We start from the raw sequence: 229927 nt of genomic DNA, 5'->3' as shown, positions 1-229927 counted from the left end.
GCGGCACCCCATGCCTGCTAGCAACCTTCTTTAAATTGTGGGCCATCTTGTGTACATAGGGCACCACCACAGGCCTCACCGCCTCATCTCGACGGGGATCTTCCCCAGCTCTCACAGCCGCACTCTTCATTTTTTTTAGCAGGCTTTCAGCGACTGCCATCACAATCGAGTCAGGGAATCCAGCTGAAGACAGCCTGGTCAAAAGGGTCTGGAAGCTAAGCTGCATCTTGTGAGGGCACGATTTTCCGAGGGCAGATTGCAGGCAAAGTGAAGCTATCCCCCGTTTTATTAATTTCGAATGGGCGGAGTCGTATGGCAGAAGCTCTTTCTTTGCACGAGGTGCATATGCCCAACAAGATCCGTTAAGAAGTCAGCTTCAAGAATGACTGAACAGCTCTGGGTGTGCATGCTAGACAAATTGCTGCAGGAAAGAAATAAGAATAAGAACCAAATGAGTTGGGGTGGGTTGGTGGTCGAGGGGGACATACACCTACCCGATGAAATGTCATCTGTTCTGGAGAAAGAACCCAAGTATGGACTTCAGCCGAAAGTGCCACCGCTTGAGCTGCTTGCCATCAATCGACGAATCACCAGCAAGGCCGAATCGGAGGAACAAGAGACGTGCCCTTTGGAAGGCGTTAACTGCCTTCTCAAGTCCTGCGACCAGGGGCGTTCACGTCAAAAGGAAACTTCAACTGGAGCCATTGTGACCTACTTCAGAAACAACCACCTAAGGCTCTTACAAGCCGATAAGGAGGGAGGGTTTGTTGTGTTATCTGAAGGTAAATTTTCGGAAAGAGCTGCGCAGGCACTAGAAAAGAATTTTGCGCCTGTCAAAGTTAAAGCAACTAGAGTTAAGAGCAGAGCTGTTGCACTATGCGAGCAGTTTGGTTTAGACCGTCTTGGCAAACAGATAGGAAAAAGCAAAAATAATGCCTTGAAAGCCTTCTTTTCAGTAAAAACACATAAGCAAGGTATGCCGTTTAGAACAATAGTCACGGAAAAAGGGTCGCGGCAGAAGGAACTAAGCCAGTTCTTGTTGAAACATTTGAGTACACTTGAAGTAGACGACCCATTTCGTACAAAGAAATCAGACGAAGTTTTTGACTTCCTAAAATCGTAATGTGATGTTGGGCGCGCCTTTTCCGTCGATGTGGTGGATTTATTCTACGCTATCCCTCACAAGGCCCTGTTTACTGCCGTCCGAGAGTGTATAGAAAAAAAAACGAACCCATTTCCTTTCACAACAATGCGGGAATTTCCATTGACGATTTTTTAACCCTTTTAGAGTTTTACATGCAATTGACTTTTATAACATTTGACCAGCAGTTTTTTCTGCAGAAAGCCGGCATTCGTATAGGATCCTGTGTGGCGCCAGTATTGTGTAATATTTTTCTCTCACAAATGGATCAAGTTTTACGTCAGGTTTTACCGGCTAGGCACGTTTTTAAAGTGTTTAGATACGTGGATGATTTTTTTATACTCTTTAGTAAGGACGGAAGTTTTAACATCGAAGAGAATGTGCATGATATTTTATCCATATTCCGACAACATGGAAATGGCTTGCAATTCACCATTGAAGTGCCTGACGGGAACCACCTACAGTTTCTAGATATAAATATTGAGTTTTGTGCGGATCGCATTTGTTGGGCATATGCACCTCGTGCAAAGAAAGGGCTTCTGCCATACGACTCCGCCCATTCGAAATTAATAAGACGGGAGTTAGCTTCACTTTGCCTCCAATCCGCCCTCGGAAAATCGTGCCCTCACAAGATGCAGCTTAGCTTCCAAACCCAATTGACCAGGCTGTCTCCAGCTGGATTCCCTGACTCGATTGTGATGGCAGTCGCTGAATGCCTGCTACAAAAAATGAAGAGTGCGGCTGTGAGAGCTGGGGAAGATCCCCGTCGAGATGAGGTGGTGAGGCCTGTGGTGGTGCCCTATGTACACAAGATGGCCCACAATTTAAAGAAGGTTGCTAGCAGGCATGGCACTTGTGTTTTCAGCCCCCCCGAAAGCTAGGAAGCCTTTGTTCTCGTATCGAAAAAATACGAGACGATAAAAGTGGATGCGGCACCAAGCATGCGCGACCGTTTATGAAGTGCACCGAAGGCGTCGTGTACGAAATCTCCCTCTCATGCGGCCGCTCCTACATAGGGCAAACTGGGCGCTGCGTTAACGATCGAATTAGGGAACATGAGAGAAATGTAGAGCAAGATAAAGAAGGGCCAAACATTCCTAAGCGCATTAACTCCTGCCCGTCACGCTCTTGTGAGCCATGTTTTGCAAGGGCGCGAATTCTGGCAAAAAGTAAAGATCAAAAAGCTCGGGAAGTAATTGAAGCTTTCTTTATCGGAAAGAAAGGTAGCACGTGCGTCAGCGACCCGTCAATATCATTATATATGGCTGAAAAGAAATATTTAACCAGTTCGCTTCCATATCAATATTGATGTGATTGTGGTCCTTGCGTCTAAGACGGGTATATAAGTGTTTGGTGTGCCTCCGAATAAAAGCAGTTGTAAGTGGCGCTCTGTCCCGTCTCCTTCCTTGTGTCGTGTGTGTTTTCGCGCCTAGTACCCAAGATGAATTGTGACTAACTCGCCTAACAAGACATCCTTTTAAGAATACGGCTGTCGTTCGAATTCCTGCTACCGAGAGTCGAACTTGTGGGCGAGCAAAACACCAAGAAGGTGCCAGTAGACTTTCGGCAGGCGTATAATCTCTAAGGAGGCATTCACGGTACGCCGATATCTCCTAGCAAAAGGAGGCACTGAGCCGGTATTTTGGCAGCGCGGCGAGGTGGTGGAAAGGTGCACGGGTAATGTGCCTAATGTGTGCTCTGGGCCCTTCCAATGTCATATGAGTAGTGACTGGCTAATTAATCTTGGGCTATCGCAACTGTTTCCGCTGTTGGTGTGCAGCACGACAATACAAAACACACCCTAAGTACTTGCGCCTCAGCACTCTCGATTGTGCGGATGTTACTTCTGCAGGTATTGCTCAGTACAGGTAAGCTATATCTTAGATACCAGAGAAACAGCGTCCTGTAGAGTTGTAACACCGCGTGTACTGACGTACGCCACGTTTTCCCGATAAATTTGAAAAGGTCTGAAATGGCCATTAGACGTTATTTTTTTTTTTCAGATAGGCCACATGAGAACTACAGCTGTGTTCTCGGTCAATGATCACCGTTAAAGGGCCCCTCACTAGGCTCCACGGCAAATTTCGGTTATACGCTGGAAGTTGTTACGTGTCCTCTAAGGGGCGTTCTGCCGAAAACATTTTTCAAATCGGCTCCATTAATAGCCGAGATAGAAATATTTCAGTGCCGCGATCCCATGATTTCCGCAGGCGGGCTCCACTGCCAAGCAACACGCTCTCTCCACTCGTCCCGTCTAACGTACGCAAGCGAAATTCCTTGCCTGCGTTCTCCCATTCCGGACCTCGAGGACTGCGTGACGCATACGTCACAGCCCCCCCCCCCCCCCGCCTTCATTTTTTTTCTTTCTTTCTTGCTCCTCGCTTTCTTTTCTTTTCTTTATTTTTTTTTGACGCACTTTCGCCGACGGCGTCGCGCGCGAGCTGTTGTCTCGTTCGCGCGGCGCACGATTTTGCGCGCTGTGTAAAAGGAAACATGACTAGCGGTATAATTCAGTGCTACACGAATACTGAGGCAGAACAAGCGGATCGCAGAGCGTGATCACGCCCTGGAACACGGCAGAAAATGGCATAATTTCGGTACCTACGCATGTGACCGCACGACCGCACACGAACACGAAGTACATCTCTCTTGCTTCGGTGCGAAGTAAAACAAAAAAACACGCAGACATTCCGTTTGTGTGTTTTATTATTTCTCTAAACTTCAATTCGTCAATTCAAGCAACAGATCGCACAAATAACAGATGCTGTCTTGAATAGTTATCCAAATCACGTGTCACCACGAGCGACGTCACACTGTGGGCTCGAGTACGCAGGCGCCGCGACGCGAGCACGTCATCCTCCAGCTTGGAGCGCGGCGGCCGCAAGGAGAAGGAAAAACAGCATTCGGATTGAAAGTTCAGATCTTTCCGCGGCGCGTAACGATGTAATTATTCGCAAACACGACCGTTGGTGGGCATTGTATGCTCTGCGCTTGTCAGCTCAAAATGGCCAGACGTGGCGAGGGGCCCTTTAAGAATCTGTGCGTCCTGGCGCAACAGAATATATCATCATCATCAGCAGCAGCAGCAGCAGCAGCAGCAGCAGCAGCAGCAGCAGCAGCAGCAGCAGCCTATTTTATGTCCCCTGCAGGACGAAGGCCTCTCTGTGCGATCTCCAATTACCCCTGTCCTGCGCCAACAGATTCCAACTAACACCCGCAAATTTCCTAATTTCGTCGCACCACCTAGACTTCTGCCGTCCTCTACTGCGTTTCCCTTTTCTTTGTACCCTTTCTGTAACCCTAATGGCCCAACGGTTATCTAACCTGCGCATTACATGACCTTACCAGCTGCATTTTTTTCTCATAATGTCAATTAGAATATCGGCCATACCCGTTTGCTCTCTGATCCAAACCGCTCTCTTTCTGTCTCTTAACATTATGCCTAGCATTCTTCGTTCCATCGCTTTTTGCGCGGTCTTTAACTTGTTCTCAAGCTTCTTTGTCAATCTCCAAGTCTCTGCCCCATATGTCAGCACCGGTAAAATGCACTGATTGTACACCTTCCTTTTCAATGATAAGGGTAAGCTTCCAGTCAGTAGCTTACAATGCCTTCCGTATGCGATCGAACCTATTTTTATTCTTCTATAAATTTCCTTCTCATGATCACAGTTCCCTGTGATTAATTGACCTACGTAAACGTACTCCTTCACAGACTCTAGAAGCTGACTGGCAATCCTGAACTCTTGTTCCTTTGCCCGGCTATTCATCATTATCTTTGTCTTCTGCATATTAATCTTCAACCCCACTCTTATACTCTCTCTGTTAAGGCCCTCAATGATTTGTTGTAACTCGTCTGCAGTGTTGCTGAATAGAACAATGTCATCGGCAAACCGAAGGTTGCTGAGATATCCTTACTCCTAAGCCTACCCAGTTTAATAGCTTGAATACTTCTTCCAAGGACGCAGTGACTACATAAGAGAGATTGTGTCTCCTTGTCTGACCCCTTTCTTTATGGGTATCTTCCTACTTTCCTTTATAGAATTACGGTGGCTGTGGAATCTCTGCATATATTTTCCAGGGTATTTACGTAGGCGCTCTGTACTCCTTGATTACGCAATGCCTCTATGACTGCTCGTATCTCTATTGAATCAAATGCTTTTTCGTAATCTATGAAAGCCATATAGAGATGCTTATTAAAAAATTATGGGGTTTTACATGCCAAAACCACTTGCTGATTATGAGGCACGCCGTAGTGGAGGACTCCGGAAATTTCGACCACCTGGGGTTCTTTAACGTGCACCTAAGTCTAAGTACACGGGTGTTTTCGCATTTCGCCCCCATCGAAATGCAGCCGCGGTGGCCGAGATTCGATCCCGCGACCTCGTGCTCAGCAGCCTAACACCATAGCCACTGAGCAATCACGGCGGGGAGAGGCTTATTGTACTCTGCTGATTTCTCGATAACCTGATTAACGACATGGATGTGATTCATTGTAGAGTATCCCTTCCTGAAGCCAGCCTGGTCCCTTGGTTGACTAATGTCCAGTGTTGCCCTTATTCTATTGGAGATTATTTAGGTAAATATGTTATATAATACTAGGAGTAAGCTAATGGGCCTATAATTTTGCAGTTCTTTAACGTCTCCCTTTTTGTGGATTAGTATAATGTTTCCATTCTTCCAGTTTTCTTGGACCATAACAGTCGGTAGACACTTTGTATAGAGAGCCGCCAGTTTTTCAAGCATTATGTCTCCTCCAGCTTTGATTAAATCGACTGGTATTCCATCTTCTCCTGCCGCTTTTCCCCGTTTCATGTCTTGGAAGGCCCTTCTGACCTCATCTCTAGTTATAGGAGGAGTTTCTGTATCCTGTTCATTATTGTTACGAATGGAGTACTCCTGAGTCTTCTGGGTACTGTACAGGTCAGTACAGAATTCTTCCGCTGCTTCTATTATACCTTCGAGATTGCTGATATTACCCTGCTTATCTTTCAATGCATACATCTTGGATTGTCCTATGCCAAGTTTCCTTCTCACTGATTTCACGCTGCGTCTATTTTTTACGGTTTCTTCAGTCTTTCTCACGTTATAATTTCGAATATCACTTATTTTCGCCTTGCTGATGAGTTTTGACAGTTCCCCGAATTCTATCTTATCTCTTGAGTTGGACACTTTCATTCTCTGTCGTTTCTTTATTAAGTCCTTTGTTACTTGGGAGAGATTGCCTACTGGTTGCTTTGTGCCTTGCCTCCCACTTCAATTGCTGCCTCTGAAGCCAGCCTCATTACGGTTTCATTCATCACCTCTATGTCATCATCATAATCTCTCTGTTCTCAGGCTGCATATTTCTTTACAAGTACCAGCCTAAATTTGTCTGCTTTTACCCTTACTGCCTCTAACTTGACCTGTTTTTCCTTGACCAATTTTACTCTTTCTCTGTTCAAATTCAGGTGACTCCTAGCCCTCACTAACCTATGGTCACTGCACTTTACCCTACCTATAACTTCTACATCATGCACTATGCTGGGATCGGCTGACAGTATGAAATCGATTTCATTTCTTGTTTCGCCATTAGGGCTGTTCCAGGTCCACCTTCTGTTGCTACGTTTTCTGAAAAGGTGTTCATTATTCTCAGCTTATTCCTTTCTGCTAATTCTACCAGCATCTCTCCTCTAGTGTTTCTAGAATCGACGCCGTAGTTGCCAATTGCCTGTTAACCCGCCTGCTTTTTCCCCACTTTTGCATTGAATTCACCCATTACTACTGTATACCGAGTTTGCACTTCTCTCATCGCTAATTTAACATCTTCATAAAACTGATCTACTTCCTCATCGTCGTGACTGGATGTTGGAGCGTAGGCTTGTACTGCTTTTAGAATATACTACAGAATATTACAGAATATTCACAGAATATATCAGAATATTACAGAATACTACAGAATATTTAGAGCGCAGCAAGCAGGCACCCGTTTTTGCGTTGAGAGTCGACGTAATCCGCTGAACGAACGAGCCCACCGAAGGATAAAAAATTCACCGACTATTACGATACGCCCTAATGCAAAATTTGAGTGCAGCTCTATGCATGCTATCATTTCGCGATATTTTGACTGGCGCGGACAATCTGTCTCGTGATCGCACGTTGCAAATGGAGCCAGGTGCAGCATGACTGCCTCGCTAATCGGGAGATCGCGAGAGCCAGCGCGTGGGTGACGCGTGAGCGCGATTCCCGTCAGCCGCCGCCGACTGACCTCCCAGATGACGCGCGCTACTCTCGCGCCATCTCGTAGCCACCGTAACCGTACTACGCTTTTCTTCTCACGCTTTCGCCATACCCTCCTACGCTTTCCGCCTCATGGAGCCGCTGCACCCTCTCCGCTTTCCACTTCGCGTCTTTCATCCCCCGCTGTGTTCCGCGTTCACTTTCATCTTTCGCTGTGCTCGTTCGCTCGGTTACGCCGAGAACCGGCGGGTTACGGTTCTCGGTTACGCAGGCAGGAACTCGGTTACGCCGAGTCCCTGCCGACGCTCGCCGCAGGAATGGGCGCGTAACGCTCTATAAAGAGCGAACGCAGCAGCGGAAGATGAAAGACGGCGATAGCGAAGAGAGCGCGAGCAGAAAAGCAGAGGAGGAGGATACAACGGAAACATGAGGAGAAAAGTGGAGGGGGAGAGTATTGCGTGAGGCTGAGGAGGAAAGTGGAGTGCCGCATGAGACGTGCTCCACAGCGGCAAGGCGCTACGAGATGGCGCCACATGTAGCGTGCGGCGTCACCCGGTAGTCTATAGCGCCATCGCTGGCGAGCGCGTCCACCGACACCACATATGGAAACAGAGCGCTGGTGTGCACTTTGGACCCATTGCGCACGCGCCGCCGCTAGTGAATGCACTTCGCATGCGCCAGGCGTTCCCGTGTTCACGCTTTCTTTCTGAACAATGAGCGAGGCCACCGGTAGAAATGCATCGTCTGCCACTGCTGCTAAACGAGTTGCCCGAGCAGAGGCTCAGCGATGACGCCGCGCGGACCCGGCCGTTCAGATTCAAACTCTTTGCCTCAATATACTGCGCATTCAAAACACCTAAGCAGCTGCGCTCAAATTCCACTTTAGGAAGTATCGTAATCATCGGCGATTACGATACGCCATTCCTTTGATAGATATGGTGTGGGACGTCATTGGCTTCCGCGTAAACGCGACCAGTGCACATTTCTCAGGTGCAATCTGGAGGCCTTGTTCGCTAAAATAGCCGATATTGAAGTCGCGGCTTTTTCAAGCCTCGCGCGCACCTGAGGACGTGTTACATCTGACGTCCACTTTCCAAAGAATACTAATTGCATTAAAATATTGTAGTTTCACCCAAAGTGCAAAGCATTGATAGTGATAGCCATTTGTGTTGCCATTTTGTTTTTCTGTGTCTGAATAGAGACCGCCAAATAAGCACTGACAATCTGTTAGAATTCACTAAATTAAGTGTGAATCCGCTAAGCATTCACCAAGAAACAAATGCGCCGAGAAATTAGATCAAACGTAGTAAGCTGAAATTTTTACCCACAGCAAGTAAGAAATATGGTACTAAATGGGAAATTCTAGAAAGGAAACAAAAAACGGTGCACATATGGCCTTATTACTAGTCTGTAGTCGCCGAGAAGTGCCCTGTTTGCTTCGTACCATGCATACAACGAGCCTTTGCATACCGAGTTCATGCGATGCCTCGCAGAAGCGCGCCGGATTGCTGAGAGTTTGAGACATATACGCAGAGGTGTCTTTCTATTCCCTCTTTCCCGTCCCCCAGAGTAGGGTACCCAACCAGGCGCATTTCTGGTTAAATTCCCTGCCTTCTCTCTTTATTTCTTCCTCCTCCTATACATTTCTCAGCTGCGCTCGAAAAGGCCACCTGTACATAAAGTAGTACAGTCCAAGCGCTGCCACATCTTATTTCTCTCAAACATTTACAGAGAAGATGAGAGAAGCAATGGTTTCGTCTATTCAGCGGAAGCCTGGGGACTAACAAAACGGGAAAATAATGAACACAGGGACTGTAGTCCCTCCGTTCATTACACTATCCCCTTTTGTTAGTCCTTTTCTAAAGATGGACTAAATAGTTCCATTCCGTGATTTGTATACAGCATGCATATGTACGCCGCACAAATACGTTGAATTGGATTGTCCTATCCGCGCGAACGTTTATGTGCCTTGCGATGTTGGCCGATTTACAGAGACTACCCCAGAAGTTAATGCCGGTGATTTGAACACCACGCGACCCCCGACCTCGGGCTCAGCTCTCAAGCGCAGCAAGTGTTAATGATCCTTATAGCTTTAAATTGAATGGATTTATGTTTAAAGAGGTGAAGGTAATTCGCCATTCTGCGGTCGCTAAGTGAAAATACTGGCTGTACTGTTATTAATATACATTCGTGGAGGACATTATCGCATCCAGTTATGAATATGTGTAATGGCTGTCACGCTATATCTTTCTTCTAGCCAAAGCTCGACAGGCTCGCAGGTTCAAATGTCATGCAGTTAATTTTTTTTCTTACTAAGCTTCCGGGTGAAAAAAGTGCTCCTTGTATGCATAATAAATTTTAATAATTGTTCAACGATACATAAATTCCTCGAACTGGCAAAAATGGCAGTACTTTTTGTGTTAAACCTTTCCATCACTATGAGTTTGCCAGGTGCGTCACATGTTGTTTTTCATATCTTTCAAAATGCATTCTGTTTCTGACATGTTGTACATAACTGTGTTTTAATGCCATCCTACATTATTCTGTGTAGACTGTTGTTTATGTTTGTATTAGCTTAGCCTTGATGTTTACACTTTCACTATTCATTGTGCTGTCTTTCTGCGACTTCCGGCACACGTTTATTCTTGCTTGTGAGTTTCTTTTCTTTGTTCTAAAGCATGTGTCTATAATGAATCCTCGTAAGGTTTGACAGTATGAAAAAGTAAAATAAGTATAATCGCATGAGACCTCATTTATTTGTAGTGTCTTTCTCACATTTATTAGACTCTCGTTAACATGCTGGAAGAAGCTTCTATTTTTGTTTTTTATGTCTTCGTGCTGTCCTAACTACAGTCACGATATCTAGATCTGCAAGTTTTCTTTTTATCAGCACGTATATTTTTGCTATGAACAGTATTCGTGTTTGCTTTGTGGATTTTGTAACACAAGGTGGCCGTAAAGGATTCATTGCATTTTTAATCTGGTTCGGACCCATGTTTTTTGTTTATTTACAAAGTGCGGCGACCGTGAAATGCAGTGAAGCACCCAACCGGTTGTTATATAACATTGGTTGGGTGCTTGAATGCATGCCACTATCGCTCCTTAGAGATGTTTGTGCGCATGTGCACGCACACACACGAACACATATACACGACACACATATCGTCCGAAATACGTCCTCCACAGGATCCCATTTCGGATGTCCGATTGATTTAATTTTTTTTTAGATATCCAACGGACGGCCGATGGACGTCTGTTGGAGATTTGTGGACGTATACTGGATGGCTGTTATATCGGAAACGGATATCCGTAGGATTTCCGACGGATATTCGTGGTTGCTTGGGACATTCTTGCGGTTAGCTACCAAGATTTTAGGAATAAATTTGCACTCACCACCGTTATCCATAATTTTCTTCAAATATGTATACTATTTCAGATTACCAAAGGTCTCCAAGCCGCAGCATCACGTTGGTGTGCTCAAAGCACATGCCTTCCCATGTATACGCCAGCATTGGGCTGCAAGGGAAATTTACTGCAACCGCGCATTAGTCAATGCGCACCTTTACACTGGCTTAAATATTTGTCAAAATTTGTTAAAGTGTTCGCTATCCGCTGAAAGCGCATTTTTATCGCTAAGCAAGTAAATAATTCACTAGAGCGAAAAATTGGCTAGAAAGGCAACACTGATATATGTGCAATACTACTACAGTAGGATACAACTTTTAAAAAACAGCAGTTGGCAACCAAGGCACATTGACCGCGCGGTATTGTGTTACTCCGCCAGCCAATCACAGAAGCAAACACAATCGTCGTCATGCGTTCTTTTCAAAACGGCGTGGTACTTGATACCTCCGAAGCGTCTGCTGTTCTTGAGCCTTTTCATCGCCGGAAGCGATGACGTGTGCAACAGCCATGGATAAAGTATATGGAGTCTGAGAATTTCACTCTTGAAAAGTCCGCGGTACAGCTCATTTCAGGGCTGAGCCCGTTTTACTCATGAAACTTTACTGCCAACTGAAGTGGAACTTGACAAGAAGTTGCAGCGAAGCAAACATTTTATTTCATTTCAATAAAGAATTCGGCTTTCACCGTTTCAGTATAATAGACAAGTGAAAACGTATAAAATTAAATTACGCGCTTATAATTTTATTTTTATGGTTACCGCCTTTTTAGGTAACAGGGAAAGTTTGAAGTACGAACTATTTGCAGCCTCGTGGAGAGACAGTGGCTGACAGTTATGAGGGCGCGGGCGGGGCTTCACAGCAGACTTAAGTTGTATCCGACTATAGGCGCAGTATATTTGCTTCGCACAGTGCACGGATACCAGTTAACAAACAATCTGCGTGTTGTCTTTGTCGAGCCGGTTTTTTACGCAGCCCGCGTTTCAGGACTGAACTATAGTACGGAAATCGAGATTCTGCCGGCGCTATTTTCTCTGTGATGCTTACCAAAAGTATAGCTGTTTGACGCTGGTCATAAGAGACAGTGACTATAGAATGAAACGAGTTGAGAGTCTCAGTTGTTGTCAGTATATGCAAAGGCAGTGGCAAGAACTTGTTCCCCTTTAAGGGTGCACGTTCAACTCGGGTCAATGATTTAAAGATTTATGCTGCTTCGGGAACAGTTACGAGAGGTTCATTTTACAAATCTGACGCAGCAGCTCGGTCCAACATATTACGCTAGATATGCATCCGAGACCATGCGTGTGCGCTTGCAGCCAACAAGAAGTCAAAGCCTCGTTAGTTGTGCAGCGCACACTGAGATTACAATAGATTACTGAGGTGTCCAAAATCAAGCGTACTCACAGGAAGCTTGTTGTGTCTTTCTTATCAGAAGGTGCTTCGTGGACTAGCGAATGGAACAGTTCTGTTTGTACTTAAAAAGGGCGTTCAAGACATCGTGCTGCACAAGGTATATTGGTTTCCCTCTTTAGGGCAGCACGAACTCGGCTGCACTACCTAGCACTCCAACTGGCGCTGTAAAAGACTGCATCGTCGTTTCAACTCAAAGCTGTCATGAACGAATAGGTTTCGCGAGCAGTGGGTACCTCGCGATTTTACGACGCCCGGTCGGTGCTGTTGTGAAAGAGGTGTGCCGTATCGTCGAATGAAGTCTGCTACATTATATGAGCCATCCCATCGCCTTTAATATCCTCGCTCTCGTCTTTAAAAGGAAGCATTAGCTCGAAAGCTCCTATATATATGTATGGGAACGAAGAAATCGTATTTCTCGGCAACCAATGCACCGACAATAATGAGGTTCGTTGCATTTAAAAGAAAGTGTTAAAAGTCAGTAACTGCAGGAAGCGAATTTTCAATTTATTTATGCCAGCAATTCTTCTTAGAAAAACACTTTAAAATTGCAAAAGTGAAGAAAATCAAGTACTAAGTTCACAGCTCTGTAACGCAGCAATAAATAAACGATATCATATTTATGAAACTGCACCTAATAATACATACAAAGTGTACAAAGGGACTGTATCAATATATACATAGCAAATTCGTGAGTAGGGCTCTTGCAGAACGCTCGTAAACACTAAAAATTGAACGTAAGCTGTAAACTCATAGATAAAACGTGCCCGCTTGAAATACTCTAACAGATGCTGTTTACAAAAAAGCGATACGAGATTTTTTTTTTTCGTTTCTTTTTTTTGGCAGAGTTACGAATTTGTAAACTACGTTTCATTTTTTAAAAAGTTGTCAGCTGTTGGCAATTGTTAAAAAATAGCGGCCCTAAATCAAAATTCTGTTCTCTAGAGTTTCCAGAGTGTAACTTTTTCTCTCAAATGCAAGAAAACTCATTCGATAGGTCCAGCGGTTGTCTCACGAAAACATATTTGCGTTTTACATGTACTTGAATTGGAAAATCGGACTTCGCCCCGAGCTAAGCTTCCTCTTCACCTTACTTTTCTTTTTCTTTTTTTTTTAATTTGAGGCAATTTCTGTCCAAGTGTTCGTTAAGTATATACAGGGTGTCCCAGCTAACACTAACCGGAGTTTTTAAATATGCGAATGCCACGTAGCTGGACAGAACCAAGGTAATGTTATTTGCCGTCGCTTGGAGACACTCAAAATATTTTCTTTTCATTCCGCTTTATTATATAATTAGTCTTAATGAATTAATCAACTTCTCTAATATTATATTTAGCTGAAAAGTGTCCATGAGAAAATTGTAGAGCGACATGAAAAACTCCCGATACAGCTTTCTGTTGCTCAGTACGTACTACATAAAAGTGTTTTTTCCGAGCGTGAAGGGCGCGAATGCACGCAAAGTGCCTCGAGTGCCCAGACGTGCGGCAATCTTGCGTGCATTTGCGGGCTTCTCTCACGCTCGAAAAAAACACTTTTATGTAGTACGCATTGAGCAACACAAAGCTGTATCGGGAGTTTTTCATGTCGCTCTACAATTTTCTCATGGACACTTTTCAGCTAAATATAATATTTGAGAAGTTGATTAATTCATTAAGACTAATTATATAATAAGGCGGAATGAAAAGAAAATATTCTGAGTGTCTCCAAGCGACGGCAAATAACATTACCTTTGTTTCTGTCCAGCTACGAGGCATTCGCATAGTTTTAAACACTGGCTAAAGTTCGCTGGGACACCCTGTATACGGCACGCAGCCCTATTAAGAGCCCTGAACTGCTTCTGCCACTAGTTTCGAAAAGCGCGAACGACAGTGGCAGCGATAGGCAGCGCAGTTGTATAGCGACGATATCCAATGAGACTTGCAGTGTTTCGCGCTACATCAGATGCAATGAACAATTTGCGCACAAATTCCAGCCTGCGCAACGCTGCTCGTCTGAACTTCGGTTTTACCCGCCGCGGCAGCCCAGTGGCTTTGGCGTCGCCCTGCTGAGCTCGAGGGCACGGGTTCGGTCCCGGCCGCATTCCAATAGAGGTGGGATGCGAAAACACCCATGTGCCTTGCATTCGGTGCACGTTAAAGAACCTCAGGCGGCTCAAATTATTCCGAAGCCCCCGTCCCCCTACGGCGTGCCTTATGTAAGATCACGATTTTGCCGCGTCGGACCGCAGAATTATGATTTTATGATCTGTTTATTTATTGATACTGTCAACCCATGACGGGCTATTATAGGCGTGGATTTAACATGCAGAAAGAGAGAAGTGCATTAGTGCACTTGAACAATGCACTAAAAAGAAGAAAAAAGAAAATGAAGCAGCACTGCTGATATGAAACACATAAGCAATATAATTACAGAGCACATTTTGACTTATTATATCACTATATTAGTACAGAACATCAGGGTGCATCAGCGTACATAAGGAAATGTATTGTTTCCAAGAATGCATTAACTGATTTTACTTTTTTTTTTAAAGCTCTGCTTTTGTATGTGTTCATCCGTCACGTAATTATGTCCGGAATGTAGCCCGTAGCTTCGTGCCACAGTCGGGTGAGCGATAATTTTTCCCTTTTATGAACGTTCTTCGTCCTTCCGCAGAACTAATTTGCCATATTCATGTGCATTCGAGTTGTCGATTAATTCACCCTCGCACTGCCATCTGCTAGACTCCTGGTTAGCTCAGATGGCAGAACGACCGATCCGCCCAAGCGACCGGTCTCCTGGTTACGCCCCTGGCTGACAGCACATGTTTTCAAAGGTCACTCCAGCAGTTAACGCCTCTGAGATAACGCAACACCTGCATTTTGATCAGTGATGACACGGATGTTATCCTACAGACTATAAAACACAACGGGAAACCAACGAAGCTTGACGCGCCTATACATGCTTTTCTTTTCTTTTTTTTTATAGCGAAAGCTGGGGGGGGGGGCGCGGGGGGAATAACCTTCCCCAGTTTTTTCGGTGTCCGGCAACAGAAACGGACTTGGCGATTTCTAACAGAGCCATACGCGTGCAGTGCGGCGACGCAGATGTCAAAATGCGGAACAGATTAGAACGCTCACCGTGAACAATAGCGTGACGTCAAGGTTATCGCAGTACATAAGGAGGAGAGGTATCGGCGCTAAATACAGCTGCGTTATCGATGGGGGTGACCCGAAGAGCAACATGCGCACAAGGAGCGCCGGTGGGAACAGCAACGAGAATGTAAACGACGCTGGCGCGAAACGACCACCGACGGAGAGAGAGAGATTAAAACATCTTTATTAATAATATTTGAATGGCGAGAGCAGTGTGGGAGGAACCCTCAGTCCAGGGTCCCTAAGATGATTCCGGCGATGTTTCGAGCCCGTTGTATCACAGCTCGGAGGACCTCGGGAGGTCCGTCGCGGAGGGCATCGTCCCACAGGTCTTTGTTGCGTAGGGGGTAAAGGAGAGTTGGCAAGGGAGGAAAGAGATTTGCAGTGCATTCAATCGTGACGTGGAAGGTTGTGGGCGAGCTGCCACAGCCAGGGCAACGATCTGCATAACAGTGTGCGTAGAATTCATTGAGAGAGACAAGATTTGGAAAAGTTGCGGTTTGTAACTGGCGTAATGCCACTGCTTCCTCCCGCGAGAAAGACGGCGGTGGTGCGGCGTGGGTGCGACGAATGCGTGTATAATGACGGAGTATGTCTTTGTAACGGAGCAAGGGATCCCCCCACTCTGAACTAGTCGCCTCACCACGCCGAGTCACCCGGAGGAAAATTTCTCGGGCAACCGCATGTGCGCGTTCGTTACCCGGCAGCGAGGTATGACCAGGGCTCCAGAGTAAGTGGATGCGGGGAGATGTGGTTGGTGTATTTTGCGGGATCTGTTTGAGAATTTGGTGCGCCGCTCTCGGGATGCCATGTCCTGATAGGAACGCCCGGCATGCCTGTTGCGAGTTCGTCAATATATGCACTTCCTCAGAAACACGGATGGCGTATCGAATTGCAAGAGCAACACCGAGAATTTTTCCGTAAGCGGCATTTGTTCCGCGCATTGCAGCAGAGTCTCTCAGGGATTCGGTGCCATCCAAAACTACCGAGGTATAGCCCTCTTGAGTGCGTGATGTGTCCGTGTATAAAGTATGTGTTTCCGGGATGTTTGCAAGCATGCGGCCAACGGAGAACGTTCACGCGATGCTGAACGAAAGCGTCAATCGCAAGCCCGGACACCTCCGAACGAGCAACAACGTCAGACTCGCAACGCAAAAGATGACAACCATTCCACTCTGTGAAGATGGAATGACAGCGAAAGCACTTCGCTTTTCGTTTAGAGCTTTGAGTGTCGTCAGCTTTCTCTGCCATTCCATCTTCACAGAGTGGAATGGTTGTCATATTTATTTTCTTTCTTTTTGTAATGCAGAGTACGATTTGCAACGTTAGTGTCAATGGAAGTTATCCAGGACGCTTTGCATCCAGCAGACATGCAGTGCTTATCGCGTTCATGTTTTTGCCGCTACGCGCTTATATCTATGAAGGCAGCCGCCCAGGAGTTTGATTTCATAAGTTGGAGCTACCAGCTTTGTGCCAACTAGGAGGCGTTGATCCGCAGCGTTTGCCGAGACGAAAAGCAAATAAATGCGTCAGCGGAGGGTGTTGCAGGGCGGTTTCAAATGAAAAAGGCCGGGTGTTTACGATCGGCACTGCTTTTGCTTTGTATAAGCAAGCATTTTCCCAGCGGCAGGCAGGCTTAGATCTCGCTCTCTCTGTAACCACTTAGCAGCTGTGTAGGAATTCTTGGGCTCTTAACACCACGCGCTCCATTGCCTACATTTCAATCGTTACTGACATTCTCCGTTCGTATGTTTAGGTCAAAGAAATACTCTTAACAACGTAAAAGAGGTGGCAAGCACTTGAGTTTGCGCATCCATTTTATCACGTACTTCGTCTCCTCAGCGCGAAACAAAGCAATGGAACAAATTAGGAACTCCCAAGCCCACGTGCACGTACGCCATGTGCTAGGCGCGAGTGTGTTCGGCCGTCCCATAGGCGCACTTACCAGAGGGGTGGGGGGACAAGGGGAGGGGGACAAGGGGGCACTTGACTCCCCCCACTGGGCCTCTTCGATTTTTGGATTTCTGGCAGCCGGCTAGTTCCAGTCCTGATAGGAAATCACGTGGGCTGGGACCCCAAGACAACCCGAAGCTGTCTGAAGTTTGCAAAATCGAACGCCAGGACAGCTGGCCGAGGTATAAATGTAAACATGCTACCAGCATGGCAGCGCCCCGCGAGGCCGGTACACGCTCGGTGTAGTCGGCCCATTTATGCATTGCCAGCTTGAAAATACATAGTTGCATTCAGAGATACGATCAATTTCGCGAGATTTCGCGCGACTCGGCACAGGACGCGCACTGGGCCAGCCTGCAACATCAACTTCAACTTTATTAATTCTTCTAGTATACACTAGAAACGTCCTCCTGCATGGGCTAAAAGGTCCCATAAGCAGCGTGACTGGACCCAAGAGGCGTTGTTGCATGTACATGACAGTGCGATAACAGGGAGTACTTTGTAACATAAGCACTGAACAAACAGTTCAAAGCAGTTCAACCCGTACAAAATCGATTGTAACGTATTCATGTATAAGCCTATTGACAGGATAATTGTCTTGCTATACAGAAACAGACAACATTCAAGCATATCTGATAAGATTACGGAAAAAATTAAAGGGCATCATACAATTAGAATCGTCATACATGAATATATATGTTTACAAGTGAACAAAACACCTCACCTTGAACAGCGTAACAGACGGCCTCCGACGCGTCCGATGCCAAGACGCGAAATCGCGCGTGATTGTATCCCCGAAAATGATCGCTCGAGGATCCCTGCTCGCAGCGATCACGTCGCCCACCGGCGACGTTGATGAGTTGGCGTTGTGTCATCACTTGACAAGGCATAAAAAAGCAGGATATCGCGTACATCTTACACGCATACAATTTCGTGTCCACCTGCTTGGGCTTCTATTTCAGAAAGTTTGTTTCGGCTTATAGTGCTTCTCATTTTGACCCTAAGGAGCTGGGGATGCGGTTGGCACATGAATATGCACGCCGCCTGTGACCAGCGAAACGTTTCACACAAAAACCAATATTGACCGCGATCATAAGAGCAATAAGCTGATGTACGTGTGCCTACTGTACGTGTGCCTATTACTCAACCAGTGCATTCTTAACATCATCGGCCTGCAGTTCGAACACATATCGATTTCGAGCTACCACCAAAGCATACGAAGGAGAGACGGAGCGAACACGGGCTAGCTGCAACGCCTTCGCTAACTGCAGAAAAAGGAGATATCGCCGCATACACACGCGACGTATGTTCCGCAAGGAAGTGTATTAAGTCCATTTCTCTTCAATGCATCAATAGCAGGTTTACGAGCACTACTTCCAGCAGATATAAACATATGCTGATGACATTTGCATATGGACATCGAACAAGTCTCTAGAGGTTGTCAAGCATCGGCTGCAGGAAGCTTTGAATGCAATAGATGATTATTTAAGAGAAACGGGGCATCCAGATATCTTATGCCAAATCAATGGTTTTGCCTTTCACAAGAAAAAAAGTTCAGAAATTTTGGTCTTTCAACAGACGGCAATGAGATCGAGCTGGTTCGGAAACACCGTTTTCTCGGCGTGATTTTAGATGGCCACCTTCGATGGACTCATCATTTGACCACCCTGGAGGACCAAATTAGCTGTGTGATAAATGTTCTCCGCAGAATCGCAGGCAAGAAGTGGGGTAGAACAACTGCATCCCTGCTTCAGGTCCATTCAGCACTTGCCCGTCAGACAATTGCTTACTCTGCCCCTGTATTGCACAAATTATTTGCGGCGTCCCTACACCGGCTACGGCTGTTGCAGGCTCGGAGTTAACAGTGTGCCTAGGAGTCCCGCAAGCTACGTCGTCACCTCACTATTGCAGAAGTGTGGGAAGCACATTTCACCGTGATTCTCAGCTTGGAAACATGCCGACATCTCTTCAGAATTTCTAACCAGCATTCTGCGCACCTACTTCTCTCTCTAATAGAGAGCCGCCCGGGTGCACCGATACACGCCATGTTTCAAGAGCATAAATCACGACTTCCACCATCAGTTTTTTTGGCACTCAGACCTCTGCTACCCACCATGGCTTCTGCAGGCGCCGAAAATAGAAACGTCAATCGAAGGGCTTAAAAATAAAAGCGACGTTTCCAAATTAGCAGCGAAACAATCAGCATTACACCAGCTGTTTGAAAAGTACCAGGAATCGATTCACGTCTACACGGACGGTTCTGTAATCAAAGAAAGTGCGACTGTGGCTTATGTTATACCATCCTCAGAGGTAGAGTACGTTTGTCGACAAGGACGCACGTCGTCACCAACAATAGCAGAATTAGTGGCAATTCTCCAAGCCACTTATTTTATCAAGACGTGTGAGACAAGAACAAAGTGGGTAATTTTCACAGACTCCTATCGACTTTAGCATGTCTTGAATATATTGATGACAGCCAACCACACGCACGAATAACATACGCAGTACTGAGCAGTTTTACGCAGGCTAATGAAAGAAAACATAAAGTAATATTACAGCGGGTCCCGGGACATGCTGGTATAGCAGGCAACGAATTAGCGGACTCGTTGGCAAAATTGGCTCATAAAGATGCAGAGATTCAACTCATCCCTTTACCACTAATGAAAACGAAACGCATATTGAGAGTACTAAAGGACTTGTGTATATCAACCTGGTTTAATGAAAATACTAAAGAATTAATTTTTTACGAAGTGGACCCTCAACTCAAATACCAGCTGGATGCGGAACTTTCGAAAAGTACCGGGACACTAATTCATCGACTGCGCCTTGGAACAGCATACACCAAACATTTACTATAACGCATAAAACGGGCTTCTTCCCCGGCTTGCTCCTGTGGCCACGACGATGAGGATGTTCGCCATCTACTACTCGAATGCCCCATATACGCGATGCAAAGACGGCAGCTAGCACAAGAGCTACACTCCTTTGATCCTCACCGACCTTTCTCACTCGCAAAATTGCTCGGCCAATGTCCAGCGAAAATAGCACAGCGAAAAACATTAAACGCACTTGAACACTTTTAAGAAGAGACAGGCATCCTTAACAAGTACTAGATGTCGCATTGAATAGTCACACGATATTACTATAACTTGCTTCTATTTGTGATTAATAGCACTTGTATATTACGTGTTATACTTTTTTTATTCTGTGCGTGCATTATTTTAATTCTGTGTGATTCCTCATCTGTTTATATGCTCATCACAGTCTACATCACGGCCACTTGTGTGTGTTTGTGACTGTTTCAAACTCGCTGTGGTGCAACTTGCATTTGCCTTTTATAGTGATATGTTCATGGGTGTATAGGACTGTGTTATGTGGATTTCTAACCCTATGACGTGGTTTCTTTTCATTTTCTTACATATATTTTTATATTGTTGTTTCCGCTATGCGTAAAGGAGTAGCCGTCACCATTATAAGGTGACTACGTCTCTTTCTTTTATTCTCATTTCAATAAAGAAACATGAACCGAGAATGTACCGCAATGTGTATGAATGAGCGTCTACAACTTGTGAGGAACACGATGCAGATAAAATGCACGCATGAGAGGCACAGTTCACCACCGGGAAGAAGCCTTCATGGGACACACACAAAAGCTCCAAATGGTTCACCGCCGCTCGTATCGCACCGCCTCGAAGTGCGGAACGGTGCATTAGTACTTAAGAGAGAGAGAGAGAGAGAGAAACAACTTTATTTAGTCGCCTGCAGAACGACACCATGACTAAATGGCGCCGTGACGCGGGCGCTGACGTCTTCTCAGCGGGTGGTCTCTACTCAACTCCAGCGCGTGTTACTCCCGCGGTCGGTCGCCCTGAGGGGCAACGTTCCGTCGGTTTCGCTCGGCCTTTGTCTTTCAAGAGCCGCCGAGACCTGCTGGACGGCCCAGGTTTGGCTTTCGTGGTCGTAGCATTCCGCCGCAGCCGCGAGTCGCGGCGGAATCGTTGTGCTTGTCGAAGCTTCGTCGGGGAACTTGGTGCAATCCCATAGGATGCGAGTCAGGGTGGCCCTCTCCCGCTGGCACACGCGGCACACATCACTCACACATACTTTCGGGTACAGATGATTCAGTAACATTGGGGTGGGTGAACCAGTTTGCAATTGTCTGAACAGCACCGCCTCCGCTCGGCTCAGCCCCGGGTGCGGGGCTGGGAAAGTCCTTCGAGCCAGGCGTGAAACTGTGTAAGTTCGTTGAACGTCGTCATGCGGTCCTTGACACTTCACCACGTTGGACGTTGGTTAGCGCTCGCACCACTGCGTGTGCCGTCTCGTTGTGGTTATCGTGCTTCTCCGACGCATCGTTGCCCGCGTGCGCCGGGAACCACTTGATTCTAATATACCTATTCTCTCGTTGCAGGTCAGCCGAGCACAGAACGCGCACAGCCTCACCACACACTTTGCCCTTGGCATAATTCCGCACTGCACTTCGCGAATCACACAACACCGTCTGGCCCCCGGGGTCGGCAATGGCCAGGGCAATGGCCACCTCCTCCGCCTGACACGCCTCTCGGACCCGTAAGCCCGCCGCTAGCCCTCGTCGCGCCGGAAGACGCCCCCATGACGATAGCTACGAATGCCGCGCTGTCTCCCTGGTATTCTGCCCCATCCACGAACATTGCGTGCTCGTCCTTGGCGTGAAAGTCGATGAGGGCCTTGGCCCTCACCGCTCTTCTCTCCTTGTTAAACTCCGGTTTCATGGTTCTCGGGATGAGGCTCGTGACACTGCTGGTCCATTGGCTGCATCGCTCCTCGGAAATCTCGTCTAAAGGTCGGTTCCTTCGCTCCTTTTTGCTATTTTCGCTATTCAGGCACTGATTAAAGGCATCGTGCCTTCTCTGGACCCGATACCTGGGAAGGAGAGGCCTTTAATTCGCTTTTCTCGCCCTTCGTAGCGGCTGGCGGTTCGGGCCCTTCGGTCCACGGCTCACACCCACTAGCGGGGTATGGCTGACGCGAAGGTGCCTGCCGCGGGCTTACCGCCCGGCAATGGCAATGATACATCGTCCACAGGTGACTCGACGCGGTCGGATGTTTCTGTTTTTGATGTGGATGGCGATCGCCTAATCGCAGATCTCAATATCGGTTCACAGGAAGCCGGTGATCCTGTGGCAGTGGGGCACGGGCCAGCAGCTGGCTCTGATGGGTCGCACGGCGCGGCGGCGCCTATAGTTCGGAACGCGGCTCGGTCGATGCAGCGCTCACTGCTGCCTACCACCGAGCGGTGGGCTTTCAACAGGCAATTACAGACTTCCTGTTTGACACTAATTGCAAGGTGACCAACTGCCACAGGTCGCAAATCCTGGGCCTGCTGCGGCAACTGATGCAAGAATGTGCCGATATGAGAGCGGTGGCGGCGCGGCAGTGTGGCCGCGCTGACGAGCTCGGCGACCAGCTGGACCGTATGCGTGGTGCCGGCCCGGTGTTGCGCCCGGAGGCTGCCTCTCTGGTGCCGCCGGGGTTGACTTATGCGGCGGTTGCTCGGACCAGTGTGCCGACTAGTACTCTGGCGCCGGGTGCCGGCGCTTCAGGCCTCGTCCATGTGGGGCCGGCGTCTGCCCCGGCGATCGCTTCTACGCTGGTTCCATCGCAAGCTCCGGCACCAAAACGTGAGCATGCTCACATCATGTTTTTAACACCGCTGGTTCCATCGCCCACTGCCGCGCAGGACGTGTTCCGTCTTCTTAAGAGCAACATTGACCCTGTTCAGGCGAACCGAACTGATTTGACGCTCCGTCGAACGCCTCATGGTGTCACGGTTTTATCAAACGACCTTGCTACCATGCAGCGTCGACAACAGGCTATAGAAAGTAACACCATAACCACGATGGCTATGTCTGTTCGCCTGATAAATCGCCGCAGACCACAGGTCAAACTTACGGGGGTCGACCCTGACATTCCGGCTCACGCGCTTATTGATCAAATCAACCTGCGCAACACAGACCTTAAACTTGACCCTTCGTCATGTGGGGTGCGGGTTTCGTTCCGGGAGCGTTCGGGAAACTTCTCCCACGTAATTACACTCGATCCTCCGGCGTTTCGGACGCTTATGAGCCGCGGGCGTGTCACTGTAGGGTGGACTTCAGCGACCGTGGTGGAAGACCTCCACGTGCCTACGTGCACATTTTGTTCCACCTATGGTCACCCCCGGCGCGCCTGTCCCCTCCGTTCACAGCCTGAGCGCGCGGTATGCACGCGCTGCGCGGGGCCGCACCTCGGCGAGCGGTGCACCGTTCGCTTGGGGGATGCGGCCGTCTGCTTCAGCGAGTGTAAGCGCGCGGGGCGACCGAGCGCTCACTCTGCGGGCTCTCAGACCTGCCCGCTTCTTCAGGACAGGATAGCCCGCTTGCGGGCCCGCACCGACTATGGCTAATCGCAATATTTCCATCTTTGCGTCACTGCTTCGCGGTCCCCTGTCGGCCGCGGTCGCCGATGGCGCTTGGTGCTGTGCGCCCTCTTGGAGCGTGCGGCCTTTGGCGTGGCGGGCTGACGGGGGATCGCCGTGCGGCTTCCGACTACTTTCCTTGCTTTTTCCTTTGCTGTTCATTCTCCTTGTTTACTGTCCCTTTCTTTGGAGCCTTTTTATATTTTCGTTTTTTCTGTTTGCCGTGTCTGTGCTCGCGCGGGTGCTTGAGAGGGTGGAGGAGGACCTGTGATATGTTTGGCGTCCGACGTTGAATGTTGACATTGGGCCACTGTGTCCTGGCGTCTTCGGCGTGCGCTGGCCTTTGGTTGCACATACGTTTTGTGGCTCGGACTTACCGTTTCCCAGACCTTGGATCCGTCTGGATGGACTGGGGCTGTTGCTCCGCCATTCCTTTATTGGACATGGCTGATTTGCAACCGTTCAAATTCATTCAGGCTAACCTTGCTAGCAGCTGCGATGCCACAAAGCTCTTAATTCACCGCATGCTCGAACATGACATCACGTTTGCTTTGATATCCGACCCGCACACGCGCGGCAACAGAGTGACCAATGTGCCCCATGCAATCCACACTTTCCATGCTAACGACCATCCTCGTGTGGTCCTGCTGGCATGGGCTCCGTGCCTGCAGTTCTTCCCAATCTACGTATCGCAATTGGTTGTGGCGATACACTGCGATGATGCAGGAATTTCTCTTGTGGTTGTTGCTGTATATGCGCCGCCACATCGTCCCCTTGGGCCCGTACTAGACGAACTCAATCAAGTATTCACGCAATATCCAACCTCCAGTTTTGTCTTGGGCGGCGATCTCAACGCGAAGCACGCGTTAAGGGGTCCCGTCTCAGGGGATGAGCGCGGCGCGCAGCTTGTTCAATTTGCGTGCGCTAACAACCTGCACATACTTAATCTCCCCGACTCCCTCCCGACTTTTGAGACGCCCTATGCCCGCTCGTGGATAGACGTGACCTTGGCGTCTGTCTCAATTGTAGGCGGTGGGTACAGTTGGTCCGTCTTGGACGCGGACACCTTATCCGACCACCGTTACACTGAATTTACATTAAGCGCTGCCGCGAGCGCGCCCGAGAGGCGCCTCACCAACTACGCTCGGGCGCAGATCTTGGAGCTCCTCAGCCGCGATCCCTGGTTCCATCGTATATGTCGCTGCCGCTTTTCGTCGGCTTGGACGCTCGACGCCGCGATTGAGCGTTTTTATAGTACATATACCACCTTATGCTAGCGGTACGCGCGCAGACCACGGACCCATAGTGGGGGTGCCAAGACGTGGTGGACGCCTCAGTTGACTGCGGAACGGTCGCGGGTGCGCGCGATGCGCAGGCGTTATCAGGGCGTACGTGACCCCGCCCTGCGCGAGGTGTTTCGTTCGCAGTACGCACAGGCGTTCGCGGCGTATAAGCGCAGCCTTCGTTGCGCAAAGGCTGCCGCCGACCGCGCCCTGTGCTCGGACATCACGTCGCGCACCCTCTTCGGCCGGCCTTTTCAGTCGGCGTTTGCGAAGCTCCGCCCTATAACTTGCATTCCCCCGCTCGAGACCTCGGACGGCGCCCTTACCACCTCAATCCAGGCGTCAGCTGCCCTTTTATTGAGTACGCATGTTGCGGTTGATGATCCCGCAGCAGACAACGCCTACCACAGCCGCATTCGCGCGATCGCGGGTTCTCCCTATCCTTAGGTGCCCAACTATCATCCTTTCACGCTCGTGGAGATCGAGCACTCCCTCCTTCTAGGCAACCTGCGCGCTGCGCCGGGGCTAGATGGGCTGACGGTCATGTTTGTGCACAATCTTTTTCGGATCCATCCTTCCTTCTTTTTCCACATCTTCAACGCCGCTCTCCGACTGGGGTACTTTCCCTCTCACTGGAAGACAGGTCGAATCATTTTTATTCTCAAGCCTGGCCGCCCCCCCCCCCCCCAATCTTCCGTCTTCCTATCGTCCACTCGTAATGAATTCATTATTCGGTAAAATTCTGGAACGCCTAATTAATTCTCGACTCTATTATTTTCTCCACTCTCGTCATCTCATCCACGAAAACCAATTTGGTTACACCCATGCCCGGAGTGCACCGCTGGCCCTATACGCCCTAAAGCACCGGCTTAGTGCCCTTAAGGCCGCCAAGAAGCCTGCAGTATTGATTTCATTAGATTTTACGGGCGCCTTTGACAGTGTCTGGCACGATGCCGTGTTGTTTTTTCTCCGCAAGCACCGTTGCCCGACGAACTTATATCGCCTCCTCCAGTCCTTTCTTACAGATCGGACGGTCGCCCTCCGGTGTAAGACTGGGGACATCTCGGCTCGCCCTTCCATCGGCAGTCGGCAGGGTTCGCCTCTTAGCCCTCTGCTCTGGAATTTGATAATTCGCTCCTTACTCAGTCTCCCGCTACCAGAGGGCGTCCATATACAGGCTTACGCTGATGACACCGTTGTATTGCTCTCTGGCTCGTCGCGCTTGCAATTGCAGGCATTAGCAGAATCGGTCTTAACCTTGATTTGCGATTGGGCCCGGCAAAACAAGGTCGAAATTAGCGAGTCAAAATCTTTTTGTCTTCTTCAACAACGGGCACATTGCTACATCTAAGCGCCGTCCGTCTATCCGATTGGATGGCGCTTTTCTAAAACATCAGGACCACATTAAACTCCTCGACGTGGTCTTTGATAACAAACTGAACTTTCACGCCCACGTTGATTTTCTTAAGACTAAAGCCGAGATATTGGCTACTCGATTACTAACTTTCGTTCGCATACATTTTATGCTGCGCCCAGTACTTTTACATCGTTTATATAGACTGGTTCTGCTGCCTGCGATTGCATACGCGTCCCCGGTATGGTGGCCGCCTTTCCCGACAACGCATCTCCAGACGCGTGTCCTGTCGGTGCAACGGTCATTGTTGATCGCGTTAACCGGCGCCTACCATACTACCAGGACTTCTGCCCTACAAATATTAGCCCGCTGTCCGCCTCTTACGGTTGACCTAGAACGCCTCAACGCGGAGTTCTCCTTACTTACGCTCCGTCAGATCACGCACTACGGGTCTGACACGTTTCACCCTAGCGATGTTGACTCTTCATTTACCCGTTGGACTCACCACCCGAGCGAAACCTGCCGTTTCATGTTCACGCGGCTCTCCCCCGCAGACGCTGCTCGCATCGTCACCCGCTCCGCTTTCCATGTCTATACTGATGGCGCGTACATGAGTATTTCGGCGGGGGCGGCATTTGTTGCATTTAACCCGAGCGGTCACTTGGCAGCCGTCCGTAAATTCAGGGTCATCAATGCTACATGCGCGTATAGCGTCGAGGCTGTCGCCTTCGCCGAGACGCTCGCGTACATAGCTTCGCTACCGCTGCAGCGTCCCAGTCCATCTTTACACTGACTGCCTCTCATTATTGTCCGCCCTATCGCATCTTCGAGATACTGACTCCCGAATATGGGCATGCAAACAGACGCTCACCTTGCTCACTCGTCAGGGCCGGCGGACATACCTGCACCACGCCCCTGGACACAGGGGCGTCGTGGGCAACGAGTTGGCAGATACCGCTGCAACGTCGGCGGCTCGCACGGGACTCCTCCGCGTTGCGGCGGCGTACATTAACACGATACGCGCGCGCTTTCGTCGCATCGCGCACTTACAATGGAGTTGCTATTGGCAGCGCGAGGGCTCTCACACTCACCTATACCCCTGGGTTCCGAGTGTAGACAACATACCTAATTGGTTTCCGCCGAATAAACTTCTTGGGCACTTATTTACCGGCCATGGCCATTTTGTCTCATACCTTTACAGATTTAACCTTCACACTTCCAACTTGTGTACGTGTGGCGCTGTATGCGCGGACGTATCGCACTATTTTACCACCTGCCCGAACACTGCGCACGTCGTTCGGGCATTGTGTGACGACGCCCACGTACAGTCATTGACTCCAGCCAATTACGCTGGTCTACTACATTCTCGACGCTCACGAGCGTTACTACTGCGTCTAGCGCGCCTAGCAGTCCTTTCTGTCGTCCCTTCCTCTCCTCCTCCTTCGCGTACTCCCGACGCGTCATAACTCGACTATATCATTCCTACACTCTCTTCATTCTTTTCAACCATGTTGCTTTTGCATGTTTGCTTCTGCCAAATGCACTGCTTTAGCCTACTATTGGCGGGGCTTCCCCGTGTCAGCTGGCTCTAGCTACATGCGTCATCATTCATTTTGCTCGCTTCTTTCTTTCTACCCTTCGTGGCTTCGCCTCCTCTTTTCCCTGCCTGCATGACCATCCCTTGCTCCTTGTGTGCACTCCGGCCCTTCTCACTCTTTGTCCTTAGCCACATGTGCAGACATGGCATCGACTCCACCTGCCTGGCCTTCTTTCCTGGACGTCTGGGAAGATCATGCTCTGCTGCCATCACCTCCACGTCTTAGCTTACTCGAGCCCCAGGCGTCGGCCTGCGCACTTCTTGGCGCCTGATGTTCCCGTCATGCTGCATTCACTACCTACCTCTAGACGTCATCGCCGTCACCATAGCATGCCTGTCAAGTTTCAACACGCACTTCTTGACACTACCTGGACTGGGTTGCAGCACAGGCCATTGGCTTCATCTGCGAGATCTACTGCTCCCGCCCCATCGTGTGGCCGTCTTGCTGGGTCCTGCTACTCACCTGATTGACTCCGGCTTACCCCGGGCAGCAACCGTTACGACCTGCAGCATCACCGACCTGCCATGTCGGCTACTTGGCCTACCGTGGGCCAGGCATGCGGAAGCTCACTTGCTGTATTAAATAAAAGTCGCCCGTGCTGCGGATGCATGGCAGCCGGAGCGGTGGGTGGGTGGTTGGGGGGGTTTGCTGGATTTCTCATTAGGAGCACAATTTCCAACCTGCGCTTAACTACTTCTCTTCTACTTCATACTCAATTTTTTCTTCTAAACTTCTACAGGCTTTCCTCCGATTTTTTCTTTGAATAATTGGCTTTTCTATAAATTTTATTTGGGATGGCATATGCTTCCCCTATTCATTTATTTTGATTGGTTTACGCCCGCCATACCTACATGGTGGTGCGGGCTTCCCCACTTTGTTTTTCTTTCTTTTCTTTTATGGGGACACACAAAGCTATGGACAGAAACGTCGCTACTCGCCTTTTTCGCCCCGGGCGTGAAGCCCTAATATTGAAGTATGCGCCTGCCGGCTTCGGTCATACAGAGCCGCTCCAGCTGGGCGGTCCATTGCGCTTCCGCAATTCCGATAAGGCTAATAGTACGGACATCCGAAGATGACCGTAGCCAGTTAGTTGGCTGAGCGAGGTAAATTTAAGTCCTCAAGCAACAGCGTTGCAGTCCTTCAAGTCCCTATACAAAGATGGTGGCGAACGCCTATCGCCTATCTTAGTCGTATGCTAGCCTAAAAACGTCCAGAAAGCAGCCAGACCAAAATTGTCCTGGCTGGTTCTGGCAGCCCGCGGGTAGCCAGAAGTGGAAAATCGAAGAGGTCCACTGTTAAAAGTGAGAGGGGGAGCAAAGTATGCCAAAATAGTAAACCAGGCTTTCATTTATCTTGCATCCACAATGGGCCGACAGTTCAAAGGAGGGCCCCAGGGCTAATTTGCATGCGGAAGACATAGTGCTACTAGCAGACAATGGAGGGGGATTTAGACAGAGAATTATATATATATATATATATATATATATATATGTATATATATGTATATAGTGGCTCTAGACCTATTTGTGGAAGCGGTATAGGAAAGGGAACGACGTTACGTCTTTCCTTAGGCCGGTACATTTTGGAACAACTCGCGAGTACTCCGCTTTCCGACACGAGGTGATGAAGTAATACATTTCACGTGCGGAGGTGATTGCGGGCGGCCAGGGTCATTGCGTTGCCGTCGCCTCTGCCAACAGGCGATGATGTCTTCCATCAAAGCGTACCCTGCTATTGCCTTGTATATAAGGACTTGTGGCCCAATTAGGATAACCCACCGGGAAGGGGGTCATCTGGATCAGGGATCGCAGCCAGGATTTCTCCGCGGTATTCTGCAGGCAGCGCCATTCCTCTTCACTGCCTTGCTGTAGAACGTCCAGGAGCAAGCCCATGGGTTGGGAGCGGAGATTGATCGTGCATAAATTGATGGCCAGATAGTGGGCCCGTTCGCTGCCGGGGTTTCCAGCATGGCGTGGACACCCACTTGATGATATAGTCTTCATTATGCCAGCTGTCTCTCCCAATAAAATGCTCCCGCAAACAGTCATGACGTGGTATGTTGTGGCATCACGTCTTGGGGATACCTTTAGATCACGCAGTGGCAGGGTGTTGTCCGAGTAATATTTCTGCTCTGCACAGGCCGCTGTCGATAAGTGACCGAGCCAGATGAAGTCCCTCCGTATTAGCGCGAAGTTCCATCTGTCGTCGCCGGTTCAAGTTTTGAATCCATATCACACCGGTGCAGTGCGTTCGTTTTTGCAGTGTGCCGCGACCACCTCCGATGATGTGCTAGGGCTCCACGAGCCATCAACACACACGCAGAGGGCATCATCTGCATTCGAGGTCGCCTGTGCCATGATTCGGCGTTCATAGTTTTGTTTTACCTGGCAAGGGCTCCATGTAACTAATCTTCCCAGGTTGGGCAGCTGAAACTTTCCTATAGGCGAGGCGGACATATTTTGCCGCGAATAACGTAACTTATTTCAGAAGACTAATAAACAAAAATTTGCAATTACATAAAAAAGGGGAGGGGGAGCCTGCCGGTCCCATGCCGCCAATTTCTGAACAGGTGGATGTCAAGCTTCCAAGCGTCGAACTCCCATGGCTGCCAAGCGCCAGGCCGGGAGCGTGACTGTACCTATTTTCCCAGTAGCTGCCCGGCGGCAGTGGTCGTCTACCTCCCACAGCAGCGGCGGATGTGTGTGCGTGCGTGTGTGTGTGTGTGTGTGTGTGTGTGTGTGTGTGTGTGTGTGTGTGTGTGTGTGTGTGTGTGTGTGTGTGTGTGTGTGTGTGTGTGTGTGTGTGTGTGTGTGTGTGTGTGTGTGTGTGTGTGTGTGTGTGTGTGTGTGTGTGTGTGTGTGTGTGTGTGTGTGTGTGTGTGTCAGGATTGGGGGCTCAATCCCACCGTTCGTAACTATTTGTCAAGATTGGAGTCGGGCATGAATTAGAAGGCAGCTGGCCCATTCCGTCGTCCAACTTATCCACGCTGAGGACGTTGTTGAAGGGAAGGCCTGCTACTCATCGAGAACGAGGAATATGGGTTTATTTACAGTATCTACATAAGGACGTTGCAGTACATCAGTCTAGCATGACTGCGAAAGAAAGTGCATCAGTCTAACATGACTGCTTGAGAAAGTTCACTGAGCCGCCGCACAACAGCGGTTTATAAACACTCGGTCCTCCCTCGATCTCAAGATGAGGAAAACGGCCGACCAGTCATCGTAAACGAGTCGCCTCTCTGCGGGACGGTTTACACACACACAGACTTCCTTGCGCGAGGTTCACGGTCCGGAGCCAACGTCAGACGGACTTCGTAGAACTCGGGGCTTGTGTCAGGAAAGGTGCCTTTTATTCCCCGTGCTGACCCCTGCAGCGCGGCTGGGTGCCCATTGTCTTGCGTATTGGACGGCGCGTGTGAAGGAGCCTCGAACTAAGTTCCCACGAGCACTGCCTCGCTCGCGGCAGAGCGGCGGTGGCGGGCTCAGTAACAATAGTTGGTCCGCCGATCGCGTTCAGTCACAACGGCGACGAGGCTAGAGCGTAACGGTGGCGTTCCAAGAAAAGTTGTCGCCGCTGTCGCAACTGGCTGGCAAAACTTGCACTTCAGCTGGCCGTTCTTAACAGTGTGTGTGTGTGTGTGTGTGTGTGTGTGTGTGTGTGTGTGTGTGTGTGTGTGTGTGTGTGTGTGTGTGTGTGTGTGTGTGTGTGTGTGTGTGTGTGTGTGTGTGTGTGTGCACGCGCGCGCGCGAGACGTTCATGAAACACGAGGCGATAATAAAATTTATTTATATTATTTATTTATTTTCACATACCGCAGCCCCAGGTAGGGCTATAGTAGGAGTGGATAATACAATATAACACAAAAAAGAAATAGAGTAGGCAACAAAGAAAGAAAGTTAAGCGCAATGTTGAGGGAGCAAAGACAGGAATTCATAGGGTGCTGAAAGCTTTTCCAGAAAAAATGAGTGAAGAGCAGTACGTCATGGTTTTCAACCCTCTGAATTCGAATATCGCATCGAAATTGAGCGAAAGAAAGCGCAAACATATTTTATTTCGACGAAAAGTGCAGCAGCAGACACGCCCAGCTCGCGCGCCTCGTTTCCGCCTGTGATTGGTCGGGCGCCTCGTGACGTCAACAATGGTGTTCGTCCGGACCGACTGCTGCCGCTACACACGAAGCAACGTAGTTTGGTGCTGTTTTGCTGAGACGGTCATGGAAAATTTCGAGAGCTTGCGTTTCTCTGAGGAGTTCGGCGTTAAGTCCAAACTCCACGAGAGCGATTTTGCGCGCGACTGTGACGGGCGACGGCTTCGAGCGACAAAACGGGCCGTCGCTTGAACAGATCGCTCGGTGTTGTCGCTCGATCACTCGCTTCTAGAAATCTAGAATTCGTCGCTCGTCGCCCGGAAGTGCTATGAGCGACTAGCCAATAGTGCGAAGCCGGAACTCGATGTACATAACTCAAATACTACTGTTTGTCGCACGGAACGAGCAAACTACAGAATTTTACACGTGCAAGAATAAGAACCTAGTGCAAGACCTTAAGAAATATTTTATGCTCGTTTTTCAGTAAAATGCATCAACTTAAATTAATTAAGCATGCGTCACCCTAGTTTCAGCGCGTATATTGCTGCCCTCATACCGGGAAGTCGTCGCTCAAAGCCGTCGCTCGCGTGGAGTTCGGCTTGCAGGCGACGAGTGAACGCGACAGCCATCGCCTCGCTTGTCGCGCTGTCGCTGTCACGTGCAATATCACTTGTGAGGAGTTTATACTTTACTCCCTACATGTACGAGCCGATTGCGAAGAGCCGGCCTCTCCAAGAAGCAAAAAATGCTGGTGCAAGCATTGCTTTCCACGCGAACGAAGGCGAAGTGTTAGCACCTCCTTGTGTTGGAAATGTTCTTTGGCGAGTATGTTTTTTGCTAAGCTGCATTCAGCGTTCCAGTGAGTACGTTTCCGGGCTAACAACTGTAGTGTTATGTTCCTGCATGCCTCGTCGTAGAAAGTAAGCGGTGATGTGATCTTCGGCGTTTGTGCGCTGCCCCAAAGCTGTCGGCAACCTACACAAACGGTTTAAACGCGGGAAAAGTTTACCGGCTGTTGTAGCACGTGTAGTAGTAGAACCTTCATCAGCGCGCCATCCGCACGCTACTCGTAACCGCCGAATTCCGTCGGCTACGTGACATGGTCGGTTTCTCTATGTGTGCGAGAGAAGGAGGAGCGCAGCGTTCTGGCGTAAGCAGGCTTTCCAACACATGCAAACTTTATGCTTGCAATGCGTTATGGTAGCTACATGCAGGCTGCTTCACAGCACACGTGCGAAGAGATAATTCGCGGCGCTTGGCGATGAAACCTGCGTCAAGGGTGGGAGATAAACATGCACCTTCCGTTCAACGTGCTAACACGAAGGAGAACCCAAAGCACGCTTTATTGATAAACTCCGGTAGTAATGGTCACGAAAGTGGTTAGAGCACAACACTGTTGTTCTTGAGCGCTTGAAGTTGTTCCGCTTCACAGCAGCCTCCCACTTAGCTGAAAGCTTCTTGTCTTGCAGGAACTAATGGAACATCGGAACATCGTCGCGGCCGCTGGTGTTCGTGCAAGCGTAGGCTGCACAGAACGCCAGTATGATCGGCCTACAAGTTCAGTTGATGCTGCGCACGTCAACTACCACTCCTATATACACACAAACAAAGGAATGTAGGGTCGAGCGAAGCAGATTAGGACGGCACGCACGCAGAAATAAGCCCGGTCAGGCACAGTCGCGGAGACTGCGAAGGAACGGAACACCAGTGCTGACGTCACTACGCCGCGGTTTCCGGTCTCTGCTCGCAGCGTCAGCAGCAGCGCGCGGTGCTCGACGGGGCGCGGAGCTACAGCGCAATTTTAACCGACGATTGCGTCGCTCCTAAGTGAGAAATCCCCCCCAAAATTTTACTTGCATGGTTTATAAGGTTCCCGCATCCGTATATGAGCGTCTTATTGAATTCGACAGACTCTTCAGCTTCCCTTTAATGGGAGAGAACGGTTGGTTCCTGGTAGCGAATTCCATGTTTCAATTGTTTATTTCATATGTTATTGATATTAAATGTTATTTTGATATGATTGTGGCGACCGGAGGGTGTGACAATCACACATAGCGCGCTCGACAGGGCGTCTAACTACAGCGCAAGGACGACAGCGCAACGCGAAATGATTTTGTACACCGTCAGAAAATGCAGACCAGCATTTATGACTATGCTACCGCCACGAAAGAAGCAGCCTTATACAGCTGCCCTCTGTTCTATTGCGACGCTCTTTCCCGTCCGCTTTCCACTTGGCTCATCGCGGTCGAGCAGCACATGGCACGCAACACAGCGCTCCGTGGTCGCGAGGAAGCGAATTTCGCCACGCAGGCTTGGCTCAGCCGGCTCGTGGCATGCGAGATTGCACCGATTCCAATGCGATCTCGGAAGCCACGGCCAGCTGAGAGAGAGAGAAGTGAATTCACTAATAGGTTTGTTCGACTCAGAAAAAAGGTGCACGGCACCACATACGAAAAGATGCAAGGGGTGCTAGTTATGGTGTGCCTGGGCTGCACCCAGCGCTAGATAAAGGGGGGGGGGCTAAGGGGGCTGCAGCCCAGGGCCTCACCTCGGACAGTAGGAGAAGGGGGGCCATTTATTCTAACCTGCTTAGTATATGGAACCATGGGCAACGGAACTTCGAGCGACATTTATCAATCGAGAAAACCAGAACGAGCAGACGGGGCCCCCCGCCTAATGGAACAGCATGCGTTTAGCCTGATCATTTGGGGAGAGCTTGTCGAGCTGCAAAAGCAGGAATTCCCCGCCACCCCGGCAAGGCCCTCTTTCTTACGAAGCGAGGTGCGTTTGCTTGGAAGAGTTTTCGTGGTTTCCTGTCAGTCCGTCTGTCCAGTGCCATGGAGAGGAGGGGCAAGGGGGAAACACCTAAAACATGTAATGTGGGATGAGGACCTAAATCTCCCTTGTTCCTCGTCACCACCACGCCACCCTCCACCTCTCAAATAGTTCCGCCGCTGTCCTTCCCATAGAAAGGATGTGCTGCAGTACTCAACAGTGCCTCCCATTCGACTTTTCTTTGCCGTGATGGTAATTTGGGCGGGGGAGGATGAGTCCGATAGCAGATGATGATGAGTCTGATGGCAGTGTCTAGGCAGGAAAGGAAAGAAGACGTCACACGTGCTTTTGTCCGCGTGCCGTGGGGCATGGAATGTTCACTGTTCGGGCTAGGGTTGTGGAAGAGTGAAGGGGGAAGTTGGAGAGCTGGACACAAAGGCCTGTCTCCAGGGCCCATTCCTGCCTAGTGGCTGCGCACCCTCGCGCGCGCTCGACGGAAAAAGTAGGTCAGACTGGCCGCCGAACTTTCCAGAAAGAAGTAGAAAAAGATGACTCAGAGGCGACGGATGGCGCGTAACTTCGCCCGCGCTAGAAGTCGCCCTCTCCCCTTCGTTCTCGCTCTCGGCGTCGACGGGGCGAAAGAAAAATCGAGAACCTCCCAGAACAGACGATTGCTCCTAGCCAATAGGAAGACGAGACCGGAACGGGAGAAGGAGTGAGTTTCTACGGAGAAGGAGGGAATTTGTACAAGGAACTCTATGCGTATGTGAACGCCTGCTTTGGCGCTAGTAACAGACAGACGCGGCGGGCGTCTATAAAAAGGAAGTTGATTGCGGGCTGCGATTTAGTCCCGAGCCGCCAGTTAAGCTTGCATAAGCCCGCCCGCTGAGGAGCTCCCGGGGGACGCACCACTCTCGGCCAGCCACGGACCATCCAGACAGCGTGCGCCAGTCATCGGGACGGCCACCGTTGGACCCCTGCGGTCGCGTCGGACTGACGCAGTGCCCGGTGAACAATTAGCATCCATTCATGCGAAAATGCTCGGTCGGAAGCATCAAAGAGGGTGCGTCTAAACGAAAGGCGAAGCTAGAAAAAGAATAGCGTGAAAAGAAGCCACCAAAGATGACAAAGTACCTACTGAATGCAGCTTCCGCGGAGCAGTTATGATCGCTCTACCCAGAGTCCGTGTCAAACTCCCGATAATACCGACTGTGCTTCTGTGGAGGACTTGCCAACTCCATCATCACGGTTTCCTGGCAAGAAGCAAGGTTTGACTCATCTTGGTTGTCTGGATCCTGTGAAAACGGTGGCCACCTCGGTCGTCCATATTTCTGAGCAACCGACGCTAACCGAGCCCTGTCCTGTTCCTGAGTCAGCAACGTCTATGCTACTCGGCCGGGCCCCTGCCACAGAGCTCCAGGTGTCCGGTCCGCCACGCCCGATTTCTACTACTGCTGATAAACAGGTGCCAAACCTTCCCGATGAGCCTCCTTCTACTGACGAGCGCCAGGAAACAGCACTCCAAGAACCGACTCACTTGTTTCCTGTTAGTTTGACTTCAACTAATCATGTTCCCACCCACAAAGTATGCCTCGAGAGGACGAATGAGACGGCTTCTCGTTGTGGCAACAGAGAAGTACAGACCCTGCTAAGTGACCCTGCTAAGTGGTCGGACGTTATTACTGAGAGCTTTCGGAGTGTATGCCTTGAGAAAGGGCCATTGTATTTTCAAAATCGGGCTGAAAATTTTCTGTCTTCCGAAAGGCAATACAAAACTGAGAAACAATGTATGTCACCTCATCTTTTCGTGCGAAAGGCTGTAAATGGGGAGGCGTGCGAGCAACACTGGTTAATGTACTCGGAGTCCAAAGGTTCCGTTTACTGTTTCATGTGCAAACTATTTTCGATTTCAAGCGATCCCAGTGCTTTCACCACGCACGGCTTTTCCGATGGGAAAAGAGCAGAATAAAATGTTTGCGCACATGAAAATAGCGTCGAGCACCGGAACTACGTTGCAGCATGGCTCGCCCGCTCTAACTCGAGCAGCACAATTGACAAGGAGCTGGTTAAGCATATTGTCACTGAGACCGCTTACTGGACACAGGTGTTGAAGCGCGTAGTCGTTGTAGTTAAACTTCTAGCTGAGCGCAACCTATCGTTTAGGGGCAGGGAGGAGATTTTTGGTAATGGAGGAAGGAAACTGAGGAGAGGCCCTACCCCCTCCACGCGCTAGGAGAAAAGTGTGGAGGAAATGAAGTAGTAGGTTCTCCTTTTTTTGCAGTTTTTTTTAATTTCTTTGCTGTAGTGGTCACGCCTTTCGGGCCACAATGGCGGCTTTGTTATTGTTCTGTGCGCTCACACGTGTTGCTCCGCAGGTTTCGTACCGTGGCAAAGGCACCATGCGGGCAGGTCTGCGTTGGTCTCCGTGTTTTGTTGCGCTGCGTTATCTGGATCGTGCTCTACCGGATGTTGATGTGACCAGGTGGAACAGGAGGAACTAAAGTTCATGAAATGAACGCGCATGCAACGTTGTACGCAATGTACCGCGCCACGGCAATGGCAACGGACGAAGGAATATCCGCAGGAAATTTTGCCCTCTTTGGCGGAATCATGCTAACATGCTAACGATTGTTTAGTATTGCTTAGGAGCGCGCGCGTCCGAGTAGGACGGTTGCGCGTAGCGCGACGTGGTTTCGCGAGAAATGTAAACAAGAGAGGAGAGCTGGCCCGATAGGCGGAGCAACGCCATGAGCAACGTCAACTTCCGGTTTCACTTTAGCTACACCTACAAAAATGGCTTGGAGCCAACATTTTCCGCTGAAATCGTTCAGTTTGCGAACTTTCTGCACAACTATGTGTGCCAGGACACAAATCCCCTGGGAATAATGAAGTTGCTGCACGAAAGAAAGCTTATTGATGTGTTTCCGTACCTTTCTATTGCTTTGCGAATGTACTAAGCATACGCGTGACAAACTGTGAGACCGAACGATCGTTTTCCAAGTTGTCACTGATAAAAAATCGCCTTCGTTCGAGCATCCTTGACGACAAAGTGAACTCGCTTGCTATCATGTTCATTGAAAGTGACCTCCTCCGCGATCTATCCGTCGAACAGACTATATGTTATTTCGCCAAAGCGAAGGCGCGAAAGATGCCATTTTAAAAGAGGACTGTTTGCGCTATACATGAATAGTCCCAATAAGTTCGTTGTGTCGCCTCCCAGCCTCCACGTTGCCAATGAAACACTGAGCAGTGTAATTCAAGATATGCAAATCTTCGTTGTTCGTCTCTTGTTTGTTCTTGTGATATTTAGCGTGCTTATAAAGAACTGTGTTTTTGTTGTTTTTGATAGTGCCACGTTTATTTGGTGTCGTCCTTGCTTGTCTTACCTTTAACGAAAATATTTTCAAATAATGTTTTGTAATTACAGTTGGCAATATTCATCTGTATTCTAGTGCATTTTTATGGTGTTTGTATTGCCTTAAGTATTCTATATATCTATTGCATATTTATAGAGTAACTTGTATAACGATTACAGCAGTCTGATGCTTGAATATTAATATAGAATGTTATGGATACAACCATGCGTCTCCTCACGGGATTAAACTTAGTGATGCAAACAAAGCCTAGCTTCAGAAGGATTGACATCTGAGCTGTGTTGTCTTTTCTACGTTCTTGTTCGTCTTGAGTGCACTAAGCTTTTCCTTAAAGCCTAGCTTTGCTGAAAACAGAATGCAGATTAATCACAAAGTGAACATATGTGTTGGTGTCTACAAGAGCACGCGTTTCAAGCAAGTTTTGTTTTCCTTAGAATAATAACAATAATATTAATCCCGTTGATCGCACTTCGTTATTTTTAATTTGGTGGAATTAAAATGAAACATGGCATATTTCCAGTAGCGTAACAGGCAACAGGGGGGGGGGGGGGGGGTCAGTATAGGAAAAGGGGGCCTTCATGCGCATTAGCCCAGGGCCCCCATTTTTCTTAATCCGGCCCTGGCTGCATCCACTCACTGCAAGATTCAATGGTGCACTGCACCGCGGCGGCACCTTGCCTTGCACCCCGTTCAATCGAGCACGGTGGTGCAGGGTTGCACCGCTGCACCTCGGGGAATCGAAGGACTAGGTGCAGCGCACCGTGAATAGGTGCAGATAAACTTGGCTGAATCGAATAGACCTAATCTTTCGCACCTCCGCGCGTAGCCGCGCAGCCAGGCACGGGCAAGCGAGAGGGGTCATTGGAGAGGTGCGACAGTGAGCTGCTGCTTGTGCGCAGGTGCGCAGCTACGCGCGGCGGTGAGAAATATCAGTGTTGTTCGACGACCTATTTGATGCGGTAGTTTGTAATTGCTGCGGTTCCCTCCCGTTCATGAAGTGGTTCCTTCCCGTTCATCCTTATCTCCGGTTTCTAGGTAATGCCGGGTTGAGCGCTTTTAGTCGTTTTCCACCCCGCGCTGACGTCTGGTTAGGAGGTGTGGTTGTTTGACACGTGGCAAACGTTCAATTAACACCCTTGGTAGTGTTGAGACGTAACACATCGCGGAAAGCGACGTACTCGGCGCGCAACGGTCTGGAATTCTTTTGGTTTCGAAGACGTATCTAGTTCGTTATATCCATCGGCAGGTCAATTTCAATTTGTTAAAACGATGATTTAATACATGAATCTCTATGAGGATTTAAAGGGGAATTTCAACTACTTCGTTACATCCATTATTTCTATACAGTATCTCGTTTCTTTATAACGAGGCTCGAGTGTATTCCTATAAATTAACCTTTGAAGTTTGATTCAAATCTAGCAGTTGCGAACTAGTAGAGCATAGGAGACGGCCATGGACTACAGTAGTCAACCGCCAATAACAATATGAAGATGTTACATATCAACAAAATAGAATATGGTTTCGCCAACGTTATTGGGCTTTCCTACTGAAGCTCTCAGATGTAGACATTTTGCACACTTGTGGGATTGTGGAGCTTCTTCTGGAGAACTTTTTGGATTGAATGGTCCCTCGCCAGGTCTGGCCATTTTGAGCTGACAAGCGTAGAGCACACAATGCGCAACAACGATAGTGTCTGCAAAGTATTGAAATTGAAAGTATGGAAAACCCAAGCAGGAGGATGACGTACACGTGCTAGTGCACCTACGTACACGTTCTCGCGCTGTGACGTCGCTCATGCTGACACGTGACTTCGAGAATTATTCAAGGCAACATATGTTATTTGTGTAATATGTTGCTAGAATAGACAAGTTAAAGCTTAGAGCAATAATAAAACACACAAACTGAATGTCTGCATGTTTTCGTTTTACTTCGCAGTGCAGCAAGAGAGATGTACTTCCGTTTCGTCTGCTAGTTCCCACGTCGCGCTGTCGCGCGCGCAGACACTGCAATTATGTCATTTTCCACCGTGTTCCAGCGCGGGATCATGCTCTGTGATCCACTTGTGTCTGCCTGAGTATTCGTGTAGCACAGACTTATCCCCGCCGTGGTTGCTCAGTGGCTTTGGTGTTAGGTTGCTGAGCACGAGGTTGCGGGATCGAGTCCCGGCCATGGTGGCCGCATTTCGATGGGGGCGAAATGCGAAAACACCCGTGTACTTAGATTTAGGTGCACGTTAAAGAACCCCAGGTGTTCAAAATTTCCGGAGTCCTCCACTATGGCGTGCCTCATAATCAGAAAGTGGTTTTGGCACGTAAAACCCCATAGTTAAAAAAAAGCACAGACTAATACCGCTAGACTGGTGTCCTCGTGCTGTTAGATACGGGCCCTTTTCCTGGCATCCTTCGAGTTCACGAGACCACATCGAATCGCCGTAGCATCTAATTAAAGTGCACAGAAGCACATCTACCACGTTCCCGTGGCGCAGCACCTTTTCCTGGCATCCTTCGAGTTCACAAGACCACATCGAATCTCCGTTGCACCTAATTAAGGTGCGCAGAAGCGCATCTACCACGTTCCCGAGACGCAGCACGTCCAGACAGGTTGGCGACCCCCACCCACAACGTGCGCCGCACGTGGAGCTATTCTCCCACTGATTGACCCTTCCCGAAAGTGCAACGGCAGCCTGGCACGGTTCCAGGTAACCTGGGTAACCCGAGCAAGAAGCATTACCAACATGCCCACATTGCAACCCAAGTTACCTGGAACCGTGCCAGGCTCCCGTTGCACTTTCGGGAAGAGTCAAGCAGTGGGAGAATAGCTCCACGTGCGGCACACGTTGTGGGTGGGGGTCGCCAACTTGTCTGGACGTGCTGCGCCTCGGGAACGTGGTAGATGCGCTTCTGCGCCCCATTAGGTGTGACGGCAGTTACATGTGGCCTGGTGAACTCGAAGGATGCCACGAAAAGGTGCTGCGCCTCGGGAACGTGGTAGATGTGCTTCTGCGCATCTTAATTAGGTGCGACGGCGATTCGATGTGGTCTGGTGAACTCGAAGGATGCCAGGAAAAAGGCCCGTAACAGGCCCGTAACAGCTCCTCCTCGCCCCGGAAGTTCGGAATGGCCGGTGAAATCAATTCGCTGGCCATGAGGAACGCTGAAAGAACATGTAGGGTACTGGTGACGAGCCTCGTGTGACGAACTTCGGGATCCCGGGCCCTGCAGAACGTACGAAAAGCAAACGAAACAACATAGCGCTGCACCACGTGCAAGCGCAGACTGTTCACCCCTGACTCGCGAGGTTATTACTAGGTCAAAATGAACCCTGATCTTTTCTTTCCCCAATTTTGATAAAGCAGTTCAAACCACCTTTCTAAACTGCTATCTATATCTCCTCGAATGCCGACAAGGCCAGAGTGATATTGTCGTTGCAAACGAAACGAGAGAAGTTAAACAATTAAGGAAAACAATCGAACATAACTTCAGCGGCCTAACTTCACCAACAGCCTGTTCTTACCCTATCGCAGTGGCGTACTTATCGCACGTACTGGTGCCACTGAACAGTCTGGTCCACTCCACAGGTATGTAATCACAATCGCGCTAGCCTTGTGGTCCCTATTCAGAACGCTTATTTGCGTCGTAAGCAAACGTTTCATAACGCCTCCTCACGTTCTCACGTTTCTTCCTGTAGTCCATACAGGACACGTAACTTAAACAACTAAACTTGCGTAACCCACGCACTCCGCAGAACCCTTAAACAATACGTCTTCTAATAACTAGTTCCACGCCCGCTTACAAAAGAAGTCAGAACGCGGCCGTCTCAACACACACGAGCGACCCAGTCATAAACATTCTGCTTCCTTCCGTCCGCACAGGACACGCGCTAATGGAACTAAGAACGCTTCTCAGTGCAAGTTTTGCACTTACTGAAAACCTACGCGCTTAACCGTAGAAATTTCGAAAACACTTCTACAAATAAAGAAAATTAACTAATGCACACGCACGTTACCATAGGCCTCTCATCGATAACCTTGACGCTTCAAGTTACTCACACACAAGAAAAGCCAATCTACACATTAATTAACGCCTCACGAAACTAAAGGTTTACCATAAAACGCCTCTTTCAAATCTCCGAGCTTCTCAAACAAAAACACAAACAAAGGTCACACATTACATATTGAAAGAACTTTTAGTCTCAGATCGCGAAAATTTTCCAATGCTCAAAAAAGAAAACAAAGCAAAACGTTTCACTTCTACGGAAGCTGTTTTCGTCTCCCGTTCCACACGTTTACGACTGACTCATACCTTTGAGCCGTACTCGAGGTGGTCGCGGTTCGAAAGCTATTGTGGCTACCCAGGAACAACAAAAGGACCGACACACTATCAGTTCCTTCAAGACGTTACAGTCTCCTGCAAATTTGAGCCCTGGCGCCACGCTTTCATCACGAACTCGACTGACCACGTCGCGACTCCCTATCACCTCGTCTCGTCTTGCCACCTTGCGTTCCTTCGCACTACATGCTGCACTCCGAAAAGAACGACAGAACGACGAGGAACATAACTGCCCCGTGCCGGTGGCTCGAACGTGCTTGATGCGCACACGTCGTCAACGACGACCGCACCTTTCTTCGCGCCCTGCCTTTTTTCGTCTGTCGCTGTCTTTGGCTGCGCTACATTAGTCACCGCATTCCGATCTTTACGGCGCTTCTTTCTACGACGCTTTTTACTCGAACTCCCTTTCATTCCGCCTTCTCGCGCCTCCAGCTTCGCCGGTACACATATCGTCGGCCCGGATCGCTCTCCTACCAGCACAGAGAGAAGTGGTTCTTGAAGGGATAAGGAAAGGTTGACGCTATTTTCTGCAGCCCTTGCGGGAGCACGGCTCAGCGTCAACAGGGGTGGGGGGAGGGGGATAATGGGAGCAAAGGAGATAGGAGAGAAGGGGGTGAAAGTGTCGCCATGGCAGCGGCTGAGCAGTCCGGCAGGAAGGGCCCAGTGGGTCCGGTAGGAATGGTAATCTGGTGAAAGGCCAGGGGGCGATGATCCAGCAGGAGCCAGATGGTTGGGGCAGGTCGAGTAGCCTAGAGTGGTTTGGATAGCCGTGAGGCTATCCGTCTTTGCAAAAAATCCTAGAGTCTTGCCGAGAGCCCCGACGAGTCGAGGTACTCGACGACACTTAGGAGGGCTGGTAGCTCGTTGCGACCAGGGAAGGGGATGTCTTCCTGCCAGCACAGTGCGAGAGATTTTCTTTTAAATCAACTCTCCCTTTGCCTCGACTGGCGGACAGCTCAACTGACTCTGGAACAATGCAGCAGGCTTTACTCGAGCTATGCAACTCGCACTGCTGCGAACTTCCCTTTACTGCACTGCCCAGCTCACGCTGTGCATCGGCACACCATTCGTCGGTCTCGATCACTGTCTCACGCGCACAGTCCGAATGATTCATAACTAAATCATCCTTCTCTTGGCTACCTAGACTGGCGGACAGATGCACCGATCCCTGAACCATGCAGTTGTCTTCCCTTGAGCTACGCAGCTCGCAATCCTGCGAAATTCCCTCAACTGCATCGTCTAGCTGGCACTTCCCTTCGGCACGCAGATCTGACTCGACATGGGTGCTCGCGTCTGTCGGGTCTGCGGTACTCTGTATTTCGTTAACGACCTTGTTAACATTACCTGCGACGCACACGCGCGGTGGTTGTGCCAATTCATTCGAGCGACCTTTCATAGGGTGGACGGTAGCGTGATTAAAAGACGGGACAAAAGAAGACACACAGGAACACACACAGCGCTAACATCCAACAATGTTTATTATCGAAAACCAGGTCCTACTTATACACTCAGCCAACATGAGTCACAGTCACGTGAACAGATAAACAAACAGACCTTTGCAGCTCTGAAAGGTCGCTCGAAAACAACCCGTCTCCCCCCGCTGAGCGCTTGCAAACCCGGAGGGAACGCCGGCTGTAAGTCACCGTGAAGCCCTCGGAGCCACACCATCTGCCGATTGTGACGGCAGTTGCAGACCTGGAGGCAATACCGGTGGCAAGTTATCCATCGGACAGTGAAGCCCATGGTGCGACCCTCTGAGCCGAATGTGACTGAACTTGCACGGGCGCCTACCATTGGCCGAAAATGACGACACTTGAGCGGGTTCGACGATTGGTCGAAAATGACGTGACCCCGAGACACCGAAGGGGTTAAACGCCACAGGGAGCAGAGAGAAGCATTTCTTCATTCATCTCTTTTGATCTTCTTGCCGCGGGCCGCAGCGTCCGATTTGCTGCCGGCCATCAATGACTTTATGATTGTTAATGACTTCATGTTTTTATTGGAAATAATGTAACTAAACCTTTAGTTTTCATCTCAAAATCCTCCTCAACGTCGGCCAACTCCCGCACTTAACGGCAAGATCCAATAACTGGGGGACAGCGGTGGTATTGTCCTCCAGATGTAACAGTGCACAGCGCGCAAAATCGTGCGCCGCACCAAACGAGACAATCGCAGCCGCTCGCGCGCGACGCCGTCAGTGGAATGCCACTGACGGCGAAAGTGCGCCGCGCCGCAGAAAAGCGAGAAGAAAAAAAAGTGAAGGTGGGGCCCGTGACGTATGTGTCACACGATCCTCGAGGTCCGGTATGGGAGAACGTAGGTAGGGACCCTAACACAGGGAAGGAATTTCACTTCCGGAGGCTAGACGGGGCAAATGGAGAGAGTGTCTCGCTTGGCAATGGGGCTCGCCTCATGAAATCATGGGTTCGCGGCACTGACATATTTCTATCTCGGCTATTAATGAGCCGATTAGAAAATTTTTTTGCTGCAGAACATTCCCTAGAGGACATGTAGCAACTTCCAGCGTATAACCTAAGTTTGCTGTGTGGCCTGGTGAGGGAGAAGCAGCATTTGACAGAGCATCATATCATGCAAGACCACTGGCACAGCTTAGGACAACGTGGCTCTGTTTGCGACGGGTAATTTTAAGTGCAGGAGAATTCCACGGCCCCCTCAGTCGCAATTTTTGTATATAACTAAGTCATCTCTTGGCATAAGGAAATGTTTCCGGAAGGGTAAACACGCACTCTAAATTGATGCTATACCCACTGTATAGAAATATTAAAGCAGTGCCTACATTTTTTCTTGCTTTTATTGTTTTATTAAACAGCTTCCAACTGTTATGGTGGTAGGGAGTCAGAATTCCTTGAACACTAAATACATTATTATACAATCCTTTAATTCGACCAGTCCAGAATGTGTGCCAAGTGCATTATTGCACTGGATGTCAGGCATTTGTCTAAATGACGTTTTGAGGCCCCTCCTCTGGCTGCAATTGTACAGTTGCACTTTCAAGGTGATCTCTGTACTTCGCCGCCCCCTTTTCTGTAAGAGTGGAGAGAAGGCTGTTGAAATTCACTCTCAAAAAAGGAACAGGTACTTTTTTTGCAATTTCAAAAGCACTTTATTCTTTGGGATCTGCAGGCTCATAGCCCCACAGACTGCGTAGCTTTCACTGAAGGTATACCCAACATTGGAAGGTGAGCATAACTTGTGTCACTTATGAAGCTCACTGCTTCACCTGCCAGTGATGCAGGGAAAGTGGCATGTAACAAGTTCATATTCAGTCCCTTGCCATATGTGGGCATGACGTGTGCACCGTGAGGAAACTGGTGATCGTCCATGTGCTGCTGAAGACATACAACAGGCCAGCGTGCTTATGTTTTATAACATGCTTCATATATGTTTACTCACACGGTTTGCAAACCACTCTGCAACTTTCTAATAGGATTTTTTTCCTAGCTTCGTCAATTGCTTCTGAAGTTGGTTAATTAATCTTGGCTAATTGTCTAATTAAGCAAAATACAAAGTATAGCGTGACACACTACATACAAAAGCGAGCAACATACATTTGGTCACGTCGTTTTAGAGTGCATCGGCATATTTTTAAATTCTGGCTAAAGTTAGCTGAAACACACTGTATACATATATAGTGGAACCTCGTTCATACATGTTGGGAGGAAAAAATGCGAAAGAAACGTACTAAACGGGAAAGCGCACGATCCGGTCACTAAACAATTTGGCAGACTCAAATGTAGTTGACATCTACTAAATGCGAATTGTTGGCGCACGATACGCTGACGCGCGTCGAGCTGGTGGTGCCCGAGCTGCCCCAGACGCACTTTGTTGTTTTGCTAATGCGTAGTATTTCAGGACGGCGACGGGAAGCTGAAAAAAATCGCACGGGTGGCCGACGCCGGAATACGATGCCACTAGAGCGACGCTCATTTTGCACCGCCTACAGCAAAGGAAGGGTGGCGCGTTTGGGTTCCCACATATAAAACATTCACCGACGATTACATTACTCCCTAATGCGAAATTTGAGCCCAGCTCTCTATAAGTGTTTTCATTTCACCATATACTGGCTGGCGAAGACAATCTGTTTCGTGCAGCACGTTGCAACGGAGCGCAGTGTGGCGCGACTGCCTCGCTAATCGGGAGATCGCGAGGACCAGCGCGTGGGTGATGCGTGAGCGCGATTCCCAGTAGATTCCCAGTAGCCGCCGCCGACAGACCTCCCAGAAGACGCCCGCTACTCTAGCGCCATCTTGTAGCCACCGTCGCCGTACTACGCTTTTTCTACGCTTTCGCCATACCCTCCTGCGCTTTCCGCCCACGGTGTACGAACACCATGGGCGCCTTACACCGTGTTTCCGCCTCATGGTGCCGCTGCACCCTCTCCGCTTTCCTCTTTGCGTCTTTCGTCCCCCGCTGCGCTCCGCGTTCGCTTTCATCTTTCGCAGTGCTCGTTCAATCGGTTACGCCGAGAACCGGCGGGTTACGGTTCTCGGTTACGCCGAGTTCGTGCCGACACTCCCAGCAGGAACGGGCGCTGCCCTCTAAAAAGAGCGAACGCAGCGGAGGATGAAAGACGGCGATAGCGAAGAGAGCGCGAGGAGAAAAGCAGAGAAGAAGGATACAACGGAAGCATGAGGAGAAAAGTGGAGGGGACAGTATTGCGAAAGGGTGAGGAGGAAAGCGGAGTGCCGCATGAGAAGTGCTCCACGGCGGCAAGGCGCTACGGTATGGCGCCACATGTAACGTGCGCTGTCACCCGATCGCCGATAGCTCCATCACTGGCGAGTGTTGTAGCGGGTGGCAGAGTGACGGAGACAAGAGCAAAAGCACAACAACCTTTATTTCAGAGACAACGAACTATATATATAGGCTGCTTGCCTATGACGTAACACAAAAGAACGAATCATGTTTGACACGTGTTAGCACAGCACTTCATATCACTTCTCCCTTTATTTTAAAGCTGCAGTCTTTGCGCGGGTTTTCGTTGTCGGGTAGACCTCCGTAAGACCGGCGGACTTCGGGGACAGAGAGCCTGTTCGGCTGGAAGGGATGTTGGAGGTGTTGTCGAAGGAACTGCCACGGCGCCAGTTGGTTCTGGAGTGGCCGGATTGCACCGTCCTTCTCGCGTTGACGTTGGCAGATTCTGTTGTCCGGGCTGGGTTGAAGCAAGTCGGGAGCCTCCGCTTTTGCAGCCACGGGTGACACAGGCTCCCGACGGTGGTGGTGGTGATAACTTTATTGCACACAGGGGAGTTGCGGACACGCAGGTCCTTGGGCCCCCGCACGGCCCCATTGCACTCAAACGTTCATGTCCCGGAGGCTCATGACGCTGGCAGCCCGGCCTGTGGCGATGGCTTGCTTGGCCGGGTCCTCGGAGCGCAGTAGGGTCTCCCAAGCCTCCCAAGTAGTAAGGTGCTCCAGGCCCCGCGGGGGAGGATCCGCCGGGCAGAGGAAAAGAATGTGATCGAGAGTGGCTTTGGGGTGGTGGCAGAGGGTACAGGAGGGGTCGGTGTGGACGTGGTGATAGCGCGAGCGTATATAAGGGGAGGGTAAGGTGCGTGTTTGGAGCCGCCTCCAAAGTGTCTGGTGATAATTGTCAAGGGAGGGATGGGGTGGGGGGTAGAGCCGACGCTCAGTTTTGGAGGCTTGCGTCAATTCAGTGAATGAATGCATGCGCTCCCGTGAGAACCCTGGATCGGAGGCCGCCGCTGCCCGGTTGAGAGAACCTCGGGCTAAAGCGTTGACAGCCTCGTTTCCAGGATTCCCAGAGTGGGCAGGCACCCATATGAGCTCCATGTGGCGGGGCGGGTATGCAGCGAGAGAGTTCAGTATGCGAAATGCAGCGACGTGAACTCTCCCGCGAGCAAAATTTAGTATCGCAGTTTTAGAGTCTGATAATATATACCGGGCCTCCGTGCGCATAATAGCTAGGGCAATGGCAGCCTCTTCAGCCTCCTCCGAAGTGGCAGTTGGGGATATGTGAAGGGTGGTAATCGGTTGTAGGGAGGGGTTCGTGATGGCAACAACCGCGTCCTCACCTGTGCATGCGGCATCCACCCACACAGCATCCGGTTCCGTGCCATAGTGTTTGTGGAGCGCCCGTGCGCGAGCTCTGCGGCGGGGTTCATGGTAGGTGGGGTGCATGTTTTTAGGGAGAGGTTTAATGAGAAGTTCGCGGTGAATGTGGTGGGGCACCTGGAGCTGTGTGGGATCCGTGGCTGGTATCCTGATACCGAGGGTGTGTAGTATGTGTCTGCCGGTGGTGGTTCTCGCGAGACGTATGTATTGTGTCTGTCTGTGGGCCTCAATAAGCTCACCTATCGTGTTATGTAGGCCTATCTGGAGGAGTTTCTCGGTGGAGGTATTTAGGGGTAGGTGTAGTGCTGTCTTAAATGCTGTTCGGATCATGGCATCCAGGGTGGAGATTTCTCTGCCCTGGAGTTTAAGGTAGGGGAGCGTGAAGAGAAAGCGGCTGAGGACGAAGGCATGAATGAGACGACATAAGTCATGCTCCCTCATACCCCGGTGGCGTGCAGAAACTCGGCGGATTAGGTGGGATATCGACACCACCGTCCGCTTGAGTTTGTGGATGGTGAGAGTGTTTTTCCCGTCATTTTGGATGTGGAGGCCCAGTACCCGGAGAGTGTGTACCTCAGGGATGTACCGGTTTTCCAGTGTGACGGTTATAGGGGTGGTGGGGCAGTTTCGGGTTGTGGGGCGAAGTATGAGGAGTTCCGACTTCTCCGGAGAGCATGAGAGTCCGATACTCCGTGCATGTGTTTGGGTGAGGGTAGCTGCCGACTGCAGAGTGTTCTCTATGTCTCCATCACTGCCATGGGTAGTCCATAGAGTGATATCATCAGCATAGAGTGTGTGCCGAAGGTGAGGGATGTTTTGTAGTTTGCGGGCAAGGGGAATGAGAGTGACATTGAAGAGAAAAGGTGAGAGGACAGATCCCTGGGGGGTGCCAATCCCACTAAGGGTGTATGGGCGGGATGTGTGGGGACCGAAGTGAATTTCGGCTGTGCGGTTAGTAAGGAATGCTTGAACATAGGTGTACATACGTTCACCTATGTTCAAGGGGGAGAGCGCCGCCATTATCGCTCGATGGTCTAGGCGATCAAAGGCCTTGGAGAGATCCAAGGCGAGGACGGCTTTTGTGTGGCCCGGTATGAGGGGGTCGAAAATATCCTGTGTGAACTGGAGCATGGCGTCCTGTGCCGACAGGTGGGGACGGAAGCCCACCATGCTGTGCGGGTAGAGGTCGTGCTCCGCCATGTGTTGTGTGAGTCGGGCGAGTGCGACATGCTCCAAAAGCTTGCCCAGGCATGAGGTTAGGGAGATGGGGCGAAGATTTGCAGGTGTAAGGGGTTTGTGGGGCTTGGGTATGAATAAGATTTTGGCGTGACGCCAGGATTGCGGAAGGGTGCCCTCCTGCCAGCATGTGTTGAAGTACTCCGTGAGCTGGGAAATCGACCGATCGTCCAAATTGCGGAGCATGCTATTGGAGATACGGTCAACTCCTGGAGTGGAATTAGAGCGGAGAATTAGGAGGGCCGCTCTGACTTCTGCTTCCGTAATCTCCGCGTCGAGATTGGCGTTCGGCGTGCCTGCATAGGGGGGCAGGGGGTTTGAGGTACCGGGAGTTGTGTGTGTGTTCCTAAGTATGTCGATGAGTGCGTCGGGAGAAAGGTTGGTCTTGTGTATAAGGCGTGTGACGTGATGTTGTGTGGCTGTTTTAGATTGCGTGGGGTCAATTAAGTGACGGAGGAGTTGCCAACTGCGCTTGGAGGACAGATTGCCAGCCATACTATCGCAAATCTGTCCCCAGTTGGATCGGCAGAGCTCCTCAGAGTGTTCAGTAATTTTTGTTTGCAGTGCAGCTAGTCGTTTTTTAAGGGTCCGGTTGAGCTTTTGCCCTTTCCAGCGCTCTAGGATGCTATGATGGGCCTCCCATAGGTGCGCCAGGTGAGTGTCGAGGGTGGGCGTATCTGGTGTGGTGTCAAGGGTTCGAGTGTGTGCGGAGACATCGTTCATGAGTGATGCCAACCACTGGTCGATGTTTGTAATGGGAGCGTCAGGAAGGGCCGCCCGTGCGGCGCGGACTGCATCCCAGTTGGTGAGTTTGTGTGTTAGGTGAGGGGTCGTTCTTTGTTTGTAGGGTACTGTAACGTAGAGGATGTAATGATCGCTCCCTAATGTGTGATATGTTGCGTTCCACGTAATACCCGCAACGTTGCGGCTCAGTGTCAAGTCCGGGCTGGTGTCCGCGCTGACACTGTTGCCAATTCTCGTGGGGGTGTTAAAGTTGTTGTGTATTGTGAGGCGGAGCTCTTGCACCAAGGACCAGAGTCGTCGTCCTCGTGCCGTGGTGGTGCGGTAGCCCCAGTCAGTATGCTGACTGTTGAAGTCCCCTCCGATTATCAATGGATGCTTGCCTGCAATACGATGGAGATCTCGCAGTAGCGTTTCCAATGAAGCCATCGGATGAGACGGTGGGTGGTATATGTTTGCAATAAAAATAGATGGTGTGGAGTGTGTATGTTGTATGATTTCTGTGATCACGCAGGGCGTCTCGGAGGTGATCTGATGCGTTTGGTGTGTAATGGAGCGATGTATGAGTGTGGAAGCCCTGGGTGTATTCGTTGCGTCCGAGTGCGCGGATGTGTAACTGGGAAGTGTGGCAGGGGCATGTGTGTCCTGAAGGAGGAGGATGTGCGGCGTGGGAAGTGTGGGGAGGAGGAGTTGGAGGGGTGCGCGCTTGCCCCGGAAGCGGCGGCAGTTCCATTGCAGAATTGATAAAGAATTAGGTGGTAGCCCCGCCATACTGTAGCTTGGGTGGGGTGAGTATAGGTGGGTTGGGTAGGGAGTTTTGTGGGGTAGGTGGGCGGGATTGATAGGGGCGATTGGGCAGCTGCAGCGAGGGAAGGGCCTGCTCGATTGTTTGGAGGCGGGTGTCGTACCGTGCAAGGCCCATCTCAAGGGTGTGTACCATGCGCGTAAATGCCGCTTCAATTTGTTGTTCAAAGCGTTGAGATAGGTGGTCGGTGAGCTGAGTGAATTTTGCCTCTAGACGCGCATCCATTTCGGCGAGTTTAGCGTCCATGCGGGCCTCTAGAGATTGAAAGTCGGTCTGGGTGACGGGTGGGTGCTCTGTTGTGCGTTTTTTCTTGGGTGGGGGTGAGGTGGCGGTTTGGGAGTCAGATTGTTCCATGTTTTCACTGGGTGTTTGGGGTAGCGGTGTGGGTTGGGTGGGAGGTACGATTGGCGGAAGCGGTAGAGGGGTACAGGTGGGAGTCTTGATGAGAGAGCTAAGACGACTCACCTCCTCTCGCAGGGCCTGGAGCTCCCGGTCACGGGGGTCCTCCTGTGTGGGCGGGGGGATTGAAGCCTTGCTGGGAACGTTCAGTCTTTTGTCTGCTACTCTGTCCGCCCAGGAAAGCTGTGGAGGCTGTTGGTCCTGGCGGCGACGAGACGATGAGCGAGACGTGCTGGAGCGAAGGACGCTGGAGCGGTCCGCGTCTCGTTCCGGTGTGCGGGAGATGTGCTGTTGTCGTGACGCGGGCGGTGAGCGGCGTCCCCTCGCTTTGCAGCCTTTAGTACCGGTCATGTGGGCGCCTCCACAGAGTATGCAGGCTGGGGTGCATGTCGGGGTGTCCTCTCGGGGGTGCGGGATACCGCATCTTGAACAGTTGTGCGTACGCTGAAGGGTACACACATCCGCGCGATGCCCTGGTTTTCTACAGTTTGTGCAAGCGTCCAGGTGTCCTCTGTACAGACTGCAGCTGTGGAGCCCGCCTCCGTAGGAGATGGTTCGGGGCACCGGACCCGTCCGGAAGGTGATAAGGATCGAACGGGTCTGTCCCATGCGGCGTGCATCAATGATGGGGATGCTAGGGTTGCCCGTGATGAGGTCGTCCAGAATCTGTGCTGGGGTTTCTTCCCAGTAGGCGTTAGTAATTACTCCTCTTGCTGCACCATCCGGGGGTGCGATGTAGGCGGTGACGGCGTAGACTTGGGTTCGGATGGAGAGTTGTTGGATGGCGACCAGGCGTAGCGCGTCGGCTTTATGTGGGGTACTCATCGTGCAGGTATTGTTGAGGGGGTGGATAATCAAGCTGGTGGCGTCTGGTGCTTGGAGGTCCTTGGCTGCAGTTAGCAGGGCCAGGCGAAGCTGGCGCGGTTGAAGGTCGGTTAAGGCAAGTCCCCCGGTTGAACGAAACACTGTCTTGTAGGTATCCTCAGGCAAACGCGGCTGGCGTTGCGACCTTTGCGCCGCGAGACGCGTCGCGCGCAGCTGGGACGCTTGGTGTACGGAATCCGCAGGTCGCGAGCCGGTGGCGGCGTTCGCCTGGTCCTGGATTTTCGGTGTTCCTTTCTGACGGGTGGGTAGGCTCAGGATATGATTCCAGTCCCTGGGATCATAGTCCTTTGGGTCGATGGTCTCTCCGATCACTTGGGCCTCCATACTTGACGAACGGTGTAGTGAAAAGATGGGCACTGCGTGGGTGGAAATCCGAACGAAATCGCCGTGTTTGTACAGAGCCGATGCGAAGCTCGTTCGCACTCGCTGGCCCCCTGGCGGCCTCCCCCTCCCGACGGAAAATTTGGTCCAAGTGACGCCTGGCTAGGCCATCTGGAGTGTCGACCGTTACCAGACGTGAACTCTCGGTGCTCTTGCGTGAGGCTGAGGAGGAAAGTGGAGTGCCGTATGAGACGTGCTGAATGGTGGGAGAGGATGGGTTTGCTAGCCCTTGGCTTGAACTGCCAGCACACAAGACACGATGAGAAAGTGATCTCCAAATCTAAAAATCTTAAACAGCTATCGGCCGGAAGCTCGTGAGTCAGGGTTAGAGGATGTAAGGCTGTTTGAAACTCTGACAATACTAATGCTGACTGGGTCTCCAATTCAAGTTCGCCGTACAACCGGAGAAGGTTCCTGCGGAGCTACTTGCAATGGTCAAGCAAGTTTCCAGGCGAGCCACAACGGAAGAACAGCAGAGGTGCATTTCGGAAGGCGTGGATTTGCTCGCACGTTGTAAGACATCTGTGCGAAAGATTCCTGTAGCTAAAACAGTTAGTTATTTGAAAGGACAATCCCTGTCCCTTTTAACCTCCGATAAGGAAGGTGGCTTTGTTGTAATGCCGAAAGGATTGTTTGAATCAAAAGCTTTAGAAGCTTTCTCAGAGGTTTTTAAGAAGTGCGGAAAAGTCTCTCTTGCAAAAGTAAAAAGCAACGCCAAAAAGCTTTGTAAGAACCTGAATTTAACGAAACTGATGACCGCAATAGAATCGGAGAAAAAGTTGAGCCTTGATGTATTCTTCACGGTAAAAACTCATAAATCTAATTGCCCCTTCCGGGCCATAGTCTCAGAAAATGGGTCATGGCAAAAACAGGTATCCTTGTTTCTCCTGCAAAATTTGAGTAGACTACCCATCGACGACCCGTTTCGCGTGAAGAATTCTGAAAGCGTCGTAAAATATATCGCACAGAATGAAAGCAAAATGCTATCCGCCTTCTCTGTCGACATAAATGACTTGTATTACTCGATACCACAAAATGAATTGATGGAATGCGTCACTGACTGTATCGATAAATGTGGAGCTGTTGCTTTCCAGAACGTTTCTGGTATAGCAGTATGTTCCTTTTTGCAACTGCTGTCCGTGTACCTGAAGTCCACGCAATAAAATGGAATGACAGCGTCTTTCTACAGAAAGTGTGTGTATAGGTTCGTGTATAGCCCCTGTTTTAAGCGACATCTTTTTAGCTTCAAAAGACAACCTGTTAAAGCAGTGCTTATCGGGGACAAATGTGATGCAGATCGTTAGATTTGTGGATGATTTTTTTAGTGTTCGTAGATTGTGAAAGTCCAGAATTGGAGACCCAGTCATCACTAGTATTGTCAGAGTTTCAAACAGCCTTACACCCTTTAACCCTGACTCACGAGCCTCCGGCCGATAACTGTTTAAGATTTTTAGATTTGGAGATCACTTTCTCATCGTGTCTTGTGTGCTGGCAGTTCAAGACAAGGGCTAGCAAACCCATCCTCTCTTACCATTCAGCTCACTCGAAAGTAGTAAAGAGGGATCATTCAATCATGTCTAACCAACGCACTTAACAAGTCATGTCTTCACCGGCTGCAAAGCAGTTTTCATTGTCAGGTCAGCCGCCTCAAAGGGGCAAGTTATCCCCACCATGTGATTATATCTGTTGCAGAAAAAATGCTCAGGCAGCTCAAGGAATCTAACGTTGTAAACCAGGGTCGAGCAGGCCCTTCTGAAACCAGGTGTGCTATCATTCCATATGTTCACGGCATATCTTACAATATGAAAAAAGTAGGCAAACTAGCAGGTGTTCGGGTTTTATTTTTCGCTCCGAAACGTCTTGGTTTGATTTGGGCCAAGGTGAACGCAGGACATCGGGAAAATAAACAGGTGTGCGCAAAAAAAGAAAAAAAACATGGGCAGAAGCATGTCGGATGTGTAAAGAAAGTACTTTATTCGGTTCCCTTGTCGTGTTGTTCATCATATGTAGGCCAAACGGGCAGATGTCTGAATGACAAAAAATTGCATGAGCATCGATATAAAATGGAAAACCAGCTCTCCGGTCACATAAGCGCGCATTGTAAGGCTCACAAGTGCATTCCAGATTTTGATAGAACCTGTGTTTTGAGCAGAGCTGATGATCAACTGACAAGGGAGATATTGGAAGCGCTTGAGATCAAGAAGCGTGGTGATGATTGTATCAGTGAAGCATCGGTTTGCCTTTCGACAAAGGAACTGGCGTATCTTGGGAGCGGCACTTTAGAGGTTTTGTACTGTCGTCTCCTTGTGCGACGCAGATGATGGCCCTGTTTCTTCTTGTTGTTTTGATCCTTGACAGCAGCTATTTATTCCTGTGCCAAGAAATAAAACGCTCAGTTGTTTGTGCGCCTACGTGGTTGTCTAGTCTCTCCTTCCTTCGTCCATTGTTTTATTTCGGCGCCTTCGTTGTAATCATGCATAACCAACTCGCCCAGCAGCACATGCTCAGTAACAAAACGGGAAAATAATGAACACAGGGACTGTAGTCACTCTGCTCATTAAAATTAAATTATGGGGTTTTTACGTGCCAAAACCACTTTCTGATTATGAGGCACGCCGTAGTGGGGGACGCCAGAAATTTCGACCACCGGGGTTCTTTAACATGCACCTAAATCTAAGTACACGGTATTAGATTCGTCGGACGATCCCACCGCTGGCATACAGTTGTAGGAGTTGTCGGACGATCTCGCCGCTGCCACCATATGTAAGATTTGAAGTCGGGCTTGTAGGACGATCGGAGGAACTTGGGGCGACAGGATTTATTTACAGTATTTACATCTTAGACAAGTGATACATCGACAGTCTAGCGTGGCTCCCAAATGGAGCCCGCAAGACGAGCATACAGCACACAGCTTACGAGCACACTGCTCACGAGTACATTCACGAGCACAGCGCACGACGACGAGCATACTCTAGCCGCCGACAACAGCTGGTTATATTCACTTCGTGTTCCCTAGATCCCTAGGTGAGGCAAAACATTCGACGTCAGCGTAAACAAGCCGCCTCTCTGCGGGACGTTTTACAAACACACACACACGCACACACAGGTTTCAGTGCCCCCTCCGCGGGCAGACGACCTTTGCAGCGCAGTCGTCGTGGTGTCAATTGTCCTGCGTCCACGTAGCCAGCTGGTCACGCCCGAGCCCAGCCGGCGCCTCTAAATTCCAGAGCTGCTATAGTCCGCAGTTCTCTGAAAGAAGTTCACGGTTGGTTAGCGCTGTCCTCGCTGGTTCTCTGAAGGGCGCCCCCACCGCGGGTGGATCGAAACACGTGCAGCGGGCTGAAATAACTTGCACGTTGCCACCTTGGCAGGCCATTCCTAACAACGGGCGTTTTCGCATTTCGCCCCCATGGAAATGCGGCCGCCATGGCCGGTATTTGATCCCGCGACCTCGTGCTCAGCAGCCCAACACCATAGCCACTGAGCAACCACGGCGGGTCTCCGTTCATTACAGTATCCACTATTGTGCAGCGGTGGCGTAGAGGTAGAACACCCGCCTCGCGTGCAAGAGGTCCGTGGTTCAAATCCCGGTGCCGTGCAATTTTCCACCGTATTAAAAAAAAAGAAATCCGCGTGTTCATAAAATTGCATAAACAGGCCTGGAGTGTGGCCTGATCCCGGTGACCAGAACCGGTAACGCACTCCCTCACCAGAGCAGGATTGGCCACCCTGGTGCAGTATTGGCCACAACCTCCTATATGAACACAACAATCAAACCCCGGCCCTCAGTCCCCAGCAGCTGCGAAACAACTGACCACGGCGGCGGTCAGAGCTGCGACGCAGCAGAGGGTGCTAAGGATCCCTGGCTCAAGACAGGCCGCCATTGGAATATGAACCTGGCTACGTTTAACGCTAGAACGTTATAGACCGGATCAGCTTACTGTCAGCTGCCTACAAACTATTTACTAAGGTAATCGCAAATAGAATCAGGAACACCTTAGACTTCTGTCAAGCAAAGGACCAGGCAGGATTCCGTAAAGGCTACTCAACGATAGACCATATTCACACTATCAATCAGGTAATAGAGAAATGTGCGGAATATAACCAACCCTTATATATAGCTTTCATTGATTACGAGAAAGCGTTTGATGGAGGCATGATGGAGAAAGCGTCATAGAGGCATTATGGAATCAGGGTGTAGACGAGCCGTATGTAAAAATACTGAAAGATATCTATAGCGGCTCTACAGCCACCATATTCCTCCATAAAAAAGCAACAAAATCCAAATAAAGAAAGGCGTCAGGCAGGGAGATACGATCTCTCCAATGCTATTCACAGCGTGTTTACAGCAGGTATTCAGACACCTGGATTGGGAAGAATTAGGGATAACAGTTAATGGAGAATACCTTAGTAACTCGCGATTCGCTGATGATATTGCCTTGCTTAGTAACTCAGGGGACCAATTGCAATGCATGCTCACTGACCTGGAGAGGCAAAGCAGAAGAGTGGGTCTAAAAATTAGTCCGCAGAAAACTAAAGTAATGTTTAACAGTCTCGGAAGAAAACAGCAATTTACAATAGGTAGCGAGGCACTGGAAGTGGTAAGGGAATACATCTACTTTGGGCAGGTAGTGACGGCGGATCCGGATCATGAGACGGAAATAATTAGAATAAGAATGGGCTGGGGTGCGTTTGGCAGGCATTCTCAGATCATGAACAGCAGGTTGCCATTATCCCTCAAGAGAAAAGTGTATAATAGCTGTGTCTTTCCAGTACTCACCTACGGGGCAGAAACCTGGAGGCTTACGAAAAGGGTTCTACTTAAATTGAGGACGATGCAACGAGCTATGGAAAGAAGAATGATGGGCTTAACGTTAAGGGATAAGAAAAGAGCAGATTGGGTGAGGGAACAAACGCGAGTTAATGACATCTTAGTTGAAATCAAGAAAAAGAAATGGGCATCAGCAGGACATGTAATGAGGAGGGAAGATAACCGATGGTCATTAAGGGTTACGGACTGGATTCCAAGGGAAGGGAAGCGTAGCAGGGGGCGGCAGAAAGTTAGGTGGGCGGATGAGATTAAGTTTGCAGGGACGACATGGCCACAATTAGTACATGACCGGGGTTGTTGGAGAAGTATGGGAGAGGCCTTTGCCCTGCAGTGGGCGTAACCAGGCAGATGATGATGATGATCGTTAGTCATTTTCTAAAGGACTAAATAGTTCCATTCCGTAATTTCTACACAGCATGCATATGCACGCCGCACACATGCGTTGAATTGGATTGACACATGCGCATTGCGTTGATTGGATTGACCTCACAATCCTTACAATGCATAAATTTTAGTTATTGTTCAACGATACATAAAATTCCTCGAGCTGGTAGTGCTTTCTGTGGTAAATCTTTCCATTACTATGAGTTTGCCAGGTGCGTCACATTTTGTTTTTCATATTTTTCAAAATGCATTCTATTTCTGACATGTTGTACGCAACGGTGTTTTAATGCTATCCTACATTATTCTGTGTAGGCTGTTGTTTATCTGTATTATCTTAGCCTTGATGCTTACACTATCACTACGCATTAATTTTGTGCTGTCTTCTTGTGGTTTCCGGCACGTTTATTCTTGCTTGCGAGTTTCCTTTCTTTATTCTAAAGCATGTGTCTATAATCAATCCTCGTAAGGTTTGACAGCATGAAAAAGTAAAATAAGTATAATCACATGAGACCTCATTTATTTGCAGTGCCTTTCCCACATTTATTAGACTCTCTTTAACATGCTGAAAGAAGCTTCTATTTTTGTTTATGTCTTCGTGCTGTCCTAACTTCAGTCACGATATCTAGATCTGCAAGTTATATTTTTATCGGCATGTATATTTGCTGCTATGAACAGTAGTCATATGTTTGCTTTGTGGCCTTTATAACATAAGGTGGCCGTAAAGGATTCATTGCATTTTTAATCTGGTTCGGACCCATGTTTTTTGTTTATTTACAAAGTGCGGCGACCGTGAAATGCAGTGAAGCACCCAACCGGTTGTTATATAACATTGGTTGGGTGCTTGAATGCATACCACTATCGCTGCTTAGAGATGTTTGCGCGTATGTGCACGGACACACAAACACATATACACGACACACATACAGTCCGAAATACGTCCGCCACAGGATCCCATTTCGGATGTCCGATTGATGTATTTCTTACTTTTTAGATATCCATCGGACGGCCGATGGACGTCTGTTGGAGATTTGTGGACGTCTATTGGATGGCTGTTATATCGGAAACTGATATCCGTAGGACTTCCGACGGATATTCGTGGTTGAGTGGGACTAAAGCCCCTCCATACACGTTTCCGCCGACCAGGTTCGGTGGCGCGTAGATGCAGGGGCTTTAAGTGGGACATTCTTGCGGTTAGCTACCAAGATATTAGGAATAAATTTGCACTCACCACCGTTATCCATAATTTTTTCAAATATGTATACTATTTCAGATTACGAAAGGTCTCCAAGCCGCAGCATCATGTTGGTGTGCTCAAATCCCATGCCTTCCCATGTAGACGCTCACTGTAGTAGCGGCGTCGTTCTTTGAAGAACGACGCCGCTTTCGTGCGAGGATAGCGGCAGGCCGAAGCCTTCACAGCGCTCATCCGACTCTTGACGAGCTTCTCAATTTTAACCCATTTTGACCCTTCAGAACCCACTGAAATCTGCGCAGATGCTAGTGGTCACGGCATTGGCGCTGTTCTTGCCCAGATTCAGCGTGGTCAAGAGTGCGTTATCGCTTACCCAAGCCGTCTTCTGTCCACGGCCAGGCGCAACTATTCTATCAAGAGAGTGCCTAGTGCTGGTCTGGGCGATAGCGAAGTTTCGTCCATACCGAATTGGTCACCGTTTCCGCGTAATTACCGACCACCACGCGCTCTGCTGGCTCTCCTCGTTGAAGGACCCTACAGGGCGTCTTGGGCGTTGGGCATAGCGCTTGCAAGAGTACGCTTTCTCTGTAGTGCACAAATCCGGCCATTTACATCAGGACCAGTGGCGTAGCAACAGGGGGGGGGGCGGGGGGGGCCGTGGGCCCCGGGTGCAAGGGGCCAGTGAGGGGTGGGGGGTGTCATATACATCTGAAGACACCCCTCTTTCCACCGGCTACACCCTGGGAGGGGGTGACAGAAGACCTGTAGGCCCCGGGTGCCAGACAACCTAGCTACGCCACTGATCAGGACGCCGACTGCTTGTCCCGCCACCCTGCTGACCCGCCGGAAGCCACAGACCTAGAATCCGACACCAGCGTTATGTCCATCTCAGGCTTCCTCAACATTGGCGACGAACAGCGCCGTGACCCCTTTCTCCGAACTATCATAGATCGGTTAAGCTCGCCAACTCCTGATCGTTCCCTGCGTCTCTTCTGTATGTCCGACGGAGTCGTGTACAAACGCAACTTGCGCCCTGATGGTGCTGACCTACTGCTGGCCGTACCGAGGCACCTTAACGCACCGTGCTTCAACTCCACGACGCACCCACCGCTGGGAATCCCGGTGTTACTCGCACGCTTGACCGAGTCAGGCGGCGTTTCTTATACCCCGACCTCTACCGCTGTGCGCCGGTATGCGACTGCTTGCGACCTGTGCAAACACCGGAAGCCCGCTCCCATGGCTCCACCTGGGCTTTTACAACCCATCAATATACCCAGAGCCTTTCTTTCGCGTGGGACTCGACCTACTTCGCCCTTTCCTTTCTCAACTAAGGGCAACAAATAGGTTGCGGTAGCAACCGATTACGCAACGCGCTTCGCTATTACGGGAGCTCTTCCTACAAGTTGTGCCACTGACATCGCGGATTTCCTCCTACACGTCACCCTGCACCACCGTGCTCCACGTCAGCTCCTCACAGATCGCGGACGTTACTTCTCGTGAAAGGTTATTGACGATATCCTCCGCCTACGCTCAGTAGCCTATGCTCGACAGCGCATCAAATAGCCCCTGCTTACCATCCACAGACTAAGGGTCTCACAGAGCGACTGAACAACGCTTACCGACATGCTAGCTATGCACGTTTCTCCAGACCACCAGGACTGGGACGTTGCTCTGGCATATGCCACCTTCACGTTGTTACGATCGGCCTGCAGGAGTACTGAACTGAAAACCTTTCACGGCCCGCTGCAATTGTTTCGATCGACCTGCGGGAGTAGCGATTTTCGGAGAAGCGACCTTCGAACCTTTCTCGGCGCCAGCGAGTCTAGCCATGTTCGGCGGACCGTGTATTGTTGGTTGATTCGCTGTCGCCTTCACGGTTTACTTGGAGCAAGGGAACTCCGGGAAAAGGGGGTTTTGCGGTGCTTTCTTACGGGCCCCAGAAGTCGTCACAGTCAATTGACAGACGCGGCGGCTAGCTGCGGAGTCAGCTCTGGAATCAAGAGGCGCCTGCTCGGGTCAAGCATATCAACCCGTCTACGACGTCCCACTCCCCTCGGTGTGTTCAGTGAAACCAAAGTGCGGAAGTGAGTGCGTGAACCCTCCCCCTCAAAGGCGGGTCGATTACGATGACTTTGGACCACGACCGGCTTTATTACTCGCGACCTGCTCACTACGCCGGCTCCTACGGCGGCGCGTGTCCGCGTAAATACCACGTGACTGTTCAGGGGGGATGGCGCGCCGCAACAGGTGGCGCCACAACTTACCCTCATTTCGGCAGCGCCCGCCGTGCGCTTCTGTTAGCTTCAGTACGCTTGCGTTACCGTGTTGCCGGTAGGCCGAGTTAAACCGCATCGTTTTTTAAGCACGCACCGCAAAGACGTGTTAATATTTATAAGATGCAATAATCGTGGACAGCTTTCTGTATACAGTGGTAGTTAAGAGCGCGAGCTGTCAGCTAACACGCTTAAGTCTCTGGCTAATGAGCGTGCGAGAACAGCGCAGAAGCAGGCGTCTCGCGCTCGTAGCAATTCCCCTGCATGGCCACAAAAAGCTGTACCCGACTAACGGCTGATAGCGGAAATATTTTTCTTTCTCAGCGCAGCAGTTTTGCAGCTAAACAAGCTCAAAGAGCGGTTGTAGTGGTGGGCGCGGCTCTGGTACTACTCGAGCGGCTTTTTTGCGCGTACAGCTGCACAATCTCAACATGATTGCTTCTGCTCTGTACCTAGCAGCATCCCAGGGCGAAGCCGCGCTACTTTCCGCCAATTTACGACAAAAAGCGCGCCATGCACACTTACTCATTTTCAGGAGCATTCACTCGATTGTTAATCATTTCAAGACGCACTCTACATGAAAAATGAATAAAACCAGACTAGAAAAGCTTGTTTACCAGACACAATAGCCGGTCGTGGCCAGAACTTTATTTCAGGTCAGCCAGATCCTTACACTTTTAGGACCTTTCGAGATTTCGGTTTGGCATTAATTAATTTCCGTTTGGCGTGCTCTTCTGTGAGATCAGAGGCAAAATTAGACAAAAATGGCCTCATAAACTTGTGGACAATCAGCTTTAGCAGTGCCCTTCTGTGAGGCTCTGTGGTGTCCTTCGAGCACACAAACAGCGGATTTTTTTTGAGTGACGGCAGCACTAGGTCTACAAACTTCTTAAGCGGCGTTGGCCCCCTAACAAGCACAGGAGCCACACTTGATGCAACACCTTCGCAGTTGTGTTACAGGAAACTCGTGGAATGTGATACCCTTCGCTGTGCGCCCGCTCGATTTGCAGAGCGGAACGCAACAATACACCATCGCGGGCGATGATTTTTACGGCCTACGAAATGTTCAGGCTCTCAGCAGTAATTGCGTTCTTGGCACGTATGCGGGCAGCAATCAGAACAGCCGGAAACACGGTGTTCAGATGCGCACAAAAACACAACGAAGAAGCCGCCACTGCTACCGCTACGCCAGCCCGCACTCGGCGTGGGGGTAAGTTGTAGCGCCACGGAGAGCAGCGGCGGTCGGGCGAACTAAGAATGAACTAAACAAGCAGTAAAAAATTGAGGGCTACGGAGGCGGTGCCGGTGAACAGGTCGCCAAGTAATAAAGCCGGTCGTGGCCACGACCGGCTATTGTGTCTGGTAAACAAGCTTTTCTAGTCTGGTTTTATTCATTTTTCATGTAGAGTGCGTCTTGAAATGATTAACAATCGAGTGAATGCTCCTGAAAATGAGTAAGTGTGCATGGCGCGCTTTTTGTCGTAAATTGGCGGAAAGTAGCGCGGCTTCGCCCTGGGATGCTGCTAGGTACAGAGCAGAAGCAATCATGTTGAGATTGTGCAGCTGTACGCGCAAAAAAGCCGCTCGAGTAGTACCAGAGCCGCGCCCACCACTACAACCGCTCTTTGAGCTTGTTTAGCTGCAAAACTGCTGCGCTGAGAAAGAAAAATATTTCCGCTATCAGCCGTTAGTCGGGTACAGCTTTTTGTGGCCATGCAGGGGAATTGCTACGAGCGCGAGACGCCTGCTTCTGCGCTGTTCTCGCACGCTCATTAGCCAGAGACTTAAGCGTGTTAGCTGACAGCTCGCGCTCTTAACTACCACTGTATACAGAAAGCTGTCCACGATTATTGCATCTTATAAATATTAACACGTCTTTGCGGTGCGTGCTTAAAAAACGATGCGGTTTAACTCGGCCTACCGGCAACACGGTAACGCAAGCGTACTGAAGCTAACAGAAGCGCACGGCGGGCGCTGCCGAAATGAGGGTAAGTTGTGGCGCCACCTGTTGCGGCGCGCCATCCCCCCTGAACAGTCACGTGGTATTTACGCGGACACGCGCCGCCGTAGGAGCCGGCGTAGTGAGCAGGTCGCGAGTAATAAAGCCGGTCGTGGTCGTGGCCAGAACTTTATTTCAGGTCAGCCAGATCCTTACACTTTTAGGACCTTTCGAGATTTCGGTTTGGCATTAATTAATTTCCGTTTGGCGTGCTCTTCTGTGAGATCAGAGGCAAAATTAGACAAAAATGGCCTCATAAACTTGTGGACAATCAGCTTTAGCAGTGCCCTTCTGTGAGGCTCTGTGGTGTCCTTCGAGCACACAAACAGCGGATTTTTTTTGAGTGACGGCAGCACTAGGTCTACAAACTTCTTAAGCGGCGTTGGCCCCCTAACAAGCACAGGAGCCACACTTGATGCAACACCTTCGCAGTTGTGTTACAGGAAACTCGTGGAATGTGATACCCTTCGCTGTGCGCCCGCTCGATTTGCAGAGCGGAACGCAACAATACACCATCGCGGGCGATGATTTTTACGGCCTACGAAATGTTCAGGCTCTCAGCAGTAATTGCGTTCTTGGCACGTATGCGGGCAGCAATCAGAACAGCCGGAAACACGGTGTTCAGATGCGCACAAAAACACAACGAAGAAGCCGCCACTGCTACCGCTACGCCAGCCCGCACTCGGCGTGGGGGTAAGTTGTAGCGCCACGGAGAGCAGCGGCGGTCGGGCGAACTAAGAATGAACTAAACAAGCAGTAAAAAATTGAGGGCTACGGAGGCGGTGCCGGTGAACAGGTCGCCAAGTAATAAAGCCGGTCGTGCTTTGGACACTCCCATTGGACGAAGGTTGAACGGCAGTTTTCCCTCACCTAGGGATCTAGGGAGGACAGAGGGTTTTTAAGCAGCTGTTTCGGGCTGCTTGGCGTGCATTCTCTTTCAGTCATGCGAGACTGATGAAATGTAACGTTCTCCACCCTTCATGCAGATATTGTAAATAAATTCCATATTCCCCGTTCTCGATGAGAACAAGTCCCTCCCTTCAACGTCCTCAGCGTGGATGAGTCGGACGACGGCATGGGCCAGCTACCACCAACTTCATGCCCGACCCCAATCCTTACTGGCAGCGGCGAGACGGACTTTGCGACGTGGTGCTGTGTCTGCGGCGAGTGCTTGGTTCTTGATTTGACTTTATAGGCTTCATTTTGTGGTTGTTCAGTTTAGAACAATAGGGAAGCTAGATTGTTGATTGTTAGCTAGGTTGTGTTTACCTAGGTATGTTTAGCGAGCAGGACCAAGGCAGTATAGCAGCAATCATGGAGTTAAGGACATTGCTGAGAGATGAATTGATTGTTGGTTACGAACTGGGCCTAGAGGTACGCAAGGAAATGCTAAAATCGGAATTATTGCAGCAAATTTCCGAACAGGCCAGTGAGGAGGACATTGAAATTGGGTTAGAACTTCTTAGGAAAAGTGAGAAACGGGACAGAGAGGAACATGAGTTAAGAAAAATGCAACTTGAGCTTGAAAGCAAACGGTTCGAGTTGTCTCAAGGAAGTGAAGGGGCTCTGGAACGATCTAGTGAGGCAGAATCATACCGCATGGACAGGCTGTTAAAACCATTTGAAGTCGGGAACGACATAGGCTTGTTCCTAGGAAATTTTGAAAGGACTTGCGAGAAGATGAACTTTGGTCCAAGTACATGACCACAGCGGTTGCTGTCTATGTTGCCGTATGAGGCTGCGGAAGTAATCGCCAGACTCAGTGCGCAGGATGCATATGATTATGCAAAGGTTAAAGCTAGTCTTTTGAATAAGTACCGCGTTTCAGCTGAAGCTTTTCGGCAAAGGTTTAGAAGTACAGGTAAGAAGGATGGCAAGGGGTATCCGGAGTTTGCATTCGGCTCAAAGGCCAACGTAGTCGAGTGGTTGAAAAGCGCAGAAGCATACGAGAGCAGAGACATGATTATTGAATGCATGCGTTAAGAGCAGTTTTACAAAAGCATCCCACAACCTGTGAAACTGTGGGTGCAAGACAGAGGAAAGGTAAACACTGTGGAAAGGGCGGATAATTAGCCGAAGAGTATGCAATGCATACAAAGCTGAACGCCGAGGACGGAAATTGGGACAGTCGAAAAAAGCTGACCAGCTCAATGAGAGCGGATCACTAGGGTGTCAAAGTTCACGCCTGCAGGAAGAGCCAGCTGACACACTCGCAAGCGAGACAGGGTCGTTATTATCACCGGCCTCAAAGAACTTTGATCAGCTCTTACGTGTGGACAGAGTCACTGGCAGCGGAGCAAAGTAATTATGACATCTTAGCTAAATTGCACCAACCAGCTAAAGAAGGCATTGCTAGGCGCAACGTGACGATAAAACGGGGGATTGTTGTATCGGCACTACAGAGACCGAAAGGGAAGGATTCTAGATCAGTTAGTCGTGCCTACTAAGTATGGGGAGGACCTTTTGAGTCTCTGTCATGGAAATGGGTGGTCTGGCCACCTAGGCATAAACAAATCGAAGGAAAGGTTTGCTTATGGACTGGCCTGGCTGTTTCAAAGACGTCGAAAACTTTGTAAGATCGTGCAATGCCTGCCAGCGTTCGGGTAAACCAGGAGAAACCTGGAAAGCTCCACTAAAGGTAGTGCCCTCAATTTCAGAACCTTTCAGACGACTTGTGATAGACACGGTAGGGCCTCTACGAAAGACAAAGTTGGGTTACAGGAACTTGTTTACCATGCTCTGTCCGGCTACAAGGTTTCCGGAAGCAATCCCTCTGAAAAAGCTCAGCTCCACTGAAATAGTAGATGCGCTTTTAACAGTATTTGCACGAGTTGGGTTTCCAGCGGAAATTTAGGCAGATCAAGGGTCAGTATTCACCAGCGCACTGACTTCCACATTCTTACAAAAGTGTGGGGTAAAGTTGATACACAGTTCCATCTATCACCTTTAGTCAAATAGTGTAGAGAGGTGGCATTCAGTGCTTAAGCAAGTTTTGCGGGCGCTCTGTTACAAACATAAGGACTGGGAGAATTGTCTTCCGGCCACTCTGTTTCCTTTGCGAACGGTTCCTCATGAGTCTAGAGGGTTCTCGCCAGCAGAACTAGTGTATGGGAGGACACTCCGTTCTCCACTGAGAATGTTAAGAGAGATGTGGGAGGAAAGAGTCCAGCAGTGGTAAAATACGTGCTAAATCTGCTGGAACGACTAAGTGCAATCCAAGAACTAGTCGAAAAGAACATGGGAGTAGCTCAACAGAACGCAGAGTTCTATTACGACAAGAATGAGAGGCTGCGTACGTTTAACGCCAGAGACCAGGTAATGATCCTCAAACCTTCAAGAAAGAACAAGCTTGAAGTTCACCGAGACGGACCCGTAAAATTGTTGCACAAACTTTCAGATACTAACTATGCTCTGAAAACGCCCGGTCGCAGGAAGGAGGTTAGGACATACCACCGCAATTTTATGAAGCCGTACGTGGAGTGGAGTCATTAACTTTACTATCAAAGAGAGGGATGACACTAGTACCGAGTTTAATGGGTATAAGGCGACCTCCAACTCTGAAATCAGCCTCGAAGAAGTGGTAAAACATTCGGTAAGCTCGCACACTCTCAGACCCGAGCAGCTAGAGGAGCTAAGAGGGCTGTTAGGTGAATATCTCGACAGATTCAGCAATCGGCCTGGTAGAACCGAACTAATAGCGCATGAAATAGAGCTGACATCCACCGAATCCGTAAGATCAAATCCTTACAGGGTGTCTCCACGAGAGAGAGAAATTGTGGAGGCAGAGATACAGCGCATGCTAGAGTTGGGAGTTATTGAGCCTGCTGAGAGTGACTACACGTCACCGCTAATACTTGTAGAAACCCCTAATAAAGACCCTCGTTCATGTGTTGACTACAGGAAGTTCAATGCCATCACTACGAATCGGCTGTACCCGATGGCCAACATTGAAAAACGAATTGAAAGAGTTAGCTCTGCTAAATACATTTGAACTATAGATCTTGTGCAGGGACACTGGCAAGTTCCCCTTTAGAAAGTGCCAGCCGCTATGCCGCATTTACCTCGCCTGTAGGCACTTTTCGTCCTCAGCTTCAGGCTGAATAACGCACCGTTTAGCATCTCTAAGTTAATGGATATTGTCCTAAAAGACTTGCAGGAGTTCGCCTTGCCATATCTTGATGATGTAGCAATATTTTCGGACAGCTGGAAACAGCACGTATCACACCTCAAACAGGTGTTCTCACAGATGAGGGAAGCAGGCTTAACGATGACGGCAGAAAAGTGTAGATTTGGCTGTTCACAGGTTACTTATCTGGGCCATGTTGTTGGCCAGGGCACGAGACGGTCCGCCGAGCTGAAAATAGCTACGATTAGAGATTTTTCACAGCTGCGCACGAAAACAGACATTCGTTCGTTTTTGGGACTTGTGGGGTACTATCAATGGTAAATTCCGAATTACTTGCAAATAGCAAGTCCTTTAACGGATGCCCTCCGAAAGGGAGCACTGAATAGCGTGCACTGGGATAAGGACAAAAAGTACGCTTTCAAAAATTTTTAAACGGTATTGGTTTCCTGTCCTGTGCTTCGCGCACCGGACTACGCAAAGGAATTTATAGTTCAGTGCGACGCAAGCGACAGAGTTATGGGCGTGGTACTTATGGGCGTGGTCAGGTCGGCGACGATAATGAACATCCTATCCTCTATGCCAGCCATAAACTAACTGTAAGAGAGGAAGCCTACAGCGCTTCAGAACTGTAAGAGAGGAAGCCTACAGCGCTTCAGAGGAGGAATGTGCTTGTTTAGTTTGGGCAGCCCAGAAGTTGTCATTACTTGTACGAAGCGAGGTTCGTTTTCGAGACCGACCACTGTACTCTGCCGTGGCTCAATCAAATGTCACACAAAAATGGCCACTTGCTCCGTTGGAGCCTCTCTCCAAGAGTACAACTTCTCCGTTAGATACGAGAAGGGAAAGTTGCATAGCAATGCAGATGGTTTGGGCAGCCTAATTTGAATTCTGCGTTTAGGGATCCCGCCTAAATTTTGGGGTTGTTATCGTTAATTTTGTTAAGCCAAGAAGATCCCCTCTCATTTAGCAGGACTCCATACATGACTGCTGAATTTGACAGCACAAAATTCCTTCAAAAATTGACATAGCAAAATGCAGCATTTGTTTGTTTCTGCACTCGTGTTTCCTTTGAAGCCTAGCAGGTCTAAAGTGAGATCCAAGAAATGTCATCTCGGCGATGAGACGTGTTGTGGGGTTCACTTTGCAGTTGCCTGTCCTTGTTGGATGCTTTGGGGAGGTATCATTTTACAGCTGGTCGCTGCAAGCTAAGGCATCCTCCCCTTGCCACCAGCCATTCTCTTCCTGCCCAGCAGTTATCAGCACTGGCCAGTCGAGATTTTCTGGGCCATGGAGGAGCAGTTACAATCATCCTGCAGGGGTACTGAAGTGCAAGCCTTTCACAGCCCGCTGCAATTGTTTCGATCGACCTGCGGGAGTAGCGATCTTCGGAGAAGCGACCTTCGAACCTTTCCACGCGCCAGCGAGTCTAGCCAAGTCCGGCAGACTGTGTATTGTTGGTTGATTTTCTGTCGCCTTCACGGTCTACTTGGAGCAAGGGAACTCCGGGAAAAGGGGTTTTGTGGTGCTTTCTCACGGGCCCCAGAAGTGGCCACAGTCAATTGACAGAAGCGGCGGTAGCTGCGGGGGTCAGCTATGAAATCGAGAGGTGCCTGCTCTGGTCAAGCATATCAACCAGTCTACAACGTCCCACTCCTTTCGGTGTGTTCAGTGAAACCACAGTGCAGGAGTGTGTGAACCCTCCCCCTCAAAGGCAGGTCGACTACGACTTTGGACACTCCTATTGGACGAAGGTTGAACGGCAGTTTTCCCTCACCTAGGGATCTAGGGAGGACAGAGGGTTTTTAAGCAGCTGTTTCGCGCTGCTTGATGTGCATTCTCTTTCAGTCATGCTAGACTGATGAAATGTAACATTCTCCACCCTTCATGCAGATATTGTAAATAAATTTCACATTCCTTGTTCTCGATGAGAACAAGTCCCTCCTTTCAATGTCATCAGCGTGGATGAGTCGGACGACGGCATGGGCCAGCTACCACTTATTTCATGCCCGACCCCAATCCTTACAGCGTACAATTCGACCAGCCATAACAATGCAAGTTACTCACCGTTTAGCCATGATCCTCTTTTGCTCCTGGACATTGTACTTCCACAAATCACACAATCACACACTGCTTATGTCCGTGATGCGGTTTCTACGGCAGCAGAGGGCCGTCAGATTGCCTGCGCTCGCCTCACAGATTCCCAGGCTTCGGATAAATCATGTTACGATACGCGCCATAAGGACGTGCAGTATTTAACTGGCTCCCTCGTGCTCCTGTGGTCACCATCTCGTCTTGTGGGCCTATCAGAAAAACTTCTGTTGTGATATTCAGGTCCCTACCGAATCCTGCGAGCTTTCGGATGTGACGTACAAGATTGCTCCCGAAGAGCCAGGCCCGTCGTCTGTACAGCCAAGAACTGATGTTGTTCACGTCTACCGTTTGAAGCACTACATGCGTGCCTTTGCCAGGCCATAATCGCTTGCGTCGGGTCGGCGCTCCAATCCCACTGGCATAGTGTCACGATGCAGAACAAGACGTGCAGACAAGAGACGATGACGAAGTAGTAGTGTTGTTGCTGGGGTGCTTTGGCTGCCATGTTCTAGTGTCAGCTGGTGCCTTCAGCATTCACCTGGCGAAACCAACATTCGTGCATGTCTCCACTTCGCAACAATATCTAGCTCTATGTTTTTATTGTGATAGCAATTATATGGACACTCCAGGCGGATTTTTGCCGTCACCGTGATGTTCCGTATATAGTCCAAGTGCTATAACACACTCACCGCGCAGTGTACGCTGTATGTGTGAGTGAAAGCATGCAAGGGAGGCCGATGATCCTGGCTCAATCCGGCGCGCGCAAAGGAAGAAGGAGGAGAACAAACGCGCTGTCTTGTGTCATGCAAAAGGCCATGGGGGGATGGGAGGATGGGAGGAAGGGGCGTAGTGCTCCGGCAGCAGCTGTGCATTTCGCAACCAGGCGCCAGGGGAACTGACAATCGTGGCTCAATCTTGCGCGGCATATATGGAGGAAAGCAGGGGGAGGCAGCACGGGAGGGAGGGGGCTTCGACTCCGCCAATAAGTGCATACTTTGCACGACCGCACGTGGTCGCGTGTGCCGTATCTTGAATGGGATCTGCAGACGGCTCATACTCTTGTGCGCACTGTGTTCTAGCCGCTCGTGTTGAAGCGATAGCCCACACAGTAACTTCGCTTGCTGCTGCTACCGCGCCACTACACTATGCTTGTTAATTCGGTAGTAAGCGAATGTTTCAAAGTTTATCTGGTCGATAAAACTACCATCCTTACTTTGTATAGCTGTCTACTAATTTACTGTCGCAATCCATGCTTCACCTTTCACGCGAAACTGCGACTTTAATAAGGCTGCGACAGCCTCATTTTCAACTACTCTTACACTGGCGGAGTTGCTGCCACAAAAATGGGTTGCTATTTGTTTTTCTCATGCCTGTGTACAATAACTGTCATGCACACTTGTCACTATTTCCAATGCTACATAAACATGAATGTGACCACATACTGAAAAATCCTCAAAATGTTCTACAACATTGTCCTTGCAACCACCGTGGAATTGACCACTGCAGGTGATAAGCATATAGAAAGTTAATATAAGAATACTAGCCAATGAGTGTGGCCTTTGTGCTTAGCTGCCAATAGTGCAGTACTGAAAATGAATCCATTTATATGATAACCTTCTACCTGTCATTCACCAGAAAAGCTTATGCTGGAGTTTAGTCACTCTTTCGGAAGGCAGCACAGTTAAAGGGAGGCATTATGTTTGCCACGATGTCATGATGGCTTTATTACTCCATGTGTGGCGATGTACATCCACCTGCCGGCTATGCGAGTCATACATGTCATCCTAGATTATGTTTGTGAGCCAGCATAACGTTTGCTGGTGCTCTTCCTTTGACACCTCAAGACAGGTTTAGTGCCAAGGAACGTGGGTTATCAGGTACATAATGCTCAGCTGACTCCACTGTATTATCAAGCAGCGGTGGCCATCTTCAGAGAATTACAGGCCCTTGACCTAGATATACTATATGCACAATTAGTACCAGCTTAAACTGGCTGATATGACCGTTTTGAAATGTGGGTCACACAACAGCATGCCACAAATACTTCATTGAACACAGTTAGGCGCAAGTCACACATGGAATTCTGCGGTTGATGTGCAATGACAACGCAACTGGCAAATGCTATCTTCAAGGACAGGCTATTTCGCTAAGTCAAAGCTGATAATGCATGGTGCCCAAATTGTGGCTAGACTGAAACAGCCCTTCATGCAACGTATCGCCCAATGGCAAAATCACACTGTTCCAGATCTAAATGTCAGTCATTACTATCATTTTAATGAATGCCCATGTTTTCCTCTTGGAATACCTTTTTGCTGCTAGAGAGCCAATATCCACCTCTGGCCCAGATGTGAAGAGTTGTGAACATATAGTATTCTGCAATGCAGCTCTAGGTGAACTAGTTTTGTGCCATTGATCATGCTGCTAATAATCTGTCAGGTATAGTGCTGTACATGTCTCAGTAAATTTTCTTTACTGTGGTCAGTGACTCGAGCATAATTGGTATAATATGGATGAAATGTGAATTTGTCAAACATTAGTGGAACTTCCAAATAATAATAGACTTGATAAGGATAAAGTGTTTTATATTCTGGGGTTTTATGTGCCAAAACCACATTATGATTATGAGGCACACTGTAGTGGGGGACTCTGCATTAATTTTGACCACCACGGTTCTTTAATGCGCACCCTATGTGCGGTGTACGGGCATTTTAGTATTTCACCCCACTGAAATGCGGCCGCCATGGCAGGGATTTGATCTCACGCCCTCAGGCATAGCAGCGGACTCAAAGTGGTGTATTTTACAGCGTGGATGTGATTTCATGACACTGTTGTGAGCAGAAACAAATTTATCTTTACATAGAATTCATTGACTCAATTGTTCTGACAACAATTGCAACCAATTTCAACAAGCACAATATAATTAAAGGCTGCTTTCAATTCTTGTTGGCCCAGGACTAAATGTAGCAAATGGTTACACAAACACTCCAAAAATCTTTTTTTTAGCTGCCATAAGGAATGGAAATTCTGTTATAATTAGTATACAGGGTGTTCCAGCTAACTTTAGCTAACTTAAGCAAATATATCCCAGTGTGCTATAGAGGGACACCACTAAAAGCATGTTGTCAGCCACTTTATGAAGCAAGTCAAAAGTTTTTTGTTTTGGCATTATATTTTGGTTGCATAATTAGTATAAATTAATTGATCAACTCTGCAAGTCATATATTTAAAGACAACTTCTAACGAGGAAATTGTAGGAAACATCTTGAGGAAACATGATTCAGCAGTGTTTAGACTCATGTTTATTATGTAATCATTTTTTCCATGTTGTAAAGAAAGTCTGCGAAATATGAAAATACCCACATGACAATGTGTTTTCATGCAGTGGTAGTGGTTCTCTCAAATGTGCTACACATGAATGAACAGCGCACTTGGCCAAGCATGCTGCTTCTGAATAAGTGAGAGGGCAGTGATACAGGTGTTGGGCTTCAAAATTCATGCGAGTGATTGGTGGCAATTGCACTGCTGAAAGCAACAGGCAGCCATTTATGACAGTGAATGCAAAGCAAAGAACTTGAAATCGTCGCCGCCCTATCAGTTTCTGTGTGGCAGCCCATCGATACCAGCGCTGAAAGGCGCTGTTCATTCATGTGTGTCATAATTGAGAGAACTGTGATTGCGGTGCGCAAGTGCGGTTGTGAGAATTTTCATATTTGGCAGGCTTTCTTTAGGATGTGAAAAGAATGATGGAGAATGTAAGTACTACTGAAACATTCTTGAAAGCTCTACAATTTTCCTCATTGGAAGTTTTCACCTAAATTTATGACTTGCACAGTTGACTAATTAATATTGACTAATTATTTCTATAATGCAAAATTTGTGATTTGCTCCATAGAGCAGCTGAGAAGATTCTTTGATGACCTTCCTGCCGCCCACACAAATATTTTTAAACCTTGGTTAAAATTAATTGGGACACCCTGTAGAGTGCACGCGAACTTATGGTTCCATTAAGTTCCCGTTTAGTTTTCAGTGTTATCCTTCATACAGGAATGCTAGAAATGAAGATACCTTTTCCACTCGCCAAACTACCAGTAAGGTCACAAATAATGATGCCTGAACACTGTCATGTGTACATTGTTTTACTTTGTGCTGGTTATCATTTCTCACAGATTCAGTTTCTCACAGATAATCAATTTATCGTTCAATGCAAGACACGCCCTACTGTATCAGAAATTTCTTTAACACTGTGGCCAATTCTATAGTGAAAGCGTTTTGTATAATGAGATTCTGTGCACAATGTGAATACTATTCTACATTTCAAAACGTAAGTGAGCATGAGCGATTACTCTAGAATGTACAGCGGACGGCCTTGATTCACGAGTTGAGATTTGACAACCGATGACTGTGCTCACCACCCTTGTGATACCTTTTACTCAATCCTCCTCTCTGTTACAAACATGCAGAAACACAGATGTACATGCTTCACATCCCACTTCCTGACCAGTCCTGAATAGCACTACAGCATTGACCTGACTGTACTAGAAAGCTTTCTTCTTTTTCAAAGGGCAAACTGATACAAGATTTGTGGTGAAACAATTTGGATACAGATGAATGTAAAGCAAGAGATGACGCCGGTACTTTTCACTACCGTGACGATGCAGCTGTGTACTTAAAATCAGTGGATTTATTAAATAAAAACCAGTTGCATTAATGATAGGTTAACATACGTGGGACAAATGTTATGCTATATGCATGAATAGTTCAAATGCTACTTCAAAAGATGAAAAAAAAAGAAAATAGTTGGCCAACATATAAGGGCAAGAAATGACTACTTTCACGAGTGTCCACCACTCAGTTCCCAGAAATAACATTTAATGAGACATTTTTAAAAACTTTTTGTTCTTTGACACAGATTTTGTGCGAAATGAGGATTTGCCATGGGAATGTAAAATGCAGGAGAACAAAAGTTACATAGGTTCTAATATCCACCTAACCTTCCCACTTGAAGCAGAACTAGCCAAGAGACTTTAGGAGTACCTTTAAAAATACAAGTTGTACAGAACCCGGCTGCTGTCAGACAATACTGAACCACTTACTCTGCAGTTAGTTGTATCACAGTGTACGCATAGAATACATTAAAAAAAAGCACGACCATTGTGCTAAAAAGAAAAGAAAAAACTTCAAAGTACAGCCTCCTGCTCCCCTAAGGGTAACCATTGAAGGGTAACGGGCTTCAGACAAGAACCACAATACACAAGTGCCAAAATGGTTCCAGGGTGCATGTGAGCTTATCCAGGACCAAAAAAAAGCACATCCTTCTACATTCTGGCTCGAGGAAGTGGTGGAGTCCGCTCTGCAAGGCAATAAAAAAAAAAAACTGCTGTTTTATCCACACACACCCCCAAAAAATTAAACAAATTGCTTGAAGTGAACTCAGATTCCTGGCTAGAAAAGGCTACTACAGCACCACAAAGCTTTCATCCAATCTAGTGTGTCTGAACTGTCACAAAATTAAAACTGGCATTACGAAAAAGCAGTAAGTGATGAACACTGTTCCTCACCTCTATTTTAGAGCTACGAGTACCATAAATTTGGAGCATGCATACATGGATAAGCATCAAAATGAGTGAACGTCTCCTAGTTTTTGCAGAATATAATTGTGTTCTTTGTACCACAGAACACCGCTATGGCATAAAAACAAAATCAGCAGTATTTGTCGAGTTAGTTGGCTGAAGCATGAGCAGCAATCTGCTTTCTACATTCATGCTGAGTTGGTGGCGGTGTATGGCAACGGTCACTGTACACCTCCACCAGCTCAGCATGAATCTCTTTGGCCTTGTGTCCCTTGAATTGCAGAAAGCGGATCGCTGCCTGTGTTTCAACCAACTCTCTCAACGAATGCTGCTGATTTTGTTTTGATGCCGTAGTGGCATTCTATGGTACACACAATACAATATTTATATTTCGTTAAAGATAGAGAGACATGCACTCATTTTGATACCAACTGTGTACACGTGCTCCAAATTTATGGTGCCTATAGTACAAACTTTATGAATGCCCCTCGTATGTTCCTGTCAGGAGTAATTGGCTAATCAGCCCTGAACTATTATAATGTATGCAGTGGAAACCGCAGAATTCTGCAGTTTACACACAATGTTCCACAGCAGCTAATCAATCAATCAATCAATCAATCAAATCTTTATTTCCAACGACAGTTGGGGCTCCCTTAGGCGAAAAGCGGTAGTAGCACCACTTGAAAATACCTAAAGGGCCACGTACATGACAGCGGTATTACGATTCATACGTTCAAAAACAAATTTACAATAACCAAGTAAAATATGCAGTTCAAAAAAAAAAATTAAGAGGTTGTGCAAATACAACAACGGAACAATAGAACAAATAATGTCAATATATAAGTACACTCCAGAACAGTTGTACATTATAGTTCTAATATTCAATGTTCACGTGAACACACATCATAAAATGACGAAAATAAACGTGTTAGAAGGAATAATGAAACATACTTGATCATGTTCGGGCAGTACAAAACACATTAGACAAGAGTTAGAAAAAATTCACGCATTTCTTTTTTTGTAAACGTAGAAAAGTTGGCGTCTTTCTCTTCATATTTATTAAGTAGGGACGGCAGTGTGAATCGAAGAGACTGCAAAAAATAGGCCGTGCGGGAACGAGGAACAAGCCACTTGTCGGTGCTGCGGGTGCGTGAATCAGTGTAATGCATGCTTATATTAGATAAAAGCAAAGGTAACTTCCAAGAGGAATCATCCCATCTGAAACAGTGTGGATGAGCAATGATGTCAAGTCCCACCTAGCAAGGAGGATATGTGCTATTTCCCACAGCATGCAGTTGATATGAAGATGTCAATAGGCTCATGTGGTGTGGTGGTCTGTGGGCATGAAGCGAGATAGATGCACCAGTGAATGCGATGTCCTCACCCAGATAGTCATGTAAACTGTGGTTATGCTATGCAGCAAGTTAACTTAATCCATGAACACAGCACCTTGGAATTATGAGGCAGTAAAGTTTGAAAGACTGCTAACCCTTTCTGGACCTCTAGGCAGCATAATGCTTTGCAGGAAATATCCCACATAGAGACAAACAAACAGGAAAATTATTTTTTTAGTAATGCGAGTGTCAGCAATGCTAATTACACAATTTGTCAACATTGTGCCAGATAAATATGGCTCTCCCTGAAATTTCCAAAATATCCATGCATTGCATGCTGACGTTAGGTCTCTGCAGCCTATTTTTGGAGCCTGGTGCCTAATGCATATAACCTGCCTTGGATGGCACAAAAATGGTCTTCAAATAATCTGTGGCCACATTTAACACTATTATGATTGTGAATTAAGATGTCTGAAGGACCACATGCAGCTTACAACACATTGAGTTGCTGGTAGTTCAGGAGGAATACTTTCAATTCATGGCCGAAAATTCCAGTGTCAATTTTTTTCTGTAGTTTGCCTCGACTTTAGTCATTCAGATGCATGCAATAAATAATTTTCGTTACATTTAAAAAGTTCGGACAAGAAAGGGTTAACTGCCTGCAATAACAGATGGTGCATGAGGGGCATTGGCGTGGAGAATGCAGGACATGGCCTGTGAGTGACATGATTAGGTCACAGGAGAGAGGGATGTTTCTCAAGTAATAATGCTCCATGGCCCATATTAACCTACTGCTCCTACAAATTCAATTTAGGCAGTTGCTAAGGGCTATCCCATGAATTTCGGCGAAATGTCAGGTTGCATTTGAGATTACATTATCTACTACATCACAGTGCATTGTGTAATGTGTGGCTCTGCAGGTGTATGGTTCATGCATAAAAGATGCCAGAGAAACAAGTGAAGCAAAACATGCACTTGTGTAGACACAGGGCACTTTGTGGGAGGGGAGGCAGCAACATGTCATAGTTATGCAAACTACATTTGAACAGGTGTATTATTTGGCCGGACATTAACAACATTAACAACTGCTGGTGAAAAGCAGGGCTTGTCAAAGCGCCTGTGCAGCTTGAATATGACACTGGAGGTGACTGACAACAACCCAGGAGACCTGTGGACTGAGGTTACGGAACTGCTGCCTGCGGTCTCTTCCTTCGACAACTACGTGGAGAGCGAGAGTGCAGTGGCGGCCGACCTGACAACCGAAGAGATTGTTAACTGCGTTCACGACGCCTTCAGTGACAATGACGACCCAAAGGAAGACGACCGTGGGTCACCGAACATAGAAGATGAGGTCGTGTCGAACAATGATATTTTAGTGCACATGAACAAAGTCTGCACTTTCATCGCTCGATGCAATGACACACCCGATGAGGTATTGCGCAAAGTGGAAGACGTAGACGCATTCCTAATCGGTCATGCGTGCTGCACGCACCAGAAGAAAATCACAGATTTCTATAAAAAAGCAGCTTTGAAGTGAGTGAAACATTTTTATTTGAGAGTATGCTTGTCTGCACACATGTCTACTGCAAAGGTATGTCATTTTCATTCCTAGGTTTGTCCACTGGCTTATATCCGCAACTTTTTCATTACAACAATATTTCAAAATAACGAACAATTTTCGGCGGTCCCGTATGATTCGTTATATCAAGATTTGACTGCAGTACTGGGGTTGCTTAAACAGCTATTTTTTTTATTTATATCAAATATGAATGTTTAAAGAAAATGAAAAAGAAGAAGAAAAAAAAATGTCTGTGAATACTGTATCCAACAAAGGACATTTCTTTATTTTTTGCAAATAAACCAAAATAAATATTTCACGGAGGCTATGCGGTGTAAGGAACGAAGTGACTGCGCGTCCATCGGCTACAGTTGCTCGGTTCAACTACTTTATTCGCGCCCTGTTTTTCCCTGCTCGTGCACATGGTTATGGCGCACTTCCTTCTCAGTTCACAACACACTGCCACCCATGAGCAACGGACGAGATGGTTGATTATGACAGCAGTACCATGTCGTCTTCTTAACTTCACTCATTAAATATACTGCAGTGCCAGAGCTGTTCAAATAGGCTTCCAACAATTGAAGGTGCTGAGTCAGGAGCTTTATCTTACGGTTTTTCGCCTTTTTTTTCTCTCCGTAGAGCCACAATCCTTTATGAACTTGAAATCGTTCGTGCTTACCAAGTTTGCAAGCTGCCGGTGGTTTAACTGGCGGAACTGGTAGCTACGCTTGTTGCCCGTCTGCATTTGAAACAGCCTGGCGCACCTGCGGCGGCGGCAACGGCGGTTACTGCTGGCATCTGACCAGGCTGGAAAAATAGCCCACGAGTGATCCGATGGCGCGCGAGTGACTGGAGAAGGCGCCGTAGGAGGTTGCTTCCATTTCTTCTTGGACCTGTGTATCACGAGCAGGTCTTCCATGTTGTTGTTCGCATTTTCAATGTAGACGCCCCGAAGGCGTCGGTTGGTAATTTGGGGTGGCGGTCCGTGGGAGGTAATAACAGTGCTGGGAAAGTTGCACGGCATCCCTCGACCTTGGCTGAAGTCGAACTTAAGAGTAGTTGCATTTCTGGCGGTGGTAGACTTGCTGGTATGGTCAGTAGGATGTAGTGCTGCTGCTCGATGAAGGTGAGCTTGGTCCGAGATGTCAGTGCAGCCGCATCTGACCTGGTAGAGGTTGTGACATCCTCAATGCAATAGCACTTGTGCTGGGACGACTTTCTCAATGGCAAAGCAGTCATTCTTGTGGCAGTTGTCCTAGTCCGTGTCCTTTTTATTGTAAAATCATAGGAGGCCTGGACTCTGTCGTCAATACGTTGTACTCACGCTTATGGTTCCAACCACTGCTTTGCCGGTGGTGTTTGTTCTCCTGGCTGCGGTGGCAGTGGTGGGAGGAGCAAAAGTGGTAGCGATTTTGTGGTTTGTATTTCCGATGGTCACGCGATAGGCTCTGAATCTGCCACACCATGGGCACAATGTAGCGCGAGTGGGCATGTGTGCATGGATCGTTATCCAATGTGGGTTGTACCATTCAGGTGGTCGCTGACGTCTGTTCCCCGCACGTTGCATGGCGATTGGTCTTGGTTTGGAGTTTCGGTTGCTGTACGCGCGGTGTTGGTGGTCTGGTGTATGAGATGACGTTCGCCTGCTTATCAGGTATACAGACTGGATGTACCGCCTGCTGTCATCACAAAGTTCTCGGCCGTCGGCAGTGATCCAATGTCGGCACATGAATGAAGAAAAAAACAAACCCGGCTGATGGTGTGATGGATCATCTCGTGGTATTCGAGCGCCTCGGTGAATTCAGCTTCGTATTCGTCATTGTCGGTCACAAGCTCTTCTATTTTAGCGTGATCTCAGTGAGGCCATTGTCTCTGTCGTCGAGTTCGTTCAGGAGCACTTGCAAGTTGGTATGCAACGGTTCGGTTTCTTGCAAGGCTTCGGTCGCCTCAGCAATGATACGGGTAGTAGCACTTCAAATGGCATCGCGGTGATGTAGTCGATCCATGATCGGTTGCACGGACAGCAATCTCCTTCTCGGGTTTCACGGCACCAGCATGTAAGGAACAAGGTGACTGCATGTCTGTTGGCTTCAGTTGCTCGGTGCAACTACTTTATTTGAACCCCGTTTTTCCCTGCCTGTGCGTGTGGTTATGGTGCACTTCTTCCATTTACAAAAGCGGTAAACAAAGCATAAGTTTTTATTCTTCGATATACATGGATTCCAATACAAAATTGAAAAACAGGACTTCTGGGCAGTTTGTATGTGCGTAGAGTGAAATATGTGCAATCCTGACGAAGAAGCCACACTTAACCAGATGCTTGTGGACAGAAGAGGTAGTAAAATTCTAATGTAAGGCAAACACAAACTGTCAATATCATATGGAGAAGGAGCCAAGTATAATACAAAATCATAGAAAGCTTTAGTGATGCAACAATGATGACATGCACCTATGAAATGACACCTTACTTAACACGTTCACTGCGTAGCCCCTTATCATAGTTTTGAGCTCTGTGCGTCGTGGCCCACCAGTGGGTCACCCAATGCTTTCCGCGGGTGCGACGTGACACACCTGTGGGGCACACTTCTTAGGCTGTTTTTTCCTCCTGCTGAAAGATGGCTCTACAGGCATTTTCGGTCGCAGCTTGCGTGGGCTACTTCAATCATGTATGCTAGCGTAGAAAATCATCACGTGGTTAACTTGGCCCGTGCATTTCCAGGAAGTTGCTTCCCCTGGAGCCGCATTTTATAAGAATCCATTGTCCATTTTCCGCTCCATTTCGCGTGACGTAAGCCTGACGGAATCACCAGACAAAAGCAGCAAGCGACCAATCACAGAAATAAACAGCAGATACCCGCGTTGACGACAGCCTTCGCCATTCGTTGCGCGCTGTGGTTCAATATGGGCTGTAAGGTGCATCCAATAGTGAAGTCCGGTCGCCAATGAGCCAATAGTCAGGTTGCTTCCCACGGACGTCACCGAACAATAATGACCTGACGTAAAGGACCAAATGGATCATAAAAAACAAAATGGATAATGGATCCTTGTAGCATGCGGCATCTGGAGAACTTATCGAGTCATTACCGCGACTCTGCTCGCTTCATCCCCAGTGAACGCGACTGAAACGCGTTCTCAAGGATGTCCTTGAAAAACGGCGCCCTTTCTGTCTACAAAACTTGTTTTATGTAACTAGAGCGCAGCCAAGAGTTTCGGTCGTTCTGGTCCGAACAAGTGCCAGAGGCACTTGTTGGTCTCCCACCCTCGATTCTTCTTTCTTTTCCTGGGCATGCACAAGTTTCCACAATAAAGAGTTTGTGTTTTGAAGCCGTTGCCTGCTAGTTTACTACCCACCGACCAGCTCCCTTTTGTGGGCAACGCCACGTGACCCTGCGTTTCAGCATTCACCAAGCACCAAGACTCAAGAACAAGACCTCAAACTCGACATTTTATTGAAGTTTAGCAGAATGCGTTGTTGGGCAAGTTGGTTCATTGTATTTGGAAAGATTGCATGCGCTTTGTAGACGATCACAAGGATCGCTGTCCCGTCTTCTTCCTTGTGATCGTCTACAAAGCGCATCCAATCTTTCCAAACTTTATTGAAGTACTTCCAGAATAATTTTCGGAAGAAAAAAAAAAACAGTTCAAATCACAGCATTTGCAACTAAACGTCTTACGTGCCACCAGCTCACGATGTCTAAAACGTAGTCTATGTTCAGGAGTTCTACTCGTGCAGAAGATTGAAACATGGTAAACACATAAATGGCCTTCCCGCTCAATTAGCGCAAAATGTTACAACTTTCTTCGCCATTACCCTTGCCTGCTCTGGAATTCTGCGAGCTCTCAGCGATGCGTAGCATCCAATACATCTCCTTCGGATAGACCGTGCAGGTCCATCGGCCTTTTCCAGCGTATGGGTGTGCTTTGTTCCGCGTGTCCTTTCGGTCTCAATCTGAGCTGTGGCGAAGAGTGCGCGTGCCAACTCCTCGCGGAATTCGATGATTGGCGACGTTTTACCGTCCACCATTGAACGGACAACCCATGCGTTCACAACTGCAATTCCAACGATGAGGTCTACCGCACCTTTCCTATACCACTTGAGCCCTTTCCGTAGGCAGTAGTAGTAGGACGTCATTTGGTCACTGTAGTCTATGCCCTTTTTCGCCATGTTGTAGTCTATGACTGTGCGCGGTTTCATGATCGGCTCACCCTTTATAGTTTTTTTTTTTCGGTATCAACAAGGCTGGCGTCATGCTCAGCAACCGTTGTCATCATGAGAACTCCAACCACTCCAACCACTTCACTTTATCCAACCACTTCAGCACCTTTACGCCGTTGTGGGATTCAAGACCAACGACTTCCCCCTTTTTTTTACTGTAGCTTGTGTAGCTTCTTTCGGAAGCCCCTTTCGGTTCGATCAGAGTGTGCCACATAAAAATGTATCATCTTTCAACAGGCGTGACGCAAGCGGCATGCTCGCGTAGAAGTTATCGACGAAAAGTGTGCGACCACAGCCGGTGAAGCCAGCCATCAAATTTACTACTACTTCTTCGGCATGCCCCATGCCCGCTATGGCGCCAGATTTTCCGGCATATATTTGCACTTTCAATGTATAGCCCTCCTTCGTGCAGGCCTTGTATAGCTTGACTCCATACTTGTGGGCTTTACCAGGGATGTATTGCCGAAAGGCGAGGCGCCCACGCCACGGAATCATCGTTTCGTCAATGACAATCTCTTTGCCTGGCTCCAACACTGAGCATAAATTGCGATTCATTTTTTACATGCAGGGTCGAATACGATAGAGACGATCCTGCTGTGCGCTCGGTTCCTCATTATCTGCGAAATGCCAGAACCTTAGTAGCAGCAGAAACCGGTCGCGGGCCATGTTCTGGCGAATGCAGTTTACGCTGTACAGATCGCTTCTTGCCCAGTAGTACTGCAGATTAGGAAGCCTTACTAGACCCATGCAGATCAGTACACCAACGAACACTTTCATTTCTTGCACGTTTGTCTCAGTCCATTTCTTCACACGCGATTTCTCTTGTAAGACGTTCGAGTCTATGTACTGCTTCCCATACCTGTTTATCTCATGAACCATCATGTCCCAAATATCATCAGTCAAAAAAAGAGAAAACAAGCTGAGAGCATCATTGCTAGTTGAGAGGCTGATTAGCATAGGAGCGCTCGAATATGACATCGCTCTAACTCTATTGCAGCCTGAACATCACCATTTTCCGAATCCTCAGATACCGCTTTATCGCAAATGCTTGACTCACCATCCCACAGTTCAGAAGAACTTTACAATAACTCTTCGAGGCTGTCATCGTCGCTGCTTGAGCTGGGGCAGAAGTTGTGCTGCACGAAGTGTATGACAACGTATTTGGACTGCCGTGTGTCTCGGCGGATCCACTTCCACCACAGGGTCTTTTCTTCTGGTTTTCTGTACCTCCGTCGAATTTTTCGCAGTCCATCAGGATTTTTGAATGCTCGTAAAATATGGAAAGCACAAAGATGAGGACCACGAGGCTTGGCACTGAGAGTGAGCCAAGTTATTGCGAATACGACAGACTAATTCTTCACCTGAGCTCTTGCACACATTGTGAGCGCTTTTCAAAAGTATGTTGCGCATGTGGAAAGCTCCCGAACAAAAGTCTGGAGCGGGTAGCTGGAACATTTTCTGCGCCGTTTCCTGATAGCCGTCAGCTTTATCATCAGACACATTGCAAGCGCCAATGTCAATAAATACAGGCGCGCTTTATATCTCTGCCGCCATCTGTGATATGATAGTGGAAACGCATTTTCATGAATTTGTGGAAGCATATCGTCGCCGCACTGCAAGAAACGGCTCGTTGTTTGCGCCAGCACAGCTGGACTGCGTTGCGTGACCCACCGGTGGGCCACGACGCAGTGAACGTGTTAAAGAAGAATCGAGATAAATCATCAGGCAGCCTTAAAACGAGACACTACTGATTAAATTACTTTGCTTTCTAGCTAAGTATTTGCTGTTCCATGCACTTGCATGCTTAGGAACTGCTGCCATATCGTGGCAACAATGCCTCCTACAGCAGAATGTAGTTAGAACAAAGGTTTTAGGAACAACTATTCCTAATGCAGCTGGAGGAACATAACTGCACACCACTCCATAAACTTTGTCCTTTAAAACCTCACTAATCACAGTTCTCTAGCAATACTCTGCCCAAAGAAACATTTGCAAGTTGTGAACATGAAATTATTGAATAAAACATCAATTTAATACAAAGTATGGTTCAATTCATATCCTGAAAATATTTTCATACCACTAGTGCAGTCTCGTTCTCAAGTGTGCAGAAATGAGTAACTTCAAGTGTTGAAATCAAGCAAACCTGTGCAATGAAAAATGCACAGAGACAAATTATGAATGCCTTAAATGGGATGGACTTTTACTGTATTGGTATACAGTATAACCTCATTCATACGCTTTGAAGAACACCACGAGAAAAAACCAACGATCCGAAGTAACAAAAAAATTTTGACAGACTTAACTATTGTTGAAATCTATGTAAAGCTAAGCCTTGCGCGGATCACTGCGGCACGAGACGCTGACGCGCGTCGAGCTGGTGGTGCTCCGGCAGCCCGAGATGCGTTTTGTTGTTTTCCTATTGCGTGGTGCTTTAAGAGGGCGATGGGAAATTGAAACGAAATCAAGCTGGTGGGTGATGCCAGATGCTGCCGAAGCAAAACGCAATGCCCACATCGCGCCGCCTGCAACAGAATGGAGACGCATTTGAATTATCGCCCACTAAAAGCGTGCAGTATGCTACCAATGGCACCACGTACCACGCGCTGTTTGGGAGCAAACAGTTCTTAGCATTTGTTTCTATCTAAGAATATTCAGATGCTATTGTGTTGAATTTTGTGATGATGTGCTGCCAGCGAAATTTTGCTTGTAAAGCACACTTAGCCGCTAAACGCCTAAACTTCGTTGGAAAGCCAGGCTCTCAGCCACCAGGGGCACCAGTTTGCGGAGAGCAAGGGCGCGCCAACCCCAATTATGAGTTTATTGCTTAACAGCAAGAGTGATGAATGACGACCGGCACAGGGTCAAATGCCTCCTATTTTACGAGCATTTCATGCGGTATAATAAGGCACAAGCTGAGGAGGACAGCTAGTGGGAATGACTAAATTTTCCAAGTTAACATGAGCCAAATACACAATGTTTTAGTATAATAGCTTACTAGTCTAGTTTTTTAACAACGACAATGTAATGGCAATGTTCCAAAATAACAAATAAATCCAACTTGCTAATAAATGCATGTGCATATCATTATTCAAAATTCGAAGCTAAGTATTCATATTCGATTCGTGCTGGAAAATTTTGATACTTGCACGCCCCTACTTCCCACTCATGCTGAGCTCAAGATCCTAGCACTTCACTTTTTTTTAACAAGATTGCGAAATGCAGTGCACATTCTTTTCTTGACATGCGAGTCCACTTTTGTTTCTGTATGGGTATAAGTACATACATTTTATCTTCGCTGAAGGCAATGCAGGTGCAGCTGCCCCCATCGCAAAGGCCGTTTGCACCTAACGGACCTGGTCTTTCTGAAGCAAAGTATCAAATGTGGTTTTTGCTGCAATTATTTCCATTTGGCCTGCACTTGCCTCAGTGTTTCTTTTGGCACTGGAGCTCATAATCTTTATACCACCCTGAGTAAGTGCTGTCTTCAGGCTTGGGGTCAAGAGCACAGCCATGACAATAATTAGAAAAGACAGTGGTCCATGACAAGGCCCAAATGCAGCTTAATGACTCAGCCAACACCAACGTGGCTTGTATGGCCCCTTGTCAGCCAAGTGGCATCATGGATTATGTCAGTGTTGCCTGGGGCACGTTTCTTGCAGATGTCACACACCTTTTGTGCATTTTCAGACTCAATTGTTATTGCTGCTGATGCAGCCGTAAGGCGGCTGTGCTTACGATGTAGCCTCCTGTAGGACTTGCGGCGTAGTCCTCATGGGAATTGTTTATATAGGAAACAATATTGTTAAATGCATTTTGCTTTTTACCTGCAGACTGTACAGCTCTTAGGGCAAGCATGCTCACCTTGAATTGGTTGGTCTGCTGAGGGCAAGCACATCTTAAGGATGACCATAAATTGTTAGTAACTGTACAGTGGTCACGGACAAATTATTTTAGTAGCAAGCCTGATTTTGTCTCGTTTCTACATGATTCGGCATCAACCTACACTGCCTGCAGCTTGCTGCACCCAGCAGTTTATTTACTTTGCCTTCCTTTTAATAAAAAAAAAATTGCCTCGAGAACCACATTATCGCTACTTTCTCCTGAATCTTCCTTAAAGAACTGAAATTTATGCTGTTTTAGAAGCAGATGACAGTGCCTTTAAAATGTCGGTTCTTTTTTCCTCTTGTTGCGTGATTTCTTCATTGCTTGTACTTGGAGCTAAAATATGTGGCTGAATGTCTGACATGGGAACAGTTTACTCGCTGATGTGTTGCTGTCCTCGGCACACAGAGACGCACTGTCATGATCCCGCGCAGGCGCAGTGTGCTGATCACACATGGATGCACTTTGCTAGTCCCACACAGACACACTTTGCCTATCACCTGTTGACACACTGTCACGGTAACATCCAGATGCACTTCACGAATCATATGCGGGCATACCTTGTCAATCACATGTGGACACACTTTCCCAATCACACATGTGCACCAGTCAAGCCTCGACGGCATTACCTTCAACAGGTAGCCTTGCCCCTTGCCTTTTGCCATATTCTGTACACGTGGACAGTTTGAAACTTTCTTCTTTTAGGGCCAGGCCCATCACTACCCAAGTGTGTTAGTATGCCACAACAGTCGAGCATGTCACCGAAGCAGACAATTACATGCGCCGCGCACCGCTACCCTGACACGCGCAAAAGGCGCATATGTAATACGAACAGGCGGCAGCCAATAGGAATGTACCCTGCACCACATATGACTACAGTAACTAATCACAATGGTGATTTTGCTATTCCTTGCAGACTTTTGCTACTGTTATATTTGTGCAAGCAAATATGGCACTCCAGCTACCTTGACCTCCGATCTCTCCTCTTCACAATGATACCAAGATGGCAGCGCTGTTTCAAGGGAAAGCTGCACGATTCAAGGTGCAAGGCACCTTCTGAAGCCTGACTTTCTCCGTTTTTTATGACAGCAACTAGGTTTCTTGATTTCTCGATTTTCTTGATTTCTACCACGTATTTTGTTATAATATTTACCAGTGTGATAAAAGAAGGTCTGAGGAGAGCAAAAAAAAGAAAGAATTATTAAAGAAAGCATTTTGACCAAGTTCACCATTTCTGCTGTGTCCCATGCTGTAACCCACAGCAAAATTGTTTTAATTTGTGGGTCTCACGCTATCATTTATAACCTTAATTTAGCTCACCATAACAAAACGATCATAACTAGTCGCATAGGAGAGGCTTTGATCTGTGCAAAGAACTAAAGCTAATCAGATCTGAATTATCCTGGAAGTAACCAAAAATTCACCAACGATTACAATACTCCCCTAATGTGAAATTTGAGCACAGCTCTATATGCATTTTCATTTCGCGATATGTTGGCTGGCACGGACATTCTGTCTCGTGCAGCACATTCCAAATGGAGCGATGTATGACGAGTCTGCCTCGCTAATCGGGAGATCGCGAGAGGCAGCGCGTCAGTGGCGCGTGGGTGCGATTCACAGCAGCTGCCGCAGACACTCATGCAACGCTTTGTTTCCACACAGATGACGCGTGCTAATCTGGTGCCATATCATAGCCATCGTCGTTGCACAGCCCGTCTTGTGCAGCACTAAGCTTTTCTTTTCCCACTTTCATTGCACCAATGACGAAAGCGGTCCTTCGTCGCGGGGAAGTCGTGCCACCAGTGGTCAGTGGTGACAACACCCAAGGGAGCGTCACATCGAGCCTTACTCGTAGCTGCTCGCCATGGCCCCTTGCAGGAGCACTGATCCCCATCACACACACTGGTACCACGGACTGACCTGAGCAGCAGATGCCACGAACGAGCATAGCCCTCCCCACCTCATGGTACCCTGGCCCCCCTCAGAAGCACAGATGAGATCGCCCACGCGGCTGTGGATGCCATGGCCACCAGCAACTTGGCACATGCGGAGGCCGTCTACCCTCCGCTCCTCCTCTGCTTTCCTCCTCCTCTCTTCGCTATTGCCTTTCTTTCATCTACCGCTAAACTCCACATTCGCTTTCATTCGTTGCAGCGCTCATTCACTCGGTTACGCTGACACCTCCGACACTTGTCGCAGGAGCGGGCTATTAAGAGGTGTGCTCTAAAAACATGCGCTTCTGAAAGGTATGTCGTGCTATAAAATGGAGCCATGAAAATGTTGCCATATTATATTATTTTTGGTGGTTCATTGCACATCCAAATAGGTAAGAAATAAGTGTAGAAGGTTTCGGTCAAAAATATATATTAGAAAAAGATATGCCTGTTGGCATAAGAAAAAACTGAAAAAATCAACAAAAAATCTGAAACACCTATAGCACTCACAAACATTCCGGAGAAAAAATTCCCCAATTTGTAACTCATCTCCTCCTGATTCTTGCTTTTGTCTAATTTTGCCCATGGGAAATCTTTCTTTATTTTTTGAGCCCCCCCAATAAAAGCAAAGCTTGTATTGAGCAAAGCTTGTATTGGGGGGGCTCAAAAAAAAAAACAGTTGCTCCCAGAGCAGAGCAGCTGTAGGAAAGGGCAGTTTTATAAGTTGACAACTGCGCCGGCACCAGAGCGCGAGTCATTAGCAAGGATTCCAGCTGCATAGGCACGCACTCACGCCCTGTGTGCAACCAGTCAGACATTTTGCTTCCACTGGGGAGGGAAAGGGCAGGAAAGGTTTTCACGTGTGCTGTGCCGGCTTCGTTTCAGTTCAGTTCCTTCTCGTAAAAATGAATGGGACGACAACGCGTTGCACGTTACCCCAACAAACTGGCAGCCTTCGACAAGCGGCGGCGAGAACTCGCCCGTGAACGGGCTTGCTGTTGGCGTGCCAATCCAGCCGTTATAGGTGTAATAGGTGTAAAAAAACACAGGGAAGTACCGTTGAACTTCAATATAACGAAGCTGGTAAAATTGGTAATCTCATTCGTTATATCGAAAGTTCGCTGTATTGAAATTTGATTTTTTATGCAAATAAGTACAGTCACAGATAATTTTTCTGCACACGGAAGGAGCCGCAACATTTTCCGAATTATCAGGCAATCGAAAAAACCGCATTTAAATTAGAAAGAAATGCACTTTGTTGAGTTTTAAAGGCAGTGACGAAAGATACAGTTTCATGCAGTGTAGACGATATGTTCACATTGGCGTTATGAATTAACTCTCATTCCCATGAGGAAATGGTAGTTTTTCAAGTCTTGGAAAAAAAAATTATTTACCACTGCAAATAATATTCCAGCACATATTACAGCATAGCATATTGTGCATAATGAAGTGCTCCTTCCAAAAACATGTTGCCAAAAAATTTATTAGGTAAAACATGAAAATTCTAGAAAGCGCCATTTTTGCTGCCAGTTGATAAAAACAACAATAAAAAAACTTGATATCTACAAAAATATTAATATCAAAGGAAATTCAGAATAAACATTTTAAAGATAAATAACCCAGGAATAGCATCTGAAAAAATAAATGCTCAGTACACAGTCGTTCTTCAGATACAAAAAAGAAACTAAGACCAGTTCATCGCTCATGTCATGCGGTGAAGCAGTTCCTGGATTTTGTGAAGCATACGTGCGCTCTGCACTTTTCCCACAAAACGTTTGGTTTTTGTTATACTTTGCGGTCCTCGTAATACATTTTGCAGTTCTGCTTTTTTAGCATCTTCTGAGGATGGTCCGATGAGAAGTCCAAGGAACGTACTTCACCAGTTCGTCTAAAGTCCTACACCTCATCGAGGATTGATCGCTCTCAGCGTAGCTGGGCAACTACAAGATTATGCATCCAAACATTTCTGTTTGCATTTTTGCAGATTGTCTTTATCACCTCTGCAGAGAAGGAGAATAGAAAGAAATCCCACACCGCTGTAAACTGTCTTGCGCTGATCCATAGTGCTGGGCAGAGATGTGGTACGGGCAGCCTTCTTGGTGTGAACAGAAGTTTCTTTGCTGCCAATGGCAACACATCATAACCAAGCGAAGTATGCACCCTGAATATAATCAGTAGAGCTCTCAGGTCGTGCAAAAAGGTTGGAAGATAAGCGCGCACAAGGAAGGACACGGCTCAAGGCCGTAAAGGAAACTTGCCGGTGAACAGCTGCGGATGTCCCATGCTGACTCAAAACATTGTTGCCGTCAGAGCTCGAATCTGCTTTGCTGTCATCTTCCGAATCAACTCGAGTCCTCATCACCAAATTGAAGTGCGGGTGCAGCATAGTTTCGAGCACGACGCTTTTCTCACGATGCATCCATGCGGAACAACGCCATGAGAGCGACTTTCGATAACTGCGCATTGACACCGGCAGCCTTCCTTGCCGGGATTTTACGGGAGAAGCGAAACCTAAACTCTTGGAAACTGCAACTGGTCGGAAAAGCCAGGTCCACATGTTGGACATGCAGCGGACCTTCGGAAATACATTTTGGCGGAATAAAACGACTCACACTTCAAACCAAAGCTAGTGACCAGTGAACAGCTGGCGTCATTATCACCGCTCAACTGTGTCTGATGGCACAGCCGGTGATATAATTTAATTCTTGACTTGCTGGGAGTCATTTGATTACAAGATTTTGATGCTAGTGCAGTGTAATCGTATGCGGCATGCTTTTTTCTCGAACACGGCAGAAAGTGACAGCCACGCCTCTTTTTGCTACAACATACACACGTTAGTTCGCAAAAACGTCTGTCAAAACTCAACACCGCCAGAGTGTGAAAACTTGAACTGATTCTGAAAGTTCAGTGCCTGTTCTAACTAGTGGATGGCCTTAAGTGGATAAGAAACGGCTCCAACATGTTGAAACGGCGACCTAAAGCATCGATCACTGGTGCTCGATTTGAATACGCATGGTAACGAAAGAGTTAAGCATATCCAGCCACAATTTCACGTCCACTCCGCCCCAGTGACTGATAGTGTTGTTGGCAGTAGAATGATGCAATCAGCTTGCTCCCATTTCCCTTTGCTTGCCTGGAAAAACAGCATTCATCAAACCTACATCCTCCTTGGCTCACCATCGCACGTTTTCACTCGCATGGAAAGCATACAGCGTGTGAGCGTGACAGGATCTTATCACAACTGGACTTAATGTGGAAAATAACGGTACTCTGTTTAGACAGTCACTCTTAGCTGCGTGACACACGATTTGTGAGGAGCGTTTGCAAGCAGCCACTTGTAATTCAACTATTTGACCATCACTGTACACAGAAGTTTCTATTTATTTTCTCGGTATTCCTTCGCGATGGCAGTGAAATTTTGTTGCATTGAAATCGCATATAAAAATACATCATTACATTGAAGTTCTAAATACATGGTGTTCAATACACAAGAAGTTATGAAAAGTTCAATGCTTCATTAAATCGAGAATTTTATTATATTGAAGTTTGTTATGTCGTGGTTTAACTGTATACACAACTTGTGCATTTGTATGTTATTAGATGAAATCGGTGTGTTCATTCCCTGTTTTGCAGACACTGAGTGGGGTTTCAAGTTCCCCTATATTTTTCTTCGAAGAAACGACGCAGGAATGTAATTCTTGCTGAAAAATGTTTTACAATGAATTGCAAATCTAATTAGACAAAAGAATGTTCGACGGTTATCATACTCCCTAATGCAACCTTTGAGCGCAGCTGTTCATGTGTTTTCATTTCGCGATATATTGAGGCAAAGAATTTGAGACCGAAATCACTGCACCATCTGGCAGTGGGCCAGTGCCGTCAGCGCCTTCGCAGAGGGAGAGGCAGTATGGGAACGCTGGCATGATGAGCAGCATTGGAGCCCGCTGTGGAAGAACATGATGACGAAGGAGAGAGTGATATATTGAGGCAGAGAATTTGAGAGTGAAATCACCACACTGACTGACAGCGGGCCAGTGCCATCAGTGCCTTCACAGAGGAAGGGGCAGTATGGGAACGCTGGCATGATGAGCAGCGGCAGTGGAACCAGCTGTGGAAGACGACGACGAATGCACAAGCAGTGGTACGAGCACATTTGCATGGTTGCGCCCAAGGGCATCAACGAGCCAGCTGTGGAAGACAACTACGAATGCGCAAACAGTGGCATGAGTGCATTCATGCGGTTACATCGAGGGACGGTGACGCTCAACCCAGGAACGGCCGCCTAAGAGCTGCGCTCTAAAAAAAACAAAAAAACAAAAATTTGACTATTTAAAAAAAATTAATTGGCTACACACTTTAACTTGAGTTATTCCTTATATATAACATCTCGATGAAATAAGATTGCCTTGTATAAGAAATTGCTTATAACTTTGTAATATAATCTATAATAAGTCAAATGGCTGCCTTTTCACACATACATTAATTTGTACCAATATGGTCAAGTACTACTGTTGCATGAATGGGCTTTGTAGCTGCCATGGCTGTAACTAGAAAACTTTTGGAAGCTTGAATTAGCAGCCTGCATCTACGGAGAGACTTAAGTGGGAAAACAGTTACCATTATATAGTAGACAACGTTAACTTCATGAAAGTCATTAGCCACCACAAGGTCTACATGCTGCATCATATCAAGAAGGGCTCTGCAATTATTTTGTCAGCTAAGCTTCACAAAACAATATAAATATTGCAGACAGAGAGGTAGAGAGTGGAAGGGAAGGAGGCAGAATGGTAGGACTTGTCATTCTCAGCATGTGCGAGCATGTCAACAGTGCTACAGCAAGATTAATAAAGCCAAAAACAGATGTGCCCAAGAAAATTGCACCAGCCACCAAAAACAGCAGTGCAGAGGTGACAAAAGAGCGCCCACCAGCAGTGGTAGCGCTGGCGAAAGGCCCTTTTCAAGGCCTATCTCCCGAAGGGGGTGGACCGCACATGTCGGCTGACACGCGGCAAAAGCCATCCGCACCTCGACCGTTGGGGTCAGCTGCCTGTATCAGGTCCCATGGAGGCTGGAACAGCCCTGACGGCAACGGTGTGCAGTGGGTAGAGTTGAAGTCCACCATGTGCTTGCGAGCCTACAGGTGTGTCAAGGGACAAGAGCATATAACCAAATTACACAAAACTTGACAATTATATTTATATACACAAAATTACTCAAGTAGAATCTGGATAGCATGTGCATTCCAAAATGAAAGTCGAGTTATATGTAAGCATACAGTAATAGGTACTAATGGGTACTATGCACGCAGAGCCAGACTGCAAAGACCAAATCAATGTAACGGTAGTATTTCAGAATTGAACGAGGGTCATTTTAGGGTCAGAGAAGAATATTTCAGCAATTGTTGACTGTAGGCACAGCATGTGCAGCACTTTATCATTGCTACCAGAATCATGGAACATCAGTATAGATGTGCAAAGAAATGGGTGCACATAACTGTCATCTTTTTCACTAATGCTAAACACAACAATTTAAAGGAACAATGATGTAAGGGTGGTTAAAAAATTGTCATCACTTGCTCACTGTATATAACAGTATGCACTGCAGACTGTCCAGACTGACTGTTACTGTAAGAAATGGAATCTCTCTTTTTGGTGTGCTTTTGACTTCGTGTCAATCACAGAACACATGGTGATGAGAGAAAGCTAAGCAGACTATGGGCAGTGCAATACATACCTTCAAGCATGCACATGACAAATTCCAAGCTCTAAACATTAAAAATATCCATCTCATAAGTTTCACACTGCAGCATATATCACATTTGCTAGCATGCAACTTTACATAAGCACGCGCAAACATAGCAAGTGCAAAAGGTAAAGGGGGGGTTCCGAAGCGCATATCTAAACCAGTTCATGCCAAGTGCCCCATGCTCGACCATCTCAGATTTTCTTTTAAAATCACGGCTATTTATGGTCTTTTAATAAAATAATCAGCTGAAAAAAAATTTGTCATGTGATACAGCTTTAAAATTTGATTATGTACGTGGAACATATAATACAAGCAGGTTATTTCTGTATGTAGTGCTGCACAACCTTTCCTGTACAACTTATATATTTCATCTACAATATTGTAACGATGTGGGATCGACGAGGATGTGGAGCAGCATCACCAAGAAACACACTTCATCAGTCGTCAAAGAAAATCAACATCTTCGTCTCCACGCTTAGCCTAAGAACCCGCGCTAAATGTAGCCCAAGTGTCCAGCAGCCGGCTCATTGTGGAAGGCGTGTAGGATTTCACGTCGAAGCCATGATGGAACAACGAGTAAGTAGTTGCTTGCTGCCGCTAGGTGAGAAGTTCTTCTTGTAGAAGACGTTGTGGCGCAAGCAGTACGATGCCAGCCCTCTTGCAAATAGCCTCGGCATGCTGTTGGTTCGTTCTTCCAAGTAATCAATAAGCGGTAGCAATTCAGTGTCATTCCGTTGCAGGCGTGAAAGATCAGCAGTGTCCACGAATCCCAGAAAGTCCGTGTTGTCGTCTTGTACTGCCGGCTCAACAGGAGACCGAGAAAGGCAGTCGGCGTCTGCGTGCCATTTTCCCGACTAGTATGCAACAATTAAGTCAAACTCTTGGAGTCGAAGACTCCAGCAGAAGGATTTTTCAAATTAATGAGCCAGCAGAGTGAATGGTGATCGCTAAAGATGGTGAAAAACCGACCGTACAAATACGGCCGAAATTTCAGAACTGCCCATCCCATTGCGAGGCATTCTTTTAAAGCGAAAGCTTTACTGGCCGCGAACTTGCCATTTCGCCGTGGCAGTGCTCCGAGGAGGCACATGACGTCACTACGTGCGCCTCGCCACGGATATTTCTCTATCGCTTCCTAGTCACTACTGTGCATGCGCCACTAGTAGCACCGAGCCACAGGTGTTCCACCTCTGCGCAGCGCCGCGCCTTTCTGCTGCCGCCATTTGGTATGATGTCACACCGCATTCCTCGTAGTTGCGCTCGCCTCTGCTCCCTTTGCCAGTTGCGTCACATTTCTGATAACATGTAAGAGGATTGAAAAGGAGAGCTCGCGTGCGCCACAACCACAGTTGAGGCAGCAGTATGGACAGCGACAATTCTGATAAGCAGGAGGAGGCCTGGAATCGACATCGGAACGAGATGAAGAGGAAATGAATCGCCCAGGAAACAGACTAACAGTGCGCCGAACGACTGGCTAAACGCCGCAACATAGCTAGACAACCAGACTAACCTGGACTTGCAATCAAGATTAATCAAGGCTGCTTTCGCTACATATATCCTGGCACAGCCGAGCTAAGCCACTGCCAATTTTTTCAGTGATGCAGTAGTTGGCCTTGGCTCGGGATAGTGTCCTACTGGCGTAAGCAATCACCTTTTCACTGTCGTCCTGCCATTGTACGAGCACCGCACCCTAGACTGACATTACTAGCGTCTGTATGCAATATCGTTGAGGCATCTTCATAGAAGTGTGCTAGCATGGGAGGCGCTTGCATGCATTGCCGGCGTTCGTGAAATGCCTCCTGCTTGTCTTTGCTCCAAGTAAAAGGGATATCTTCTCTGGTGAGCTGTGTTAGCGGCCATGTGATGCATGAGAAATTCACAATAAATCGCTGGTAACATGCACAGAGTCCTAGAAAACGCCGCATGTCCTTTTTGCCTGATCGGTCAGGAAATTAGCGACGGCAGCAATTTTATCCAGATTAGGTTGGACTCCTTGGCTACTGACGACATGACCGAGGAACTGGAGCTTGTGAAAACTGAAATGGCACTTCTCAGGCTTCAAAGTGAGACCAGCAGGGCGTATTGCTTCAAAAACAGTTCTCAGCCTTCGTAAGCGTTTGTCAAATGTTGTAGAAAAGACAATCACATCGTCCAGGTACACCAGGCATGTTCGCTATTCGAGTCCAGAGAGCACAGTGTCCATTAGACGCTGAAACGTTGCTGGTGCCCAACATAAACCGAAGGGAAGTACTTGAAATTCATTAGGTCCATCGGGCATCACAAAGGCGGTTTTCTCACGGTCTCTCTCATCCACTTCCATATGCCAATAACCGCTTTTCAAGTCTATTGACAAAAAGTAGCGCGCGTTTCGTAACCTATCCAAGAAATCATCAATACGTGGCAGTGGATAAACGTCCTTCCTTGTGACCTGATTGAGCTTCCGATAGTCGAAGCAGAAGCGCAGGCTACCGTCCTTCTTTTTTAGTACACTTACAGGTGATGCCCACGGACTATCTTATGGTCGAATAACACCATCTTCCAGCATCGTCTTCACTTGTTTTTGTGTTGCTTCGCGTTACTTTGGGGCCACATGATAAGGGTTTTGTCAAATGGCTCTGGCATCGACATCAGTAATGATGCTGTGTTTGGTAAGTGGCATTTGACCAACTCTTGACGCAGATGAGAAACAGCCCTGGTACTACTGATTGATGAGTTCAAGAAGAAAGTTTCGCTCAACGGCTGTTAACGCCGGATTAACGTCTACAATCGGCGCAGCTGTGTGGATTGTAGAGGTCGCCTGCTGCGCTAAGTGGCAGTCATGTATTTGTGTTACTTTGTCGAAATAAGTGACAGCAGTGCCTCCAACAATGTGTCGCCGCTCCTTACTAAAATTCATCAGCAAGAGTTCGGCGATTTCGTCGGTTACATTGATAAGTGCTCTGGCAATGGAGACGCCGCAATTCAGGGCTAGTGCATTGATGTGTTCAGCAACTCCAGTCCCGTTCTGCAGGCTGTCAGAGTGCACGGGTACGAGAGAGCAACTCTGCAGCAAAAGTATAACGTTGTCCGCAGCAATACGTAAGCGAGGTTGTTGTTGCTTCTCATGGGTGACATTACCTGAGCTCGTGGCAAACGTAACGCTTCTGTCATGGATGCTAATCACGGAGCCATACTCACGTAAGAAATCCATGCCCAATATAAGTTCCTTGCAACACTCAGTAAGGATGACGAGGGTGACGACGAGGTTGAACCTGCAATTAAGAGTCGGGCCGTGCATTTCCCAACAGGTGTCATCAACTGACCTCCGGCGGTTCTTATGTTGGGCCTGTGCCATGGTATCTTCACCTTCCTTAGTTTGTCGGCGAGCTGTAAGCGCGTGATTGAAAAATGGGAGCCAGTGTCAACAAGGGCAGCTACTTGGAGGCCACCAATGCGAACAATGAGGTTGGCGCTGACAACATCAGTTTCGCCTTTCGTTGTTGCATCCGTCATATTCTTCATTGTATTCGGCGCCTTCTTCGTCATCGGAGTCTTCATGTAGTCATTTGTCGATAATGGGGATGTGGAGGGGATGTGCGGATAATGGAGTAGTACTGGCAACCTCACCACCGGAGGTCGCTGCGGCTAGTTTCCCCGTCAAGGGCTAGGGGACCTGCCCCTAGTGACGTCAGTAAAACTGTGACGAGTCGGCGAATTGCAGCGCGCAGGCGATGGAGAAGGAGAACGTGGTCGGGGCGTCGTTGTATTTTGCAGCTGACTGTTCACAGGAGCATCACTGTAGGTGCGTCGACCATCATGCAGAGAATAGGCATAGCTGGCAGGAAAACTTGGGCATTGAGCGGTGCAATAGTTGTTCCATTTGTGGCAAACTTGATAGACGTGTTCAGCTTCGCCACAATGGTAGCACACTGGTTGTCGGTCGACGGTGCGCCACAAATCGATTTTCCGATGCTGATAGTTTGGCGGCAACTCTCCATGGAACCAAGGAGCGGCGTGCGCATCTTGAAGATACGGCACTGTTTGTGCTGGCCTGATTGGCGGGGTCAGTAGAGTCGACAGGGGTGACGATGTAGACTCTGTAGCGTAGGTGATGTTCTAGTTGTGGGTATGAACGGCGTCAAAGTTGTGTTGATTGGATGGCAAACAGCCTCCACATAAATAAGGGGCCGTGGCACATTACCACAGTCTGGCGATGAAAAAGCTTGCCGGACTTCTTCCTCGACCACATCAGCTACAAAAGATAACGCTGGCGCCGATTCTGTAGGCGCAACAAATTTGAGCTGTCAAAGCTCTTCTCGCACAACCTCTCAGACAACTTCACGCAGAGGCCTGTCGTTACTCGCAGCCAGTATGGAAGTGTTCGCCACCGAGTTACTCAGGTCATGCTGGCAGTATCGTTGCTGCAAGGCCCGTTCAATGGCTGTAGCCTCTTTTGTGAAATCCACCACCATTGTGGGTGGATATCTCACAAGGCCAGCAAACAGTTGCCCTTTCACTCCCCGCAAGAGATACCACAGCTTTTTTTCCTCTGACCCCCCCCCCCCCATGTCAGGGTCTGCCCTACGAAAAAGTTGGGCCATGTCTTCCGAGAACATAGCAATGCTCTCATTGGGCTTTTGAATGCAGATTTCAAGGAGACACTGCGCATTTTCCCTCCTGTCGATGCTTGTAAAGGTATCCATCCAGCAGCTGTGCACAGAAGTCGTCCCACGTGGCAAAGCTCCTCTCCTGGTTGACGTACCATGTACGAGCATTGTCCTTCAGATAGAAATAGACACCCGAGAGTTTGTCCTCCGAGCCGGTCTTATAGTTGTACTTGGCGACACGCTCGAACTGGTATAGCCAATGCTGGACAATTTCAAAGGCATCACCATAAAAGCTCTCCGGAACCACAGGATCTGCAGTGTTACTTGCGATGGAGCTGCGGTGGCAATGATAGTTGCAGGAGGCGAACGATTCCTCGAGGTTTCTTGCAGGGAACTGGACTCGGGAGCTAGGCCTAGCAGGCGACGACTGAACCGGTGGGCTGGTGTTTTGATGCGCGATGGCGATTCCGGGCTCGATCGTCGGCTCCGCAAAGCATGAAGAATACCCCGCACCTCCACCAGCGTAACAAAGTGGGATCGACAAGAATGCGGAGCAGCACCACCAAGAAATACATTTTATCAGTCGTAAAATAAAATCAATGTCTTCTTCGTCTCCATGCTTAGCCTAAGAACCCGCACCACTTCAACCTCGTCCCCACTGGCACATACCCGTGGCAATATAGTTGCCCCAAATATAGTTGTGTCAATACGTAGCAGAATTGATAGGTAATGTCCGTAGGGAACAGCTTTTAGGCGCCCTAATTTATTAAGATAATCTGTTGAATTGCCAATTTTTCTCAAGGGCTCCTGCAGGCAGTTTCACAGATATTACGACATCACCCGACATAATTCAACCGAGGAGAGCGCACATACTATATTGTCTCGGCATGTACCCATAGTTTTGGTTGCTGGCTCTGTTCTCTACGGCAGGGGTTCTCAAACTTTCTGGCCATGGGGAACTCATGAGTGCGTCGACCATATGGCTACTGTGTGAAGCGCCACATGCCATAAATGACATCATCATGCAAGCAAAGTCTTGGACGTGCAAAAGCTTTTATTTCTTTGCAAACAAATATAACAAATCACTCGAACTACGGAATGGTCTTCAATATACCAATTGCAATGATAAACTTGAATGCTCGCGTCACCTGGCATTACAATGGTAACCCCACATGCATCAAATGCTTGTCAGGCATTTTTTTATTACAGATAAAGCAGAAGACAGTGCAGTCCCATAGTAAACCTGCCTGTGTTGAAACTGCACCGTGCCGACACCGATGCGCATGAACCACAACACACTACATTCTGTGGTTTTACGAGTCAAAACCACAATGATTATGAGGCATGCCATAATGGGGGACTTCCGGTGATTTCAACCACCTGGAATTCTTTAACGTGCACCCAATGCATGGCACACAGGCGTTTTTGCATTTCGCCTCCATCAGAAATGATGCCATCATGGCTGGGATTTGATCCCATTCCTTCAGTCTTAGCAGCACAATGCCAAAGCCACTATGTCGGCATAGAAAATGCCTGAACTACAAATGATGTGTGAACAAGCCTCACATGTCCATTACATATGGTGTTTAAATGGCCAATGTCTGCAGTACAATGTCTGCAATGGCCTTCTGTCTGCAGCATAAGTCGACCAGGCAGGCTCCACTAAATTCAGCAGTCAGCAGTGGCTTTCAGCTTGCAGAAATTCCAAGCTGATTCCCACTTATATGTTACAAATTGTCCTTACTGGAAGCACTCAGAGTGGCCACCGTCGGCTCGCAAATCACAGTGGCAATATTTGCATGCTGCTGTCACAGGGTTCCCATGCTGACTATCATAGTGCAGATGTGGTGTGCAACAGCTTCATGAAGGGGAGATGTAGGTTTCAGAAAAAAAATAAATTATTCGGGATATAGTGCTGAAAACTTGTATATATATGTAATGTTATGTGCTTATGTTGAACACAGTCCCTTTTTGTTTATCTCCTCTAGTTTAAATTTTATGCTAGCTTCCTTTATATACCATATTTACTTGCCTAATGAACGCACTCGCGTAATGATTGCACCCCTAAATTTTGTCGTCAAAATTCGATTCCTTTTTTTTCCCGTGTAATGATCACACCCCAAACTTGCTGCAGCGATATGTCATGTGCCAAGTGTGGCGCTTACCATCTGTCGAAGGCTAGGCGAAAGACTAAGACATAGCAAGCGGTCTGCAAGCACCAAACATTCTTAAGCAGATGCCCAATTTCATTTGTTTCATCACTTGCCGAACTTCCAGGGAAAAAAAAAGTTACAACCAAACTTGCCTTGGCTTTATTATTTGTAGACTTTATAATGGTTGTGGTCAACAATAACAACAAAAAAGGTGTCTTTCAATTCCTCTTGTCTGCACTCGTGGGCACGTAACAAATGATGAGCGGCAACGATAGTAGCCACGTTTACACCGATACATTACATGTGTACCCTATTCATACACTGACGCTTGTAACACAGCTAAGATATTCACCCACCCTTAGCGGAAACGTGCCGTATTAGGATAGTAGTGAAGACAAATGCGCAGTTTTTGCAGCATGCCCGCCATGCGTTTCTATGTCACTAGCAGCTAAGTGCGCCCATCTCCGTTTCTGTCCCCTCAAAGTGGCCATGGCTACGTTATTGCCGCAAACTTGCCAATATTAACGATATTATTCGTTACTGATACGGAAGAACCTGTTTCAATGCACGTAATTTACACATGAGAAGAAAAAAAATACTGTTCGGCGTGTTCGGCTTGCTCCGCCGGCCGCCATTTTTTGTTTTGGTGTCCCGCACTGTTACAGCGGCAGCCGCCTGTTTGTTGACCTGTTGTCTCGCAGCAAATGCGGGATAAAAAAAAATTATTTATTTTCGCGGAAAATTTCTCCCGCGTAATGATCACACCCCTGAATTTGCATCAATTTTTTGACAAAAAAGTGTGATCATAATGCAAGTAAATACGGCAATATCAGCAAACATATTCAAAACATCAGTTCCTGCAATTTTACTGAATAAGGTATCAATGGCTTCTGTATGATTCAAGGAATGTCCTAAGACCAACCTTATTGCTCTGCCTTACCTAGAACAAGAGCTGTCTGTTAAGCACAAGAAGAACACTCAAGTTTTAATTTCAACCTTACAAGCATGTAACATTACCTACACGTACAAGTTTTCAGCACCATATCTTGAAGTATAAATATTTAAAAAATCCTTGCTCTAAGACCAACACCTCCCTTTAAATCTTTTGCAACTACTAAAATGTACAAATTTTCAGTGCTTTTATGTTTTAACATATTATTTAAAGATGCCGTAGTTCCAACGTATACAATACATAAAAATATAGCGTGATCACTCATGCTTTAAATGGATGTAGATCAGTAATAACTGCTCAGTTCTTACATGCAACTTATTACATGCAATTCTTACGTGCAACTTCAAAGAAGTCTCTCAAGAAACACAAAGTAATAATTTCCTATTTTTAGTTAAGTACTGAGTATAAGTACTTATTGTTCAGCACAGGAGCCGAGGGGCGAGGTGGACAACCAGCAAGGTGGAAACCGAAAAGTCTTTATTCGCACTCCCTAAAGCCCCTTATATACAAAGTCCTTTCATATTGTAGCGCCACCTTAAGGCCACAGGTGGCGACCTCTACATCCCACTTTTTCATTTTTTATGGGACAGGTCCCTACAAGTCCAACCGTCGCAGTAGTCTTGCTATACAATCGCTGCGAGTCTGTGTCAACGTTTCCTGCAGCGTTACTTCTGGCTGCGTTGGATCTTGTTGGGGTGCTGCAAGCTGCATGATCTCGGGAGGGACAGGCAGAGAAGCTGCTAGTTCAGCTGGGGTCGCTTCCAATGAATGAAGTACCAGGTGTCGATGATTATGCTGAAGGATGCCTCTGGGAGTTTGAACAAGGTAGGACCATGGACGCTGAGCCTGTGAGAGCACTTCACCATTGCAGCGTGTGTCAGTGACCCATAAATAGTTTCCAGGACTCAGAGGGGCCAATTGGCATGACAGCTAGTTTATCGCTTGCTGTGCCTTGTTCCAGGAGTAATTTTCCCTGAAACTCGTGTGGCATGGCAACGACGGCACCAGTTGTTCCAGTAGTTTCGGGAGACGACTTTGTAATTTCCTTCCCATCAGGGCTTGAGCTGGGGAAACGCCGTTGGGACCGGGCGTGTCACAGTACGACAGTAAGGCAAGGATAAGGACCTTTGAAGAGCAAGTCTTTCACTGTGCGCACCATGCGCTATGCCTCTCCATTGCTCAGGGGGGACCTCGGCCTGCTGGTCTCGTGACGGAAGCCGTACGACTGCGCAAACTCGGCGAACTCGGACACAAACTGCGGTCTGTTATCAATCCGGACGATGTCCGGTATGCCAAAAGGGGCAATACAGCTCTTGATCGCCGAGATGACTGCTGGTGCTGTGGTGGACCCCACGGAGACTACTTCGGGAAACCTGGAATAATAATCAACAATCAGGACATAATCGCACCCTCTAAGCTGAAACAGATTGTTGCCAAGGTGCTGCCATGGTCTGTCGGTTGTCACCGTGGACAACATAGGCTCAGAACGCTCAACTCAAGTCTCGGCACATATGGCACACTGGGTCACCATATGCTCAACATGCATGTTACAGTTAGGCCACCAAACAGACTCCATGGCCTGTTCTTGGAAGTGGTGCACTCATTGATGCCCTTCGTGTAAGGGAGCCAGAATGTCCTGGCGCAAGGCTGAAGTAATGACAAGTCGTCAGTCCAGCAGAAGGCTGCCGTCATATATTCTCAATCTGTCCCTCTCCTTCCAAAATGGAGTGATCTGCGGAGGCACCTGGTTTTTGTCTGGCCATCCTTTCATCCAATACGTCATGACCGCAGAGCAGACTCCATCTTGGGCTTGGTGTATGCGGACATCTTCTAGCCGTCTTGCTACAAGAGGTGGCAAATCAAAAATCAAAATTAAATTATGGGGTTTTACATGCCAAAACCACTTTCTGATTATGAGGCACGCTGTAGTGGAGGACTCCAGAAATTTCAACCACCTGGGGTTCTTTAACGTGCACCTAAATCTAAGTACATGGGCGTTTTCGCATTTTGCCCCCATCGAAATGTGGCCGCTGTGGCTGGGATTCGATCCCGCGACCTCGTGCTCAGCAGCCCAACACCATAGCCACTGAGCAACCACAGCGGGTAGGCGGTAATTCCTTGAACTCACTGACAAACAACTCCAGGGTGTCTACTATGCGAGTAGCTGGCAAATCAGAGGGAGCTCGTGACAAAGTGTGCGCTGTAGCTAAGTGCTTTCCAGGCGCATATTTTACCATGTACTGATATCGCATCAGTTTTATACGCATTCATTGTATGCGAGGCAGCACGAGTTCTAGGTCCTTGTTACCCAAAAGGGTGACCAGAGGAAGATGATCTGTCTCTACCTCGAAGCTTAGGCCGCAAAGGAACTGGTTGTACCGTGCAATGGCCCAAATCACCGCAAGACCTTCCTTTTCTGTTTGACTATAAGATATTTCTGTCAGAGTAAGCACCCTTGAAGCCTATGCTACAGCCCGTTGAGTACCTTCAGGCTGGTCCTGTAGCAGTAAAGCTCCCAGACTGTAGGAGCTGGCATGCAGGGATACCACAGTGTGGTAGCAAGAATCATATTTTGCCATGCACATGTCAGAGCTCAACAGCAACTTGAGGCATGAGAAGGCCTTTTCTTGACTGGGACCCCAAGTACAGGTGCTGTTCTTGCTTAGGAGGGAACGAATGGGCTCCATAACGTCGGATAAGTGACGTATAAACCATGCGATGCTATTGGTCATTCCCAGCAATCATCATACTCCGCTGGCACTGGTCGGTGGCGGCAGATCCCCGACATCCTTCACCTTGTCCGGGTCTGGCGAGATCCCATCCACCCCAATCACTACTCCAAGGAACTTGACCAAGCTGACCCAAAACGCACACTTCTTTTCATTAAGGGTGACACCCTCCTCCTCAAGGTGAGCTAGGACTGCAACCAGACACTCGTCATGCTCTTGACCATCTTTCCCGAAGATTACAATGTCATCAATCAGGTTCACAACCCCAGGCAAGCGCTCAAGAACCCTCGACATTAACTGCTGGAAATACTCTGGTGCCGTGGCTATACCAAAAGGGAGCCTCTTGTAATAGTACCGGCCCAACGGCGTTATAAATGTTGTTGGTTGCTGGCTGTCGGCTTTCAGCTTCACCTGATAAAAACTAGACCGCGCATCCAACTTGGAGAAAACTTGCGCTCCACCCAACTGGCCAAGGATTTGTTCCACCGTCGGCAAGATGAAGTGCTCCCTTTCGATGACTTCGTTCGGCTTCATCAGATCGATGCAGATTCTATAGCCACCCGATGATTTGGGCACGAATACAAGCCCGAAGCACCACTCAGTTGGCATCTTTACCTTCCTTATGACATCCTGCGACTCCAGGTCATGTAGCTTTTTCTTGACAACTTCGTTTAAAGGAAATAGAATCCGGCTTGGGACGCTCGGGGAAAATGGATGAGCGCCGGGTTTAATGTGAATGCGATATTCGGCTTGCCGAAATTTTCCCAACCCTCGGAAAATCTTAGCCATGGGGGAATGGACGCACTCGGCAGAATCCAGGAAGTGAACAACATCAAGGGCTTCAATTGCAGGGAGCCCAAGCAGATGAGTGCGCTGATGATCAACCACGGACAAGGTCTGCACTGTGGACTTATCACTCCACTGTAACGTTGCTTTAAAGGTACGAAGAATGTGCACTTCTGGCTCGGTGGTCTCGGTTGGGGTGGATTCCATGTCAGGCATGTCAGCGTTAACGGCGGGATCCCACTTCTGACACCATGTTCAGCACAGGAGCTGAGGGGCGAGGCGGACTACTGGCAAGGCGGGAACCAAAAACAATCTTTATTCCCACTCCCAAAAGCCCCTTATATACAAGGTCCTTTCAGATTGTAGCACCACCTTATGGCCACAGGTGGCGACCTCTACATTTATATATAAGTATAAGTAGTACAAGTAAAAAATCTAAAATAGACAAAGTATGCACCTGGTTCCTAGTTCCCACTCCCAAAAGCCCCTTATATACAAGGTCCTTTCAGATTGTAGCACCACCTTATGGCCACAGGTGGCGACCTCTACATTTATATATAAGTATAAGTAGTACAAGTAAAAAATCTAAAATAGACAAAGTATGCACCTGGTTCCTAGTTCACAACTTTCGTAAGTCAGATCCCGCAAAAAAATTATTCTGAAGATTCGTTGGTGTAAATACTAGCCATAGTGATGCCCCCAAGCTATGCGGGAACACAGCAGCAAGTACCCAATTTTATTTTACATCTTTTAGGTTCATGAAGCAATGTTTGTCAGTTGAGCGATTGTCTGCAAGCAAGGTGGTCTAGTGTGCGTTCAACAGCTAGAGCCTCACTTGCTTTGTTCAGTCCCTGTACAGTGCTGTACAGTAATGTGGCGTGTTGCACAATATTGTACAGTAATGAATAAGAGCACTTCACACAGGTGGTGTTCGAAATGTAAGAGATTAGACAGCTACTCAAGCTTTGGTCAAAGGTCAGTCTGAAATCGGCCGGATGCTCTTGTGTGAGTGAAAACCGCACATGACGGGGAAGATTGCTCGTAATAATTTGTACATAAGCAGTTGAAGCACTCATTGATAAAAGCAACCCACGGTGGGGAAAATGAAGTTGCACTTGATATTAGTCTAACACAATTATCAAAATTACACACACTCATGAGCATCTACTGTTGTTTGACACATTGTTAAAACAGCCTATACATTGGAACAGAAAATTGACAACTCGAGAGAAGCTTCTGCCTACACTGCTACTGTAATTTCATAATTATGTTGCCGAGTTGGCCAAAGCATAAATTTTGCATCTTTTTATTGAAGTGCTAAGAACACTGGAGACTGGTTTTGACGATACCAACAGTGGAAGTTTTATTTTTCTCACCTCCTCAATCTGGCGAAAATTGTAAAATTTGCCAGATATTTAAAGTTCAGTCGTCATTTAAGACGGTGTATGAGATTGCTAGAAGAATTCCAACGGAAATGATCAATAATGTGTAGAAAAACTTTAGATCAAATTGATTGCTTTCCGTAGGGGCGATAACTAAAGAGTTAAATCCAAAATGCAATGCAACATTTCATCTCTAAATTGGTAAATTCTGGAAGTGAATGGGGGAAAACGGAATGGGGTAGGATTTATTCTAACTGCTCACGAAACACTAAATTCTGTTTGCGGTTCGAAAACTGGCTTCAAGGAACCCACTTTTAGAAACCCTGCTCAAGGGAAATGCCGTATTTACTGGTATAATGATCGCAAGTTTATTGTAAAAAAATTGTTGCAAATTCAGAGGTGCCATCATTACGCGGGAGAAATTTTACACGAAAATAAACAAATCATTTTATCCCGCATTTGCTGCGCGATGACAACAGGTCAATGAACAGGCGGCTGCCACTGTAACAGTGCGGGACACCAAAACAAAAAATGACGGCTGGCAGAGCAAGCCGAACACGCCGAACGCGACTTTTTTCTTCTCGCAAATACATTATGTGCATTGAAAAAGTTTCTTCCATATCAGTAATGTATAATATCGTTAATATCAGCAAGTTTGCGGGAATAATGTAGCCATGTCTACTTTGAGGGGACAAAAACAGAGATGGGCACGCTTAGCTGCTAGTGACATAGAAACACATAGCGGGCATGCTGCAAAAACTGCGACATTTGTCTTCACTACTATCCTAATACGGCACGTTTCCGCTAAGGGTGGGTGAATATCTTAGCTGTGTTACAAGCGTCAGCGTATGAATAGGGTACACTTGTAATGTATCAGTGTAAACGTGGCTACTATCGTTTCCGCTTGTGATTTGTTGCGTGTCCATGAGTGCAGACAAAAGGAATCGAAAGGCGCCGTTTTTGTTGTTGACCACAACCATTATAAAGCCCTTGGTTCTTTCACCTGTTTTAGTACTCAAATGGGCACGTTTCTCGCCAAGCTATCTTTTTGGGATGCATGAGCTGTCACACAAAGCTTTGTGGCATCTGAAGGTTTAGATGCTGTGGTCACAATGATGGTGACACCGTGTCGCATTTTCTCGCAGATAAATATTTTTTTGCATTATGGTGCATGCTTTCAAAATGTAGTCTGCTTCCCTGGGTAATACACATTTAAGTGCCATATATTTACTAACCTATTTGTGACTATGTTCACTGTTCCTATGGCACTCAGTGGCCGCAGCTTCTGCAATAATCTATTTTGGTTCATATATAAAACTGTCCTAAATTATTTTACTACGAGGCGTAGTGAGGGACTCTAGATTAATTATGACCACCTGTGGTTCCTTACCGTGGGTAATGCGACCGCTGTGGCCGTATTTTTGCAATGTTAAGAATAGTTGGAGGAGAGTCACATAAAAGTAATCAATTACTGTTTAGTTATTAGTCTATTACTTTAGCGGGGCATTAATTGGTCATTGTAATCAATTATATTTGTGAATAAAGTACTTGTAATTGTAATCAGCCACTTTTTTTTTGTAATGTGTACACGTCTGACCCAAAGCAAAGTACCCACAAGTGTTTTAGCCTTCCACCCCTATCAGAATGTGGTTGCCACCCTAGAAATGATCAGACTTCAGTAGACTCCATTAGCACAAATGAAGAATGTATACGCAAGTACCATTATGAAGTAACGTGGAATTGTTATTCACTAAAGTGACAGGGACCATGCTCTCATGAAAAAGGCAGATTGTATTCTGTATGTGTAGCACAGGACAACTTGGCTGAGCTGTCCACAAATCCGTACTCAACCCAGGTCCATGTTTTCGCTTGACAAGCTGGAGACGTGGTTCAAGGCTCCTTCAATACCACATGCCGTAATTTTGACCTTCTAAATAACTATAGCAACCTTATTAGGGCTGCTTTCATGCTAACACAGTTTACATTAATCCCTTTTAAAAACTTACACAATAACTTCATAGCTTTACATTACCAAAGAAACTTCATTGGGGCTGCCTTATGCTAAAGCAGCCTCTTAACAGTTAAAAACCAATACTAAAGAACGATGCAATGACAGGTCAATTTGAATGTTGTGTTTCAATCATTTCCTTTCAGTACACCACTAAATCTCAAAAAAATTTCTCTTCATTCATGCAATAATATTGTGGTGTTTAGAGATATACTGATTTGGCTTGGGGTCAACAGTGCCTAGACCTTAAACACTGCAATTGCTTAAATTTAAAGCAGTCCCATGCCCCCTTTTACTCAAAGGGGTCTAGAAAAAAAAAAAAAGATAACAGCAACAACATGGAAGCAAATGTTGTTGCTGTTATTTTTTTGTGTATCCACAAGAAACAGGAACAAATGTTGAATCAAAGTCTAAGCTATGCATTCCAAATTGCTTTAAATGGACTATGGACAATTTGCTGTGGGATATTTACTCCCCTCCCTTTATTTCCTTGCCCTTTCCCTCCGTGCAGATTTGCCAATCAGAACTGCCACTGATTGACTTCCCTGGTTTGCAATACATCTCTCTCTCTCTCTCTCTCTCTCTCTCTCCCCCTTGTTATTGGATACCAATATCAGAGGAACTTGAGCAGTAAAATGGAGGGCTTCGTGTTGAGGGTAAGTGCAAGTGACTTCGCAGTGAAAAAAAGAAAAAAAAGCCCAAGTAGAAGCACAGAGATTAAATCGCTCACATGGTAGAAAAACGACGCACACAGCAAGACCCGCAGCAGAAGTCTCTCAGTACTGATCAAAACTACCTACTTCCGACTTACTTGGGACCACAACAAAGACAATAATTTAGTTATCTATATTTTTATGTTATGCCACTACACCAGGCAATTTCATAATGTGGAAACAAACTTGTTATAACTTGCCTGTAGCAGGTAGTGCATATCTCAGATCGAATGGATTACTTGAAGGGGCGGACCTTACTGGCATGATAAATTGCAGTGTACGTAACACTAGCTCATTAACAGAGTTTCGCTAAGAAGTTTCTTAATTATTCACTTTAAGGCCATATCCTAAATGTGGAACTGAAGCCGAAAAGTAATGAACAGTAATCCATATAGCTAATATTCTGTGCTTTGCACCAGTTCCAAGGGTTACGTCCTCAAACTCTGTTACAAATTGCAGCGATGTTAAATTTAACACTAATCAATACTGCAAAAATGCTGTGCTTATAGGTGTTTGCTAGAATATCAATGCATATCACCACAGATTTTGAGGATGTATTTCTTTAAACTGGTGCTGAGCAAACGATTTCTGCTAAGTGAGTACTTCGTTAGTGCTTGGGTTCAATCCTGCAACTGCTAAGTGTGCCCTTAAAAGAATTCAAAATTAATTACTAAAGGTTTACTCATTAGATAACATAACCCTGTGTATGTAACGTCTGTCTACAGTAATCCAGCTGCTTTAATAAATCTGTTTCCGCCTAAACAACAAATTACCTGATACTATAACAACAAAGCGCACAAATGGAGCGCCACATGCAAGAGTCCAACGGAACAGTCTTAGAGCTGAAGCATTTAACATACTACATTTATCAGAAATTAGTGGCAGCTAATGCTATCACAAGGGTGGTTTAGAAATGAAAGAATGCAAGGCATAAATGATATTACCAAGAAGAGTATCAGCTGTATCTTGACATCAACATTCAGGCCATCTCCTGAAAACAAGTAAATATTGAGAAAATATAAATTTTAATAGAAATGACATAATAGAAGTACAGAATGCATGTGGTGAAGCAATAAAAGGCAAGGTCTGCACAGACATACATATTCAACTCAGCTGCTCATCACTATGCAAATTAGAACTATAATTTTCAGCATGCTTTTGAGCAAAAATTGAAAGCACACATTAACAGAGTAGAAGGATATAATTCAATGCCTTTGTTTTACAGAAATAGATACTATAGGAATGTCCAAGCTGCGCTTGCAGTAGTGTTTAGGCGCATTCCATTATGCGCCTTACCGCCTTCACAACTTATTAGGTGATGTCATTGTACAAAAGGCTAAAGAATGCTATGCTACAGCAATGCTCTTGTTGCAAGAAGACATGGGCAGTATTCTCAAGCGATCAGTTTCCAAGATTTCCCATTACTCAGCACTGGGCACGTCCACCTATATGGCTGACAGTGTTTCTGGAGCTGTGCCCACAGTGCTTGCTGTCAGATGTATACTTCAACGCGTCCAGCACCGACTTTGTAATAAAAGTCAAACTGTCTCCGAAAACGATAGCCCGAGAATACCGCTAAAGGATGCCCACGTAGTATACAAACACCATCTGAAGACTGAGTGGAGTGGAAGGCTGCTCATCAGGCTGAAACAAGGCAGGCTCGAACACCCACTCAGACTTTAAAAACATGCTGCTCCATGAGTGACAAAGGCTGCAGTTTAAGACATAATTGCAAACACCCACACATGCAAGTATGTGCATGTGCGTGCATTCATGAATGCAGCAGTTTATTCTATTGCTGTTTCCAATTATAAAAAATTCCAGACAATAGACAAGATAATGGCAGTGGTGGGCATCAGAACTATGTGACAATTGTTATGTTATTATTCAGCTTAACATGCTAATTAATGTTTAATCACCATTAGGGGGCATGCTGTAAATGCAGGAATGCAGTCAGCCAGTGGGCAAAGCATACTAATTCTGTAGAAATCCTGTGTGTAGTGCCTGTCCCCAAAATATGTGCTAAAATACATTGGCACTGCAGTAACATGCTTCTGCAGTGCAAAAAAATATAAACTGCAGCACTAATGCATATTGCTGCACATTTTGAGTCGGCATTTCGCAGAACTGGTTCTGCTCACAGGATTTTTCACACATAGGTGCATGCTTTGCCCAGTGGCCGATTTATATTTGTAATTATGACACAAATTCTGTTGTCTGCCGCTCCTATGATGACCAGCAAAAATTATCCTTAGCATGTCTAAAATAGCCTGTTTATAATAACAGAGAGTCATCATTGAAACATCCCATATATAAAACACCAGGGTAAACACACATCACAGAATAATGTACTAGAAGCTATTGAGCTTGGATGTGCCCAATGCAACCCATCCAAGTGTGAGCTAGGAAGATTTAGAGAAACTAAATTAGGAATAACGTTCCTGTATGAGAAAGGGAATCTTTTCACATAATGCCTAGGATACCTTCCAAACAATGCTGGTCTTCAGATTTAATTTTGCAAAGATGCTGGGCTCTTTTACAGTTTAATTTTGTTATAATAAAGTTGCCTCTATGACAAAAATATCTTCATTTTAGGCTGGAATTTGTTATATGCATATATTGATTACACGCCAACATCAGTGATTTTACATTTGCTTCGTTACCTCCAATAATTTGTTATATTCATGTTCATTACATCAAGGTTTCACTGCATTCTTTCACTGCAACATACGCCTTCAAATGAGCAATTTTAAGTAGATGTTGGGGTCTCATATTCCCCAACGTTCCATCTTCCCCACATGACAATCGAGCAATGGTGGGAATCATAATCATATCTAAAGCAGCTACAAAGAGATTGTGCTACTGCTCTATTATCAGGGCCAAATGATGAAATTAATGAGAGTGCAAGGAGCAACTTGCTGGCTTGAGGATGTTGGCACACATGGAACTACACTCGAACCCACTTAGAACAATATTCAAGTGCCAAGAAAATCCCATTGTTTTAACCAATAATGAGCGTTTTTCCAATTCAACTATGCTCCCAACTATGCTCCCAGCTGCAATCAAGCTGTGCCGCCATTACCGCAAGGCAAGTGTGCGAAGCGAGTACGTGATCCTTTGTATGATATGCGGCAATTTTCTGAGCTTGACGAACTGAACAATAATTTTGCACGTGTTCTGGGCGATAATATTAGTTAAGGAGACACTTCAGCAGTTCATTTCATGAAAAAGACTGCAAGCAGCTTTGTATAAGAAAACGATTCCGTGAACTAGTGCTCAAGAGATAGGCTTAGCATTTGCAACGGGTCTCGCACCAGGCACTTGTTCTGTTGAGCGCACAAACCCAGCATGGAATGTTGCGCATGCTGTACAGGTGTGGCATGCAAGGTCAAGCTAATTTTAATTAAGAAAGAAATACACTATGTCACCAGAGCCATCACACAATTCTCGCTGAGTGAGACAATCCTGCAGTCTGGTACTAACAGCATGACATCAGTGCCATAAACATTCAAGTCGCAATTGCCACCCTACAACTAACTGAGAAGTTTCGGTGCTGTTTTAATCTACCAGTATGTATATGCGGGGTTTTTACCATTGGCTGACGGAAGAGTTACCGTATGCGTTGCAGAAATAGCTGTATGGTTACGTGGGGCCAAACAAAAAGAGTAATGCCGCCACACAGTCCATTGGAATAAATCGCACGAGACTAAAGCAGCACACCTGTGGTGTCGCATTATACAGAACTCAGTCATTTTTTTCCATGCAAACAGATTTACATACCTGACATAATGTGTTGTGCCCACTCCCTTCCTGCACCCCCATGCCATACCACATGCTACATCTTGAGAGAAAAACAATATCTGCCCTGTAGTGCACTCGCAGTATGCAAGCAGAATTTTTGCAGGTTATTTGTTCAGCATGATGAGCTGCTTGTAGTGCTTGCTCTTTATTGAGCACAAGCACATGCACACATATGGTAACAGCTTCACTTGCATCAAAACTCCAAACAACCTCAGAGTTAATTCCGAAAAAAGTTCCTGCTGCAACACATTTGACAGCCACACGTATTCACCAGTTGGATCAAAGTACTGGCCAAGCTATTCAAGAAGAAATGATGGCACATCTCTAAAATCTTGGTTCAATGAGGTCACATCTGGCATGTTGCCTTTGCGTTGGCACGATTACTTTGCATGAGGCTCCTCCACTCCACAATGCATAAAGGTGCCACGGCAGGGTTTGTTGACTCTCTGACACGGCGCAGAGACCACTCCTCAATCAGAGCATCAACAAACATGGGTTTATTGCCCCAAGATACACCACAGTGCGGCAGTCAGGGCGCTTACGGACAAAGGCTTGCCACAAGACCGATCGAGCATACGCACCCGCTGCACTAAGGCTAACTGGGTAGTCCACCAAGCGCGAGAACGAGAAGTCACAGGAGCAAAGGTCCTATGTAACCAACTATTTGCAGGCCTGTGAGAATCTGCCACAGCAATGAAGCCATGAAGCGCTCAGATGATAACTCGGGTGAAGAGTGCGTCCAGGGGCTGCCACTCAGGAGGGCAATCAGGGCACGCCCCGGTGATGTGTGCTCACTCGGTGACTCGAAGCCGGGAAGGAGAAGCATGGTTTGCACGGGAGATTAGCTCCAGGGCGCTATGTCTGCCTTGCTGCCACTGGAGCGGCAGTTCCCGGAGATCAAGCTACACAGCACACGCGAGCTGGGGGATGAGGTGTGGGAAGGCACCTCGATCCCAACGTCAATAAATGAAAATAGTGTTATTGCTACACGTGAGAAAATATGCGCATGCTAAAGCAGGGATGATGAGAAGCTACTTCAACACAGGCAACAACAAACGAGAAAGGGATGGGAGCGTGGGCCCATGGGCATCTTGCCTGTCAAATTTAGTTGAAGCGGTAGCCACTAGAGGGGTTGCTTACTGGAAAAAGGTCCATTATTATAACCGGGTTGCACGAAAAAAAAGCTGAGGGGACAAAAATTCAAGCATTTTAACTATACAGAAAGAATAACAGTCACACCCACTTTTAGCATTACGGGGTGTAAGGGGGCTCCCAACTATTTTTAGTTTCCAGGGAAAATTTTTATATGAAGTGGGAAAATGTCTGTAGAAAGGAATCAACCTCCACATTGGAAAACTTAACATGGGTTTCTTGAAAAAAATTCTTATTTCACTAAAGGTGGAAAAGAGCATTTTAACGACTTGCAGATTTCACAAATCAAAAAGCCTATCACTTTTAAAAGTAACATGTCGTACCTCGCCAAAATTTTTTCTTTACGCTTACGCCACTAGTACTATTGGCCGACGGAAAGTTAAATTTGTGTCACCCCCAATATGTTTACGAAAAATTGCCAAACTTCGGTTTTTGAGCAACTGCTTCCGACTGACCCCAAAATTAGTGTGATGATGTGGATAGTGGCATGTGGCAGTGACAAGACCAGCTTGGAACAACGATTGTGTTGTGGCAACAAGAAGAAGAGAATTGGTGATGGTGATTGTGGAAGAAGACCACGTGCCACCAACAAGGAAGCGGCGCGCAGAGCGAGCGGAAGTCTCGAATGGCAGCTCACACAATGGCGGTTCAAGGCTCGATGACTGACGACTGGGTGTCCTGCTACCGTGCAGACCTGGTCGGAGATCCCACTCGTGGCTGGGCTCTCCTGCGTACCAGCAGCCTGCTGTTATAGCGGCGTGGTGCAGTGCTTCCTGCTGGGGACTGGAAAGCCTGAGCTACCTGCCTGCTGAGCGAGCCCGATGACGGGCGGCCGGGTGTCCTGCTATCGTGCGAACCTGGTCGGAGATCCCACTCATGGCTGAGCTCTCCTGTGCACTAGAGGCCTGCTGTTACAGCAGCCTGGTGCAGTGCTTCCTGCTGAGCACCAGAGCGCTTGAGCTTGATGAGCCCGACCTTCTAGAGGCTGTGGCGTTGCAGGCCAGGCGTTACAGGCCAGCTACAGCAGTGGCCTGCTGTTCTGCCGACCTGCTGTTCCCCTGCTTCCACGTCGCGACAAGGTGAAGAGTGATGATGATGGCATAAGACGTAGCCGTCGCAAGCAACACACTAGATGTCTTCAAGTGTCAGACGACGCAGCGATGCACTACACAACGACAACTGTCATGGTCACCCCAACGCCGACGCACACCGGCAAGTCGTGATGCATGAATGCAAGGCACATCCTTATATAGAAGGACAAATGACTTCCTACTTCTAGTCTGCGTGTATGTAAAGTGTCTGTATCGTGTTAGCGTGTCTGTATAAAGTCTGCGTTGCATGTAAAAAGCTCCCGTCTGCTGTGCCGTTATTAAAAGGATCCTGGGCCCAACGGAAACAGCAAGTTTGTTTCCATCACAATTAGTTTCTTTTTTTTGCCATTTTAGCTAATGCAATGAGGCCGAAAAATATTTCTGACAAATCTTCAGAAGGTTTCTCACAAAACTAAAGAACTATGCAACTACACCATGCATTTATTTGGTTATAACATCCCAAGAATGCAAAAATAGTCATAATTGGAAACTTCTAGAGACATTTTAAAATTCAATTTTCTCCCTTAAAACATTGCAACACATTTTTGCAGTACTACATTTGACAGTCCTGGGTGCATTATACTAAAAAAATTTCTTAAAAATCGGCCATTATTATTTTTTTAAACATTTCTAAAGTGTTCCAATTTTAACTATTCTTGCAATTTTGGCATTTTGGGGATTTTATATAGAAAAATATATGCGGTGTAGTTGCATACTTCTTTCTTTAGTTTATGGGAAACCTTTTTAAGATTAGTCAAATATATTTCAGCTTCATCGCATTAGCATTAATATGCCCCCCCCCCCAATAGTTACCCCGATGTCAGGGTTAGTCAGAGGAAGTTGCCCAAAACCGACGCATGGCAATTTTTCAAAATCATATTGTGGATGTCACAAATTTCACTTCCCATGGACTAATAATACTAGTGGTATAAATTTACTGAAAAAAATTTTGTGGAGTACTATGTATTTATTTTAGTGATGGGCCTTCTAATTTGTAAAATCTGCAAGTCTTCAAAGAGCTCCTTTCCACACTTTTAGTGTGTTGGGACGCTTAACTCTCACATGTCCCCTGATGTTTGCCCACACGGCTCTTGCATCTCCTGTAATGCGGCTTGTCCGCGTACCTGGGCACCGCCACCGGTCGGTGTCATTGCAGATTAGTATGAGAGATGGCGCGAGCGTTGCGTCTTTAATGCCACCTAACGGCGGGGTTACTCGGGCACAAAAGGGAGTAAGTAGCTTGTTCCTCTGGATTGAGGTTGGCGAGCTGTAAGGACGTATTGCGTGCTTGCCACCTGTTAACGAGACCACTCTGTTAAAGGCTTAGGAGCAGGACACCGGAATGGACGAACATGATCGTTCGAATGCTGCACCGTTTGCATGACCACACATAATTAGGCGTTTGTGTCCTGCATGGGTGCGAACATATTCGCTCGCTATCCGGTCGTGGTGAGTTGACTTCGACTAGTCACGTGCTCATCGACAAGTTCTACTGTTAATAATTCGGCTAGCTGGTTTGGTGCATAAAAGGCACAATAAATGCCCTTGTCATTGTCTGGACGAGAAAAGAGGGGGTTAAAAGAGGGGCAAGATTCTTATTCATTATATCATGAGAAGCCCCCCCCCCCCCCAACAAACAAAGACACCAAGAAAAACATGGGGAAATTGCTTGTACTTAATTGAATTGAAGAAATGATAAATGAAAGTTGATGAAAAAACAACTTGCCGCAGGTGGGGAATGATCCCACCTCTTTGCATTGCGTGTACAATAATGCTCTAACCAATTGAGCTATCACAGCGCGGTTTCTCCATCCGCTTTCTTGGGTATTTATGCGTTACTACTAGAACTAACCTTGGGAGTGTTAGCCAACGTCACCACTCACAAACCTTGGCGGCGGATGTGGAACATCCTTTTGCCGCAGGCGCCACGAGTATGTATCTTTCTGGGTGAAGGCAACTGGTCAATAAACCCACACATGCTACCTGAAGGCATCAATGTTGCCAGATTCGAGACTCTCGTTATGCAAGGATGAGAAGGGAGGGAGGGGGTTAACAGGGGCAAGATTTTTTGACTAACTTTTGACTGTAACTGTGACTGTTCGGTAACTTCCTTGCGCCACATGCAGGGCCTGGGTTTGGGTGGTTTGAAAATCTTTTTGCCGGAACAATACCCGACGCTGGAGCCAACAACAGATTTTCTGCAACACGGGGACCTTAACGCACTTAGGTTAAAAGTGAAAAGTATCTCACCAATAAGCATAGGGAACGATGGACCATTCTCCCTGATGTAAGTTGCCAGTTTCTCCATGCAGGCATCTTCATCCACACCACCTTCGTTCCAAAGAACCACTACAAAGACAAGGTAACATGCTTCTTAGCAGGCTATGTACATTAATTAAGCTCTCTTGTTTTGACACAAAAGGCCAAGGACGCTAACTGTGGAGTTCCGAGGTGAATGCCACAATGTGGACTACAATGTGACAGTAACAAACTAGCAATCAGTTCTAACAGCAACCCCATTTTCAGGTTGAGATATATATATATATATGTATATATATTTAACAGCCTTCTCTACCTTAGCTGTCCAGCAGAAATGTGTAAAGAACATGCTGACAGAGAGCACAAGAAAAGACACTTGAACACAGAAGTACCACAGCAGCCAGTGAAGTCATATAAGGCTCTCAAAGCAGTACCAACATATATTTTGAAGTTGTAGAAACTCTGAATACTTCGGACATGTCAAAGGATCACACGTGGCATGTATATAATTTGGGAAACACCAATAAGGTACTTTAATTTGATACAAAAGTTCTCAAAATGTCGGGCCTAGCTTTGTCGACATTGCGACGTTCAGACACAAAGCAAAATTTACCGACGTCGTGTGGCAATAAGGCTTGATTTGACAGCGTTACTCCTAAAACATTGAAATAAACAAACGTGCTGTGCGTGTTTATTCTGGTTGCATTTGCGTGTGGTAGCCGCAGTGACTGGAACATCACTGAGCAAACCAGTGTATCCCAATGGCACAATGCATAAACATCTTGGATACTGAAACTGGTTCACAGAAACAAGTACGTAATATAGTAAATTATTCAGACTACTCTGGTGTTTGCAAGTAGTTTTTCTAAGGCTCAAGAGTGTTCGGGCCATTATTTAATGCAAGCAATTAAGTTTAAAATTGTGCTTTGCTTAAAGGGGCCCTGGAACCACCTCTCGGGCTTGGTGAAAAAACACATTACAGGGACAGCATACACTGCTATGAAAATCTCAGCCAAATTTTGCAGTTGTGTGTAGTGTGCGGAGCTCATAAGCCAGAGCGTGAAGTCACCTTTCTCTCAAACCCTCCCTTTTTGAACAGAAGCCTTCTCCTCACTCTTTTTGGGCTGCTGTATCTAGTCATATAGCAGATTCCTATATGCGGCTGCTATTGGCCAATAGCAGACATCAATCAAGAAAGGTGTTTAAATCAGTGCACTTCTTCCTACCGTTACTGTGTGTATTTATTCGCACAGTTTAATAAACAGGCTGAAGTAAGCAAAAATTTATGTTTTGAATTTTGATAGTAATTATGTACTTCCGGAAGTACCACTATCATACTATGTCGTCCCCTAACGCTCGGCCACACTCACCTGCATAGGACAAACTTTGGCTACATCGCTTATCAGTGTCATAGCCATCTGGCCTCGCTAATTTCTCTTAGTTTTGAACACTCAATTAGCCTCGTACCACGCAGAACTTGAGGTCAGACCAAACGTACGTTTACCAGCGCACACTCAGTCCTTGCCAGTCCTGGCTAGATGTCACGGCAGACTTTGCTTTGTATTGAGCTATTGCGCAAAATGCGCAATTTGGATGTGGCTACTATCCGTTGGTCAAGCTGGTCCACACCACATAGCATGGACAGACTGGAGCATGAGCGCAAGCGCACACTCTAGCCCTGTAGCGCACTAGTTAGCAACTACTGTTGCATGTGGCTGCATCTGCTGCATAGCGAAGATATCTCGGCCAGCGTGGGGTGCCACGATGAAGTGTGCTGGCTGAGCTCCTGTGGCTTGCCAAGGACAACTGTATGCTCCGATTGGCATCTGTGGGCGACACGACTTAAGGACTGAGTGCAAACATGATGAACAGGTCACCTGCTTCCCAAGTTGCACAACCTCTAGGTGTGTCGCCATCATGGTTGAAGCTCATTACGTTAGGAATCCTTTCAAGGAGTCTGGAAAATGGCAACCATCGAGCTGAAGTGCATGCTGCCTACGTACTCGCATGAAGGAACATGACGACGAAGTTTGTTCGATCTTTGGAAATTGTGTAGACAAGTGTGAAACGAAATGTGCAACTCATGTCACTCAGTGCGAGAATAGCCACACGTAGCTATCTGGTACATTGTAGCATGGCAAAGGGATAAGACAATGTGAACTCAACCATAAGCTGGGGGTACAGTGTAAGGAAAATAAGTTGGGCAACGACACTGTGGCCAGTGCAGCGTCCAGATTGTGTTCACCGCCTATGCTGCTTCCGTTTCCCGGCGACAGGTGGCGTTAATAGTCGCGAGGCTCACTGATTCGCACTGCGTAGGTTATCGCTGCCGAGTCTTGCTTGTTTGTCATGCTCAATATTGGGGCATAAAGGAAAGTATGGGCATGGATGAATGCACCAGGCTTCTGCAGTAACCAGACGGATTATCCAAGAGGATACGCAGCTAATTTTTCACCAGCATTTTTGCAATAGCTCCGATTGCTAAGAAATGTTGAAGTCTGTATATCAATCATATATTCTAGTTGCTCCCGCCAATGTCTCAGCAAATTGAAGCAAAACAAAAATAAACTTCCTCAAAGCACCTTGAACCATTGCATCTCTAAGCTTACACGTGTGCTTGGTTACAAACTTCACTCGACACACAACCCCTGCTCAGTTTTCCGCTTAGTGTTTTGCAACTGGCTCCATTTCGGCTTGAGGTGATGGTGGCTGTACTTTGCGCCAGAACAGCAAGCCATGTGCAGTACAGCTTGACGAAGTGCATGTCACACGGTTAAATCCAGCGTAGCTCCCAAAGCAGTATATCTTGTGCTCCTGTATTCATGAATGTACATAAATTTTCATTCTACTCTGTCATTTTAAGAGAATAATAGATGCTCTTACACCAGAAAAAAGAAATGCCTAACCATAAGTAGGTCTGGTGGTGTATACAGCGCTCTTGTACTTGTTGTATAATGAATGGTATGCTGAAACAAGGGGTGAACACACACTTTATTTTGCCACAAAACTATATATTACAAGGCACAAACTGTTTGCAACATACATTCACAAGAAATATAACACATATTAGTATATTCTGTAAACTTTTCAACAAAATTTGGGATGAAAAAGCTTTGCTAGCTTTCTTTTCTCTTCAGCTTGTTCCTTAATGTTCATGCTTACGGCCTTACAGAGTGCTGCCCACATTCTCATTGATAAGGGCAGAATGTGTGCAATGACCTCTTCTTTGGGCTCAGCAGATGGAAAAGTCACGCTCTTTGTGTCAAGCACATGCTTCATTTCCCAGTATACATACTGACTGTCTGAATTTTTCGCAAAGTACTGCTCAGCTGTTCTCAGCAGCTGAACGAACTTCAAGTTGGGGTGCAACAGTCCACCTCTGCTCTTTGTGTTGGTCAGGGATGCTCGATAGAGCATCCCTGACAGAGTTGTTCTCTGGAATGGTAGAAGTAGATCAGCAACAAAGAGCAACTGGTGGTTTTCATCAATTAAATGCCTAGGTCAGAGTCATGCATTGCGACACCTTCGCGAGAAAACTAGGGGTTGAAGGCATCAATAGGATTATTAACAAACAATGTGAATTCTTGCGTGGCTTTACTGTTTCCCAGACTGCTCCCACCATGGTTTCTGTAAAATTCAATACCTGATGCCATCGAGCAACTGAACACATGTGTAGCAAGCCTCACCCGCATCTTATCGCAGTTGCTTGGATAAATGTGAGAACATGTTTTTGGACATACTTTCAAAGCTCCAATTTTTACTTAGTCTGCTTTATAACCTGCTGCATAGTCCTCCCACCTTATCCAACATCCCTCCTTCTTCAGTTACCTTTGCTGAAAAGTTGTTTTCCGATTCATTGGATGAGATGTGGAGCATCAGAAAATGCAAAAACTTTCCATGTGCAGTTGCTTGGATGTGTGAAGGAGTTCCGGCAGGCTTCTTGTTATTCACTTATACCGAGCGTTTCCCACATACTCCCGTTTGTCGAAGCTACATCACAAAGCCAAGAATTTTTGCTCCAGCTTTGTCCATAAGTAAAAGTGCTTGAAGGAGCAACTATGCAAGAATAGTGCCCTTGTGGCACCTTTTGCTGCAGAAACACCTACTGGCTGAGCATAACTTTCACCAAAAGGGGCAAAACAAAAACAAGAGCATGGTCTGCAAGCTTGCCACCATTTGCCGTCTCTGATGCCAGACCAACATAGGTCATTGTCTCTGAGTTAACATTTTTACTTTTACGGACTTGCATCTCATCGAAGATGATAATACCATGATGCTTCAAGCAGTCTTTCTTTTCAAGTTTAGTTTTTAAGGCTACAAAGAACTTATAATCAAAACCTGTTTTAAAGACCACCAATGAGATGTAGTGGTTACTATTACTCGTATTGAAGGCAAGAATTTCACTCTCCATTAAGAATCTGTATCCTGCAGGTGACCTAATATGAAGGACAAGGCAGAGCAAGATCCAGTCATCTGAGTATCTTCTACCATTTTTTGAGCGAGCTTTGCCTGCAGTCACACACTCCTTCAACGCTAGCTTTTGAGCTTCAGGAAGGTTTGCTTCTCCGGGAAGGTGTTCCAGTGTTTGATTATTGATTTCTAGTAGTTTTTATTTGCACTTAGCCATTCTTTTGACTTGTAGCAGGCAATCCTGGTTTGCTGCAACTTTTCAATGCAAGTTTTTTTCGATGAACTGGTCAGAATGCTAATGTGTTTCAGTTCAGAATTTTTTTTTTATTTTCATGCAGCATGAATATGAAGCACATCTTTTAACATGAGCATTGCAACTTGTACTCTCTGTCACGAGTGTGCAACTGCTGTGCCATCAGGCTCCACATTTGTCAATATATGTGCACTCGGGGTGTACATTATTACATGACGTGTATTAATATACAATATTATACGTGTATTTCATGAAAGACCCACACTGCACATTCTATACCAGTTAGGGAATTGAACCAGAACTTATGCCCTGTACATTAGACAGTTTTAGTTTAGCGTACGCAACTATAGCGTACGCTATAAGCTATAATATAGTGTACGCTAAGCAGCGCACATTTTGTACAATTTTAGTTGGCCGGCGATATCTTTGGATCTCAGAGGCCATATGCCGTCGTTGCGGCTATTTCGCGCCTGTAGAGATAGGTGGTGCTGACATCTCGAATGTTTCTTTCGTTAGGCTTCGACTCGTTCGAAACGAGAAGCGATCTCGAAAACACCACGAGGTTATCCATAATACTCTGTCGTCGAAGCGGCCTGAGACTAAGCGAAAGCTGTTTACACAGTCATTTGCTACGAACGAAGTGCATTTTACAAAAGCAACGCCAAATTCAATTCGAGGCGGGCAGCTGGGACTGCCGCCATGTTTCCCGCAAACCACGCAAAAACGCTAATGCTAATTCGTCTGCGTTGCGTACACCCGCTATACCCACTATTTTGTTTAGCGTTCAGCGCATGCGCAGTGACGACCCGCTATTTTTTAGTGTACGCTATGGTATAGCGTAGGCTATACTAAAACTGGCTATTAACAATATGGTCACAAACAAAACATTCCACTGACAAAGAGTCATTATGTGATGTGGTCACTTCATGTGCTCTTCTATGAAAAGGTGTCTGGTTACAATCTTTTGGCAATGCTAGCTCACTGAAAACAATAGATTAACCACAAATCTTTCAAACTTGGACTGCCCAGGCTTCACTTGGAAGTTGAAGGCTGGAAGCACAGCTTGACAGAGTGGAAATTATCATTGGCAGTTCTTCAACCTGGAGCAACGGGGACTCGGGTGTACTGCCGCTCTTCTGTTGGTCCACGACTGCTCTTTTGCTCTGCATTTTTTTTCAAAGGAAGAAACTTGTTACTGCATGTAAAGAAATTATAGAATAAGGAATGTTTCTGCCATCCGAAAGGTACTCATCTATATTTTATCATCACTTCTATTAAAAAATTGATGTTATAGGTGCCTTGCTACTGGTTTATTTTTTTATCAATTTTTTTTTTCTTCCTGTTATATTGTTTTTGTAACACCTGAATGGAGCTGAAAGTAAATAAATGAATATTCATTTTGCAGATGCCACCTAATAGTGAATAGTACTGATGCAATCAGTAGCACACTATGCTATTAACTGTCCTGTGAGAACCTGGCTAATTAATTATAATGAAATATATTGAACGTAAAAAAACACGACTGCGTCACACAAATAATATTTACACTATTTTCTGTTCACTAGTTATTTCAGAACATTTCATGACTTCTTGCTCCTAGTGAGCTTAGATGAGGCAGCTGAAGAATGCCACCTGAATATAAAAGAAGAAATTACCTTTTCGGCTGGATGATTAAGTGCATCGACAGTGCACATGCCACTCAAAGTGTCAGTGTCGTGTTGAAAAGCATCCTCTTCTTCACATGGAGGGTGCACAACACTGCCGAAATCAAAGCATGGCCGCTTACGCAGCGCGCCTGTTGATTCGGCATCAGCATGTTCTGAACTTGTCTCTAGTGCAATAAATTTGGCGTATTTTCAACAGTCAAGTAAAGCTCTTCAAATGCATTAAACGCTCTTGGCTGCCCTTGCTTCTGAAAAATTGGCAGCAGGGCCTTCTGTTTTCGCAAAGGTTTTCTCGGTTTTTTGCTGTACGATCAGGTATTTGGGCAGTTTGGGAAAATGCTAGGCACAGCGTCGGGTGAAAGCACAGGTTTCCTTTGAGATTGCAGAAGGACGTTTTCCTTGTATCCTGCGTGATGTGCTACAGAGATCACTCCATACAGGAAGCGCTTCGTACACACGTGGTCAGTAGGCTGCAAAGCTATCTGCTCTTGGAATCGCCCGTCGCCACTTTTTTAAACGCTCAGGTTCACGTGGAGCCTTGAAAAGCAACACATGCTCAGAACAAGTCCTATACCTCGGCTTTCAATTTTCCACAAAACACTTTTTGCCCCAGCCTGAGCGCGGCTAACTGGCACTTGGCGTCACAGGCTGCGGCACGGCATGTATTGAATGAATCCCAGAATACGAATCAGCAGAACAAATGCACTCACAGGCACAACACAACGCTTTTCAAAAACAAAGACAAGCCTTCAGCCCGCACAGCTAACTTGCACTCTGTCACATGCTGCGGAGCAAATCCCAGAATGCAAAGTGGACAATAATAAAATAGCAGCACAAAATGCTGTTTTGAGAACACTTCGCATTGACCCAGATTGGCGAGAAGCAGGCTAACAAAGAGTTCTAGAGAAATCTAGAGTATGTAGAGAAATTTCGGAGGCTCCAAACATTGGGTTGGAAAAGAATATATATGTGGAAGCCCAACTTCTCTTGCTCTAGGGAACCCAAGATATGAGCCGGCAAGAATTGTCATGTGAATTGAAGCCATGCACCTGGCAATGGCTTATCATACGCTGTATCCGCTGTTTTGTCATTGTGTATTCTCTTGACTGGAGCCCACAATATGGGCAATGTCTCATTGACAATAAACCAGTAGGCAGTCTGCGCTCTGTCATTCTTGCCTGGTGTTACATCAAGGTTATAGTTTTACTCAGTCACTCAGCGCATTACAAGATGACCGAACACCTTACAAGTGTTTCCCAGCTTTCATACTTGCCAAGTGCTGTCCTTGTACATTCGAGGAGAGCTTCCGCAGCTTCAAGAAATGTGTCAGTACTCCTTTAGGATTTGCTATTAAAAAGACTTCCATTAAACATTGCATATCTTACTTTGGTGACCCCTGTCTCCAGACAGCCAGTCTCGAAGTGCCCAAAGAGTCTCTTCTGTCACGAGCTTTGGGAATCTGCAAACAGTGGCCTCTCAGTTTGCGTTCTCTGTATGCACGCCAACCTCATGGATGAAAGGTACTTTATAAGCGTATGCAACAAAAGTTGGTTGAGAGTAGCAGTCATTCATATACTTACCGATGTTTCAAAAAACCAATCAGCAGGTCATTTCCCCGGTTGCTCACAATTTGTGCAGACTCCCTGTGGCAGAGCACGTTAGTTCAACATTGGTCAAAATTTTCTACCCGTTACAGCAGGCAGGATACTTACTGTGTTGAAATGATTTCATCACGTGTTCGTCTGTACATAAGAACAGGGCCTCCATATCTATGAGAAATTTAGAACAAAGGCATAAATAAAATGTGCTGGCCTTATCTTTTTCTGAAAACAGACTAAAGAGGTTTTTGCATTTCATGAAATACCTGTTGAGTTGGTCCAGATTGTTTAAGTTCAGGTACCCTTTGATTGTTCGCCTCACGATAGGCTCTGGAAACAAGCAAAATAGGCATGACATGTTTGCATACACAAGTTTCCTAGTGTACTTCTAATATCAGGAACCTAAGATTTTCCTCCTAAAGAAAGGGTATTGGATTCAACTCTATGAATGCTTCAATATGAGCATCGAGTAAAAAGCAGTAAGTGAACTAAACTAAGGAAGGCAAGTAAAAAAAGACATTCACATGAGACAACTTTTGTAACAAATAAAAATGAGAAAGTTACCTTTTCAGAGAAAAGGAAAGCCTCCAGCATTAAATAAAGAAATAACCAATGCATAACAGAACATAGGTCACTGATCAGGCAAACTGATCACAACTTCAAATCGGGAAAGTTGAAAGGGTAGATAAAGAAAACACAACAAAAGAGCTTAACCCTTTCAGGTCGGGTTTTTCTTTTTTTTTTGGAGGTGCCGTGCTGCCAGTTTTTTTTTTCTTTTTTTCTTGTATTTATAAGATGAACACAGAGGTTTAGTTTTGGTTATGCACAAGGGAAAAAATGAGACAAACAATGGCAAATGTTTCCTTGGTATGGTTCTTGCATTCCTAGCTGACAAAAGGAATCGAACACGCAGCAGACTCAAAAATCCCATCGTTCTCTGTATTTTTTTCACGGCGTCAGGGTCAAGATTTGACACGTATGAAGTCGCCTCTTCCAAGTGTGGACGACAAACTGTCAGCTTCTGAGTACGAGCTTGGCTCGTATTTGGAGTCAGAGATGAAGGTTCCACATGAGCAGCCATTTAAAAGCAATCTAGCGGCCATGCTCAAAGAAGGAGCGCGTTCGTTTATTCGAACTTGACCAGACAAAGCAGAGAAAGCAACAGATGAAACAGAAAGCAACTGAAGAAAGATATACAACAGAGGGAGGAGCTGTTCCGCACAAAGCACACTAACGAAAAGAGCACCTTCATTACTGGAAAGTAGGCAAGCGATGTGAAGATAGTGGGAGACTGTAAAAAAAAAAAAAGGAAAGAAAGAAGAAAATTTTTCGTATAAACCAGGGTGTCTACCAAGTTGAAATTTCCCAATTTCCTGAGTTTTTGAGGTTTTTCCAGAGTGCCTTTGGAAAATTCCCCGAGTGACACAGAACTCTCTATTATGTCAACATGGGCTGACACCATGTCACCTGATGCTGTCACTCTCTAGTAAGCATGTTAAAAAAATGACTAATTCCAGTTTAAATGGTAAGGAGTAGTGCTTACCTTATTCAAGAAGAAAACAGAAGGGAGGGGCTAGTAAAATTCACAGTGAATAAAACATATGAAAAAAATTGTAACACCCATTGCAAATCAAGTCAAACATTCTTAAATAAGGATAAAAAGGAGATGCATACAAAAGCAAATATCTTCGAATATGAGCTACTTCTATCAACTGATAGCAAGCCTATTGGTATGACACCCGAACTTTGTCAGAAGTGAGATTCTCTCTCAACAGCTGGCAAGTCAACCTCAACTGTCCTGACATACTCTCAGCCTGCGCACAAGGCCTCAGGGTCGAGTTTCACTGATTTAAAGAGTTTATTCTAGTTTGGATGAGGGACACTTGCATCTTGGCATCAGCCAACACTTTTTTTGAGATCAAGCTCCTTCAAAGAAGTGGCGGCATGCTTCCTTTCCCATTCATTCCTCAATGTGTAGGTCCTTTCTGTTCTCATTGTCTTTCAGTCGCACATTCGCCCCACGGACCATTTGAAGCATCCTCTTGGCCAGTTGTACAGTCAACGTCTGATTTTTCATGCTCCCTAGGGACCGCACAAACAATTGAGAAACCGGGAAGTTCGAAAAAGAGAGGACATCAAAAAATGAATGCACGTCTTTTACTGACCTTAAGGGCTCAAATCACCACAGACACATCCGAAAAAGCTCTGAAGGACTGCCAGCACACTTATTAGGCTAATCGGTGCTCGTACTGTGACAGGAGATGGCGGATGCACGCCTGTATAATTAAGGAATACATACTGTGTCCCGTGGCAATTGCCCCTTTCCACGCTTGTTATGCTTCACCGCAATACCTTCGCGTTTGCTTCACCGTTAAACATTGCTGTATCAAGGCGAAGCTGACTTTCGGGAACCGGCATTATCCAACGCGCTGTGCTTGCCGAGCTTCGAAGTCAATCGCGAGGACCACAAAGGTGGAGTCTGTGCCATTGCCGACAGTAGCAAATTATTTCAATGAAAAACACTGCACAGAACGGCAAGAAGCTGAATAGCGAACGTCGGAAGTAGCTAGGCCTAGTGTTGCCGTAGTGGTGGCTACGGCTGCCAGCGAATCTGCGGGTAAGCGCCGGTTCGAGGCGACGAGATAATCGAAATGGCGGCAGTGGTGACTTTGATTAATGAATAAATGCCATTCGGTCCTGTGGTCACGGCAAAAAATCTGGAAAATCGGATGGTGAAGGGTTCTTGCACCCGAAATTTCAGACGTTCTTATACACTGACAATGGGGTGGTGCCGAGAAGTGGTCTGAATTATCGGGTGTCTGAGAAGTCTGTCGCTGACTGTACACTGGCAACTCTACCAGCCGATGACACAGCGTCAAATACAATTCGTTACGATTCCTCTCTGTTACTCGAGCCAGCATTACGGCAACTTTTATTCCCTTTCAATAAAATTACAGCTCATTTTCCGTGATACAAGCACAAATCCCAGAGTTTTTTCTCAGTATTTCCGACCATTCAAAATCCCTCAGAATTCCCGGTTTTCACGGTTGGTAGACACCCTGAATACGACAGATGGCAGGAACACGCAAGCCTTAGGCTTTGGCGCGATTATTTAAACGACATATCGCTTCCATAGCAGTATACAATGTTTAGGAGCCACCCTTCCCATTTGCAGTCACGTGCGCTCTATGTTGCGTAACCACACCCACACAGGGGCTCATTCCACAGCTGTTAACAAAAAACACAGCTGAGCAAACTCAGAGAGGAGAAAATATTCCTGTAGAAGTATACAACAGCTGGCGGAACCACCTCAAAGCTTGCCAACTTGATGTTAGTGCGAACATCCGAATGTAGAGAGTAGAGAACGCATGGCTACGTCCATGAAATGGCGGAACAGAAACACGGAAACATACCCATACCACAAGACACTGAAAGGGTTAAATTAGGGACAGTCAGAGCAAGATAATGGAGTTTTAGGAAGATGTTTCAAGGAATTAGTTTCATAATAATTTGGCTTCTGCATTAATGAAGTAAACTTAAAAACTCCTGAGAGATTAGAAACAAAATTTGTTACATATACTCTGAAATCAAGAAAATTTTAAAAATTTCTTTAAACTAAGGCACTTAACATGAATTAACAACAGATAAAGCATTAAAAAGAAATATGGTGGAAATCACAATATTTCTTCCTGTACTGATAGAAACCAGCAAGAGATTGGCAGTTTAAAAAGTGGCAGTGCACATTCTCAACTGTTGATGTTTGTGGCATCCCTCTACATAGCAGAGAACACACAGAAAGAAAATTATGTTTAATTAGTATATTACACACTGCCTAAAGAAGAGCCCCAATGACATTAAATAGCTTCGATAGTGCATTATTCATTGCTGAAGTAAAGGGAGGGTGGTAATGTCAATTTCCAGTTCTAATTCTTAAATTTCAGTTATGTTAACATTTGGCAAACAAGGTTTTGAAACGAAATCCAAGCCACACTCACTTTCACTCAATACTGGCCCAGAGGCTATATCTTAAAGAAATAATGACCATACTATAAAAATCAACAAAAAACAAACAAGAAACTCTGAGGAGCCCATATGAAGGACACTGCAAGGATGCTAGGAATTGCTTGCCAGCTCACCCCAGCTAGGAGGCATTTTGGATGCAGCCAGAGGGAGAACATCGTCAAAGGTAGCATCCAGTATCTATTTGCAAAAAGAACAGTAGCATAGCAAATGTGTAACTGATTCACACAACACAAAATAAAAAGAAAAAAGGAAAGCACAATTTTGTAGGTGTAGACTACACTGCACTTCTTTGATTTACAAGTTGTGGGCAGGTCGGGACACTCACTCGCATGGCCTCCGAGACCGTGCATGCTGGCAGATTTTGCTCTGGCCATCCTATTTGGCGCATTCATCAGCCAAAAAGCAATCTGGTGCAAGCCGAGGGCTCCGATACCCACGGAGACAGCCATAGAGAGCAGACTGTGCAAGATCTCAACGTACGTATTGCCTCTCATTTGACCTGTTGCAGAAGATTTTCATAGGATATATTCTAGGCAATTTTTCACCTCGGCCTTGAACATTTAGCCGTCTCGACTATTTAGGAATTTTGTGCAGTTATTTTTCCTGTACCTTCCTACATCCTTATTTATTGATATTGAAGTGTATATAGTTCGCACTTATGGTTATATTTATTCATTTATTTTTCTAAACAAATCATGTAGATTCACACACCATTGTCTGTGAACTGGTATCTCAGAGTAGATGGCAGAGTTTAGCTGTTGTCTGCATAGGTTTTCTTCTCTTTTTTTGTACTTTGCATTGCAGTGATTGAGCAATTGATATGGCAAATTTTCGTGTTTGTGCGCCTACACTGCAGTGTAATGATATTTGTATAATATTTACTAGTATTTCCCGTGTATACTTTTTCTTGTTTTTAGTTTTATGTTGCATGTTACTGAGTTGTGCTAATAATGCTTTTGTTACATGATGCCTTTTTCGGCCTTGTTGAATAAGGCTAGTTTTACATTGATGTAACCACATTCCCCTTTACTGAATGCCTTCCTGAAGGCATGCAGGGTATTCATAAATATAATTAAAAGAAAACATGCCGTAAGCAGAGATGCAGGAAAGCGACTAGTATTTTGTGTTTGATGTAATTAACATTTTAATCATTACTGTTTTAGTTTTGACAATGCCTGCTTAGGCTGCAACTAGATACACTAATAAACAAGTAAATAACTGCATAATTTATCATTTTGTACATGGTGCACAATTTCTTGCACTATCCAACCTGCTGCGTGCCTTGAGACTGTGGCATGCAGCAGGTAATAGCAGGCAAACTCGCGCAGCAGTTGGATTTTCTTTAATCTACAAAATAAAAGCCTGCTGCACCTTCTCTGAAACATTCTTTGTGCATTTGCACATTTCAGTGACACTTTATTTGCCTTTGGACTGTCATACTTAATCCTGCGAGTTGGATTTGTCCATTTGCTGACAAAGCCAACACCAGATACATAGACAACAAACTTCTTTTTTGTGTACTCTCAAAATAATTTGAATGCTTTCGCTTGCGGGCCGATGCATGTCAATATGCACAACACTCATTCCTGTCGGTAAACAGGATTAAAAATTTCAGAATCAAATGGCAATGTAACCATTACAGCTGGCGATCAACTTAGCACAACAAAGCGTTACTGTGGCAAATGCGGCGAGAAATAAATTTAGAAATAAATCTTGGACTGCATGTGCCAAAAACAAAATATAATTATGAGGCCCACCATATTGGGGGGAGGGGGGGGAGGCTCTGGATTAATTTTAACCACCTAAGGTTTTCTAATGTGCACATATATCTAAGTACACCCAATGACAAAAGTTCACGGACCACGGGATCTCCAAAAACATTCAATTTCCAAGCAGCATGTGGCAGTAGCTAGTAAAACTGTATTTGACAATCCTGTCAGCATATGCTAGTCGAGGCCCGAAATGCGAATACCAGACTGTGTTGTGAGGTTGCGGCGACATTCAGCTTTTTCTCGGATCTCGTGGCCTGCAATATTTTGCCACTGGGTGTACATGAACAAGTACTACATCTTTCTGTGAGCAGATCGTGCTACATCTTTTTTCACGTCCTATCACTACGGCGAAATGCATGGACATGCAAATGCCAACACCAGCAGGCAATTCATTTAAAGCTTTGAAACCAGCTTGCAAAACGATAAACATACATATAAGCCGCGAATTGTGAAGTATAGTGCACTTCCGTCACATAATGAACTCTTGCAGATATATTCCATTTCTAGATGCCAATGTGAATGTAGTGAATGTATGTGCTTTGATTGGAAAAAGAATTGAGAATAAATAGGCCCCAGCATGCAATTTACTCCCCTCGTGGAATGTCAGCCGTCATTTCCAGGTCAGTAAGGGATCATGAGCATTTTTCGATGCAGAAGCATCAAACGGCCCATTAAGCAGAAAAGCTGGCGGTGTCTGTAGTGGCAAAACGGCATCTAGATTCCCACTGACTGCGACAGCATATCACGAGTGCTCATGTCGCTGGCTCATAGTGCTGGCTCGGGCCTCGATGAACCAAAGCAGGTGAAATGGAACACCAGCACGCAAGGTATTGCATGAGGGTAGAAGGCATTGCCGTGACGCCACATCACTCTCACTCTCAGAAGCCTGTGTTATCGGCATGTTCCTTGTTCACGCAAGCTTTCGCCTGTGTTCTAACTGCTCCTAGGTAAGGCCAAATCAAAATGTGCCAAGCGTCTCAATGCACTCGCTTGCTCACAAGGAGTTCGTAACTCAAAGGACCGAGCAGCGGCATTCAACTGGACATTAATGTCTTTGCATCACGACTCATAAGAAGTGCTTAGGTGTCCTGGGATGTTTTTGTCACCTCATCTAAGCTGCAGCAAAAGTACTGGAGCACCCGAAAGCCTCCCTGACACATGAAAAGCCCTTGGTTGCGAGCACCGCTGTGTGGAGAACACATCTGAAGGCCCCAGTAATCCACTTCAGGTTATCCCCGTCTGTTGTACAGCACACATATTGCTAGCAGTAAAGATTTTTGAAAACAGAACAAAGAAATGAACACTGACCAGCCCCTTGATGTCAGGATAGTTCATGGCTGCCCAGGTGGCACAAAAAGCTCCTATTGACCATGCATACACAATGATGCTATCAGGGGCAAAGCCCAGCCGGCGTATGGCAAACTGCATCACAACATCAACAGCATTCTTTTCTTGGTCTGGAAAAGGCACTCCCTGAAAAGAGTTGGATAAATTTATTTTCAAGCAGAAAGGACACCCAATATAGCGGAAAAAAATGTGGCCATTTCTTCCCTTTCCCATGAATGGTTCTTATAGCGTTCAAAACGAAATTAGAAAAATAGGCCACAGGCCTTGTGCCTGCTTCGTCTGCCAGTGGGCACCTGAATTAATCAAAGTTCACATAATATTTATTTCTGCTCATTATCCAATAGTAAAGCCAGGATATGCACTAAGTAAGCATACTTTCTTCGGGCGTTTTCTACTGAGCCAGCAAATATTGAAGGCTAAATTCAACTGGATACATATGATGAATATTAGCACGCAGCTATGCCTATGTGGTTGCCACTGAAAGCGTGCATCCCGCTAAGTTCACGGATTTTTTTCAAAACGCTTCCTTTGGAGCAAGCTGGCACAGTTTGGGTAGCATGGCACAAGATAGTGCAATTGGCACAGTACTTTCACGACCGTACACAGTATCAAATATGTAGACTACCATCAGAGAGTAGAAATATTTGCCAAAGTAACTTATATGCACTCTTTGTACATTTCAGTCATTCAATATGCATGAATGGATGTTTTGTGTACCAACGCTATGTGAGCTTACATCATTTGCAAACATGAAACAGCTCATTTCAAACAAATGCCTCAAAAGAAATAAAGTTGCAGCAACATTGATGCAGCTCACACAATACAATGTAAATGAAAATAACCCCAGAAAAAAAAATTTGCTCTTTTTCCGAGCCACAGGAACATCAGAAATAGCTCCTAATGGCTGGTGGTACAGTTATTAGACATTTAGGTGCTCGTACTGTGATAGAACACAGGACATGCATGCGTGTATAATGAAGGAGCACATATTGTGTCACATGACTGCGGCCACTTTCCACTCTTAAATGCTTCATCAAATGAAGGCTGTTTCATATGGTGCACTTTTTGTCACTTCAGAAATGCAATTTCGATTTCATACAATGGAAATTGCAATCACACCCGTCGCAGGGGGCCGCAGCCTCTAGGTTGCATGTCGCACCTATTGATTTTATTCCAATATTAATTAAGATAAACCTCGACATAACAAACTTCAATGTAATGAAATCCTCGATATAGCAAAGTATTTTACCTTCTCATAACCTCTTAACCAAGTATTTAGAACTTCAATATAATGAAGTGTGTTTGCATGCAATCTCACTATAATAAAAGTTCACTGTTGCAGCTAAGGAATGCCGAGACAATAAATGGAAACTTCTGTGGGCGCAAATGGTCGAATGATTGAACTGCATGCGGCTGCGTGGAAACGCACCTCTCAAATCATGCATCGCATGACATGAGCGACTGCCAAAGTAGGGCCGCAGCATCATGTTCCGTATAAAGTCCAAGTGCGATAAGATTCTATTGTGCTCCGTGCACTGTATGCTTTGGGTGCGAGTGAAAGTCTGTGAGGGTAAGACAAGAAAGATAGCGGCTTCACAAGTGCCGCCTTCCTGCACCAGCAAAGGGAAAGAGGGGGAGAGGAGCAAGCTCGCAGTAATGCGATCAAGCACGCACAAGGGGGCGAATTGAGGGATAAGCTGACGCGCATCTCGGCCGTGGCTGCGCATGGCAGTATGCGTGGGTGTGTGCACTCACACCGCACACCCTGCTTTAGAGGTGATTTGCCGCGTGTGCAAAAAGTGGGCATGCTGACGGCGTGGCATCATGCAAGCAGTCTTCCCGCATGTTTATTATTGGAGGTTGCGTAATATCGAGTTTCAGTGACCCGTAGGAATGAGAAGCGAAGCATTTCCTTCCCGCTGCCGGCACTTTTCATGATGCAAGGTGTCTACCAAGATGATATTCACAAATTCCCCGAGTTTTCCAGGTTTTCCCTGAGTGCCTTTGCAAAATTCCCAGAGTAAAAAAGAACTCTGTTTTATTTCAACACTGGCTTACATTATGTCGCCTGAAACTGTCAGCATATTAAAAAATAAAAACAACTTAATCCAGTTTGAATAGTAAGGAGTGCTGTTTATTTTATTCAAAAATAAAACAAAAGGGAGGAATTAGTAAAATGCACAGCGAATAAAGTATCTTCAAAAAGAATAGTAAAACCCATTGCAAATCGAGTTGAACATTCTCAAATGTGAATAAAAAGAAGATGCATACCGAAGCAAATATTTTCGAATATGAGCTATTTCAGTCAACAGATAGCAAGCTCATTGGTATGAGACCCGAACTTAGTCCCAAGTGAGATTCTCTCTCAACAGCTGGTAAGTCAACTTCTACTGTCCTGACGTACTCTCAGCATGCGCATAAGGCCTCAGTGTTGCGTTTCACTGCTTTAAAGAGTTTATGTTGGTTTGGATGAGGGACACTTGTATCTTGGCATCAGCCAACACTTTTTTTTGAGCTCAAGCTCCTTCAAAGAAGTGGCGGCATGCTTCCTTTCCCATTCATTCCTCAATGCGTAGGTCCTTTCTGTTCTCATTGTCTTTCAATCGCACATTCGCCCCACGGACCATTTGAAGCATCCTCTTGGCCAGTTGTACAGTCAACGTCCGATTTTTCGGGCTCCCTAGGGACTGTGCAAACGTTCAAGAAACCGGGAAGTTCGAAAAAGAGAGGACCTCAAAAACTGAATGCACATCTTTTACTGACCTTAAGGGCTCAAATCACCACAGACACATCCAAAAAAGCTCTGAAGGACTGCCAGCTGTTTGGATCGCACCGCTGGTACGATCTGTTGGGAACTCGGCGCTGACGCCCGTGGTTGTACCTGGGTCGCAAGCCCCAAGGGTAGCGTTGGCCTGGCGGCCTGGGGTACAACTGGAAGCATCCGAAGGTCCCGGCAAAGCATGAGTCGACTGGTAACAACGAAACAACTTGTTTATTTTAACATCGCAAAGAGTTGGCGGTCAGGTTTGACCGAAGTAGAGAGACGGGAGAGCACTTCACTCAACAGAAGAAATCGGAGCCCTCCTTTTGGCGTCCGGGGGCAGCTGTTTTTATACTCTCGCAGTTGAGGGCAAGAAGGAACCCCTCAAAAGACGAGCACGTGAATGTACAATGGGCTAATGGTGACGCACACTGTCGTAGCGCTGCCGTAGCACCATGTCGAGCACGATCTCGTAGCACCCTGTCGTAGCGCTGCCGTAGCACCATGTCGAGCACGATCTCGTAGCACCCTGTCGTAGCGCTGCCGGTCGGGCACAATGACTGTAATGAGAGGATGATCCCTGCTTTCGCATCGCCTGGTTCGGGCACAATGACTGGAAGGAGAGGGTGATCCTTTGCGGTCGCATCGCCGCAGTCGCGCCTGGAAACACCTGCCGATGAGCGTTGCGGCGACGATGATCGGGCCAAAATGTCTGCCGCCCCGCCGCAGTCGCGCCGGCAAAACCACGTGTCGCAGGCGAAACGCAACACAGCACACTTATTAGGCTAATCGGTGCTCGTACTGTGACAGGAGATGGCGGATGCACGCCTGTATAATTACGGAATACATACTGTGTCCCGTGGCAATTGCACCTTTCCACGCTTGTTAAGCTTCACCGCAATACCTTTGCGTATGCTTCACCGTTTAACATTGCTGTATCGAGGCGAAGCTGACTTTCGGGAACCGGCATTATCCAACGCGCTGTGCTTGCCGAGCTTCGAAGTCAATGGCGAGGACCACAAAGGCGGAGTCGGTACCATTGCTGACAGCGACGAATCGTTTCAATGAAAAACATGGCACCGAACGGCAAGAAGCTTAATAGCTAACGTCAAAGCAGCTAGGCCTAGCGTTGCCGCGGTGGTGGCTATGGCTGCCAGCTGATCTGCGTGCAAGAGCGCAGGTTCGAGGCAGCGAGGTAATCGAGAGGGCGGCAGTGGTGACTTTGATTAATGAATTAATACCGTTCCGGTCCTGCGGTCATGGCAAAATGTCCGGAAAATCAGACGGCAAAGGGTTCTTGCGTCCTAAATTTCAGACGTTCTTAACTTCTTATACATTGACTCTATGGGCTACGTGGTGGTGCGGCGAAGCCGTCCGAATTATCGGGCATCCGGAAAGTCGGTCGTTGACTCTACAATGGCAACTGCTCCAGCCGTCAACACAGCGTCAAAGACGTTTCGTTATGATTCCTCTGTTACTCGAGTCAGCATTATCACGACTTTCGTTCTCTTTCGATAAAATTACTGCTTATTTTCCCTCATAGAAGCACAAATTCCCCCAGTTTTCCTGGAGTATTTTCGGACTATTTAAAACCCCTGAGAATTCCCAGTTTTCAAAATTTCCCAGTTGGTAGACACACAGCGATACTGTCGTCCCAGTGCGAGCAACGCTATTCGTACCTTTCAGCAATGGTGGCGCCACGAAGTGGTTTCTTTCCAAAACGGCCGACCAGTCATCGGCGTTTGCAGCGCAGACAGCAGTCATTCGCGCAATGGATGTGCCCAACCAAAAAGTTAAAAGTAGTTATATATGTATTGTCTCCCAAAGCACAAATCGTTCAGTTTCAGGTGAAGTTAGTCTGCACAGTTTTCCGAAGGAGAAAAAAACTAAAGGCACTTTGGAGCCTAAAGCTGCAGATAAGCAAGACAGTGACCGACCACATGGTCGTGTGCAGTGAACACTTCAAGAAAGATTTCTTCTGGAGTGACCTTGACGAGTTTTCATAGAGTTGCCAGTTGCGACGTTCATTGTCTGGTGTTGTCATGACAAGATATGGTATTCGTTCATTTCAAGGTCCGACCCCTCTGACTGCATCTGAAGGCCGGTGCCGTGCCATCAGAGAAAATTCCCATGCATTCTCATGAAAGGCTGCCAAGAATGCCAAGAAAAATAAGACGAAAGTCAATTGAGGACATTGAAGGTGCATATTTTAAATGTTTGGTTTCAATGTGAAGGATTGAAGATGCTTTCTTAAGCGTTCATGAAACATTTTGGTACTCGACCTCTGTGTTCCAGCAATGTTTTGTGAAGCGTTCTGTATGTTTACGTTCGTTATCACACTCTGGTTTTACTAGAGAGGGCAGTGTTAAGGCAAAACTTTAGTGGATAACGCACGTGGCCAATTATATGGAAGGAGAACAATTAACCATGATTGTTAAACTTGTAATGCAACACTGGATCAAAAAAATGGTACGCACGAAAGTGCTTGCTTCGTTCCCAGCCTTCCTTTGCATTGCATGGTTTCAAGCGGTGAGCGGATGCAACCTCTCACGATCTTGTGTACACGCCCAATCACCACTGAATTTATGACTGCAGTTACGAGCAAATTATCTTTTCTGCAGAAAACATAGCTCCACAAGTGCTGATGAATGACCTAGACACACAAGCCTGTACCTGCATAGTCAAAAGCAATGGTGAGAAAGTTCACTTCAGAAGTCTGTTGTACCCTGTCATGTAACGGCGCCACCAGTGTTAATTTTGCGGGTACTTTCTTTTCGTACTGGCTTTGTGTTGTGTATTTTGTGTTGCAAGGTCAGAACAGAAGCACTAAAACTTGTCAACTAAAAATGTGGCAAGGAATGAATGATTGGGCATGGCCATGGATTCCTTGGCAGACCCTCTTCCTAATATGCTTCACTGCACTCTCTTGCATATGTGTGCGCTTCAGTGGCACCTCCAGCACTGCTGCATCTGTCATGACGGTGATACCGTCACACCACCTATAGGAGCTGAAAAGTGCGAATCAGCTCTGCAGGGATGGAGTGCACACGGAAGTGTGACTGGCTTCGCTTAATTCACACTGCCGATGTGAAGATATCGTCGACGTGGCATGAAGCCATATCATTTGTCGCCGACTCCCAAATGAATCAAAATAAATTGTTTTCTCATTCAAATTTGCTTTTTTCGATTGCCCGATAATTAGGAAAATTCTGTGGCCCCTTTCCGTTTAAGAAAAATCGATTGGCGAATGTACTTATTTGCATTAAAAGGTCGAATTTCAATACAATGAATTTTCAATAGAACGAAGCAAATTGCCGATTTTACAGACTTTGTTATACAGTCGCCGACTGATTTTCCGGACTCCAAAAATTCGGAAATGCTCGATTATTCGGTCTGCTTCGCGGCACCGCCATTCTCCCCATAGACCATAATGTATAACAACTGCCGAAAGTTCGGACACCTTGCAACCTCTCATCTGATTTTTCGGACGCTCCTTGAGCCAACTCGATCGAGAGCACCATGCCCCGACTCTGACCGGTGCATGGTTCGACTTGCTGAACGCCATTTTTGTTTTGAATGGAGCCTCCTTGCTGCCCCACGAAGTGGTGCTACTGCAAATCCCCGCTCATCATCATCGTTTCTGCCTGGTTCGATAGAGAGGCTCTACAGGAGTTCCGGTTTCAGCATAGTAAGCCATGTCAAGAAAATCCAGCAGCTGATTTGTTTCTTCGCGCACGACACGGCAAGTAGGCCACGTTTTTCGTTTGTGCGACTGGTGTCGGCATGGTGGTGTTTGCTTTGTGTGCTGTGTCGAGGTTCTGGTGATCCAACACGGCATACGGAAATATCGCGTCAAGTGCCTAATGGCGCCGACAGTGCCCGCGCAGACTGCGCTGGGGAATGCCGGCAAGCGGGTGCCGGGAGGCCTAAGATTTGTCGCCTTCGGATGTGCTCCCTACTGACGCGGAAAATGTTCTGCCGAGACCTGCACAGTGTTTGCATTGCGATTCCGGACACCGTCTCATTTGACAGTTTCACAGGTGCTGACACTGCTGTACCGACATGCACAGAACTCGACGACGGTGAGATCATTCGTCAGTTTCTGCTGCACCGCCAGACGATGACTGAGTCGGAAGCTGATGTACCATGTGCTACGCTGCAGTCGCATGCGGAGCGTGTATAAGCAGTGACTGTGCTTTCAACCGTACGACCCTCACCGAGATTCAGGCTTATCTGATTGCGCGTAAACGGAACAGCATGCAACGGCGCATTCACGATTTCTTCAAGCCGACTGCCAAGCCCGAATAAGTGCGTGGAAATAAAGGATTTCATTTTTTTTTCTTCATCTGCTTTTTCAGACACCTGTTTATTCGGACATTTCCACAGTCCCTGTGAGGTCCGAATAAACGGTCGGCGACTGTATAGAGATTTAACTTATATGCGCGCTCCAGGTGAATTTTTGCTGTCGCCGTCACCGTGATGTTCCGTATAAAGTCCAAGGGCGATAACACCGTCATATGCTATACGTACGTGTGAAAGCGTGTGGGGATGAGCTGACGATCGCAGCTCAATCTCGTGCGCTCAAGGCTCAAGGGAGGAAAGCAGCAAGGAAGCGCACAGTCTTCTGTCGCATGCAAGGAACAAGGGGGGGGGGGGGGGGGAGAGGATTGTTGTACTTCGACAGCAACACGCGGCCGTGTAGGCTTTATCTTGAAGGCGATCTGGTTTGGGCACAGACTCTAGGTAGGCCAACGGCTTGTAGCTTTGCATGTGCTGTGTTCTCGCCGCTCAGTTTGCGTTGAAGCGATAGACAGCTCGAAAGTCACTTCACTCGCTACTGCTGGCGTGCTTCCTCACGCTAGCGTTTTGACAGTGAGTGTCTATGGTCACTCAGTGTGATGGTTGCCTGCCTGTTCTGACACCATACTTGTTAATTTAGTTAGTAAGCAAGGGTTGCTAGTTTATACAGTCGATAAAATTAATACCCTTACTTCTTATGCTGTCTACTAATTTGCTATCGCAATCAATGCTTCACCTTTCTATCAAAACTGCGACTTTTTTTGTATGCAAACAACAAGAAAGAAAGGAGGAGGGGAGAAGAATCATCGAAATAACACCAAGAGCTATTTCGCAGTTCGTTTTCGTAATGATGGTGGTGGTTGGCAAATGCTGTCGTTCGTTCAACAAATCCAGAAAACCGCAATTTATTGTGACGAGCCATGGAATGTCGAATCTGGTACGTACTATCAGCCCCAACATGTGAACAAGGCAAATAAAAGCTCATACTTCAGATTACATTATCTTGTTTCTAAGTGTTTATTGACATGTCCCACCACAAATAAAGTGTACCTCCACATTGGCTTTGTGTGCCAATCGGTGGTGATAGTACCTGTACATTCCTTAGCATACCATTCGAGTTATTCACACATGCTGTAGGCCCAGGTGTTCTCCATGAGACGAAATGGCCTTCGGATGCCGTCACAATTTTCTGATCTATTGTGCAAGCAATACTTGCGATAAAAAATGCTGCAGTTGTAGGGCAGTATCCTTTGTACAGCAGTGTGTATTATTTCATTTTAGGGTTTTACGTGCAAAAACAAAAAAAACACATCATTATGAAGTACACTGTAGTAGGGGACTCCAAATTAATTTTGGCCACCTGGAGTTCTTTAACATGCACCCAATGCACAGTACATGACTGTTGTTGCATTTTGCCTTCATCGATATACAGCCGCCGCAGCCGAAAGAGACTGAACTCGCCCAAATTTCACTTCTTGTACAAAAAAAATGTCCGAAGTAATTGAATGTCGAATTATTGAGGGCATATAAAAAAACATGCTTACTACATCGACACTTGTATTTACTGAATGAATGAGCAAGTCCTGTTTCTATTTTGAACAAAAGCAGCGCGAAAGCTGCAATTCTCATCATCTCATGCCTGATTAGCACTCACAGCAGCGAAGGCCTTGCAACTTCCTTCACAGAACGGCCGCGGAGCCTGCCCTTTTTTGAGACACATTTTTGATTACTGCGCATACATCCCATTATTTTTTCGCTAGTGCGCTGGTCACCAACAGATCATTCGTCCATCACTATGTAGTCGGTGCACTTCATCCGTGACAGCTTTGCACCGAGTCACAATAAAACTACTGTCTGCCCCAACTGGTGCATTTGAAACCGCAGCTGCTATCAACGCGATCATGGATGGTGACCTTGCGGTTCTGAAGGCATGTGACCGACGCATGCAGAGTCACAACTAAACTGTTGTTTGCTGCAACAAATGCAGACGAAACCATGGTTGCTATCGATGTGACAATTGTTGGAGACTATGCTGCATTGAACGCATGTAGCCAGCCACATGCGCAGATTCAAAATGAAACTACTGTTTGCAGTGACCGCTGTGGACGGCACCATATTGGCTATCTACATGATCATGGATGGCGACTACACAGTTTTGAAGGCACGCGGGTAACGCAGCGTTATCCACAGCAGTAAACACAGCAATAAAGGCTTCACAAATAGGCATGAAGCATTCGGCGTTGCTGTCATTCACGTCCGATTTTCGCCGATGACTATGGCGATGAGGACTGCGCTGCTTCATTTAAGTTGGACGCTAGCACTGTGTTTGCTGTTTGGCGTTGCATATTTGCAGCGTTCCACGCTTGCCAAGCTCCTAGAGCTGTCTGAATAAACTGATGTGCAGCCAAATACATCCGAATTAACAAGAGTTCGATTGCATTAAGTAATGCATACACCTGCCGGGACCAGAGGATGAATTCGAATTATCCAATTTTCTGAATTAACAAAGGCCAAATTAACAACGTTTTACTATATATCCTGTTATTGTAACCATGATCATATATATTCAACAAAAACCAGTATAAAGCTTCCAAAGAAAGAACATTTTTTTCATGTGAAGAAAAAATGAGTTCAGCAGGTATCTAAATGCTTCTGCTATAATAAATCAATGTTGCATTTAAAAATTAATACAGAATAACAAAAAAAAAAGATTGTAGGGGACAATCATGCCCCAATCAGCTGCTTACTGTGCTCCCAGCAAAGCCAGGATGGTTCCAGCCCAGCACAGAATACCCAGCCTCAATGGGCGTTGTTGCAATGCCATACTCGTAAAAGCCCGCATTGCCTTCACAGCACACAACCTGCAACAAAGAGCAGTAGCAATAAACGGGATGTCAGGCAACCAAATGAAGCTGCCAAGCATCAAAATTTCTCATCAAAGGCATGAAATGGCAGCAGGAGGGAGAGAGAGAGAGAGAGAAAGAGAGGGGCAAAGAGTACAAACTTACCAAGGCCTTAAATATGCACAACATTTTTTTTACCTTTGTGCACACAGTATAATGCCACAAACAACTTAAAAATTATTGGATTTTATGTGCTGAAACAATGATTTGATTATGCGGCACATCATAGTGAGGGACTCCAGATCAATTTGAACACCTGAGGTAAAATTAATTAGTTAAGCAACTACCTAAACATAAGTACACAAGCGTTTCAACAAATTTTCACCTTTGCCACCAAGTATGACAATAGCAAAGCCGAACTAACAGTGCTGGAAGAATGCAGCATGTTGAAAGGTAGGAAAAAAAGAAAAAGGCAAGTGAGAGGAACATACACCAGGTGACAAAGTGTAGGTCATGAGGTAGTATTATTGTTCCGATAAGCTGCAAAGTTCGGGAATCAATAATAGTTGCTTCTTTTTATTGCCAAATTAACATACTTGTACGTGTGATTAACGACAATCTTGTGGGCATCATTAAGGAGTGTGCAATAGAAGTCGGTGGTAACTCCGTTAGAGAGGATACCAGTAAGCTATCGCAGGAGACGAAAGATCTGATCAAGAAACGCCAATGTATGAAAGCCTCTAACCCTACAGCTAGAATAAAAGTGGCAGAACTTTCGAAGTTAATCAACAAGCGTAAGACAGCTGACATAAGGAAGTATAATATGGATAGAATTGAACATGCTTTCAGGAACGGAGGAAGCCTAAAAGCAGTGAAGAAACTAGGAACTGGCAAGAATCAGATGTATGCGTTAAGTGACAAAGCCAGCAATATCATTACTAATGTGCATGAGATAGTAAAAGTGGCTGAGGAGTTCTATAGAGATTTATACAGTACCAGTGCCACCCATGACGATAATGGAAGAGAGAATAGTCTAGAGGAATTCGAAATCTCACAGGTAACGCCGGAAGAAGTAAAGAAAGCCTTGGGAGCTATGCAAAGGGGGAAGGCAGCTGGGGAGGATCAGGTAACAGCAGATTTGTTGAAAGATGGTAGGTAGATTGTTCTAGAGAAACTGGCCACACCGTATACGCAATGCCTCATGACCTCGAGTGTACCGGAATCTTGGAAGAACGCTAACATAATCCTAATCCTTAAGAAAGGGGACGCCAAAGACTTGAAAAATTATAGACCGATCAGCTTACTGTCAGTTGCCAACAAACTATTTACTAAGGTAATCGCAAATAGAATCAGGAACACCTTAGACTTCTGTCGAGCAAAGGACCAGGCAGGATTCCGTAAAGGCTACTCAACAATAGACCATATTCACACTATCAATCAGGTGATAGAGAAATATATGGAATATAACCAACCGTTATATATAGCTTTTATTGATTACGAAAAAGCGTTTGATTCTGTCAAAACCTCAGCAATCATGGAAGCATTACAGAATCAGGGTGTAGACGAGCCGTATGTAAAAATACTGAAAGATATCTATAGCGGCTCCACAGCCACCGTAGTCCTCCATAAAGAAAGCAACAAAATCCCAATAAAGAAAAGCATCAGGCAGGGAGATACGATCTCTCCAATGCTATTCGCAGCGTGTTTACAGGAGGTATTCAGAGACCTGGAGTGGGAAGAATTGGGGATAAATGTTAATGGAGAATACCTTAGTAACTCAGGGACCAACTGCGATGCATGCTCACTGACCTAGAGAGGCAAAGCAGAAGAGTGGGTCTAAAAATTAACCTGCAGAAAACTGAAGTAATGTTTAACAGTCTCGGAAGAGAACAGCAGTTTACGATAGGTAGCGAGGCACTGGAAGTGGTAAGGGAATACATCTACTTAGGGCAGGTAGTGACGGCAGATCCAGATCATGAGACGGAAATAATCAGAAGAATAAGAATGGGCTGGGGTGCGTTTGGCAGGCATTCTCAGATCGTGAACAGCAGGTTGCCATTATCCCTCAAGAGAAAAGTGTATAATAGCTGTGTCTTACAAGTACTCACCTACGGGGCAGAAACCTGGAGGCTTACGAAAAGGGTTCTACTTAAATTGAGGACGATGCAACGAGCTATCGAAAGAAGAATGATGGGTTTAACGTTAAGGGATAAGAAAAGAGCAGATTGGGTGAGGGAACAAACGCGAGTTAATGACATCTTAGTTGAAATCAAGAAAAAGAAATGGGCATCAGCAGGACATGTAATGAGGAGGGAAGATAACCGATAGTCATTAAGGGTTACAGACTTGATTCCAAGGGAAGGGAAGCGTAGCAGGGGGCGGCAGAAAGTTAGGTGGGCGGATGAGATTAAGAAGTTCGCAGGGACGACATGGCCACAATTAGTACATGACCGGGGTTGTTGGGAGAAGTATGGGAGAGGCCTTTGCCCTGCAGTGGGCGTAACCAGGCAGATGATGATGATGTGAGATTAGCCTTTGTACACTGTACTGGTCGCACTACAGTCTGCCAAACCCTTTTCCTCCCAAACTTGAATGTGTGCGTTTTACACACCGATAACCTCTCATTAGACTAGGGTGGCATCTGTTTTCGGGGTATTCAACCAAAGGCATTGGCTTGCACCACTTTTTGTGAGTCCAAAACAGCAATTTTTTATTCCAATACAAGCTCTTTGTATGCTATGTACACTCAACTTAGCCATGAACTAGCCAGATGTCAGGATTAACAATTTCACAATACAGAAATATGACCGATATGGAACTGTACCAGAATGTTTCCATTTGCATAGAGATTGGAATTTCTCCTGTCCACAAACACAGAGTCGATCTCATTCCCATCACGGGTGAGCAACTTGTGACGCAGAGCATTATGCTGAAACAGATGCAAGAGACGTATTAATCAAATGGAAGTCAAAAGAAGCTGCATGCAGTAAAAAATGTACAGAACACACAGGTATAGTATTAATGCTTACCTCTTCAATCAGTCTTGCTCTACCCTGAATTAGCATAGGTGCTACAATAAATGGAATATTATGCATTAAAATTCACTCATTTTTTAAGTAATGGAGAAGCACATCATTGCTTTTGAGATACGTAGTACATACCATAAAGCATAACAGAAAATAGTTGGTGTTCAAGAAGACTGCCAAAGGTTCTTAATGATATGCAACATATGAAGAACTTATTTGTTTGGCAAAAGAATATTAATTCAAACGGACACCACAAATTCGCTGATAAACAGTGATAATTAACTTTACAAGTCATGCTGTATTTACAACATTGAATACAGCAACTTTTCAAAGCATGTTCAAAATGTAGGAAAACAAGGAAATCTTGTTACAAACACCGCCATGAGATATCAGCGCCTGAAATGAGTGGTGAGCACATTAGTGTTCCACTAAGTATTACTGTTTCTTGAAGAGCATCCAATGCATGCTTAGGAATGAACACCTCAAAACTAGTGCTTGTTGTAGCAAATGAACCTGTTTTCAGCAACTGCATTTTTTAATTCGACAACTACAAGATGCTCACTGAAGTTCATATTAAAAGCAAATTCATCACTGACCTTTCGAATTAATTTATCACTGGTTAACAGCCAATGTGTGGCTGAATAAACTGATTCCATCTACTACATTGTCTTTGAGAATTTTTGGTAGCCTTTGCAAGGACACCAGGCACTGTTAATTTGGGTACATCATAAAATGTGTGATAATGAGACTCTGAAACAATTTTAAAACCAGTGATCAAAAGTCAACAAGTAAAAACACATTAGATGCAGCAAATCTAATACACCCTTGTCATCTGCCACATGATAATTATTTTATGCACTGTCAAGAAAGGTAAGAAGATCTTACTCGTATCAAAGCCACACAGTGAGATGGCAATACTATAACAAGAAATGTAACGGTTTAACAATGTGGCAAACTAAACAACTTGGTGCATTGTGCAAAAATATTTAAAAATACCACCTGACAAAATGCAGATAAAGGGGAGACCTGAGCAGAGAATGCAAATACAAGATAAACATGGAGTTTTAGCACCAAGCTGTACAAGCCCATCTTTTGTTAGCATTTTCCTAACTTTTCTCCCTTGAAGCAAATATTGGTGCAACCGAATAGCTAGCAGAAATGGGGACAAGTGCATACTGAAAACTGCTTTAGTCTAGCACAAGTACGCTGCCTTTTCCATAGATGTAGGAGCTTGTAATCATTTTGATTAAGCTGCAAAGTACAGCTATCGAAAAGAAGATTAGGACAACTGGCCTGCTACTGCAAAGACCATGTCATGTGTGCTGTTGCAGGTCACAAGCACAATGACAGTGCTGGATTTTCCCCACCTTTAGGTGCTTTGGCAGATAATTAGTTTCACCTGCGCACTTGCAAGATGGTCGTGTATGAAAAAATGTCACTGGAAGTGATTACCGTATGAACCTGTGTAATGGACGCACTCCCAACTTGGCAGCCCAAGATATGGACAAAGAATTTACAGTGACGTTTCACTTCGTAAAACGCGGGTGACGCACAAGCGTATGGGTGCTGCAGCGCACACGACGCTATCGGCCCTCGGTGCACCTAAATGCCTACGCTGTCCTTATCACAGATCCTATTCAAGAGAAGGCTCGTACAGCCATGCCATACGCAGCAGCTGCTGTAGTAGAACAATCCCCTTGTAAATATTTGTTTACCGTATTTACACTATTGTAAGTCGACTCAAATGTAAGTCGACCGCCCATATCGCGTGTGACAGGGGAAAAGAAAAAAACATACCCGAGGACGCATTCGATAACGAAAATTTATTGGTAGCTGGCATGGTCACTGGACTACTTGTCTTCACTTGTGCCATTGTACTGACTAGTTCTGCCATCGTCATCGCTGCTACGACTCCAAGTGCGTCGTTGTCCAGCGAAATTCCACACTTGGCAAACGACCACACCACAACGTCTTGTGGAAAAGCAGCCCACGCCGAATGCACCCAACTACACGCAGCTGTCGTGACACGTGACAGGTCTAGTTGGCGTAAGTTCGTGGTCTTCTGCTACCAACCACTCGTACTCACGGCGTAGCAGGTCCTTAAAAGGCGAAGATCCGGGCTTGTTTCGTGACAATGTCGCACTTCCGCTGGCAAGGACGGATCACACATTTCAGCGACATATGCCGCAAGCTTGCAAGCATTGCGGATTTTGGCCCGTGGGAAAATCTTCTCTTGCTGTCACAGGTGAAAATTTTGCTTCACTGCAGTCGCCACTCTCGCACCACCCGTTCAGAAACATCGAACTTGCGGCCCGCTGCGCAGCTATTTGTTTCTTTGGCGTAAAGGACGGCAGGCCTCTTGAACACTGCTGTGAACGAGCGCCGTATGTTTAGTGGGCCTGGAGCACTCATGGTGACTGAGGAAGCATGGAAGTAGCACCACAGGTTGCACGTTGCCCGCAGTTGAGTCGAACGCGTTACAGGGAAAGAGAAACTATTGATACTCCCTGCAAGTATCGCCGTTCTGGGAGTGCAGCCGCAAATGGAACAGCGACACTACCATCAACTGACACCCCCCCATAAGTGTTGTGTGCACTGTAAAACTCTGAAAACTGTTGAAAAACCCTTCCGAAAAGCGAACAAATGCGCGGGATAGCGAAAACTACAGGTAGAGCCATAGAGCAAACAAAATTGCAACTACGTTGTAGCTCCCATGATATCTCGTTGGTCTCGCTTTTTTTGGCGGTGCCATGTTTTGGTTTCGATTGTAAGTCGAACACCCCCCCCCCCCCCCCCTTCAGATGTTCAAATTTTAAAACATGGGTCGCCTTACAGTCGTGTAAATACAGTACTAACTAAATTAACTAGCATGGTATCAGAGCGCAAAGGCAAACATGAACACATCACATTCGATGACCGCGGACGCTTGCTGTCAAAACACTGGTGGGAAGAATCAAGGAAGCAGCAGCGAGTGAAGTGACCTTCGCGCTGTCTATCGCTTCAATGCAAATTGAGCGGCGAGAACACAGTGCACGCGAAGCTACAAGCCATCGGCCCACCTAGACTGTTCTCTCAAAGCAGATTGCACTCAAGATAAAGCCCGCACGACCGAAGTACGTTCTGTTTTGCACTCCGATTATCTGTGCTAAATAGTATGGCTGCAAAGAATTTAGTTTCCCTGAAAATGAATTTTAAAGATTGGTTGCGTTCCCGACTCATTACTTTTTTTTTACTGACCACCCTGTGTTTGCGATGTCAGAGACTACACCACCAGTCGCCGAAATAGTTACCTAAATCGCTGCTGCCTTGTTCAGAAACTCTTTAAAAGCTCCTTGTGTCAGGTGACATCATCAGCTTCACTTCTTTGGCGCCAGCACCACATGTACTGTGTGTTTAAACCTATTCTCCAACACTTTGACCCTTCTGCACCAAACGAAATTCATAGAGATGCTAGTGGTGTCGGCATAGGTGCTTTACTGGCCCAACGCTTCGGTGGCAGAGAACATGTTATTTCTTACACCAGACGTTTGCTAAGCAAACTAGAGCGTAATTGCACCATGACCAAACAGGAATGTCTTGCCGTAATCTTTGAAGTTCAGAGGTTTCATCCATACTTGTAGGCCAACATTTCACAGTTATGAACCACCCCTCACTCTGTTGGCTCATGAACTTGTGTGATCCATCTGGTCGACTTGTGCGCTGGTGCCTTAGACTTCCAAGAGCATGATTTCACTGTATCGTACAAGACCGGCTGGCGCCATGCCGACTCTGATTGCCTTTCAAGGATGCCACCTGGTTCCCAGGACTGCAACACTGACAACTTCCGACCACTACTTTGCTTCCCTGGTCCGTCTTTCCTGAGAGGGATGCAGCATGCATTCTGCGTGTTTAATTATGGTAGTGTAGGATCTGACGTCATCGACTCCTCGTGACATCACATGAAGCAGCTACTCATTTCGACATCTCGTTTATTGGTTATTTAAAATTACTGATGAATTTCTAAGCAAACTGAACCACCCTATCAGTGACAGGAGTGTCAATGCGATTTCAAAATGACAATATCCTATTATGGTCAAAAAAAGCCGGAGTGGACCTTTAAGCTCAAGCTCAAGGTTGTCACATGAACCCAGGAGCATGACAAGCAAGCAGCTGGCTGCAACTTCGGCATCGATGGTGTGCTGCGTCAGAATTGTTAAAAGCTTTAAGATAACAGGGATCTCCAATACCATAAATAGCACGGAAGATTACTTATTCCACAAATGTGCTGGGGAACTGAGTGTAAACAGCAGTGGCAGCAATAATGAAGACAAGTAGCAAAAATTAATTACAAAAACAACAGCGTTCACTTTAGTGGTGGTGGGCGATTACGGCAGGTTTCATACTAGTAGTCCGAAATATTAGACCAAATGGCCTGGACCCGTGTAAGGGCTGCACTTCGTCAACACTTTGAAAAAAAGTGCAGCACTTACATGGGTTTATATCAGGGGTGTGTGAATATTCGATTTCTCAAATATTCTATTTTTCAAATATCAGTACCTTCGGCGAATGATCTGGCCGTGGTCGGTGCCTTGACATGCACAGCATTCCCATGGTGCGCAATCTTTATTGGTACAAGGTTCAACCAGGCAGACCAGACAGATCGAAATTATTAACGATATGCAAACAGAGGGAACAACAAAAGCAGTGCATATGGAAAGCACGGAAGCATCTGTGAAGATTGGGCCTGTTGGTCACCGGAAGGCATGATGGTCACATCGAATATGCTAGTTCAGTGTTCACAGACGCAGATTCGTGCAGTTGGAAGCTTTCTACCCACATGCGAGCACACAGACAGACTTGGCACGCATGCTTGCGGTAGTTGCCAACTAGTCGATTGCGGACCCAAATGCCGCTTCAATGGCCATCAATCTAACCCGTACTAGAGTGTACTAAATAGAGGAAGTAAAGGCGTACTTTCCGCTTTGCGGAAAATACACGGCCACTTGGCCGGATCGCGCCCGGACCGATTTTTTCCGCGTGGACAAGTTGGCCGCTTTGGCCGCAGCCAATTAGAACCCGACACGGTGGAAGCGCTGGTGAACGAATGTAAACGAATGCCTTTCTCTGGGTTTTTCGCTTCTGTTCTTGAAAAGCGTCAAAACGGCAAGTTGGGCCAGTTGGTTGGGATTTATAGTAAGGTTTGTTACAGCGCAACACAAGACAAGGACAAAAGAAGGTATAAAACGACGACACGGCGCCGTGTCGTCGCTTTATGCCTTTTTTGTCCTTGTCTTATGTTGCGCTGTAACAAATCTTGAAAAGCGACTATTCAAGTGGCGAGTAAAATGCCAACGATCTCGTCTTCTTCATCTGAGCTCATCATTTTGCAAAAGTAGATAGCGGACGGAAGCGCGCCAACCAATGACGAAAAAAAAATATTGAAAGTGCGCGTACAAACCCAAAGTGCCGCGAGATGGCGGCATGTCCCTGGAATTGCTAAAGATATTGCGAGATGCCCCGCCTTCCCGGCGGCGCGGACAGCCAGACAATGCGGCTGGTCTGAACGGGTGCGGGCGCTCGTCGCCTCGCCGCTTTGAAAATACGCTTGTCCACTTAGACGCTCCGCTTTCGGTGTAAATGTGCCTTAAGTCTAGCGCAGGCTCCTCCCTGAGGCTTTTTTTTATTATTATAAGGTTTACGGCGCCACTGTCGCCTTCACCTGAATGAGCAGCCCCACGCGGTGGCTGGACGCTTGTCACGTCGGATACCCTACCGCAGCTGCAGGGAGCTTTGACAGGCATTTCTGATAGTTGCATTATATGATGATAGATGCATTAGTTCTGATACTCGATGACAGAAACAGTGATTTTAGTGCCCTCTGACCTGTAGTCAGCAAAATGGAGAAAGAGCAACAGAAACAATGCAAATTATGCAACAACGATGGTGCATCAAGCAAACAACAGCTACTCAGCTCGTGAGCTCACCTCAGCGAATGGGCACTGCCGAAACAGCCAGAGCTTCAGAATAAGGCGATGACAGCGCCACCACAATTTCAGTGTTTTTGGCATCACCCGCGGCGCTTGCCAAGGCATCCGCTGGACCCACTCCCCCATTATAGTACACTGTACCTGTACGTGTGATCCTTGTGACCGATCACTGATGAGCCACCTGTAGGAGCATATTAGCGACGAGCTTTCCACGGCGGTTTGCGGCCCATTATTATATTGCCCGCTGCTAATTTACGCCATGGCAACACCACTGTCCACACTGCCTAGCCAGTGTGGCTTAATCGGAACTGCATTGTTGGGTGTTGGCAACTAAAGCTACAGTAGCCTTATCAACGCAGATCTACTCACAGCAGTCGCACGAGCTTCAGAAAGCCGTCACACTGCCTTGCAAACGAAAGTGAGTGCAAGGGATGACCACTGCATGCTTGCAGCCGCCACCTTAGAGAAATAGCGCACGGTGGACCCTCATTCTGAATGCCATTCATAGGTATACAATGGTCTCTTTTTGTAGCTTCGAGAGACCCATCACAAGACTAGCTTTGGATTTACATGGTGGGCTCAAAAATATCACACAGTAGCGCGCTGACCCGCAGCTGCAGACGCATTTACACAGACAGCAGGTCGATGCAGACTAAATATTAGATTCAAAATTCACTCTTCGGTATTCGCACACCCCTAGTTTATATGGTACTTGTCAATCACGTGATGGAAACAGCTTGACGCTCTTGACAATGTTGCATTCACGGCATGCAATATTACCTCCCTTGTCACAGAAAGCTCCTATACTACTAATATTCTTTCCCGATGCCTGCACCTTATAATTAAGGAACCGGCAGGGTGGTTCAAGTTGATTAGAAATTTATTGATAACTTTATATAACCAACAAATGAGATACTAAAACTGAAACGGGTAGCTGCTTTGCGTGACGTCACAATGAGTCGATGACGTCAGATCCTACACTACCATAATGCAAACCCACAAAACGTGTTCTAAATGCGCAGTACACGTGGCACTAATGCCAAAGAAGCAAAGCTGATGTCTCTCGATGACACAGGGAACTTTTACAAATCTTCGGAACTAGACAGCGGCATTTCAGCGACAGTGGCAGTGTAGTCTCTGCCGTCACAAACACAGCGTGTGGCCAGTAAAAAGGCATGAGTTGGGAACACGCAACCAATCTTTAAGATTCATTTTCAGGAGAACTAAATGACTTGCAGCCGTATTGTTTGGTACAGATAATCGTAGTGCAAAAGCGAACGCATATTCAAAATTTTATTAGGATCTGTGGATATAGAAAAACCACTGGGGTTGCCCCTTAAAGAAGCAACTTCCATTGCTTCTATATGAATGAAAATGTAGAAAGTGTATGCATTACTACTGTAACATGAAAAAAGACTGCTAACAACTGATAAAGCACTGAGTAAAATAAGAAAATACATACCAACTGCTGCCTGGAGCAGTTTGACTGTTCCAGGATACATCATTCTTCGACCAAATGTGTGCACTGCAATGTAACTGAAAATAAAATTAGACTTATTTCATATTTCCTGACAAAGCTGCAATAACCTAAGCTAGCAACGATTCTTTCTTGCAGTAGTTAAAACATACAGGTACTCCCTCATTCAAGCAATATGAAAAGGAACACTCAAACTGATTACAAGAGGCTGTAATAGTTAGCATACACACATCGCTCCTTAAAGTATTCAATGAGTATAGATGTTTACACATCCTACTTAAATCCGCATATAAGAAGTAATCGTTGCTTAAAAAATCCAACACCCCCCTCATATTGCAGATGACTAAGTCATATGCCCTTGTTCTACACATTTGTAAAACAAGTTATATACATGAATTTACCATAGAAGCCTTTAGTTTGTTTTTTCAACACTTGCCTCATTGCGGGAGGGGGGGGGGGGCAATTCTGGTTACCTCTAGAGAGTTCTGTTGAAGTGCGTAAGTGAGGCTTACCTCAGTATCTCGCATGGCAAGGCACGCAAGCTTGCAAAAAAGCTGCCTTGTTTTGATGGCTGGATTTCAACTTCAACACGTGGTTTGCTCTTGTCCCTAGCAAAGGATAAAAAAGGAACATGTACACATAATCACAGCATTTTCCTTTTACACATTCTCACTTACTGTAACCTGCTCTTCCTGTATAGATAAAGTGGGAATGATAGAAAAAGAGTCAGGTGCTTCTTATACTTTTTCCTTCTGTGTGCAGTGGTACTTGCATCTAATTCCTGCTGCTTCCAATCACAAGAAACCTTGGCACTGCTGCTGGCATTAGCATTAGTGGCTAGTTACTGTGACATAGTCAATAATCAATACTACACTGCCTTTACTAACAAGAAATTAATGCCCATGGATGCCTTCTGTTAGCATTTAGACAAGCATTGACATGACTCCATACAGAAGGCCCAGAGAAAAAGTCACAACTGGCCCCTATCTGGCAGCCTATCTTTGCCTAGTTAATAAGAAAAGTAAACTAATACAATAAAACAGAGCCCTACCATGAGCACTAAGGAGATGGCCAGTTACCATATATACTCTCATGTAAGGATGACACCCCTAAATTTGGACCAAAATATTTTTTTTTAAATGACCAGGCTAGTGATTCTTCGTATGTAAAACGTATTAGGCAAATTATTTGTATATAAGCTACACCTCCCAGTCAGCTGCAGCCATATAGTAGCAGCACAGCACATAAAGCAATACTGCACAACTTAGAAAGCTCTCCTTCAGTCTGTTGATTGCTTTTGCAGTTAACAGCCTGTAAGTGAAGCATATTAGCTAAGCATAAGCTGCCAAAATTGCATCTGTGTCACTTTTCAGCTGCAAATTCCACCATGGAGGTGTCCCACCTAAAAATGTAAACAGTTGCATATTTCATCTAAAATTCTTTTGGAAACTTGCATTGGCGTAATTTTTGTTTTAGGCCAAAAGAATATCTGACGTTTGGTCTCCCACTCCATTCGATGCTGTTCACTACCTGTGCATCTTCTCTGCAATACATGCTTTGGGGCGGCGGGAAACTATGTACTGACTGCATTTCACTCAGGAGGGTGTTGCAGAAGAGCTAGATACTGCTGTACCTCCGCTTATTTAGCCACCTCCAACTCTTGTGTCAACAGATAAGGATAAAGTCAATAAGAATTGAACACCTCATCCTTTCATAAGCAATCGGAACGCAAAATAGTTGCACGGGCCAGAAGTTATTACTAAGAAAACAGAAACCAGACATTATGCATTTTGCAAAAAATTACCACTTCATTGTTATGGATGCTACTCAGACTTTTTATTGGATGAATGAACAGGCCACTTTCCATACTTTCGAGTGATGACATCCCTGTTAAATCATGTCATAATTACAGATTGCCTAGAACATTTCACATGATGTGTCAGCATTCCAAGCTGAATTTTTCAAGATTTTTAATCAAGTTTCTCTGAATACAAAAACTTCACTACCTTTCTGATGGACTTTCATCTCAGTACACAAATCACAAAATTTTATTAAACCTCTGCTACCACAAACATGACTCAGTATCTTTGCAGAATGGAACTTACCACTTCGCATGATAAAAGCGCTGCAATGACATTGGCAGCCCTGTCAAGCATTTAGCGGCTAGAGCAAGCCTTCAAATACCTTGCAGAGGCCACATCAAAGCATTGCTACCATTTTTTCAAATCGGCAAAAGAATAAGTGAGAGAAATCATGGTCTTGGGCATACAGAGACATATCCACCGTGTTGTCCACTGGTTCTATCCACTGTGTTGTCACCGAACCTTGTGTAATCTGATTGCATTTATGTGCGATGTGAATGGTGTAGAACTTTCTAGAAGACAGGTGGACACCAGCGATTACTCTGGAACCGTTGATGACTGGTGTATAAAAGCCGACGCACTTGACCCGCTGATCAGATTTCGGCGATCGCCAATCGTGTTCGCCGCTATTGCTGTGCTTTGAAAGTAACTTGCTTTTGTGGGCACAAGTTCGCCCAATAAAAAGTTAATTTCGTCATTCACAGTTTTACTGCTGTATTATTCACCATCACTACGTGACAATATCACAAATTCAAACCATCTAAACAGTTGCACTCAAAATTCACATTAGGGAGTATCATAATCATTGGTGAAATGTTTTTTGCATTTCAAAGATTCGCCAAGCTCAGTAATGGTGCTGCCTTTGACATTCTCACCAATGGCATCGAAGTGCAGAAAGCACGGCAAGAGTTTACAGCATTGTAGAAGGTCAGTTTCCAAAAGTCGGCTTCGCCATAATACAGCAGTGTTACGCGGTCATGCATACACAATGTATTGTGGTGAAGCATACCAAAAGTGCACGGGGCTACTGGACATAAAATGTGTTCCTTAATTATACACGTGCGTACCAGTTGTCTCGTCACAGTACAAGCCACGAGATGCCTAATTGTATTGGCAGGCCTTTAAAGCTATTTCGGACATGGCTGTGGCAATCTGAACCCTTGAGGGCAGTTTTCTAACAGCCCCATTTTTCAGACATTTTCGTGATCCCCAGAGAGTCCGAAAAATTGGACATTGACTTTACATAATTATTCCACCATTTTCATCCCTTATCACTATCCGTGATTTGTGCAAGGCTGACTTCCTATTCATCAACATAGGAGCTGGAAGTGGTTAAATAAACAAAGGCACGACAGTCTCAGGCACTCTGCAACGCCCTCCCAAGAAAAATGGAGTCAGTCCATAAAGTCGCCCACCCCCCCACCCCCAGTACACTATACTTTTTTTTACAAGACAGTGGAATGAAATAGACTACATTTTCACAGCAGTTGACAAACACATTACTGGATTTCCATTACAATGTCTGGTAAAAAAAAAATACAAGCAGTTGTCTAAACGTGTGAATCAGGGAGCACAAGTACAATGTAGAGCATGCTGCTACTGGACATTTGGATATCGACTGTAGGTACTATGGCCACATGCCATAGTTTGAAAAAGCAACAATCATGAGCAGATACTGGGATAAAACTCCGTAGGAAATTTTAGAAACTCAAGAAGTCTTGAAGTTAAAGAATCCCTGTATCAGCACCATTTCAATTACACTTTTGGAAAAAACTGTTTTCTGCAAAGTTACAGTAAATAAATTTTACCACATGCTGTCTTAGACTATGACTGTCCGGAGGCGCCATTACATTACTTATTTGTATTTTTGATGCTGTGCCTTTCTCTGTTCACAGACATCAATATTTTGTACCTAGAGCTGTCAGTTCATCACCAATAAAACTTGCTTGTTAGTTCAGCACTTGTGGTGTCCATTTAACGTTTTCTAGTGTCCTCGTTTTCTCTGCACTGCTGTCTTAGTATGTCGAACCAACTGGCGCATGAACTCTTACTCTGAAAATGTGTCCATTTTGACCTGAACAAGCCTCTGCACCTGGAACATGAAGCTTCTCCCGTTGGCGTCAGAGCAATGTTATCTCATCAGAGAGATGGCACTGACTACTCAATAGATGTCCGGTTTCACACATTGATGAAAGCTGAGAAAAATTACTCGCAACTTGAAAAAGAGGCACTTGCTATTATTGTATTCAGTGTGACCCACTTCAGGGACTACCTGTATGGCAACAGATTTGTACTGGTGATTGACTACAAGCCGCTGACAGGGTTCAGTTAAAATAAACACATATCAGCCATGGCTGCAGCTTACATTAAGTGTTGGTCATTGATCATTGCAGGCTACACATACATCCTAGAGCAACACAATGCTTTAGAAAATGTCAATGCACTCAGTAATCTACCCCTTCCACACTCATATGCCAATGACATGAGTGAAGCACCTGAGTACATAATCTAAGTGCAAGTTTTAGAAAACGCACCTGCCAGTGCTGAAGAATTGACACGCTTGACGCTTGTGTACAGTAATTTGTGTAAAGTCATGAGCTGTATCCAATATGGCTGTCCTCAATATTTAGAAAAGACAGACGAACACTGAGACAATATTTCAGGAAGAAAGACAAAATATCTGTAAGCCACGAGTTGTTCCACAGGTACTACAGCAGCTCCTGCATGAAACACATCTCGGTATAGCAGCAATGAACAACCTAGCTCAAACATTGCTACTACCATCGAAAGACTTGTACACAGCTGTATAACATGAGCACAAGCCAGCGCAATGCCACCAGCAAACACCAGTACCATGACCAGAAGCAGGAGAAAGGTGGTTATGATTTTACATTGATTATGTAGGTCGCACTTAAGAAAACATGTTGCCCATCATGATAGATCCTGAAACAAAGTGCATTGAGACAACATCAATGTGCACCGCAACACCGGAAGTCACCGTTCAAGCAATATGAGAAGTCTTTGGACAATTTGGTGTTCCTCGCACCATAGTACCTGAATGTAATCTACAATTCGTCACGCCAGTTTTTCAAGAATTCATGAACCTGAATTATATCAAACATTTCACTACAGCGCCTTATCACGCATTGTCAAATGGTCTGGCTGAGAGGGCAGTGCGCAGGGTAGAAGACAAATTATTTAGGGTCTAGAAGAAAAACATAAAAGTGCCCCGGCCCGTACCACTAAGTATAACGGGCTTATGGTAGAAGACGGACTGAAGAAAGTACAGTCAAATCTCGTTACTACGAACCCCACATTAACGAATTTCTCACATTTACCAATATTTTAAAGATCCCAGCCAGATTGCCTATATTTTCAATGTAAAAATATTTGAGGACTACGATTTTCAATACAGCGCATATTTAAGAATAATGCCCATAGTTTATTTTCCCCTTTATAACCGATGAACATCGGTATTACAAATTCGGCTAGAAGTAACAGCGCTGCAACTCTCACGTAAAACAAACTGCGAGTGCAGTAGCTATCATCATCACCATGTTGAGTGCCAACTGCTTCACCATAAATTTTAACAACTTGACGACAAAGGTTTGGCGATGTTAGCGCGAGATCCAACGATGCATGCAGCTAGCGATGGCACCAAGAAGTGAAAGCAGTTTTCGTAGCAGGGCAAATTGGACGTATTGCAGGAAATTGACGCAGGGAAAAAGCAAATCGACGTGTGCAGACAGCGTGGCATTGTCCCATCGATCGTCGCGACCATTTTGAAAGTTCGAGACAAGATTGTCAAGCTTCACTGGGAATCGCAACTCCCCCCTATGAGGAAACTGCTGCGACTGGGAAACTTTAAAAATGTGGACCAAGTTGTTCTCATGTGGTTCAAAGATGCCAGACTGCAAAATGTTCCTGTGAATGGCCCAATGCTCTAAGAAAAAGCCAGCGAATTCGCTGATGCACTTGACATAACTGGGTTCGACGCCAGTATGGGTTGGCTTCTTCATTTCCACCAAAGGAACGGAATAACTTGGCAGGTAGTCTTGAGTGAGGAAAAGGCTGCTGACAGAGAAGGCGCGGATTCCTGGTGCAATTATCGTTTTCTATAGGTGGCTGAATCTTACTCTGAAAATATTTTCAATGCGGATGAGACCGCATGTTTTTATCAGCTCCTGCCAGTCCGGACGATGAACTTCAAAGGGCAGCAGTGCAAAGGAAGGAAGAAGCCAAATTTTCGCGTGACAGTCCTGCTCTGCTGCAATGCAACAGGCACGAAGAAAATTAAAACCGCTCATCATCGGCAAGTATGTGAAGCATCGCTGCATGAAAAACATGTCCTTACCGTATGATTACCGTGCCAACAAACGAGCCCAGACGACCAGAGAACTCTTTTCCGAGTGGCTCATTAAACTCGACGACCAAATGAGGAAAGATGACCGAAGAATTCTACTGGTTTTCGACAATTGCTCTGCTCACATTGTGAATGTTTGTTTAACGCATGTTCGCTTGGAGTTTCTGCCCCCAAACAACATCCTTGCTGCAACCCCAAGACCAGGGCATTGAAAGAGTGTGAAAGCAGAATTTCGTAAGCGTGTTGTGCAATGGTTGATTATCAACCTCCACCTAAAGCAGCCAACTGCAATCAATATTCGTCAGGCAGTGGAAATGCTCACAGAAGCTTGGTGGAACTTGAAGGCATCCACCATTAGCAACTGCTGGTGAAAAGCAAGGCTTGTCGAAGTGCCTGTGCAGCTTGAAGATGACACTGGAGGTGACGGACAACAACCCAGGAGACCTGTGGACTGAGCTTGCGAAACTGCTGCCTGCCGTCTCTTCCTTCGACGACTACGTGGAGAGCGACAGCGCAACGGCGGCCGACCTGACAATCGAAGAGATTGTCCACTGCGTTCGTGGCATCTCCAGTGATGATGACGACCCAAAGGAAGACGACTGTGGGTCACCGAACACAGAAGATAAGGTCGTGTCGAACATTGATGTTTTAGTGCAGATGAACAAAGTCCGCACTTTCATCGCTCGGTGCAATGACGCACCCGATGAGGTATTGCACAAAGTGGAAGACGTAGACGCATTCCTAATCGGTCGTGCGTGCTGCACGCGCCAGAAGAAAACAACCGATTTCTTTAAAAAGCAGCTTTGAAGTGAGTGAAACATTTTTATTTGAAAGTATGCTTGTCTGCACACACGTCTACTGCGAAGGTATGTCATTTTCATTCCTAGGTTTGTCCACTGGCTTATATCCGCAACTTTTTCATTACAACGATTTTTCAAAATAACGAACAATTTTCAGCGGTCCCGCATGATTCGTTATATCAAGATTTGACTGCATCTGGTAGTAGCTAAGCAACATGCTTGGCACATTTCCGATGCCGATACCATCACACATCTGTCAAAGTCAGCAAATCCCAATCAGAGATATTACTGGACTTCCAGATGTGAACAAAACTTGACTGCCGTCTACCAAGTGAGAACTAAGAGGAATATCACAGAGAATCTCACTTCCAGGAAAATCCATTATCAGCCGAACAGACAGTGTGGAGCCAAATATTTCATGCCAGTCAACCTAAATGGCTGCCTGAACCTGAAGTTGTTAAGTCCATCCATGAAGAATGAATGTCAACAGTAACGATGGAGGCGGCTCAATTTTGACACGCATATCAGATACGACCTCACACTTCATAGGCTATAGGATGCATCAACAGTCACAGCCGGGAACGCTGAAGCTGCAGGACATCTTACATCAGAGGAACCTGCAGACAAGGTGACTTATGTCCAGGTGTATCCAGTCAGCCATGTGAATATCGTCAAGAACTTGACCTAGACAACGCTTTCACTTATAAGAATCTCGAGAGAAGGCTTTTGCAGCATCCAGTGTGCCAATGGCCTCAGCTCCAGTTGCACGAGGGTATCCCGCTCGTTCAAATGGAATAAATTCATTTGTTGACTTGGATGTGGTTGTTGCTGCGTACTTCAGTTCTGCGACAAAACACTGAGGACCAAGCTTTAAGAATGTTTGCCTCGCCTAAAACAAAAATTACGCCGATTAAACTTTCAGAAAAAGACTGTTAGTTGTTCTATGAAACATGCAATCTTTCATATATTGAGGTGGATCACCTCAATGCGAAATTGGCAGCTGAAAACCTGACATAAATGCAATTTTTGCAACTTTGGGATAATTTCTCTCCCATATTTCACAGTTGTTGAATACCAAAACATTTTAGCCAATTATTCAGGCACAAGACAGCTAGAAATAGTTAACAAAACTATGGATAAATCTAAAATTGTTATTCAATATCAGAAAACTGCCTCAAATTGGTCTTTTTGCCTTATTATAGTAAAAATAAAGTCGAGGCTTACAAGGGCAAGTGCGTAATAAAGCAAGTTTCTAACATATTGATATGAAATTTCTGCTTTAATGGAATTAGGATTCTTTTTTTTTAATTTTTTACATGCTTAGCTTTTAAGGGTACAACACTTCAATGGGACTCAGGTAGACAAAAAAAATTTTTGCACAAAATATATTGGAAATGCATTTCTTTAGACCAAATAAATGTCAATTTAGAAAAGAATCAGAGAGCTGAGCTTCATGTCTTCATGTGGAACTTAATGTGTATATACTTTCTTTTGATATAAACTCCAGTATGCATGCCAGTCCTTTTTCCATTTATTTGAAAAGAAAAAAAATGAATTATTATTCATAAAGCATTGATCGAAGGTGATTTTGAGCACGAGAGTATGAAAAAAGGGAATTTTCCCAAATAGGCTGGCATATCAAAGCAGTTCATGTAGGTTCAAGCAGTAGCAGCTAAAAATTTTGTATTTCTTGGCTCACGGAAAGCGATAGCACGCATAGGTACATTCACACATAATCATAGCAGAAAAACAAAATCTTACACAAGTGGGTCATTCCAACGGAAGTCAACTGGCCAGGCATAGAACTCACTGTCATATTTGGCAAGCTCTGTCTGAAAAAACAAAGGAAAAGAAAAGAACTCCCTATATATCTAAGAACCAATCCATTGCCAGACAGTGACATAAAAACTGATTGACACTCCTACCTTTGACTCCTTGCTTAGATTTTGTTGTGCAGCCTGGAGGGCTCGCAAGAACTGACCATAGTCTGAACTGGCAATACGGCCGATGCCTGAAAGGAAGCGGTCACCAAAATTTCTGTTGCAAAAACCATGTCGAAAAAGAAAATCATGCAAAATTCAATATGCAAAGTTGCATATGAAATCCAGGCTAAGGGGTTCCTGAGCAAATGACACAGATGAGCACACTGTCACAAGGTTTTATGAAATAACACCCACCCATGACAGCTATTTCCACCGAAGAAAATGTACATACATTTGGAAGGTGATCTTGACTGTTGCAGTAATTGCTAATTTTTGCTCTCATTTTTCTCAAGCCATAAGTAAATGAACAATAGCAGACCTAATTGCATATTGAGTTAAAAAAAATAGTGGTGCACACTGCGCATACTCATACATTGGTCATACTTAAAAAAAAAAAAATCTGCGCAAAGATCGAGTAGTAGCTAACACAAATACAGTCGAACCCACTTATAATGATACCGGTTTTAACAATATATAGGTTATAACATTGAGAAGCTGCTGCACTGTCAACTCGTGTGTTTTCTATGGCAAAATAATCTGCTTACTACAATGCCCCAATGACGTATTATCAGTTAAAATGATAAAGTCTGGTTGCTGGACGTCTGTGCCGAAAGGTAACGAAATGCGAAATCCTTGGAAACAAAAATAAAAAAAATTTTTCAGCCACTGCGTGATCACCCACCGCCCCAACGGCCGCTGTGCACTCATTTTCTAGCCTTCTCTGCATCGCCAGCCTCATGCGCCGCTGTCCGGTCCACCTTCCACCCCTCCGAACATGAATGGGCTGGGCCAGCGCCTCCTAGAGTTTTTGAAGGCACTTTCCTCCCTTCCGGCGCTGACGTCAGCTCCCTTTGACTGACGGAGTTGTCAGGGCGCATTGATCAGCAAGCCACACTTGGTTAGGGTTGGTTTGGCCATGTCTGTTTAGAGCTGGTTAGGGCCAGTGTGTGGTGCCACTCCAGAGAGCAATATCAAGATGGGCTTTGTGCGCATGCTTTGCAGAGTTTGACATTTCGTGTGCGCTACTAGCATACAATGACTGAGTTTTCTGGTTTCCTTGCTGTGCCAGAAGTGAAGCTTTTTAACTACCAGCAATACAGGATATGCCACTGCTGCGTGCCGAACTGCCATGGCAGCTACAACACAGGGAATAAAGTAGAGTTTTTTTCCTTCACAAAGGACCATGACCGTAGAGCCAAATGGGAAATCACGAAGGTTTGTCATCGCAGTCTTGTTGCTATTCACTACTATTTTTCTCACAAGATGGGCACCTTGTGATAGCTCTGGTAGCCGGGCCAAGGTGCGAATGACGCCGATATCACGATAATGTTGCATCCTCACATTATTGTTTGGATGATACCAGTAGCACTGAACTTGAGGATGTCGGAGCACAAAATATGATTTGGACGGTGGAGATCCGCAAAACCAGCCTACGCATCGTCAGCTATTTGGTCTTCAATTTTCCATGGGGAGAAAAGAGTTAATAGGATCCAACTGTTCTGTTACATGCTGTGGCTGGAAATGTTTTATTCCCAGCTTAGCTACTGAACATTTGATGAAGTTTACACTTTGTTCATAACAGAACAGGTGGGTGTTGACAGCTTCATACGTTTAACTTCACACTGATTTTGGTATGTTTTGCAATTACATTCTACTACCCAACTTTCCACATAATCTAATCTAGCTGCCTGCTATCTGTTCATAATTGTTCAGATACTTCTTATATTGTTGTAGGTGTGCGATCTTCACTCCAAGCTCGAACATCTAAGAAACCCCAGCATATATATATTAATATGACCTACCAAATTCAAAACCTCCTTAAAATATCCAGTAGTTATGACTATGATTGTGAAGATGTTCATTCACAATTTCAAAAAATAGCATCGCCATGCATGTTCTGTCCCTTTGCATCTGAGCATAATAGTAGGAGCTGTTTTGTACCAATGTCAATCTATTCTTTTATCTATTTTTTTTGCATCTCAGCATAACTAACCATTAAATTATAAGTGCCATCCCTGAACAGAGCAGAAATTCACATTTGTCATTCAACAGTTTTTTTTTTAGACTTCACATGAACGGCAAAGGGCTGACCTGCATAGCTCAAGCAATGCACAGCCACATTTCCACTTGTCAGAATCACTTTACATACATAAGTGTGTTTTTATGTTATTACTGACAAATCTGATGCGCATATGCCCACACGATAAATGGGCTTTGTACATTAGTTAATAGTGCTTGACGTTTAAGTCTTGAATGTTCCATTTAGTCATTTCACTCTTAAGTAGAAGCTGTACTCTTACTGGTAGTTTGTACCAATATTGCCAACAGTGAGCCACCATTTCACTACCTCAAATCACATTGTACCCATTTTAACCACACACATTTTTCTTTAATGATTTACATTCCCTTCATTGTCATCTGTTCAGGCACTTGTATGTTTAAAGGCTAGATGGAAGCTGAAGGAAAGACTTTTACACAACAAGTGCTTTTCATCAATGTACTGGGTGAATATAGCAGATGAACAGCACGGACAATATATTTTTCTTATTGAAATATAATGCGTTAACATTTGGAGATACTTAAAAGAAAAAATTCGAAGAAACAAAGGTTTACACATTTTTTTTTTTTTTTGGAGAGAAGCTGGGAATTCATGCATTAGCTAAAGAAAGTTAGGAAAACAAAATTTGCACACTGTTGTCTTCATGCATAGGCAGGTTTAGATGAGTCATGGGTGTGAGCAAATGTCATGGGCGAGTGCCGGTGAGTGCGAGTGAACGAGAGTATGAACACTAGTGGATATGAGCGAGTGCACAGCAAGAAGAAATACTGGTGGGGGAGTACCCATAGATTTTTCCAACCTATGCTCACAACATTTTAAACAATACTTCAGACAATGAGAGCTCTCTGCTCGAAACCTATACACACAAGTACTTAACTGAGAAGAAATTGTCTAAAAAAAGTAAGCCTTACCTCTCAAGCAAATGGTGCCAACCATGACCACGCATATGACACCTGCCAGCCTGGTCAAGGCATAAACACCTTCAAATGTGACATAACCTGCACACAAAATGAATACGGAATGTGTATGTGCACACGCACACACACACACATTGCTAATTCACCTGTATACACAGTTATGTAAGACAGAACATAAAAAGATTAATGGGAAAAGTCCTTGTCTGTTCACATCTTTCTTAAGAGTTAGCATGCCACTAAATTATGTCCACCAAATAGCAAAAAATGTGTTCTATCAGATTTTTTTTCTCTGATGGGGTGCTGCTGATGGCTGAAATTCAAGAAGACTGGGGAGCATCTGCAGCACAGCAGTCCCAAGAAGAGCGAGATTGCTTTGCTCAGGACATGCTCACAAAAAAAAATAATCCAGATATCCTTTGAAGAAAAATTCATTCCTTCAATAGCCTCTGTTACTAGACTCTGGACACACCACATTTGCTGCTGTTATTCTCATCGCTTCCAGTGATCAAGCTCACCTAGTCATCTGTAATGTGCTTAGTCTACAAGTATGAAATGAACCTCACCAAGAAGATGCATATCCTTCTGCCATTTTGTGACCAACAACAGGTTAACGTAAAAAACAAATGCATATACCTTCTTTGAGAAAACTATATGTAGCACATCACTTTATTTAGCATTTATAAGATATTCATGAAGCAACCCTTTTCCTGCAGGCATCAAGTCACTGAATCAGTGGCTTTCAGAGCCAAACTTAGCAGGTAAAGATAAAACAAAAACATTCTTGATTTGAAGAACCCAGATAGTAAAAAATTGGGCATCTCTACTACATAGGCCCATTTATGCAAGGAGATTCAAAAGTTTTTCTAAGTGTGAGGGCAAAGCAGAGTATAATGTTGGGCTAGTTGATACACAGCTGTCAAAGTGCGTTCTGCAAGAGGTAAGTACAAAGAAAAAGTAAACAGAAAGAGTGCCACTTTTGCAACTCATTCTATGTCTGGAAATTGTGCACATAAAGGAAACATGAAGCTACCTTCATGCTTTCTTTCCTCGCTCCTTTCACTGAACGAGGGCTTCTCTGCAAACCTTGTCCATGTGATGCTTGACTGTGCAACTACTTTCCACTGGCTGGCAAGAAGAAAATGGTAGCTGCGAGTTTTGGCAGACAGTAGAGCCCTCCACATGATGTTCAAAGAACAAACTTCTATGTTTATAAACTCCAAGATAGCAAAGCAGTGCATGTTGCTTGCTGCACACGCCGCCGAATCTCGAGGCAATGCTCGGCTAAGCTAAAGCAGCCCCTCTCGTTAAGCCTATAGCAACAAAAAAACAGATAACCGACCTGAGGGACTACGTGCGACTGTCGCCAATACTTTGCTGTCAAAGCATCATGACAGAAATCTAAACAAAAACCAACAAGTAGTTCAGAATTAAAGGGCAAAATTGTGCAGGACGAGAATGTGGTATATCCGAAGCGACCAGCACTTCCTTTGATGGGTGCCGCCATGTGGCTCTCCGTAAGTTGTTCTTATGTGCGTCAGTGTTCAACACAAATCAGGAAAAAGTTAATTAATTAAATGTGGTTTAGTGGCGCAAAAGCGGCTAAGGCTATGCAGCGCCAAACATGAAGTGTTTTATAATACCATTTGAGAGGAGAAAGGCTGTGTTAATCTATATTTTGTGTAAAAAGCCAGTGTCGTCTAGGAATTCACGCACGTCAGGTAATGGGACTACCAAATCATCTCCTAAAATTAAAGCAGGATGTAAAGGTACGTGTAGTTGATATAGGTTGTGCAATAGGTTTAGTCTTTGTGCTTCAATATGTGTGCATGTGAGTAATATATGCATAACTGTTAGTGGTTCTTGGCATTTCTCGCATGTTGGTACGTCCTCTTTTGTAAGTAAATAATTGTGTGTGAGGTGTGTGTGCCCAATGGCGTAGTCGGCATGGAACTACTTCAAAGAACCGCTCCTGGTGGTCACACGACTTCCAATCACCAAGTACGGGTTTTGTGAGATGTAGCTTGTTGTCTGTACGATGATCCCATTCATGTTGCTACATTGATGTTAAGGCCTTCTTAATGGCACGGATACTGTCTTTATATGGAAGTGTTGTGTTTATTATGTCTTTGTACACTGCCATCGATGCACATCTATTAGCTGCTTTGTTACCTGGTATCCCAACATGACTTGGTACCCAGCAGAAACAAATTGGTCTCCCGCATTTGTTAAGCGTGACCATGTTTAGTATATCCCCTAGCAGGGGTTCACACTCAGATTTCAGATGTAGAGCCTTCAGTGTTCTTAAGGAATCAGTATATATGACTGTATTTTTGTGTTTGCCAGTGATAATCTTTTTGACTACAACCCATACAGCATAAACATCAGCAGCATAAACATCAGCAAAACAGAGGCATGTTTTGATAGACTAATGCTTGTTTTCCAATTTTCCGTTACGGCCCCTACACCCACGTGTTCTTTTGTTTTAGAGCCATCAGTGTAGAATTCAATGTTATTGTGATATTTGTCCTGAAGAGCATGGAATTCTTGTATAATGTGTTCGTGTGGAGTGTCTCTTTTCTTTAAATATGTTAGTGTCCAGTCACATAACTGTGTCAAATCGTACCACAGGGACAATTGTGGTTTTTTGGCAACTTGGAGGACTTCGAGAGGGATGTCATACTCCCTACAATATTCCTCATATCGCAGGACAAGCAGCCTATTACGTTCAGTTTATTTGTGTAGTGTAAGCGTGAGTTGCACTGTGTAACGATGTTGTAGCATATGTTTTGAGGTGAGGACTGAACTTTGAGCACATAGGAAAAAGAAGTGAGTAATGCTCTGCACTGCTGTAAGGGAGGTTCATTACACTCAACATATAAACTTGGAACAGGTGATGTTCGGTAGGCACCACTTGCTAGTCGTAGTCCCAGGTTATGTACTGGATCAAGTCGTCGAATGTAAGACTGTATGGGCGAGCCATAAAACATGCAGCCGTAGTCTAGAATGCTGCGCACAATAGATCAGTAGATATGTAAAACACATTCGGTCGGAACCCCAATGCTTATGAGATAAAAACTTTAAGGATATTTAACACTCTGCTTTAATCTTTGGTGCATTTATGTGAGCTAGGAAGTTTAGTTGGGTGTCAAAGGTTACTCCTAAAAATTTATGGTCGTTTCACTGGCAGTATGGCATCATTCAATTTTAGGACTGGATCGCTGTGTAGCCCTCGTTTTTGAGAAAACAAAACAGTAACTGTTTTCTGTGTGGAGAAACTGAAACCGTTTTTGTTAGCCCATTGTGTAAGTTTATTTATTATGATTTGAAGCTGCCTTTCACAAGTTGACAAATTTGAGGCGCAGCAAGCCACTTGGAAGATCGTCTACGTAAACAGAGTGCATAAGAGACGACGGTATAATCTTATTAACCGAGTTCATCTTTACTATAAAGAGTGTTGTGCTGGGAACACAGCCTCGTGGAACACCATTTTCCTGTGTAAATGTATGAGAATGTACCGAGCCCAGACGTGCCTGAAATGTTCTATTAGACATAAGATCGGCTAGGCCTTTCAGCATTTTACCACAGATGCCGAGGTCAGCCAGGTCTTAAAATTCCATATCTCCACGCGGTATCATGGGCTTTTTCTAGATCAAAGAAAACTGCAAGACAGCTTTATTTGTGTGAAAATGCATATCAAATTTCATGTTCTAGGTGGACAAGATGGTCAGTAGTTGAACAAACCTATTTATATCCACACTAGTGGGGTATATAAGGTTTCTTGATTCTAAAATAAACGAGAGTCTTATATTGATAATGCTTTCATATGATTTTGCCAAACAGCTTGCGAGGGCAATGGGTCTGTAGCTGCTTGCGGATGTTGGGGATTCACCAGCTTTTAGAAATGGAACTACTATTGCCTTTTTCCACTCTTCCTGCATTATACCAGATTCCTTGATTATGTTCAAAAATTTTAGGAGAGCATCTACAGATGCTTGAGATAGATGAGCCAGCATGGCGTAGTGAATACGGTCATGACCTGGTGCCATTTTTTTTTCCCTGCAGAAAGGACTCTTTATTTCTTGTTGTGTGAAGGGGGAATTGTACAGTTCATCTGACGCACCAGTAGTGGACAGCTTCCATTTTTCAGCAGACTGCTTGCACTTTAAAAATTCCTTTATATAATTCACTGAAATGGATACAACACAAAAATGTTCGCCAAGTATATCTGCCTGTTCTTGTATTGTTGTTTATCGGCCTGGACTCGTAAGTAACGGTACTGTGTAAGATGAGTAATCTCCCCGAAACTTTCCAACCTGTTCCCACATTCGTTTATTTGTGACTGAACTGTTTATTGAAGATATTTAGTTCTTCCACAATGATTTTTCTGCCAGCCTCCGGATAAATTGCGCTTTGGCTTTGGCCTGTTTAAAGCATAAGCATTTAAAGCGTTGGTATATGTGGGGAGGTCTTCGTAAGGTTCCCCAGGCCCTATTTTGAAGTTTTTTGGTTCTGTACACTCACGAGTCCACCAGGTATAGATCTTTTTGTGCACAAGGCCAGATGTTCGCGGTAGTGCTTTTTTTGCCGTTGAAATTAAAACCGCCGTGAACTTTTCATTAATTTCAATTACGCTGAGAGTTCACTTGAAAATACTTAGTTTTGCATGTTTCACGAAAAGCGGCCAGTCGGCAAGATGTATTTTCCAGCGACGAGGTTTAAAATTTGTAATGGGTAGTGATGATGCAAGTTTGATGACAGCAGGTAGATGATCGCTGCCTTATTCAGGAGTTCCCATTTAAAATCACTAAAAACACATGGTGAGCTAAAGGCTAAATCTAAGCAACTAAAATTCTGTGAAGTAGACGAGAAATAGGTTGGCGTACCTGAGTTTAAAAGACAAATGTTATTAGATAAAACGAAATCTTCAATAAGCTGCCCTCTTTGGTCAGTTTTATCGCTGCCCCAAAGAGTAGAATGAGCATTAAAGTCTCCCACTAAAAGAAAAGGCTCCGGCAACTGGTCAATTAAATCTTCTAGGTCTCGAGTAAAGTGGGTATGGGGAGGAATGTACAATGAACAGATGGCGACAGTCTCAAATGATAAAACGGTGCCAGCTACAGCCTCGTATGGAGTATTTAGTAGAACGTTCCGTGTGGGGATGCCGCCTTGAACAACAACAGCGACACCTCCTGATAGACGGCTGGAGTGCTTGCGGTCCTTTCATACAACAGTAAAACCTTTAAGAAAATGTGTATTTTTGGGGTCTAAGTTTGCTTTTTGAAGGCAGAATACTACTGGTGGTAACTTATTTATAATGTCTTTGATGTCGCCTAGATTGTGAATTAGGTCTCTGCAATTCCAATGAATGATGAAAGCCATTTTGTTGGAACTGAAAAAAAAATTGTGTGTGTGAGCTTACAAGTTGTAGGTGAGATGTATTAAAAAGTTGATTACTCACACTAATGGTGGTAACTGCTCAGGTTACCTGTCCCTTTCTCAGCACAGTTACAAGATGTTTCTCCTTCTTGGAGCGCTCCAAGGACATGGATCTTTTGGCGTCAATGATGCCGGGGTTTTCGGATCAACCTCCATCGCCTTTTCCGAGGCCCTGGGTGATTGAGAGCCAGGCGCCGAGACGTGCGTCTCAGGCCGTGGGGTTCGGTTCAACTTCGGGCCCTGCGGCATTGCAGTCTGCCGGCCCGTCTTCGATGATGATGGAGCAGCACTGGTTGCAGTCACCAAGGGGATGGTTGGAGTTTCTACAAGAGTACCGGACGTGGACCCTGTAGACTCCTGAAACCGGTGTGGCGCTGCCCCCTGCCGCGTCGCACTGGCATAGCTTACTTGAGGTAAGTGCCCTAGCCTTTTCCTTGCTTCATAGAATGAGAGCTTTTACAGTTATTGCGATGATTTTCTTTTTTCCAGCAAGGGCAGCTCCGCGAGTAAGCTGGATGATCGCCCTTGCAATTGCCACATTGTGCAAGAGCATTGCAGTTGTCAGATGGATGGTCGTTGGCACTACACTTCGCACATGTGTCCTTTCCTCTGCACGATTGTGATGAATGTCCAAACCTCTGGCACTTGAAGCACCGCCTCGGGTTCGGTATGTATGGTCGGACGTTGATTTTCAGGTAGCCCGTGTCAAGTGAACTGAGCACAGTACTAGAACCAAATGCGAGTACTACATGTTTTGTGGGGATCTGTTGGTCGTTTCGTAGAAGTGTTATCCTTTGTACCTTGATTGCGTCCTGCTCCTGGAATCCCTCAAGGAGCTCTTTGTCACTGAGGTTCAAGAAATCCTCTTCCGATATTACTCCTCTGCTTGTGTTGATCGAGTGATGTGGGGAGATTGTGATATCAATGTCATCGATACTTGCGAGTTCAGTTATTTTTTTCGACTTGGTCTTTCTTTGTCAGTTCGAGGAGGAGGTCTCTGCTTGCCATCTTTGATGCTTTGTAGCCTGATTCAATCGTGTTTGATAGGCATTTTGATACTAAGAAAGGTGATAGTTTTTCTAATGGTTATGTTGCCTTCACTGTGAAGGACATGGAACTTTAGGAAGGTGTCATGGTTTGGTTTCAGTAGGAACTGGAATGTTGCTTCGCTACGCCCTCGTTTTTCAGGGCGATCTTGGAGGGGGGGAAAAGCGTTTGCCATGTAAACAATGGAAAATTTGGCGACAATGGTAGCCACCCACCACCGAGCCCAACTAGGGGACGCTACTAGGTTGGGAATAATACCTGCAGACACCAGCCACGCATCGCCGCTATAACCTAATATATATGCTCCCAAGACTGTATATATTACACACAGTCAACCCTTGCCGCCAGGAAATACGGAAGTAACAAGTGAAGAGAAGACAGGAAAGATGAAAAGGTGAGAGAGAAAGACGAAGATGGAGAGGAGGACAGGAAAAGGCGACTGTCGATTTCCTCCAGGTGGGTCAGTCTGGAGGTGCAGTCTATGTGAAGCAGAGGCCGAAGAGTTGTGTTGCCTCTGCCGGGGGGGGGGGGGGGCCTTAAAGGTCCAAACACCCAGCATCGGCTCAACCTCCAGGATCCCCCTTTGCCCAGACACGGGTAAGCTGTGCATGGTTACACAGGGGAGGCCCTTATCCTCGTGTGCTCGGGTACATGGAGTCTCAACACACCAAACACCTGCTGACGCCCTTGCGGGTAAATCAGGAAAAAAAAACATGCGTTTATATGTTAGCTACATAATGTAACAAAATATTTGACAAACAAACTATTTTGCTGAATAAGAATACCACACGTCTAGAATTCGTTCCTTACCTAACAAAAGGATTCTTTTTGTGAGGACAGGTGAAGGGAGCTTTCAGAGTACACATGCTTCCTCCATACATCCTTCATCATAAGAAAGCATGAAGCGTTGCTCACATAAGGTTAGGAAGTGGGCCAAGGAAAGGAAGTGTGGAGCGAAAAAGAAAGAATGACCAACATGTACGCTGAAGAGCTGATCACTGGAGCTTACACCCTACTGCCATTTTTATTTCCTTAATTATTCTAGCTGCGGGTGCCACAGGGCCACCTGGCTAGACTGCAAGCGTGAAATGAACACGATGCAGACATTCTTGAGGTTGTAAGGGCAGGTAATGCTCTGGGGAATCAGTGCTCTGGAGATGCAGATAGCTGATTGCTGTCTCCATGTAGACTGGCTTGAGGCAGCCTATAGAGACTGTCTCCCCACGTTCGTGCTACATAATGACAAAAGTCTCGGTGGAATGGCAGAGAACCGGGAAGGGCCCGTCATATGCCGGCATAATAGGTGCGCAAATACCGTCTCGCCTAAGAAAAGAAGTGTGGCAGTCGCGAGGTCCAGGTGTTCGAATATGTGTTGCTTGGCTGACCTATGTTGTACAGGCAGGAAGTTGCGGAAGCAGTTGTTGAGGTGCTGAAGGTAGGGTTGATGTTGAGGAATAGTCTTTTCTGTTGTGAAAAGGTCGTTGGGAAGATGTCATAAACCAATTTGGCTGTAGAGCAGCCAAGGTCACGGCGGAGGACAGCCCGAAGGCCAAGCATTACCAATGGTCACTCCAGTGCTCATGATCACGGCATGCAGTAAGGGCCGTCTTGAGCTGCTGATGAAGAACCTTGACCATGCCATTAGCGGACGGATGGTAAGCAGTAGTGCAGCAGTGCTTCACACCCAGAATGCAGGCAAGTGCAGCAAATAATGCAGATTTAAACTGTTGTCCATGGTCAGTCGTTGTAATGGATGGGCAGCCAAAACATGAAGCTCATGAAGAAACGAATGAAGAGCTGATCACTGGAGCCTACACCCCATTACCATCTTCATTTCCTTTGTTCTAGTTGTGGGTGCCAGCTGCATCGTAGCAGGTGCGGGAACTACAGAAAGTTTCTGAATTTGGCCCTAAGACATTCTTTAAAAAAGCCTTCTACAGAAATTTTCTGTAAAAACTGCAGCAAAGCAGTTACAGCTGCCTCAAGTAATAGCAAATCACTTTCTACTTTTCGCTGCAGTCTTCCTATAGCATTCATCCTCACTACAGTATGTGACAAGAACGCATAGTCTTTGGGACACATTGGACTGGAACACTTCTACCAATGTCTACCAATTTCGTTGCAACTGTCCCACGTGCTACATCTCTGCTGGCATTATCAAGCCCTATGGCTATATCAGTACATCTCAATTAATGTCAGTGTGCTTTGCAGCAGATCATACATCATTTTTAAAAGCATCACTTGTAACAATATGCGGCAAACAAGGAAGATAGTGCTACTGGCAAATAGCACGTGGTGTTGTTTTGCTTGCGATTTCAGACTTCCTACAAAACAGTGAGCAAAAATATGTTGCCCAGATTAATTTTTTATCCTTTAACTCAATTTTTAGCTAAACAAGCTACCACTAAACTAAGGAAGATACTGTATTGAAATAAAAATACTGTGTTTTGTTAAGCAGTAAATTTGAATTGCTCCAATGAGTTAATGCTAAAAATGCCTGTACTGAAGGTGCTTCTTTTCATAAATGTGCATTTACTCAATGTTCATACGAACGGCAGTTTCGACATGTTGGTAAACCACGCTGTTGTAAACATTACATTGAACTAAACAAATACTCACTCAAACCTTGTGCCTGCACTAATTTTGCACGAAATGAATACAAGTGTAATATACGCCTTATTTCATCCTGTCTCTTACCTTTCCGATTCATAAAGAAACAGAAGTTATTTTTAATATTTATTTGTACTTACCTGCACCCCTTCCTCCCACAACCACAACAATGGCGTTGAAGTTTGTTTTTTTTTGTGCAAGATAAATGAACGAATGTGCCTTTTACACACAGCGCTTCACTGAAGATGCCTAAACCTGCTTAATTGCCTTATAAAACCCACAAATTTGCCCAACCTGCCAATTATTTTCCAGCATGAAAATAAATGCCATTAAACATTATTGCACATGATCTAAAGGTAGGACCTTTTAATTTAAAGAGACTCGCAGTTGGCCAGAATGTGTCGAGAGATGTTGATGGAAATGAAATTATGATTTGTAGCAGCAGAATCCAGCATGCTGTTTGCGATTTAAGTAGGAATTAACCAGTAAGTGGCGAGACCTTGTGGTGAAACCTTGGTACTTCAGATGTATTCTACAAGATTATGTAAGTCGACTGTTATCAAGTAGAGCATGCTTATTGCTTAAAATTGCAGTTGGTATATTATCAAACAATTGCGCATTATTCTATGCTTCGGAAACCAAAACGCATGCGTGGCTATGGCAACAGGCTGAACTCTGTATCACGTGTAAAGGCGTCGCTTCATTTTCGATCCAATTGGTTTCGTTTTGACAGGTTAAATACCAAAGCAGCTGGACAGTAAACCACGAAATCATGTAGCTATTATCGTAGAAATAATTTAACAATTGGGAAGACATGAATTGCAGGAACATTGACTTGATAGACAAAATCATACTTTGTTACAGCTACGACCACACTTGTCTGCCTGTCACTAATGCCGGTGTATAATCGCTATCGCACTCACCTATCACCATTTTCAGCATACTTCTAGTGAATGACTACATCCTCACTGCAGATAGAAAAATTCTGATAAAAAATGTTCCATGGCATTTTCTGCGTTAGCACTTAATTATTTGACACTGACCGGTTAGCTTTCCATTGCGCTAAAAAAAAAGGGGGTACCATGGAAATTTGTTGTCAGCTCCTTTAAAGCTTTCCAACTTACCTCTTCGGTACAAGACTGCAGCAATGATAGGTGAAGTGTAGACACCTATAGACCAGGCCAGTGAAAGCTGTGAAACATCAAAAACAATAATCAAAGATTTGTGCATGCCTTGCAAGTCTGAAAAAAATTAATTCGACATACTTCAAATGATGTTGTCGTGACTGTTTTCCCTGGTTAGCATGCTGACTTGCAGGAGACATCGCTGGGATGGGTTAAGTAAAGCTGAGGCTTAAATAATCGGACTCAGAAATTCCCATAACTGTACACCTTTTCATTACTTACATTTGGGTGTTGGAACATGCTTTCTTTGGATTGTTGAAAGCAGGTGCAGAGAGCAAATGTTCATGTAAGCTTACAACAGAGTAGCACAGATTGTTACGGCACCCAGGGAGCTATCATTGAAACATCAATAACAAGCATCCCTGCAGCAGCGCACAGCTGACAGCTATTTCATTAGCTCAGCCATAAAGTGACATATGCTCAAAGATGATGTCTGTCACAGTAGTATTTTATGAAATAAGAAGACTGCCCCCTGTAAAAGCTTGCATGTGAGTGCAGTTTTGTATTTGTACAGAGTAAGGATTAATGAAATTTGATGACTGGATAACAAGTACACTGATGCAAATTCGTACAGGTTGAAATGTGAAAAGGTGCAAGTGGGTTAAACACATACACACACTTGCTAAAGGTGCAAAGATGCTAATATAGAAACAAATGTACACGTGCACTGCATGGCCATGTGCAAGGCAAGGCAAAGGAAAAATGAAGGAGTGAGCAAACAAGTTACAGAACATTTCCATGCATATTTCCAACACCAACATAATCTACATGGCAATCAAACTGTCAAAACAGAAAATCAAACTGTAAAAAACATAAAAGCATTCCTGAAGTATTGGTACATACCCTTGAATGGTGAAACAATACAACATCGCATACAATCCATTATACATGGCAGCTAACCAGAACTTCTATCATAAATTGGTGCCATTACGATTAATGTTTAGCACTGTTGTGTCTGGCAGTCCTGGATAAAGGATGAGCACCGGCGAGCGTGCTGCTATGGAATGCCAGTCACGCTTCATCTTTACAATGCCAAGGAGCTGGTGACGAAACCAGAGTCATGTCAAGAGAATTGACAAGCGATTATGTCTTGCGTATTCGCCTGTTAATGACCCAGAGCTGGTGGACAAGACAAGCTCCAGGAGCCCAAATTGTGAAGGGGTCATCGGCCTAGTGCAAACTGCTAATTGCTGCAAAGAGCCTAGACTGCAGAGTTCGTGGGAACAGCATCAACCCACATGATTCACATGCAATCGCATCTTTATTGCATTGAGGGCGGGTCGAAGCTTGGATACCAGAGGTGGAGCTGGAAGTGGAGGTGTGACATCATTGGTGGGATTTTGCAGACTGTGTAACAGTTCCAATCGGCCAAGAAGGTTTTTAATTCCCTCAATGTGCAGAGGGGAAAATTGACTGCTTCTATAGGCTAGCTTGAATGTTGAAGAGTGTGCTTGGACATGTGAAGACTTGATAGTAAGGCTCTGAGAATCATAGAGCCATTCTTGTAAATCATCTTGTAAATTTGTACATAAAACTTGATTTTCTCTTGTTTCCTACTTCGTTACAATGGAATACACACTGGAAGTTTGGCACTAGGTATCCTCTCGCCCCTACCTGGTTGTGATGGGCTCCCGGACGCCTGCGGCCTGCCGACAACGTCATGCTAGCCAGACGTACTGCCATTTGGGGTTCTAATAACCAGCAGCTGAACAGTGCTCAGCAAAGATGATTATCTTTGACACGCTTTGTGTATTTTGTTCTCGCAATTTTAGAAGAGAAAAGCCAATGGGTGCCCAACTGTTTTCCTAAGAATATTAACATAACTGAGTGCACAGTCACTCTCATAAATCTGAATGCATGAGTGCACTGCAGTCACCAGCTCCAGAAAGCACTGGCCATGGTTATCTGTTATTAGCACTGGCTTGCATGGGCACTCGTTGACAGCAAGTGTAATTAGTCTTTCTGCCAGCAGCAGTGTAGTTGCAGTGGTCATATTTACTGACATGAACTGTCAGACGTAAGCTCGTAAAGCTGCCTTGGTCCCAGCAGCCAATGCTCTGCAACACTAGTGATCACAGGAGCCACACACTGTGCATTCAGGTTAACTTTGACAGCAGCAGTACATAAAAGCACTGAGTGCTTAGAGCATGTGCCTTGTGTCAGAGATAAAATGTTCAGATGACAGATGAATTTAGCCACTGGCTTTTATGCGTAAAACAAGCTACCAAAGATACACACTGATCTTCAAAAACACCACAAAAATAATATTTGCTTTGAGAAACAAACAGTACAAGCAGAAAAAAAAGCAAGCAAATACAACATGGCTCTCTTGGCTCAGCACTTCAAACCAAGTACCCTAAAAGAAAAACTGCACACTGTTAGTTTTGTAACTAGTGCTCTAGTTACACAACACTGACCCACAATGCTACAACTATAATGCAACTTGTAGAAGAATTAAAGGGACACTACAGCGAAACAATAAATCAGTTTAGACTGATGAAGCGTTGTTTGAGAACCCTGCCGGCAGTCATTTCAAAAAAATAGTTTGATTATTAGATGAGAAAATGAAGGTCCAAGTATCATTATTTGAATTTCGTGCCGAAACCCCAGCTCCGGTACGTCAGCGTGACGTCAGGGATTCCAAAGTATGTTTTCGCATTTGGGCCGCGTTGGCCGAGTATAGGTTCCCGAAAATTGTCATGTTTATTATTTGGTTCCTTTAGAACACAATGTAGTCAATCTGTACCGCTATATACAATTAGTAGGCCCTAGAAGATTCCATCAAAATCCAAGACGTCACAGCCCCCAGGTGCGGAAACTGAAGTAGGCGTCGCCACCCGTATTTCGTTCTTGCGCTTTTTCTGGCTTACCAAACTTCTTATCGTTGTAAGAGTGGTGTTTTTGGTGTTGTAGAACGGTAATTTACTGATGCAGAAGAAATCATCTTTCACTTTAGTGTCCCTTTATATCCTGCAAAAATACTGATGCTGTTCCCACTAAAAAAATTGCATGTGTGACAGCAATTAAAATGAACAAAGTGACAAAAGACAGGCACACATCCAGAGCAGGAAATGGAAGTACAGATAGACATTAAAGCAGTTGCTTAAAAGGGTAAAAATTAGTTGGATGCAAAACCATGCAGTAACAAAAAGAAACACAGAGGCAGAGCACAAAGAGAAGTAGAAAACAAGAACAAAGGCAGACTTCAGGCAGAACAAACACTTGAAACAAGAGAAGTAGAAAAGCACACCAAGCAACACTAATAAGCGATGCAGGTGGCCAACACTTACTGCAAAACTTACGGATCGTATTATATTATCGCTGTAGCCTTCAACTCCATTTGGCTCATAGCTGCGGCCCTATTTGAAAGAAACATACAAATATGCTTTTGATTCACGCTAGACCAACAGCTGCACATACCAATGAAAGTAGAGCTTATTTTTCTTGTTAAATTGCCTGTAACATTTCAAACAGTGAATACCATATAGACTCGTGTAAGGGCTGAACTTTTTTTCACAATTTCAATGAGGTGCAGCTCTTACTACACAGGACTGAACCTTTTGGTCAAAATGCCGCCAGCGACTATTGTACACCCCAGATCCCCGAATTTACCATTGCATCAGAGTTCAACGTGCAGCTCTCACCATCTACTAGGGGCACACAGAAATGCGCAGCACACGAGAATTCACCGATGCACACACACAGCATCAGGGCACCGAACACGATTGCTTCTCTGATTAAAATTTTTACAGCAAAGCTGTATATGGCTGGGTGTGGAAAAAATTTTGTACATCTATTGAGCCTTGTAGATCTAGAATTTCTCCCCCTACGTGGGCCAATCCCGAAGACAGTGCAATACTGGGCTGACCCGCAGCAGAGGTGAAGCAGGCTTTAAGCACTCCGCCAACTTGCAAAAACAAATTTAATATCTTAGGTCCAAATACAACCCGTATCAGATATTAAGCTGATAAGAACAGGGGAGGTTTCTGTAAGAGTCCACCTAGTGGACTGTCCATTTCACCGTTCCTGATTGGCTAGGGCCACTCATCTCCTCCTCGCTCGTACAGCTGCATCCAATCAGCAGCAGTCGAAATGGACAGTCCACTAGGTGGGCTCTTACAGAATACCGCCTCAGATACTATACTTCGACCCGCGTCGTTCATGCCTACGTTTACACCGCGCTCTCTCTGTCAGCGTTCCAAGCCCTTGCGTATCTCCTTTCCTTTCCTTCTGCTCTCCCGTGGTGGCGGTCCCGTAAGCGTGCTGCCCGCCTGGACCGCAAGGCGGTAAGAAATGCGAACCGTCCATGTGGCTCCAATCCCGCAAACTTGGAACGTTTCACCGCAGCAATGGCCAGGTTTCAGAAGGCATTTGTGGGGAACCAATTTTGTGTGGCCGCTTGTGCTTTTCAAGTGGCCTCACAACCATTACTGCACTGCAGGACATCGACAAATACACGACTGCCTTGGCTGCGAAGCAGTGTGTGCCGTCAGAGTGCAGCGAGTTCTACATGCCAGGATTCGTTAGTAAAAGGTATCGTACCGCATTTAGCAACAATACATGGATATGTGTGTCCCTTGGTGCCTCATCATCTTCCAAGACTCAAAACTGTGGAGGAGCAACTAGTCGTTCCTCGCCTTTCATTTATGTGCACACAGCGGTTGACACAGCAATGGACAGTTCGCCATTAAGCATTAAGGGGCCCACATACACAGCTTCGCTGGTCATCCACGTTCACAGAGTGGAATGGCACTGAATTTTTTTCTCCAATTTTGGGCTGCCAAGTTGGGGTTGTGGCCCCAACACAAGTCTGTATAGTATGCAAATTACAAAGGAGGAAAATGTTTTGCAAATTTTATTATTGAACTACTACTGCTATCGATAACATAATCTGCACTTCTATCGACATGCTCAAGCATAAAGAGCATGTTGATTTAAGTGCATGTGCATGCTTCTGCAAATAATGAACAAAATAAAAACATGGTGCAAGACTTCTGCAATTAAATACTCACTTGCGACACTTCAGACAAATACAATAAAACAACTTCCATTACATGGAAAAAGAAAGGTCACTGCAGGGTACATAAAACACTTTCTTGGCACATTGCAGAAATACAATAAATTTACAAGACTATGGCACGGAGGTTGCAACTACTACAAGTTTTTCTTTATATCCATATTTATTGAAGGCATGGGCCAATAACATAAGCCACCAGATTATACACAACTTGGTGTTTTCTGTTTACTTTTCTCCTAGTTAAAAGTGGTAATAAAGACTCTAGCAAGAGGTCTTTCCATGTCTTAAACATTAAAGGCACATAACCAAGTTAGAGTACCAGATTTTAACATTTGTTCTATTCCAGTCACTGAGAAAGTTACATGTGAAGACTGCACACCTATTGAAAACAGCAGAATGCCCAAGATCATGCATGCATCGATGCAGCCCAGGTATCTTGTACTACACCTGTGACCTCTGAAGTCGTGCTCTGGACGCACTACCATCTTTGCGAGTCAGAGGGTTGCACAGAGAGGGTACAACATACCGACAAATAACATTAACAGAGAATCGTGAAACAATTGAGTCAATGACTACATCTGCAAAAAAACTAATTGGCCAAAATGCAATTCTCTATTATCAGTGATTAACTACTATTCAGCGTATATAATGAGGACATGTCATTCCGTGGTGTTTTCTTATCTTCATAGTAGTGCCAATCTTATTCTATGTTCTCGCTTTTTTCAACAAATTTAAAACTCTTATCAGTAAATGTGATGCTCAGAACATTTTGAAGCACTAACCAACCACATTAATGCTTGATGTAATTGCGTTTAGTGTCTCCTTAGAAACTGGTTTCAATTAATTTAATCTTGGTTCATGGTCCACATGACAATGTTCCATAATAGCATGTGCTCCTTATTTGTTATTCCTAGAATGGAAAGGGCCAGGGTGTGGTGCCAGAAAAAGCAGTGCCGACAGAACATTCTACAGGCAACAAACAAGCATTACGCAAGCCGCACATTTTATAAATGTGGTTCATTTATGCATCCTATTAGTGATATCTTCAGAACAAACAGACAAGTGTGTTGCCTATCTGCACTGAACTTTCTGGACTGAGACAGATGGTGAATATAAGGCAATATTGGGTTGCTCTTTTTTTTTTTATGTATATAATGCGCTGAAATATCACTTCACAGGCGTTCACACAATTCGTCATTGTAATGCATTGCAACAGGGAGATCATTCCAAGGCCTTGAGTGCAGTAGCAGGATGCCACAACTGCCAAATCGCCATAGTTTAATTTAAATTCTGGAGTTTTACATGCCCAAAGCCAAGATCTGATCCCAATGCACAACATAGTGGAGGCCTCCGGATTAATTTTTGGCCACTTCAGTTTCTTTAACGAGCATTTAAATATAAGCACATGAGCATCTTTTAATTTCACTAACATCGATATGCAGCCACTGCAGCCAGGATCGAACCAGCAATGTCCAGCTTAGCAGAACAACGCCATAGCCACTAAATTACTGCGGCAGGTCCACGGTGCCATAGTGTACTCAGGCACAGGTGGAAAATTGACTTCAGGTATTGAAATTGGCACCTGTACTGGACTACTACTTTTTATTCAAATTCTGAAATTTTTACCCAGTGACAACCAAGTTCTTTTAAAATAGGCCCTCACTTCAGGATGAAAAGAAATTTCCCCGGAATATGTTTAAATGCAGTATTCTCTTGAGTGTACTAAGCACACCACAACCCTCCTCGCATCAAACAAAAAAGCCTGAAAAAGAAAATTTTGCATGAACGCAAACACCATACTTAATTTTGAACGATGGTTGTTCTGTTGTGGCATTGGTAATGTACAGTCACTATCAGACTGGCACAATCATGGCACATTCCTAGTGGCCTAATTCAAACACAGGTGGTAAGGAACAAACATCGAAGGTTGGAAGGACGAGGCATAAAGCTAACAGTTTCAACCAGAAATCTACCCCCCAGGACCATCCAAATAAAAATTAAAAGGCACTTAAGAAGTGTTTTGGTCAAATATGACACAGGCTGTACCTCTCTCTGTGCTGCACCCTGTGCACACCAAAGGCTCAACAGAACAGAAAGGCTTCTGTTACGAGAAATTAAAGAAGCAGTTGCAACAGCTTCTTCAGTGTAGGCATGAAAGGCTGAAGTGTCAAATGAAAGTGCAAGTGAGGCAATGGCTCTAAGGTGGTTAATGTAGCCAACAGTATCTGTCATGTCCATAATTACTCTGGTTTAATTTTTTATTCTGTCTACAAGAAAATTACTCGACCATGCTTTCTAATATTGTGTAATCTATGAAATAGGGGGACACTCTCCCCTTTAGTCATTATGGGCATGAAGAAAAGTTCACGAGGGTTGCAATGTGGGCTTGTTGGTAATGCATCTTCAAGTGGAGTACGGTAGCACGGGACAAAAGAAGACACATAGGGACACACACAGCGCTAATACGGAATGCACACACACAGCACTGTGTGTGTCCCTATGTGTCTTCTTTTGTCCCATCTTTTAATCGCGCTACCGTACTCCCCTTGATGAAGAAAAGTGCTTAGATATGAGAAAATATGGTATTTATAGGCAGCATTATTCACAAGTGCCTTACCATCTACTTATTAACAAAACTAAAAACCACTTTAACCAGGGTGTCTACCAAGTTGACATTTCCAAATTCCCTGAGTTTTCCAGGTTTTCCCTGAGTGCCTTTGCACATTTCCCTGAGTGATGCAGAACTACGTTTTATGCCAAGATGGGCAGAAAACATATCGCCTGATGCTGTCACTCTCGAGTAAGCACATGAAAAAAATAAAAAAGCGACTTAATCCAATTTGAATAGTAAGGAGTAGTGTTCGTGTTATTCAAAAAGAGAATAGAAGGCAGGGGTTAGTAAAATGCAGAGCAAATAAAGTGTCTTCGAAAAAAATTGCAAATGAAGTCGGACATTCACAAATACGAATAAAAAGGAGATGCACATAGAAGCAAATATATTCGAATATGAGCTATTTCTATCAACTGATAGCAAGCTCAGTGGTATGAGGCCCGAACTCTGTCACAATTGAGATTCTCTCTCAACCGCTCGTAAGTCAACCTCAACTGTCCTGACATACTCTTAGCCTGCATACCACGCCCGAGTGTTGTGTTTCACTGCTTTAAAGACTTTATTTTGGTTTGGATGAGGGACAACTGCATCTCGGCATCAGCCAAAACTTTGTTTTTTGAGCTCAAGCTCCTTCAAAACGGTGGCAGCAAGCTTCCTTTTGCGTTTATTCCTCAATGCGTACATCATTTCTGTTCTTGTCCTCCTTCTGCCACTCGTTCGCCCCAAGGACCATTTGAAGCATCTTGGTCAGTTGCACAGTCCACGGCAGATTTTTAGAAATCCCTAGGGGTCGCGAAAACATTTGAAAAATCAGCCAGTTGGAAAAAAAATAAATGCGTGTCATTTACTGCCCTTAGGGGCTCAAACCGCCACAGGCATGTTCGAAAACGCTCTGAAGGCCTGTCGGTACACATATTAGGCATATCGGCGCTCGTACTGTGACAGGAAATACCGGGTGCACGTGTGTATAATTAAGGAATACATACTGTTTTCCGTCACTGTTTTTCATTACTCTGGATCACATGCTTTGGCAGTGTCCTGTGACTTTCACAGACTGTGACAAGGAGAGAGACTGGTGGCGGCAAGTCCTACACAGTGGAGTTCTTTTCGATCAAGTACAGGCCGTCCAGAAGGCCCATGATACGGCGGTAAGGTTAAACCTTACTGTCCCGACGTGGGAGCCGCCTGCGTCAACCTAAGGGTTGATCTTCAGGACATTAAATACAGTTCCATCATACCATATACCATACTGTTTTCTGTGGCAATAGCCCCTTCCCACGCTTGTTATGCTTCACTGCAATACTTTTGCGTATGCTTCACCATGTAACATTTCTGTAAAGAGGCGAAGTTGACTTTCAGAAACCGGCATTATGCAATGCACCGTGTTTTCGAAGTTTCTAAGCCAATCGTGAGGACCACAAAGGCGGAGTCCACGCCATTGCTGACAGCAGCTAATTCTTTCAATAAAAAACTCGGCACCCAACGGCAAGAAGCTTCATAGCGAACGTCGAAGCAGCTAGGCGTAGCGTTGCCGCAGTGGTGGCAACGGCTGCCAGCGGATCTGCGTGCGAGAGTGCCGGTTCGAGGTGGCGAAGTAATCAAAACGGCAGCAGTGGTGCCTTTGCTTATTGTCGTTTCGGACATGCGGTCACGGCAAAACATCCAGAAAATCGGACGGCGAAGAGTTCTTGCGTCCGAAATTTCACACGTTCTGATACGTTGACTCTATGGGGTACGTGGCGGTGCCGCGAAGCCGTCCAAATTATCGGGAATCCGGAAAGTCGGTCGTAATGTAATTCACAGGCTGCAGGACAAACGTATTGTGCGAATTTTTAGGTATGTGGATGATATTGTAGTGTTTTTAAGGTTAAATTCCGATGATAGCCTTGAATCAAATGCCAGAAGGATTTTAAAGTGTTTCGAGAAGTCCTCCCGGGACCTCAGGTTCACGTTTGAACTTTACAAAGAAAACTATCAGATTTCTTGATTTGGAAATTAAATTTAAAAGTGAGAGCCGTGTCTTTTCGTGTTATTGCCCTAGATCGAAAAAAATTGCTCCTCCCGTACGAATCGTAACACTCCAAAATTAATAAAAAGTGGCATAGTTTCCTTGTGCTTGACGAATGCTCTTAACACGAGTTGCATCCACTCATTGCAGGAGAGTTTAAAGCCCAGAAGGCGAGATTAATGTCGGCAGGGTACCCAGTCTCACTTTTGATGGCTGTGGCTGAATCAGTGTTTAGAAAGTTGACAAAAAAGAAACCCCTGGAAACCGTGGACGACAAGGAATCTTCAAAAAGAAAAAAAAGGTCGTAGTGATGCCGTATTTGCATGGCTTGTCTCGTAATCCTAAGAGGGTGGCCACTAGGAATGGCGTCACACTAGTGTTTCCGGCGCCGAGCAAACTGGTTGGGTTGTACAAAATCATCACAGCAGAGAAGAAAGATGCGATAGTGGCTGTGGAAAAAAGCACACCACTTTTTTTCACAAAAAGTGTGCATCTTCAGTCGTATATCGCATACCTCTCTCATGTGGACTGTCCTATGTTGGCCAGACAGGTCGTTGCATTAATGACTGCATGCGTGAGCATCGCTATTTGCTACCTACAGGTACAGGAGGGAACTTGCCACTGCATTGCAAAAAGCACGATTGCCGACAGGTTTTTGATGGTGTATCGATTGTGGGGAGAGAACGCAGTAAACTAGAAAGGGAAATATGCGAAGCGTTCCATATGAAAAAGATGGGAGTGCATACATGTGTGAGTGAACCTTTGGTCCATATCAATGATAAAGAACTTCAATTTTTAAATTTATCATGTTAATTCAAGTGTTATTGCCCTTGTCGGGAAGGGGTGTGACTGCTTTTGAGCATGTGTGTATCTTTTGTTGATATTTGAATATAAACCTTGTTATTGTTCTTGGGTGTATACGCATGCGTGGCGGATATTTGTGGAATGTATTCCCAATAAACTTCAGTTGTAACTCCAGCGTTGCCCTGTCCATTTCTTTTTACTTGTGCTCGGGACCTTACTTGCTGGAACTCCATATACGTTAACAAAAGCAAGCATCTGAATTGAAAATTGCTTCCTTGAATCAACCTGTTGTGTCTTGTTTGCATAATAAAGTATACATCCTGCAGAACACATATAAACAAAATTTTACTTTTTTAATGGGTAGAAATAACCAGAAAAAGTCTAATAGCTATAGCGGAAATAATTCCCTTTTTAGACCTAATGTTAAACATACCAGATTTTTTATAGTTTGGAAGATATAAAACCCCCTAAAAAATGAAGGTTTACATTGAAAAATGGTTTACATTGTCCAAAATTTATATGATCATTATTCTAGTTGTTCCCCAAGTATGTGATCATCTACTGACTCGTGTTATGTTTAACAGCACAATCATGTGTAACAAGCAGTTTGTGTATGAGTGCATGTGTGTTAATTCCCATAGTACTAAACGATGTCACAGTTACTCTGGCTGCACTATATTAGCCACACAGCTGAACTTCGTTATAAGAAGTTGCATATAACTTTGGCTGTGTCTCACTTAAATCTAATACGTAAACATATACAGTGATATCAATGAAACAGTATTCCTAAAAGAGTCTACAAGAAGTGCAAGCCTGATACCATGTATCGGAATTGCAGGCCATTGACAAAACAGCAAATGTGTCTGTCCACATGCTGCTCAGCTCGCTTGGGTACACCAGCCAAACAACAGGCAGACAATAAATGTTTTCGCTTTTCCCTTTGGAGGCTCCCTCAAATATTTCCAACTCACCTCTCTCCTTTATTTTCAGTGCTAAAACAAACAAAAGTCGCGATCCCTAGTGCAAAACAGGTCTTCCTTTGCATACTGTTCCCGAGTGTACATTAGCTGCACAATGGCACTTCCTAAGTCATGAATGGCAGCTCACTGATATTTTTGACAAGTAAATATTACCTATTCTGCCACAAAAATGCAGTAGCCTTTGCACTTTTGGGGCAGCCTATGCGGTCATTTTTAACCCGTTCTCTTGAATTTGCTCTTACATTAACATTTAAAGAATGTCCTGCCTAAATGAGTTTTTCGTTGTATATAACTGTATGTATCTTTAGCTAGCCTCTGGCTAAGCATCTACATAAAGAATGACAACTGTTAAAAATGTTGCAAAACCAATTAACAGTTAAACTAACCTATGGGTCAAAACTTGGAAGTAAATCTGATTGTGCAATGGACAATGGAAAAATAAAAATTGTAATTTTAGGAGATAGGCAGCAGTACGGTTTAGGGATCATATCTGGGTGGATGATATTCCAATTGAGAGTAACAGAAGTGAAATTTGGAATGTCATGAAAAGCACACAGATAAGTGGCAGTCTCTGAAATGTGGAGTTAAGATTGTCATGAAAAGCACATAACAGATAAATGGTGGCCTCGCAGTAACAGATTGGGTACCAAGAAAAGAACTCAATAAAGGGCAGTTGAGTAAGAGATGGAGTGATGAGGAAGAACTTGGTAGGCACAGGTCAAAACTGGGTGACACAAGACCAATACTTTATTTGCATTTATGTGGGTTTGTCCAAGGCACGCAGGGGTGAAAAAGGCAATACTGCCCATGCCACAGGGGCTTGCAGCCCCAACCTGGGTCCCAGGGTTACACCAAATACCCTAGAAGTAGCTGTAAATTTTCAGGTAAGACTTTCACCCTACCGTGAATTTATACAGGCTAATGATGAAATGAAGAGCACTAGCCACAACACTTTAAGCTGTTGGGTTTAGTAGCCTGACCTATGCCTACATTATGCAGAAATCCAGGTATTCTTGATGCCGTACACTGCACACATGGATTAAGTATGTGGTACATACAGCACTAAATGACAAGACAAATGGCTCTACTCTGTACTATCGCAGCAACAGTTCAGGGACACTAGCCACAACAAACATTTTATAGTGCCTTGAAAATAGGATGGTGCGTGCAACCATTACACTATATCTCAATTTAAAATCTCACAGTCAAGTTTTGAATATAAACACATTAAAATGCAGCTCCATGTGCACACGTCGAGATGAAACAACAAAAAGCAGTTTTAATGCAGAAAGTGAAAGGCAGTAAGAATAACACTTTGACTTGCAAGTGCACTTCTTAAGGAGTTGTTTTTCTGTGTAAGTGATCAGGTGATTAAAGACGAAACAAAAGACCGTTCAAGGTTATATACCCAGAGAAAAACACCGGAAGAACGAAACAGTCAACTACATAATTTATGCGGTGAAGGAACTTCACCAAAACGTCACACGTATTCACCATTTAACGTGTGCAGTTAAGAATAAATAATACCAACGCTAATTCGACACTGGGCGCCCAGTTCACGCATTTCAACGCTCGGGACAAAAACACGGCGAGATATATTGATAAAAAGAAACGGTTTGGACGGTAGATTCTGCCTAGATAAGTGAAAGCAGATACGTATATGGAAGCACAATCTGAGATTAGGATATGCCGCCCGATTCAGCAAGAGGAAAAATCTAAAACGCATCAGCTAGAAATCGTATTCTAGAGAGAAATACAACATGTGAAGAGCAGTTCACATTCGTGACCCTGAATGAACCCCGAACGAGAAACTCGTTTCCTGGGAGCGTTTTTCTTATTCAGAAGATAAGGAAAACGGAGCGCCGCAATGATACAGCGACATTTGCCCCTAAAAGCTGCAATTAAGTTTTTCCTCAACATGGTGAGAGGAAAAAATGTCACGGGCGCGTGCAAATCGCAGGTAGCTGATGAATTACTGAGTAGTTCCACAATTCCGCGATTGTCATCTCGAACTTGTGCGCCTTTACATCAGTTCAATTTCAGACCAATATCATCTAACTACGAGTCAAAGCGTTGTGGCTGCAGGCAACATACAGAAAACCCTAAAGCGACAACGAGAACGCCGAATGCGTTCTGCGCTGTCAGGTAGTTTAACACCATGCTTACCTCACGGTCTGCAGTTTTGTGAATCCTATAAAGGCGAGGTCCATATATATACTTGAATATAAAGCTTCCAGTCATTCTCATAACTCAGTAGCATGTAACTGAAGATGAAACAACACCGTGCAACACGGCAACAGCACGACAAGGTGCACTCGGTGCACCGCGCACCTTGCTTTGCCTCTGCCTTTTCGGCTAAGCGACTTGGAGGAGTAGCACTTTCTTTAAGCACTTCTTACTAAGCACTTTCTTACTACAAAATAATGTGCAAGTAAAATTTAATAAAATTGAAACAACTACATCCGGAGTATTATAAAAATAATTTTGTTTGTTACGCAAACTTGCCATAAAAGCGTTTTTTTTTTTAATGCACGTGTGTGTCACGTTTTCTCTAACTCCGTGCAGACATGGCGGCGTTTTCGTCGTCGTTGTCGCGTTCAGATACCTCCGACACTATAACTAAGCTAGCTGAAGAATATTGGGTACCCCACAACAAGTCCTCATGGAAGGAATACGACCCGAAGGTAATTGTGGACGTATATCAGAAAGAAATCATTGGATCTGGCTTTGCGATCCGCAAAGTCATGCTTCTGGAGTTCAGTCAGTACTTGGAGAACTACTTATGGTCACACTACGATCCTCAAAGTGCATCGACGGCGCACTTGATGTCCATCGTTGTCATGGTAAACGAAAAATTTCGGGAAAGAGTTCCAGCATGGCAAACGTTCATTGCAAGACCCGACCATTTTCCGGCTTTCTTTCGAAAAGTGATGGAAAGTTCTCTAGACGAGAACTTCAGGTTCTCTCTGCGAGAACAAACTGCACTACTGGTATTCCTGATCAACTGTTTTAACAGCATGGAAGTGAGCCTGATACGAGAGCAAATTCAGCGTTTGGTCTCGCTGTCAGCGTGGAGGACCTTGTTACCCGAGCGGAGAGAGCACGAGTTTAAGCGCTTTCCAAAGTTGAAGAAATTTTGGGCTTACGTCGAGAAAAACGACAAGAAGCTTGATGAGCAAACGTACAAGGACCTGTTGTATGAGCGAGAGTTTCTTTCGCGGCTCATCGGCCGATTTTTCAAGTATTTAGAGTCTGTGCCATCAACAAAAGATGTTCCCGAGCTAGAAAAGCCGGCTCTGGAGGTTGTTCACTACTGTGAACGCTTCCTGGAGTTTATGATAGACCTCGAAGCCTTGCTTCCATCGCGACGGTTTTTCAACACCATCATGGACAACTCTCACCTGGTCGTCAAGTGTCGACTGTCAGCACTGTCACAGCGGAAAGAAGGCCGCCTCTTTGCGCAGCTGTTAGACAGACTCAAGTTCTACTCGAAGTTTGAAATCAGTGACCAGACAGGAGAAGAGCTCACGGACCATGACATGATGCAGATCCATTATGACAACATAACGGCACTGCAGAAGGCAGCGTTTAAAGACTTTCCTGATCTGCGGCGCTTTGCATTGTGCAATGTTGCCAATGTGGACACGCGAGAAAGGCTGCTGAAACACTTTGGTTCCCTTAAAGCTACAGACCTGCACAGGCTTGCTGCTTCACTATTTTTGGTGCCTCCACTGAATTCAGAAAGTAATGTATCTCCTTACAGTCATACCTTTCTTGAAGAACTACTAATTTCCAGACATGAGAAGCGCCAATCACAGTTAGAAAGCCTGAACGAGATGCCCTTGTATCCTACAGAATCGATAATATGGGATGAAAATGTTGTTCCATCAGAGTACTTTTCTGGAGAAGGCTGCCTGGCACTGCCAAAGCTCAATTTGCAGTTTCTTACATTGCATGATTACTTGCTACGCAACTTTCACCTGTTTCGGCTTGAGTCCACATATGAGATAAGACAGGACATTGAAGACTCGGTCAGTCGCCTGAAACCTTGGAAAACTGAGGATGAAAGTGTCATGTTTGGTGGCTGGGCAAGGATGGCACAGCCTATAGTGAATTTTGCTATTGTGGAAGTAGGCAAGCCAAATATCGGTGAGAAACAGCCTTCCAAGGTTCGTGCAGATGTCACTGTTCACCTTAATGTTCGCAGAGAAATTAAGGCAGAATGGGAGGCTCTAAGGAAACATGACGTATGCTTCCTTATCACGGTGCGACCTGTCTGTCTACCAGGTACTCCTTACAACTACAAGGAGCCTTTTGTACCACAGGTAGGCCTAACTTATGTGCGTGGCTGTGAAATTGAAGGCCTACTTGATCTGAATGGAAGGGTCATTGAAGAAGGACCGGAGCCAAAGCCCTTGTTGCCAGGTGATACAAGAACTTACCGAATGTGGATGGACTGCAATCAGTACAAGCTTGACATGGATCACAATGTGAAAGGTGGGGAAGACGTTTATGACACATTCAACATACTAATGAGGAGGAAGCCAAAAGAAAACAACTTTAAGGCAGTTCTGGAAACCATCAGAGACTTGATGAACACAGAGTGTGTTGTACCAGATTGGTTGCATGACATCATACTTGGTTATGGTGATCCAGGTGCTGCACACTACTCAAAGATGAGCAATCAAATTCCAGTGTTAAACTTCAATGACACATTTCTCAACATGGACCACCTCCGGACAAGCTTCGAGGACAAATGCGACATATCTGTGGATGTTAATGATCCACGCTTACTTGTACCTCCTTTCAAAGTGACATTTTGTGACGTTCAACAGGAGCAACAGGCATCTCTAAAACAGACCTTGAAAAGCGGGAAGAGTGCCACAGTTACTGAGCAGCCACCAAAGAAAGAAAAAATTTTGGTCACACCACACACCACTATAAGTAGAGGGCCATATCCGAGTGAACGGACAAAGAAAAATGCTATTCCCTTTACTCCAACACAAGTTGAAGCCATTCGTGCCGGTTTACAGCCAGGCCTTACTATTATTGTTGGCCCACCTGGAACAGGAAAGACAGACGTGGCTGTGCAGATCATTTCTAATTTGTACCATAATTTTCCAGAGCAGAGAACACTGTTGGTAACACATTCAAATCAAGCACTAAACCAGCTCTTTGAAAAAATTATGATGCTGGACATTGACGAGAGGCACCTGCTTCGTCTCGGCCATGGAGAAGAGGCACTCGAAACAGAGAAGGATTTCAGCCGTTATGGCAGAGTCAACTATGTATTGGCAAAACGGCTAGAGCTGCTTCAAGAAGTCAGCAAACTTCAGGACAGTCTTGGTGTGACTGGTGACGTCTCATACACTTGTGAGACTGCTGGCTACTTTTATCTTTATCAGGCAAGTTCATTGAAATTAATTTTAGTGCTTGTACCTAATTTGTGAACTTAGCTGTGACTAAAGAGCAGGGCGATACATATGTAAAAGTGATGGTGTCAAGTGGCATGCTCACATGTGCTTACCTTTTTCAACTGACAAGATTTATCATGGTGTTCAAATGTATTCTACTTTTTATCATCAAGCACAAATTTAGCCATATTTCTCTTCATTGAAGCTAGTGATGCTTTCTTATGTAGCCGCATGTATACATTTTCCTCAGTGAATCTAGTTAACATTATACCTCTGACACACAGGCTCTCCAGAGGTTTTTGGACTAGGGTATATCTACTGGGAAGCCGTTCAGGCATGGTGACACATGACAAACAAGTATCTCCTCTGTGGTAGGGAGTCCCTTGTGGAAAGAGTTTTGCAACCTATTTTATGAGCCGAAAGGAGTAACTCTTCAACAACAAAAAAACATATCAAAACACAATGATGTTTTTTTTTTTAATTTATCGCTTGCAAAAACACTTTTATACTTTGCAGTCATGCAGTGTGTTTAGCAGTGAGCTTTTATTGCAGCAATACACTAAAATCACTGTATCCGTTGCTGCTGCGTGGCTTGATATAGATCAAGCTTAGACAGGGCAACATGATTTGCATTGTAATAGTTTTGTCTCTCTCTGTTCATGTGGGCAGTTGCACTTGCAGCATGGATAGCTTGGACACATCAAATCTAGCATTGGCAGCACGCAAGCAGATAGCACTGCATACTCTTGATATTGGGGTACCGTGGCTCTGGAGTGGGCATCACACAAAGGGCTTCTCTAGCCTACGCCATCAGTGCATCTCAAAAACAGGTAGCTGGCAAACGCTACTAGGCTGTCACGCCGAGGCTAAGCAGGCCGATGCCATCGCCATGATTTTCACGACAAGAGTTGCTCGCTTGGTGAGGACATGGAGGACGGTATATTGAGAGAATAGAACAGGTGGTTTATAACATTGCTACAGAAGGATTTAAGCAGACATTTACCAGTTAAAATGATCATACTTGCAGGTGTACCGAGCACAGTGCATGTTAACTTGCAGCACACAGCTACGTCATTATTCATGATTCTGGGAGCACAAAAGCTACATCGTCTATACGCTGGTCTGTAGGCATTGCAAAGCTCCACCTTCGAGCAGAAGAAGGTTCACACGAAGCTCACGCGCCACCACTGAGACAACTGTGAAAAGGTTGAAGCGAGTGCACTAGAAGCATTGTCACAGCACTTACATGGGGAGAGGTAGATGACACAGCGCACCAGACGGAAAGTAACTTCTCAAAATGCCCTACCTCTCCTTGACTGGTTGACTGGCTTGGCACGGAGTGCAACACTTGGCTTCAGCAATTACCAGACTGTTGGATGCGGTAAGCTTGCTGTACAGGCACGAAACCCTTTTACCGCTCTTCGTGGTGTTAACTTTTTGCAGAAGTTCTGGGAAACACTCTGCCAATTAACTCGCACCTGAATGACACATAGGCCTTGGAAGATGAACTTCATAAGGATGTTGTAGGCAAGTCGCTTGTGTAGAACAGAGGTGCACCCTGCAGCAGGAGTACGGAACTTTTCAACATTTCAGTGCTCAAGCCGGCCCAGTGGAATGCTGTTCATGTCATTTCAATGATGCCGGTATCCGCCCTCCGGCTAAGCATCAAACATAAGAATACCCACTGCAAGGTTGTGCACAAACCACTGCTCATTCTTTCTTAAGTTAATTTTAATATTATTATGAATAGAAAGTGACATTGAATATTTCACAAATGTGCGTATTATAATAAACAACTTTAGCTGGACATTTCCTGTCTGTTCCACTCAGACCTGGTATGCTTACAATTTGTGCACAGCTGCTCAGAGGAAACATAACTACAAGTTCACATAATGCTCATGCCAACAGCGGATCACAGAATACTGCCCTTGTTCTGCTCAGTCAATTCAGGGAAGCATGATGTTTCGTCCTCCTGGATTTTTTGTCATTTTGCAGCCAAACTGACTGCATGTTGATCCCATCACTGGGAGATGGGCGTACCAAAAACACTGAACTCGGTGCAGTTCTCTGTGGTTCTTGAGTGCAAGAAATGTGAGCAATGTACCATGAGTGATGTGCAGCTAAAACTGTCTAATGTTGTGAGAAGTCTTTAGAATATTATTTTCCCTTATTAAAGTGAATAGCTTTCTTTGGCTCTTCTGCCCGTTTTTGTGGTCAGTGGTTGGTGGTCAGGCTTTCGTTGTCAATACAAAGATGCCAATGGCTTGTGCTGTTGCAAGAGAACTTTGGAGCATCTGAAGGTTTGGATGTGGTGGTGGAATGCTTGGGAAGGACAGCCGTCCTCATGCGCTGCCCTCTCCCTCTGTGATGGCTGCAGTAGAGGGCTTCGACACCGCTTCAGACCTACTGGTTACCGACTCTGTTCGCTACAGAATTATGCAATAAAGGGTGCCTAAGTGTCCATAATGCAACAAATATATGCCTCCAATCACATCATTCTTTCAATAGAGCAAATAGCTTCGTAGAAGCTTGTCTATTTGCTTACTTTGCCAATCATCATTGATGATTTCTGCAAAATGTGTTTTTTTATTTCATTTTGCATTGACCAGCTGAACATTCTTTTCAATGTTTTTGTCAGTTTCTGCTTATTTAACAAATAGTGGCATCATTTTTATTGCGTCCCTTATGGAAAACATCTAAAGGAGACTGCCATGCTGTTTCAGAGTAAGAAAAACAGTTTACTTCATCGGGCTTTAAAGTGCTTGTGTGTCGCAGGTATAGTCTTAATAGAAAGGCCCTTCTGCAGTCTCTTTAAATCTATTTTGCCCATAATGAGAATTGTTAAAAAGAGCTTGTGAGCAGTTTTTGAGCCAAAGCATCAATGCAATAACTTTTCTGAACTGTGATAATGATACTTAATTTCTGAGAACTTTAAATGTGTTCCTAATATCTGAACCAGCCTCGTTGACAGCAATTTATTGACTTTATTCTCTTTTCTTTTTCCCAATAGGTTTTGTCTCGGTGGGAGGAATTTCTTAGCAAAGTGAAATCGAGCACAACAGAGCCATCAACTCAGGATATTCAAGAACATTTTCCATTTACCAAGTTCTTCAGCAATGCACCACAACCTTTGTTTCATGGGCAGTCACCTGGAGATGACATGGAGAAGGCAGAGAGCTGTTTTCGCTACATCAAAGACATTTTTGATCAGTTAGAAGAATTTCGAGCATTTGAGCTACTTCGCAGTGGCCTGGACAGGTCACGGTACCTCCTTGTCAAGGAGGCCAAGGTGATTGCCATGACATGCACCCACGCGGCACTGAAGCGTAGAGAGCTGGTTGACCTGGGCTTTAAGTATGATAACATCCTTATGGAAGAGTCTGCTCAAATTTTGGAGATTGAGACCTTCATCCCTCTGCTTCTACAGACACCACAGGATGGATACAATCGCCTCAAGCGGTGGATCATGATTGGAGACCATCATCAACTGCCTCCTGTGGTAAAGAACATGGCCTTCCAAAAGTACAGCAACATGGAACAGTCACTGTTTACAAGGTTTGTACGCTTGGGTGTGCCTGTGGTCCAGCTTGATGGTCAAGGTCGATCAAGGCCGAGCTTGTGCGACCTCTACAATTGGCGTTACCAGAACCTGGGGAACTTGCCACATGTTACAGAATGGCCAGAGTACCGAACTGGCAATGCAGGTTTCTGCTTTGACTATCAACTTGTTGATGTGGGAGACTTCAATGGAATAGGAGAATCTGAACCAAACCCTTACTTTTATCAGAACTTGGCAGAGGCAGAATATGTCGTGGCTGTGTTCATGTACATGCGGCTGTTGGGCTACCCTGCTGAACGGATCTCCATCTTGACCACGTACAATGGACAGAAACATCTCATACGCGATGTTGTGCGCCAGCGTTGCCAAGACAATCCACTCATTGGCTGTCCCCTGAAGGTAAGGTTTGCAAGCCAAATATTTGTAAAGGCTGGCTACATTGCAGTAAATTAATTGAGTGAAGGTAATATAGCCTGGTATTTAACCAAAACATTTTTTGATGAACAACATCATCTTCCAGCGTTTCTTTTTGTAGTTGACAACTTGACCCAGATATATCTTGCATCATTTCATAGCTTTTGTCATAGTTGCACTGCTACTTGCTGCTGTGGCTAAGTGACATTGCTGTCCTGCTGGTGAGCACAAGGTCGTGGTTTCAATTCTTGGCTACGATGGCCACATTCCAATGGATGTGGAATGCGAAAATGCTTGTACAGTTAGGTTTAAGTGCACTGCAAATGGACACTAAAATGTAACACTCAATCAATTTAGTCGAGAGTTACTTTTAAAGTTCTCTTGGTATACATTTGGCAGAAAAAGGAATGGTTACCAGCAAAGACAGTGGATCCCAAGCTCCCCCTTTCTTTAAATTTTGTGCTCAAATCAGTGCTGTCATATGTCAGTGTGATGTCAGTAATCTTGAAGTATATGCACCTATTTTAATAGTCTTTGTGTGCTTAAAATGTTCTCGAAATGATAGCTTGATTTATCAGTCCCTTTAAGGTGGTATGCATCTCTTGTGTATCAATGAACACTTCGCTATTCATAAGCAGATACTTTCAAAATTCATGATGTCACAGGAAGCTGGTGCGAAAACTTCGAAGCAGCAGTGCCATTCATCTTGCCAAACCTCCACTTGCAGTTGGAGTAACATTTTTAATAATCCAGGACTATAACTTGACAGTGTAGTGTAGCCTGCTGTTCTTCTTTAGTTACCTTAACTACAACTGGTGAAAATAAATCTGGAGCCTCCAACTGCAGTGTCCCTTATAGTCTAACTGTGGCATTGGTATTTAAAGCCCCTTCAATAATGATATACTTATTTATTATGACAAATTATTTAATTATAATTATTATTATCGAAGCCACATTGCTACACGGGGTCCTTAAAGTGAAGGCTTAATAGCAGAGCATATAAACTGAACAACCCTAACTGTCAACTTTACGGTTGAGCTCACTTATAATTACCCTTTATAAACTGGAGGGGAAACCTCCTGTGTAGTACAAACAGTGTTCTGGCATCCATCGAACCTTGCCAGAAACATATGGAATGTCAACCACTTACAATGACCTCGTTGCTATGCCACTTTAGTTGGAACTTTATGGCACTGCAGTACAGCAGCATCACAACTACCTGTCACAGTAACGAAGATTTGCAAAGAAAGCGCCCACATGTTTGCTTGCACAACTGTTGCTGGAAGAGCATGTTCAATGTACAGGGAAGCACTATACATGTAATCTTCAGGGTTATTTCTAATTAAAGGTCACTTGTGTGCCAGCCATTGTGACATGCATAAGGAATGTGTAGTCGCCTGCTTTTGGCTGTTGAAGGCTGCCTTCATTTCAAAAAGTCATAAGAGAAGTGTGGAATGGAGCAAATGAAATTTTGAACACCAAAATTATACTATACCACCACATAATCTTGGTGCTATAGGCTATGTGTAGCAAGCATTGGATAGGCTGGCCAACATCAGCAGTCATTCGTTATGTTCTACTTTAGAGGTCAGTGCGGTGTTTCTTTTTTTCTTTCTTTCCCTTTTTTAAATAATATTAAATCCAATGTTAGGAACTGGTATCAGCCATATGTACAAAGGAAGTTGAGTTCTGTGCTTGCCATTTTATTTTATAGCTATGGTCAGCTTCTTTTTGCGAATGTAAACCACTTGTGTCCACTGTTTCTAAAAATCTTATTAACATGTTTCTAATATATATATAGAAGCTCTGTGTTCTGTTTTCGAGTCGAACATTGATCTTTAACGTCTTTGGCACTCTTCAGTATTATTTTAAGGGAAATTACACTACTATTCTGACAGACTTCCTTTACAATACTTCCTTTACAGCAAGCATTTTTGCTCCATGAAGCAGTTGTAACTAAGCTGTACTGTGCACTGTGGGGCAATGACCAAGCAGATGTGGAAGCTGCCTTATGTTTTGAAGCAAAAGTGTCAAGTGGCTCATTGAGCAAAAAAGCTGGCATTCTGCGTCTATAGCAGCGCCTAAATTTACACTGGCTGAGACTCCACGGCACAAGCGCGCCTCGACGGACCAGAGTGGGCGAAAGGAAATAACTGCTACTGCAGTGGAGTGTCAGGTGTTCCGTGAGGGGAAGAGGCATCACTGCAATTCCAAATCATCTTCACTCTCGCTCTTGAAAGCCTGTGTTATCCATGCTTTCCTTGTTTGCACAAGCTCTCACCTATGTTCTAACTGCGCCTTGGTAAGGCCAAATAAAAAATTTGGAGGACACTTAAGCTTCGCCTTTAAGAGTAGAATGCGATAGCATTCAAAGATCCCTGACTGCTTCTTACACTTCCCAGCGACTGCAGCTTATGTAACCGTAATGTTTACATAATGTTTACAGCGAACACTATGCATGAAGGCGAGCTTTCTGGTAGAAACACGGCCTCTTGTGTGGGCCGCGATGGATGGGTGGATGGTATGAGTGTCCCCTTTGGAACGGGGTGGTGGGTTGCACCACCAAGCTCTTGTTATTTTATTGCCTAATGTCCTACCTATGTTAAAAAGGGAAAGGGACAAAAAACATGATTAATTTCCATAACCAAACTTGCTGAACCACTATTGTGAACTTTGTTTTTGCACGCCTCTGTTGTTTGTCGTTTCCCTACTTCCACCAATCTTCCACTCGCCGCTTACTAATCTCTACTGCGGACATGTTTAGTACTTTCCCCCTGCTCTTGCTGAATCCAAGAGCTTCACGGAGGCCAGAGATACCTAAATTGACCACTGGGCAGATATCTTCACATTCTAATAAAACCTGCTCCATCGTTTCCCTAGCTTTACTGCAGCAGGCACATGCTTATTCTTCCTTCTGATATCTTGCTTTATAAGTATGTGTTCTAAGGCAACCTGATCTCGCTTCGAAAAGTAATGAGCTACCCTTTGAGTTATCATAAATTATGTCTTTCCCAATTTCATTTTTCCTCTTAAAGGGCCCCTCACCAGGTCTGGCCATATTGAGCTGGCTAGCACAGAGAATACATTGCGCAATAACGGTGGTGTCTGCAAAGTATTACATTGCTATATACCCGCTGCGGAAAGATCTGAAATTTCAAACCGAATGCTGTTTTATATTCTCGTGACCGCTGCGCTCCAAGCCGGAGGATGACATACTCGTGTGCCTGCGCCTACGTACTGGTGTCCGCAGTGTGACTTCACTCGTGGTGACACGTGAGTTCGAGAATTATTCAAGGCAACATCTGTTATCTGTGCGAACTGTTGCTTGAATTGACAAATAGCAGTTTAGAGAAATAATAAAGCACACAAACGGAATGTCTGCATGTTTTTTGTTTTACTTCGCACCGAAGCAAGAGAGATGTGCTTCCGCTTCGTCTGCTTCTTCCCACGGTCGTGCGGTCACGTGTGCAGGTACCGAAACTATGCCATTTTCTACCGTGTTCCAGTGCATGATCATGCTCTGCGATCCGCTTGTTCTGCCTCAATATTCGTGTAGCACTGAATTATACCGCTAGTCATGTTTCCTTGTGCACAGCACGTAAAATAGTGTGCTGCGCGAACGAGACAACAGCTCACGCTCGATGCCATCGGTGGAAGTGCGTAGCGCTGAAAAAGAAAGCGAGGAAGGAAAAATGAAGGTGGGGCCCGTGGCGTATGCGTCATGCGATCCTCGAAGTCCAGTATGGGAGAACGCAGGGAAGGAATTTCGCTTGCATAGGCTAGACGGGGCGAGTAGAGAGAGCGTCTTGCTTGGCAGTGGAGCCCGCCTGCTGAAATCATGGGTTCGTGGCACTGAAATATTTCTATCTCGGCTATTAATGAGCCGATTTGAAAAATTTTTGCGACGGAACACTTCCTAGAGGACACGTAACAACCTCCATCGTATAACCAAAATTTGTTATGTGGCCTGGTGAGGAGCCCTTTAAGTAGTTACTCATAGCAGGTTTCTTTTCCGTTGCCGCCACCCATGTGATTATCTCAGGCTCTCCTACTTTCAGCTTGACATTCTTTGTTGCCATATTGCTCACCAAACTGGTCACATACTTGCTGGTAAGCTTCCTAGTTCTTTTCCCTCACTGTGAGTCAATGTTTTTCCTGTACAAATACCTGAAAACTCTCCCAGCCCATTTGCTTTCTTCCATATTCCTCAGTCGCTCTCCATAATCAATTTTACTGTAAGCTTCTCTTACTTCAAAGCTTGTCTAGCCTCATATCACCCTGCACAGCTTCATTTGTAGTCTTCCCGTGAGCACTTAATGCGAGGCATCCTATTGAACTTTGGTTGCCATCAAATCCTGGTTGTAGCCCTGATTTCAAGCAAACAACCGCATTTCCAAATGTAAGTCCTGAAACCATTACACCTTTCCACATACACCAGAGCACCTCGTACCTATTGTATCCCCATAGCACTCTTGTGTTTCATTATTGCTGCATTTCTCTTCCCCTTTGCTGTTACTGTTTTTTTCCTGTGTTTCCATATATCTATTGCCTTCATTTATCCATATACCAAGGTATTTATATTTTACCCACGGTGATGTGGCGGAGGCGAGCCCCATCTGGAGGTGTCGCAAGTAACCGGGCCTGCCGTTTTATCGCCTTTGAGATTTGCGCGTGCAGATCGGGTAGGCCATGGCCACTCTGTGAATTGTAGAAACAATTTAGTTTCTGCGTAACAGAATTATGTTTTCTTGTATATTCAAATTACAATCTGATGCTATCATGTCTGTAAGTTGTGTGTAAGTCGTACTTTATGATTTTTCTTCGTATTTTACCTTGAGAAATCCAGTTAGTTCAGTAACTTCCTTGCGCCCCGTGGAGGGCCTGCATGGTTGGGTATGCGTGGTTTGAAATTCTTTTTGCTGAAACAACATCCAGTGCTGGATTTCCTGCGATATGGGGCCCTTACTGCTGTCGCGTTCACACGGGCCAACGATCTCGGGCTGCTCGCTTGCCTACAAGGAGTTCATTTCTTGAAGCACTGCCCAGTGGTGTTGAATTGGACATTAATGCTTTTGCATTGTCAACTCGTAAGTGCTTAGGTGTCCTCTGATTTTTTTTTTTTTTTGCATGATGGAATCTCTGCCATGGATGTGGCTGGCAGACATTAGTCCCATGTATAAGTAAAGTAGTGCCATTAATTGTTGGCCTCCGCCACATCCTTTCTTGTGCATTTCATTGGCATCTGCTCTCATGTGATATTGAGTACCATGTAAAATGTCTACTTGACCTGTGTACTCATTGTTTGGTGGGCAGATCACCCCAATGCAGTTGTCATAAGGCACACCACAACCATATCATTAAAAGCGGCACATATTAAGCATTCAACAAGAATATAGGGGATTTTAGGGGCATTACATGTTTCAAGAGAAGTGAAAACAGAGGGACAGGCTTATCCTTAGTCAAATATGCTGAAGCGCAGAATAGAGAAAATAATAAATGAGGCAGTGTGCAATCATGATGGACGAGGGCATGAGGCTCACAGCTGAAGCTTCCTTATAGACACTCTAGACAGGGCTGCAGAGGGGGTGAGATGGCACAACTTTAGTTATTCTAGAACTTCAGCAGAGGTCGGTTTGGGCACCTCCAGACCAGCACATATTCTGTGTGTGCTAATCCACACACAGACTCCCATCGTCGTATTCGACGTGCTTTGAAGTATAGTTGTGCTGACTGAAACATTAAATGAAATCATGGCCTAAATGAGTCAAAAACACTCTTGATCACATCAAAACCATTACTAAATTTTGTCAGGCATGAGCAGTTGGGTTATTTAAAATATGACCTCCTGTTTCTACTTCTTCTTCAGGTGACTACTGTGGACAAGTACCAGGGCCAGCAGAATGACTATGTGCTCTTGTCACTGGTGCGGACACGAGCTGTGGGGCACTTGCGAGATGTACGCCGGCTTGTAGTGGCCATGTCACGGGCTCGCTTGGGCTTGTATGTGTTTGCACGCATATCACTGTTCCAAGACTGCTTTGAGCTGGGACCTACATTCAACCTCCTGCTTCAGAGACCTACACAGCTCTGGTTGGCACCTTGGGAGGTATGTTGAGCAGAAATGCCTTCTGCCCATTCATTTTATTCACAAGATGCAACTTTTACAAAAAATGTTGAACATGTGATTGTGCTTCATGCAGACATGCATGGATCTATCACATGTTCAACTACAGCGTTGTGTTCATTGCAAGTGTATTCAGTGTACCTGGTAGTATAGCGTAATCCATCTACTGGTAAGTCTCGATTAGAGAGCGTCATCTTTACTGTGGTCTTAACTGCACTTTCTTAACGGATGCTCAAGGCAAAGATTATGTCAAACTAAACTTGCATATTAAAGCTCTAAAATTACCAAAGCATCACTTTTACCAAGAACAGTGCTTTTCTAAACAATAAAATAAGAGTTTGAGCATACCACTACTGTTCTACTATTGCTGCCACTCCTTCAGCTGGCTGGGCCAGCTTTGCACATGCTAGCCAAGTCGCATCATGCATACATCAGAAGGGGTATTGTGTAAGTGTCCACCTAGTCACCACTGATTGGCTGGAGCTATACAAGCAAGAAGGAGACGGGCTGGGGCACCTGTCTCCTTCTCGCTTCTAGTCCCAGTCGGTCTGCGGAATCAGCAGTACAGTCTTATAACAGTACAGTACATATAACGATACCGGTTTTAACAATATATCGGTTATAACAATGAGAAGCTGCTGCACTGTCGACTTTTGTATGTTTTCCATGGTGAAATAACCCGCTTACTACAATGCCGGTTATAACATTATCAGTTATAACGATGAAGTCTGGCTGCTGGGTGTCCAAGCTGGAAGGTAGTGAAATGCAAAATCCTTGAAAGGAAAAAAGGAAAAAGAGAAATTCAAGCCGCTGCATGATGGGCCGCTGCTCTAACAGCCGCCGTGCGCTCATTTTCCAGCCATCTCTGCATGGCTCTCTCCCGTCGCGCTTCCACCCCTCCGAACACAAATGGGCTGCACCCATAGCTCTACGCTGCCCCACCCTCCGAAACACAAATGGGCCGTGCCAACTGCGCCACAAGCAGATTAGGCAGATTGCTCGCTGGCTCCTGATTCAATGCAGTTTGTTTTTGTTGGTGGCGTCGAAGTCGTTCCTGGCTATGCGGTTTCTCAACTTTGCTTGACTCACCGCCGAAACTGAAGATGACTGATCCGCCCGCTGATCATCAGCAGTGCACAATGTTGTCGGTGAAAAGAAAGCGCACGACTATAGATTTGGAAACTAAGTGCTTCTAACCGACGAGACGGTCGTCGCGAGCGTGCTTGCATCGGATAGCAACGGTGACGACGGCAGCGATGATGCGGCAGGGTAGGCTGCCTCAGCGTTGTCCTCACAGGAGGCCTGGCATGATTCAGTCCTTCTGGGGCTTCGTTTTCGCAAGGAACCTTCCGCTGCACTACGTGGAGTGCTTGGATGCCTTGGACAAGGATGTCGGCAAGCTTCGCGTAAAGCATGCATGGCTGATGGACATAGGCTTTTCTCGTGCAAGCCAGTGAGAAGTACCTGGTGAGATGCTTGTGGCGATCTCTCCTCAGTGTTTCTTCTGGATTTCTGAAGCTGACAGGCTGCTGCGGCAGCCTTCTCGCAATATTTAAAAGGTCCCTTTTGGCACCACCAAAGTGATGCCTCAGCGGTGCTCGCATATCACTTGCCACCCGTTACCCCTCTTAAATTTGCAGTTGTTATAGCAATACCATTCTTTAACGTCAACAGCCACGGCTTGCTGCACGCAATTGGGGCACCCAGGAAACAGTTAAACGAGTGAACACAATCAGCAGCCTGGCGGAAGAAGGTGGTGGGGAGGGGCACTGGCCTCCCCACCATTTTCTCACATCAGCGCTGCCATCCCCCTATTTTGATTTTTTGATGCAACCTGGTTATAACAATTATTGGTTATAACAATGGAATTTTCGTGGTACTTGAATATTATTATAAGTGGGTTCAACTGTAGTTGTGTCTCTGATACAAAGTACCATAAGCGCAGATCCGCAGTTCCACCAGTGACACTGCTCTGACATCCATATTTAATGTCAATTGCACTGAGCATGAGCACCTAACATGGAAAAAGAAAAAAAATTCACTGACGATTACTAGACTCCCTAATGTGAAATTTGGGTGCAGCTCTATATGTGTTTTTGTTTCGGGATATGTTGGCTGGCACAGACAATCTGTCTCACGCGACACGTTGCAAACGGAGCGAAGTGTTGAGCGACTGTATCGCTAATCGGGAGATCGCGAGAGGCAGCACATGGGTGACACGTGGGCGCGATTCACAGCAGCTCTCGCAGACAGACCTCCTAGATGACACGCACTACTCTGGCGCCATCTTGTAGCCATCGCTGCCACACTATGCTTCTCACGCTCTCGCAATAGCCTTCTCCTCCGCTTTCCTCTTCGTGTCTTTCATAGCCTACTGCACTCCGCACTTGCTCTTTCATCCTTAGCTGTGCTCATTTGTTCAATTACGCCGACGCTTGCCACAGGAATGAGCACCTAAGAGCTGCACTCTAAAATTTGTAGGAGGGAGTGTCGCATGACCATCTTGAAGCCGAGTCACAAATTATAAATTAAAGGCTTAGGGGAAGTAAGCCCTCCCTATGTGATGCACAAGTGGTAATTTCTATTCACTGAGCGTGCAGCGAGTACTGGAAACAGTAGACAGGAGAGCGCATGGTGACGGCACCACTAAGAGCTACCATCTACCAAGAAATGTCTTGAAAAGTTGCAGAAACCATTGAGGGCCTACTGCTCAATAGTCAGTGTGCAGATATGCCTGGGGACAAGGAGAAGCGGTGTCAGAGGAGGCTGGCTTGCCGAGGCTAGCTGCTTGGCCTCATGCTTCCTCCTGGTTCTATCTTTGCCCTCCTAGGCACCAAAGTGACCGCGAGAAAGCTACATCAATAATGTTCAATCAAACTATGATTTACGAGAGCATTGCTGAAAGTGCAGCTCACCTTTCATTCTCAAAGGTTACATTGGACACTGAGCATATGGAAAGTCCAGTTGCTTCACAGAAGCAACATGAGTACTACTCATTATAGTCATTGCCACAAGCGTAGATGTGCAGCAGGACCAGCAAGTTAGCAACGTCATGATGTCATTCGTCAATCTCATTGAATGAAAGCCATCACTGTTTTCACATGAAAGCAAGACCACCGACGCTCAGTCCAGATGAAAGATGGGAAGGGCCAAGCGAATGTTGAGCAAGAACGGTAACTGAACCGACCAAGCTTGAGAGATTTGATGGACGTTGATCTCACTTGCTTCTCACAATACCACAGGGCCTTAGCATCTAGCCCTCTCTGGCCTTAGCCACAAGGGTTAAAAGGAAAGCTTACACAGCATACACTACTCGCATGGGCGAGGACGTTTTGTTCTCTGTTCCCCCCTTCTCTTTTAAACCTGCCTCCAGCATGCTGCCGAGGCACAAAGAGTAGGAAAACAAAATGTGGAGAGAGACAGGGAGGAGGGTTCAAAGGCTTGTCGCGCATGGCACCATAAAACTCTAGACTGAGCGTATCTACTTGCATTGGTGTTGCGATGAGGACTTATATAGAACTGGCACGTTCACTTGCGGAGGAAGGGGAGGTTGTAGATGCAATGTAGAGCTGAACAAACAACTACACGAATGACAGCCGCGTGGTCCTGTGCTTGGTATTTTCTTTTTTTAATGCACTCATGTGATCAATGTTATATGCTGCTATGCTGCTGCCATCGCCGCGAATTTAGCGATGTTCCTTTTCTTTTTCTTTTTTTTTTTTATGGCACATCACAAAGGAGCCAAACCATCCTAACTAAGATAAGACAGACATATATCACTATTGGCCTCGAGCTCCACCACTGGAAAAGCTGGCGCCACCGTCGGTGTGACGTGCTATGAGGGATCACGTGGACATGGCGACCACATCGGCTGCTTCAGGAGTGCCAAAGCGAGCTGAAAACGAGAGTTTAAATTCCCTCGTGTGCTGCGGTCGTCATTTAGCGGCAAGATTTTCCCGCTTCGAGTGTCTACTTTACAACGCTTGAAAGCACTACAATAGGTAGTGGCTGCCTTTGAAGGCGCGCAACATGGTAGGCTATTGCTCGGTGCCGCAGTGCCAGATGTACACAACGGAGCCCGGTGTCAGCCTTATTCACACGTAGCCGCAGTGCAAGAAGCTGTGTGAAGCTTGGCTCACGAAACGAAACCGGCAAACAGTCATCGGCTACAACTCGGGTATGCAGCAAGCACAGACGTGAGGAAGATTTCTGCTACGGTGCCGGGTCTGCGATGTTCGGAAAACGCGCACTGAGACGCTCGCCGTAGTCCGCTGCCCGGCTAATGTCATGAGGGTTTGGTCTATGAACTTGTCGATGCTATAGATACTGGCAAGTGCACTGGAGTGGAAAGGGAGCGGTAAGAAGCACATCAAAAAGGAAGCATGGCATATGGTCATGTTTGTGTTATGAATTAATGCACTGCATTACAAAAAAGAAGCAGCGGGAAATCGCACGCTGAGAACACCGATAAACATACAGTGTGACGCAACTCGAGAAATAATGTTAAAACGTCCAAGAATTTAGTAGAAAAAGAAGATTGAATCGTCGCGACGGCACATCACAGTCCCCGTAGGCATCGAAGTCTCTACAATGAAATTATTTTTGAACAGCTCTGATAGCGCCCACACAACAATGGTTGCTTGTATACTGTCAAATGCTCATATTATGCGGCCTAAAGCTCGTGGCACGGTGCGTAAACGCGCACGCGGTGAAAGCGAAACAGTGCGCGGACAAGCGTGCAGACGCGCAGTCGGTCGCTGCTAATCTGTGCGATCGCTGCATTGAGGCTTCATTCTATTACGCTCCATTTAGTTATACAAACACTATAAGAACATATTTCAGATAGTTTGCTCTCAGCGTTTACCTACCTTTCACGCAAAAAGCCGGTTCGGGAGACTCCATTACGGCGACCGCGCGCAGTGGCATTTACTGTACGTATTCGGTAAAGAGGTAGCGTCTGTAAACGATTCTGTGCTTTCAGTTTGCCCAAGATTATTATTTAGACAGTAAAAAACTTCTCTTGTTTCAAAAGTACTTACAGAAATGTCCAGGAGAGCTCCCACATGGTGTTTTCAGTGAGCGCTGACAGCAAAACCTATGAAAAGCGCGCCGCGTGATCTCTCATACTACGCCAGCGAGGCGCTTCCGATAGATGGCGACTCCGTAACTCCTCGCCGCCAATAATATGCAGTTTACAAAGGTGCTGCAGATAGGGGGAAATTAGTACTAGTATATATTATCGTATTTAGTCGCGAAAATCGGAATTTTTTTTTTCTTGCGCGATGAATGCACCTCAAGCTTTGCTACTGTGCAGTCCCACGATTGAACGGTCGTGCTGTAGTTTTTCGTAGAGACTACAATCTTTGACTCTTGCACATGTATTTAAAGTAAGCGCACTTAATGCTGAACACATCCTTACCGCCAGTGCCGGTGCCAAGTCTCCTCGCAGATTCTAGATGCAGGACATAGAGTTTATCTGCTCACAAAACAGAAACACTGGTCAGACAACGATAAACTTTGACGTGCCGATGAGCAGGATGGTTGAGGAAAGATACGCACACAGCATGCGCGTGAAAAGAGGTGTGCGCTTCAACATGGTGCTTGTGATAGCGGCAGACAGTTGGAAGCAGCTGCGAGTACGAGCTGGGGCGCAATGGGAGATCGCTGTTCGAAGCGCACATTCAGTTTCGCCGCGCACGATTGGCCTAGGCCGCGGCTACTTCGCGCAGCTGATTTGTTGGTTCTTTATTCTGTGGTGGCACCACGATGTGGATGAAGCGGCCAGCAACCTGGATGGCAGGTCTAGTGGTTGCGATGTGGAGTGAAGTTACTGTTTGCAAATGGCATACATGTATTTTTACTGCAAAGATAAGTTATTTTATGCATGTTCCAAATCATTAACATCTTACTTTACAATTTTTCGTTTTTTGAATATGTCTCCATGAAATTTACCCTGCATAATGAACGCACACCCCAACTTTGCTTTGGTTTATTGGGAAAAAAGTGCATTCATTACGTGATTATATGCAGTATTAAAGACGGGAGCTTACGTATGAGGATCCCTATGTCTGCACAGAATGTTCATAGATTGCACGTCTCATTACCTTGATCGTATCATAGCCAATTTTTCATTTGCTTCATGTATTTACTACTGCACTGGTTGCAAGCGAAGTGATCTGAGGTGCTGAAAGCAGTGCGATTTGACATTGTATTATATATAAATTACAGCACCATGCTTCAAGCCAGTAACAAAGCATAAAGGCAGCGTTTGATATTTCGCTCAGCCTGCTTGTTTAATAGAAGCAGGTGAGGACATCGATGGTCCTGAGTGAAGAACAAGAGAGGTTTCTGCCAAACTCCTCATTGATCATCTTTCTTTTTATGCAGCTTAAGACCATCTTTCTACTTAAGATGAAGTCTTGCACCGGTTAAGGGCAGGCAAAAGCTAAAATGGACCCACATTGTGCCCCTGGAATGAGTTGCACAACTACACAACCGCTGTACTCCATTTGGATGCGCCAATCCTGCATTGAAGTTTGACACCTAGCAAAAGCAGATATTATGTGCCGTTTACGTAGGCGGTTACCACGTGCGCACTGAGAAGTTGACAGCATGCCTCATAATCATATCATGGTTTTGGCATGTAAAATCCCTTAATTTAATTTCGTTTTTAAGTTGACTGCATACGTTCGCAGTGGCAATGTTACGGTTAAAAGAATTATGTGCTGCTGCATTCGTTGGTTTTAGTGTTTCGCTCCTCGAGAGCACCAGTCTTTCTGCTCAACGAGCATCCTTGCGTGCTTGTTTTGTGGATTATCTAGTTATACTAACAAGGTTATCTTTTTCTCTTTACGGCTAGTTTTGAAGTCATCTAGCCTGTTATTGTTAAAATTGCATAATGAAATGAAAAGGATTGAAATTTACTGAGTCATTTTGATGGTTTAAAAGGATAATGACCATTCAATAATACACTAAAACCTCGTTAAACCGTACCTACTTAAAGAGTAGTTTCGTTTTAAAAGTAGTAAAGTAAAATCCCCGACTCAGCGGCCATTGAACATAATGTGTTTTGTATCCGCATAAACCGTGCCAGCTTATTGCGTATCTATCGGTTGACACATAGTGTTTCCACTTTCGTCGTGCAAACGCGGTGGTGCGTCGTCTCCATCGGGCGGCCCGGCAGAACAACAAGCCTCAGAGATCAGCACAACGGCCTCCAAGCGCCCTGTGCATTTGCGTGTGAAGCCACATTAATCAACATCATTTCGGCGCCGTGCCAGAGAGCATTGTGGCGTCGTGCAAGTGAGAACTCGTGTCATGCCGAAACTCGGATAAAAAAAGTCGCCGGGTGCTCAGCATAGAAGAAAAATTAGACATCGTTCGTGCTATCAAACGTGACACAAAAAGTCGGCACTGGCACGCGACATGGGTCTACTGTTGACTACGGTGTCTGGCATTTGGAATGCGAAGAAGTTGCTAGGCAGCGCTGCTGCGACTGCGAAGAGATGTCGGCTACGAGGTTCGACTTTTCACCATCGTTGCCTCTGTTGTTGCCGAAGTGTCACCTAGTGACAGTGATAAGGATGACAGGGAACGTGACAGCAAGGGCGATTCAGGCCTGACAGTAGCAGAAGCTGCACATTACGTCAGCCTCATGAATGCAATCGTCGCGACAAGAACAGCACCCCGCAATGAACAGGTGCCCTGCGACTTCTGCAATGCTACCACGCCTGTGCCCGGTGAATATGCAACGCCAACCAGGAGCCTGCTATGCGAGTGTTTACCGAGAAGAGGGGGCTGGCTGAAAAGCTGGCTCACAGCTTCAGCAAGTTTGAGGCCGCCGTCGTCGCTGCTAGGCCACCGCGGCATCAAACGAAAATAACATGTTTGTCGCGCGAAGTGAATAAATACTGCATGTTTTTTTCCCTTTCATCGCACTCTCACCGAGTTCAGTTTTTGACATGCAAGTGGGCGATCTCATGCTATTTCGGTTAAGCAGTACTACCGGTTAGTAGGTACTTTTTCCGAACTTCGGCCAACTATGGTTTACTGAGGTTTCACCGTACTTATAAAATAATCTTGCATATGAAAAGGAACAAAGTATACTCTCTTGCTCTCAGATCTCTCTTTTGTACATGCCCACTGTCAAAGGTTCACGCATTGCTCTGTTGTTGTTGACTCTGTCACCGGGCCATGGTGAAATCCGAGTCTCACCTCCTCTCGTGTTTCATTGTGCATGAACGCCTTACCGACGCCGTAGTTCGTAGAGGGGCCTCGAGTAAGGTTCATTAACATGCTTGTAGAAGGTTGAAGGCATGCACAGGGCACTTCCCTATTGCACATAGGTCGGCAAAATAAACAGAACTCACTCAGGCTCACTCACAAAACATATTTTTTGCTGTGGGCTCACTCGCACTCAGACTGACCAAAATTCTACTTAGCCGGGCTCACTCAGGCTCAACTCACCAATATTCTCAGCTGGGCTCACTCGAGCTGAGGTTATACTCAACCTGGCTCAATCAGACTGACAGGTCAATCTGAGAGTCTGAGTGAGTCGACTCATGAGTGAGTTTGCCAACCTATGTACTTGGTATGTAGATGTATGCTGTACATACAGTAGTACATACAACTAGTTGCGCCATATTAGATTTTCACCTCTGCCAGGGCGTGCACCAAGAGGTAAAAGGGCTGTTCCACCAGTGCAAGTGATAAAAGGAAGCAATTCAAGAGCCATTATACATTGTATTGTCTTGTAGCTATAGAACATTAATGTGTCTGACGAGCAACCACTAGATCTCCATGTAATACAGTCACCAAAATAATAAAACGAAAGAACACTGAAGATGCTGAATCCTATATACGAAGGACATTCCGAAAGTAGCTTTCGCCATTTTTTTTTAAAGAGAAGATGGTACACCAGGTGAAACAAACAATCACCCTAAGAGTCCACGCCTGTTGCTGGTTCAACGACGGAGGAGTGTCAGCAGAGGAGGAATGATGCATGCGCAGAACGCCGAAGAAGAGAGGGTAACAGTAGGCCGGCGTGCCCAAGGTTATTCAAGTACAAATCACAATGGCAGATAGACGTGTGCTGACAATGTGGTCGCTAATGGAAGTGCGTGCTGTTATTTGGTATGAATGGGCACGTGGGACTAGTCTGTCATCCATGAACCCCTACAGATCATGTGTGGCGAAGAGGTCATGTCTCGGGCCTTGCATCACAGGGCACCAAGTTTTACTAGAGTGGTTTCTTGAAACTGATTGCTCATTACGACAAATGTCTCTATGTCAGTGGCAACTATATAGAAAAATAGTGCAAGGTGTATAGTTGATGATGCCATATTGCATTGCCATGTTGCAATGACAAAACTTACTTTCGGAACGTCCCTCGTATATATATATACATATATGTACTAGTAGCAAGCATTTTACCTATCTTGTAGGTTTTCGTACAGATTACTTAAATAAGCATGTTTGCTATTTAGTAAGTGCTTTTACGAAAAGGCAGTGGTGTAAACTGCACATTGTCTTTTGTATTATGCAGATCTACCCTACAGGGCGCCCCAACAATGTACCCCCTCAGGGAGAGCCATATGTGATCACGGGCATGACGCAGATGGCCCAGTTTGTCTATGACTTCTACCAGCAGAGATTAGATGCTCTCACAGCCCAGCTAAAGGCACAGAAGGCAGTGTATGAAAAACCACCCACCACCATCAAGGAAAGCCCCAAAGAAACTACAAGGGCAGAACAGCCTACCCCTGAAAGCCAGCCCAGTGTGGCGATGGACACAGACAGTGAACAGCCTTCTACTGGCCAGCCTAAGGTACCTGCGACTGGAGACAGTGCGCCCGACATTCAGAACCTGAGTATTGTGCAAGAGGTAAGGACCAACAGACGCCTGGCAATGTGGTCATAATGACAGGTGGTGGACACTCACAACTACTGAAATTTTATAACACTGGAAGTGCCAGATAAGTGAAGCCCTTTGTTTGCAGCTTTTACATTGTTAAGAACTATTACGGTACAAATTGTGTGCAATTTTTATTCAGATCAATAATGGGGAGAAATTAGATTTCTGCCATTGCAACTGTACATATATGACGAATGGGGCACTGATGCAATGTGTGAACCATCTATGGCTGTATGAGGCTCCATCATGCTCAGAATAGAATATTGACAAGTACTTACAACTTTCTTTGGTTAGTATGTTAAATACAGCATAGACTGCTTACCGTATTTACTCTATTGTAACACGCACCAGTTTTTCGTGACCAAAAAAAAAGGGGGAGGGGAAACGCCCTCGATTGTAACGCGCACCCGTTTACCATGACCTAAAGAAAGAAAAGTCCTTTACAATAACACGCACCTCATTCTTTCTTACAGAAATACAACTTTCTCTCATTTATAAAAAAACAGATTTACTCCCAATGCACTAAAGTTGTGATAACTAAAAGAAAAAAGTCACAGTTTCGCAGGAAAGGCGAAGCATCGATTTTGATAGCAAATTAGACAGCTATGCGAAAAGTAAGGATGGTTTTATCGACCGTATAAACTTTTAAATATTCGCTTACTAACTAAATTAATAAGCATGGTGTCACGCACAGAAACATGAACACGTCTCACTCATTGGCCTCGGAAACTTTAAACACTGGAGTGAGGAAGTGTGGTAGCAGGAGTGAGGGAATTGACCTTTCTGCGGCCTCTCGCTTTGGCGCGAACTAAGCGACGAGAACACAGTGCAGTGCATCTAGATGCGTAGAATCTTGTCTCCGCCACAGATCGCTGTCAAGATAGGGGCCGCGCAGCCGCTCCGTACATAGCAGCTGCCGGTGTAGAACGCCTCTCGTGTTTATGCCAGTCCCGCACGCAAATTTCGGGAACTCCGAGCGGCCGTGATGCGGCCCGATTTCCGTCCGCCTCCGCACACGTGATCGCCTTCCTTTTAATTGTGGCATCTTGATGAACTCAGCATGTCTTTGCAATTGCCACTTCTATGCTGATAGAGCAAACGTAGAAAACAGGAAAACGGACGGTGCAATCGGAGGCAATCTGCGCCGGGGTCTCGTGCGCCTACTTTGCGTTGAAGCTAGAGGCTAGGGAATTCGCTCGCTGCTGCTGCCTCTCCATCACGCCAGCGTTCGTGTATGTGTCCGTGTATGTGCGTGTGTGACAACGTGCTTGTTATTTCAGTTAGTAAATGAATGTTTACAGCATTTTAAGCAGCTGATAAAACGACTAACCTTACTTCGTGTAGCTCTCTAATATAAGTTGCTATCGCAATGAATGCTTCACCTTTCGGGCGAAACTGTGACTTTTTTTCTCTCCCTTCTTTTTTTTTCTTTATTCTTTTCATGACCATACTGTCTACAGCCCATTTTTACCTGCTGCGAATTTCTCCTGATTAATATTTTCAAAGCGGCGTTGAACCTCGCCAATGATAGCAGGGTAAGACGAACGTGTTGATATAGCAGCGCGCACTCGTTGAGGTGAGAATGGCGGTCGCAGCGTCGGCGGACGGCGAAGCCAGAGTATGTGAAACAAACCCATGGCTATAGCAAAGTGTTTTGCTTTGCAGCATGTCAAAGGCATATGCGGTTAGGTCTAACCAGCACCGCTTATTCTGGATCTGGTGGCGAAAGTTGTGGTTTGATGCAAAGTCGCCGATAATCTTTTAGTACCTGCCGAATGGCATTCTGAAGGCCGACAAATCGCCTTGCCGACGAAAGGGACGGTATATGAGCCACAATCTTAATGATGGCAACTTAGTTCACGGCCATCATATGTCCGATATCGGGCATATCCCCGCGCGGAGATACGTCCGAAAAATCTAATGAATCACAGTCCGAGATATCGGCTGTTATTATGGGAGGACTAATGGTTTTTCAGGACAAAATGTTGCGAGGATACGAGGGATGTGCCAAGTCATCATGGTGAAACTTTCAAGTGTGGAGAGCAATAGGAAAGACACGACTCAAAATTTATTTTATTTTAATGTGAACATAGGTTTACAGAATATTTACCTATATGCACACTCTAAAAACAGTTGCACCCTTTGGGGTGTATATTTGCCACACAACAATGGTCGTCATCTGTCTTGTCCGCATTTCCTTTCTTTAAAGGGAAACTGAAGAGCCTGTCGAATTCAATAAGATGCTCATATATGCATGCGGGAACCTTATATACCATGCAAATAAAATTTGGGGGGGGGGGGGATTTTTCACTTAGGAGCGACGTAATCGTCGGTTAAAATTGCGCTGTCGCTCCGCCCCCCGTCGAGCGCCGCGCGCTGCTGCTGATGCTGACGATGCGAGTGGAGACCGGAAACTGCGGTGTAGTGACGTCAGCACTGATGTTCCATTCTTTCGCAGTCTCCGCGGCCGTGCCTGACCATGCTTGTTTCTGCGTGCGTGCAGTCATAAGCTGCTTCGCTCGACCCTGCATTCCTTTGTTTGTGTCTATGTAGAGTGGTAGTTAACGTGCGCGCCATCAATTGAAATGGTGGGCCGACAATGCCGGCGTTCTGTGCAGCTTACAGTTGCATGAAAACCAGCGGCCGCGACGATGTTGTCTTCCATTACTTCCCGCAAGACAAGAAGCTTTCAGCTAAGTGGGAGGCTGCTGTGAAGCGAAAGAATTTTAAGTGCTCAAGAACAACATTGCCGTGCTTTAACCACTTCCATGACGACGATTACTGCCAGAGTTTATCAATAATGCGTGCTTTGGGTTCTCGTTCGTGTTAGCACGCTGAACGGAAGGTGCATGTTTATCTCCCACCCTTGACGCAGGTTTCATCGCCAAGCACCGCGAATTATCTATTCGCACGTGTGTTGTGAAACAGCCTGCATGTAGCTACCATAACGCAGTGCAAGCGTAAAGTTTGCATGTGTTAGAAAGCCTGCTCACGCCAGGACGCTGCGCTCCTCCTTCTCTCGCACACATAGAGAAACCGACCATCTCACGTAGCCGACGGAATTCGGCGGTTACGAGTAGCGTGCGGATGGCGCACTGATGAAGGTTCTATACTACACGTGCTACAACAGCCGGTAAACTTTTCCCGCGTTTAAACCGTCTGTGTAGGTTGCCGACAGCTTTGGGGCAGCGCACAAATGCCGAAGATCGCATCACCGCTTGCTTTCTACGACGAGGCAAGCAGGAACATAACACTACAGTTGTTTGCCCGGAAACGTACTCACTGGAACGCTGAATGCAGCTTAGCAAAAAACATACTCGCCAAAGAACATTTCCAACACAAGGAGGTGCTAACACTTCGCCTTCGTTCGCGTGGAAAGCAATGCTTGCACCAGCATTTTTTGCTTCTTGGAGAGGCCGGCTCTTCGCAATCGGCTCGTACATGTAGGGAGTAAAGTATAAACTCCATACAAGCGATCTTGCACGCGACAGCGGCAAGCGAGGCGATGGAGATGGCTTTCGGGTTCACTTGTCGCCTACAAGCCGAGCTCCATGCGAGCGACAGCTTTGAGCGACGACTTCCTGGTATGAGGGCAGCAATATATGCGCCAAAACTAGCGTGACGTGTGCTTTATTAATTTAAGTTGTTTAATCTGTTTGATGTATTTTACTGTAAAAAGGAGCGCAAAATATTTCTGAAGGTCTTGCACTAGGTTCTTATTCTTGCACGTGTAAAATTCTATAGTTTGCTCGTTCCATGCAACAATCAGTAGTATCTGAGTTATGTACATCCAGTTCCGGCTTCACACTATTGGCTAGTCGCTCATAGCACTTCCGGGAGACGAGCGAAGAGTTCTAGATTTCTAGAAACGAGCGATCGAGCGACAACACCGAGCGATCTGTTCAAGCGACGGCCCGTTTTGTCGCTCGAAGCCGTCGCCCGTCGCCGTCGCGCGCAAGATCGCTCTCATGGGGTTTGAACTTAACGTCGAACTCCTCAGAGAAACGCAAGCTCTCTAAATTTGCCATTACCGTCTCGGCAAAATAGCACCAAACTACCTTGCACCGTGCTTCATGTGTAGCAGCAGCGCAGTCGGTCCGGACGAACACCATTGTTGACGTCACGAGGCGCCCAACCAATCACAGGCGGAAATGAGGCGCGCGAGCTGCCCCGAGTCCGCTGCTGCACTTTTCGTTGAAATAACATCTGTTTGCGCTTCTTTCACTCAATTTCGATGCGATATTCGAATTTGGAGGGTTGAAAACCATGACGTACAGCTCTTCACTCATTTTTTTCTGGAAAACCTTTCAGCTTCCCTCTAACGCGGTGAGCCCTGTACTTTCCAGTAACGAACGGCATGTGCATTATCAGCATGACATAGCATGCTACTTTCGTTACTTTCCCAACAGGAAAGTAACGAGCCCAGCGTTTTCAAGAAAGTAAATGCGGGCAAGACAGATGACGATTATCGTTCTGTGGCAAATATACACTCCAAAGGGTGTAAACTTTTCTTAGAGTGCAGGAAGAGGTCCTGAAGTCAAATACTACAAATTAGTAAATGGCTGCAGAGCGAATAAAGCACTAGTAAAATGTGAAAGTAATTCTTAAATTGTCACTGTAAGCAGGATAATAAATATTATAAATATTGTCAATGCACAGATATAGTTGAAACCCTGTGTGAGGTGATGTGAGCATAGAAAATTGCTTTAAAAAAATATTATATATTTACTTATTGATCAGAGTGGAGCACACTGAGCAGTAGCAGAAGAGTGACCACATGCGCAACGGGTGTTGCAGCAAATGGGAAGCGTGACGCCTTTGTTGGTATGTTATCAGTTATGTTATCAGTTATTCTGCATAGTTGCATAAGTCCGTTATTTTTTCTTTCCAGAGGGGCCAAAATTTCATTGTATTCTATTTTTCAGCCTATTGTATATGCAGTTACTCGTAAATCGCAGCGCGAAATTTGCCAGCCTGCAATGATTATCTTAACAGCATATATTCCACACTGCACTTTGAATTTATTAAATTGTCAAGCCTAGTGTAAAATTCAGTCTGCTACATGTCTTGTTTTGTTTTTATTTTTTCCAGGCCCCACAGATGGAGGGTGACTCAAGTGATTCTGAAGAAAGGTAGCGAAAAAGAAAATGTAAAACTTCATCATCTGTGAATAAGTGATAACAGCATCATGTATTATAAATAAAGCACTGTCACCTGTTGCTTTGGTTCTTAGAGTCCAGACCCGTTTTGTGCATATCCTTTTCGTTTTGTTCTATTTTGTCACTATTTCTAACCATACAAAATCTGCTTCTTTGGCATTATGCACGTGCGTGTGTGCAAGTAATGATGTTTCACGCGAGTTTTAGCTCGAACGTGATTTGACAGATTCCACTGTTCAGCCTTTTCAGGTGGATTTCTGAACAAAGCGTAAATTGCATGCATGAGAAATCGTAATGTCTAGGTAACTAATTAATAATAACTAATTATTCACTTAATGGCACATGTAGCAATTACAAAATTGAATCTGAGCAGTAGTATAGCAGTAGTGAAGTCATCTCTGCCTAGCAGAAATCCGAAGACTAGCCCACATTCGAGACATCCATCGTTGCAGTGGGCACCCGCCGAGATGGCGTAGCGGCTAAAGCGTTGCGCTGCTAAACCCGAGGGCGCGGGACCAAATCCCATCCGCGGCGGCAACATTTTGGTGCGAAATGTAAGAAAATGCTAATGTATCGTGCATTGAGTGCACGTTAAAGAACCCCCAGGGGTCGAAATTAATCCGGAGTCCCCCACTACGGCGTGCCTCATATCGTGGTTTTGGCATGAAAAGCCTGAGAATTTTTTTTTCCTTAAAGGGACACTAAACACAATATGTGCATTGTATTAGTAAATTAGCCTTCTACAATACCAAAGAAGCCACTCTCACCGTGAGGAGATGCTTACCTAGTAAGCCAGAAAAGAGCGCAAACATGAAAAACAGGTGGGGAAGCCGCTTTGAAGTCCCCACACTAGCGCACCGTTACGTTGTGGATTTTGACGGTGTCTCCTCGGGCTTAATTGAATTTTTTGTCGGTAGATATAGACTACATTGTAATTTAGTAGACCCAAAGATGGTACTTAGCAAGCTTCAGAAACGTTTACTGAATCGAAACGGCCCAAATAAGAGAAGACACATTGAAACCTGTGCCGTCATATTGGTGACGTACTGGTGCTGAAGCTTGGGTGCAAAGTAAAAAAATGAATGCAACTGACCTTTTCTCTCTTTTTTTTTTGTAGTAATCAACTTTCATCGAATTTTACGAGAATAAGGTTTCGGAGCAATACTTTATTAGTCTAAACTGATTAACTGTTTCTCTTTAGTGTCCCTGTAAAACGTGCCATGAAACACATTCGTGTTCTAATTCCCACAAAGCGCCCCTCTAGCATAAACTGCCAATGCATTTTTAGCAGATTTGGAGGAAGGATATCATGAAAGTGGTAGAAATTTTTAGCCTTCGTGATAATTATACATCACTGCTGCACGGCTTCAATTTGCCCTTAGGTGCAATTTGAAAGCTAATTCGCGAATATCTTAAGCAGCTAGACTGCTTTATTGTACAAGTACTGTCCAGCTCTTTAGGTAATACACCCGAACTGGCCTAATTTTGTTATATGCTCCATGCAATTCTTTTAGAAATCTTTGAACTAAAAGAGAAGGAAATAAATTTCATACAATGCACAGCACATAGCATCGAAGTAACTAGTACGAAGGCAAATCAGAAAGTCTTTGCCCCTATTTCTTTTTTTCTTTTTTTGCCTAATTGCTGCTGTAAATGCGAAGTCGACATATCCACTCCTAGCAGTGAACCTTTCTTGGACCAACCCGGCGTTCTCTGCCGGTATCTCCGCAGCAAGGCGTTGCTTTCAGTTGTTGAAGATGACGGTTTTGCTTCAGACGTCCATGGCGTACGAGCAACAAAGTGTGATGCCCATCGAAATTCACAGGGAAATGCAGCCAACGTATGGGGAAAGGTGCCGCACTTTGAGAAGTGTGAAGTGGTGGTGTCGTGAGTTCGCAAAAGGTCGTGAAGACTTGCATGACAATGAGCATTCGGGGAGGCTGCGTGCGTCGCATTCTACCACATGGGCATCTCAAATTTAGTGCTGCGATGGGACAAATGTCTGAACCGGTGTAGGGACTATAGACAAATAGTGTAAGGTACGTAGAGTATAGAAGTACGTATATATTTGTATTTGCCTGTATGTGCCTTACTTTGGCTAATAAAAAACAGGGGCCCCCCAAAGACTTTCTGATTCGCCCTCGTAAGATACCATTCTGCTTAAAGAGATGCACAACCAATTTTCCAATTTTTATGGTACAACCAATTTTTATGGTACCCATGTTTTTAGGGTGAAAGCTCTACTACGCCATGTCTCGCAAGGTCATTTATCGCGTCGCAATGACCTTGAGCCCGGCCTCAGAACCTCTGCCGCTTCGGTGGCAGAGGTAATTGGCGCCATCCATCAGGAGGGCGGGAAAGCAACTCCGCTTCCCTTGCACGGCCTCCTGGATCGGGGCGCGCTACGATCCAGCTTAGCCCGCTGCATGAAGTTTCATGCTTCGTTATCTGCTGTTATCTGGAAGCGTGCTATGCGTTCGTTGACCGGCGCGGGCACATACCCAGGAATTGTGGACATACGTTTAGTTTCTTTTTTCGCCACCACGTGACGTATCAACCTTAAAGATCTGAAATTCGCGCCGTGACGTATGCCATGACGCACAACTAATGAAAACATAATAAAAAGAAGCACACACATTGAGACTGTTGCTTCACCTCGGCACTTGGAAACGAGCGCGCTTGAGTATCGGCCTTATCTTGAAGACAACCAGCTACTTGCTCGACTTGCAAAGAATCGATGATTTTGCTAGAAAACTTGCCAGAGAGCTCGTCGACATTCTGGCTGAGGTGTCTGGCCGAGATAACAGCTCCCGCAAAGCTTCCGTTGGGAAGCTTCCGTTTCTTCGTTGTTATTTCTTACTACTTTTGCACCACTGCGGCCGCGGGCTTCCGTATAGTCAGTGTTATGTTTCGTGGGTTTCCTATAGAACGGGTGTGATGCAAGCTTTAGCTCGGGCTCTTCGATGCCGGCTGCTGAAATACATGTAAAATGCATAAATGGTTTTATGAGAAAATCACTCAACCGATCTGAATGAGAATTGTTGCATTCAAGAGAGAACATTAGATCACAGTGATCGCTGCAATAATAATTTTGATTTAGGCCATGGCATTCTTGACACGAATTATAGGAAATTGATAAATCTGAAAAAATAATAGAAGTACGAAGTTTATAAATCCGTTAGTTCGCATCAAAAACTGATATCGCGTCCTGATAAACTGCATCCCTTGGAGAATCTCAATCGGACAAATTGGATGTATGAATTTATAACTTATGGGAAGTTGTTACAGTGCTTGTAAAGATTTTGCGAATGCCATCTTCAGGAGTTAGTGGTGTATTTCAGGGTGGCATGTGATCGGTAATTTTTGTATGCATTAAATGAAATATTAAGTGCAGCTTACACAATTCCGATATCGTTTTTAGTTGCTGAAGTGCAGAGTCGTATACTTCGAGTATTGTTTCTTAAAATTTCGCATTTCATTTAGAATTTAAGAAAAGTGGAAGGTAAATAAAAATTCGCATTTGAAATCTCATTTTAACTGTTTCTTATATGTTCAACCTAACTCATGAATTGCGATGCAATGGTTGTCAGAAGAAAGGATTGCTCATTTCACATGTAGGAGCTAAAGCTTCCCGTTAAGTTCGGTTTAAAATAATGTTTTCGCTGAGAGAAGAAGCAAGACGGGTACTGTATTTACATTATGGCGGCCGCACTTCGATGGGGGTGAAATGCGAAGACACACGTGTACATAGATTTAATTGTATGTTAAAGAAACTCGGGTGGTCGCAATTTTCTGGATTCCTCGACCACGCCGTGCCTCATAATCAAATCCTGGTTTTGGCGCGTAAAACCCCATAACTTAATTTTTTTTTAATTTACAGTAATTGACACAGCCAAGCCTACAGCAGGCTAGTGATTGAAGTGTTCGCTTCTTCAGATCTAAGCTCGTGCTCATCTTCCTCAGCGTTGTGCAGAGCTGCGCAACATATGTCTATTTGACGTGGAAGCACCGTCCCGCTGCTTTTTAGGCAGAAAAGGACTGGTACCATTTTAGGCGGCTGACCGGAACGACGTGATGGGAAGTCTGGATGGAGCGAGTAGTAGATGAGACCAGAGACATCTCGTAGGTTACGTCGGTTAGCTGACAGAGGACCTGGTAAGGGACGGAGTAGCGGGACATTAGTATTTCCAAGTGGCCGAAGCAGCAGGTGGGAGATCACAGAGGGACAAGATCCCCGGGAATATAATCGGCATCCCGGTGACTACTGTCACAAATGCTTTTCCGTTTATTCTGAAAAGCACAAAGGTGACAGTGAGCAGCTTGGCGTTTCTTGGGCTCGAGCAATGACATCGCTTGTATACTGAGACACGGACTCTTGAGCGGTAGGCAGTATTGTATTAAAAACCTCTCGTCCGCACAACAAATAAAATGGCAAGTAACGTACGTGCAGTGTCGTGGCCTGATGAATTGTACGTGAATATGACAAAAGGGAGAGCAGTATCCCAGCCACAATGGTAATCAGAAACATACATGAAGAGCGTGTTTGTTATTGTTCGATTAAGCCGCTCCGTAAGACCGTTCGCCTGCGGATGGCATGCATTAGTAAGATTGTGCTTGGTAGAATAAGAACGGAGGAGGTCGTCCACAGCTGTAAAGAGGAAGGAGCGACCCCTGTCGGTAAGAAGTTGTTGATGAGCACCGTGGTGAACAGTGATGTTGTGCAACAGAAAGTAGGCTACGTCTGTTGGAAGGGCTGTGGTGAACGAGAGCTAAGTTGTATAATCAGTTGCGATGGCAATCCACTTTTTGCATCAGTCAGATGTGGGGAAATGTGCCAAGAGGTCTACACCAATGCGATAGAAGGGTTCGGTAGGAACGCCAAGAGTTGGGAGTAAACCATCAGTGAGCACAGATGGCTTCTGGCGTTGACATAACTCACAAGAAGCGACGTAGCGGCGGACAGATCGGTACAGACCAGGCCGAAAGAATCGTTGCTGGACACGGTCGTACATACTGATTCCCCGAGGTGACCAAAAGCTGGCAGATCGTGCAGCTTGGACAGAATAGCGGTGCGAAGATGCTGGGGAAGGACCAGCAAATCTCAGATACACTAGGGTATATGCTACTCCGATATTAAGTGCCGTCCTGGAATAGGAGCACGCCAAGAGAAGAATCACATGACCTAGATGTGAGCATGGCTATGCAACTTTCCCTTCTTATATCTAACGGGGAAGTTGTACTCTTGGAGAGTGAGGTTCCATCGGAGCAAGCGGCCATTCTTGTGTGACATTTGATTGAGCCACGTCAGAGGACAGTGGTCGGTCTCGAAGATGAACCTCGCCGCGTACAAGTAATGCGACAACTTCTGGGCTGCCCAAACTAAACAAGCACATATTCCTTCCCTGAAGCGCTGTAGGCTTCCTCTCTTACAGTTAGTTTATGGCTGGCATAGAGGGTAGGATATTCCTCATTATCGTCGCCGACCTAAGTACCACGCCCATACCTCTGTCGCTTCCGTCGCACTGAACTATGAATTCCTTTGCGTAGTCTGGCGCGCGAAGCACAGGACGAGAAACCAATAGCGTTTTCAAACTTTGCAAATCGTTCTCTTTGTCTTTATCCCAGTGTACGCTAATCGGTGCTCCCTTTCGGAGGGCGTCCGTTAATGGACTTGCCATTTGCAAGTAATACGGAATGTACCGTTGATAGTACCCCGCAAGTCCCAAAAATGAACGAAGTCTGTTTTCATGCACGGCTGAGAAAATTTTCAAATCGTAGCTATTTTCAGCTCGGCCGGCCGTCTCGTGCCCTGGCCGACAACATCGCCCAGATAAGTAACCTGCGAACAGAAAAATCTACACTTTTCCGCTTTCATCGTTAAGCCGGCTTCCTTCAACCGTGAGAACACCTGTTTGATGTGCGATACATGCTGTTCCCAGCTGTACGAAGAAATTGCTACATCATCAAGATATGGCAAGGTGAACTCCTCCTGCAAATCCTTTAGGACAATATCCATTAACTTAGAGAAGCTAAACGGCGCGTTCTTCAGCCCGAAGCTGAGGGCGAGAGGGCGGAAAGTGCCTACAGGTGAGATAAATGCGGCATAGCGGCTGGCACTTTCTGAAAGGGGAACTTGCCAGTATCCCCGCACGAGATTTATAGTTGAAATGTATTTAGCAGCGCTAACTCTTTCAATTCGTTCCTCAATGTTGGGCATCGGGTACAGCTGATCCCTAGTGATGGAATTTAACTTCCTGTAATCAACACACGGACGAGGGTCCTTATTAGGGGTTTCTACCAGTATTAGCGGTGACGTCTAGTCACTCTCAGTGGGCTCAATAACTCCCAACTCTAGCATGCGCTGTATCTCTGCCTCCATAAATTCTCTCTGTCGTGGAGACACCCTGTAAGGCTTTGATCTTATGAGTTCCGTTGATGTCAGCTCTATTTCACGCGTTATTAGTTTGGTTCTACCTGGCCGATCGCTGAATCTGTCGAGATATTCCCCTAACATCGCTTTTAGCTCATCTATAGCTGCTCGGGTCTAAGAGCATGCAAGCTTACCGAATGTTTTACTACTTCTTCTAGGCTTATTTCATAGTTGGAGGTCGCCTTATACTCATTAAACTTGGTACTAGTGTCATCCTGCTCTTTGATGGCACAGTTAACGACTCCACTCCGCTCTGCGTAGGGCTTCATCAAACTGCAGCGGTATATCCTCATCTCCTTCCCGCAACAAGGAATTTTCAGAGCAGTTAGTATCTGAAAGTTTGTGCAACACTTTAACGGGCCCGTCCCAGTGAACTTCAAGCTTGTTCTTTCTTGAAGGTTTGAGGATGATTACCTGGTCTCCAGCGTTAACGTACGAAGCCTCGCATTCTTGTCGTAATAGAACTTGGCGTACGTTCTTTTGAGCTACTCCCATGTTCTTTTCAACTAGTTCTTGGGTTGCACTTGGCCGTTCCAGCAGATTTAGCACGTATTCTACCACTGTTGGACTCTCTCCTCTTTCCTCCCACATCTCTCTTAACATTCTCAGTGGAGAACGGAGTGTCCTCCCATACAGTAGTTCGGCTGGCGAGAACCCTGTAGCCTCATGAGGAACCGTTCGCAAAGCAAACAATGTGGCCGGAAGGCAATTCTCCCAGTCCGTCCTCATGCTCTTAACAGAGCGCCCGCAAAACTCGCTTAAGCACTGAATGCCACCTCTCTGCACTATTTGACTGAGGGTGATAGACGGAACTGTGTATCAACTTTACCCCGCACTTTTGCAAGATTGTGGAAGCCAGTGCGCTGGTGAATACTGACCCTTGATCCGCCTGAATTTCGGCTGGAAACCCAGCTCGTGCGAATACTGTCAAAAGCGCGTCTACTACTTCGGTGGAGCTGAGCTCTTTCATAGGGATTTTTCATAGCGCTGGCAGGCGTCGCATGATCTTACAAAGTTTTCTACGTCTTTGAAACAGCCAGGCCAGTAGTATTCCATAAGCAATCTTTCCTTTGATTTGTTTATGCCTAGGTGGCCAGACCACCCATTTCCATGACAGAGACTCAAAAGGTCCTCCCTGTACCTAGTAGGTACGACTAACTGTTCTAGAATCCTACCCTTTCGGTCTCTGTATTGCCGATACAACAATCCTCCTCTCTCAAGTATCGTCACGGTGCGCCTAGCAATGCCTTCTTTACCTGTGTGATGCAATTTAGCTAAGCTGTCATCATTCTTGTGCTCGGCTGCCAGTGACTCTCTGTCCACGCGTAAGAGCTGATCAAAGTTCTTTGAGGCCAGTGATAGTAACGACCCTGTCTCGCTTGCGATTGCGTCAGCTGGCTCTTTCTGCAGGCGTGAACTTTGACCACCTCACCCATATCTTCAATGATTGCTGGCGCAAGGGCATGCTTCCCCAAGCATGGCGACACGCCGACATCACACTGATCCTCAAACCGGGCAAGCCTGTTAAGGTTGAAAACTTACGACCCATCTCCCTAACATCCTGCATTGGTAAGCTCATGAAGCATGTACTCTTGCGGCGTCTGCAGCCTTTCCTCGAAGAAAAATCATTCTTTTCTAACTCTCAATTCGGATATCGGGCTCATCTGTCTGCCAAAAATGTGCTTTTACAATTGCGGGAGGAAGTCATAGGACCTCCGTCGTCCGCCCAAACAAGAGCACTCATCGCCTTAGACCTAAAAGGAGCATTCGATAATGTTGAACATGACCTCATCCTTCGCAATGTTGCACATTCACACTGTGGAATTCGTATGTACAACTATATCCGCGCATTTCTTCGAAATCCCACAGCCACCGTAGGAATGGGACCGCATCGATCCGGTACGATTCGCGTTGTAGGACGTGGCACGCCCCAGGGCTCAGTTCTTTCCCCTACTCTATTCAATATCGCGCTCGCAGGGCTCCCCCGGCTACTCGACCAGATCCCTGGTGTCGCCCACGCTATTTATGCGGACGATGTTTACTATCTGGTCGACACGGGGTTCCGACGGAGCCATCCAGGACCGACTGCAGCAAGCAGTCGATACAGTTTCCGAGTACAGGAGAAAATGCGGCTTCAGATGTGCTCCGGAAAAGTCGGAGCTCATAATCATTCGCCCCCGGAGCCGTTCCTCTACTCCCACTATCACTGTGCACGTGGATGGCACACCGATACCACAGGTTAATCGTGCTCGTATCCTCGGCCTACACGTCCAAGCGGATGGCAGGTCAAACTACACTGTTTCCCTTCTATCCAGACAGATTGCGCAAATTCCGGCCATGATCCGGAGGGTCTCCAACAGGCGCTCGGGCCTTCGAGAAGAGGACCTGCTGCGCTTAGTGGAGGCATGCGTGATCAGCTGCCTTACATACCATCTCCCATTTCAGCGGTTGACCCAAGCGCAACAACTTCGCATAGACGCAATGATTCGCAAAGCGACGAAGCTGGCCCATGGCCTCCCGAATTATACTTCCACACACCGTCTCCTTAACTTAGGGACACATAACACACTAGGCGAGCTGCTAGAGGCACATTGGGTCAGCCATCGCCAGCGCCTCCTACTCACTCCTACTGGCCGCCATCTTCTCACACGGCTAGGATACTCTGTCCCACCCCTTGAGTCTAAAACCCGTCCAACGATCTTGTCGTCAGTGATACGCCAAGCACTAAGTATATATTCATCCATTGCCACGTAATATGCACCCCGAGCATGACAAAGGACGGCGCAAAACCCGTGTACGATACATTGGCCGCTGTTAGGGTTGGCGTCTAACACCACGTGGCGACAGGAATTTCGCCCGACTTTCTCCCAGAATTCGTCGAAAAGAGGATTGACTTCTCCTGCGAGGGTCAACGTCAGTCAGCTTGCGCACAAAGGGCCTTCTCCCAGAATTCGTCGAAAAGAGGATTGACTTCTCCTGCGAGGGCCAACGTCAGTCAGCTTGCGCACAAAGGGCCTTCTACCAGGATTCGTCGAAATGAGGGTTGACTTCTCCTGCCCGTGCTCGGTAATGCAGGAGGAGGGGCTTCTCTCTGTGCCTGTCACGTGACATCGACGGAAGCAAGATCCCGCCCACACTTGTAGAGCCTATTTAAGGGGCTCCGAAATGTACTTTGATATACTTCATACTTCATGCGTTTCTTATTTTCTTTCAACTACCTTTGAATAAACCGTGCAAGTTTGGCACTAGCAAATCGTCTCGCCCATGCTTGGTCGCCATGATCTACCGGATGCCTGCAGCCCGCCGACAACGCCAAGCTACCCAATAAGTAATGTCGGTCGAGCTTCGATAGACAGGCGTCGCTACTTCTCGGCAGCAGTACGGTACGCTACCCTGGAGTACGCAACAAACTGGTTGCTAGCGGTGGGATCGCCTCCAAACGCAACAAACTGGCTGGCAGCGATTGGGATACGGAATCCTGGAGACCCCAACTTGGACGACAACTACGAGACCGTAGCCTCTTCGTCCTGGCAACAACGTTGGGAAGGAATTAAGGTGTCTGGATCATGACTGCATATGGTGAGTGCACGGCTTTTCTTCACTGAGATATCACTTGGCTTTTACGTATTTTTTTGGAAAGTACATTGCAGTGATTTTTCTTTAAACCGTTGACGGAAGTTTGAGTACGTCAAGGTTGTATAGAGTGAAGGTTTAGCAGCACTAAGGGCAGCCATGAACTTGAAAGCACTAAAGAAGCCGGAATTGTTGAGCTTGGCCAAAGAGTTGGGCCTCCAAATTGCCGAATCAAAGAGAAAGCCGGAGATCATTGAGGCGATCGAAGCGACCGGGGCAGACGACGAGGAACTGACGGAATATGCCTCAAGAGCATTAAAGAGAAAGAAGAAGAGCGTAAGCGCCTAGAGAAAGAGGAAAAAGAAGAGCGTAAGCGCCTAGAAGAAGAAGAAGAACGTAAGCAAAATCACGAGAAAGCGGTAGCGGCATTGAAAAAACAGATACAATATTTTCAGCAGTTAAAGGGAAGCTGAAACACTTTTCGAAAAAAATGAGTTCTCTGCGGCATTCTACAGTTTTGAGTCCCCTGAACACGAATATCTGGTTCAAAAAGGGCGGAAACAAACGCAAGCGGCTGTTTTTTTTTCAAGAAAACGCGCACCAGCGCCTCAGCGCATCGCGCGAACGCCGCTGTTGCCCGTGATTGGTCGGGGCCGCTGTGACGTCGTTGGCGGTAGTCGCCGGTCGGCGCCGCCGCATGTCTCCGTTTCAAAGCGTAGCACCATTCCTTTCTCTCTGGTAGCACGCGGTTCTGCTGTTCTGGCTTCATAACTGAGTTGTAAGATGGAACGTTCTCGCTGTCTCCGACAGCTTGTATTTTCCCCGTACATGTTTGAACCCACAGCCGATACGGAAAACGATGGCGGCAACGGCGGCAACGACGATGTTGAGTGTGCCAACAGCGAGAGCGATGTGTGCACCTTCTCGCGCGCTGGAAATCTTAGCTGGTACGTATGTTTTTTTTTTTTTTTCATGTACCTGCACGTTGCAATGACGGGAAAAAAAATGCGCTAAAGTATCACTGGGAACATGCTGCTGGAAGAATGCCGAAGCACTAACTTCTCATTAGATTCTAAACACGGGTGCAATTCTGCGATGTCAACTTAAGCACCTTGCCGCTGCTTGTCTAAAGTCCCGTGGTTTTTTCAGCGTTGATACACGATCGCGAATATAAGTGCCGCGTTTCAAAGCGCGCACATGCAGTGCTGTGAGGTACAGTCATGGAAGTTGCTTATCATACACATCCAGAGATGACCAGAGGTATTATATGTGCAATATTCATACTATGGTTCGACGACTTTGCGAGTGTGGCTCGATCAAGAATCGGTATGCGTGCTCCATGCTTGTGTTCACATAAAGATATTAGGCAGTTTTAGCACCGCCGTGTGGTAAACACGATAACTGAACCGTACGTCGAATGTCACTAGGCAAGCCTACACTCCATTTGATACCTCAGGTGCAACGCTGTGGGAGCTACGCTCGAAGTCCGGTCACCAAAATTTATTACTGCGCGCGTTTCCGTCTATGCTTCGCAGCGTGCCGGCGGCGTTTGCTCGCGCGAGCATGCACGTGAAGCTGCCGCGACGGGCTGCAATTAAAAAATACCGAAAAGAATTTTTTTTTAAAAGAACGTGTTAGCAGCCGTATAAGTATAAATCTACGGAACGAAGTTTTTACACGCCGAGTTCAACTACTCTAACGCGAGCATGAAAATATTACCGTAACGCCTCATGTCGTGCGATTTGAACACGAATGCTGAACAGCTAAATCTGCGGGCACCGCGAGGTAGGACGAATAACAAATATCCCTGAATGCGCAAGCGTACCGCCGGCCAGTTATTTCACCGTATCAGAACAGCGCCGAACAAACAGCTGTAGTACAGTGTTCCGTGACAAAGCGGAGAGGCAAAACAGGATGAAAACGGCAAGCACTTTGCACGTAGGTGCATATTCCCGGCTGTGCCTCCACCTCGCTACGTCGTAGACCGTTTGTTCGACACTAAGGTGATCATCAGGTAAAAAATTGCCCGTGTGCACATTAAAACCCTTACCTCACGCTTTATCCTCTTGGCGAAGGCCGCTTTTGGAGGTGGCGAGGTGTTTCTCTTGTGGGAGAATATAGACGGAACAACGCCGGGCTTCAGTCGCGCCGATTTAACTGGAATACCGATTGCCCGCATCGTTGTCAAGCTCCGATGATAGTCACTGTCGCGGAAATGGTCCGAGCACAGCACAGTTGATTTCGTCGGCACGAACTTATCTCTCCTCACCGCACGTACCCACTGCGCTGCAAGCTTCTTTTCCTTCGGGAATTTGTGAAACACCGCATCGTCTCGCCCGCCTGTGTTCGCGCAGCCGAATGCTGCACAGAACGAGGGCATGTTGGGCGCCCTTGGCTGTAGGCACTCACGCAGCACAGAAGGAAGGAACAGTTTACGAAAATCAC

The 229927-nt window shown here is 45.8% G+C and overlaps 2 protein-coding genes, 1 long non-coding RNA gene and 1 pseudogene across 6 annotated transcripts; 1 reads left to right on the top strand and 3 right to left on the bottom strand.

The window, feature by feature from the left end:
* Nucleotides 1-47327: 47327 nt before the first annotated feature.
* LOC142582731 (phosphatidylserine lipase ABHD16A) lies at nt 47328-189256 on the bottom strand. Of its 4 annotated transcripts, XR_012828474.1 has the most exons (22): nt 189063-189256; nt 178767-178835; nt 175417-175483; nt 165194-165280; nt 162167-162252; nt 162003-162073; nt 153729-153824; nt 153202-153275; nt 145777-145817; nt 145572-145676; nt 142652-142765; nt 132806-132970; nt 129839-129902; nt 125969-126032; nt 125817-125873; nt 125685-125747; nt 125490-125563; nt 117769-117867; nt 110419-110465; nt 93347-93554; nt 53108-53192; nt 47328-47723 (listed from the first exon to the last, which is right to left on the bottom strand). XR_012828474.1 is itself a non-coding variant. In XM_075692731.1 (21 exons), exons 1-20 carry the CDS (start codon nt 189141-189143, stop codon nt 93378-93380), a joined length of 1701 nt encoding a protein of 566 aa, XP_075548846.1. In that variant the 5' UTR covers nt 189144-189256; the 3' UTR covers nt 74775-75276; nt 93347-93377. The 4 variants fall into 4 exon arrangements, 3 of the variants coding, with proteins under 3 accessions (XP_075548846.1, XP_075548869.1, XP_075548860.1); XM_075692731.1 differs by lacking the exons at nt 47328-47723; nt 53108-53192 and adding an exon at nt 74775-75276; XM_075692754.1 differs by lacking the exons at nt 47328-47723; nt 53108-53192 and adding an exon at nt 74775-75276 and having other exon boundaries at nt 93446-93554.
* On the bottom strand, nt 120752-125272 carry LOC142582748 (uncharacterized). The gene is made up of 2 exons (XR_012828475.1): nt 124096-125272; nt 120752-123603 (listed from the first exon to the last, which is right to left on the bottom strand). It is a non-coding gene; the product is annotated as an uncharacterized LOC142582748 (long non-coding RNA).
* Nucleotides 179302-179472, bottom strand: LOC142567956 (U2 spliceosomal RNA; annotated as a pseudogene).
* Nucleotides 189257-189452: 196 nt separating the features above from the next.
* On the top strand, nt 189453-217554 carry LOC142582725 (RNA helicase aquarius). Its single transcript, XM_075692717.1, has 5 exons — nt 189453-192301; nt 195321-196268; nt 202150-202389; nt 211952-212290; nt 217412-217554. Exons 1-5 carry the CDS (start codon nt 189464-189466, stop codon nt 217454-217456), a joined length of 4410 nt encoding a protein of 1469 aa, XP_075548832.1. The 5' UTR covers nt 189453-189463; the 3' UTR covers nt 217457-217554.
* Nucleotides 217555-229927: the final 12373 nt, after the last annotated feature.

The sequence above is a fragment of the Dermacentor variabilis genome, chromosome 1 (genome assembly GCF_050947875.1).
Source record: "Dermacentor variabilis isolate Ectoservices chromosome 1, ASM5094787v1, whole genome shotgun sequence".
NCBI lineage: Eukaryota > Metazoa > Arthropoda > Arachnida > Ixodida > Ixodidae > Dermacentor > Dermacentor variabilis.
Note: the sequence above shows the minus strand (reverse complement) of the source record. Positions and strands in the feature narration are given on the sequence as shown.

Excerpts from the sequence above, each read along its gene's own strand:
- LOC142582731 (XM_075692731.1), bottom strand. The coding sequence starts at position 189,143 with ATGAGAATGACTGGAAGCTTTATATTCAAGTATATATATGGACCTCGC. Across the intron at positions 129,903-132,805 it reads ATCCTGACATCAAGGGGCTG|ATACTGGATGCTACCTTTGA; the intron begins GTCAGTGTTCAT and ends TTTTGCAAATAG. Across the intron at positions 125,748-125,816 it reads GATGAAATCATTTCAACACA|GGAGTCTGCACAAATTGTGA; the intron begins GTAAGTATCCTG and ends GCTCTGCCACAG.
- LOC142582725 (XM_075692717.1), top strand. The coding sequence starts at position 189,464 with ATGGCGGCGTTTTCGTCGTCGTTGTCGCGTTCAGATACCTCCGACACT. Across the intron at positions 196,269-202,149 it reads TCATTGGCTGTCCCCTGAAG|GTGACTACTGTGGACAAGTA; the intron begins GTAAGGTTTGCA and ends CTTCTTCTTCAG. Across the intron at positions 202,390-211,951 it reads TCTGGTTGGCACCTTGGGAG|ATCTACCCTACAGGGCGCCC; the intron begins GTATGTTGAGCA and ends TGTATTATGCAG.